Source organism: Pipra filicauda, unplaced genomic scaffold (genome assembly GCF_003945595.2).
Source record: "Pipra filicauda isolate LSUMZ 115617 unplaced genomic scaffold, ASM394559v2 scaffold487_size526621_pilon, whole genome shotgun sequence".
Taxonomy (NCBI): domain Eukaryota; kingdom Metazoa; phylum Chordata; class Aves; order Passeriformes; family Pipridae; genus Pipra; species Pipra filicauda.
In genome coordinates, this window is record NW_024104628.1 from 233038 (window position 1) to 474691 (window position 241654).

The 241654-nt window shown below is 42.8% G+C and overlaps 4 protein-coding genes and 1 long non-coding RNA gene across 13 annotated transcripts; 3 read left to right on the forward strand and 2 right to left on the reverse strand.

Moving 5' to 3' along the window:
* Positions 1 to 1255: 1255 nt before the first annotated feature.
* RCSD1 (RCSD domain containing 1) lies at positions 1256 to 33927 on the reverse strand. Of its 4 annotated transcripts, none has more exons than XM_027722560.2 (7): positions 33786 to 33927; positions 10591 to 10698; positions 7984 to 8073; positions 6706 to 6777; positions 5226 to 5429; positions 4117 to 4834; positions 1256 to 3288 (listed from the first exon to the last, which is right to left on the reverse strand). In XM_027722560.2, the coding sequence occupies exons 1-6, from the start codon at positions 33789 to 33791 to the stop codon at positions 4130 to 4132; spliced, it is 1185 nt and encodes a 394-aa protein (XP_027578361.1). In that variant the 5' UTR covers positions 33792 to 33927; the 3' UTR covers positions 1256 to 3288; positions 4117 to 4129. The 4 variants fall into 4 exon arrangements, with proteins under 4 accessions (XP_027578361.1, XP_039242428.1, XP_039242427.1 ...); XM_039386494.1 differs by having other exon boundaries at positions 1256 to 3686; XM_039386493.1 differs by having other exon boundaries at positions 1256 to 4834.
* Positions 33928 to 43329: 9402 nt separating this feature from the next.
* CREG1 (cellular repressor of E1A stimulated genes 1) lies at positions 43330 to 49629 on the forward strand. 2 transcript variants are annotated; one of them, XM_027722290.2, is made up of 5 exons: positions 43330 to 43705; positions 45848 to 45967; positions 47277 to 47461; positions 47594 to 47626; positions 48024 to 49629. In XM_027722290.2, the coding sequence occupies exons 1-5, from the start codon at positions 43400 to 43402 to the stop codon at positions 48058 to 48060; spliced, it is 681 nt and encodes a 226-aa protein (XP_027578091.1). In that variant the 5' UTR covers positions 43330 to 43399; the 3' UTR covers positions 48061 to 49629. The 2 variants fall into 2 exon arrangements, with proteins under 2 accessions (XP_027578091.1, XP_039242421.1); XM_039386487.1 differs by lacking the exons at positions 47594 to 47626; positions 48024 to 49629 and having other exon boundaries at positions 47277 to 47462.
* A 9007-nt stretch (positions 49630 to 58636) lies between these two features.
* On the forward strand, positions 58637 to 108802 carry CD247 (CD247 molecule; the record flags this gene model as incomplete). The annotated part of the gene is given in 11 exon segments (XM_027722262.2): positions 58637 to 58682; positions 58685 to 58744; positions 58747 to 58801; positions 58803 to 58906; positions 101498 to 101604; positions 102919 to 102972; positions 103901 to 103984; positions 104702 to 104737; positions 105776 to 105832; positions 107232 to 107273; positions 108737 to 108802. Coding segments are annotated over 11 exon segments (711 nt in total), but the record flags the coding sequence as incomplete, so codon positions are not given.
* POU2F1 (POU class 2 homeobox 1) lies at positions 98066 to 225754 on the reverse strand. 5 transcript variants are annotated; one of them, XM_039386486.1, is made up of 17 exons: positions 170289 to 170507; positions 165401 to 165466; positions 158481 to 158581; positions 155526 to 155579; positions 153766 to 153885; positions 151901 to 152080; positions 146319 to 146445; positions 137186 to 137280; positions 134913 to 135086; positions 131070 to 131211; positions 128804 to 128949; positions 128117 to 128296; positions 125223 to 125328; positions 124448 to 124793; positions 123582 to 123670; positions 110718 to 110789; positions 98066 to 98644 (listed from the first exon to the last, which is right to left on the reverse strand). In XM_039386486.1, exons 1-16 carry the CDS (start codon positions 170314 to 170316, stop codon positions 110749 to 110751), a joined length of 1995 nt encoding a protein of 664 aa, XP_039242420.1. In that variant the 5' UTR covers positions 170317 to 170507; the 3' UTR covers positions 98066 to 98644; positions 110718 to 110748. The 5 variants fall into 5 exon arrangements, 4 of the variants coding, with proteins under 4 accessions (XP_039242420.1, XP_027577991.2, XP_039242419.1 ...); XR_005565498.1 differs by lacking the exons at positions 98066 to 98644; positions 110718 to 110789 and adding exons at positions 122328 to 122413; positions 122521 to 122933; XM_027722190.2 differs by lacking the exons at positions 98066 to 98644; positions 110718 to 110789; positions 170289 to 170507 and adding exons at positions 121778 to 122413; positions 225706 to 225754.
* LOC113988547 lies at positions 216973 to 218989 on the forward strand. The gene is made up of 4 exons (XR_005565499.1): positions 216973 to 217151; positions 217272 to 217378; positions 218356 to 218429; positions 218902 to 218989. It is a non-coding gene; the product is annotated as an uncharacterized LOC113988547 (long non-coding RNA).
* Positions 225755 to 241654: the final 15900 nt, after the last annotated feature.

Sequence of the window (241654 nt, forward strand, 5' to 3'; positions counted from 1 at the left end):
TCTCTTCCCTTGCGCGGACCCCGCTCCCGCGCTCGTCCCAGGAGCGCAGGAGCGACCCCTCCCCGCCTTCCCATTCCCATTCCTACTCCACGGCCGGTGGCGCTCGAAGCCGGGCGAGCTCATTCCCAGGGGATGGGAAAGGGGGGGAATAGGACACACACCCTCAGCGGCGTTGGTTTATCCCGGCCCGCGCTATGCGCGGCGCCCCCTGGCGGGGCGGGGCGGGGCGGGTGGTCCCACTGGGACAGGCAGGGACAGGCAGGGACAGGCAGGGACACCCGGAGACCACCGGAGACCCCCAAGGGTGACCCGTGGGCAGGAGAGGGGCCCACGGGAGCCACAAGCATTGCCTTTGGTCTCTGAGCACTCGGCACGCCGCTCGTTTGGATCCCGCGTTGCCCCCGATACGCTCTATCCTGCCAGTGCTTCCCCCTCGTATTTCCGTGCCTCTGCATCCCAGATCTTTCAAGAAACCCCGTTCCTCCCCTCAGTAATTGCTCTCAGGCTTGGCCTTTCCAATACTTTCCCATGGCTCACACTACATTGAACCCGGCCCAACCAAAAACAACCACAGAACCAAGATCACACACAAACACTCTCTCCTTGCCCTTGTGCTGCATTCCTCTCTCCACTTCTTTCTTGCTCAGTCTCCTGTCCTCACCCCCACAATATAAAGGTCTTCTGGCCCACTACGTTTAGGCTTTAACTTTTTTTTATTCTTTCAGGCACCATCCATACCAGAGGGATTGCATAAATTAAATCTTGCTGAGGGCATTTTCCCATCTGACCAGGTGTGTTTACAGCCATCCAGGACAAATATGGTGGTGCAACTTCTGGCTCAGAAACTCTCTTAACTATTGACTGCCAAAAGCTGGGAAATCTGAATGGAAAAATCACTGTGTGTTGCCTTGTTTATTTATGCTTCCCAAGGATGCTGTTGCAGAAATGGCAGCAGGCTAGATGGCTTTGCTTTGTCCTGTTCCCAGGTGCCAGATACCTGCAGGGTTAGGGAAGGAAGTGTGGCAGTCTCCAGTGTCACTGCTTGCCCCAAGGAACACATTCCTTTGTGATTGAGCACGTTGGTTATTGCTGTCTCCCAAAAATAAAAACCACAGCATATTAAAACGTTAAACTGTTCTAATGGCAGTGGAAATCTCACCCCTATTTTGCCTGCTGCTACCAGCTCTCTCCATCCTTCCTCAGACTTCATCTTTCCAGGAGGAAACAAAACACACAGATTTTTTGTTTTGCTTTGCTTTTATTCCACCATTTATTTCTTCGTTTCTCCCTCAGATTTCCATTCCCATGCTGGGGACACACATACACATTCTTTAAACAGACACACATATGTCTGTATATACAGTAAGGCACAGTCACTCACATACAGATGGGACACTCTGCTGGGAGAAGAAACGGGGCACAGTGAATGACTGGAGCCCGCCCTGGAATACAAGCTGTAACAAACAGATTACAATGGATTCAAAGGCAACAATGCTCCACGGCATGGCTCAAAAGGATGTGGAGGTTTTGTTTGCCAACAAGCTCACGTCACACAGGAGGGTCAGAGCCGCTGGCTCTCAGCAAATGTCACCTCAGAGCTCTCACCTGGGAAAAAGAAAGGCAGGGCACAGAGCCTCTCCTTTTCTCATGATTTTAGAGCTGGTGAACACAAAGGGGGTATCCCACAGACCCCTCAGGTTTGTAACTCTGCTGTGTTGCTGAGCCCGCCTGAGGGCAGAAGGGAGCTGTGCTGTGTGAAACACTTGTGTGTGTCCAGAAAGACAGGGACAACCCAAGCCTCTGACCCTGCTCAGCTTAACATTTGCTAGGAGGAGCTTTGGGATGGCTGGTTCTTCCCTCGGTCTCTGCAGCTGTTTCTGTGTTGCTGAGTACTCAGGTGGGCTTCAAGCACTGGCCCCTGACCGTTCACACCACCCAACAGCTGGCTGACACCTCAGCTCAGCTTTTGGCAAGTCTGGCTCGCTGTCTCCAGTGAGCCCAGAGTTGTCCACAGCTCCACAACGTGCTGTGGACATGACCCCCGTGGTCTTGAGCCAAGGTAGCTTTTTATTCAGCTTCAAGCACTGCTGTCAGGAAACTGGTCAAGTGAGGGTCTCTTATCTATCTTTCCCCAAATAACTTATTTCTTACGGGCAATTAATAGTCTCCAGATGTAAGTCCTTTCTCCTTTGGTTTGGCAACTGCTAGCCCATGACTTTAACTAGTACCCCAGGGGTGAATGCAAATCCAGTACAGTGCCTAAGTATTGAGGAGGGACTGGCTGTCTGACCTTCACCAATTCAGTCAGTCAGGCCATACAACTGGAAACTCAGCCAGCTAAGATTTTTTTGACCTGCCCAAAATTAATGGGCTGTTTCCTGTAAGCCAGGATGGTTTCTATCCTCAGTGGTTCTCAGTGGCCACACATTAAAAGTTTCGAAAAAGACTGGATAGGGTCTGGAAGTGAGAAAGACTGATGGACAGGCAGGCCTTCTAAATCTGGACTGGAGCCCACAGCCAGATAAAAAGCTTGCGCTGTTGACCTACTCAGCACATCTTTTCTTTGCATCCAATCTGCTCCTTGTCACTTTTCCACCAGCACTAAAAACACCCCAAATTTGAAGCACACAGAACCTACCAGCCTGCCCCTGCTGGCTGTTTCACAGACCAGCCAGTTCAAGCCCCACTTCAGAGGGATTTTATGTTGTATGATCAATGTCCTAAGAGTTTTCCCTGTGTTCAGGGTTCACATTGTCTGCCATACAGCACATATGGAGAAAACATACTGTTTCCTACTATTAAAACATTATTTACTGAAGTTTAAAAACCCAAAGTATTTCAAAAGAAGTTACCAAAAAGGCACCATACGTGTATGTTTGTAACTGATGAACTTCATCTAAGACCAATGCAGGGGAGAAGAAAAAGACATTCTGGAGCAGGATGAAGGAGCAGGAGGACCAGGAGTGGTGATGGTTGTTGGTTCTGGGACAGCAAGTGTCAGGTGTCTCAGTTTCCAAATATCACTGAGGAACATCAGCCAACACACCTGAGTTTTGAACTCTGAAGAGATTGCAAACCAGTCTCTTGTTCCAGCTGTCCCAAAATATGATGGTGCAGAGCAGAGAGCCAGCAAGGAGCCACTCAGCTCTGTGAGGAGTCTGGACCTCAGGGGATATCTGTGTTCTGCTCCTCTCCTGCCACTGAAGGTTTTCCAGAAGCTTCCACCTTGATTGGGTTAGATGGCTCCTATTCACATGTTAAGTCTCCTCTACCCTGATTGGGTATGTCCTTTTGAGAGGGGAAAAAGTAAGGAAATAATGAAAAATAATCACGGTCTAAGTAAATACAGTGCTGGGAAGTCCTGGGGGTACTTTGGTAGTTTCTGTGCTGGGAGGCAAAGGCAGCCTGAGCACCAGCCTCCTTCCTTCAGTTGCTCCTTGCCAAATCAAGGAAACATTTGAAGAGGAGACAGGTGGTGAGGTGGAATGAGACGTTTCCTCAGGCATCTGTGGCTACGTTATCAGTGGTTACAGAATACATAAGAAGGTACATGGAATTAAGCCCTGCTTCAGCCAGTGGAAATCCTCTTTTATTTCAAGTGGCAAAGGGCCATGTTTTCATGCTTCCAGGGCTGATCATGCACTGGTGTGTGTGCAAACACACTTTTTGCTGGCAAAGCTAACAAGCTAAACACAGAGAGAGAGAGAATATATATATGCATTCATGTATATATACAATGTGTGCTCACATATAAATATGTGTATGTAAGGAGGCATAATTGATTTAGTATATACAAGGTTACTGCTGGGGAAATGTGCTTTTTACTGTAAGTACTTTCAAATTGCATTCAAAACAGCAATGGAGCAGAGCCTCTCCATCATACTGAATCTAGAATCAGCTTTGCTTCTTTTCCATCCTTTCTCCCTGTAACACTACCCAGAAAGGCTGGTTGTTTTGAATGCCCTGCCTTGCAGCATCTGCAGGCCTGAGATTTGAGACTTTTGACATGTGGGGAGCAGCAAAATTGTTGTTATATTCTGTCACAGTTGCCATTTTCATGAATAGCAAAACCCTCTGGTGTCTTAGGAGGCATCACACCACGCTGACCTACCTTACCTGTGTGTCAGGGTTATGCTGTGCCCTGCTCCTGTGTGGCTGACGGTGAAGCCTCACTGGCAGTCTCTAATCCCACTGCATCCTGCAGTGATTCAGGTGCCAGTGGTGTTTCTTCAGTGTCTGATGTTCTCTGTGTGTCTGTGCTCTCATTGCTTTCCTTTGCTTCAGCTTCTCCCTTCTCCTTGTCCCCCTTTTCCTGTTCACTGGCAGTGCCTTGCTGCTCTTCTCCCTTGGGACCCTCACACACATCCTTGTTTCCAGAGGTAGGCTGGGCAGAGTTCTCCTTCCCTGGGGCATCACAACACACTTCCCCCTCCTTTGTATTCCCTTTGTTACTCTTGCAAGGATTCATTTCCTCTTCCTGTTTATCCCCTTTTTCTTCATCTTCTGACCTGCTGGATCCTCTCCTTAACGGAGGTTTCTCATCAGACCCCGACTCTTCCTTTTGCTCTTTGCTCCCTTTTAATTCATCCTCTGACCTGCTGGATCCTCTCCTTGATGGGGGCTTCTCATCAGACCCTGCCTGTTTCTTTTGCTCTTTGCTCCCTGTTTCTGCCTCCTCTGTCTTGTCATTGGGCCTAAAGACCTCCTCTTCCCTGGCACCATTTTCTGGAGAGGAGATGTTGAGCCCTAAATCTTCCCCGTCTCCGTACTCGGACAGAGATCTTCGGAACCTCCTGGAGGGTGGCCTGCGCTTGATCGATCCTCGCGTCCGCACCTGGGGGGCAGGAAAAGCAGACATTGGAGCAGTCAAGAGAGCGGGACTGGAAAAGCAGGAAAGCACAACAGAGGAAAATGTGGGAGATTTAGTTGATACCCTGGTGGCTTCACTTTTCCTGTTCTGCTAATGAGAGGTAGAGAGAAGAGGGTTCCCTGCTGCTGAAAGACTCTTCTACAGGACAAGCAGCACCCTAATACAAGCCTCTCTTCTGCAAAGATGGTGCCAGAGACCATCCAATTTGAACTGTGACTCCTCGTCCAAGTTAGAACCCTAAAACCAAGGATACTGCATTCATTACACAGATGCTGCTGACTTTGGGTGTCTCAGCCTTCTCCTCCTCTTCATCCCCAGGGGATAAGCAAGCAATAAATCCCAGCACATATCCTACCTTGTTGTAGAACTGCAGCTGGGTGCCTTCCGGGGGCTGATCAAAGCTGACTGGCGTCTCACTCGCCTCGCTGGGCTGGGTCTGAGTCCCTGGGCTGGTGGGTGTCGAGGGAGGTGTGCTGAATGGAGAAACCAGGGCTTTCAGACCAGGGCTTTTGGGAGACACTCCCGGCAGCAGAGCAGCTGGAGAAAAAGCCAGATTGGCCTGCAAAGAAAAGTCCCCGTCAGGAGTGTGAATGACAGCGGCGTGTGCTACACACGACAGCCACACAGGGGAACCCTCGCTCTGCCACAGCTCTCAGCTGTCACAGCCCACAGACCTTCTGGTTGTGGGTCTCTCCTGGTGACACTGTCAACAAACAAGTCTGGGCAGAGAAGTTATGACTGGGCATTTGTCCTTCCCCGGCAACTGGAACTCAGGACGTGTTCTTTTGTCATCCTCGGGCCTTTCGGGATTTTCCAGTGATCCAGCCAAGCCAGCGCAGTCTACAGTGGCTGAGCTGGGAGCAAATCTGAACAAGCAGCCGGCAACCACTTTTAAACCAAAAGATTTAAACCATCTCTGTGTGTGCCCAATTTTCCAGCCTGCTCTTCTGAATGAACTGCACGGTTGTGAGAAGACCATGGAAAGAGGCGAGCTTGTGATTCACTGTGGCAAAACATTTCCTGCTGGGCTCTCACTCAGCAGCTCTCAAAGGCAAATGTCCTTGGGTGCCTCAGGAGGGACAGTGATATGAATAGGGGTACGTTGTGTCAGCGTGGCTCTGGAGTTGCACATGCTGCCAGGAAGGACAGCTGGCAGGGCCAGGGCACCCTGCCTTCAGGCCATCGGGTGCTGAGCTGCCCTCAGCAGCGTGGATCAGGCACCACAGAGACATACAAAAAGGGCTGGAAGCACTGGGTGTGTTTTTGAGTAACTGGGGGAATCCAGATGAGGGAAGTGCAGGGGAGAGGCAGAGCCCAGAGCACACTCCCCACTGCCAGGGTTGTAACTGCCTGTGCTGAAGGCCAGGTCCCTGACAGGGTGCAGGTGACTCAGTCTGAGTTAGACTGCTGCAAAGAAAGAGCTGGAAGAAGTCTCAGTCAGGGTTTCCCTCACTTTCTCTGGAGAGCTGCATTTAAACTGAGGCTCCAGCCCCGGCTCCCTACTTGAGCAGGGTTGCTGCCATGCCCATGCCCAGCCATGTGCTCCACAGATCCAAATGATCCTGACCCATGCACTGACGTGCTTATGGACACACCTGGGGATCACTGGACTGCTTCTGATGCTTGTTACCCTTACCAGACCTGCTCTGCCTTCCTTTTTTATGTATGGTGGGACTGGGTCCTTATGTGTGAGGCCACTGCTCTGTTCACCCAGATGTCACTCTTGGCTCCTGGATCCCCTTCCCCTGTGATTGCTCTGCAAGGGAAGTAGCTGTGACAAATGCCTGTCAGATTTAATTTGCCGAGGAAGCCATGTGGGTTATTCTAGGACCTACCTGCAGCTTTTCAATCATGGGGGAGCTTTTCACCTTGACCTTGGGAAGGGGGCAAGCATTTGGAGACCGCTTCTGCAAAACAAAATGAAACACGAACACTTCACAGTAAAGTAGGTGGAAAAGAGGAAATCTAATAAAGGCAGAAAACTTGGGAGAGATAAGCAGAAAGTGCTAGCCATCCTAGGACTAGATACATGTTCCCTTTCTCTGGGAGAAAAGGAGGTTGCTGTTTGAAGCATCTGAGCTAGGTGATGTGTAATGGCTTTGCTTCTACATTGCCTTCACTAAGGTATGTAGCCTATGTCATAGTTTCTCCTGGTATTATTCAGGACCAGACAAATTAAAATTCTACTTCTTAAAGCCTTAATGTTGGCAAACATTGTGAACTTTCTGTGAGGGGAAAGACTTTCTGCCACCACTTGACTAACAGAGTTAAAGGATATCCAATTAGTACAGGCAGGAAAGGCCTATGTGGCAGGAAAGGCAGAGCTCTGAAAGGCTGAAAACAGTTTGAGAAAGGGAAAGCACTGCTTTGAGAAGGGGCACATTGTTTTTTTCAGATCCAAAGGAAAAGGAAGGAATCTAAGATTTTAAAGCTTGCTGCTCCTTTGGCATGTGGCTGACATATAAGGACAAGGAGCTACTCCCTTGCTAAGGGCAGGTTGACAATGTGAAATTTGGTGGGTAGACCTCATACCTTAAAGTACAAAGGACAGAAGTGACCAGAAAGGGCCTGAGCACAAAATTTAGTGAGGAGCAGCCAGCTTAGTGGGACCTGCTCATTCCAAGGTGCTGTATGGAGGATGCCTAAAGAAAATATTCTGTGGGTATTGCTGACAAACCCCCTCTTCACTCTGGATTATTTATTCCCTTTTTCTGAAGATGGAAAAATCTCACAAGCAGAACTATTGCACCATTATACTCAAACCTCTAGAGTTCACCTGAAGGCAACACACACCACGGATGCTCCCTGTGCTAAGAACTGTTCAAATCTCACAAATTCCAGTGGTTCCTGAACAGTGGTAACTGGATGGATCCATCAGAGTGCTAAGGGTAAAAATGAAAGCAGTGGAAATGGGATGTGCATCCATGCTACAGGAAACATCATGGAGCTGACTCTGAGTCAGTACATGTGTGTGAGCAGGGGGAGGTTTGATTCTGCATGATTGATGTCTTGTGCTGCACAGCCTGACCTCTCTGCAACCTCCAAACCCATGTCTCAGGAGAGAGCAGGTTGCAGAGAGGAAAGGTCTTACCCCCTATTAAATTGATACTCACTTGCTCATCATTGTCACTTGTCTCAGTTTTGTGGGAATACAATGGAAGGGAGCATGGTGGTTTCCTCCGAGTTGGCTTATGTGGTGGCACCTAAGAGAAGAAAACAACCAACTCAGCAGCAGGGAAATCAGGTTTCTTAAAAAGGGAGTGAAACTCAAGCACCAAAGGGCATGCTGTGTCAGTGACCTGTTTGGGTGGCAGGGCTCAGCTTGCCTAAAGGAGTCATCCAAAGGCAGCACCAGGTATTAGCACATGGGCATGTGGCCAGCATGCCAGCTGTGTTTGTAGCACCTAGAGCCCAATCCTGCAGCATCTTGAGCCCAATACTAGTGTTGGAAAAGTAGTCTGTATCTTTTTGCACAGTATGAGCCACAACACTTCAGGCTTTGTGCAAAGGACACTCTTCCGAGCTCTGGAGGGTGGAGAAACCTTCCTAGAAACTTCATCTTCAAAGCATCCTGCTGGAGACCCCCTCGCACTGGAATAGGCTGTAACTGTTCTCTTTCCTGTCATTACCAGGATTTCCTTTTAAGTCTCAGCTGCCTACCTGGTTCATGATTTCCTGTTTTACATCTGATAGGTTTTAAAGACAAAAAGGGGAATTCTGACTTTTTTGGGATTTCAATTCCATTTGTTTCTCTTGAATGAAGAAAAGCAGTTCACAGGGATAAGTCCTCAGGTGTAACCTTTAATTTGACTAAGAAACAGATTCTCCAGGGGAGAAAGAACAAGACAACTTGGTGGCAGAGATACTGGTTCCTTCTGAATGTCTTCAGGCTCTCAGAAGTACAAGAGAGCTCCCTAGGAAGGAAGAGATGCATAGCACATCACTATTGCTCTGGTCTTGAAGCCAAGCTGTCTCTATTTTTATGCCAGGTTTGTAGTCTCCTGCCAAGCTGTTAACACACTTTTTTATGGGTTAACAGGCAAAATAATTGGATAATATTGTGGATCTTGGATAGTATCCACAATAAAATATTTGGATAATTTTGTTGTCTTCTCACAGGCTGGCAATGTGAAAAATTGGATCAGGGTGTCTTTGCCCTCTGTAGAGCTGGTTGTCATGGAGGATCTGTAGCCTTGACATCACTTAACTTCTGGTTGGTGCTGCATCCAGCCATGGCAATGCTGCATCTCTAAGCAGCCAAGAGCAGCCCTGCCCTTATCCTCATAGGAAGGAAGCTTTATGCTAGGAACCAATAACATGTCTTACTGAAACCCCATCATTTTGCAATCATGAAATGCTGCACTGTGCCACAGTGGATGTGTCAGAGGTTCCCTGGTTGATGGGATCCTCTCTGCTGGCATGGGTCAGGCAAGGGTTAAAGACCATCCACTGAGCCATTAATCTGAATCCAGCTTGAGAGACCCAGTGGGGAAGTGACAGATGGCTTGGAGAGAAAAGACAGGAAACTTTGTCCTCCTCTGTCTCTGGAGAAAATGAGTTTCCCCCCACAGTGAGGCCCCTCCACACTGCCTTGGCTTGGGAGCAGCAGAGGTCTGCAGATAACACAAGAGAGGTCTGGGAACTTTCTGCCTTCTGTAGGGTGAGGGACTTATTGCAATTGAATCCCATACCTTAAAAAAAAGGAAATTACTGTAATGGGATGGATGCAGTGGTGCACTGGCGACCAGAGGGGAAAAAAAATAGTGCTTGGGAAGAGATTGGCTACTCCCATCCTGGGGCCTGGCTGTGGGAGTGCTAACCTCTGATGTATGCTGGTATGCCAGCCCTGCAGGGCACAGGTCACCACTGCATCCAGGCAGGAGGGGTGACAGGGAGGGTCCCCTTAGGCCCAGCCTGGGACATGCTGAAATCAGCTGAGCAGCAGAAGGGAGCACTTCGGTTTTAAAAGAGAAGAGAGCCACCAGTAAAAAGGAGTGAAAAAGAGTCATAATGATACAGGGGGCTCTCCTAAAATGTCAACCTCCTTTCATAAACACCATGTCTCTCCCTTCTTCCTAAGAGAGGTATTCTAGTGTTTTGCTTAGCTGGTGAAAGACAGCTTGTGAGGTAATGCTTGGCATAGTGGGCTTTCCACAAATCAGAGTTTCAGCATGATAGAGATAGGCACAGAGTCTGAAATGTCATTGGGAAGAGGCAGCGAAGGTGAGTAAAGAGGCAGCTTTCTCTCAGACCAGTACAGAAGGAATAATTGGAGGAAACCTTCTCCTTTTGCAAATGAGGTGCTGATGGCCTGCCACTGGCTTCCTACACTGCATAATCTGCTGTTTGTTTTCTTTTCCTGTGGCTCAGTAATAGCTAATTTGTTATTCACTGCTGCTGTCTGCCCACAAAAGCAAGCCCAAATAGTGCATGCATTCCTGTCTGCTCTTGTTGGCTAAATATGTGCACCCTACCAAGCTTTACAGCATCTCAGTTACGGTGTCTGGGTGTCCTGAGGTGCAGCTCTACCAAAACACTCATCCACAAATCGGCAAAGCATGGAAGATACTGCCACAGCTTGCATTGCATGAGGAGAGGAATCCTTTGCGAAGATCCAAAGTCAAGGTGGCTTCATGCTCAGGTCACTGATCCTCCAGCAGGAAGAGGTGAGGGCCTGATTTCCCATGCGACTTCCTACCGGTGGCTGCAGAGTTCCTTACCTCTTTTCCAGTGATATTGGCTGCTTGCTCCTTGAATTTCCCTGCTAGCTGAGCCACTGAGGGTGATGCCGACTTGTCCACCTCTGAGTTGGTCTCTGCTGGCCTGTTCTGACAAACCAGGAACAACACGTTATGAGCAAAGTCTGGGAAAGGCAAGCCTGTGTATGTGTTATAAAGTTCAAGAGTAAGCACAGACTTGAAGCAGAGTTCCTCACATCTGGCATCAATCATCTAGCCTCTGAGCAAGAGGTTTGGGATGACAGGATCTAGCAGCATTTTCAAATATTCCAGAAAAGCAGATATTCATGCAAAGCTTTTCAGCTCTTGCTGAAGAGCCTACACTCAGTACTTTCCAATGGAAGAAAACTGGGCATTTCAAGTGTCTGTTCCCCATCTTATCCTTGCAGTGAGCAGATGGAGCAGGGCAATAAAGTACATTCCCATGCACCTCTTCAGCTCTCCCATACCTTTTTCACTGCCTTGGTCACCATCCTTCCTTTTCCAACACTTCTGCTATGAGAAGCCATTCCCAGTCCTTGCAGCAAGCCAACATCTGCTTGGGGATGTGACCCTGTGTTGTTCTGCTTTTTTGGCAATGAAATACTCAGGCGGGTGGGGGGGAGAGAGGAAATACCACAGCTGAGAGAAGCTTCCCCTCCCCTGGGTCGACAACAGGCTGAGAAGCAGGAGGCTTGGGTTGGAGTGTGGATGATGCAGCTCTTCCCACAACACACTGCCCCGGTGTCATCCCACATTTACCTTGTTTTCTTTGCTATGTGTGTATTGAGCAACGTGAGTAGAAAGCCTTGAAATCAGAGTTGATGAAAGGAAACCTTTGTTCTTCATCTCTGGTGTCTGATGCCAGGGAAAACCAAACCAGAGGAACTGAGAATAAGTAACCAACAATCCTTGTTTTGTTAGAGGCGGAGACCTCAGAAGAAGAAACCAGGCTTGTGAACCATCTGTAAGAAACCTCATACCTCCGCTCCCTGTACCACCACCATCAGTGTGGTGCGTGACCAGCACCACACCTCTCACCCCACTGCCTCAATACTCAGCCAGAAAGTTTCCCCAAAGGCCATTGCTAGAAGAATATATTTCTGTTTCTCCAAAGACTCCAGCAGAGCTCTCCCCTCTCCCTTCACGCCGCTCTGCCTGGGAGGGACCTGCTGCTTTATGAACACGACCGCTCCTTCAGCGCTGCTGGAGGTGAAAGGCCCTTGAAACACCAACCTGGCCTATGTGTGGACCATTCCCTCTGGGTAACTGTGCCACAGGGACTAAAGAAATGGCTGTGGAAACTTGATATCATGTTAAGGAAGGGATTTCTTTAGACTCCTAGTTTCTAGACTAAAAGCAAATCGAGGTGCTTACGTTAAGGATCATCTCGTAATCTGCAGCTTGGAGGAGTCTCTAGTCTGAAATGCCTGGTACAGACCAGTGTGGCTGAAGCCTGTTTGCATCTTGGAAAAGGGCCTTTCCCTTTCTCAGAGAGCTGTAAATAAACGCTCCCAATAAATGCTATCTTCTTTTCCCCAGGCCCACAAGCCCCTGTAGATGTCTGCCATTCCCCGTTTCCAGGATCCTGACTACATCTTCCCTTTTAAGCTTCCCATGCACTTTGGACTGGCTTTCCTGCATTTAGGAAAGCCATATCAAGCTGCTTCCTCTCAGTGACCTTCATGCACCTTCCCCTCATCTCTTCACCTTCCATTAGAGTAACTACAGGCAGGGAAAGTGGCAGATAAGGGGAATGGAAAAAACAGTGAGGGAGGCAGATCAGCAACCTGCTGTGCATGAAAAATGATGGCTGGGCTAAGTGGGGAGGAAGAGCAGTTCCCAGCTGCAGACTTCTTCCCTGCTCTGAAGGGAGGGCAGGCTGGAAAGGGGAGGGAGCAAAGAATGAACTTGGAGAAGGCAAGATGGTTTGGGAGGCTTGGCTTTCAGCATACCAGCTCCCAGGATATGCGGGAATGGCAGAACAGACACCTGAAGTGAGGATTCTGCTGAAACTGAGGAGCTTCAGGTGTCCAGTGTTTGTGGTGGAAGGGTTGCCTCCCTCACAGGCCCTTTTGCTCCAAAAGCTTCTCTCACAGCCCTTTGTCTTTACCCAGAAAAGACACTGTACTTCCTCTTGGCCTTGGCCCGTTTGACCTCTTGTTTTTGGGGTGCTCGTGTTTTTTTCTTTCTTTTTTTTTTTTTTTTGAATTTACAGTCCGAAAACACAGCTCTCTTTCTTTGATCAGAGCTGTGAGGTTAGAAGGGTTCCACGTGTTTCTTGTTTTGCTGGTGGCAGGCACTGATTGCAAGGCAGCTCTGGCCGGGCAGGGCGCAGGAAGCAGCGAACATGCCATTCTAAGATTAGCACCAGTAGCCCACGGGCTGTGTCCTCCCGAAATTGCCAGCTGCAGACTCTGATCATGCTTTGCAACAGGAAAAGTCCTTTCTCACATCCTTTCTGGCAATTACACTGGTGTCCTGTATTCAGTTTTTTCTGCATTCCCCTCCCCCCCCCCCCCCCCAGATGGTGTGCCAGGCTCTGCATCTTCTAGTCAGGGGAAAGTGCAGAACCGGGGCACTTGGGTGCAAAAAGTTCCACTCCTTGCACTGCAAAGAGAACACCATTCCCCTGACTTCCAGGAGCTGGACTGTCAGTCTTCCTCTCCTCCTTCCCACCACTGTGGGTAAGGTGGGAAGCCTCACTTTAGCACTCTCACCCCAGAGCCTGTACCAGCCTCTTCCACAACCAAGACATGCATCTGCTTCTCTCACCCAGGAGCTCAGCGCTGGCTCCCTCCTGCCCCTTCCTCTCCCATTCCTGGTCACATTTCACATTTTGGTCATATAACCCAACACTTTTCTGAATGGTGCACTTTTTTTTTCGAAAACACTTTTTGCAGCCAACTGCTGATTCTTTTCCTTTTCAGAACAGAACCACAATCAGCCTGCATGGGCTAAAAGCAGTGAGCTAATGTTAAAGGCTTCGCCCATCAGTAATTTGATAACTGCTACTCTGAGGTCTTTTACTGTTCCATAAAAATAGGTGTCTAAGAATTCTATGTTCTGAAAAATGTCAGACAGAGCCATAAACAGCAATTGAATTATACCATCAATGTAAGCATGGCACTGTCTGCAAAAGAGGAAGTGCAACTACCAAGTTCTCGGTAAAGGGTTTGTTTCACTTTCCTCTTCCAAACAAGTTTACAAAATTGAGTAAATGTGAAAAGAGTTTTCGACACCATGTTTCTTTTTAGCAGCACTGTAGAAGAAAGCTCTGCCTTTGTGGTTTAGGTACAAATGTGCCAATTCAAGCCTCCCACCAAACCTCTCCTTCCTTGTGCCTCGGAGTCTTTGCCTCTGTGGTGAGAGCAAAGCTGCCCATCAACCCCTGATTCTGCAGCTTGCCTGAAGGGGGCCACTGTATTTAGCACAGATCCCTGCTCCTCTCACAGGCTGCCTGGTGGAAACACTGCTAGAAATGTCCCACACCATCCCTGCTATATCTTTTCAAGGCAGCTGAGAAGATCTCTGAGCAGAGACTCCTTGAAGCTGTGGCACAGTCAGCTCTGACTCACACAATCCCAGCTTCACTGGTAATTTGATGTGCCAGAAGATGACTAGTAAGGCTGCCTGATGTGGGAGCAGTAATGTCTCACAGAGGGGACCCCTCACTACAGCAGTGTCATTACCTGGCTCGGTGACATTTGCCAATTCTCCTGCTACAGCCCATGGACCCACTGTGGGCACCAGGTGAGAGAAGGGTGCATGTTAGAGGCCCACACAAGAGACCTGTGCATACTGTTTGGGTACTCACAAAGAGCTTTTCTTAAAGGTGATGGATTTGAGTGTCACTACAGGCAATGAGTTTCTTATGAAATCAAAATCACAGAGAATTTCCACTCCTGTGGAAAACTGGAAAAGCCTGAGGTGGCTTTTGGTGTAAATTTGAAAGTTCTGCTGGGACTGGTGCACAACGGGGTTCAAGAGCCCTCAGCTAGCAGTTTTGGTCATGATCCACCCCACTGCAACTGAAGGCTGTCATGATGCCATCCCATGGGATTGGTATCCCACCAATTTAGTCACTGTCCATGATACTGGAATTGCAAGTCTGAAAGGATCAGAAGCAGATACTGAAGGACTTGTGTACCTGGTTTGACTGATGAAAAGAGCAACCTTCTGCCAGCTGTTATACAGTGGAGTGTTTTGCCTTAAGCAGCACTTAAATACCAGCTGAATAACAGCAGGGCTCTGTGCTTCCCCACCCTCCTTCCCTCCCGTATGAATCCTCTGATTTGGCTGCTTTTGTGGGTAGGATAGTTTGGCCAGATGGAGCACCTTTTCTCTGAGATGCAAGAGCTCCACAGCACCTTGCAAGGCTGGAGTATTCAGCGGCTGTGAAATCAGTGATGGTTATGGGTCCTGTGCAATTGCCACCCCCATTCCCGTGCAGCTGCATCTAGACTTGGTTTGAGGCCAGTCCCTGACCTCCACATCCCTCCTTTGTTTCCAAAGAGCTTTGCAGGAATGATTCCCTGCAGCCTGTCCATCCTGCCAGCCGCCTTCCTGCACCCTGTGCTCCCACGAGGTCTGTAAAGCTCCACTGTGACCCTCACAGGGGCTTTTCACTGCTGCACACACAACCCACCTCAGTAAAAGCAAATAGGGCAAAAGGAATGACACATATAATGTCTCAGAGGCAGATACAAAAAGGCACTCGAGGCTCAGGGCTAATGTCTTCATTACAGAAGTAGGGTCCAGAAATAGTGATATTCAGCACCCAGCTCTCAACGCTGCACCACGAGAAGGCAGTTGTCAGATTGATAGAAGAAAACAAGAGGTGGCCAGTGCTTTTGGGGTGCAGTTTCATAAGGTCTTGGTTTCAGCAGAGAGAAAGTGTATGTTTCCAGCTGCTCATTCTCCCCTGACCTTTCCTTTCCCCCTTCCCCTCCTCCCTTGCACCAGCGTGAGTTGGTGGGGCTGTGCTGTGAACTGGATCACTGAAACGATCTGGGCTAAAAATACGTCCCTTAACTCTTTACAAGGTTATTTTTAACCCAGATCATTCCAGCAATGGAGTTCACAGCACAGCCCTGCAGTGCTGTAGCGGGAGGGGATGGTGGGGTGGCAGGGGCAGCCTGCCCCTCTTTAACCACACCAGCCAGAGCCTTATCCTTTCGCATAAGGAAATTACATCCTTATGTGTCCTCCTATTCAGAGGGCTGATAAAATCCTATTTTTTGCATGCTTGCATGGTAAAGGCTGTGTTGGTCTGTGGCACTGGTGTTTTGCCCTGCAAGCTGTTGCCACTCAGCCCAGATGCAGGGAGTGCAGGCTGTGAACCCCGGGAGCACCTGCGAGCCACCGCAGGGAGCACGTTACCAGCAGCCCAGCGAACCAGAAGAAGTTTCCATTCAGCACCCACAAAACCCTCACAAATACTGTGTCAGTGATCTCTTCAGAAGCCCCATTTCAAACTGCAGCAGCCACATCTGTGGCTGGTGAGCAGGTTCTCCTTCCTGCATGGCAGGGGAAAAGCTCTACGCCTGCAGGACCTGCTCAGCCAAGGAAGGGATGGGGGTGCATCTGTGGGGAGGAAAATCAAAATAAACCATCATCACAGTCTGACTGGAGGCCTGCAAGAAGCACTGGGAAGCAGTGCCGTGGTTTCCTTTGAAATTAAAGCATCACCTCTGACCAAGGCACTGGATTTCAGGAGGGAAAGGAGCCTGTTGCAGATCTCCTCTTCTCTGCCTGGCTCAGCTCTCGGAAGGAGGAGGGCATGCTTTCTGCACAAAGCCTGCCCCGGCAGGACACCTACCCTTCTCGTTTTTCAGCAAGGTAGATGCAGGATTTGAGGAGCCAGACAGTCACAGGCCTTGTCTACACGGGAAAGCTTATACCAAGTACAGTGGGATAGCTCTCTCAGCTTTCAGGGAGCAATACAGGCTTAATCAGATAGAGGTGTCTGCTGTTCTGCCTACCTGAACTCATTTGCAATCGGCTGGGCTGAAAAGAGCCATTCTCAAACCCTCAAGTACCTGTCTCTGAGACAGAAAGCAGTATTTTGGGAATGGTGTATTAAGCTGTATCATTAATAGGGAATAAGACTTCCCAGGGGTAAATGTCTCCTACTCCTGTGGTGAGGTGCTGCCTCTCTCCTGAAAAGACACCCCTGCAGAGATGGGGTTTGATGAACTGGGGGTGTCCTGCACACTCACAGACCAAGCACCAGAGAAGTGATGGCAGCACCAGCTCCTCCCACCTACTTGGGGTGACCATTTCCATCAGCAAGAGCTAATCCCTTCTCCTGGAACCATCTTTTGTTCAACTGCAGAGGAAAGTTGGAGGCAAAAGGACACTGAATATTCACACAGTGCATGATCTAAGGTACACTTCCTGTCTATCTGCAGAGGACATGAACTTTTACTCTGGAGAATGCACCATGAATGCATCTCAGTTATTTTGGCTCTCACATTTTTTAAGTGCAGATAAGATTAGATGGGGCAGCTCATAAGGAACTCCTCTTTATGTGAACTAAAAAAGCTCAAGAATAGTTTTTAGTTAATATTGGACCTAAGTTACCAATGGAAAAATCTCTCTAATATGTAGTTCGTAATTACATTCAAAGCCATCTCTTTGTATCAGACATTTAAATGAATCCTGGTTTGCACCCTCCTGCCAACAGAACATGAACTAATTTGTCTATCCGTATCCATGTGAGTACATCAGTGGCATCAGGATCATACTGAAAGGGGAACATTGTTTGGGCTGAGAAGGGAGAGGCAAATTAGCAGTGTAGGTTTAAAACACAGACTCCCCCAAAAGAGCAAACTGAAAGGCAAGAGGGTGGAAAAATACCCAAATCACAGCATGAGGAGCCAGGCAGCAAAGATCAGGAGATGCTGCTACCCACAATCTGAGCCTGCCTGTTCTCCCTGTGATCCACAAAAGCATCAATGCAGGCTGAGGAGAGATTGCCCAGGAAGTGGGTGGGCTCACAATGGCCTTGGCCCATTTTTACATCCCTAGAAGGAAATATCAGGATGCTTGTTCCAACTGGAGCTCAGCACCATGCTGGGCCTCTGGCTCAAGAAGCAACACATCCCAAGATGCAAACCCTGCATAAACAAAACTCCTCTTGCTACACTGACCCCTCTTCATCCCAGCGAAGCATCCTTCTTCCCATCTCTCTCTTTACTCTTCTTCACACATCATTCTCACTGGACACCTTCCAGCTCTCTGTTTCAGGAGGGATTTATGTGATTTATTTATTCACTTGGTATCTTATCTGGCAAGGAAGTTGCTCCTTGTCTCATTGTAGTAAATTTTAATTATTGGCAGAAGGCCCAGCTAGAAGTGGCTGCAGCTGTGGCTCTGTGATGTCCTATAGCCAGTGCTGTCCATCATTGTGCCAGCGTAGCCTGTAGCACCCTGGGAAGCAAGGCCAAGTCTCCTACCTGCAATTCCTACCATGTGCTGTAGAACAGGAGTGATAGTTACTGTGCTGTGCTTGACCAGAGCAAAAGCTACTGTGTGAGCCACCTCTGTACCTTCCTCTGGTGGGGCCAGGCTACCTCTGAGAACTTCATTTATCAGAGCTGTACCACAGTTACTTTCCAGGAGAGGACCAGGATACCTTGGAGATCTTTCAAGTGTATCCTAAATGCTAGTAAAGAAATAATGTTTTTCTACTTCCATCTTTCTGTCGTGTTTTCTTTGATCAACCTCTACCAGAAGATAAACCCCTCCATTTCACATCCCAGATGAGAAGTTTGTGAGCTTTACGAGTGTCCTCATTCTGTTCCTCCAAGCTGCTCTGCTATGGCTGGTCAAAGAGGAATAACTGGCCTCAAACAGCCATGGGTCCCTCTCTGCCAGGATGCAAGTGTGAAACATAATAGAAAGGCTGAGAAAAGAAAGTGAGATTTCCACTTGAAAGATCCAAAGAGGATGCTGGGGCTGATATCAGGACATACAATCTGGTTATGAAAGAGTATAAGGGTTTGTGGAGGTGTACAGTGATGACCCCAGCACGCTCTGCAAAATCCTTGGCTGTTGTTTGTCAAGACTGGCATTTTAAAGGTCGTGCAAACAGGTTTCTAGTTTGACTCGCAACAAAATGAGTTAATGTCTCACATGAGAGGGTGCACAACTGTGCAGAAACATTGCACTTCCAAGATAAAGCTTTTTTTACATTGTCAAAACTCAGCCAGTGCAGAGAAGGCCTCCACATCTGGTTGATGTCACATGCCACTGATTCAATCTTCAAACCTGCAGCTTCAAGGAAAGGCAGTCTGCAGCCCGTGGGAATTGCGAATGCTGGAGTTTGGGCTTCAGATTTCTGAATACTCTGCAAAGACAATGGGACCTCAGATTAGGTTTGTGGCCAGTATGAGCTCCTGAGCCCCAAAGAAGGCCTTGAGACTCCTCTGGCTCACATCTCTTCTGCACATATCTCCACACAGCTGTAGATTCTGGTTTCCTTCAGACATGGGAATGCTCATTAATTGAGAAATGTCAAAAAAAGTCAAAAACACAGGACATGGAAGTTTTGGAGACAGGCAGCAGGAGGTAAAGACTCCTGGTTACATGTGCTACCTTCAAGGCAGTCAGTGTTGTAAGAGCCCAGTGATCTCTGGCAGCTTTCTTCAGTTCTGGTCTTAATGAAAACCACAGCAGCCCTTACAGAGATTTGACTAGAACTCCTGAAATGCACATCCCAGGAATACAGATGTCAGGTCTCCTCTAAAACTCTTCCTCTTTGAAACACTCCCAAGCTTCTTGCCTGAGTGTAAATCACTCCAGTCCACCTCTGGGAGTCTGCAAATAAGTTTGCTACAGGAACAACTCTCAGAAGTACGTCATCCCTCCCCAGAGTGGTACCCATGTCAACACCTATCCCTCCACAGATGAATGAACACAAGATGAGTGTGTGCCTGACCTCAACTGCAAGGCTATTGCACAGCCTTAACAAGGGTGATAAAGAAGAAGGAGCTCTGACTGTAACACAGGACAGAATAGTATGAGGAATGCAGACTACAAAGGAGGGTTGTATGTTTATTTGTTTTTAGGAGAAAGGGCAGAAAAATCCCACTTTACATAAAATATGTAAAAATATGTAACATTTCCCTGTGATTGGAAAGAGTTTGCTTTAGGGCAACATTTTTCTCAAGACTTGCAACGGGTCTGGTCTTGATTTTCTCATTCTGAGAGTTCCCTTGTGAACTGTTGCCATCTTGGCACTCAGGGTCAAGCCCCCCAAAGGGTAATGTAAGGATATTCTAGCTCAGTAGCTTCCATCCAGAAGACTGCAAGCAGCTCCCAAATGCAGTGCAGTAATTTCAAAACCACAGAGATTCGGAACTGCCAAAATTCAAAGGTTCACCAAAGCAAGATTTGGGAATTGGGTGGAGGTGGGAGATAAGTATCCAGAACTAGCAAAGGGACAAATGTTTTTCAAAAGAAGGAGCACTGTATTGAACTTGTCCACTATGCTGTAAATAAATGGTTTTATTTACAGCCCCACCTTTCCTGCTAAAAGTAGAGGGGAGATTCCCGATGGTTTTCCATCTTTCAGTGGTCTGAGGTACCCATGCCTATGTGGAATACAGCACAGTGGTTGGAATCAGCTTTTCTCAAGAAAGCATTGCTGTTTGGCTCAGACCCCTGCTCAGAGTCCTTCTCTGTCCTCCAAGTAACCTTGGGACTGCCCAAGGCACCTGAACATGGAGGCAAATGGTTGCTGTGAGTGAGAAAACACTCAAATTGTGTTGGGCCAGTGTGGCCACTGAGTGGTGGCTGGAGTTAGGTGGCGTGGTGCCTCTGTCAGCAGAGCCAGGCAGTGCCAGGCAGGAGGAGATGGGCAGAGGAGAGCAGCCAGTGCCAGACACGACGGCGAGGAGCTGTGTCCTTCACAACAGAACTATAGGAAACACCTGCAGACATCAGGAAATCAGAAGTGGTGAATAAACTATCTACCTTCTGTTTCAGAGAGTGACTGTAATGAAAATAAAATGAGATAATAATTATTTTAAGCTCCCCTATGAGAAGTCCCTCCCTTTGCTGCTGCTGCTTTCCTGCTTGTAAAGTGAGTGTGATGCTGCTGTTACAGTGTCATTTTTCACGATGGGTGGTCGGTACCAGTGCCGGCTTTCTCCAGACCTTCCAAAAGGCATCACTTCTCAGCAGAGTAACTACATGAAGTCTCATTTTAGCTTGATGATGTGGGACTGCTGCTGCTGTCCTCACAGGCACCTGGGCCCAAAGTGGAGAAAGCAGCCTCCTGCTTGCCTCTGTGGAGTTTGTTAGCAACATGTCCTAACATGTTAGGGATTGAAAGGCCTTTGTATAGCAAGGGTATGCCAGCCACCTTGCACTAATCTTTGGCTGGTGTTGAAAATTTTTGAGGCTGGATTTGTGGCAAGTTGTTCTTTCCTTTGTGCCATGGTATGAAGCTCCTCAGGAGTGCCTGCCGTTTGCTTGCCAAGCTCTACCTGGTGAGATTAGCAAAAGCAGCAAAAAAAATATCACTGTGAAAGGCACAAGTGAGATCTTGAGTCAACCTTTTAGTAATGACAGTATTTGGCAATTGCCTGGTGCCACATGTTCCCAACACTGCATGGGCTGTTTCATTTCAGCAGCATCACCCCAGACCTTCTCTGTTAGGAGCATCTGCTGAGAGGGTAATGTATGGGCTTGTGCTTTTTAATGCATATCAGCCACTGCTGCAAGCCCCAAGGTCCTGAGGGAAGCCAGGGTTTTATCTGTCAGGAGAGCACAGACCACCAGGCAGGTGTGTGAGGTCCCCTCTGCCTTGGAAGAATTCAGGAAGCCTTGAATTCTTTGCTGAGTGTTGGCATAGCTATAACAGGTAGGCTGGCAAGTGCTTGACCCAGCCTTGCCCTAAGCCCTGGATTAAAAACCAGGCAGACCAAAGAGTTTGAAGCCCGCACCCTGTGAGTACAGAATGGAGCCCAGGCCACTGAGCAAGTGTCCTATTGCACCTGGCAAGGGCTGCCAAGAGAGGTTTGATCAAGGACCATCATTACCAAAAGAGGCAGTGAACTGCAGCACCTGGTCCCTGCCGGGCACGGTGCCTGTGCAGGGGCAGCGTGTGTGTAACCTCAGCCCGTGCCCGAGGGAGACACGGGCAGCTCTTGGCTCTGCTGTGCCCTGGGCAGGGCTTCTGGCTGTCCAGCCACAACATGCTGCTCAGGGAAGGAGTTAATTTAAAGTGTAAATCAGTCATTTGGTGTGTATGCATAGTGGTTTGGCAACCCCTGACTGAGGTGATTGTACAAACCTCCAGCAAGATATGGGTGGCACCGTTTCGTTTTCTGAGAGAAGTGCTTTTTGTGAGATGCCAATTCTGTTTGCTTGTGTTCACCATGCTCAGAGTATTCTCATGGGGAGAGGAGTGGTGGGGAGAGATGAGGATGTGGGACAGGGGGAATGTAACAGGGACATATGGACAGGTCAGGCAAGGCAAATCCAGGCTTGTGCAGAAGCAGCAGCCCAGGCACTGGTTAAACTTTAATGTGAGCAGGCAGGTGTCTAGTGAAGTAGGAGGAACCTACAGTGGTTGCAAGGTTTTTTTCCAGGCTGAAGATGTGGATTGCAGTCTATCCATTCTTCATTAGTTCCGTAGTTGATGTAGGACACAATAATTGCCCTCAGCTACTCAAAAATCCAGGAGAGAATTTTAGTCCAGGGCTTCATAAGCTAAATCCTGACACTTGGACCTTCATGGCAGACTATGTCTCAACAACTCACGTTCCTGACAACAGCTACACTGTGATGCAGAGCAACCCAAGGAAACCTGCAGTGAGGGATCTGAGCCCCACAGTCACAGTGCTGCACAACCACTCACGGTGGCATCCAACTGGATGTAGGCGCTGGGTGCTGCACTCACACCAAAGGGATCATCAGTCCCATCACGGCTCTGCATGAGCAGCACCCAGATCAGGTGTCTGCATTTCACCTCTGTGTCTGTGGGAAGTGGCCTTCTGGAGTTCGTATGTACAGGATCCTTTGGGCACAATAACTGAGATGACCTCTTGTCACAAAACTTCCTAAGCAAGTCCTAACACGGTCCAGCACCCACAAAGGACAGATTCCTTCCTAGCAAACTACCCTTTAGATGGGATTTCTGTCTGATTTCTAAAGATTTTTAAGGACTTAATAGTATCCAGCAGGATTATAAGGGTGTCTCAAAGAAGCTCTGCGAGTGAGACAACAGATTTCCCATCTCGGCCCCTCTTTGTCCAGCTCACCCCTCCTGCCTGCAGCTGCACAGCTCTACCCCAACCATCACCAGGGTGCAGTGAGCCCAGGCATGGACTCAGCAAGAAAAGTCAGACTAGGGCTTCCCTAGGCCACTAAGTCAACAATAAAAGAGGAAGGAGAAGCTCAAAGGTTTTGAAAGCACTAGCAACAACAGAACAACTGAAACAAGATATAGTGCCGGAACATCCAAGAGGAAAGACCCAAAAGGTACTCAAGAAAGGGCAAGGTGAATCCTGTTGCAGTGAGAAGACAGGAGGCTGGGATGAGTGGTAGGAAGCTGAAAAGCTGTTAAATACCAGTGAGGCCTGAGGCTACAGTGGGGAGAAGCTCTGTGACATACAGCAAATGGAGATCATGATCATCAGGATTACTGGGTTTTTAAGATGCATGACAACATGTGCTGCAGACAGTGAAGAGGAAAAAATAGGAGAGCTAGGTGGAGAGGCAAAAATCTACATTGCCAGCCAGGCCAATTCCCTACAGACAAGGCGACTGGGGTGTCCAAAACAGCAGGGAAAACACATAAGCCTCATTCAGGAGTCCAATCAGTCCAGGGAGAAACGGCCCCCGCCTTTCCTGTAAAAGGGCCATGCGTCTGTAATTGCCTCATTACAAGCCCAGCACAGCTGCTTGCAGTCAGGCCAGGCAGCCACCATGGAAATAATTTCAGGCAGCAGGAAAAGGATTGTGGATAAAGTTGATATCTGGCTGGATGCAGTCATACCCAGCCACACAAGTGGAAAAACAAAGCAAGGCAGAGGGGCTGTGCCCACACAAGCAGCGTGGCAGCCGCCCCTGCAGAAGCTCCTTGCAAGGGGGGTTTTCCTGTCACCTGGAACAGCACAACTTCAGGAACTCACCCATCCTGGGTTTTTAGCCCAGACACACCACATGAGGTTGTCCCTCCTGAGCCTTTGGGGTGCACTAGTGTCTCCATTCAGGACTTTGCTGCAGCGAGGGTGAGACATGCTTTTTTAGAGGAGGATGAGGTATTTAAGATGATCAAAATAAATATGAGAAATAAAAAATAAGTACAGAAAGATTCAAAAGCTGATAGTTCACTGTGTGGCTGTTGTAGGTGGAAATCTGTTTCAAACCATCCAACTGCTGCTCAGAGTTACCTTGTCCACTGCAAACTCGAGCTCAGCCATCAGTAACCTTAAGCACTGAATCACAAAAACAACTAGTTTAACAAAGATCTCTGCAATTACTAAGTTAGACTATACTAGAAGGCTAGACTTATATGCCTCCTCCCTTTATGAAGAACTGGAAACTCAGTGTCCTGATATTTCCTTTGAGTTAATATATCTGTTTTAAAAATAAGGGCTGAATTTATCTAGAACAAAGTTTAAAAAAAAAAACCTTTTTTGGGCCTTACAAGAACAATGTTGATGTTGCAGAGCTCTTTCCTTGCTCCAAATGAACACCAGTACCACATCTGAAACATTTTCTAGAGCTCCAGAGCTCCTAAAGTTCACAATAACTCTAAGTGGTTTTGGGGAAATACTTTGTGCCTCTTAAACGTGAGTGCTGCCAGTGAGCCAGAATCCTGCAGCAGATACACGAAGCATTCCTATTATTTGAGGTTATGAACATTTGGATTGGGACACTGAAAACAAGGTCCCTTACTTGGAAATGCCCTGTCAAATATAGCCCACAGCTTGTCTCTTAAAGAAGGTCACGATGAAGGAGGACATGTAACAATTGACAGGACAAGAGGAAATGACCTCAAGTTGCCCCAGGAGAGGTTTAGACTGGATATTAGGAAAAAATTCTTCACTGAAAGGGTTGTCAAGCACTGGAACAGGTTCCCAGGGGAATGGTGGAGGCACCATCCCCAGAAGTCTTCTAAAGCCCTCATGTAGATGTGGCACTTAGGGACATGGTTTAGTGGTGGCCTTGGCAGCGCTGGGTTAGCAGTTGGACTTGATGATCTTAGAGGTTTTTTCCAACTTAAACAGTTTTGTGATTAACGTGGCACCAGGACTCCAGTGTCATCTGAGAGCTAATGCACCACTTTCCTAAATAACTGAAATCCCCACTCTCTTTCAAGCAGCACTACTTTTCATTTCTCAAAAATTAAATTAGATGCACACCTACACAGCTTTCAGCTTAGTTCAGGAAGATGTCTGGCTTTCCTGTGTGTCAGGCAGGATATATAGTCCTGTCATTAACTCCTTCTCCCCATCTGATGTGAGCCCTCTGCCTGAAATCTTGGTTGATACAATCAGACATGAGCTACTGCAGACATCTAAATTGCAGATAATACATATGAAAGGCATGTGGGGAAAAAGGGGTTATTTCTCAGAAATTATCCACTGAGAAAGTAAACTGATGATGTTGTGTTGTTTCAGGAATCCACAGACACTCCCAGTGTGGAATGGTCTGTACCCCTGGTGGAGTGATGCTGATGTCCTGATCTACAGCCGACAACAGCTGTGAGCAGGATGTCGGTCTGGCTGGCCAGGAGATTATTGCTTCCCACGTGTACTTAGCAGCTTGTACAGCCAGGATCTGGGATCTGCCCTCGAGATAGTCACTCTCACTACTACCAAAGTCCTCCATGGGTTGATGGGTGACATGGCAGTTCTTCTGATGAAGAGCAGAGGTGGCCACCATAACACGTAGCTGCTTTCCTAGTGAGCTGCTCGCACCAGCTGCTTCTATGGAGCTCTATTCCTGGCCAGGGTTTTCCCCAGGATCCTTCTCAGCTTCCCGATGTTTCCCTCCCAGACATCTGTTTTTCTTAATGGTCTGGGAACTGTACACAGCTTGTCAAGTTTCCCCAAATTAATTGGTGCCTCTCTGTGTGTACTTCCAGGCCTTGTTCTGGGCAGTTCTTGCTGCTCCTGAAGGATAAGGGGTGAGCTAATGGAGGAACGACCGGAAAAACCTCCCGGGCTGCCCACAGGGAGAAGAGATATAGTGCAGTCTGCAGGGCAAGTGTATCCAATCTCATGAGAGCAAAGAATTCTAGACCAAGACATAGAGTGAGATTTGGCCAGGAAGGCTGGACTTCCACGTGCACCATTTCAGTGGGGAATAAAATGCATGATCCGTGGTTATCTTCTGACACCGAACCTCTGAGATGAGAAGCTTTCTGTTGGTTAAAACGTGCCTTGCAGAAAATCATTATTTTGTGCCATCTCAGTCACGGTTTTGCTTTAAGTGATGCACACAGCCCTGCAGTTGTAGGCACAAAGTGAGGCTACACCCTGCTCTCACCTACGGACACTGAGACGCTCGGGCAGCTGTCCAGAGGGAAGCAGGATGAGCAAGTGGAACAGCCCCTGCAGTAGGGAAGGTCTCACCTTTCAGTTGCTACCCAGCTTAGCTTCTCCATTGCTTGCCTCGCATGGGGTCAGCAAAAAAGCCCTGCTTTTAGCAGAGGTCTGAAAAAAAGGTGAGTTTCAACAGGAGGAGGCTCAGACTCAAGATGCTTCAGGTGGGATGAGGAAGAGGCTGCTCTCGGCCTAAAGGAGCCGTTGAAGAGGATGAACTTTAAGCAGGTGCATACACAATATGCATAAATTGTCTAATCTGAAGCTATTCAGAAGGTTAAATTAGAAACTGAAGTCACTGAACTGCCAAAGAAGGGACACAGAGAATGCAAGAAGCAGGGACAGCTCAAAACACTTCTGATAAATGCTGTAAGTAGACTGTGGTACCTCCCAATTTAAACTCAACACTAGAGACAGTCTAGTTGTAGCAGCAAAGGGATTCAACTCCTCCTAATTTATCCCGCTGGGAACAGAAAATCACAAGAGTAAGTGAGCCTACACAGAGCCTCCAACTGCTGCAGCTTCCAGGACTCATCAGTTAGGACTGTGCTATCTTTGTAACACATTGCTATTAAATTAGGTCTTCACTGGATACAGGCAGATCAGAGAAGGGGGTTCGTATTTATCTGAGCCAGGAATTTAGTCTCAAAAGGTATGCAGATATGGAGTGGAGGAAAGTGATAGCAAGCACTCATCTGGCAGCCAGCTTGAGGTGTGAATGTTAAGTTATACCCACGGAGGCATCTTGTGAGTGGGACCCTGGGGAGCCCCAGCATTACTGAGGATCCAGGTCTTAGCACCCTTTGACTTCACTTGGGAGTCTCCAGTTTGTGAGACCACTGAAAATCAGGTCCTACTCCAGGCAAATGCAGCCTGGCAGCTTTAATTTGCTGTTATATTTGAAAATGCCTAAGTGAATTTTCAGCCCAGTCTGGGTCAGCCATAATGATGCACTAGAAATTTAGTGTTTTCCATAGTTAAATGACTCTATATACCTTAAGGAAAATGCACACAAGCAACTCCTGAGTTGCAGCTTGGCCTTGGACGTAGATTTTTTGGGGTGATCTGAAGACGATAATGATCTCTGTTTCTGAGTAAACCTGATCATAAAAATCTCCCAAAATGCTGTAACGGAGAAACCCAACGTTTGTAAGAGCTTCAAAACACTCTACCTACTTCAGTGCTCTGTTTCTTTTTCCTGCTGGCTGATTGAAACCCGTTTACATGTTCTCTCTGTGGCAAGAAGAGGGACTAAGTTCCTTCAACCTCAGGCACAGTTTCTCCAGATATATAAGCTGGGCCACCGGAACCAGGTGTCCAGGAAGTGTGGGCTCAGTGCCTGCACACCACTTGCTCAGGGACTAAGTCAGCACTAGGAAGCTCTTGCCAGCATGTCACTGAATTCACAGATCTTAAAGTGAAAGGTGTTAAGAAGAAAAATTATATTCCACTTACAACTGCTGGAATTGCTGGAATGAGCCAACGATTTTTCTGCTGCAGAGCAGAGTTAGAAGAAATAAAGCATGACAGTTTCATTACTCAATAGCTTTTCTCTCCCATGGGCTACAAAAAGAGGTTTCCAGCTTCCTCCTTGAGGACCATGTGCATGCCCATGTCTGTTTGCATGGAGAGCCTCTCTGCCTCTAACTGGGAGCGAACAGCTCCAGATTGGGAATGAAAACACTGGGTTTTCATGGAGGGACCGTGTTGACAACTCCGTGTGCTTTGTAAAGACCAAGTGGGAAATCAAATTAAACAGGGCACATTTCACAAGCTAAACATGCACTGGCTGTAGGCCCCAAGGGGTGAAATTCCTGGGAAGCCTGGCACACAAGCTCAAGTGTGTGTATATTAAAACAGGACATGTTTCACCTGAACTTACATCAGGGGGACATGGCACTCAGCAGAAAGGTATTTCCAGATGATTGACTTGAATAAGCCATGATTGCTGTTGCAGTACACAGTTTTAAAGGATAAAGAAACAGGAAGAAAGGATAAAAATAAAATTGGTTTTGTGTTTTACACGGGCAATAAAATAACCATTCCCAGACTCTTGCAGATGTGATGCCAATTTATTTTGACCTAAGCTTCCCACAGGCAGTAGTTTGCTGGGCTTCAATAACATACTGCAGCAGGGAGGAATCATAAACACTTTTGGGGCCTGATGCTGAATAGCCACTAGCTTCTGCCAGCAGCCCCACACGTGGAAGAACTGCAGAAACAGTATGGTCCTGGCCCCTCTGGTGGCCCTGTCAATGCTACTGCCTGAATACAACAGATCACTCCTGCCATTATCTTTCTTATGGTCAGCCCAGTCTGTTTTTGAATCATTCATGGGAAAGAGATTTCCACTACATTTGGTTTCCAGCACACTATCCCAAACCCTGCCAGACCTCACTGTTACAAATCTTTCCTGCTATTTGGTGAGATATAAATCTTCCCTTTAATTGGATCCCATTATTCCCAGGCATGCTGCTTTTCCAGTGCACTAACTCCTTCTGTTTCCTCTGTGTTGAAAGTTTTAGACTACTGTCCTCTGTCTCCCTGCAAAGCCACACTGACTTGTTTGACTCCATTCTTCTGAGCCAGATTTCCTTCTTTGCATTTTTGTGCACAACAAGTCGCTGGTCTGCACTCTTTAGATACCTAGGCTTTCCAAACCACACACTTCAATTCTCTGTGCATTTGAGAAGCCTGAGATGAACTTTGTTGAAGCTGGCAGTGGTGAATCAATATCCTTTGCAGACTGGCCATTAGTAATCCACACTGACCACAATATCGTGTGCATCTCTTTACAAAGGGCAAACAGGTTTATTTGCCTGAGGACTCTTGTATGCAACAAAAACCAGCTCACAACTTTGTAAACTGTATAGGCTTTGAGCTCTTTTAAAATTTGATGATGAAGAACGAAAGAAAAAGCCATGCATCTATACCAGCTGTCAATCTGGCAAGTCTGTTAACTACTGTTAACTAACCAGGTGAAAACAGAATGGAAAATCAACCCTAGTTTGTATGGGCTTGGCTATTTCCATGACAAAAAGGTTTTCTAGCAGCAGGTATTGATAAAGCAATGCTGATGTTTTCCCCTGTTCTTCAGATAAGGTGATGCTGGGAATGTATGAGAAGGTATGCATAATATGCTGCTCAATTAGACTGTGGAGTACAGGATAGAAGGTGTTTCCAAGATGCAATCCCATGACTTGGGACACTCAGACAACCAAAGGTTACACTGGGGAGTGAGGAGGGGTTCAGAAGAATCAGCCCTCTCTGGTGACACGGGAAAAGCCTGAATTCCATTTACTCTGGGGTCTCTGCTAGGTACAAGAAAGGGTCACAGCACAGCCCGTGAGGTTTGGGTTTGCTGTTTTCTGTCCTTTAAGTGAGAGGCCTCCAGTTGCTGTGATATGGAAGTCTGGCAAATCTGATCCTTTCCAGGACCCTCTGCTGCAGACATCTGCCTGCTCCTAAATCTGCCCAGACCTGAGGAATAAAATAGGGTCATATGGTATCTCTCCTGATGTATTTAAATACTCTTCCCTTTATCTACACAGACACCCTGCACAAATGTGTCACTTTGATGAGTTTGGGAGGAAACACTGAAAACAAGTGTATTTGAGGTTAAACTATTCTGTAAGCAAAACCAAAAAGAGGGGAAAATTATTGTTTTAACTTTCAGAGTGAAAGTCAAGCATCAGAGTTTCCTGAGAAAGGAAAATTGTTTCCTGGCAGGCCTAACCATGGCATAATGCCTGTTAATCTCTGCTCCACAGCTGCAAGGGTGGGCAGAGACCTCTCTCAGCCCAGCTCACCTACTGTCCTGCTGCTCTGAGGACCACGATGGTCACAGATTTCAGCCCCACCAGCTGTACATCCCCTCCACTTCAGTCCTCTTGGGTGACAGGTCACATATCCTTCGTGCAGTTTTCCTAAGGACAGGGTAAGTGCCTGTTCTGAAAGCAAGCTGCCCTGTCGTTTGGGTGAGGGTGTCATTCCTTGTGGCTGTGGGAATGGTGCAGCAACTGAGATACTGGACCTGGAAATGCTGTGATGTCTGGCAGACCATAGCACAAAGAAAAACAGTGCTTTTGACCTTGCCTGTTGAGGGAAGGAATGTGTTTGAACCCCAGGAAGTTTCTGCAGTCTCTCAGTGAGATGGAGAATGGCAGACTCAGGAATTTTCTCCACACTGCTCTGCTCCTCACTAGAGTGGGGCAGGACCCCTCTGTGGTATCCTCACCTGACACAGGAGGTGGGGCTTTACTGAAAAAAGCAGTGACTCCAAGCAGTTACTCAAGATGTCCAAGATGAAAACACTGGTGCAGGGACAGCACAGGGCCTGGAGCTGGAGCCATGCCCAGTAGGTTGCCCAGAAGGGAAGTGGTGAAGTGAGCAGAGATCTGCCCTCAGCCCTGGAAAAGCTGTCCCTCTCCTGAGCCAGAGTACCAACAGGAAAGAGGAAGATCTAGCAGGAGTACTTACAGAAAAGAGACATGGGAATGGAGATGTCACAGAATTAAACTACAGCTGTTGGTAGGCACAAAGAAGAGGGAGCCTTCCCAAAATAAACCTGATTGCTGCACCTTTGCGGCTTAGGAACCCATCACACCACAGGGAGCCACTAAGCAAAACTCAGTCTTGGATTGCTTCCCTTTGCTGTGTGAGTAAAGTTCAAGTGTCTCCATGCTCCCAAGCTCCTACAGAGAGGCTGGGAAGAGGAATGCCATGACTGCTGTTGGGCTGCAGAAAGCCACAAGCACTTTCAGCAGATGCCTTAGCTCACATCTGCAGCAAGGTTTGGTGCAGCTCTGGGAATTAGACAGCTTGGACCAAATCTGAAGATGTAAACTAACACAGCAACACAAAAATTTCTGATTCTTTTATACCATGAGTGCAAAGAATGTTTAGTGGTTTATAAATGGCTTAGCTTTCATCAGTGCAGCTTTACACATTTTTGATATGAACTCCTCATGTTAACAGTCTGTGGTATAAGCTTCGTGATTTCAAGTTCCTTTCATCAGTCCTAACACTGGAAAGAAAAATGATTCTGAAATCTATCTTGCATCAAGAAGCTGCATCTTAAAAAAAATCCCAAACTGAAGATCAGCAGACTCCCAAAATTACCTGAATTGCAAGAACAGCATTTTGCTGCCTTTTTCTCCCTCTTCAGGGTCTTAAATGGTTTCAGTTACTGCTTTCGATGTGGTACATTCCTGACAGCAGAATGGCTAAGGTACTAGTCCCTAAGGAGTGGCAAACCCACACTAACCACTCTGAGAAAGCAATCCCAGCTATCTCACTTCTGTGGGTTTTTCAAAACTAGGGTCTTCCTGCCAGAGACGTGATGGAAATCAGCTGCCTAGGTCAGCCCTCTGCCCTTTTTCCCCTAATGCTGGTAATCCTCATGTGTCCCATCAGAGCAAAGAGCTTACCAGTTATGCCAGCAGGAAAGCACAGAGCAGCCCTGCCTGCCAATGATGAAGGGAAATGACAGGACTTCTCGTTCCTGTTGCACAGGATCATTAAATCTGGTTTTAAAGCAAAAGACTGTGCTGAGTCTCTGGGTCCTGTTTATGATGCCTGTGAAAAGCCCTCAGGAAGAAACAGAGTGGAGAAAATCAACTGATGGGAACTCAAGTTCTTGCTCTTGGCTCTATTTTGGTCTAATATCTTCTTACCTTTGGGACATTAAACACCTTTTTGGAGGCTTGGGGCAAGACCAAATGCACTACTTATAAAATAGCTTGGGAATTGAGATATCTTAAAAATAAGAATGGAAACAGCAATCTATAGATGATTAAAAAAGGTAACCAGGGCAAAAAGTGTGAAATAGAGGTAAAGGGGCAAAATCAAGAGCAGGGAACTTTTAGGTTGTATACTTCAGAGAAGCTTCCTGACCATCAGACCTTCCATATGTGTCACACATCTCCCAAAGGAAATGGCAGGTCTGCCACTTTCTACTCCAAAACACCGCTGTGGTAGACAACAGAAAATACTCAAGGGGTGCAGTCCTCTGTATGTGGAGAGGAGAAGAGGAGAGGGGGTAGGGGAGAGTGTCCTCGACATGACAAAATATCTGCTTCAGCTCTAAGTCAGTCTTTGCTCCATATGTGGCTTACTGTGCATAGAGGACATAAAAATTAACAGCTCAGCTCCCCATCCCCTCTAAGACATCTCAGGATACTACATAGTGAAAAAGAATAAAAGGAGTATTAGCAGTTACTGAATCGGGCTCTGTCAAACCTGAAAGCTCTTATAAAGCTGTATATCTGTCATGCCACATGTAGTCTGTGCTGAGTTGGTGTGACCACTGCTCGGTCTTTTCTCCACCCCAAAATCTATTCAGATAGTTTGATTGAGGACTTTTTTTGTCATGAACATGCCTGAACACACCAGATCTTTAACCCTTGCCTGTGGGGACAGTCAGCACAGATAGCAAGGATGGCAACGTGAGCACCTGCGTGTTACCAGAACTGCCCAACTGAGCTATGCGCTGGAAATCTTCAAAGGCAAACTTAAGTGGTGCTTCAAGAACTCTGTTCTCTGGCTCTGTTGCGTGTCCCCTGCTGTTGGGACTTCATCCATGCAGAAAAATGCTTATCTAATATAAAGTGTTTAGTAAGATCTCTCTTTAGCTAAGAGAAATACCAAATGTCCTCTCTTTCGTCATTTGAGGTTTTGCCAATGTTGTAATCACCTTTCTATTTCCTGTGCCCCTCCTAAAAATAAATATTTTTATTCCTTTGCCACTTAAAAAAACTGTTCATAAAGCTTGCAAATCCAGTCTGACATGACCGAAACAAGCACCATCATTCCCATTTTGAATGAATGGAAAAAGAACCAAGGGGAGGTGAGCTGCCTTGCCCAAGAGGGTGTTATACAGGAGAAGGCTTGGACGTAAATACCAAGGAAGCCAGACTGCTGTCCACCAGCTGTGTACCACCCACCCCCCCCCCCCCCCCCCCCCCCCCCCCCCCCCCCCCCCGAGACATGAGATCCAACTCTCCTGAAGCACGGGACATGTGGCATGGAGAAAAAAAGGACAGGAAACCCTCCGGGGGTGTGCTACTCATCTACCTTGCTGAAGCAACAGTTCTTGGGTCCTCTTTCATGAACCAAAATGCTCTATTGATAACGAAAGTGACACCTCCCAATCCACGTGGAACGAGGGGTTCACACAGCTCAGGGTCCAAATCACTGCTGCTGCTGCAGGGGTTGGGTAGGAATCAACCCCAAGCAGCCTCCCAAGTCTGCACGGTTTGTTCCTTCTCCTTATGTCCCCATTTTTAAAGGCTTCTTAAAACCCCCTTTCAAAATGATACCTTTTAAAATCTAACTCTCTTTCCCACCTCAGAGATTAAAACAGTAAATGGCAGTCCTTCCTCGTTCCCCTTTCACAGATGTAATTTCTCCCCATAACATCCCCCTACTTTCAAAATCTGGACTAAACCCCACGAAGTAGTCTGAGGTGCATGGCAGGGGCTGGGGGAGTGGGAGGGGGAGAGACCTTTATCTGAACTCCAGCGAAGAGAGATTTTGAAGCTGCCTTTAGTGAGAAATTGCTTTGCAAGGTGGAGCTAAAGCAGATCGAGGAGCGAGTCACAAGCTAGTGGAAATAAAAGTTTTCTTTACCTCCATGTCCTGCAAGAAAGAGGTGTCCTCGGGGCAATCTTTCTTCCCCACCCCTTTCCCTCTTATCTGTGGGAAAACTTCAGCCGAGCCAGAGCAAAATCGTGCCGCCGTGGAGGGAGTGTTATATCCAAGCCCCTGCTCAGCTTGAAAACGGACAGAGCCCAGCGAGTGGCCCTGCACTACGAACAAGGAAGAAGGGCGGGTGGGTGAGAGGAAGGGAGGGAGGGGAGAGGAGGGGGAGGCAAGGCAATCAGGGTTTAAATTTAGACACAAATCTAAACAGATACTGTCCTTCCCGGAGTGCTGGGCTCAGGAGACAACAAGCAACAAACTCTGCCGCTGCGCCCAAACTTGGGGACACCACATGTGCATTTCCTCCCTTCCTTTCTTTCTCCCCTCTGTATTTTCTATCACCTTATCTTTATTCCCCTCCCACCCACCCACCCCCGTTTTGTCTTTATTTCTCTCCACTCCTTCTGGTTGCTGCCCCAGTGTCTCTGCCTGGATCTCCCCTGTCCACGCTCCCCTTTCCAAGTCTGCAGGGTCTCCTGCTCGTTATTTGTGAGGACGATCTCTTTCCCTCTAACTGCAGCTTCCCTTCTCTCTTCCTTCACACTTTGCAGTAATTTCGGTCAGCAGCGAACTGTCTTTAGAGAGGTTAGAGAGGCAGAATAGGAGGAGAGAGAGGGTGATTATTGGGGTTGAACAGAATTTAAGGCTTTGATGTCCTGGTGCGTGGCTAGGACCCCCAGGAAGGACAATATCTGCTGGGTGATTCCCCAGAGAGACAACAGGGTGTTGCTCAAATGTGGGCACAAGCAGAGGGTCCCCATGCAAGGTTGTCACTGTCCAGCTGCAGAGCAGGACTAGCTCTTTCCACCCTGAGTTTGTGCCTCACGACACCAGATCAGAAGGTGCAGGTTGTTCTTCCCTCCCTCCACAGGGATGGACATACTTGTGCACTGGAAGTGAGAAGCTTCCATGGTGATAGAAAAATTCAGATGGGGGAAAATGAAGCCTCTGGAATGTTTTGCTACAGTTTCCCTTTCCATTCTGATCACAGTATTGCAAACCGGACATCTCTTTTAGCAACTGTTTGCATATGCTTCCTTCTCAAGAATTTCAGTCCCCACCTCTCAGAGCAGGGTGGTGCAGAGGAATTTGGAAACACTCCCTTTGTCTTCTGCTGGCTTCCTTGTCTTGTGTGCAGCTGCAGAGTGACACAATGTCATATCGTCATTTTGGCAGGATACCTTGGGGGCAGAAGAGGGTTAAGGCATATTTTTCTAAAAGGGATGCATACTTTTGCTTTGCAGTGTTTCACAAGTCCCTGCTGGCTATGGCTGAAAACACTCCAGAATGGATTTAAATGTGAGCATCATGATATCCCAGTTTACTGTTACCAACAGTTGTCCTTACAGTGTAGTTAACTGTTGCTGTACTGCAAGCTGTGGGACTCCTGTGGAATTAGCAGCTTTAAATCGTGATCTCATTATCTCCCAAATTTAATATACAACAGTTACTCTGTCCCCAGCCAAAAGAGTGATAGGCGGAGTTGCTGCAATCTGAAGATTGGGCAACAGGACTAATTAATCTTCAGTTGTTGAAACACTAGATTAGTTGAAACCTCTCTGCTGTAAGTAACCAAAAGATACTGCATCTGTAGATATAAGAAGAGAGATTAAAGATCTAAAAGAAACATAAAAATGAAACTGCTTGATTGGAAATCCTATTCATTTCTTCAAGTCCTGACAATGATAGGTCAGGAGAGGGAATAGGAACTGAATTGAGAAGCAGGGAGGGCAGGATTCTTCTCCTGCCCGTGCTTTGCTTGCTCTCAGGACAGAAGGAGGATTTCAAGCTCAGGGATTTCACTGGACATGGGTCACAAGTGTTGTTTTCAAGATTTCTGTCATGTAACAGACTGTCAAAATCACACCTCCAATGGCTGCTTCATGCTGCTCACCTTCTGTTTCAGTACTTTCTTTTTGCTTTCAGGGGTTGTACTCTGCAGAGGAAACTGTTTGCTTAGTTCTACAGAAAAGGAAACCGCCAGACAGAACCAGTATCACTTTACCCATACCAATAAAGCAAAGGTAGTTGCAGCTGCCCCACCACAATTCTTCACTCTATTTCTGCTCCCAAAGATCTTGCCACAGAGCAAATCTTCTCTGCCAGCAGGATTCCCAAATGCCACTGCTCTGAGCATGGTACACAGTATTCAGTTTTTTAATGCTAAATCTTTCTTCCTTCAGGAGCAAGGAGAGAAAGCACAGAAATAAGGTGCATATTTTTCTCCTGACAGGAAGACATGAAGTGTGGCTTGATTCTCCTCTTTCTTTTTTCTGGACTGAAAAACACTAGAAACTCTGAGCAAACAACCCACATGTTTCGACTGCCAGGACTTTGTAACAAACGTTATTAAGGGAGGTTATACTGAGAAACCGGGTGTTTTACATGATGCACATATGCAAGCATGAATGTGAGGTATCTGTGAGTATGACTCTCTACATCCCTGGGTATACCTCTGCTTAGAGACTTTCTGGGATACAGCAGTGTCTAGGAGACTAACTTGTTCTTATATGCAAAAAAAAAAAAGTTGCTACATTTGTTCTGCTTTGGAGGAAAAAACCCCATCGTCGTCACCACAAGTGCCATTAAAAGGGGCTGTAGGGGGAAATTTCATTGGACTGAGAAAATGTTGCAACTGTGGCTGCCCGGATTTTGCAGCTTCCCAGCTCATTATTTTCAAGACCCGTGAGGCCAAACCAGCAAGTTTGCTTCGGGGCCGAATGAACTGGTACTCCTGCTACGGGCACCACGTGGGGGAGAGGTGCAAGGAACTCCTCTATCCTGGCATTCCTACAAAACAGGCAGCATAAGTAGTTCTGCCATGCTCAGAAACACCACTTCTAATATTTGCTGGCCTCCTCCATTTTAGCTATAGAGGATGGACAGTGGAACCTCCACAGGGTGCTAGAGTGAGCGACAGAGAGGAGATGTAGGCACGTGGCAATTCTTTATTCAGAGACTAGCTAGTAAAAAAAGTTTCTGAGGGCATCTGAAGCTTTGACTCTGGCATTTGTGCCCACACAGCAACCTCATTCGGGTGTGTCTGCGTAGCTGCCAAATCTGGGAAGGTATGTTTGTCAGGGTGGTGGATGAGCAAAGGGTGGAGGGAGCTGTGGGTTCCTGAAAGACAGACTGAAATTCTGTACTTTGTCAAGGCATTTGTCGAGGGTTTGGTAGAGCTCACCTGTCAATGCCAGTATCTGAAATCATTCTGTCCACCTCTCCGTCTGGCTTTGGCTGCTGCTATCCACATGATTTCCCAGAATTCATACTAGTACCCAGCAGCTGTTACTATGTTGGGCTTTCGACTGCCTGAAAACGGGTCTCAACCCTTCCTGTTCCCACTCAAGCAACTCAATTCTCAACTGAAAAAAAAAGGGGGATAAGGTAACCAAAAAAAGGCATTTGCATTTCAAAGATCAATCAACTCTAAAAGCCAACATCCTGTTTTGGGTTGGCTTTGCACACCAGCCCCTCTGACAATGGCAACCTGACAGGAAGCGAACGTGAGCAGCGTTTTTCTAGGGGAAACTCCCTTTGTTGAACCCACCATTCGGCTCTGAAGCCTCTGCCCTCACCCCTCAGCATTTCAAACTAACGCTGCGGACGCCGAGCCTCACCCTCCTCTTCGGGGAGTTATCAGCAGGAAATGAAGTCAGCTGGAACTCTCTGTACCATCGGCATTTCTCTGGTCGGGCCGTGCAGCTGCAGCGAGGCACGTCTGGGAGCACACGGGCACACACCGTGCTCACGTGCCAGCACCCACACGGACACACGGACACTGTGCACCCCTGGGAACCGGGGCGAGAGGGAAAGCCCCGTAACCAAAGATGCTTGGGTTAAATGAAAGGTTATAAGTGACTCTTGCTGAGCTGTGTTGGACAGGGAGTGTGAGATCGTGTGTTTTTCATACATAGAAAAGTAGGTGACGGAGACTAACTGAAATATTGAATCATTTCACGTGTCCCTGACTGCCAGCTGGCACCTGAGTGCTAAAATCATGGTTCACATGGACCAGGCTTCTTAATTCCCATGCTCTGAGCAAAAGCCTGTCCCTAAGCAGAGTAAAGTTAGGAAAATGCTGTATGGTATAGGGAGCATTTCACCTGTGACACTTGTAGTAATGAGGTCACACTGAGGTGGCTCACCCTCATTCATACCAGGCCACTTAGGGCTGGTGGGTGGTATACAGGCAGCTGGGGTCATCTCGTTCTTTGGAAAGCTCTTCTTTCACTGCTGATCTGCTTAACTTCAGAGAACAAAGTGAGCTGGGGTATTAAGAGGCATGGCTGCAACCCATTGTATTAATATAGTGATGGGACAAATATTACCAGCATCAGCCATTGACACCTTGCTTCCAGACTGAACAATCCCTCTATCAGTTACTAGTTTTAATACACAGCAAAGCTTAATATGAACAAACAAAACCACTCAGAACATGAGTGCTGATACAATCCCAGGTGTCTGTGTCGGATACAACCATGTTTTTGATTACATTGTTCTCGGGCCAGTCCCACTGTCTGTCTCTCAACATCCTAGAAAGCAGTGTCACAAGCAGTGGCCCACGTCAACAGCTTCCTCAGCTCAAGTGCTGACTGAATAGCACAATTTTCTGACTGAAAATGGGAAAACATTTCTGGTCCCCAGCCGGTTATGGAGAAGAGAAGCTTGCCTTCCCACTGCCTGTGTGGTGGCTGCTAAAAAAGGTAAAAGGACTTTCGGCTGAATACCAGGCCAGCTTTATGTTCATTGTAACTATCTTCTAAAAACAACACTGATGAAAAGGTCAGCTAAAAAAGCTAAATTCCCAACCAAGGTAATTCAGGAACTCTGAGGATAAGAACAAAGCACGTAACACCTTTTTGTGTTCAGCAAAGTTCTGTGTTGTGTGCCATTTCCTAACAGCAGCAGTGCCACACTGTTTGGCGGGACTGATATCTCCTCAGGAGGGTATCTAACCAACATTTTTAGAAACAATTTGCATGGTGGGTCTCATGTGGCACCGAGCGCTGGCACTTCAAAGCACTGAGTGCTTCAGCTTTTGCCAGAGCTGACTCACAGGTCAGTCGCTTCTGTCACACACAGCGGCAAGTGGCTTTAATCACTTTAATCACTCTGGCTGTCATTTGCATGCAGAGAGCTGGCCAAGCTCTACACGCAGCGAGGCTGCACAGCTTGCAAGTGTTATCTGGACACAGACAGGTTTCTGTTCACGGACAGACTGCATGACCGAGACAGGAAGCCCGGACCAGTGCACAGCCAGACTGTGCGTCTGAGGAGAAACCTTGCCCAGCTCATCCCACAGCCAGGCCGCCTAAAGAGAGAGCTGGCTCGGGGAAATCCAGCTGTGAAGAGGGCAGACAAAGCATGATGGTACACTAGCCCACTCTCTGGCTAAAATACATCTTCTCCAGAGACACGGCCTGAAGCCTATCACATGTAAAACACAGTGAAATAAAGACTGATGCATGAGCTGGCCAACTCCTGCAGGAAGGAGTAAACTGGCTCCATCTTTGGTGAGATATTAACTGTCTATTTACTGGTTTTTTAATGCAATAAAGCACATGAGTTGAAAATGAGAAGTACTGGCTGGCAATACTTTCTTGACCTTGTTATGCAAGGGTGCTGAGAGCCCCTAGACATATTGCACCACAGCAGAGAGAATCCTTCTCCTTTCTCTGAAATCCAGCTGAGCAAGTGAGAGAGCCTGGAGATTGACTTGAGATAACTCATCCTTTCAGAGCAAGCTGAAAGACTTAAAGACCTTATCCCTCACCCTACAGGTTCACTCCACACAGCCCATCGAAATAGAGCACCAAAACAAGCCCTCTTTTTTCACTGCAATGTTCAAGACAGTCTATACATCGCTGTGCACTGTCCACTGCAGAGACCACTCAGATGAATAAATTCTATTCTCTGCAGAGGAAAGCCAATGCTATTTGCTTCCATAAATCCTGCCAAGCACTGAATTCCCACCAGACTCATCAGCCCAAATCCACTGGGGTCAGGCAGCAGCAGCCCTTTGCACTTGAGGACAGGGAATGCTGCAGGTGTGCCACAAGGCTGTAAAAGGGCAGAGGGAGGCAAGGAAAACTTGGCAGACCTTGTTTGGATGTTTTTTTTCCTCTTGGCACCTGAGATACCGCCGTGTGTTCCCAGCGGTGGCAGGGGGACTGAGGAATGATCTCCCACTCTCTCTACCAGGTTCACTTTGACTCTCCTGCCACAGGGGCTGTGTGGCTCCAGTAACATGTACCCTTCCTATAATAGGAGGGATGGCCACATTCACCAAATACATATATCTAAAGCCAGAACATGAATTTTTTGTTTTCTGAGCAAAATAATAACAATAATAAAGAATTGCTAGCCCTGCTTGCCACATCCTATCTTCTTTCCTTTCTATCCTTTTTTTTCCTGCCCCCGTGGCACTTATTGTTTGTTACTTCCACGTGCTCTCTATGGTATCCCTTCTTTCCTGTGCTGACCCCACCAACCACCTCCTGCCTGTTCCCTGTCATGCCCTGCTGTTCCCCAGTAACACCATTCACACACTTATACCCTACCACCACCCCCACTCATCCCTTTGACTGCATCAAATAGATCAAGTAGAGCTCCCAGGCTCTCCAAGGGCAGGACTGAAAATGGAGAGAAACATGCAGTTTGTGTGCGTGCACACACATGTTGGTAGGGACAGAAAAGAGCAATTTATAATGTCTCTGTTTTAGCCATAAAAAACAAAATGAGTTTGTTACATCTTGTTTTCCTCATCCCCTTTTCTTTCCTAAGATATTTCTTCTAAACCATTTTTGACCCTTTCTTCCATACTCTTCTCACTCGTGCAGAGCAGCTCCTGTCTTTTTCCCTCCAACGTGTTCCACTCCTGCCCCTCGCCTGAACAAGTTGTATAATCCTGCATACACAAAGACAACCTTTAGCACAGTCTCTTCTCTCATAACTCACTCCTTTTCTCCCTCTGGTTTTCTCCTCAGCACTCTGCCCTGAAACATCCCTTGTCCTGTACTACACACAAGGCCACCTGTATGGCTTTATTTGCTGGAGTGGTTGTCACTCCCAAGCTCAACCACCTACCTGAGCTGAATATCTGCACATCAGGGGTTCAGAGCACCCCTTTTTCTTTTTATTTTTCTTTTTTTTTTTTCCAGGAGAAGGCAGCAGCAGAAGGCTCTGTGTGTCTGGGATCCAGAGGAGAGGCAGGAATCTCTGTCCGTGCTCTGCAGGCAAGAGGAATGACGGAGGAAAAATTATTTTGTTCTGCCTGTATAGGACAGCAGATAAATGGTAGGAGAGGGATGTGTGGTGTGTTTTTCTTCCTGAATTCAGCCCAACAGAATGATCCATCCGGACTTCTACAAGCTGTGGGTGCTGTAAGGGCAGATTGTAGTTGCACAGTAAGTTAATTTGGGTTTCTCAGTGGTACATTGCAGGACATACTTGGTAGGATTGAAGTGGAAAAATGAAAATTCACCGTCTTTCAGGGCAAGTTGAATCAAGTCTCAGTATTACCCCAGTTAAAAACATCTCTTTATACAAATCTTTGTAAGGATACTGAGCACAAAGTGGTAGCTACAATAAGGTATAGCTCAGTGTTTATTTGGGTAAGTAATGCAATTAAGTGGCCTTCAGTGGAATGGTGTTCAACTAGGAAAACCAAGTCTTGCAGAAGAGAGGGCTCTGACGTACAGAGCTTGCAGTGTGCAAGAGATAAGACCTGAGCCCTGCCTAATGGCAAATCATCCTATAGTCTTTGCTGTCTACACCAGTTCGAGATAGTCCCCGCTTGCTGTAATTAAATGACAAAGTTTCTCTTGGGGAAAGCTGGGCCACAAACACCTGAGGTGACACAGAACCAGCCCTTGAGACTGATTTGGCAGTGGGCAGGGACAGCGGGGCTGATGGTGCCACAACCACCCTTTGAACCACAGAATTGTTCAGGTTGGAAAAGACCTTTAAGAAGGTCTAAACTAACCACTAACCCAGCACTGCCGCGTGCACCGTTAAACCACGTCCTCAAGTGCCATATCCACGTGGGTTTTTTTGAACACTTCCAGGATCTGATGGACTTCCACAGGCAGACAAGGCAGGGGCGACGCCAGGGGACGGCTGCTGCGGGGCACCGTGCCATGGGCTATCCCGGGTCACCCGGACCCCGCAGGACGGACCGGCTTCGAGCGGTGGGTGCCGGAGGGTGGGTGGGCAGCGCTTTTGTGCGGGGCTGGCTCTGATGCAGCCGCCGGGAACCGCCGGGAGCCGCCGAGAAGGGCCGGGAACCGCTGCCGGGAGCCGCCGGAGCCGCGTCCCGCCAGCGCCCCCCGCAGCCCGACGGGATCCCTGTCCCGATGGACCGGGGGAGCCGCTCCTGCCGGCCCATCGACACGTGATTGATTGCCAGGGAATTCTGCGGGCCCAGGCCAGCGCTGCGAGGTTCGACAGGACCAACACTTCGGTCACAACAACCCCACGGGGCGCTGCAGGCTGGGGACAGAGCGGCTGGAAAGCGGCCCGGTGGAACAGGCCTGGGGGGTGCTGGTCCACAGCAGCTGGACACGAGCCAGCGTGTGCCCAGGGGGCCAAGAAGGCCAATGGCATCGTGGCCTGTATCAGGAACACTGTGACCAGCTGGATCAGCTCCCCCTGTACTCGGCACTGGTGAGGCCGCACCTCGAGCGCTGTGTCCAGTTCTGGGCCCTCACTCCAGGAAAGACATCGAGGTGCTGGAGCGTGTCCAGAGAAGGGCAGTGGAGCTGGGGAAGGGTCTGGAGCACAGGTCCTATAAGAAGTAGCTGAGGGAGCTGGGGAGAATCAGCCTGAAGCAAAGGAGGCTCGGGGATGACCTTATCACTCTCTCCAACTCCCTGAAAGGAGGCTGTAGCCGGGGGGTGTCGGGCTCGTCTCCCAGCAATAAGACGAGAGGACACAGCCTTAAGCTGTGCCAGGGGCGGTTTAGGTTGGACATTAGGAGTAATTTCCTCATGGAAAGGGTGATCAGACATTGGAAGGGGCTGCCCAGGGAGGCGGTGGAGTCACGCTCCCTCGAGGTGTTTACGGACGGACTGGCCGTGGCGCTCAGTGCCATGGTCTGGCTGACACGGTGGTGGTCGGTCACAGGTCGGACTCGGTGATCTCAGAGGTCTTTTCCCACCTATTCATCCTGTGACCTTGCGATTCTGAACAGACTCTCACTGACTGCCGGGCTGCTGGTGACTCCGCCCCGCCTCCCTCCCTCACAGACCGCCGGACGCCGTGTAAGCGCCCTCAGGGTTGTTTACAACATCTGCGCTCATGGACCCGCCCCCTGCGCTTCTCATTGGCCGAAGAGCGCGGACCTCGCGAGTCCATTGGCTGAGTGCGGACGGGCCAACCCCTCACTCCCAAAATTGCCTCTCATTGGTGAAGGCGGGCGGGCAGCGCCGTTCCCATTGGCGGGGAGCGGAGAGGCCCCGCCCCCGCGGCGCGCGGCCGGGGCTGTGCGGGACGCGGCCGGCGCGGCCCGTCAGTCGGTGGCGGGGACGCTGCGGGGAGCGATGTCCGAGTGCGCGGCTGAGAGGGGGAGGATGGCGGGGCTGCTGCTCCTCTGCGCGGCCTCGGCGCTGCTGTTGGCGGCCGTGGGGGCCATCCCGCCGCCCGAGGAGGCGGCACGCATGGCACGCTTCGTCCTGCACAGCTGCGACTGGGGCGCGCTGGCCACGCTATCGGCGCAGGAGGGGCTGCGCGGCCGCCCCTTCGCCAACATCTTCTCCATCAGCGACGGGCCTCCCGGGCCCTTCGGCGGCAGCGGCGTCCCCTACCTGTACCTGACGGACATGGAGATCTCCGTGCAGGACCTGGAGGTGAGCGGGGCGAGGGGTGTGAACAGCGTGAGCAGTGGCCACCCACGGGACACCCAGAGGAGCGCCCGGGGTACTGAGGCAGTGTCGCGTTTTGCTTGGTTGCCTGCGCTTTTTCATCTCACTGGCAAGCGCTGGTTGGAGTTTCTTTTATTTTTCAAGTTCACATTAGCCTTGCGAAGGCAGCGCGGCAGCACTTGAGTTGACAGAATCCCAGAATCTTAGAGTTGGAAGGGACCTCTGGAGATCATCCTGATGCCTAGGCAGGGTCACCTGGAGCAGGTGACACAGGAACGCATCCAGGCTGGTTTGGAATGTCTCCAGAGAGGAAGACTCCACACCTTCCTAGGCAGCTGTTCTAGTACTCTGCCACTCTCAGCGTAAAGTTGTTCCTTGTGTTCAGGTGAAACTTCTTGTGGTTTAGTTTGTGGCTATTCCATGGATGTCACCTCATTTATTATTATCCCTTGAGCAATTATTATCCCTTGAACAGCTGAGCATGAGCAGTGCTGTCCGTGTTGACACTCAAAAGGCCTCCTGAGAAGTTCCTGCTCATCATGGCCTTGAGAAATGGCAGAAGCAGCACCAAACAGAGGAAGTGGCTGGAACTTCCAGAACCACCGAGCAGAGAAATAAGGCGCCACAGAACGTCACCAAAAAAAAAAAATAAAATCAAAAGGACTGGAAATTGGCAGTGTGGGTCTTAAACAAAGAGGGCTCCTGCACAGGCTGCTGAAGGAATAGTGATTAAATCTCTGGAGCTTACCGTAAAGGGAAGCTCACAAGGAAAGGCAGCATTGGCATGCTGTGGCTCTGAGCGTGTGTAATTGGCCTTGTCCCAGATCTCTTGCCTGCCTGTGGCCAAGGGAGTTGACTAAAAACTTAGGGACATAGCAATCGTGTGCCTCCTTTACAAGAAAACTTTTTGTTCCAGTAGCTGTGCAGTGTTAGTAAAAGAAACACAAACCACAAAATAATCGAAAATTTCCTATTGGCTTTGTTTTATCATAAACCCTTTTTGTTTGTTCCCTGCCAGATTTTACTTTGTTACATTAAAATGCTTTAATTATGTATCTGAGTGCTGTAGAAATTTATCTTGTATAGCATCTCCCCCTCCACCCCAGCTACAGCCTTTTGTTTTCAGAAAAACGTAAAAACCTCGGTGTGAACTGCTATTGGACGTTTCCCTTCAGAAGGCTCCTCAACAGATCCTTATTTTGCTGCTACAGGGCAGGAACACTTGACGTGTGATAGTCACGTGCAAGGGAGAAGGCGCTGAATAATCATGAGTCAGCTTTTTCTGTAGTTAAGCAACTTCCCATCTGTCAGGTGGTGGCTCCTGTTTCACGAGTTTGCTGGCACTCTGCCTAGTGTTTGAGTGGCTTTTGGGGGTTTCTTTTGGACATGAGCTCTTCTAGTGAAATTTCTCAAAGCAGGTGAACTTTCCTTGCTGGGAGATAATGAATCTTGGATGTGACACTCTGCATTAGGGAGTCCTGTTTTGCACCAATACTTTTCAAGCCACACTCACCAAATTAGTTTTAGAAAAACAATCAGATACAGATTCTTTAATTTTTCAAGTTAGGTGTTTCTCTTAGGTTTTAAGAGTGTGTCTAAAATTCACTTTAAATTTCAAAAGAGCTGACTGGCTTAGAGCAGCTTGTTTTGAAGGGAGGAGTTATTTGATTTTGGTTTAACTAATATTATTAACAGCTGTGAAATTCAGTTGGTTACCTTCTCAGTTACTCTTTGTCCTTCCACCAGAATTAATGAAATTCACTGTATGTCCTTTTTTTCTGTACTGTATGTAGTTATAAGAATATGTCATCATTTGAAGGTGAAATAGCTGGACTGTATATTGAGTTCAGAGTTTTGAGGAGTGCAGTTTTGTGACATTTGCATTTTATGCTAAAAAGCTTCAGCACACTTCAAAACTGGGCATTCTCTCAGATTCAGAGCTCATCTAAGTAGGCTTTCAGATACAGTCAGGAAAAGGTGATGACAGCTTTATTCTTTTTGGCAGTAATACCGAGCTGAAGAAACTACCAAGAGCTGAATAAAGTACCAAGAGCTGAAAATGTGGCGGGGATGACATTTTTCTTGCAAAAAGCATGTAAACCTCTTATCTTATTTCTTGCATTTCAGGTCAATTCAAATGCCTCCTTAACTGTGTCTTTGGCACAGACTCCTTACTGCAGGAGGCACAGATATGATCCCCAGAATCCCCTCTGTGCCCACATAATCTTCGTTGGGAGCATTGTGAAGGTAAGCAGCTGAAAGCTGGCACTGGACAAGGTTTTGTGCATCAAGTAGTGTTCTTTGGTGGGAGGAGAAGAGAAAGATTAGAAATTCTGTGCAAAAGCATGTGAAGAGATGTTATGTGCTGTGATATCCCAAGGCTGGTTCGTAGTTTGAGGAAAATGAAGTTTGCATTGATATTTGCAGGAGCTTTGTTGGCATGTTTTTAACAAGGAATTTGAGGGGACAACACTGTAATCTAGGAAGTCTCCCTCCTTCCCCTAGACGTGTTCTGAAACTAAGAAGTCTAAGACAACTCACTTGGAAAAGCCTTCATACTTCATTCACATCTCTCATGCTCAGCTAAATTCTTTGGTCCATGCGTTGTGACAAACGTGCTTCTGAAACTTTGTTGAAATAAATATTGGACTGAGCAATGAAGTTACAATATTAAAGTTACAACAATAAAGTAACAGTATTAGAGACAAAGAAAGTGCAGTGTATATCTGGTGGCATTGCTGCCAGGGCATATTCTTCCATGTACCAGTACTTTGGCATCTCATGGAAGGAATTTAGAACTGCATGTGTTATTCATTGAAGATTTTAATCCCGTCATTGAGGACAATGATTGAGGATGAGAAACAGTCATCATTGGATGACTTAGATCTTAGATAATAGTCTAAATGTTAGTGTTTTCACACCTCTGTGTTTGCACATTGCACTCAGCAGTCTTTCAGTTGCTTTCCTGAGTTTCTCATTGACAATAGAGTTGGGTTATTTTAGTTAATTCTTCTCATACCATACTCGGAGCTCCAACTTGTTAATTTAACTCTTTAAATGTTTGCATATTGCACACTGTATGTTAAGTGCTGTCACACTTTTCAGCTTCCCTTCTCTGTAGGTTCTGCTGTACCATCCTATTTGTGTGTGTGTGTGTTTGCAAAGGACTGAACACAGTTGAGATCTGTGTCAGTTTGAATGAGCATGTGCAGAGGAGATAAAATTACACGTAAAACATCACTTTGTAATAATTCAGCAAGAATCCATACTCCTCTGTTTTTGTGTTTTGTTGAAAGACTTATTCTTATGTTGATGAAGTACTTTCTTGCTCATGCTATTTTTAAAAGCATGTTAAAATCAGCTGCCTTGGAACTTTTATCTGTCTCACATACACCACACTGAAGATGAGTGAACTCTGCCGCAGTAATGAGTCCCCTGTGACAGGGCATGGCAGAACTGAAAAGAGCACACTGCAGTCAGCAGTGTTTTTTTTAAACTAAAATCTGTCTTTACGTGACTACCTTACTGTAATACTTTGCTATTTTTTTTTGTTTAGGTGAATGATTCAGAAGCAGTCTTGGCAAAAAAAGCATTATTCAGTCGCCACCCTGAAATGGAAAGTTGGCCTAAGGATCATGATTGGTTCTTTGCCAAATTCAACATCACCAATATCTGGGTCCTCGACTACTTTGGTGGATTGAAAATTGTGACACCAGAAGAATATTACAGTGTCAAACCTTAGTAAGTCCTGGAGTTTTTCATGCCTAACCCTCGCTGTATTTGAAACCTGTAAAACTTCTCCTGATTGTTAACAGTATGTACTATATACTACCTGTCTCTGGTTTTTATATGCATTTATGTCTTTTCTCTAAGTGGTCTACTGGATGCAGTGTCTGAAGTCATAAGGTATGTTTGAAGAGGGGATCCAACTGTGTAACAATATCAAATATAGTATCTGTAGAACTGTACATGATTAACTGCACCTCAGCTTAAGTAGTTTCTTGGGAGGAGGGACTCCTGTAGTGGGCACAGTCCTCTGAATTAATTGCAAGACAGATGATGTTTTGGTGTAATAATTAAAAGCAGCGAGACTATTCAGCATTTTTGAAGCTGTATTAATGGGATCGCAGCAATATTGCTAATATATTTCAGAACAAAATTGCTGTTGAATCTATCATTATGATATTAAAGTATAGAGAAATTGTGTTCTTTTGTCTACATAAAAGTCTTGAAAACTTTCAAATGTATTTTAGCTCAGTCAGCAATTATGCAGTCATTTCACTCTTATTCTTACTCCTTGTAGGTGGGAGAAGATCCGTGTGATGCTGATGTGGAAATGAATTTACTTCGGCTGTTTCATGAAAGATTTGTTTTTCCTGTGTATTGTAGAGCTGAATTAATAACACAGTAAATCAAACACCTCACGTTGTTAATGAGCATGTATTACCCTTATAAGGCAGATTTAACTTCTCACTAACTTGAATCATGTCGTGCTCAAAAACCTTTGTGCATGAGCCAAAACTAAATTTTATTCATTGGATGTGATTTTGGAAAGGTGGCTGACAGTCTGCATTCAGAAGTGTTGTGTTTACTGGAATCCAAAGGATTAGTCCAGTTCTAAAGCTTTCAATGCCTTAGTTGAATAATATGTTTGTGAGCACTCTCCAATTCTGTTTTATTTTTAATAACCAGTTTAGTTTAGAATTTTATGGCAAAGAACCACAGGATGGCTCAGCTGACTCGGCTCAGTGGAATGGAAAGCACTGCTTGTGTTACAAGGGTAAATGATGTGCTGAGTTCCCAAATCCTGTTAAGAATTTCCTTTGCACACTGACACACTCGCTCGTTTGAGCCGTTTTTTTATTTTGCTGCCTATGCTGAATGTGCTGTAGGATACAGTTGTATTTATGCAAACTGCACATGTACCTCAGGATAAGTTCTTGGTACCTCTTCAGTGGTTACATGCCCTGACCCTTTAATAGAAGCAGGTTGATAATACCTCAAGTATCTGACTTGAGTATAAGAAGAGTAGTGGCTTGTAAATTCAGTGACACTCTTGTAAAGGATAAATGTTTTTTGATTAGGATTCTGAAATCTTCAGCTTTAGCAAGGTGTCAGTTTTTATTTCCCTCAACAGTAGAACTGAGAAGATTTTTGGGTTTGGAAGCCTTACACATCACTTCTGGGTTAGTAACCCAGAAGTGAAAAATAAGCAATACAGTATGACACACATGATTCATGATTTGTAGAGAATGAAAATTAATGAAAGGTGTGCATAGTTATTTCTGTGTTAAAATAACTTGCACACAACCACAAAAAAAACCCCAAATTAACACCTTTTTACATTCTTTCTCATCTGCTGTGTGCTAAGTTCACAAACACTAAAAACTATTCATGAATAACTAAGTTGGTTTTACAATGAGCAAATATTACCTAGTTGACCTAGAATGTGAGAATTTAGACTCCTTAAAGGCAGATTCTTATATAGAACAGTGGGATTTCTCATATAAAATCCCTACATCTTAATGTTGTTGTTATATCACTCCTTTTCTCAAATACTGGAATGATTTGTGAAAATATTTGTTATGTGACTTATTAAGTTTTCCTTCTCCAGAAAGGGAGGGAAGGTACTTTTTACTGTTCTTCTATTTTAAAACTAATTTAGAGTAAAAAAAACTTTACAATATGGAAACAATTTATGTTGAACAGGTAATACTGATATTTAATATGAAATTGAAAAGTATTTTTATATAAGGCATGACAGTTGTGGAAACTCATATGAATCTTTGTCATGGACTTAATCTTTACTGTGAGAACACCTGAATGCATTACATGTCACCCTGTAACTTCTCATGTGTGAGACTGGTGATGCTGAGCTTTTGTTAAAATTAAAATATTTTTTGACAAGCGGTGTGAAGTGTTATTTATTGCACGTTTGAGAATTCTTCTCTCCCTCCTGCTCTCTTTCATACAGGCACTCTCTCTTCAACGTTTGTGTTTTACTGTTTCTCTGGAGTCTTTCATGCTTGCAAGGATAAGAGGGGAAAACATCCCTATTTACACGTGGCTTTCCACTCCATGGATGAAACACTCTTTGTGTTTCACTTTCTTTCCTGCATCTAATACTGTGAAATGGAACATAATAACAGTGGAGTTTGTGAAGGTGAATGTAAGGAAGCCTTATTTGATTATGCTTTTCAGCCAGAGCTTCTGCATTTTGACATGAAATCTGTGTCATTAGCAGGCAGGTTTTCAGCCACCCCCAGGAAAGCAGGGCTCCATCACATCTTATCAATTACTTGGAAAGACAAATGCCATCATTCTTGACATTCCTTCTTCCTCCAGCAGCTTTCATTGCTGAGCATGACATCCTGTGGCCTGGGCTGTTCCTCTGGTCAGTTGGGGTCAGCTGTTCCAGGCGTGTCCCTTCTCAGCTGTTCCTGCACCCCCAGACTCCTCGCTGGTAGGGCAGGACATAAATCATAACAAACATTTGTGTGTTATCAGGGCTGTTTAAAGCACAAATTCAAAACATAGCCCCAAACAAGCTGCTATGAAAAAAAAAAAAGAAAACAAAACTCTCAATTCCAGCCAAAAGCAGTCACCACCTTCAAAAGTACCACTTCCATAAGGCTTGCTCTGTGTCTGGTTGTTTTGTTGCACTAATACCAATTCCCAAGTCCTTTCTGATTGTGAGTGGAAGGACTTTATTCAGTAACAATCTTAGACTGGTTTTGTTATATTGGATTTTTTCGGAATAATTTTAGATCATCCAAATCTCTTCACATTTGAAATTTGAAAGGACCTCAACCAGATGGGGTTTTTTTTGGAAAGTGGTGAACAACAGAATGGTTAAGATAGATCAAAATCTCAAATCCAGGTCTGTACATCTGAGAAGCACTATCTGAAATTGTGTCTGTGCATCTCATTGAACATTTTTTGTGTGTTTTTATATGTAGAAGTGAAATGTAAAGGAGATGAGGGTATCAATCTCCCCTAGTGATAGGTATGTAAATGTTAATATCACTGACTCAAGAAAGTCACCAACTTGTCCTGTTTTTTCCTTGCCTCTTCTCCCTGTGTGCACCTTTGTTCTATTTGGCTCATTCAGGAACTTGCTTGTGAGCATGTTTCCTTTTTTCCTCATATCCAGAAGCAATATTGTGGCTTAGAAGAGGCCAAGGATAAGAAATTGATACAACTGCAAGCAATGAATCAGTGTTTCAACCTCTGACTGTGTCCTCTGCCATGGCGTGGTGGAACTATCTGGGCATATTCTCGACAGCAATGAATCAGCCACCATATCCAGGGAGAGAAGTACCTGCCTTCATAGATAGGAATCTGAGTCACGGGATAATTTAGGCACCTCACTAATTCACAGGATGTTTGTTAGCTGGGAATCTAATAAGGGTAATCACAGCCTGTCTCTCTAATGATACAGTCATATTCTTCCTTCTGCTTCCTACTGCATGTTCTTCCATCTTTGTGTTTCTTCTTGGCATTCAATTCTTGATTTTCAATTTCTCTCTTACATTTTAATGCAAGAGTTGTGCCCAGGAGGTTCTCGCAACGCGCTACATCATTACAAACTAGAACTTAAATATATCAGGCATTTGTTTAATCTTTTAGTCAGTTCTCTCTGGAATTAATTTCTTAGCTATTTAGTGATCTTTGCAATAAAATAGAGGTAGCTCAGGGCATTAGATTAACTTGTTTTCAAAAGGCTTTTCCTGAGTAAAACTGTTGAATCTAGATTAAAAATCCAGTAAACTGGTATATTATTGTTGAACACAAGAGGGTGCCATAGATTCACATTCGGCTTGAGTGTTAAATGTTTAATACTTAAAAGTGGCTATTGAATTCATCATAACTCAAAGATGCTGGAAAAGCAAACGACGGGGGTATAATACGAGCAAATTCTTTTTCTACAGTGCTTTACATTATGAATGCTTCCCTTCATAAACACAGCAGCCTGCTAGCTGGGAAAAAAAAAAAAGGAAGCATTCATCATTTTTTTGTGTTTTGTAATCATTTTGTGCTGTGGAGAGCCAGAAGTAATATCCATGAAAATGATTTAAAGGGTTTTAAATTAAGAAACTCTAGTAAAGGAAATGGAGACAGGTATAGAATGCCTCGGAACATCAGCTGGGAGCTGCCACCTCCAGACTCTGCAGTGTTTTTTTCTGCCGGTATAAGAATCCAAAGCGAGAGTGTTCATTAGCGTGGCAGTGCTTTGGCTTAGGCTTATTGTTAGCTGGATTAAACCACTGGTTTGTAATTTCCAGCAGTTAATTAATCTTGCATTCTTTCAGTGCCCCTGGTCCCTCTCCAGTGATTTGGGCTGCCTGTGCAGGTGTTTGGGTGGCGAGGTAGAGCTGGGAAAGGCCTGGAGCTTCCCCTCTTTGCCTGGGGCCTGTGCCAGAGCTCCCAGTGTGGGGTTTTGTATCTTGGTGTTAAGGCCCCTGCCCTGCCATCCCTTCCAGCTCCTCTGCTCCGGTAGAGCAGTTGGTCCTTGGTGCTCCCCAATAGTTGTATTTTGCCTGCTGGGAAGCTCAGTCCATGAGCCTCTCAAGCAAGACTCCTGGAGTTGCTCCCAGGGCTTTTTGACTTAAGAACTTTTGTGTCTAGAGGCTTCCTCTGGGTTTCTGAGTTGAATTACTGTGTAAGAAGATTAGACTGTGAGACTGTTTGTTCTGGGTATAGTGGTTAATGTTCTTCATAGCCTGGTTTTCTATGGAGATAAAGCTCAGGTAACATGTTGTCTGGGTACTTGTTTTTGTCAGATTTGTTTTTACTTAGTTGGATTCAGATCTGAAATCAGAAGTCTGACCTTGAAGCCACCCGGTCCCTATCTATGTCACAACAACTGGGAGCTCAAGAGAGGAAACAAAACCCAGATCATGTCTATTAAAGTTACAAAAGTAATGAGTTTTAAAAATTGGAGTTTCGTTAGTTGTGCTGATCGTAGGGCTGGAGCCTTCTGGTTGAGGGCAACCAGGTATTCGTTTAGTATCTGAAGGGGTGAGATTTTGTATTATTTAGTGGATGGTAGGTTTTAATCAAAGAACCTGATAGTTGTAATGATTGCTCTGAGTTATTTTTTCCCTCTAGCTCTTAATATCCTATAGAAAAGCCTTAACAATTCCCCGCTACTATTTGCTTCTGATTCCTGCAGCTGTTAGCATTTCTTTGGCATAGAATTTCTGCAGTTTAAACAAAACAGATGCCATGTTCGTGGCGGTGGGTCCAACAGCTGACGTGGGTCTTGTCGAGAGAGGAAAGTCTCTCCCTCAACCTCAGTAATTTGTCGTTGTGTGTGTACCCATTGAGGTCTAGAATTGCTTCACCTTATTTTTGCTGCTGCCACTGACTCAGATTGTAAACTTTGCACCCTCAGTTCCCCCCCCCCCCCCCCCCCCATTTATAAAAATGTAAATAGATGACAGTTAGCAAGATTCATGTAATAATACTTGTAAATCATCTGGGGAATGTTTTTATGCCAGTGGAACTTATTTAACATCACCCAGTGCTAAAAAGTAACTGTTTCTAGATTGAAAGGTAGCAATTGTTTAGAGATAAGAAACAGAGAAATAGTTGCAGTATATGATTATAAGAACAATGTGTACTTCTTTTCTGTCATCATTTAGCCAAAAGCAGTCGCCTAATCAAGCATCAATTGGATTTTTGATTTGTTTTAAAAGCTTAAACGAATTTCAGATAATTTAATTAAGTTTTCCCCCAGATGAGCATTTGAAAAATGCAGAAGAAGTATGTGTTAGGGATGAAGGGAGGAAGAAAATAAAGGAAATGAAGATACTTGTCACATGCATTAAAATCTGACTTCACAATATTTTTATATTCATAAAATGCATAACCTTACTGATAAATTACATTCTGTACAGCCATGCAAGAAAATAATGGAGCTGCTCTATAATTAAAAAGAGTGTTTCCAAAATGTGTTTAGTGGTAAATTCCCAGGATTTTTCTGCATATACTTTAATGTAATTGGGGAATTTCACCCGCAATTAACAGGTGAAAATGCTGATGATGCAAGAGAGCTCAGTTTGACTAGCCTAAAGGAAAAGAAACCTTGTTCTTCCTTCTTAAGATATGGCACAAGCAGTGCTCTCTTGAGTGCATTAAAAAAAATAATAAACCAGAACAGATCATAAAGGCTTCATTGAGGAGGAAAGAATAGGACAATACAGATTCAGTAGTCTCAAAACTGAGCATGCAAAGAGCGTGTGTTTTAACTTTCTACTAACAACTCCTTTAGAGGTTTCCAAAACCCTTGTTGCACTGAAAATTTTAAGACCATAGGGGGAACAGGAAATGGTTAGTCACAGAAATCCTCAAAATAATAAATAGAAACTTGTTCTTGCACCACACCAGGGCCTGTTGATAACATCTCATAGGAAACGTGCTCATGGCTGTCTTTATGGTACTGCACAGGTGTTCCTTTTTATGTTTGGGGATTTTTTTCCCTCTTGTTGCATGTGTCAGGGTTTCTATTTGTTCAACGCAGCTGCAAGGAGTGGTGACAGTCAAGTGGATTTTCCTCAGAAAAGTAGTATTTTCACACACAGAGGGGAGCAGTCGTAGCAAGACCAACTTCTCTTGCCTCCCTGTTGGGAGCTGCCAAAGCAAGACCTGTAGTTAGACCTGTCTTCTTTCCAGCTCTCCATTTGCAATGCTGGCAAAAGTGCAGGGCAGGGACTAATCCTCTTGGAATGCAGCAATTATCACTAAATAAGTATTAATTGCTGCATTCCAAGAGGATTAGCACAGTTGAACCCAATTATGGCAAATCGAAGCTAGAGTGTAAGGCACTACAGTGCATTGAAATGCAGTGAAGCAATGTAGGACTGTCAGTCTGCAGCGTTTTGTCAATAAAAATTGTGGGCTTGCACACTACAAACAGCAGACCATTTCAGTGTATTAGTCTCCTGCATGAATGGCATGTCTGGCTGGAGGCTACAGCTTGCCCACCAGTGAAAATTGTCACTTATTTAACACCCATAATCTTCACGTGAACATCTCCAGAAATGTTTTTAATACTTGTTGGGTTGGTTACGGTGCTGCCAGGTGTCACTCCCTGCTGGATCAGGGGCAGGACTGTGCGGTCTGTCTGGATGCTCCTGTCTCTAAAGTTGGCCAGCTCCTCCATCAGGTGATGTAGGAATTAATTTTGCCTGCAAGTGCTACCTGTATCAAATAGGCTTAGGAGAGCTTCTGATAACTGAGCTGTGCTCAATCCCAGCAGTCTGCAGCGATGATTACAGGCATATCTCTGTAGTAGCAACACACGAGCCAGAGGGCAGTGTGTAGTTATTTTTTTAATCCTCAGCTTGACTGTGGTGTGGGTTTGTTTTTTAGTTTTCATTTATTTCCTGTTAAAACTGCAAACACTGCTGCTTTTTTTTCTTTTTTTTTTTTTTTTTTTTTTTTTTTTTTTTTTTTTTTTTTTGTAGCACTGTCAAAGCATAACCAGTAAGTGTGAAAAGGGAATGTTTCTAGGGATGAATCAGCCCCTTACATTACAGCTGCTCCAGGATTTCTTGTGTCCAGAGGAAGAATGGCATATGGATGCACAGAAGCTGTTGAACGTATACCTTAACTATTTTATGAAAGATGTTATCCTTGCAGATAATGAGCTGCACCTTAACTGGCATTAAACACACTGACTTGTACTTGGGGACCACTTCAGTTCCCTCACCCATTCTGTTTCAGGAACCACAGATCAAATATTTGCAGTCTTCCCAGTGCAGGTAATTCTCGGAAATGCGCTTTCCTCCACCTGTATGTTTAGATAAAAAGTCAAGTTTAGCTGAGAGCTTTTTTTTTTTTGGAACGCAGCAGGGAGGGTTTTATGTTTCCACTGTGGCCTTGACTGTATTGAGAAAAATAGCTTCTGGTTCAGCTGAACTAGGGTTGGCATTCATTTCTAGTCCAGGGTTAACGAAGTTCTTACGGTCTGAGTGAAGTGAGTAAACTGAAATGTCAGTATGGTTTAAACTGTTGGTAAAAATGCTTGTGTAAGATTGTCCAGTGCACAGTGTGGCAGGAGATGCCGAAGGTTTTATGTGCTCTGTAGTTCCTAGAGATGCAAAGAATTGACAGGCTGAAAAGAAGGCGACACTGAGCAAACAATTCCTCACTGTGTAATTGCAAGCTGTGTGAACACAGAAAAGCTTTCTCCGGGAGACCACTTCCCCTTTTTCTTTTCCTGTACTGCTCCACTGCATATGATTTGCATCTCCCATGCCATGCTTGTGGTGTGAATAACTCATAATAAAAGAATGAGTGCTCTTTTGTATACTTTCATTGTATTTAAATTATAATGATAAGTTTGTCTTTATTCAAAAGCTGAGGGATGGGGAGGTGAGAATTTCTAGAACTGTCATGCAAAGCCTTTTTCTGACTCTACCCACACTTCCAGCTGAAGTCCATATACTCCATTCCTCTGACCTTTCCTTATCTAGACATCAAACCACACTGGCCCAACTGCTGTTCTCCCAGTGTGCCTGCTGTTGCCATTAATCTCCCTTTCTTATACAGCTCTTCATTTCTTTTCCTTACCTTTGGCCTCAACTCTTTATTCAAAGTGATAATTTGCTGGCTTTCTGCCGGAGGGAGAAGCTATGATCAATAACAGGAGGAGACAGGGGTCAGCAGAATAGTGATGAGCAGTGCCATCTGCTCCTCTGAAAATACCGTTACCCAAAAATATCAATAACTAGGATGGTATTATTTTGGCTTTTGGGTAAGACGACTGTGAGATTTAGGCAGCCTGCAGTGAGAGCAGGGGTCTTTTCCTGCTCACTAATTCCTTGTTTCAGCCAATCTTCTGTTGCACAGAGGAGTGGACAGAAAGGGCTTTATCCAGCTTGTGTTGGAATATAGAACATGTACCTGAGCACAGCCATTTCTGGGACTAATGACACCTTTTTCAGGTTCAGTGCACGGCAGCTCTCATGGGCTGTGCTTTGCTTTCTGCCGGCTGTGACTCAGAGCCCATCCCCAGCCTTTCCTTGTAGCTTTTGGGGTAGAAGAACCACAAAGAAAACCCTCCCCAAGCCTGAGGAGAGAGCAGAGGCTCAGCAGTACTGTCTAGGTATCATAGAATGGCATGCTGCACTAGGTTTTGGGTGCTGGAGTAATACTAGTGTCTAGTAACTTCTGTGTTGACTAGCACAATATTTACTACATAAAAGCAAAGGATGGTTTTATCAAAGCCTTTGTTACTACAGACAGCAAGGTGACGAATTTCCTCCAAGAACTTCAATTTACTTTTCTTTCAAAAGATTATAGATACTTACTTCATGTGTACACAATGACTCTCATGCTGCCATACTCTTGGGAAATTGTTATCACCAGCCCTGTTCCCATACCTGCTGGAGATGCACATTCCTCTTTCTTTTCTAAGAATTAGAAATGGGGGAAAAAAAATATTCAATTACACACTGGTGCTTCCTCTCAGCCTAAGCCCTGACCCTGAAGTGTATTAGTAGTGCTACTGTTATAAACACTAAACACTTGGTGTTCTGTTGAGCTAGATGTGTTTTAATGGGAGTGAGGCTGAGCCTTAAGGTTCATCTAATTAACATTTTCAAGATTTTCTAATTCATGGTTGTTTAAAATGAGCTTTTAGTTATTGTTGTTAATAAAAGTGGAAATTTTTATTTGTCCACATTTGAAGAGAGCACAATAATGTGAGATTTCTTACAAACTGGGAGGTGGCATCACTGTGTCAAGTTTTGTGATTTTCATGTAAATGCCCTACATGCTTTGCCGAGAAATGACTTGTCTGATACCTCCTCCTCGGGAAGTTTTAGAAAAAACCTCCAGATTTCACTTTTCTTAGTTTCATTTTGTTATGCTGGGCTTTTTCCCTGCTCTATTGCTCTAAATGGATCCCAGTCAGCTGCCCCATGTAGGCAGGCACAGGAGAGCCAAGGGGTGGCAGGGGCTTAGGGCAATGTGGGAATCACTGCAGCCATCGTGCTGGATGGACAAATGGAGCTGTGGGAAGCCAGGCCTCTCCCACGTGGCTGCTGGGCAGACCTGCTTGGTTTTGTCACTCCAAGGACTGCAACATGGGGCTGAAAAACCTTATCTCTCAGACTGCAGTCACCTTCAGACCTGCTCCTGGGATGTGCTGGTGCGCCTTGGGATCTGTTGCTGGAGGACAGCTCCAAGCAGCAGGCAGGTTGTATCCCGTGACCCACTCAGCAGGTAGGAGTGTCAGGCATAGCTACAGGCTGCCAGGCTTTCTGTTCCAAACGGAGTGAGGAAGAGATGTACACTGTGCTCTCCCACAGGGATGACCCAGGCTCTGCTCCCTACGGGCTGTGGGGACTCGGGGGACAAAACAGCTCTCGAGCTCTGCAGGCACTGACACCCCTTCAAAATACAAGAGTGCCACGTGTTCACATTAAAAAACATCTGCATTTCAAAGATAGGTACCTCTGCAGAGAGCCAGGCAGGACCAGCTGAGTCCAGCTGAGACCAGCTGACATATTTTATGTCCTGTGGGTGCTCTCTGCAAGGACAGGCAAAGCCCAGCTCTCCCTGGTGCTGTCCACCCCACAGCCCTCAGAGCGCAGCCGCTTCCAGTTGCTCGTGGCAAAGCTGTATTTCCACTAGATTTAGAAATGAGCTTTACATCCATACCACTTTAGCCAGTTATGGTTCAAGAGCAACTTATAGCTTCCAATTTTAAACTACTATTTATGCCATGTTTTGCACAGTGGGAATAGTTAAGTAGATCCCTTTTGAAGTCAGGCCAAACTGGATACCAGGTACAGAGACCAGCAGCTGCCGCCTTGGGGATGACCCAGGAAGCACTAGACAAAGTGGAAAAAAACCACCCCGCCGAAAACTATCTCACGAAGAGCAAAAGGGTGAATAAAAATACAAAAGGAAACCCCAAACATCAACACTGAGAACGCAAACCCCAGCCCTGAGAGGCTGTGAAGGCAGAGGAAGCCGGCAGGTGGACTCCAAAAGCCCTCATAGGAGGTGAGCTGCTTCCTGTGGCGGTGGCACACGAACAGAGCCCGTGCAGGAGCCGCTTCTCCTCCGTGCCTGTGGCCTCCTGCTCCCACAGCACCGTCCGGGCGAGCAAGATGAAGTGGAGGAGGATCACCATCCTTGCCACCCTCCAGGCACAGCTCCCAGCCACAGGTAAGGAGGGCTTTGGTTTCATGAGGGGCTATCTCAAAGCTCTTCTGAGGAAAGGGCACGACGTTCCTGCGGTGGGTTCCCCACCATTTTGGTAGCAGGAGGGTGTCTGCACGAGCACCTCAGCCACGTCTGTCCTCCTCCTCGTGGCTGGAATCATGGCCCGCTGGGACCAAGGCAGCAGGATCGGCTGTGTGGAACTTCCCTGGGGTAGAGAGATGCTATGGAGGGCTGGGATGAGATGCTGTTCTCCTGCTGGAGCACCTGCCACGGCTGAACAGCAACTCCTGATTAAATAAGGCCCTCAGCTGGGCAGCTTTCCTTGCAATTTAAAAGGGGAAATTTGAGACACTAATGAAAAACTAGTTGTTTGCAGTAATCTGCACAGGAGAGGCTTTTAATTTGAGTGAGGCAAGATGAGAGCCGTGCTGGTGGCCGGTTTGCAGCCCACGGCACACCCGGCAGGCGGGAAACGGGGGCACAGGTGGTGAGAGAAAGGGTAGGGACCTTCCTTCCACGCCCCTGCCTTCATGCTTGCCTCCACTAGGCACAGCACAAAATTTAAGCCACTTTTACCTCCGTGTGTTTACTTGTGTGCTGCATACACTGGCCCCGGTCGGGCACAAAGTGAAGCAGCTTCAGTGGGCACAAATCTTCGGAAATCGTGTCAAGTTTGGGAAGGAGAAATTTATTTCTTAGTAAGCAGCATAGTAGATCAAAAGAGCAACAAAATTTACATCTGGAGAGGGCCTCAGCTGAGGTCTGAATGTGGAGAATTCAGGCCACGTTTGAGCTTGCATTAAAGCAAAATCCACCGGAAGAGTTTCACCCGTGACAGACGCCCCAACTGCATGTAACAAACACAGCATCCTTCAACTGGAGAGCTTTGGTGACTGCCACAGACTTTATTTCAGAGTTTTCTGGAGATGACAGGAGGGTTTTGCAGCTGCTTGCTAACGCCATCGGACCAGTTCTGGTTAATTTGTGGAGGTTCTGTTTCAGGAGAGTTTTAAGTGGGGTTTTATGCTTTGTGGCAGACCCTGCCTTCTGATCACCCTCTGTTCAACCTCTGGGGCCTCTGTCCCTCCCTGACACCCAAGTATGATCCTGTATTTACAGCATACTTCTGGTACTTCTATTCTGTACACTGCTCTGTATCCACAGATGCACTTAAGGGCTACGAAGGTATGGAAATTACTTCAGGTCAAAATGCACCTGCAAAAACATCTTTTTTGCATCTCCTCCTTTTAATCTGTCACAGAGTACCAGTAGTTCAGGCCCCTCTTTGTACATTTTCAGCAGAAAATGTTGACTGAAAAATACGTAGTGCAGTTTGCAGGTGGGTAAAACCCATAGGGGTCTCTGGTGCAAAGCTCTTATTCACACTCACAAGGAATACATGGGACTGAGTTTCAAACTGGATACTGTTGTCGCTGGGTTGGAGACATTTGCCTATGGGTTTGAGGGAAACAATTTTTGACTGGATACCTGGAATAGCTTGAAGAATTTAGCCTAAATATTGAAGTATTTAGCCTAAGAAGAAATAGAAAAAATACAGGTCAAAACGTGTGGAATTGTTGCTACATTACTGATGCAAAATAGACAGTAACAAAAATGAAAGATTGTCATGAATGTAGTTCGAAGATGAGACTGAAAAAAAAAAGGGGGGTTCTGCTCAGAGATATGAACAGAAACAAATATTTTCTGCTGCCTGGAGTGTTTTCAAGCTTCCTTAGAGTTCACTTCTAGAGTGACTTCTAGAGAAATTAACATTTTTTTTTTTTTTTAATAAAACAAGCTGGGAGTGGACAGGCTCAGAAAGCTGGGTATCTCCTTACAGTGAGTTCATTCCACTTCACTGTAATGTGTTTGTGCTTATTCTTCAAATGGTTGGTTGAAAGATGCCACCAAGATTAGCACTGATGAACTTGCAAAACCTTTCTTTTTGAACTTTTGAGTATTGGAGTAAATGTCACGCATGAGAAAAAGAAATGTTTTAAAATAAGTAATTCTAGAGATGGACCCTGAATTCTGATGCAGATTTTCAATTATTGACACCAGACCACAAATTTCAAAATGCTCAGATTTGACCTTTAAGCAGTAACAGAAGGAAGCCATATCATATACACATTTAATTTTCCTTATTTCCCCCTTCAAAGGTACAGAGGTGTACATCTGGAAGTTCAGTTGAGGTCCCATTATAACCCCTCTTTTAAAAACTGCATAAAAATTAACAATTTGAATTTCTGAGCAGATGACTTTGTCAGTCATGTTGTTCACTGAGATATAATAATGGCCAGTCTTCGCGAGCGAAGATTTTGGGAAAGGTCATTAACCCTTCCAGCCTGCGCAGTGGATTTTTAGGTGAGACACAGCGTGCGCTGAACTGAGCCCACCCTTTAGTCCTGAGGTTCATCTGCCGGGGCCGAGCAAAGCTTGGACAGTGGCAGTGAGGTCCCCAGGATGTAGGTTTGTTTAGAGTGACCTTCTCTTAGGTGGATTGCCTTCCACGGCTGACGAGCTCCACCTGCCCAGGGGGCCGGGAATCGAACCCGGGTCGCAGCGGTGAGAGTCAGACACTCTAACCACTAGACCACCAGTAAGAAGAATATTAAAAGACTTCTACCCAAATATCACAACTAAAATGGCAAAAATCTTCATACTGTTCACAGAGCTTTTACTCTGAAGTATGACAGGCTTCAATAGCAATAAAACAGTCCTGTGGGCAATATTATAGAATTGCTCCCTGCTTTTTTTAAGGCTGAGACGATACTTTGGTTTGTACAAATACACATCACACATATGTAAATGAATATCTGTGCAAGAGTTTAAGAATAGCTCTTCCCTGTTCATCACTTCTTTACAAACCCACTTTTCTCAGAATTCTCTGCTAACCAGAACTGGGCATTGTCCTGTTTTTTGCTGACTCCATGGGAACTAAAAATGTCAGTCTTTACCAGATATTACTTGCACAGCTTATTTTCTCAGTATTTTTCTGCTCTGCATGACTGTGTGTTCTGCCCATTGGGTGCCATGATGCCAGCAGCCTTTTTTCAGTCAGTTCACAGAAAGGTAGCAGGTCTTAGTGTTAATTTTTTTCCTTCCCTTTCATCAGATGATTTCGCTGGTCTACAGACTACAAGATTTCCAAACCAGAAGTTGTTTACAAGCTTGTCTGAGAAATCCAAACAAGTAAATTCAGGCTATTTCCGCCACCATCCCCACGTCCTTAGGCGCCGTCTGAAGTTCTCCTGGCTGAATTCTTGTTACACCTAGGGGGAGAAAAATATTTAAAGGCTTCATTTTACGTGTTTTATTTCCTTTTTCTCCTGCCTGTTCACAATGACTCATTAATAATTCATGGGGGAAAACTATGAACTGGCACATTGGTGAATGGAACAAAATGCAGGCAATGTAGCCTTTCTTTGTAAAGGGACGTTTCTGAGCTCTTGCAGTGCCATGTTCAATTCTCTAATGCTTGTTACAGAGTAAGTGCTTTCCATCTGAGCCCTTCTGAGCAAAATTCCTAATGAGTGAAGTAACAAGCTAACGATTGCATTCTTTTGGGGTTTTTATGTGTGCTAGATGGGAAGGATATACAAAATAGAGAAGGCCGTCTGCAAAATATATTTATATTTCTTCTGTGTGTGTGTGTCCTGCTTAAGTAAGGCTATGTGGATAAAAAACCAAAGTGGGGTTAGAAAAGAGCTTCACTAGCAGCTTAAAGGGGATAAGAAATTCATTTATAAATGAACATTCACGTGAGAAACATTTTTGACAGCCATTTTCTGTTGTTCACACAGACCTTGAACTGTGACTAGCACGATGGGTAAACCCTGCAATAAGGAAAAATACATAGCTAGGAAACAATTTATTTCTGTGTATCTCCAAACTCTAACCAGTGTCCCTTTAAAAAAGAAAGAATGAATACTTGTTTGCACAATTGCAGGCAACCACTGAATCCCCCTCCCCTTCCCCTGTTCACCATATATTTGAATGTGTATATTGTGCGTGGAACTGTAAGATGCATCAGCTATTCTGGCAAGAAAATAGAACACATTTTTAAGGTGGCATGAATAGAAGATATAACTTGTTAAAATGCTACTTAAAATACATATCCTATTAAAGGTGTCTGCTTTTTCCATGTGGATGTGTACTTGTAAATGTATTGCTGATTTTCACTGTTCTGCTGACACGACTTTAGCCAACGACTAAGTTAAAGTTTCACTGCTGTTTCTTTTTAGTGCTAATAAATACATGCTATTCCAGATTTTGTGAGAAGCTGAAATTTTGCAGATTTTTCTAATTTGCGCTCCTGTATAAGGTAATACTTCGGGACTCAGTTTGAATATTGTTTTCTTAATTAAATTAATCTCTGGTCCTTTAAAGAATACATAGTATTTTTAGCTTTTAAAGTATGACAGTCCAAATCAGATTTTTTTTTTTTTCAGGAAAGCAACGAATGCATTTATTTCTACTTTGTCCTATGCAGTTGGTCTATAACTTCATATTAGAGATAAAATGTGCAGGCAAATGAAAAGCTTAGTTTGCAGTTCTTCGATCTACTCACTCGAACGCACACATCTCGGGAGGCAGTGGAAATGCCTGTGTTTATCCACAGTGGATATATCCATCTTGGTGAAAGTTAGACTTACCAATATGCAGTTGTTCAGTCCTTTGGCAGTTGAGCTATTAAAAATAGAAGTAAAACCAGCTCTCCCGAGCCTCAGAGATCACCAGCACGGTGTCTGTACAACTTCTGTTTCAGTGGTAGAAGCCATCTCGATTCTTGAATCATGTAAATTGGAAATATTTCATTCCCTACAGATTTTCTAGGAATAAACAAACCACCAAGCAAACTTTGGAAGCCCTTCACATATTTTTTTCTCAGTTCTTTGTTATAAGCCTGTTAAGTCTTACAAGAAGAAGAACAGCAAGTTTGGAGCTTTCCCATCTTTATGTACTTTCAGTATATGAGAGTATGTTAAACACTGCGCTTCTGGTCAGCAGTTTGTGGAGCCTGATGGAATTCTCATACTATCTGGCCTATTTCTTTCATGAGATGTATCTGTAGTGAAAATTTCATCTACTCTTTCTGAGTAGCAGAATGTTCCTTTTACTTTGTTTTGTATTTTTAAGCGAAGGAGAAGCCATAATGACAACTCTTTGAAAGCTCAGATAATACAGAGGTGAAATATATTCCAAATTGGAATTTGATGGAAGCTGACAAGGGAAAAGAGTTGGAAACTTTTCCACAAATGATAGGGTAAACTGTAGTAGGACGCACCGGGTAAGTCTAGAGGGTGGCTAGTTATCAATACTCGTGGGTTTTTGTTTGGTTTTTTTTTTAGGAAATCTCACCATATAGGATTTACTTAAAATTTGAGCTGTTGTCTTAGGTGAAAATCTTAACTTTCACCAAAAGTAAACTTTTCTAGTTTCCTAGTAAACTTTTCTAGCTTGTAAAGAAAACCTTTAAAATGCAAACCTGCATGGCTCCAGAAACAGAAAGAGAGAAAACCTGCTATATAACCTGTCACTTAAAATTTATGTGTTTTTTTTTTTTAAAGGCAATTGCTATTTTGGGGGGTGATAGGCCAGCCTGACTCAAAATGCTGCAATGCTCGTGGTTGGTAAGCACTGCAAATAGTTTCCTCATCAAAAAGAAAGGCACATCAAGCATTTCGAACCCGAGAACACTTAAAGAGGGTTTTTTAAGACCCCCAAAACTTGTACAATAAAAGTGAATTAGCGAATTTTGCTACTTAACTCAGAGTAATGGTCTGAAGCGCTTTTCTAATGAGATAAGATGCTATATCCAGGAAGTTAATGAGGCAATACTAATTTGGGTGGTGTTTTATTTCAAGTAAGCGTACACTGGCCATTGAATAAAGACCTATGCGGAAAACAACCCAAACCTTTTCCTGTTTGTTCATCCAAATTTTATAATCAGCATGTTCCAGCCAAGAGCCACGGGTGTTTTGCATTCATTTCCCTTAGAATGTTGCTCTCGTCTGCATGACGGCGAAACCTGGAACAAGCAGAGCCAAATATTTACAAAAACGCTTCCCAAATATTCAGGGCACCGGTGTGCACTGTAAATCCATTTGAATTCCCCGAGCTCTGTATCTCCTCACAAAGCCAACTGAGGCTTGGGAAGGACAGAACAGAAACACCTCCAGCTGGTGACCGTGAGATGGGTGCAAACAATCCCTCGCACGCGCACGGATCCCGCGAGCGGAGCGCGGTTCTTTGGGGGGGAACGTGGATGTAGGAGCAGGGCCCAAACTGACCAGGCACTTTGCTTGCAAAGCATTTATGTTGAATCAGATCATGTAGAAATTCGGCTCAAGCTCAAATTTAACTAATATTTAATTAATCCAGTAATTTACTCAGATGAATTTGAAGCAAGAGTTTGGTATAGTTTGACAGTGTCACTTCTTATATACTGTCAGCAAATGTCATTTCAGCCAAAGAGATCAACTTCCTAACGTTAGTTCCTAGCCATCAAATGTTTGTTTTGCCATTCAGAAATAGCTGAATGGTTAGAATGACTCCTTTAAAAATTATACATAAACTGGATTCCCCGCTTGGGACCTTGCAGCTCCCTATTAATACAGCAGAATTTTAAAGCTTTGCAAACTAAAATTGAGACTCCTATAATATTATACATTGCAGTATGTTATTACTGTAACATTGGCTCATTTGTTTGGTCACATATCAGCAAGCTTCAGTCAGAGAACCCAATATCAAGTCTTTGGGAGGAGTAATTTCTGTGTTTTTCCACCGTGTGTTGTTGCAATGTACTTTGTTTACCATCCAGCCGTGTGAAAGCAACTTCAGGAAAGAAGTCTTACCAGAAGGAAGGAGTCCTCTCCCTCTCTTTCTGTCTCTGTTTCTCTCCCCACTGAGGTAAATTTGCACAGTATCACCACTTTGGGCTTTTATGGAAGGAAGGTAATTTCGGCAGCACTTGGTGCAAGCGTGCAGGTGCATTTCTGGAGATTGCAGAAATAGAATAACAGCTTGCAAGTTGGGTTAATAGTCACACTCTAAAGGAAGGAAGGTGGAATACAGAGGGAGAGAAATACTGTATCATTGGTGACTTGTATAAAAGCCTACCTAAACTAAAGGCAGCTTCCAAGAAGCAAGTAATCCATTCTGTGAATTACTCTGAGAATAGTTGCTCTGTTCATAAAATGTCTTGTAGCAACTTAGTGCCATTTGATAAGTTTTGAAAGAATGTTATTTAAATTCTACAGATTTCTTTCTAAAAACTTGCTGTTAATTTTCCGAGTTCATTTTTTATTTTATGGTCCATTATCTAGAGCTATGATACCTCACTCAGTGTCCACAGGTGAAATCATTCCTAAAGCCTTAACCATTATAGACTAAAATCTCTTAAGGGAATTTTCAGAAGAAGTTTATGGGAGCAGTGCTGTGTGAAGTATTGTCAGTGTGCCTTTTTGCTGTTTGATTTTTTTTATTATGACTTTTTATGTTCATATTCCCCAGGAAACGCAAAAATACTTGCTATTGATATTGGTTCAGCACTTACTAGTCTATGGGCATTTGAAGAGTTACAAATGCAACACAACCAGAGTAATCCATGTGATAATTAACTGACTTTGGAGGTTTATATTAGGGATGGATTTGACCTCATTCTTGTTTGTTACCTGCCATTTTTTCCCCTCTTTTACCTGTAACATACTCTTCATTAGGCACGGGCTTCTGGTTCTTTCAGTCTCTTTCTGGACATGTAAATTCTCTGCCTAAGTTTTTCTGGGAGGTTTTGCTGATGAATGAAGCATAAAAGTGAAATATTTGCAGGCAGGAAGCTTACAGAGAATTAATGAAAGTAGAGTGGGAAGACCCCATCATTTTCAACACCTTTCAGAGAAGGAAAAGGAATTACTGTGTCCCATCACTAGTTGCCTAATGTTTAACCTCTTAAAACTACCGATCTTTTTAAATGTAAAACTGAGCATTCATGTATTATGAGCATAACTATACCAGTGGACCAGAGAAGATAAACAAGGTTAATCCGTCTGGATTTCAAGCAGAAGTTCAAACACCATTACAGTTACTTTAAAAAAACCGAGCAACTAACACATGCCAGAAAGGCTTTCTGGGATTTAGCCTCTCAGAATAAGCATCTAAACAGGAAAGAAAAAAATATCTCTAAATCTCTTTCAGTGAAATGAATTTTAATTATGTTTTCAGTAGGACCCGTTCTCACTCTTATTGGAGTAGGGAGGCGATGGGAGCTTTCCCTACACACACCCCCGTGCCCTGTGTGAGCAGAATTGTGCAGGGAATGCTGATTCCTGCTCCATCTGGGTCAGGGCACACCTGGGTGGCCGTGCTCTGCTGACGAGCTGTAAAATGCCCTCGTTTGAAAGCCCAAACCCCCCGCATGGGGTGATTGCTTTTCCATCCCCAATTTTGGCAGATGACCTCTACTTTCTGCAGCAAGCTCAATGCAGTCTGCTGAGAGTATATATTTCTTTGCCCCTAGCAAATTAGGAATAATTTTATTGAATATAGCACAAGGTTGTCCATTTTCTTTATACAGAAGTTTTGCAAGAGATCTTAGAGTAATTTTTTTTTTTTTAAGGTGACTACTTCCCAGATAACTAACAATGCTGTCTTGGTGTGATCTAAAGGTCTGATGAAGGCTGTTTGTATCTTTAAAATTATGATGCACTCCCAAAGTTTGGAAAGAACTACAGATCTTCAAGAGTTTTGCTTTTTCTTTCCAAGATGGTTTGCCTAAAATATAATGAAATATTCAAAGCTATGCAAACCAGGGTCATTACTTGACTTTTTTCATGAGTCATTACTTGACTTTTTTCCATCTCCAAAATGTGATTCATTTTGATCACATCTCCAAGTGTTTCTCCTTGACTAAAATGCTGAAAAAACAAAATTCTCTCACAAAATTACTTCTCTCTAGAAGAAGCAGCTTTAATTTACCTTGCTTTGAATTGTCTTTTAAATTTCAGATGTCACTAGTATTAACGTGAACTAGGCAGAATCACAATTTTCCATCCCCTGTCTATTCATGTGGCTAAAATAATCTCTTTTTTTCTAATAACTCAGGTGTTATTTTATTACTTGACTCAAACCCCAGCAGCACTATAATGCAATTGTTGCTCCTGTTAGCTACATCTCTTCTGACAGAAAAGCAGCAGTGCTAATTTTCAGGCTTGAGACATTTTTTTTTCTTCTTCTTTTTATAACTCTCTTAAAGAAGTTACAGATATGAGCCTTCAGCCCTATCTTATTGTAACATCTTTTCCAGGGTGTTTTTATCTGATTTTATCTTTTTCAGCTGCAAAGAAGTAGCTAACAGGTTTGCCCCCTTTCTCTCTCGCTCCTCTTTTTACATCTAACAAATGTCTATTTGTTAGACGTGATGGCTTTAGCAGAACGAGTATCAGGTTTAAAATAGAGCTTAAAGGCAAGCAAAGTTCTGCAAAGCTTTGGAAATATTTTAATTCTTCCCCCCCTCCCTTGCTTTCCTCTGGGAAATACTCAAAAAAATACTCAAAGTATTTCTGTGAGACACCAAACAGTCTGTGAGCAATTAGCATTCTGCATTTTGGGAAGAAGGAAACCTCAGTTTAGCTCCTTATTCTGTCTGATTTGGAGCAGGAGCTTGAATGGGACTTACATGTGCTAAGCCACGGGAGAGACACTTGCTGATTTTGGTGAGAAAATCCAATGGAGTCTAGAAAGATTCCCTAGCAAATGGGTCATCAGAATTTGTACTGGGAAATGTTCCTGATGAACTTGACAAACCTGTGCAAAAAAAAAATTAAAAATAAATAAATCTCAACTTCAGCTGTAGTATTTTAGAGTCATTCTAATCCTTTGCAGTCGATTAATGGAGTGTGTGTATCTAAGAGTTTCCCCATCCACCCTTGCAAAAACTTGTGCTCCCTTTAGCAGCAACTGTATTTCAGCATGACCAGAATCCCTAAGCAGGTTCCTGTGTTTGAGGCTCTCTGCAAAATGGGGCATAGAGGTGGTGCTGTTCTCCTATACGTGGATATATAAAAAAAACATTCATGTGAGCACTGGTAAAATATGCTTATGTATGGATGATTTCTGCCACTTCTGAAACCCCATGTAATTATACAGCTCTGGAAGATTTAGAAGAAGGTCCTGGGCTACTAAATCTTAAAGATATGCAGGGATCTGAGGGAGTCAGCAACATGAAATGCGATCAGCACAGGCAATCTGAGAAAGCCCAGCACATGTGCTGACCTTTCCTGAACAGAAGGATTATCTGGAGCCAGAAAGGAGGGCTTCGGGTGCTTAGGAAGATTTGGCAAGTAGCATCACCTCTAAATGTGCTGTAACTCTAATGTGGGGATGGTAATTAGTTTCTGTGGAACCTTCCCCTTCTAATTATGTCACGTCAGTGTTTTAGTTAAGTGCCGTTTATTTAAACATAGCCAATTGAAAACTAATTTAGCTATCTTGCTTAGGCAGCTGCCCAGTGGTGTCAGCGGGAGTTTTACTTCAGACGAACTGCTCGAGCATTTACCAAGCTGCTCAGCCAGATTTTTGCAGCTCTCACGAAGATCTCTGATGAAGGAAAGGCGCCGTTATCAGATGGTTGAAAACCAGTTTAGTGATGGTTTTGTGAGCCGCTGCCACCCCCATAAAGGCTGCAGCATATACAAACATTTTGGAAAGGAGAGAGTTTCTCATTCTGTGCCTTCGGGTTCAGTGGGGTCTTCACCTCTTTTGAAGCTTCAGGGTCATATTGTAATAAAAACATGGCAATGCTCAGCTTTATCCATAGTTAGAAGGCATCTTATACCCAAGGAAATGGGTGTCTATAAGTAGTTATATTATCTAGCTTTTATTTGTCAAATTGCTTGTATAGACAATTTTAGGAAGTAGTCTTAATGAGATCTGCAGTTAAATAAAGTGTAATTCCTACAGAAGTTTTGTTTTGAGGTTTTCATCTTTCTTTAACTCCCCATTATCTTGTTTTGTTGTAGTTCTGATTATTTTTAAAGCATCTTCCGGTGCTTTATAATCTATCTGATTAGGAAGATTGCTATTAAGATACTAAGAAAAATCAATATGAGTCGAATGTAACATTTTTAAATTGGGCAGTTTGAACTTTGGGGTCTTTTCTGAAGGATTTGTAGATAATTCTGACAATTCCAATCATCCTCAGTGCTCTGCAAAGTCTTTCTCCCCTTAGTGAAACAGTGCTGGTTTTTAGATAAAGGAAGAAAATGGAAAAATGGGGTTGCAGGTTTTGTGCTTTTACTTGTGGCTGATTTGCTGTGCAATCTTTAGAAATCCACTGGAATGTTCCTAGGCTTTCCAATAAACCAGTGTCCAAGCTTAATCAAGATGGGTCACTCTCTTGGCTTTTTTGGTTAACTGTACATTACTTATCAGGTTGTTGATACACAAATAACACTTAGTGTTAATACATGGACTATATCCTATTTCAGTATTAATCAACACACAGGTTTATTTGCCTCTTTCATGACGGTGTTTTGAACACTGTGGTCTATCGAGTATCCTTTAGATCCTCCAATGCAATATATTTTATAGATAGGAAATTAAATAGGAAATTTATACATAGGAAATTAAAACAGTGCCTGCATCTAATTTGCTGCTACATTCACACATACAGTGACTCCTGGTGCCCACAGGACAGCCTTTACTCGCCTTGGGCAAATGGCCAACCTTTTCCCTTCCCGCTCTTCAAAAAGCCTTTATCATTCAAGACCCAATTGAACTGATGAGAGAAACAAAAAAGATCAGTTATGGACATGCTGTTAGTCTTCCTGAAGCTGGGAGAGTCAAAACTAGTGTCCTGTACAGACTGTGTGTTATTTCATGCATAAAAAGCATCTTGAGCTGTTTAGAAAACGTGCTCAAGAGGTGAAGAACATTCACTGCCCTCCACACACTGTCACTGTTCGTGCCAGCACGGCTCTGAACGTGATGGTGCTTTACCTGATTGGCCTCCAAGCGTTATTGTTCAGACACAGCCATCCTGGGATCCCAAAAATATTTGAACAGTGATTCCAGCTACCTTTTACTCCTCCAGGAACAGATACGCTGAGACCCGATGATTGCAATGCCTAAATATCTCGCTTAGGCTAATTAAAATGCGATATTTTTAATGGAAGTGGCTGCTGGTATTTTCAGCACGTGTTGAAGTTCAGCTCTCACTGTCGGTCTGTCTGTCACTGCTTTTCTCACGGGCAGCTCCTGAGCAATAACTATTAACCAGGCACCAGGCAAGGGCCGCCCCCGGGGATGGGCTGCAGCTGATTTGCACGGTGTCAGTGGCCTCTGTTGCCTCGGGCACCGAGTAGAGCACCTTGGTCTTGAACTCCCCGGTCTTTGCCTGCTGAGAAGTGAATTTGCTTAAGGGGAGCTACAGTTGTGCAGAGAGAGCTCTCGTTCCCTGCGTTTTGGCTTATGCAGGGTAATACCTGTAACGGGGCTTGGAAAACGCTCCGTGCGTGGCCCTTCCCTATTTTCTGTGTCATACATGTGAATCAGAGGGGTGTGATCTTGTTTGAAAGCTACTTCAGATTTATTTGTTTCCCCCCAAAGCCTTTCAGTCTTGGGGATCTTAAACTGAGAAGGAAAAGTGTGAAGTATTTGGCAATAGAGCCCTTAACTCAAGTGGCACTTTGAATGGAGTTTACATATAATTATTCAAAACATTGTCTCTCTAACATCTGTATGTAGGGTGTAAAAGAGCACCCACTTGAGTATTCATGCGAGGGACTCTAGAGGTGATGATTGCTGTCTTAAATGCACTGAGGGAGAGAAGATGAAAATAAGAACACTTGTTATTAAAAAAAAAGCTGTGAACTGTTTTCTGAATTACTTCAGGAGGATCAAAAGAAGGATTCGCACCATCCGAATAGTTTTGGCATGGGTTATTGTTTGGGCAAAGGGGACAGAAACCAAATTCTTATTTGAGAGCAGTCTGAGTTCATGGAATGGACTTTTTCAGGCGGTTGGTTGTAGGAGCAAAAGTTTGCCAGGGAGAGCTTCCTCAGTCCTTGGTTCTAATTTATGCCTTCGCGAGGTGCACAGCCAGAATAGCAATGTTTGATCAACCCCATCACAGACGTATTTGTGCTGTATCAGTTAATGGCTGCTCCTGGCACTGCACAAATGGATGTGTGCAGAGCAGGATAAAAATGCCTGGAGATGTTTGTACACGTGTGTTATGAGCAGATCTGTGCAACAAGCAGATCTGTGCAAAACCATGAAGTTCACATGTGCCGCTTGGTATATCAGCATGAAAATGTATTTTGCCTCCATTGCTGAAGGTGTTTTTAAGTGTAGATTTCATAAGGATTGAAGATGGTCTTTAATGTTTGTTTACCACAGTCCACATACATATAAAAGTTGCAAAATCTATTGATCATCTTTCACCTTTTACCAGATAAACAGCGGTTTTCTGTGAGTAAGTGAAGTTCTCGTATTAGATACACGTAACCCAAGGTGGAGAGAATAATATTTTCTCAGCAGGTGCCAGGAATAATGGAATATTTCTTTTTTTCAAGCTTGACATTACTATTTCAAAGGTAGTAAGGGCTATTGCTGATGGGACCTCCTCTGTTTCTGTCCTACTTCTTCCCTTGCTGAGTCCTACCCGGATTTTGTCTTTTATAAGCAAACAGTGTGGGTATATCTTTCTAGTTATTTACTTCTCCACCAGTGGCACATCTGAGATTTATCATCATTTCTGTAATAGTAAATGGTTTGAAAATACAAGTAGGAATTGGGAAATCCAGAAATGTGAATTTATAAATACGTTTTTAGGTTTCATTCTGTTTATCTTTTTCTGACCATATCAGGTGTATATCCCTGAATATTCTACTCACACATATGTTTCCAATATAAAAAAAAGGTGTTGTCTGTGTGTGCCCGTCACCTTTTAGAATTACATTATTGGAAGTTAAGGACTAGCATGTTTCCTGTCTTTAAAATATTGAATTTGTTGAATAACAAGAGCCTGTGAAGAGTAACACCTCTAATATTATTTGAGAGAAGTGTAATTTCCCTGCTGTAAGAAAGCTTTGGTTAAAACTGCTGATGCTTCAAGAGAATTTTAAACTGAGTGGAGAAAGGAATAGTACAGATCCTTTTAATGGAATTGTGAGACACAAGTGGTTTTTTTCCCCCCTGTGTATACCTTTCATATACAGGCTCTCTGAACCATCAGTGATGTGGGAAGAGCAATGGCAGTTGCAACTTAGTTTAAAGAAAGGGCTTTTCAGCAGCATTCTTGCTTGGATTCATCAAACAACAATAATAGACATGAATATGTTTAATTTCTGAATTTTTGTTGACAACATTTTTAGCCAGCTTTCAAATATGAACATAATGCAGTTCTGTGACACGTGGGTTCTAAAATTTACATCAAGCCCCAGTTTTCTGAATCATAACAAGTCTGAAGTCTCTGGCATAGCAATAACTGCCTCTGCAGTTACCATTGAATTCAGACAGCTTGCCTGTTGAATTCAAAATTAAAAAAAAAAAAAAAAAAAGTTTTATTTACATACTACTTCAATAAAATGTCTGAATTCACCACAGAAGATATCCAGACAGTTGATCACAGCCACAGCAGTTCTGTCAACTCCAGAAAGGTCTTGCTGGGTTGGTCTCTTAGAGGAGAGAGAAGTCAAGACAGGGAACCATTCAACCAGCACCATAATGTGACTGTGTAAGAGTGAGACACACTGGACTGCAGGGAGGAGGCAGGTCTAAGTCTTTGTGCCATTTGATAAGGGTAGAGTAGGGGTGATGCTCAGCTGTAAGGAAATACACCTTTGGTGTGTCTTTTTTGATCAGAGGAGCCTGTTCACGTTGCTTATCCCAAGGTGTAGGTCATTGCCACAGCCATGGTCCCTCTTCTCCAAGTGAGCCACTGCTGGTGGTACAGAATCATGGAAGGACAGAGGCCCCAGTGTGTGAGGTGTTGCCTTCATACCCAGCATCATATATCAAAAACTAGGTGTGTGACTGCTGAAATTAGCCTGGTTGGCTACGCCGGATCTCTGGCCATTATTAGCACCTCAGCAGGTACCAGTGTTGCAGTATGAATGGAAAATCTAGAAGCACCACTGTAGATGGACTGTTTTGTGAAAGCAGACAGAAGGAAGTTGTGGTGCAAATTAGTCAAGCTATGCTGTAAAATTAGCTCTTTGATAGTTGACATTACAGTGAGACCAACACATTTTGGTCTTGCAATGCAGACAGGGCTGTGATTCGTGTCTTTACCTTGTCCCTGAATTATGTGATAGCCTTTGGTGCTGGCTGGGCTGTAATGTGATTTGGGAATGTGGCTTGACACCACCTACACCTCAGAATAACAGTGTTCCTGGCACAGTTCAGCAATTTTTATCTCATGACTACTTATCCTCCCCCAGTGACGACTTTTTAGAATTTTTTTAATGAATCAGCACTTGCTACTAACTAATCTCATTGCTTTCATTAATCTAATGATTTCTTAGAAATTGGAAGTACTTCATAACCACTAGTAGATCTTTACATTACTCTCCTGAAGTAGCATGTTCTTGTAATTTTTATTCTAGTGGGGCAAATCAAAGCACAGAATGGTTAATTGCCTTTCAGAAGGTCTCTGTCAAAGTCAGCAATAGAACTCCCAATTGCTTTACCCATTAGCTAAAATACGTTTCCATGTCTGAATTCATGAGGTACTAATAGAACAGAAGACTGGACTAGAGAGGGCGAGAAACTATGCAAAAGTATATTTCAGGACCCACATTTATGAGCTTTCAGCTAAAGCAAGGGGAAGCCATTTCATGTTGCTATTTGTGAATAAAAACTCCTATGTAAATAGAAACTCATAGTAAGATAAGGAAAGTATCTCCACACAAACTGTTGCAGCAAGAATGAAAGACTGGAAGATAAATCTGGTGCTGAAGCATGTGGTAGATGAGTTGTAAGATACTCTACACACCTTTGCAACCACGAAATTAAAAGAAATTTAAAAATCATCAGCCAAAACAAAACCGGATTGACAGCTAGTAAGTGCCATGTCCAGCATGTGAAGGCCCAGACATAACATTATGGCACAGGATATGGTTAAAATCCGTCTGGGGACTCATAACAGGATCCTGGGAATGCTGAAAGGTTACTAAACTGCAGAGTCCAAAAGGATACACGTAAAGAAGATAAGGAGTGAATATGTCAGGTAGCATTTTAGGTTAAGAGAGAAAGGGCATCAGAAAGGGAAGTCCCAAGTGATATTAGACACAGGGTTTGAGACTGGTTGTTAAAATGATAACACCCTTCTGTGATACCACCCTTGTTACTGGGAATGCTAAAGACGTGCTGGAAACCACGGGACTAAGGCAGGAGTATTCCCCTTGAGCAGCCATCTGTTGGATGGAAATGGCAAAGTTGCCTTTACCTTGAAAGAGCTGGACATCAGCAGCTCACATTAGAAGGGGGTCAAGATGAATATAACCACTAAAAAACCTGCCAGGACTGTGGTGTTCTGTAGCAAACTGACAGAAGGCTGTTCTGGCCAGAAGGGAAATCTTCTTGCTTTGAGTCTTGATTTTCTCTTGAAAAGGCAAAACTGCAACTGCTGTCTTGAATTAAAGGCTTCAGTGGAGAAAGTGTATCAGTCCACCTTCTCGATTTGTTTCTTATTTGTGGCAACACTTTAATAGAGAAGTGCCTTCTCTTTTAATGTCAAGCAAAAAACATATGAAAAGCAGTCATAAGGATTCCTATGAGACTGGATAATGTGGATGCATCAACCCAGATGTCTTAGGATTACTGGTGGGTAGCAAACCCTCAGCTGGGCTGCTACTGGTCTTAGCAAAGAACGTTTGACTGCCTCAAAATAATGGCATCAGTAACTGGAAAGGTATGTAAATTTAAAACAGCAGGGGTTTTCCAAGGTATTGAAAAGGAATGGGGACAGTGGGTGGCAGAGGAGCTACTATAAATTTTCTCCAGGTACAGAGGCTGAAAATGTTTTGAATTCCTCCCCTTTAGACTTGCCACGACAAGTTAATGGCAAGAACCAGAGGGGCTTTCAGGAAAGCTGTGTGTGGGTGTAGAAAATGAAAATATAGTATGGCCACACTCTTCAAATTCATACCATGAATAAGTTCAATGATGTCTTGGGGTCTGAGGTTGTGATATTAATTTTCCTCTTATACAGGAAAACCACGGTGCCTCTCACGTTGCTGGTTGTCACATGATGCTGTCACACACCTTTCCCACCTGTGGTGGTTTTGGGTCCAGGACTGTCACTGATCTGCCACGTGAACCTCAAGTGGCCATTGCCTCTTTCTGGGCCTGTGCCCCTTACCAGCCTTAGTTATTACTTGTTTACTTGGATTCTGGTTGTGTTGCACCTCATAGAGTGCAGGAATTAATGCACTAATTGAAAATAGGATTAAACAGAAACACGAGTCTCTACAGGACTGAGGTAGGTGCAGCCTTTGGAGGACAACTGCTGTATTTGAGCAGGTACACGTGTAACACCATAAACAGGATCATCTAAAACCATGATGATTGATGGCCAGGCCCTCAAGACTATTAAATGATTTACAATAGCAATCAAGCCTTGCTGTTATCATTTTATGGGCACTGAACACTCATCAGTGAGCAAAACACAATCCTTATAGTAAAGCAGGTTGCTATTGGGAGTTTCATGTGAAGGTCAGCTGGACAGCTGAGCACCTCTGTTGAAAGCCTCCGAGTAATTTAAAGCCAGAGAGCTCAATATGTTTGTGGGTTTGGTTTGGGGTTTTTGTTTAAAATCTTCTGTCTGTCTCCAGAGACAGTGGCATCTTCTTGCAAAAGCATCTCACAAACTACGTCTCCTCCACAGCTGACTTGTTTAGGGCCAGAGAGGAGCTTTGACACCGAGTCTGACTCCTTTTGTTTTCAATGTTTCTTTGTGCGCTGTCTCCAAAACGCAGAAGTTTCAGGCTGCTTTCCCCTCAACTCAGCAGAAAATGTTAGCCCTGCTGATCTCTGTGACAGAGCAACGGGTGACAAACTGCCTTGTCATTTCAATCAAAGCCACCCACACTTGTCATTAGATTTATCCAGGGTTAAACTGTTCATTACGCACCAGCCCGGGCTGCCAGGGGTGGCTGTTTTTCTTAATCTCTTGTCATAACTGTTGTAGGTTGGAGGAGGGAGTGGAAGCACCTGCTGGCTCAAGTGACAGCTTTATTCTGGGAGCTGCAGACTCAGCTGAAAGGAAAAACAAATGGGGACACGAATTACTGGGTCTGCAGCTCGCAGGGATAATGCGTTTTGTGGAATTAAGAGTTTGTTTAAATGAAGTTATACAGCAGTTCTCATCTCCTCCTACTTCCCAACTACCCTAATTTTGGACACGGTTTTCTATTTTCCTCTTGTATCCTTCTCTCACATGAAACTGCTTTTTAGTGTTGTTATGGGTTTTTTGGGCTTTTTTTTGTTAAGAGTCTTTGATGTTTTAATTGGAATATATTCAACAAAATTTGTTAACAGTTCTTATGCCAGTTTTTTGTTAAAAACTGCAAATATATAAGAAGAGATGATGTGAACTCACAGCTAGTGTAATCTATTTCGCATTTTAACAGCACAAATCAAAATACACTTAATTTTTATTTTTATTTCTGTTGTGTTATGTCTCAGTGTGCTAAGTGTCTCTGGATTATAAACTTATTTTCCTTCACTTTGTCCCTGTAGTGTTAGGCTGATCCTGCTCAGTGCCTTATCTCTTGGAAGTGAGAATCTTGTTTTGAGTCTGACACTGACTTGTTTTGCCTACCACTTACTACAGCTGAGTGGGAATAAACAGTATTTTTAAATTTTTCATTAAGTACCATGTTATTTGTGGTAAAAAGCTCACCTGTACTTCTGGGGAACAGCTACTCCCTGAGTAGCTAAGGGAGAGAAGAATAATTAGGTATGTATTTATTTTTATCCCAACCACTGGAAAGAAAACATCCATACTTGAGTTATTTTCAATAAATAAAGTAGTTTTTTTTTTTCATGATAGCATCAGGTGCATTAAACCTTTGGTTTAACTTTCATACTATATTCAAGTACTAGGCATAGTCACTTTTTTATAACTTAAACTACTTAAATTCTGGCAATACTGTCAACTGTTCTTTGCTACTAAATAACTTTGAATGACTTAAATATCCTAAGCAATTTTAATGATCCGAGCTTTACACCAATGTAACCTATTACAGCATGTTTTCTTATTTCCTCCTGGTTTAGTTAACCCTATATAGATAAAAGAAGCATTAAAAATATATAATTATGTATTATATTATCTTTATTTTACATCTCTTTTATATTCTCTTTAATATATAATTGGTATATAAAATATGCTGCATGCTAAAAATAAGTGTCTTCTAGTATTGCTGAGCCTTTCCAAGAGAATATATGGCATGTGTCTCAAAGCTGGGCTCTGGGGCAAGTCTTTATGATTATTGCCATTAAAATAAGGACTTCTTTTCACACAGAAAAGCAACATTAGGCATCTGACAGATTTCCCTCGGCACTCTCAACAAAAGGGCTTTTATCAGCAAAGTTTGTCTCTGTGTGTAGAAATGCAGCAAGTAGGCTGGGATAGTTTTCAGGAACTTCCTAAAATCTTTCTGTCAGATGCCTGGTTTGTTCAGGTCCTGGTGTGGAGTGACAGAGAGAGGCAGGGAGGTTTTAGGGCTGCTCATTCCAGATGAGCTGTCACACACCCGTGGTACCTCAGCATCCTTGTGTCTGTGACACGTCAGATGCAGCAAACGCTTCAGGGGACAGGGCAGAGCAGGCTGTGGAATGCTGCTGCTGCTGCTGCAACAAAATGTGCCAAAAAGTAATCACTGTGGGCCCTCTCTTTCGCCAAGGTAGAGCTTGTGTGAGGAGTTTTAGGAAAGAAGCGAAGGACACGGGAACTCCAAAGGGTTTATAATTTGTTTGTCAAGGAAATGGGAGCAGAAGCCTCACACACGAGGGCAGGTGGGATAGTTCCAAGATGCAGTGGGTGTCATCAGACACCCATTAAACTGTTTACAGGGTAGCAGCAGGTGAACCCTTTGGCCTGATGCTGTGAGAGACACGGACCTGGACCTTCCCCCAGGATGAATAAGAGCACTGAGACCTCAATGGCTGTGCAGAATGAGGCCTTATGCTGTTATGTGGGATTATGTGGTTACTGATGTCCTGTTTGGAATTTGACTGTAATTTATTGCTGGATGATTTAAAACTGGAAAGCTTCTCTGTAAGATGTATGTGGAGGGTAAGATTAAAAGAAGGGGAGGAGAGAATGAGGCAAATATTCTGTAGAGGTTAAACTACTTGCAGAGACAGCCAAGGTGGGAATAAAAGGGAAAGCAGCAGAAGGTAAGCAGCAAAGCACAGGGTTAAGGAGAGAATTGTAGATATGATGGCCCAGTGACTTACCTTTGTGTCATCCCCTTCATGTCAGAAATGATCCTGGGAAGCCAAGCTGTGGTTCAGAGGCAAAATGTGATTCAAATACTGCTTTGATTGTGACCTCTAAGGCAAAGGTAGAAATGACCTTCCTAAAGTTTTGCTTACATAGATGAGGAAGAGCACAGAATCCCAGAGAGAGGTCTGGATTCATCTCATGAGGATTGTGGTAGTTGAATCTCCACAGCATGAAGCTGGGATAGCAGTACCTCCCTTGCAGGGAAGTACATAGGTTTGGATAAACATATATTTTGCCCCTCTGAACTGTCCATACCAGAGTTTGTTTTCCTACCTTTTAAAACTTTGTGCACTCAGATACTTCAGTTACTTATGAACTGTTTGTATGTCAATAATCCTTACTATCCTTCACTGACTGCTAAAATTGGGATTGAACCATTGTAGGGTCAGTTCCGTTCATGGGAGAAGAATGGTGAATGTGCTGCCAACACTTCAGGAACAGAAAAAGCAGGACCAATTATAAATCTGTTTGCCTTGTGCCTTGGTGGGATGGGTTTCAGGGTAAATTCTGTGGGAAAGACACAAGAGAGGAATATGGAAAGATAAAATGCAAAGCAGCTTTACCAAAGATTATGAGGATAACTGAACTGATTAGCCTGTAAAGCATTATTAATTTTCTCCACATAGGAATGGGTGGTGGATTCATCTGGGTTGTTTTCCATGATGCTACGTGGAACAGAGAGGAGGGAGGAATTGTGCCTATTGGAGTGCAGGTCTTGTGAAGAGCCCAGTGGCTCACAAGAAAGTGTCAGTAGGATGTGCAGATGAAAATTTGGGTCTGAAGAGATGATTGGTGAGGATCTGCAAGAACCAAAATGGATATTACTATTTAATATTATAGCTAGTAGCAGTGGCAGAAAAAGTAGGAGTGTGTGAATGAAATTTACTGATGACCCAAGCTAGGAACGTGCCTTCAGCACAAGTGGATTGCAACATCAGACAGAATTTTGTGGACTGGTTACAGTACAGATAGGATAGGCATTCTGTGGGAATGTATAATGAATTTCTACCCACACTAGCTGGGCACATAGCGAAGGAGAAGGATTACTGTGTTGACTTTTTGTGGTACCAAAACTAGAAGTGAGACAAGCCTTGTGAAAGGCAGTTCCAGGATATATTGAAAGCTGTATGTGCCATAAACCAGAATAAAATTTATGTCACTGGGTAAACATTGGTAAGAACAAGTTTTGTATTTTGTTTTGATCACCCAAGTACAAAAAGAAATAATTCAAGTGGAACAGATGTGGGCAGGAGCTACTAGAAGGATTAGGGAAATGGACCTGTGAGCCTTGGCTTGCCTGGCCCCCAGCAGAACGTTGCTGCCCTTTCTGTAACAGGTGCTTTTGTAAAGGCAGAAGAGAAAGGTCAAAGCCTGTGAGAGCCTGGAGGACCAAGGCCAGGCAGCAGATGAAGGTCAAGGGTGGTGATGGGCAGCTGGTACCAGCTCTAATGGTGTTTAAATCCACTGACTGCTTTGTGAACCGACATAATTTTTAAATCTTATTTGAATTGAATGCGGGTGTTGCAGTGCTTTGTATCCTTAGCTACCTTTTACTCAGTAACAAGATTAGATTGGTGTAATTCAGATATATCAGGAACCTCATGCTCGCTGCTTGAATGTGCTGCCTCCTGCCTTGGTAAACAAGAGGAGATGGCTGTTTGCTTTTTAAACAAAAACAGGAAAGTGTGCTCTGTTGTTTTCCCCGTTTTAAATCTATTTCCAGTTTAATCTGGATTTCTGAGGCCCCACTCAGTGTTTCCACTAGTGATTTTTACCAGATATATCAAGCATTCATTTACCTTCAATGTGTTTTAATGCATATCAAAAGAAACTCATTAATAGCATCAAATATGAAATACTTAAGTGTCTTTAACACACGAACATTGGATCCTGTTCCTTGAGTGCACTGAGAAATTCAGAGGGAGCAGGGTAAGAACTTTAGTCTAAACCAGTATGTGTGATTTTTTTCTGTATTTCTTTTCAGTGCTAAAAGCATAATAAATTGTGAGGAAAACATGGCTCTTGGAAGGAAGGTGATAGGTGAGAGATGGCAGCTTGGCTTTGTGTCAGGGTGCCCAAGATGGACAGTTCTGTAACAAACAGAACCAGGCAAATGCACTTTGCAGGACTCAGTTTAGTTATGCAGACAGAGAGGCAGGGATTAATGTCAATATGTCATATTTTCCTCAAGTATCCTGGGCTTTTGTTTTTGTTTACTTTTGAGTTCAATTTAATTATTTATATAACCCTGACTTTTTTTTTTTTTTTTAAGCATGTAAGGTTGGCAGTTCAGTGGCTCTGCTGCTCCCACCACATCCTATCTAAGTTTGCTTGGACCTTGTCCACAGCCATACACTTCCTTGCCTCCACAATTTTTGTCTGCCCTTCTGCAGCAGGCACATGAGCCCCTGGCTGTGTATGTAGCCTTAGGAGCTGCTAAATGCTTATTAATGGTCACCTGTGCTGTTCTTGCCCTCATTTCACCCTGTGGTATTTGATCTGAAACTTGCTGATGCGCTGCAGAGATTTTCTGTGGTGGGAAGGGCAGGACTCAGGTGGAAGAAGGTCTTGGTATAAGGGCTGTTCTGTGAACTCCTCTGAGTGTTGAAGCACTGCCAGGTTGTGACTCTGGGGCACTGGAGCTTACGTGGCTGCACTGAAAACAAGCCCCAGAAAACCCCAAGTAGAGCCAAAAAGACGGTGACTTCTGTGAACTCGCGTGAGCCCCGCGGGGTCCCTGCCTTTTGTCGTAAACAGCCCCAGGCAGCTGAGCTGGGGCCTTGCCAGGCAGCCCTGAGCCACAGAAAACTCTGCTCTGACTTTGCAGTGAACCAGCTGGGTTGAGTCTGCAGTCTGGTGGTCTCTCCCACTCACCCTTTTGAGTACAGGCTGAGGACAGGGGTCTAGGAAATAGAGAAGAAGGGGGGATATATCCCAGAGAAGATCCTGGTGGACTAATCCAGAGAAATTTTTTAAAAATTGGTTTTTTTGACATTCATCTGTTTTATTTTCTCCATCTGAAACTGCGTAGGCTAAATTTAAAATTCAGGATGCGACAAAGTTTCACGTATAACTGTAGCAAATTAAATTGATCAATGCTGATCTTTTACTACCAACATTGCAAAGAGACGCTATTGAATCAAACCAGAACTTAGATCCCAAAATAGAGAGACTTAAAAATTCTTTTCTGGAGTTAACTGGAAATCTTTCATCTGTTTTCTTTTTTTTTTTCCCCAAGAGTTTTCTTATAACAACCAAAAGGTTCTTTGATTCAGAAAAGGCATATTGCTTGATATTTTAAAAGGAGACTTCATGAGAATTAAAAGTGAAATACTACATGAAAGTGTACACTTCTCCTTCTGATATTTCAGAAAACTAAACCAAAAATTATAATACAAAAAATATTTAAGTTTTAGTTTTTCAGAAAGAAAACGCCTCTAAATTGTAATCTCCTCCAAACAGATGCTCTGAGCTGTTGTGCTCTATGAGCTTTTAAGTAAAGACAGAGCTTTCCCTTTCCTTTAACAACCTGATGGATGCAAGTCAGCAGCATGAAGATCTTGTTTCTTTAAAATAAAAACAACAGGAGTGTTAGCAATGAAAACATAGCTTTTATTTATAGCACATTGATAAATGTGACTTGAACTTTCTAGCATGCAAACTCAGCTAACAGTCTGGAGCACGCGAAGATATGAATTTCCATCCCTAGAGTGGCTTAGAGCACACATACTGATGTCTTCAAACTGCAGTGGGACAAAATAATTCAGCTTTTTACCTTTTTTGAGTGAGTTATCAGGTTCATCTCAAGATTGAGAAGGATGTTCAAGCATACAATTAATTTATCAGCTTAAATTAAAGCTTTAGTTTGCTGCTTTGAGGAGGATGCAATCTGGGCCCTGGGCAGTTGCTTCTCCTTTAGCAGAAATGAACACATCAAGTATGAAATTTAACCTGTTCTTATTTTTGCAAAGAAAAATGTGCTTGTGGTAACATGGTATAAATGCCATGTGCAACATAACACGCTCACAATTGAAGACTTTATGATCAGAAGAAAGTGGAGAAATAATGTGTAATTTTTTTCTAAATAACATTATTTAAAAGTCCTTTTTCTCTACTCTCATTAACAAGTTAGTCCTTTTTATCACAAACATTAACAGACCATACTAAATGTAGTTTATGTACTCTATCACCTTGTTTTCTGATGCCCTGTAACTACCTTTTGGTATCTGGGGCTCTGCTGTCTGCTATCTTCTGGCTGTCCTAGTGCAGTGTTTTGAAGGAGAGATGCAACATGCTCTGCCACAGAGACTTTGCTTTTGGCTTATTGATTAACTTCTTGGCTGGCTGGGCTTTGAGAAGTGCCCAGAACTTAGGAATATTATAAATAAACTCCCGGGGAAGGAAGCAAACAGCTGATTTTATATCTCTTGTCTCCACGCTGTTAAAGACACAACTCCCTGTAAAGCACCACACAAACTCTCTAATAACCTAAGACACCTCCTGCTGAGTTCATTTACTAACCCGGGTTTTTTAGCCTCTGAAGAACACATTCCTGATCTGTCATCGATTTCTCACCTGCCTCAAAGGTGATAATTTTTCTTCAAACCCTGACTGCTGGGGTTCGTGTGATTGCCCATATCTCTAGGGGTTTTTCTTCAGGAAAATACATGTACCCTTTTTTCAACTGCTCGATGACAGGAAAATGTGAAAGAGTGGATGGCAAAGATTCTGAGCAGAAAGAAAACAGGGGATGCTGCTCTCTCTGTCATGATCCTGGGGTGGGAATTAATATAGTCTGCAGCATTTTTGATCACCCATGAAAACAGATGTCTGAGATAACAGATTGTTGAAATAGATACAGTGAATTAGACAGAGCTGGCAGGTGGATGTGAGTACTGACAAGTGCATGTTGTTTTAAGCGTTAACATTGTCCCTGATGTAGCTGAGTTGGCACTTCATGAGTGCTGGTAAAGCCTTGACTGTGTGTAAGAAAACATCACACTCTCACCCAGAAAATGACCTATTTTGGCCAGGGAGAACAGCCCTGTCTCCATTTGTAAGCTGCACCCTCACTGTGTGCCTTGGTCATTAGCTGTTCCCTGACTACACTGACATGTTCAGGGATGCTTCCAGAGCTGGAAGCAGGGCTTGCTCGGTGACAGGGATGTTTACCACTAGCAAGATCAGAATAGAAAATGCTGAACAGATGACATACTTTAATTTTCCACTGTTTTGTCTGTATTGTTTAGGTCTCTTCCTTTAAATACAGGAGTCAAATTATAAATGAATCTGCAGTTCCTCTCCACTCAAGTGGAAAATATGTTATTGTCTGTTTTTATGAATCCATTTAAAGCTGCTTACTCTTCAGTAGCTGCCTTCTGACTCTTTGTCCTGCTGTTATCCAGCTTTTTATTGCCCTTCCCCAAGCTCCTTCCACTCTCTTCCTCCCAGACACTGATGGGAAAGGAGGGAAGGGTGACAGAGTGGCAAAGTCAGACTGTTTGGATGATGAAAGTGGCTTCATGCTTGGGACAGGCACACATTTCCAGCCCAGCCCAGATGGGAAGGGACCCTGAAGAAGGAAACCCCCGGGGGTGGAAGCCCCCAGTGCTGAGACCCCTTTCAAAGGTGGTGCAGTGCCCGGCACCCTCCTGCTCGTGAGAGGGGAGCCAGGGAGGCTGTCCTGCATCCAGGCAAAGCAGGGCAGGTGACTGCTTTCATGGCTGAACCTCTCCTCCTTTCATGCTTTTTTCCCCCCCGAGTGGAATTCTCTGGTGTTTCCCAGGTGATTTTCTTGGCTGAGCATCCTCCCTGCTCTGCTCCGTAACCCACCAAGGCAGTGAGAAGAAATGGCTTGGGAGAGGGAATGTGGATATATCTCTATATACACATATGCATGGATACACCACCACTCCCCCATATATATTGATATATATGTGTATATATGTGCATGTACAGCCCTGGTATGTGGTATTGCATGCATGTTTGTGTGGAAGGGAAAGACAGAGAGAATGTGGCACCCAAGTGAGAGGAAATGGCAACAGGCGAACCAAAAAAGTTTGAGGTGCTCATTTCAACCAAGTAGTAAAACTGATTTAGCCAAGTCCTGCAGCTCTGGAAAGTGGTATCCAAGCAGAACCCTCTTATATCCCTGTATTGCTTTCAGTGTATTTGTCACTGGCTTATCAATAGTCACTTCAGGAGCAGAATGCTCTGAGGCAACATCTATGCAAAATAACAGGGAAAAGGCCAACGGCAAACCCAGCGTTGTTGAATTGAAGATGCTTATCAAAAGTTCAGTACAGATTTTTATTTTGATTTTTCCAACTTCACCACCAGTTTGGAATGAAGTGATGTAGTCTTCTTGAACAAGAGAAAACCTTCAAATACAAATATTTTGATGCCTTTGTGTTTCGGACTGCAGCTAATACCAGAAGTTCTAAAATACTGCAGCTGTGTGAGCGGTGCTGTATTATGTGTTTACCTAGAAGTTGTATTTCTTATGAGAAAGATATAGCCTAACTTCATATGACTTGAATTTAAACTTCTGGATGTTTATTCTGCCTTCCATGTTTTGTTGCTTGCTCATGGGAGCCAGTACAGTATATTCCAGAGAACACAAACAGGGCTTTTTTGCCCTTTGACATAGTAACTTGACTTATTTTTCCCTAAATCTATGAAGTCAGTTATTCAGATTGAAACTTTCCAGTTGCTCATTATGAAGGAGTGGGAGTTGGCAAAAAATATTCAGAAAATTCATGCTGCTATCTGTGGCGCCTCTTACAAAAGAGAAGGAGAGAGAATTTGTGTATTAGTGGTTACTCTGCATGAATGTGAGTTTGTTTTTTCCCTCTGGCAATTTTGATTCTGGAGTCAAAGCTGCCTTCTGGAAAAAGATCTGTATTTTGACTTACACAAAAAACAGAAGAAAATAATAGAAACAACCTTGCCACCTTCCCTTTCTGCCTTAGCCTCTCTGGCAGGGTTTGCACTCACACTGCCCTGGCAGTGTAGCTCTGAGTCTGGCTCTACAACACAAGATCGTTTAGTGTTGGTTTTTTTTCCTCCAAGCTCCCAGGATGTGCTGAGAGCCAAATTTTTCACCTCCAGCAGCAGAGGTCCACAACATTCTATGCCGAGGCATTTGGTTCTCCCTGCTGAGCTCTCCAGGAATATCCCATTCCGTGGATGAACGCGACAACTCCTGCAAAGACAGCCACGTCTTGAAAGCAAACAAACAACCCCTTGCCACCAACATCTGGCTTAAAAAGAAGTGCTGGTGTGTAAGAAAGTGTCATACACGTATTGCCCTGAGGGTGTCAAAAGGGCTTTCTTTGGAGCCAGAAACATCAAAGGCCCAGCAGTCCCTGCTCACGCTGTGTAGTGGGGTTGGCGCTGTGCCTGCCTGGCTGGCTGAAAACCTGTGCAGTCTTTCTCCAGGGTCTGGCACGGAGCGCTGGGACGCTGATCTCAGGTGTTACTGCTGCTTCTTGCGCCCATGGGGTTGCCTGTCTGATTGTTCACTGTGTCTCTCAGGGCACTGCTTGCTTGCTCAGTCTCCTTCGGGTCCCAAGTTTGGGAAAAAGGATGCCTCTGACCCAGATTTAGGATGTTACCCTGTTTTAGTCAAGCACTTCTTTGTTTTTTGCGAGTTTTTTTATTCCCTCCTGTAAAAAAAAAAAAAAAAAGGGAGAGAGAGGTTGAAGAGCCCTGAAATTATAAAGCTGTCTCCTACACTTACTTCATTTTGAGGTAAGAACTTCTATCTCAGTCAGAGCAGCTTTTAGCTGCTTTGAGCAAGTGCTTTCTCAGGTGCACCTGGTGTTGCCTCTCTGAGCAGAGGAGTCTCAGATGTGTGTTTGCTGGGGCGGGTGTGTAGGGGGAGCAGATTTGTATCTGTCGAGGGGAAGCGAAATGTCTCGCTTTGAGGCTACGAAGGGGCTGGGGTGTGTGTGAGGGAGGGACCAGGAGCCTTGTTTTGTTGCTGCAGCTCAGGAGTGGAAGGACTCGGTGGGCATGGATGGTGTGGTTGCTGTCAGACCAGCAAGCACGGCCCCCCCACTATTCCCTCAGAGCATGGGAACAGATCCTTGTAAAAAGTGTGTTCAAGCCATTTCATAACCAGGTCTTGGAAATACTGCAATGTCTCCTGGAAATTGGTTGCTTTGAACAAGGAGAAAAAGGTTGAAGAAAAGGAATAGAAAAAAATAAACTTGGCCTTAGTGATATCAGTCTGATCCAAGAGACAAGGAGGATGGAGATTTCTGGCAGAAGAAGACAGCCTGTGTTGTGGCAGTGGGGCACAGGTTGTGCAGTGCTGGAGGGGAGCAAATGCAGGGAGCACGTCCCTCCTCCACTGACCCTGTGTCCTGCCCTTTGGCAGGAGAAACCAAACCAGAAAAATCACAGGTGATCTGCCAGGCAAGCGGCTCCCGAGGAGCTCCCAAAATGGCCTGGCTGGCCTGAGACTGGTTTCATGCAGCACGCAGGGAAAGCTGCTCCCTGTGGGAAACGAGGGGGGGATTTTCTGAGGCTACACTGAGATGCAGCAGCCGGGTGTCGGAGCAGGAAAACACATTTGGTTTTCAGAGGGTATGGTATCGAGCTCTGATTTGTATGGTCCACACTGAAACACAGATCTGGTCCCTCCTGATCAAAGCACAGCATATCTAGAACATAAAAGACAAGCATAAATCATGTAATATCTATAGTGTTGTACAATGTTTACAGAGAGAAGCACGTCGTTAACAAAACCTGACAAGAGGACAATTAGTGGTCAGGATGGAAAGCTGTAACACAGAATTGAGCCAGTCATGTAGGTGAAAGGAATGTGGTTTTTCTGTCTGCAAAGGATAATAAAGTAGTAATTCTCTACTTAACTATGGCTATAAAGCTATTATTGAAACCAGCCTGGAGAGTGTCTAGTGTGCAATGCCCAGGGGAGCAGCAAGCATAAAAGTGTCCTTGGCTGATGTCATGGCTCCATGTTTTCTGTTCCTCTCTGGACTATCCTGACCAGCACTGAGAATGGCATTAAACTGCAAGTTCAATCACTTTTTTGTGCTTAAAAGTCCTATTTTGTCTAACTTTTTAAAGCATGGAATAATTTTTAAAATAGGACAAGCACTGAACAGTCTGTAGGTAACTGTAGAAAATGATTTGATGACATCACTTTGTTTTCTATCATTTTGCACCATTAAGATTGTCTGCATAAAATGCACTTTCTTGGCCTTTTGACAAGAACTCAGGAAGTTTGTGCATCAGTTGTGTGAGTAGGATCATTCTGATTTCAACACATGGTTATCACCTCAGTGCTATAGGTTTTGATTCCCATGTGACCTAATAACGTTATAAAGTATATTTTAAAATAAAGGCAGGCATGGTTTTTCAGAAACTGCTAAGGTTCTGCTCTTTTGACTTAATTAATGGCTGCATTTGGCACTTGAGGAACTTGAGAAAAACAGCTGTGAGAGTAACGTCAAATTCTCTGTAACATTGCAAGCCGCACGTGGAACCGACTTCTTTCACTTTTACACTTCTGCCCAATAATAAAAATAAAATACCATTCCTGACTGAAAACAATTATATTGAGTTTGCTTTATCAGTTGTAAAGTGAGTAATTATTGAACAAAATGACTATAAATTATTTCCATGAAAATGCTGATGCCATCAGACGCCATCAAACCAGAATAAGCACAAAACATTTCTGTGGAAATTAGTAGAATCAGTCAGGGTTTCTGGAAGTCAGGAGTTCACATGCTGACCCACATGTGTTAATAACTTTATTTAGAGCTTTGGTCATTGATTTCAACACTGATGCATAACTTCCTGGATGATAAAATTTAAGCTGTCCATATGCCAGTAGGACTTGTTCTTTCTGAGCTTGCAAAAGGAGAACATGTTCCTGATTAGAAGCGAGTCTGTATGCAAAGAGAGAAATGTACTCCCTTCACTAGTATTGCAGTAATCTGCTAAAATAGATTCAAATGGCAGAGTTTATTTTGGTTTTAAGATATAATTTACTGACACTTCATAAAAAAATGAAAGTACAACTGACTTCAAAACGTGATTTTTTAAAAATCTTAATGATACGGTTGTGCCTTGAATTACAAATTGGTTGTGCATAAATTCTACATTGGGTTATTGTGCAGATAGCATAATCAGCTGCATAATTTAATCTCTTAAAAGCTGCAGAAACCCTAATTTCTGAACAGCCTGTCTAGAGGGTATTTCTATGTCGTAGTCAGCTGAGAATTTTAAGTGAAGCAGTATGTTCAGTGTGATACTTTATTTAGTTTTACCCAGGTTATAAATAGCACCATAAAACTGTCATCCAATTTCTCCTTCTGAAGAGTACATAATAATTTTGCATAGATTTGTTAAGCATTATAATACTGCTGGAAATGTGGTAGGGAAAAGAAAAGAAATACTGCTTCCATGTTGGTGAACTATGTCTTAAAACCATGGGGTTTGGATCATCAGTTGTTAGCGTGGTAATAAAATAACTGAACAGACACTTTCTCTGTCCCTGCTGGTCAGACTTTTTCTCTTTTGGGACTTTAACTATTCTGATCATAAACTCGTGAGACTGAGATATGTAAGTGGAGGAGGACCGGGCTTTTAGCAGGGAAATTTGGCTTGTGAGGGCTTAGGCAATAATTTGGCAAAATAAAATTATCTAAGGTCTACGCAGTTTTATTATTTCTCTGTTTAAATTTTATTCTTTTTTTTTTTCCAGCATATGAAATTAAATTTATCTTTTTAATTTAAAAAATGTTTGCTCTATAGCTCTACCTACATCTCTGTGAATGTATTTAATTAGATAAAAACCCACTATGGGACAGCATTCTAGAAATTTCAGGTGACTGCATGGAATCTATTAGGTAATTAATTTTTTTGTCATGTCCAAGCAGAACATCGACTGACAGGACAAACATACTGTGAATTTTCATCCGTCGTGTTTTGTGAATCAGTTTTACACTCTCAGCAGTATCTAGTAGAGCAGGTTACAAAGCCAAAATTCTCTTGCTTAATGCACATGGTCTTTTCCCTTAGACCTTTGTGTTTTGTGCATGTCCTGTGACCTTCTTCAGAGAAAATGTTTGGAGAGTTAAGTAGATATATTTGGTCCTGTGCAATGAGCTGAACCATCCGGTCCTTCACGACTTTTTTTGCCCTGTAGTAAATCACTCTAATGTAGCTCTTGCAATGGACTTGGAGTAAACCATTGCTAATTTTCGTTGATAAAATAGAAATGCAACTTTGGGATGTATTTCTAGAAAAATAATGCTGTTTAAATTGAAGGGTTCGGAGGCAACTAATTTTTTTGCTGACCCGTGGTGTGTAGGCACCTGAAAATGAATTGCAGAGGAACAAACTGACAAGTTACTCTAAAAGCAGGGTTAGAATACAATGAATCTAAAGAGTAATGAAAAGTTTTATTTTCCAGAAAAAAAATACTGTAGCATCATACTCGCCAAACTTCAGTTTGTCACAGTAAGTGAAGATTTCTTGTATAATGAATATTGTGTTAGAAAAACACATTTGCATCTATCTTTTAATTATTGACTATCACTCCCTGTTTCGTGTGCGTCCTTGAAGGTGGATGCGTGTCTGGGGCTAAACCTATTCTTACTAAATGGACTGTGCTCTCTTCTCTTGAAATCAATGGTGTGGAGAATGAATTCACCCCACTACTAAATCTGGTCTTTAGTAGGAAGAGAGCCAGGACATTTATTTACGCTCACTTGTGTTTATTCCTCCGTTTGGATGCGATAAACCTCAATATAACCCTCTTGAGTGCTGTCAGTTTGAATAGCTCTACTTTTTTTGCCTGTAAAAAACAGGGCAACTTCTCCCAACAGCTTTCAAGGAGGTAGATTGAAATAATTAATGCACATCTAATGGCTAATTTTATGGGATGACACTTTGCTTAATGGGATTAATTCCAGGCTTGCATATACATGAAACTCCTGGAGGCACAAATGAGGCACCCTGAAGTAATATTTGTCCCTAGTACCTTCCCTCCTCCCCTTTATCATATTAGGAATACACACAAAGTCCAGATGTGACTGAATTATGGATTAATCAAAGCTAATCTCAGAAAAGTGTTTGTGTTGAGGGAGGAGAGTGTTTTGCTCTATACAAGCCCATGGGCAGCCCAGCTTTTGTGTTACGTGTTTTTAGGGAGTACAAAACACAATAAATGGTTCTGTGACAAGAAGAAATTGTAACAGATAGAAGAAAGATTTTTTCATAGAGAGTACGCAGCAAGAGTAAATGAAATGCTAAGGATCCTTTTCACATTTAGGAGAAAATTTATTTTCTGTGGGCATCTGATCACTCGGCAATTTTTCACACAATCCAACAGTTCTGTGACTGCACTTTCCAACACTGTGCTTTGAATAAAGCTTACCTAAGCTCCCAGTGCTATGAAAAATGGAACTCATATAAATTTCCTTTGCATTCTAACTCCATCTCAGCCACACATAGAAAGAAAACAAACACAGTTTCCACGCAGCCTTTTTATCTCCCTGCACATCTCAGAGGCTTCCCGATACGGCTTTTTGTGGGGAGAGAGGGGGTGTTTAAAGTAAATATAATTTCAGAATTTTCATCCATTTTAGAAGCAGCATTAAATACCTTAAAAGGAACACGTTTTATGAGATTGACAAGCAATTTGATGGGTGCAGTGATGGTGCAGTGCATGATGCTACACTTACAAAGTTAGTCTGAGTGAGAAAAATCAGAGACAACATAATACACCATCTTAAGTGGCTGCTTCAGGTAGGTGCTCTAAAACTTGAAGATATGAACAGAATTGTTCTCTAAAGTATATCTGGTAAGTGGCTGGGAGCTACTTGTCTACATTAAGATGTGAAGAATAAATACAAGGAATTCTGAATCCTCTGAAATAGCTATGACATTCCTCCAGGGAAACAAAACTAAACTAAATCCAGTCATAAGCAACAAAGTGGGACTTCTGTGTGCACAGTTTCTGGAAAATATTTTAATGAAAAATGCAGAAGAAAAAACAACAGGATAAAATTAGTGCTGTGGATGAAATTAGTGTAAATCATTTGTGATAGCCCATGAGTTTCCAAGTTTCCAGTAGTATTGTATACTACATATACTGTGTATATATTGATTACTGGAATTAACTTGTTAAATTTTAATATTAGTTGCATGCAGTGTAAATATGAGTAAATCATAATTGTTTCATCTCAGTTGCAAACACTGACATAGGATGGTTTCAACTCATAATGCAAATATACAGGAAATTTTCTTCCTGTTGAGAGACTGGGGTCTTTTTTCTTGTTTGGGTTTTTTTTGGAGTTTTTTTTCCACAAGTCTGACTCCATGGAGAAGCAATTAAGAAGGTACTAGCTTCTAGAGTCTGAGGTTTTGAGAGCACTTCAATACTTTTGACAGTTAACAGGTGAAATAAAGGTATTGCATAAAGTCATCAATGATAAGGAAATTCTTTCCTCCTATTTCCCCCACCCCACACAGGAATGTATTGCTTTTTAACAACCTTTAATTTAGTCAAAATTTATATATACACCCTTCATATTTGCCATTTCCTACCTATGTATGAGAAGGTATGTTTCAGAATATAGCTTTTTTGTCCCCCTGCCTTATCCTGTAATGTCATTTGAGATGGTTTTCTAAAACTGAGTGTAAACCCTCCGGTGGCTTGTAATAAAATGCAGTGATGGAGGTGTGCCAGACACACTTTTATCACTTGACAGAGGAGCACAGGCCTCAGCAGTGAGGTGTTAATGGGGATAAATAAAGCCATGTCCCTGTGCCCCACTTGCAGGTCCATGATCGAAGCCTGTTCTCTTTAGCGGTGTTTTACTCTGCCGTAAAATTTTAGCTGTGTAACTGCTACATGCTGTGAAAATGTGAACGCTCCCAAACCAGAGCAAGAACATTTTGGAGGTGGAAGAAGCAATTCTTTCTTTTCCCAAGTGGAAATCACGAGTTAGAGTTAAATTCATGGAGTTAGAGTTTGTTCTGAGACCCTTCGCTGAAGGACTCCCTCGAGGACCCAGAGAAGGTTTGTTGTGATATTCCCATTTTGTGATAGGTCGCCCATCGGGGCCTGTGAAATGCTCCGTGTTCAGAGTGGAATATTCCCCAAAATTCTTACCATTGTGGCCAAGCTTTGGTGAGCAACGCTGCAAACAGAATATGCAGGGAATCAATACCAAACCAAATCCTTAACCAACCTTTCTCTTCCCTCAGTACGTAACTGCTGTTGCACGGGGGAGTTTTTTTTGTCTGTGCATCTTCTACCAGAGGCACGACGTGACATGCACAGCTCTCCACTAAGTGGGTCAGCAGCAGGGTTCTGCTCCTAAACCTCTGCCTCCCTGATGTGTGTAGCTACTACAAGGTTTAGAGCCTCAGCCGTTGGGGCCGGTATAACCTCCTTCCTGCTTCATAACATGAGGCTGCCACTGCCTCTGTAGATGATTTAACTGTTTCTCTGCTCGACACCAAGCTTCACTAATAATTTCTTCACCCTCAGAAGCCCTCTTGCAAGTGGGTGTCTGTGCAGGGACTGCAACGGAAACACCTTGAGGCTTTGCAGGTCTTAGAACAGGCAGCTCCTACTTGTCCTGCTGGATGAGCTGAGGTAAATCTTGCAGCCTTTCCATAGCTTTTCATGTGTCTGTCTTCCTTAAGATTCAGTCATGATATTTATCTGCTGAAAAACATTATATGAGGAATAGGTTGAAAGCCTTGGATGACATTTTTGAAAAATGTTCCTATAAGGCTTAACCTAAAAAAGAGGATGGCTTTCAGCATTGGGGTTTGGTGCCCTTCCTGACTCTGGCTCTTTTGGCACCAGTTAGATCCGGTGCTATCAGCAAGTTTAGGTGGGAATTGATCCTGCAGAAAGGAAAGGAAAGCTGGTTCCATTCCAGGAGGATTAGCTGTCATGAGTGTAAAGTCATGGCTTTAGCCATCCATCAGGGATGGCTCCTGTAATTGTCCCAGCTTTGGTCCATGTTGGCTGCAAGGGAAGGTATTGCTCATGGGCTGACTTTTCCCTGTAAATAGCCTTGTAGCTGCAATTCTCCCTCCAGCACTCCAGCACCTCCAGCCTTAGCTTGCATGGTCGTGATGGATATTTTACCTTTCTTCTCTGCCTGCAGTGAATCAAGGGAGTGGCAATTCAGCTCAGTCTGAGACAAAACAGCCCTGATGAGGCTCTTTTTGGGCTTGTGCATCTCTACACTTAGTTTGACACGAGTTGTGAAATCAAAGTAGTCCCTCCCTTCACTGACACTGAGACAAGAAGAAAACACACTGATACGTCTGTGCTTGCTGACGGAATATTTTGTGCAGGGATATTTCTACTACTTTACTACCCATTAGAAAGCCATTATTAGAAAGCCAATTAGAAAGCCATTTCCCCCCAATAATGATAGCCAGCATAAACTTAATGACTTCTGGAAGTCTGAAACTGGGATGAAAGGGTGTGGGGTTGCCTTATAAATCTCCTGGTCGAGAATTGTTCTTCACTTTATCAGTGTATTTGATTACTGGGGCCATTGGCAGTGAGGTAGCTGCAAGCTGTTTAGCATAACCCTATTTTCCACTGCTTTCTGTAAAAGTCTGACTTAAAAGTGCTAATTGAAAGTGCTTAGACAAACGTCTGCCACTGTCTGTGAAGTGCTCACTGAACAGAGAAACACATCTGATTGTGATCAACAGCACCTCGTGTCTGACTTAGTGTCTCTTCAGCCTTGCAGCATGTAGTCTCTCTGGGATTCCCAGTGAGATCTGTGGGCTGAATGGTTCTAAGTAGTCCTCCATCATATGCATTGGGTTGTAGAAGCTAAACATGAAAAGGCCACCCGGTAGTAAATCAGTCTGGGGTGAGTTACTGCTGTGAGACAGACTTGGCAGGGGAAGGGAAGGGCTAAGTTGACCTAGAAACAACCATTTGAATAATAACTCTTGCCTTTTTGTACACTTAACACCAGACTGGATTGGACAACAGAAAATTTACAGCAGGGAACACCTTTTGTATTAACTAGATTAAACTTTTGCTATCCCTGATGAAGATGGGTTTGTAAAAGCACATGTGTCTGATCTAACGCCCCTCCAAAAGCTGACAGAGCTGCACAGGTGGCATCTGAGACCCAAGCTTGGTGATATCCAGGTCCTGCAGTTGCCCTGCACATGGTTTGCTGTCTCTAGGAGGCAACAGCAGGTTTACTTCAGGAAAGCCCTCTGCACCAAGTTCTTGCTAAACTGAGAAGTGAAAGCAGTTGCTTATTCTGAGAATGACTGACTGTTTTGATGAAGGAAGGAGTCCCCTTCCAGAGATGAGCAAGTCACTCCCCTCCTTTCTGTTTCTGAGGAGGCTCTGGAAGGATTTGGAGGGTAAAAAATTGCCTTATTTAATTATATACTCAAAGTTAATCTTTTTCATCTTCAGGTTCAAAAGGTAGATCATTTATTGTTGTTTTCTGCACACACTGATTCCTCTTCCCACAAATCAAACAGCTGTTGGAGATATACCTGTCTTGTTCCTGTTACAGTGCCCTGGACTTTATTTATTGGAGTCTTTATTCCATGATGTGCTAGAAAACCATAGAATCATAGAATAGTTTGGGTTGGAAGGGACCGTAAAGATCATCTAGTTTTAACCACCCTGCCACAGGCAGGTGCACCAATATTTGGCCCTTTGTGGTATTATAGTATTTTCCTTTTTTAAATCTGTTTCTTCCCAAATAAACCAGAGGGAAACTTGGATTATTTAAATTTTGTAGTAGTACCTCCCCAAAAGGGATCCTAGTAGGAGTATGAAGGGCTCACAAGAATCCTAAAGCATCTTAACTTGACTTTCCATAGCGCTAACATTCATTGGTGTAAAAAAGTGGAAGCTAATGACCCAGAACATAAAAAAATGTCATAATTCAGGCTGCCTAACATCTGGTATTGTAACCTGAATCCCGATCATATCAGCAGCTTCCTCCTTGGATTTAAATCTGAGGACAACAAACGCTAATTCTGAATTTCATGGGCACGAGCTCTGCTTTGGGTCATGTTGTGTTTCATAAATATGTGATGGGGTATTGATGATGAATACAAGAGTTTTCCTCAGCACTAAAGGAACTGGTGGCAAGGGAAAAAAAAACCAAAAACCCACCCAGTAATGTAAATAGTTTTTAGCTTTTTTTTGAAAAAGCAAGTGGCTGGACATTTTTTCAGGCAGCAAGTTCAGTGCCATTTTGCTGTGGTGGAGTTGTTGTATCTTCCTGCTGCATTTCCTTGGGTGTCTTGGTTTTGCAGATATGGTAGTGGGGAAGTTTTAAGCTCAAAGTCTTATTTGACCCTGTAATCTTAATATAATTTAATGATCAGTAGGACTATCTTTTGTCCCTGCATAAAGTGAGGAGCCTCCTGACTCCACACACTGGCTTTGATGCAAGGGACACCTTTCCATTCACTTATTTCTCATGACTATCACGGACATCAGAGCTGTTAAGACACCATGCCTGGTGTAATCCAGGTTTTTTCTTCCCTCAGTTGTTTTTGCTCAGATTTTTCCATCAGTGTGCCCAAACAATGGTGGAGCCTCTTCCTTCTGTGAGTGAAGGAGGATTTGGCCTCTGCTTCTCCAGTCTTGGAGTGTCCCAGGTTTGTTTGTTATTTCTATCTACAAGTAAAAAAACATAGAAATATATAAATAAAACCCAGGATAGCTACATAGAAATATATAAAAAAACCCCAGGATAGCTACATTCCTTATGAACAGGATTATCTTCCAAATTTTAGCTGGCTAACTTTCAGACATTTGGGCTGGGCTGTCTGATGGTGGCATCAGAGAAACACTGCCTGCTTTGCCCTGGCATGTAGCTGTGGGAGCTCTTGGTTGTTGGGAGAAGGCACTGCAGGATCTGCCTTTGAATGTAACCACAGCTGCATCAATAAATCTCTTGTGCTGGGATTGGTTTTCATGGGCTTTACTGAGAAACTCAGTTTTGGGGAAGATAAAACGCTTCATTTATAGCCATGTTACTGAATTTTGGTAACCCCTAAAAGTAAAACTCTTAAATGAATCACTTAATGAGGGCCATGGGAGAGAGAAAATTTTATGGTGGACAGATTTAATCTGGATTTACAAGTAGCTCAGCTTTTACGGTCTGTATTTCTTAAACTATTACCAGGAACCATGGTCTAACTCAATCCAGATGCGCACTAAAAACGTCAGAGGAGGAAAATCCTATTAAAAAGGAATGTGCTGGCATGTTTCAAGGGTCCAGGCCATGTTTCAGTGATTCACTTCAGGGTGAACCCCCTGCACTGAGCCAGCAGTGAGGGGCAGCTTTGGTGTGCAGCCTCCCTGCCTGCACGTTGAGGAGCAGTGGGATGTGCCTGGATGGGGGTGTTGGGGCTCCCCAGCTCTGTCCCGGTCTGGAGCAGGGGGCTGCCGGCAGTGCAGGCAGGCAGCAGGTGGGCAGGTGGCTGGAGATAAACCCAGGGCCACGTGCAGGAAGGCTGTCGCTGGGCCTGAGCTGGGGGGCTGAAGCTGCTCTCTGAAACCACAGCGCCGGGCGAGCTGCCACCAAGGGCTCTCGAGGCGAGCGCCCGCAGCACGGCCTCCCTCCCCGGCCCCAGGGCTTCCTCTCCTTCGGCTGGTAGGGCTGCTGCTGGGGTCTTGCTGGAGGGTTTTTTCTTACCTTCTTGTCAGCAGCACTTGGTCTGAATGACCTTTTCTTTTCTCCCCACCCCACTGTACTTTAAAAAGTAAAAGGCCGCAGAGGGTTGTTGCAGAGGTGCTGGCAGAGCTGCTTTAGAGGTGTGAGTATGGAGCAGGATGAGGGAGATGCCAGCCTGGGGTCCAGATATGTGAGTGCAGGGACCTAAAGTGGCAGCAGAGAGTGCCTGGGCACGGGGGAGAGCAGGGTTACATTGCTGGGTGGGAGCAGAGAAGAGGAGGGGAGCAGAAGTCCAAGCTTTGGAAGGAGGAAATGTTGGGAAGAAACTTCTCAGCAGCAGCACAGCTTGTGAAGGAATTCCAAATGTACTGGCAGGCAATTGGGATTGAGAAGGGCTGGCAACCTGGTCATGAAATGCAGCTCCACTTATTGACTCCATCTCCTTTCCTGCCATCTCATCTGCCACGGCTCTGCATATCCCTACGCAGGCTGTGTCAGCTCCTTGTACAAAGCTTTCCAGAGCTTCTCCTGCACAGACTCCTAAAAAAAAAAAAAAGTAATTACCAAATGCTGTAAAGTTTAAGTTGCATAAGTTTATTTCTGTTTGTCCTTAACATCCACATGGTCTCCCAGGTCTCCCAATAAATGTCATCCCTGCCATGCAACGGGCACTGTAACTGTGCAGCTCCTTGCAGAGGAGCACGTGGCGAGCAAGAGTAAATGCAACCTTTCTAATCATTATTCCTTCCCCCTTGACCAAGTGACCTCATCTTCAAGCCCTTGTGTATTTGTTCACCTGGGAATCGACTTGTGCCTCTGCTGCTTTCAGATATCAGGAGACAGAGATGCTGTTTGACTGAGGCACTTTTAAGCAGTAAGTTTGTCATCATTTCCCATGCAAGGTTCCCATTCCTTGCCAGCCTGTGACCTGACACAAGCCCTGCTCTGTGCCTATATTTAGACATCTTGCTTTAAAACCCTTCTGCATTTCACTGGACTGCTGAAATTTGGACTGGTAAAACACCGATACGTTACTATTGGAAAGATGCTGTGCAACTTCCAGTAGGCACTGGGTAATCTGTGAGGTTAAAAAAGTGGGAATTATCAGTGAAATGTTTATGATTTGTGCTTTGCTCTGTGTGAGGCATCTGAGTGTGACTGCTCCCTCCAGCCTGGCAGGTTTGGCTCTGCCCAGCTCCAATCCCTTGCAGTGCTGCAGCCTTGGCCTCAGCCCCTCAAGCCACGGCTTAGGGCTGATGAGAGACAGAACATACATTTTGGTGGTGCCTAAGGGACCTGTTTGTGCATGCTGTGCAAATACTGGATAAGCAGTAACCTCTCCTCTAGCTATTTAAAAACCCAAACTGGTCCTGTTTACATGAATGGATGTTCACTGCTTTAACTGCTACTCGTTCACTATGCTTCCTATCTCTCTTAGACCTTTGTTTCAACAGGCTTTGTATCTTCTGTCTTTTTCTCTCTCACTTTCTACTCCAGAAACCTGTTTCAAAGTTTATTATTTAGAAAGTGCTCTGTACTTTTCTTTCTTCTTCTTTTTTTTTTTTTCTTTTAAAGAATGCAGAGGTTAAACATATTAAGGAAAGAAATGACACAAACTAACAGATAGGGCGAGGGGAAGTAGCTTCAAGTTGTGCCAGGAAAGATTCAGGTTGGATATTAGGAAAAATTTCTTCACTGAAAGGGTGGTTAAGCATTGGAACAGGTTCCCAAGGGAGGAGGAACCATCCCTGGAATGTTCTGGACACATCCAGCTCAAGGCCAGGGAACACTGGGCAGACTGCTGCACTATGGAAAAGCAGCTGAATTACTGCTAGAAACAAATTGCCTCTGGGTGCTGCTGAGCTGTATTCCCTAATGCTGCATTTTAACTACCAAGTCAAATGTGATTCAGGCTGATTTTATGTTGAACCAACTCTGGTGTAAAATATTGCCCTGTGAAGAAAAACTCTGGGAAGTTCACCTCAGCTTGTTTGTTGGTTTAATATACAGTGTTGGGCAAATAACTTAATCTCTCTGTCTTTATTTGTCCCATGTATGTGAAATTCTATAATCCTGAAGAAATGTGGTAAAGGTTATTGTTTACAAAGTGCTACGAACTACATTTTTTAAATAATAGAAAAAGAGGTGGGGAGAAGAGAAACCATCTAGGAATTTAATCCTATTTCCACGGATTTGTTTAAAAAAAAATGAATGTGAACTCAGTTAATACAAGCAAACTTGAGCAGTGCAACAGGCCACCACCATTAACTATATCTCTGCTAAGGAGACTTTCCTCGTGGTGGTGTGTGTGTGACACCTGAATGTCATCTGCAAATGTCCTCTAAAGGAGTCATCAGGGTGACCCGAAGGGCTGGGGAGAAATCCCAGCCTGTGGAATGGAGCACTGGAGTAACTCAGCACTGGATAGTTCAACTACCCTCCATCACCTGTGGTTAATAAGAATTGCCACGCTTTGTTCACCTTAGGAAGGAGATGAATCACACCCGTTCTTTTCAATTTATCTTCATCAAAGGGCTTCACAGGCTATTGATCATTTTTGTCTTTCTCTTTTTAACTCCCTTGAATTTTTTGCAAAAAGCACAACTCAGATAAATTACTAAGTCATTTTATTTTTTTTTTAATAACAGCTTTTCCTTTTGGGGACGGACCCTGAGCTGCATATTGGATCTATAGTTAGTTAGGCTTTGATTTTTTTAACTATACTTTGTGAACTTGCTACGTGTTTACAAACTGATACAGGGGCAGTTTCATCAGTTTTAGCTGCTAAAACCCAACAGTGTTACTGTTTTGACATATAAATATATGCAACACGGATGAGTAAATGAACATCAAGATCTCAATTAGGGTAGTAGGAGATCTAAATAAAACAGAGTAGTGATTTCAGCCTGAGTCTCCCACTGAGTACGATAGTGTCAATCTCTCTTTACATTTAACACAAATCTTTTTTCCTAAGAAGCTCTTCCCTAAAACTTTTTTCCAAACAGATGTGTTTTCTCACACACACTCAAGAGTTAGTTGATAAAGGAATCCCCAACCAGTAATGAATCCCTGCAGGAGATTCTTTTCAGAAATATAAAAGAAGCCAGAAAATAGATGCTCTGTGTGAGGCTTTCTTGCAGTAACTGCAGTGTTAGCAATCCTTGGTCTAACTCACCCTGTTTAGAGAGAGGGTTGGACTTCCCGTGGTTCTTTTCTACCTGATTAATCCCAGGATTCTTATATTCCGAATTCCATCTCCTTTGCAAAGGGACATTTGCCCTCATATTGGTTACTTTTTCAAGTAGAGCTATCCAGCACTCCCACATTTATGCCTTCAAGCACCCAGTGGTACCAACGGCCTTGTTTGTTGATGTATCTGATATTTCTGTACAGATGCTACATCAGTTCTTGGACTGACAGATCCCAGACTCTGCTACTTACTGGATGGATTCCTCTTCCTCTACGCAGTCGTCATGACAGCGCTGTTTGTGAAAGCCAAGGTCAGTCTAACCAAACACAGACGGCTTTGCTGGTGCAAACTAGTCAGGCTGGTCTGGAAAGTGGGAGTGGAGAGCAAGCAAGTCTCTTAGAATGAGACATTTTTATTGTTTTATTTTCTCTCTCCTTTTTTTTGTTTGTTTGTTTGTTTGTTTGTTTGTTTGGATTTGGTTTTCTGGGTTTTTTTTGTTGTTGTTTTGTTTTGTTTTGTTTTTTTAACTTTCCTCTGTTTCTGGTGTCCACTTGAGCAACCTGGGGAAAGCTCTTTCCAAAGGTTCATGAACGGAGAGGAAGAGTATATGAGAGTGTTTTGATGCTACAGTTATGGATGCCATCAGAGGTTCTGGATATTGTTCTTGGAAATGCCTGATCAAGCACAATGTGGATATTTTCTGCTGCTTTGTCATTGAAAAGGGATATACAGAAAGTTCAGGATAGATGACCAGCTTGTGAAGGCTGTATTAAAATGTCTCAATAATTCAGACATCTTTGATAGTATGAGCATGATGATGCAGATGATATAACCCAAACAACCACGGGAGAGGAGTTTGTAATTGCCACAAACACGATTCTACGCCTGAATATAAACACAGCTAGAGAATTACTTTTAATAAAAATTTAACACGTGATAATAACTCAAGAAGGCTAAAGCAATACAGAATGTAGTTGGATGGGTTTTTTAAAAAAGACTAGAACACAGAGTAGCTGCTCTCAGTGACCTAAAACTGCCCCTTTTTACCTGAAAGTTTGGCTCAGCAATTGGCCGCCCATAAATAGTGTGAGCAGCTGAACCAGAGTAGCTACAGAAGGGAAATCCTTTACCCACTAGTTAGTCACCACTCATGCCACTGTGGTGGCATCACAGGTGCTGCTCCTGAGGGGAGCACAGCAGAACACCAGGAACTTTGCAGGCAGCACTTTTGCTGGAGTGCTTATGCTCGGCAGCAACCCCAGATACCCAGTTTTCCTTAACACAGGCTGCAGCCGTGATTTTATAACCTGGTGGAGCTACTTTTGATGGCACAGGACTGCGGCAGGAACAGAATGGAGATACAAAATCTGAGGGGGGGAGTGCAGGGAACAAACCCAGGTGCCTTGACCTGCGAACTGGTGTTATGTGCAAGTAAAATGACTTTGCTGAGAGCAACCTGGTGTGGGGATAAAAGTGCCAGTGCAGCAGTGGCTTGTACTGCCTGTAGCCCCATCAGTGCCATGGGGTTGCCCTGTTTCTGATGAGAGTAACTCATAGGAGAGAGGGAATGAAAGGACTGAAGGGAGCCACTGTCTCTCTGCTCATGGTTTGGTCTCTCTTCCAGCTTAGCCAGGCCTCTGAACCACAGCTGAGACCAGGCCAGGATGACACGTACAATGTAAGTAACTGCTGGTCTTTGTTTCTAAATCTGTTACCCAGATAGACCTTTTCGGGCACTTATAAAATAGTGAGTTGCCTGTAGGTTAGAAAAACTTTGGATGATCCAGCTAATGAGCAGGCTATACAAGAAGAAAGATAAAACCTCACAGGGGCAGTTTCTGCTGTCACCAGTCTGGCCAGATGGTAGATGGATATTTGGGCTGTAGGTTCCTGACTTGAAAGAGGACAGAACTAAGATCCTGCCTGTCTTTCCTAACTAAATTGCTCACTCATGGCAGCGTTAAACTCTAGCTAGTTTTGCTATGTCTAGTTGTCTTTTGATTTTAATTTTTTTTTTCTCAGGCTTTTGGCCATAGCCACATCCTGCTGTGAGTTCTGTTTAACTGTGTAATGTATGAACACTAATGCAATATTTTTCAGTTTAAGTGTAGCCTGTCACCTTTTCAATAGCACTCTGTCAGCTGTGTTATGCTGACCTGAAATCCCTCCTTTGCCCTGGTCTAAGGTAACCGTTCCCAGCTGAGAATTGTATTGGCCATAAAATTCCTGCAGCTTCTTGATGCAGATTTAGATCAACTGCTCTGCAAGAAGAACAAAGCTCATGGATCTTCACTCTCCAGTGGCAGAGAAAGCAGGAAAGTCAGTCCCTCCTCCTCACACTCTCTGATTTTCAACTCATTTTTATTTAAGAAATGTTCTTGATGCAGCAGCTTGTAGTTTTGTGCTGCACAGACCACTGTTTGTCATTTCCATGGCTTAGTTGTAGATATTTTTGTTGACAGTTGCAATAAGGAGTAAAATTAATTTCTAGCTCAGTTACAGTACTTGTGAACCAAGCTGGGTTCCCTTTCTTTCCTGTGTTAAGTCAAGATCTATTACCTCATTATCACGTCCATGATAACGAGCTTCTTGCTTTCTTGTTTCAGAAGCTGACTCGCGGGCACCGAGATGACTACGATGTTCTGGGGGCGAAGCGAGGTGCAGACCCTGAGCTGGGCGGGAGACACCAGGTAACCTCCTCCCACACGTGCCCCTTCTTCCCTCTAATCTGGTCCCTTCCATCTCGTGTGTAACCGCGGCTCAGACACGCAGGCAGGCGCTCGCCGCGCCTTTGCTGAGCACAAGTGCCTTCCTGGAGAGGGAACGACACGATCCGCGTCGTAACTGGGGAGTTGGCAGCGCGGGGGGAGAGGAGCAAACCTCCCCCTGCCCTTTGGTCTCTGCCCCCCCCCCCCCCCGGCACTTTGCTGAGAGCTTTTGCAGCCAGCCGGGGTTAGGAAGTGACACCCAGCCCGGGGCGGATGCGGAGCAGGCGAGGCAGCAGTGGGTGTTCCACCAGAGCTCGCTGCATGTGCTGCTGCCAAACAAGCGCCCACAAAGTGGAGCAGCGGCCCAAACAATCGTTTCTGCTGCAGAGCCCATCACTTTCAAAGGAAAAGGGAGGGAAAAACCTCCTGCATCGGCGTGTAAGGGCTTGCCCGCAGGTGACAGCGGCAGGGACTGAGCAGAGAAGAACTAAGTTTTACCAATTATTAAAAGGAAATCAGTTTTCCAGAGAACAAGTTGCCCGAACAGAGCCTTGTGGGGGGAGACAAGATGAGCTGTGATGGGCAGGGCGAGTCCACAGAGCCGTAGCTGTGCCATAGAGCAAATGCACAGGCACGTACAAAGCGGAGGGGGATGCTGGTGGTGCAGCTTGTGGGCAACATTCTTCTTTTGTTTTACAGCAGAGAAGAAAGAATCCCCAGGAAACTGTCTACAGTGTGAGTAGAGAGCGCTGGAGGGGTGGCTGGAAAGGGGAGTTTCTGTTTCATGGGAGACCTTTTCCCCCTCTACCCAATTTCAGCTTTGGTTCAAATTTAACAGCTGCTTTCAAAGGCTTCTCCTCTTACACAACAAATCCCCCCAAGCCTTTTTTTTTTTTGGCTAGAAAATTTCTGCTCTCTTCTCTGTGATAAGAGAAAAACAGTGACTGTCTGGGGAGATGTGGAAAAGAATTTGGATCAAGACACCTGCTTATCCCTTCATGTTAGCCATTAGTGACTAACCAACCTTTATCCCATGTCATCAGTGCTGCAGTATTTTATGTGCTTGTTCTCCAGCCTCTGTGACTGCTCTCTGGCAAAGGCCAAGTGCCAGTGCATCTAAGAGTGGCTGCTTAGGAACCTCTTAGGAAGCTCTTTAATTGATTTGACTTTAGCTAGATGTGGTGGTCTGTGCTCCAAAGGGTTGATACATTAATGTTAATGACCATGTCTTAACTCGGGTCTTTCCGGGTGTTCTTGCTGAGAAATGAGCTTGTTTCCAAGGCTGGCCTCCATCATTATTGAGTCAGACACTAATCACAGCTGGTTTGTAAGTGTTTGGGAACTGCTTCCCCACATGGAGGGAGAAAGAAAGAGCTCCTTTTTCTTAATCTTCACCCTGCAGTGTTAAGAATTCCCTTTTCTCTGGGCCTGAGCCTCATGGTCGGGTTTGTCTCCTGAACAAATGCTGCTTAAAGCTTTACTTTGGGGTTGTAGTGTATGGCACTCATCTAGATAAATGACTTGGCTGAGAGCAGAGATATATTCAAGTGTTTGGAGATGAGGTGGTATTGATATGCTACATAGATTTCATCACATATAGCATCTATTTACATGCACATCAGACAAGTCGCACTGCTATCCCTTCTTCTCTGGAACAGACTGAAGTTTTGAAGGCAAAGCAGTCCCAGAAGCAGAGGCTTGGAGTGTGGTCACCCAGGGGCTGGCTTGGCTTTTCTAGAAACAAGCTGACTCTTTCCCCCTCTCTGCTTGCAGGCACTGCAGAAGGACAAGATGGGTGAGGCATACAGTGAAATCGGAATGAAGGGAGAGGTGAGTTTTACTTTCCTTCCTGGTGAAATTTTTCCCAGTATGAGAAATCCTTCATTGCTACTCCCTTACGGAGCAGCCCCTTGCATGAGGCAGTGTCCTTGTTGCACAGCACTCCCACTTACAGCTGGGAGCTGTTTCCTGTAGTAACCAGTTCAGTGCAGCAGCAGGACAGACACGTAGCTCTGGTCTTAGAGAAGCCATAAACCCAGGTGGAGATCAGGCAGCTTTGTCTCACTGGCATTACAAACACCAGCAGTGTCCCTGGGCGCGCTGAATAACGTCAGCAGAAAACATTCCAACTTTTGGACAGAAAACTCTGCTGGCTGCCCTGGCTGAGCGGGCAGAGGGCCTGAGATGGGTGAGGAGTAGCTGAAGGAGTGTCTGTTGTCAAGTGCTGCAATGTCTGTGGCCCAGCAACTCACAGCAGCTGAGCACGTTCCTCCAGAGCAATTGGGAGCTGGAGGTTCACCGTTCCCCCTCCATGGGCTGCCGAGCCTGGATGGCATTACAGGCACAGGAAACCACCTGCGAGCTCCTCCTTGGGCCTGCCTTCAGATAAGGAATGGGGGACACATTCTCATTCCCCCAGCTCCCCTCTCAAACATTTAGGAAGGTACACACCAGTCGTATCTCCAGCTACAGCAAATGGACAGGTTTTGCTCTGTGCACAAACTGCTGGGGGAGGGGAGCTTGTGTTGAAAACAAACCATCTGGGGACACTTGTTTATGGCAACATGAAAAATTGCTCTGACCTACAGAGGTTCTATATTATGTCAAAATGTCATATATATATATATATAACCTTTCATTTCCTCCTGAAACATGAAAAAAGGGGCATTTCAAAGCAAAGTTTAGTGCTGAGAAATGCTGAAGTAACACTGACATTTAATCCCCTCCCCTTTTATGTTCTGATGCCCCTTTGCCATAGTCAAGCTCTGTTCATGAACTATGGGTCTATAAAGTTGCACTGTGTTTTTATGAATGTTTCTGTTCCTGGAGGGATGAGAACACCAAAACCCGTGTCCCATTCTAGATATATGATCATTTAAGAGGTTGCTGCAATTGTAACTGTAGCAGGCACTACTCCTTGCCACATGTTTTTGATTGTCTAATACTAAATAGTCAGTGTCTATAGGAATGCCTCCAAATTTCTATACATCCGATTAATCAAAGGAATAGCAGCACTGTAACAGTATGACAGGAAAATATGTCAGCAAACCAAAATAATTTCCTTTTACTGGTCCAGATTTATCAGGTGTTTTCCCTTTTGTGAAGAGCAGGTCCAGGCCAAGCACAGCTGCCAACCCTCAGTACAGGACAGGGGAAGTCAGGGGGTTCTTTATTTTTGCATGATAAGGAAAAACACCCATTAATCTGTGCTTGTTTTTCTTTCCCAAAGCAGCAGAGGCGGCGAGGCAAAGGCAATGAAGGTGTCTACCAGGTAGGCAACACGTCCAGCAGCTGCTCCCCTCATCTGTCTTCATGGGTTAATTGTAGCCTGTAGTTACATATCCAACTGCACTGTCAGTGGGATGTGATGGAACAGAGCTTTCAAAGCATCTTTCTGAGGGCAGTTACTGAGATTCAGGGCAAAGACCACACTGATGGCACTTTGATAAGTGGCTGCACATTCCAAATACACCTCCTGCCCTGGTAGGAACCATTTCCATGGCCCTACACCTTGGAGAAGCACCTTTTGACTGTGGCAGATGATGCACAGAATTCTGCCTCCAAACTGTTTATTGCTTAAATGGAAACCTTCAGGTTGCCAAGCAGCTGTTGTAACTCAAGGCATCAGTGGTTCAGGGCCCCTCACTATAGCACAGAGCACAGGCTGCCCAGCACCTCCAGTCCCTTGGTGCACTGGGGGGGTTCAGTGTTGCACACACCTGACAAAGGGCAAGGAGTCCCTCAGTGAGGCCTTAGCTGGGTCACCATGCATAACTGTTCCAAAATGCATTTTACTTTCTGTAGTAGCCTGTACATTGCCACTGACGTCTCAAAATGACAAAAATACAATACATATAAAAAAGATCTTCAGGTTGCAGCACATGCCAGGGAGCTTTTCTGTAACATGGTGATTCTGTAGCTAAAGGTACCTTTCTTCAAGCCCAGCTCTACTGAGATATCACAGGAGCCTGATAAGCAGCACCAACCTCCTAGTGTTCTCAGTACACCACTAAATATTCATAGCAGGGAAGTGAAGGGTAGCTGGAAGTTTTACAAGCAGGCACCAGGTGTCTCACTAGATCCTCTCTGTTGGAAGCCCCAGTTCTCTCTGCTCTGGAAGGCTCCTGGGCTGACCTGCAACTCTGCTGCATCTTCTACTGCCTTGCTCTTGAAGCAGCTGTTCCCATCCCTGCCACAGGGATCTGTAACACACAGGTCACAGCTGACTCACCAGAGCAGGCTGGCAGGCAAAGGATTCCTGGAGTGGCAGGAGGGACCGTGAGGGGATGCTTCCCGGGGTTCACAGCCATCTGAAGCTCTGCTGCCAACTTACTTACCTAGAGCTGCATCTGACTTCCTTTCCAAATCAAAGAGAAGTCCAGAGAACAAAGTTCATGATTTGATGTCTTCATTTTGTTACCCTACTTCACTCTAGCATCAGTTAGGTCTTAATAATATGCGAATAAAATGCACTCTAAAGATCTTCATAACCAGTTAGGATGAGCTGCTGTAGTCATATGTTCATAAGAGTTACTCAAAATGTACCTTGCCTTCAGGTAAGTGATAGGTAGCTATTGGCACTGCACAAAATCTATGGAATCACTCATTTTCTCTGCAGGTGAAAAAAAAATTAGAATTATGCTACGGAGCCCCTGCTGCCCTGTGGCTGGCCAGTCAGCACTGAGGTAAATTTTAGGGAGAACTCGTCTCTCACCTGTTTTTTCTCTTTTTCAGGGACTCAGTGCAGCCACCAAGGACACTTATGATGCTCTTCAAATGCAGGCTTTGCCCCCCCGCTAAGTGGGAGTCACAGAGGGGATGGGCAAGAAGGAGAGATGCCCACAGGCTCTGGGGGGAGAGGAGGAGAAGCCTTTTTCATCCCACACAAGCACTGCGTGTTTTCTCCGTGCAATAACCTGCTTTGGTTGGTGCACAGAGGGAGCATGTCTGGAGTTGTCCAGTCCCTTCTCCCTTTCCTCCTGAATCATGCAACTGCAAGCTTTTGCTATTAAAATGTACATATCTGTAAAGTTGTTTCCAGTAATAGTGGTTATTAGGCTGATTTTCTTTTTTTTTTTTTTGGTAAGGTTTGTGTTTTGGGACCAGACCACACTTTCTAACAAACACAGCTGTTTTCACAGCTCTTCCTTGCCTTGCAGGGGTATCATGACATGTAACTATTGTTTCATTGCATTTAAACAACTTGTAAAGATAGGGCTGTAGTTATTTCCTGTGGTATTTATCTTAAGACTGACACTTTTTGCTTTTAATTTGCCTTTAAAAAACTGCTTCAGTTTTTAAAAAACTGCTCCAGATTACTTTTTTTTTCCCTTTAATTGTAAAAAGTCACGTGATGTTAGTGTAGTGCAGGACAGAGGCTGACTGGCACCATTTCAACATGAAGAAAGTGAGCACCGAGCTCCCAGAAAAGATCAAGCAATGGCACTGCCACTCAGCCAGCACTTGGAGCTAAATATGAGCCAGGTAATCTGCATGAGAGACTTCTCAAAAGGCAGATGATGATACCCCTGTTACAATGAAAACAAGGAGGATGGACTCCCATATATCACTTCTGGGCAACAGAAACTGTATAAAAGCCAACGCAAATCCAGTTTCCAAACCAGTCTATCATCAGGTTACCTCTAAAAGATGCAGGTGTGATTCCAAAGAGGTTCTAGGTCAATAATGCAACGTGCTTTTGATGAATTAATAAAGGCAGTGGCAGCCCTGTGCGTGCAGGGAACAGCTGTGAGAAGGGCCTGAGCTCGTGAGCTGCCACGTTCAGCCCGGCTGAACCGACCTGCACCCAGCAGCATCATCTCCCAGGGAGGCTGAAGAGGACAATATTCCAACAGGAGCTTCTAAACACACCCTGAGCAGTGGGATGGGGTTTTGGTAAAATGCCCCAAGCCCAATTATAAGAGGGGCACTCACCTCCTGCTGCTGCAGCCTCAGTTTTGCCTGTGACTTAAAAGGCTGCACAATGACACCTGCAAGAACTCAGCAAGGACAAAAACAGCCCAGCAAAACAAACCCTGTTTTACCTCGGGTCAGGAGCTGACCAGCTCATTCTGTCAGTCTTACAGAAGAAGCAGAGCTAAAGCAAGACTGTGGGAACAAAAGTTCTGCCCGGATGAAGTCATGTCTTCTTTTCAGGGACTGGGTGGGTTAGCAGCAGAAAAACTTGTTGAAGTTGCTGCTGTGCAAGTGACAAGGTTGTTTTACATCTTCAGCAGTAAAACTGTACCTGCAGTAGGTGCTTGTAGCTTTTAAAGAATATTTCCAATAAATTAGAGCAAAAAAAAAAGTAAACTGAGAGATGGTAACGAATGTTTCTTGGGGGGAAAAAAAAAATTCCTAGATCCCTTACTGTTCTTCTGCAATGACAAAAAAAAATCTGAGAGAAGTGGGTGATACCTCAGCCACCTGACTTGAAAATTACAGTAAAGTTACTACTACAAAACACCAATGCAAGAACAAACAGTACTGAAAACAGCTTTCTCTTTTTAAATAATCACAACTGTATCTGCAAGATATAGAAATCACAAGTTTTGGCAGCCATAAAATACCAACGACTAAGCAATAGGAATGAAATTCTCTAGGGAAAAAAAATATCACCTTTATGCTCTTTATATATATATATATATATATATATATATATATAAACTGATATCTTGACTCAAAAGCATCCAACACTTGTTTCAGGGACACTCACCGTAGGTGTGAGCTGAGTCTCCTCTTTGCCTTCAAGAAGCAACTGGAGATGTTTCTGCTTTTAGGAGAGGAGCTGATAAACAGAGAAGTAGAAGAAAAGCTTCAAGCAGAGTGCAAAAAACCCGTTCTGTCTCCTCCAGTTTGAGACAAAGGGCACGAAGGACCAATCTTCTGGCCCACTTTGATCCATGGGGGGAAGGGGAATCCACCTCCCCTAATACATTCAAAAACTACAAACAAGTGCATACATGTTAAAACACTTGGAAAATGGTTTAATGATGTTTACAACAGAAATTAACTGTACAATTACAGTAAGTTTAATATATATAAAAAATTACAGCAGACAAATGCATCTACACAAAATCTACCTTTTCATTCTGATTTACTGTAATCTACACAATCTCTCAATGCCTACAGCTATCTGTAGGCAACCACTGGGAAAATAATAATAATAATATAATAATAATAATAATAATAATTATAAAGGACATCTTTAAAGAGACAGCATTTCGCCTTCCTCCTCACCCTTAGTGTGATCAGCAAGGTTTTGAAATGTGTGGGACTCTCACATTTCAGTCTCAAGAAAAGCTTGGGTTGGGTTTGGGTAGGGTACTCCCATATGGCCCTTGATTTCAAGTGTTCTGCTGACCTCAAGTGTATAAATGCAGTGTATGAGGAAGGGCAAGAGAAAAAAAAAAAACTCCCAGCCAGTGTAAGCAGGCAGCTGCACAGAGCAGTGAAACCATTAGGACCGAAAACTTGCCTTATTTAGGGAAAAAAAAAAGCAAAAAGGGACTGCCCAGATGCTCCAGACATTCACAAATCCTCACCTCTTTGGAAACTATAACCGGATTTAGAAGAAAGGGGTTGGTTTTCCACTCTCAATTCTTCATACAAAGGGGTACTTTTCAAACTAACATGTTAAATAATTATTTTCTTTTTTAAATAAAATTTAAGCAACTTCCTCTTTGGCCCATCCCTTAAAAACAGTGAAAACCCCTTTACACTGAGAAAGAACCTCAGGTCAATGGGGGAAAAAAAAAGAACATGCTGTCTCTTTAAAAACAAAGAAAGAATCCCAGTTGGGAGCGGCCATCAGTGAAAATGCAATCCAAATTGGCGGTCTGGTGGAAATTCCTCATGGAATATTATGTACAGTTTAAAAACCCTTTGCAGTTGGTTTTTTTTCTTTTTATTATTTATGAACACCTAGGCAGTGAAAACTGTTATGTTAATACATACATAGACACACCCAAAACATACAAAAATACTATTATTTCAAACTACTAAGAATAGGACAAGTTCAGTTATCTCCATGCTATGACTTTAAGAGCATTACACTGAAACAAACAAGAATTTAAACGACAATTTTTTAATATCCCAGAAATATACCAAAATATACATCTAAGCTTTGGAATTACTGAGGTTAGACTAATGCAAGTGCTGGGTAATCGTACTTAATACACAAGTCTAAGGTTCTGCAGGAAAGAAATTATCTTTGGTATCTGCATCAGGCTAATAATATTAACATTTGGATTTTGCTTTGGGATAGAGCTTGTATGACCCTAGAACCAAACACCCCCCAATCAACTGAGATTAAAAAGATCCATGTAAAAAGTTCCTCCATTTGCAATCCCCCCCCAAAAGTTAAAAAGTCACAGGCATCTACCTAGCATAAAAGGTTGAGAAATACAATGCATAGTTGCACAGTGGTGCTGCAAAAATAAAAAGAAATCTAGAAAAAAGGAACTAGAGGAGAAATGAAAAGCTGCTTCTTCTTCTTTCAGGGATTTCTCACAACAGGACAGCCTCTTCCAAGCAGTGAAGGGGGGGGGAAAGCTCAGAAGTGCACCTCAGCGTGTATTAATCAACATCACCCAGCCCCCAGAGGGTTAAAGCACCCAGCAGAGCAGCCAATCCTGCACCCAAGTCTTCAGCTCCTCAACCCACCTGCGAAGCCCCCCCGAGCCGCCCCCTCCCAGCGCCTGCGCCCCAGATTTCACCCTGGAGCAGGGAATTTCTTCCTGGGGTGTTTCGGAGCCCCGGGCTGGGCAGAGACCCTTGCCCTGGCCAGACCGGCCTCACAGATGGGCTTGGTGCTGAAGACGCCCTTTGTCTTTGGTTTGTTTGTTTGTTTTGAGTTTATACAATCATTAGGAAATCTTTGGTTTTGGCTGGAAATTTTAAAAGAACAAAACAAAACAAAGAAACCGCCCCCTCCCGACTTATAGCAGCCACCGTGACCTGACAAAGCTTCTCTTTCCCATGGGGGTAGGGGAACTACATTCAAATAAAGATGGACCGGGTTAAGGATGCAGCTTCTGGCCAGGTGGGGGAGTGGGGGAAGGGATACAGGATTGTCAAATAATAAAGAAGAAAATTAAATATTTGGAGATTTCTATTTTTTTTCTTTGTTTTTTTCTTTTTTGGTCATGTTAAAAAGTGAGTAGCATGTACGCAGCACTGGGCTGAGAGTGCCTCGGGGCCCTGGAGTTCAGTGTGGCCCCGGGGTGGGAAAAGGCAGCGCGGGTGGCCCTTTTCCGCAGAGAGTGGAGGGGAGGGGATGGATATTCACAGACTAATCAAGAGGACCCCTTGTAACCAAAGGAAATAAGATAAGATTGCAATTTGCCCTCACTTTGCAGTAGCTTTTAAGCAGCGACATTCAGAGGCGTTAGGGGGTCACCTCCCCAGGTTGCAGGTCACGGGGTGCTATAGGCCAGAGTTCAGTGTTAATCAAAGGAGGGAGGGCAGACTTGGCAACTCTGTGGGGTTTGGAGAAAGTTAAAGCAAGTTACTCAGTTACGAGTTAGAAATGAGGTATACGACAGCTCCTGTACCTGTGGCGGATAAACACCCCACACCTACTCACACCTAGCCTTAGACACTACCACAGAGGAAGGAAATGGAACAACAGCACTGGCGGGGACGCAGAAGCTCCTGCCCAGGTCCTTCCCACGGACCGCTGGCACACCAGGCGCCCCAGTGCTGCTCCAGCCCTCGCCAAGCCACCCGCGGGGGGCTCTGCAGCGGTCCCTTCCCTTCCCTGGCTTGCAGGGAGGCGCAGTCTGGCTCCCCGGGAACTCGCGGGGAGCGGCCCTGATCTCCAAGTCTTTTGCTTTGCGTTTCCCCCTCGGACTCGCTCAGGTGCCGGGAGCACCGGGGTCACAGAGGCCGACACATGCAGAGTGAATGGGGGAAGAACTAAAGGTTTTGTCTCAACTGCCTTGTTCTCAGGACACTGTCACGGGTGCTCTTGTTCCTAAATTGTTTCCCAAGGGGGTCGTGCGATCTCCACGATTTGCCCCTTGGCGTGCCATTCCCAAGGTCTCAGGATTCCCACTGTTCAATAATTTCGGGTTTTTAAAGCACCGCAACGTGCCGGCTTTGAACGCACACGAAGTTAACGACATTAGGGGAATGGGGCTTCAGTAGCTGCTGCTACAAAATTCAGCAAAGGCAGTGTGAATCCTGAAGTGGGGCCTACAACATGATAAGACAATTTTGGGAGGAAAGGGGAAACTAACGTGATAAATTAAGTATCTTACGGTATTATGTAAAGCTCTGCCGGAGAATATTCACCAGCAGATCAACACAGATTTAAGACAGATCAGCATTTTGGTCTGAGCTACTTGACAATGTCCTGTTTGGTAGAGAGATGAAATAAGGCAGAGGGGGTATTGTTCCAGTTCTGGGGCTGAGCCTCAGCAGCACTAAGGAACGCCAAAGGGTATCATCTTCCCTCGCCTCCCACAAGCTGTTTCATTTCCTTCCTCAGATTTGTTTTCCATAAAGCACACCTTGTTTTCCACTTCTTTTGTTCCAAGTGCTCTTTTCTTTGAGAAGTCATTTCTTCAATATCCCTATTACTATCTATAAATCTAACTAGCTCTTTGAAAAGTCACACAATATTAATACCACTTTTACATAATGTCAGAACAACAATTCTATTAGTAAAGCTTTCAGTGAAGTTCTGCAACCCGATTGGTGTACGGAGGAAGAGCAGCTGGACAACCTGCCTCTCCCCCTTCCTCCCTCCCTTTCTTCACAAGAGCTCACCAAGTTCACTGATAAAACAGCTCAGCCCAATAGCACAATACATGAACATGTACAAGGCTGCTTTGGGGAGCAAAGAAAGGAGTCTTCAAGGTCCCTCCCCTAAGAGAAAGACCATATGCAAAAGCTGTTGAACAGACTCTGACCTTGGACTACACTGCTTCCACATTTGAAGGAAAGAAACAGTTTTCCCTGACTGTATCCCAACATCAGCCTAAGACCTGCAGCACTGGGCAAACCCCACATACTGTTTGTCTTCACAGAGCCAAAGCAACTCTGTGCAGAAAAGGTGGGAGTACCCGAAAGAGATGAGGTCCTTAGAGAAAGGGACACTGACCCAAAGCTCAAAAAACCCCCACCCAGCTTCTCCTCTTACCCGCTCTGAGAACAGCAGAGCTGACAACTTATCAGTGCCTTTGGTTCCCTACGAGGCCACTGGGAATTCTCCCGCCCCAGTGGAGTTGAGCTCCTTTAGAAACCCACCTCTCTGGATCAGCGCACACAGCCAGGCGCACACACGCACTCGCACACACACCCACGCACACCCCTCCCCTCTTCCCCTGCTCCATCAGCCTGGAGGGGAAACGGGAAGGGAGCCTTGGAGTCCGGTTGGAGTGGGCTGCAACGCCCTTCCCAAGGCAACAACCACTCGCTCTTCTGCTACTCCCACCGCAACACCAAGACATAGGCCAGGAGAACGACCCACTGCCTCGCCAACAACACCTCAAAGCTCCTCTCCCACAACCGTCTCACAGTATTTCAACCCTTTCAGGCAGACCAGCCAGGTGTTAGGAGTAGGTTAGCTTTCACCTCTCAGTTTGGTTTTTTCTTTCATAGTTTTTGGTCTAGACAGGATTAGCATTGCTATTAGAAAAGGAAGTGTTTAAAAAGTTTTCCACCTATTATCAAGCACTACAAGCCCTACATTCAGTAACAAGACAAGGGGGATAAAAGGAACCTGTTTCACTTTTGCTCTCCCAGATAAGATTAAGATGCGACAACCATTCTTGTCCCTTCCCGAAGTTAAACACAATGGACCCAGTTCAGCTCTGGAGCAACTCAACTGGAACGGATTTACACCACCGAGGTTGATTCTAACCCAGTACAGCCATCTCCTTTCCCCCGAGCCTCCCAGGTATGTGTTGCCTCATCTTTAGATCCCAGTGAAGGGCAAGGAAAGGCCAAGAGGGAGGGAAGTGTGCGCACACTCGAAAGGACCCTGAACAGCAACCCCATCAGTAACCTGCATGCCACCACGTGCTGTGCTGCAGATTAGACCACAGATAAACCAACCAAACAACAATCCCAAACCCAGGAGCGACAAAATGTTTCCTTTGGCAAGACAGATACAAGGAAAAAAATTTATGAGCAAACATTTTCCTTCTAACACAGTCAACCCCCCTTCTCTGCCCCCAACATCCACCCACCCCCACCCGACCCTATAAAGTTGTAACCTATAAACAGGATCTCAAATACATACAGCATAATCATGTTTATCAATCATAATAAACATCAGTTCAACTAAACTCTACAGCTAGAATTATCTCCACTATTTATAAAGTTTGCTTTTCTCTTCTGATTTTTTTCAGTTTAAAACCAGTTCTGCGACAATGCTAAGCTATGCTGAGGTATTTTATGAAGGTGCCAGAAGCCAGCTGCTACCCATAAGTATTGTTCTCAGAGCTGTATGGTGCTACCTTTTGCTGAGGGAAGATGGGGAAGGAACAAGGAGGGAGAGGGGAGGAGGGAAGGAGGGAGGAAGGGGGCCCAGACTATTCCAGTTATGGACGGTTCTTAGCAGGGTATCACTGACGGAGTTGAAAGCAGCCCCGAGCCAAAGCTCAGTAGTTGCTCTGGGTTTAGGAATTCGGTCAGAAAAGAAGTACCTGATACGTTCTGCATGCTGACCTTATTTGCCTACTTGACTAAAAGATGTCTTTTCTCCCACAGTTAAACTATTTCTAATTACAGTGCAGTCTTCCTAACGCCCTCCTAACAAGCATCCCACGGGGGTAAAAGGAGTATCCTGGGAGAAGTGGCAGACAGATCAAATAAAAAGAGACAAGCTGAAAAAATACCAAGTTTTTTTCCATGTGTTACTTCATGTGTTCATATGTGAAGATATGCAAGCAGAGGAATTGCTTTTCATTGTTCCTAAAGCACTGAAACTGCTTGCACTGACACAGAGGGAACCAGGTACTGTTCAGATCACAGAGAGAAAGATATGAACATTTTAAGAAATGGCAAACAGTGAGCCAGCAACTTTTCCACGAATCCTCCTCTGTCAAATATCTTTAAAGTATTTTAGGGGACTTCCCTGCTGGAAAGAAGAGGAAAAACTCACAAGCAGCAACAGGAGGTTAGGTTCAACAACTGAAAAGGGTAGAACTTGTGCAAGGAAGGTATCTTGAATTCTGTATTGCTATAGTACTTTGGGAGGGACAGGTAAGATGTACTGGTTGCAAAAATACAAAGGAATTTGAGTTGGCTGTGTGAGAACACAGTGGGGGCAGCACGCCAGCTTACTCCTTTGGTAACGCTCCACCCTAGGCAACAGTCAGGTGTACATCCAACAGGGATACCCAGGCCCTGTGGATAAACATGCTTTAACCACTTCGAGCAGAACATGAATAGGGAACAGTGATTCTTCATCGAGTTAACACGGCAATAAATAGATCTAAATTTTAAGCTTCCAGTTGGAAAACAAGTATCATTAAAAGCTCAGAGTAGATGCACTACTATGTCTGTCCTAAAGCACTCCAATGATCATGAGAAGCTACTTGTTTCTCTAAGATCATTTTGTATAGTAAATCTTTATCTAAGAAAATATTAATATTTAAGGTAAATGTCGTTTTAAGTTTAATATCTGTGTTATGATTCCAGCTGTAACGGTTGTGCTGCTCCATTTGTAACAAAAAAAGAGGGAATTTCTGTTTTAAAGAATGTTGCTTTACAGGAATGTGGACAGAGTTAGGGAATTAACACTCCTGCATCCTTTACTAACTCAACTGCAGAAATGTGTCAACACAGTGGCATTGAAACATTAGGTAATAGTTCCAAGAGAAGTGTATATCTACATACACACCATCTCAGAGTAACATGATAAAAATGTACTTAGACTAAGACATACTGCACAGTAACTCAGAAACAAAATAAATCCTCTTAAGGAGGTTTAAACACACAGATACAACTATTGTAAGCAGCCACATCTGTATGTACTTTCATAAATCATAAATCATTCTATGGTGACTACTGTGTTCTGAGGAGATCAAGTGTGCTAAAGCCAAAGTGTGCTAAAGCAAAACATGTTTTTCTTAACATCAGAAAAAAATGTCATCACCAGGCTACACCTCCTCCCGAAGCCATTTTCTAAATTATTCTTGACCTTCTGTATCTGTGCCTCTGTAAATGTTTTGCTTTCTGAGCTAACTGTTCTCATCTGTAATGAGAGAGTTTTTCACCTTCTCTTTTCCTGCATGTGTACTGTGACATGATTGTAACTATGAAAAGCAACCCTCTCACCTTTAAATACAGGGACATGGAGCTCTGAAAAGGAGATGCTATTATCCTTTTCCAACAACACCATCAAATTCCTTCTGATCATATTTACTGGGCCTGTATACAATTGTTATCCTTTCTTTTCAGATGCATCAATTTCTGCTGCCAGCATGATTATGATTTCAAAGGAAACTTCTGCTAAGTTATAGTACGTGATCTCACATTTTCATGCTCTGAAGGAACACATATGCTCTAACTAGGCAGATGTACATTCCCTGCCAATCTGATTTCCATATTTCACCAAAACGCCAGAGGTAGCCAGCATCCATAAGGAAAAACACTGATAGGGACAAAAAGCAGGCTCCAGGAACAACAGTCAGTCAGTCACAGGGATGTTTTAGGACAATGAATCAGAGCACACTGGCAATGGATGCCATGGGATATGTCCTGTTTGGGTAGCATGTCAGCTTTTGCAAGCAAAACCAAGCTCTCTCTTGGATATGTGGTTACTGAGTTTCCAGTTTCTCTCAGAAAAAGACTTGCTAAGAAATTCCCTGGAATCTGGGCCCCAGAGAAGGTGATGGGGTAGAGAGGAGGAGGGTAAGGGGGTATAAGGTGCTCACACCAAAGCCATGTGACCAATGCAAAGGTAGTCAGGAAAAAAAGCAGATTTTTATAATAAATAAACCATCCAAGCTGCATTAGTGTTCCAGATATGTACTCAACAAGACCCTCTCCCAACCACAAACCAGCAAGAATGGGACATGAAAACTCATTCAGACAGCTAATGGCACAGTCTCTTTGAACTTTGGAAAGAGGATTTTCCACTGATTTAAGGCCCACCTTTCTTTGTGTTTCCTAGATATATGCAAGGACCGTGCCCCCCCCCCCCCACCACAAACCCCTTAGGGAGTAGAGGATACACTGGAGAAAAGACCAGTAGTATCCTCCCTTTAACAAAAAAACCTTCCTGATAAATTGTACTTTTGCACAGGCATTGGAAGTAAGCAGGAACTTTCAGAGCCAGGAACCAATGCTATAGCTGCAGTTTTCCCCATCCTCTTACTTCACTGAAGACAAGTCCCAAGGACTTGGCATTCCTTTGGTAGAAACTATAGTCCATGCTATGGCCTCCAGGCAACATAGTGGGTACCAGCATCTCCTCTTCTACTTTTCCCCTGCCTCCCTGAAGCTCACCCAGCTATATCTGTTACTGCTCTGAAGACATTACTGTGGGCCATTTCCACTTTTGCAGTATTATTCATAGCCCTAAAAGTCTCCCACACAGCCTGAAGACACAGAGACACATAAAAAACACTTAGATTCATCCACACTGGGGGGATAAAGGTGGGACCTGTTGGATTAACAATCCTCTGACATCGCCATTCTATTTACACATCAAATAAAAGAAAACAAATTAAAATCAAGTTAAGAGTCTGCCCCAAGGATAACACAAATTACCAAAAAAAAAAAAAAAGATTAAAAACAAGCAGCAACTTTTATATAAAATTAATAAAAACAAAAGACAAATGAAAAAGAAATTGTCAGTAGCATCTATCGCCTCTCTGCATCTGAACTGCACTTATACAAACTAGTCCATTAGTACAGCAGCTTGCTAGAAATTGACTTTGGTTCAAGCTTAGTTTTAAAAAAATAAAACATAAAAAAATCAAAAACACATAAGAAACGGTGGACGGACATTTGTTAGTTTCCCTGCTTGCAGTTCACTAGTTTTGAAGTTTTAGGGGTAATTGGTTTAAATATCAGTAAAACAGGAAGGTGGAGAGTTAGAGATGAACAGAGCAAAATCATGGCGGTGGGGGGAGAGATAAGGGGTTCTGCCACTTGAGTGCAAACACAAATCCCACATGCTCAGGTCACAAACCAAAGCATATGTAGAATTTAAAGTTGCTGCCTTCCGGATCTTGGATGAGAAGCTCCAGGATCCCCCTGAATCATCAAAATAATGAATATAGCTGCATCAGCTCATTATTTTAGGACACTCTGGTGACAAAAGAAAGGGGGGTGGGTGGGAAAGGGACTCTTCTAATATCCTCACTAGCTAAAAGTAATTTAGTTTTATACACATGGCAGAAACCTTTAAATCCATCAGGAATGGAAAGTTCCAAGTGAACTGCATTGCAGTGATCCAGTCTTCTCTTTTTAAAAATCTTTTTTTGTTTTTTTTGGTTCAGATACTGGATTGTATATTTAAGAATATACGGATCTAACTTCTGTACAGTTCATCACCTCTTCCTCATCCACAAAAACATCCCTTTGCTACACGGATCAGAACCGACCTTGCAAAGGCAGTGACAGTGACAGGCGACCCCGACGTGCCGCTTGGAGACGCTTATTCCCGGTTTTACTCGGCGAGCGGCGCCGCAGCTCAGAGACCACATGAGATGACTCAGGTGTGTGCAAAGCCCCAGAGCTGTGCTGGCATCAACAATGGCAACTTCTGCTCCCATATTCTTGGCTTCTGTGTTTGGCAGCCAGAAGCGCTCCTTTACGGGACAATTTTTCCTAAATACGACGTTGGAAGCATCGGAAAAGGAATATTGCTATGAATGGGGAGAATCCGACCTTTTGAAATCTCGTGCCAACTCACCTGGTGGGAATTTAGAATTGTAAATGCTGCTTTACATACTGCCAATTAGCCTGGGTAATCTGACATTTTTAAAACATTTGTGTGTGCTCTTGCACAGCCAAAGGAAATCACTGGAACAGAAGAGCCATCGCTACGTCACACAGCCTGCCCTCGGGAGGTCACATCCCGCTCTCTGAAGTGAAAGGAGCCAAGCACACAAAGCTCAGAGCAGAATTTGGCCATTTTGTCTTAATAATTGAGAGAAATGCAGCTCAGAACTAATTCCTACCTCTGCTTGAAAAGCAGAGACCAGCCTGGAAGTTTGCACACAATGATCTCTGCTGCTACACTGAGCCTCCTGCACAAACGATGAACGTAAATCCTTCTGACCCCTACGAGTAGGCATTAGACAAATTCAGGGATGAGGAAACTGTTCAGAACGTTCCCAGAAGATTAGGACAGAAAGTCTATTTGTGCTCCATTCTTCCTCTCCACCCCCCCGCCCTCCCCCTCGTGGTGTGGGAGCTCGCTGAAAATAATCCAGGAGCAAAGACAAACGCGTCCAAACTATATATATAAAAATAATAATAATAATAATCATAATAATAATAATAGAGATACACCAGTAATACAGGCCTGCCTAAATTGTACCAGTTAAGAAAGGAACCCCCAACATGATTGATACGATTATAAACACCTTGTATGACATAATGGCCTGTACAACAGACCTATAAAATGATAATTAAAAAAGAAAGATATTTAGACCAAAAAGAACCAAGAAATCCCCTTCCTATGTTTGAACTGATAACCCACCTTAACTTGTCATTGTGACTGCTGGAAATGATAAGTAGTCCTTTCACTTTTTTTGTGTTTTTATGGTTTTTTGTTTTTTTGTGGTTTTTTTTTTTGTTTTTTTGTTTTTTTACATTTTTGGTTAGAAAGTTCTCCGATCCATGAAGCGATCCTGAAAAGACAGTGTTTATTATAAAATTAGGCAAATGTCTGTCCCAGCTTTAAATCCTTCCTGTTTCGCTTTTGGTTTTTTTTTTTTTTTATTATTTTATTTTTCTTTTTTTTTGTTTTTTCCTTCTCTCTCTCTCTCTCTCTCTCTCTCTCTCTCTCTCTCTTGTCCCCAGCAACACGGTGAGAGGATGCCCATCGCATTTTCAGTTTATAAACCCTGCTGGCAGCCAATCCCACCGCACAGTGAAACAGGCTGCTGGCAGCACAGCTCAGCCCGGCTCACTGTGCCTTGGAGGCAGTAGTGGTGGTGGACGTGGCCCCGCTCCCAGAGGCCACCGTGAGGAGAGAGTTCTGGATGGACTCGGCTGAGGTGGAGGTGGCGTGAAGGCTGGCGACTGGTCCAGAGGCCCCTGCGGAGGCTGCAGCTGCAGAGACCAAGCTAACTGGGTTGCTGGTGAGCAGAGAAAGGTTCTGAGGGTTCAGGAACAGAGGGGCAGTTACGATGTTAGGGGTACCTCCAGCATTGGCAAACACCAAGTTTCCAGTTGCATCCAGTGATGTTATTGGAAGAGAGCCACCAGATGCAAGAGCTAAAAAAAGGGAAAAATCGAGCAGGGAGGAGATAACATTAGCAGTAAGCAACAATGCAAAATGTGCCTAAAAGCAAGGGGGCTCTGCATTTTCCTTTCTCTGATACCTTTGCTCTGCGCACCACTAACGACGGCTGTCTCATCATAGGTTGTTCATTTTTTAAATAACAATCAGACAAGACCTCGCAGACACTAAAATGCCTCTGTTGTTTGCTTCTGGGCTAACCCCATTGTGCCTTTCTTCAGACCTTTAAGCACAACAGTGATCTATGTTTCCTGTCAAAGAGAGCCTGTACATTCACCAGCTTGCACTGGAAAGGGTTGAGATGAGTGTTCCTGTGAAATGACAGCTATCAGAAGAAGAAGAAGGTCATGTAACCTTGACTGTAACATTTTGAATGTTGACATATAACCAAACACTGTTGCAACTTACTCTCACCGGTCTAGTGTTCAGTCTGCCTCAGATTATGATCTCCTAAATTTATCTCTGACGCTTTATGAAATGGTTCTTTCTTGTAACCTGGAAACAAGATTTGTTCAGCTAGTTTGGGAGATATTTGAACACACAGGTTAGCTAGACCTCCTGTACTATGATAGACCATGAACTGAGAACAACTTTTGCTGAAGTCAGTGGTAACTTCTGACCACGTCTGGCACTCCCAAAATAAATTTTTACTCTTCTAAACAAGGATTTATGTATTTGAAGTTCTCCATAAGGACTTTAGGAGGCAGGATCTTTGTTGTAGGTTCTTTTTAAATACATAAGAGGACAAGAATTCAGGATCAAGACTTGCTGAGAACTGCCCTCCTAACAGACCTCAGAATGGTGCAATTCTGCTCAAGCAGACTAGAGAAGAGCTATAAAAAGCAAATCTCCAACCTGCTAGAGACACAGGCCAATGAGGGGAGGAGAACAAAATAAATTCTAGAACACATTCAATATCTTAAGTGCCTCCTGTAAATCACCCTAAGATCATACACATCTGATTCCTTTCTGTAGTTGCACCTGCTCTTATCTCTGTGATACACATTTAAATTTTGTAAAACCTCAACTCCTATAAAATTTATGTCCAGTGCTGAGAAGTCAGTGTTCTTCTTTGGCAGAGAAAAACAAAGCCTGTAAACTGAAGCTGTATGACAGAGATGCATTAATAGGAACACTACTGACCTTGAATAGTTGCCAGTGTACTGTTGCTCATCAGGGCTGGGCTGAGAGCACCACCTAATGTCCCTGGATTGAGACTGAGTAAGGCACCTCTGCAGGAAGCAAGATCACAAAAGAAGGAGAAAAGGGAAAGAGTGTTACTTTTTAGGAAAGGTTGTCACTGTTCATAAATACATCATCATATTTAAAATCAAAAAAAAAAAGGGGATGAAGGAAAGACCAGAGACTAAGGACTATTTTTAGTTGATTTTAGTTTTCCCTCCATGAGTGATTAGTGACAAGTACAGGCACTGGAAATACATGACTTGTATCGGTTGTTGCTGTAAAATATTTTTGTACAGTATTTTAGGGAAAGTGCCTCTTGTTAGAGAGCTATCATCCTCTCCCAAATTGAGATAAGAAATCTGTAAACCAAGAGGAATTAAAGAGACCAAGAGTCATCTGTCTGAGCAACATTTTTAAACCTACAACTCCAACAATCGTGCATCTTTTACAATTTCTTGCTCATAATGGAGAAATGAATACAGAGGGGTGAAGTGGGTCTAGGCACTCTCTCCATTCTACAATTAGTTGGACAGATTCTATATTTCAGTGGTAAGTTGCAGCTCTTAAGCTCTGCAGTGGATGAATGACTTATTAAATAACAACGTTGTTGCAATGCAGCTTTTTCACCTTTAAAGCGAACACAACATTTGTGTACGTGGATGGGAATGGCAAATTACCACCTATGAGTAAACCTTCAGAATTTGAGATAAATGGCACTAGAATCACCATGAAAACAGTGATACATAACAGCAATTTATCCCAAGAATCCTCCTTCCCTCTTCTGTTCACCTCACCAAGAAGGGGTGTGCAAAATTCCTCCTTACCCAGCTGCAAACTGCGAGGATGCCATCAAGCCTGGGTTTAGTCCTGCTGCAGCAGCCATGGCAGCAAGACTTGCATTTGCAGGCAACTGTGCAGCTCCTTGTAACGCAGCTGCCGCCGCTGTTTGCAACCCTGATGCCGTTACCATCACCTGGCTGGTCCCAAGAGGGGAGGACAAGGGAGTGGAGGTTGTCTGTGTTGTGCTGGTCTCACTGGCACTGGATGCCTCTGAAGTGGAGGCTGAGGCAGAAGGGGAAGGACTCAGGGAGGGTGATGTCACTGCTGAAGAAGCTGGAGGTGCTGTTGAAATCACTGTTGCCGTGTTGTTAGAGGTGGTTTCTGTTGTGCCTGGAAGATTGATTCTGGTTAGATCAGTACAAAACACAGATATGGCTAAACAGAACCCCCTGCCCACCTGAACAGAGCTGCACACCCAACTGAGAGAGGCACAAACACACATTTCTGTAGTACCAAGAATCACCAGGGGTTCAAATGAAAAGCTTGGACTACAATGAAGTGACACTTCCCAGCAGAAGGCTGAGGAGCTCTAGAAGCCAGCAATGGAATACAGAGTGTTTCATTTCAGCATCACCTGTGATTTTATCCCCAAAAAAGTCAACTCACTGGTCACAAAGACAAAAGTTTCCTAGCAGAACAACAAGGAACAACGACAAGAATGTCCTGGGATACCAGTCATCAACACGAAATGGTATTTTTAAGAATAAAAAGGGGAAAATGGTAGAGGTTGATGTAGTGTCAGGAGAAATCAGCCCTTACCTGTGACTGACAGACTAGTTACAGCAGGACTGGCCAGAGGGAGCACGGGGTTGACAGTCAGGGTTGTAGCTGCACTGCTAGTCACAAGGCTTGGCGTGGTTGCCACCTGGAGGTCAAAAACGAATAAAACTGCTCAACTGCTCAAAGACAGACAGAGTTAGCTACTAGAGCTGGATTTCTTTCTTCCCATCCTCAGCTGAGGAAGTTATCAAGGAAAACACTGCATATGAACTAACTTTTTTGTATTTCCATTACTTTATCATTCAGTGGAACAATCATAATACCTTCTCTAATTACCAGCAATCTTTATTCTTAATAACTCAGTATTTGAAAGGAGATATATCCATATTGTCTCAAGACTGCAAGTTAGCTCTCTCTTTCTCTCTCTCTCTCTTTGCCTCCCCTCGAGGAGAGCACCTTGTTTAAATAGAGTCATTCTTATAGAAAGAGTTACAAAATACATTTTTCTGCATTCTTTTTCTTGTTTAAACATCTTTTCAGCTTCACATCTCTTTCTATGATAAAATTATGTCGATGCCAGCATTACCAAAGGTATTTAGGGTAATGTGTTTACACGGAGAAGCAGAATAACATTTCACTTTTACTTGACCAAACTATAAGCTTCATTTTGATAAGTTTCCTTGTGCCAGAGGAAGGATCTCTGGATTTTAAAACATACAAATGCAGTTTTCACTTGTGGATGGCTTATTACAAGAAAGCTACAATAAACTGAAGATATCACAAATAAACACGAAAGATTTAAGGCTGGAGAAACCAGCTTATGAGGAAAAATGAAATATAAGGAGAGAAAGGACTTTTTATGGACAACAAATGGTGTCCAACAGTAATATTTGAAGGCTGTTATACATCAGTGAGAGAAATGAATCCTTTAGAATTGCCCAAGAGAATGTAGCCAAGGATATAGGTTAAAACATTCCTCCTTTCCCTTCTCTTACCTTAAGTTTATTATCAGAGAAATATCTCTCATGCTGCATATCCTCTTATAGGGAATCAAATGCTTCATGCATTTTAAACAAGACTGGGGCAACTGGGACAGACCTAAAAGCTTTCTGCCTATCTGGAATAGTGCATGAGATAAAGAGGAGCTGGATACACAGCACACCTCCCACTAACGCGGCCCAGATGTCGCATCTGTCATCTGTCCACCCAGCAGTTAAGGCCAAGGTCACAATCCATATTTCAGGGCAGGGAATGACCTAGAATTAATACAGTTCACCCCGTGGTCACAGTGACTGACTTCAGCCAATGCAAAACCAGGCTGCCACCAAAAGGGGCCTTCCCCTCCAATCCTGCTTCAGGGCCCCTGCCCTCGTGCAGCCAGGCTGCAACTCACACTGGTTATCCAGCCATATGGAAAATTCATCATTGTTCCTCACATGGCTAATTTGCAGTCAAACTAGTAGACTAAGCCCAAGCATCCTATGGACACAATCTCCAGAGCTGACACAAGGAATCAACAAAGCACACAGTCAGTGAAGGCTGGGGGCAGCAGGGCTGGAACATCCATTTGAGCCGTAGCACAGTCTTAGGAGAGGTTTACAATGAGTAAAAATGCTTCATGAAACATCACTGATAAAAGGGAGACCATGGTTCACACCTCAATTTCTTACATACAGTGGCAGATTATAACAGGGAAGTTACTGTAGGAAAGCTTCTTTAAGTTGCAGTCTGAGTGAACCTGCACAGTTCCTAGAACACACTATCATAAATCTCCCTGCTTTGGCAGCAAGGCATGCAACCTTGCTTTGCAACTGGGGAAAAAATAAAGAGTAATAGAAAAGGAGATTAAGTACATTTAACACATCCCTTCCCCTGAAACAAAAGGTTGCATGCACACACCCTGAGACAAGGATGAGGGGAAAGAATAACACATCACCAAAATTAATGGTTTAATGAAGTACTGGAAGATATTAGCTACTACGGTGATGAGGGTGGAATAAATACTACAAAAGGACAGCTACAGGCTACATAAATTCCACCACATTCCTATTAGCATAGCTACTATGAAATCTAATAGCTACTGTTTCTATTTATGAAAACAGACCTCCATGGGCATTGGTAGCAAAGATGCTGAAGGAACCTTGATGCATGTGTTTTGTTACTCTTATTTTCATGAAGTTTGTGTTTACCTGAGGCAAATACAAGTGTGGGAAATTAATAACATGAGTATTAGCTAAACTGTTTCTTTGTTCCATGCCTTTTTTAATATAAATAATTTCTGACTAAAAGTGACAACAATGGTATCAATGGATTTGCATCATGTAAGTCTCCAAACGATGCAGTATCACAGAATGGCTCACGCTGGAAGGAACCACAGTGGGTCATCTGGTACAACCTCCCTGCTCAAGCAGTGTCATTCTAGAGCACATGGCACAGAATTGCATCCAGACAGTTCTGGAATATCTCCAGCAAGGGAGACTCCACAACCCCTCTGGGCAATCTGTTCCAGTGCACGGTACGTTCTACTGCTGCTCATTCACTTATCAGAGCAGCCAAAACAAGAGGGGAGGGGTAGAGCTGTTAAACGTTTTTTTATTACTATTATTTTGCAAAAAAAAATTTGGGTTAGAGGGAAGGTCCAGATATAAACTGGAGGCACTACCTGAAATAAGTTCAAAGCAATAAACCCAAGTGCAAATTTGTCAGTCAGAATACTTGTTTATGAGCTGACTAAATAAAACACCCACACTGAAGGCCTGACTAGTGCCTGATTTCTAAGTATTCTTAGACAGTATCTTAAAATGCCAGTAAAATCTAAATATGTGAGAACAAATCTGCTGTACAAAGAAGGTACAGCACGTGTAACTTCCACAGTGAGCAAAGCAGAACTACCTCTTTGAGTGAACTTTGCCAACACGGTTCTTAATTCTTACCAGTGAGGTTGGGCAAGGGAAAATTGCTTTGATGGGCGAGCTGCTGGTTCCACCACTGCTGGGTGGGTTGATCCTTTTCTCCTTCTGGCGCCGGTTACAGAACCAAACGCGGATCACCTCCTTCTCCATGTTTAGCTGGTCAGCTATCATGGCGATCTCATCCGAGGTAGGCTTTTGGTTCTGAGGAAAGGAAACAGTGCTTGAAAAGCTGTGAAATCACCTTTGGAGGTTTTTACATTGTAGCCTCTTCTTCAGTAGGCAGAAATCTGGATGGGGTGACTCAGGTCCAGAACCTGATCAGTGGTAGATCAGCAGAGACAAACCATAATAGGTGCTTCTGCCCTCCAGCTGAAAACCTCACATTATATATGTATAGACTGTTGTCCCATTTATCCATCCTCAGAAAGGGTAATGTTTAGATTTACTGTTCAGTATACTGGAATACAAAATCACAAAGTCAGCAACCTGCAAGAACCAATGGGTTTTTTTGAAGGGGTTTGTGAGTGTTTGTTTTTTAAAGTGAAGCAGACATTGATGTGGGCTTCTTGGCACAGCTTTTGTATTCACCTTGTTTAGTGCTAACACTGTCCTAAATAGCACAGTAATGGGCTCAGTCTAACAGCTCTAATTGCTAACCAAAGTTTCTTCCTTTCTTCAAAGGCTGAGCACAGCAACAGGATCACTGACCTCCAGGAAACTCTTCTCTAAGGCCACACGTATGTTGGTCTCTATGCTGGTGCGTTTCTTCCTCCTACGGTTCAAGCCTTCGATCCCTTGCCCTGGAGAATTCAGGGCACTTGGGCTGGAGAGAGTTGAATCAGATGAGAGGTTTTCTGAAAAAGAAGAAAGTAACACAGATCAGGAGGTTTTCTCTGAATGCAGTGCAGTCTAATGCAAGTGTTCTTCATCTGTGCAAGGTATGTTAAGACCCACTCTGTATCTACTCCAAATACAGAGAGATTTATGGAGATCACATGCATTAATCATTGTATCTACAAATTACAACATATACTTGAAACTAAAAAGCTACAAGTAAGCCCAGAGGGTGCTCTCTGCTCCGTATGCTACCACGTTATCCCCCATACAAAGTTTGCCTCCTATCTCTCACTCCACTCCACACTCACTGCAAGTCCCAGTTTAAAGAAAAAAAAAGCAGTAACTGATATCCACGAGCCAGAGCTGAAAGTTACAGGCAATTATGAAAAAATCTAAACAGCCTGAACTTTCTTTTACCCACTAGAGGAAGAGAAGTTCGCAGTCAGCTTCACAGTGTTCAGACTCTTCTCTCTGGACATCTTAGCAGACATTCAGTGCTACCAAACAGTCTACACAGCAAGCAGCTCCCTCTCCTTAGCTTCACCAGGGCTCTAGCTGCTAACCCCTAATCCTGTCTTCCTGGATTCACAGAGCAACAAAGAGAGAACACTTAACCCTACTCTGTAGCAGGAAGTGCAATACAACCAACCGGCAAGTTCCTGCAGGGAATTTAAACAGGGAATTTATGCCTGGAGTTCCCTCACTGCCCTGGGGTTTGTGGGTGGTAAGCAGATGGCAAAGTTCACAATGCCTAACATCATTTTGGTAGACTCAAATGGGCAAGTATTTTCTAGATTTTTTTTTTCCCAGTAATGGCACCGTAAATGTGCTGAAACCCTTCCTCAGACTGAAACCTGTCAGAACAAGCTGAGTTCTGTGACAATAAATCCTACAACACTCCCATGTAGTGTAATGGAAGGAACCATCAGTACGCTTTTCCTCCCTGCTTTTACCTAAAGGTAAAATGAATAGCCTTTGAAGTCATCTGAACCTTCTTTTCCAAAGATTTTCATGAAACTGAGTCAGAACCAGAGACAATGGTTCCCCACTTCCAAGCTGTGAAGGACCCCAACACCGTTTAGAGTCCTTAACTTTACAGATCCAAGTATTTCTTCAGGCTGGCAGGAAAAGCAAACGACGACACTCCCTGCAGCACTGGACTCATCCAGGATTGCTGGAAGGTTTGGGGATCACTGGCCTGTGGGCTAGAGCACTCAGTGTGGAGATTTTTATGTTTTCTATCACAGAGCTAGATACCTAAAGATAACCCCTGACAGCACAACAGAATGACACTTCCTTTTCTCAAGGCAGGACAAATTTTCAACACTGCATGCAATTACTTTCAAAATTTCAGAGAATACTGCAGGCACCAGCACAAAGCTCTCTCCATTTCGGTAAAAATAGGAAGGCACATACCATCCCTGCCATCTGTTTAACATACCCATCAGTTTTATACCATGTACAGTTGCATACTTGGAAGAAAAATCTGGCTGACAGAACTCCTGAACACTTTCTATCCTGACACCTAGCACCTCTGTACAAGCTCCTTTTGCTGGTGGGAGATTAAAAAAAAAAAAGAACACTACCAACACTGGCATAATGAATAACTTATATCCCAGGAAAAAAAAATATTACAGGAAGGAAAAAGCAAAACCTAACCCACCAAAAAACTCTTTCTGTTGGGAGAGAGTATTTATATGGACCCTTGGAGAGAGATGAAAAGAATGCACATAGGGGTGTGGAAGGAGATGGATGCGATAAGCTCTGCCTACTGAAACAACAAATCATGCAAACCTCTCTCTAATACACATCTGAAAAAGAAAGCTGGAAGAGGATTAGAAGTTATATGCATTAACATACATGAAGGAGGAAAACCATGACACATATTGTACCTCATCCCATGCAATGACTCATCTGTCTGCAGAACACATTTCTGGAAGTTCATACTGGAACTATTTTGGATGCATACAGGCACATGGAAAGAAAAGCACAGACCCTTATTTCTACACCCTTATTTGTCCCATGGACAGTTACAAAGACTGGCAGCTTCATAAAACCATAAGGGCACCAACGAAGCAGTTTTTCCAAATCCTACTGACTTTGGTAGGCTGGTGAAGAAATACACAGACTCATTCACCTGCATCATTGAGCCACTTTTCCAGAAGTGGCTTTAACTTGCACATGTTCTTAAAGCTGAGGTTCAAGGCTTCAAAGCGAGAGATGGTAGTTTGGCTGAAGTCATTTCCATAGAGTTTGCCCATAGCGAGCCCAACATCACCCTGGACAAAGAAAGAGAAAAAAGGGATTCACTGACATAGGCACTTCCAAAGCAAGGAATCCTGTCACATTCTTGTGTTCTCTTAGTGACTCCACTGCTGTGTGGGATTTCAGTTGCACAGAAGCTTTCTCAGTGCTACCAAGATTCATGCTAAAGCAATAATCATAGAGAAATGTCAAACCTCAGTCACTTTAACCATGTAACTCTTTCCAGGAAATCCCTGATGCTTTGTCTTCTTAGCATTATCACTGAGCAGCACATTCCACTGAATATTAACTTGTGATTTTTTTCTTAGTTCTTTAAAATAATAAAAAAAAAATGGCCAAGCTCTCTTTAGGAGTAGATTTAAGTTTCTGCATATTTCACACAGAAGAAAAAAAGTTCAATTAATCAGAAATGCAGTGAATTCATATTGTCAAATTGCTAGAAAACACTTTTGAAAAGATGTCTGCAAACACATATCACAGTTAAACAGATGCAGAAATATTCTTATCTGAACTTTTAGTATCTTCTGAGGTTCAAGTCAAACTTCTCCCCAACAGATACATATTTCAAAGCAGATAAGAAGTTGAACCATTTCAAATAATGATTAACTGTAGTCTTGACTATCATTACCCATCTGCCAAAAAGCTATCCAGGAGATTTACAGACAGATGCTCACCTCTTCATATCTGTTATTGCTTTTCAAAACTCAGTTTTATGAGACATTCTGCTTATCTTAATATCTATCTATCTAGCTAGCTACGTAGTATATACTTTGAAAGTTTTGTTTAAAAGAAAAAATCAATCTGTTCTTGACTGTGGCCATTAAAAACACCATAGCATTTTCTTGCTTTGTTTTAAAGTTGGAAGGTCCTGCCCTTCAAAAAAAACTGTATTTATACTTCAAGTACACTGTTTGATCTAAAGTAGTTTTACTTAGATTTTTATTTTTTAGCACACAAAAAAAAGTACGGGAAGTCTAGAAGAAGAGATTGAAAAGCTTGAGCATTTCGTTAGTGGAGTTTAATTGCAAATAGGTTAGTTGGGTTGTGCATAAAGCTTGCCTTTCTTTTAGGTCAGATCCACACCCACAGTTTGGTGTGAGTACACTAACAGCATGCAGAGTGGCCACACACAAGTGAGGAAGAAAACAACCTTCGATAAGCTTCGTAAATTGTGCAGGTTGTGCAAAGAAAACAATTTCCTTCCTAGAAGAGGACCAGAACAATTGGTTTGTGTGCCCTTCAATCAGAGGAAACACGTGGGAATTCACATTTATACCTCTACTTATATGCCAGGATTCTGTGCATTTTAAAACTCATAAATCATTCCAAGAAGAGTAACGTGGATGCTCTGCTGGGTTTATGAAGAAGAAAACCTGGCTATGTAAACCATTTTAGAGATAAGTTGATTTATGTCTTGGCAGGAAAGAGTTATGAAATTTGCTCCAGTCTCCCAACTAAATTTAATTCTGGTATTTATGTTGTTCTTACTAACATTTGCCATCTGATTTAAAATGAATAGTTAGCCATTTCTTTGTCAATGCCAAAAGGTGGCAGCATTTCAGCTGTAGGCAAAGGAATTTCCATATAGGGATGAGAATTTTATATATTGGGAAGGACCACTGAAAGGATGGACTGAACAGAGTATAAAGGCACTGTACACACATCTGATCTACTCTGCATGTTGAATGAAGCTCTGGTAATGATCTGCAACTGATTATAAGATACATCATTGTTGTGTGTACTGGTCTGTTAAGAAGCTCAGATGGACTAGCAGAGGTAATATCTTTTACAGAATAAAAATAACATTGTCTAAAAAGTACACTCACGTAGCTTGAATTAGACCAAGCAATTAGTCACAGGCCTGCAATCATGCTAAGATGCAGTATGTTCATTGTGTCTCTGTATGTCAAACATGGAGATATTTTTGAGGGAAACAAACAGAAGGATTTAAATCCATCACCCACTTTTCAGGGTGGGAGAAGAGACAGAACTGCTGAAATTCAAAACGGGTTATATTGTTCACGGCAGAATGTAGTAAGTGATTAGTTTGCAATGCAAACTAAATCTTACAATTATTTTTGAGATGCAGGGGTGGCATGAATCTGAAAAAGCTTGCACTGCCACTGGAAATAAATTTCTTTTATCCTCTGAAAGGCAGTCTATTTATCCAACTATAGGAAACCAAAGTAATCAGGGTCTCTAATTATCATCCAATTATGCAATTAGGTAGAAGTTATTAGAACAGCCTAATTACACACATACCAACTCAGAGTAGGATAGGAATGACCAAATGCAATTTTAGCACATTCTCAAGATTCCCCTTTTTTAATCTCAAAAGCAAATACTGAAACGTAAGCCTGAGCAGTTGTGTTCGTTTTTCCTCACAACAAGGTCAATAAAGAAGGGTTAAGATACAACTTAAAAAGTCCAGTTGAGCCTTTATAATCATCTCACAGGAGGGCAGATTAAACATAATAACGAGAGATCTACATGAACCTCCTCAGTCAGGCTATGGGAAAGCTATTGTATTTTACTCTATTCTGTTCTGCTCTATTCGGGCTTTTGTGTGTGTCCATCACTTGTATTTCTGTGCCTCCCTCTAGTGGAAAGAACGGAGGGAAGGAGGCACACACGCCAGCAAAATGCACTTCATTTGACTAAGAACATTCTGTTCTTGAGTTATAATTAAGATGCTGCCAGGAACTTTCATTATGAACTTTGATTTTTCAAACATTTAAGACTTTGCCAGAAAAATAAATCTGACTTCAGCACATACTTTCAGCTAGAGCAGATATATTCTGGGGGGAGAACAAATCACGTATGTTGGACTGACTGCTCTGAGCTCAGACTTTTAAATGCTTTGATTTTTGCATACTCTTTCTTCTAAGCAAAAACATGCTTATGCTTAACCACAGAACCCTGCCAAAATTAACTGTTTACCTGGACAGATATTTTAATTTTGCAGGGGGAAAAAGCTCATTTTGATATTAATAAGAAAGGACTCCTGGATTCAAGCAGCTTTTCCCTTCAACAGAATAACAGAACATATAAATGTACTTTGTAGTTTTAATTGTGCTCTCCATTCAACCATTTTCACTAGGTTCAAGATTACTTTTCTTCTGCTCTATGGGTATTTCTGAGCTTTTAAACAAACGAAAACAAACCACAACTCCAGTTCACCTCTGTAAGGAGAAAACTTCAAAGGTGACAGTCCTTTCAGGTTTTGTTTAGGAACCTTAGCAGAAGCATTAAATACAGAAATCATTGATGTTTAATAGGAAAATACACTTGAGAGATAAAAACCCTTTGATATCCAAAGCAACTGCACAGATGTGATACACTTTTTAAACACACAGAGCAGTTAATTGTGCTGTATGATTTTTGGAACTTTGTACTTCTGAAGGCAGCTTTAAAGTGCTTTGTCCCATTCATGTCACATCCTATAGAATGAATAGTGCACATGCAATGACATCTGGAGCTGGTAAATGCACGTTTTCCCCTGCTGGGAAAATGGCTATGCTTTAAAACCAACAGGGAAGTAAGACGGATGTATGGCTTTTTCTGTTATTTCTTAGAAATCCCCTACATAAAGGCCAGAGCATAACCCTATTTAAGCAAGTTCTCCTAGGAAAAGATGGAATTGCAGTCTCCCTCCAGACTTGAAAGATGAGACCTCGGGTTCCACACTGGCAGGCACTAAGGTACGCAGTCTCACCTGAGTGAATCCAAGTTTGATCCGTCTTTGTTTGAAAGTCTTGGCAAACTGCTCAAGCTCCTCAAGGTCACTGGGCTCCTCCAAGCTGGGAGTGTCGATTCGCTTTGGTGTTGACTGGCTCTGTGGAAGTGGCTGAATGGGGGTCGCTGCTATTGTGCGTGTTGGGGTTGCTGGCTATTAGGACAGCAAGGAGGAGATGAAAATGAGACTTAAAAAAAAAAATAATCGACCAAAATTAAATTTAAAAAAAAAAAAAAAAAAAAAAAGGTCTTTCTCTGGTGAGAAAGATCGATGAATTGGACATTTCCTGCGATCTGAAAGTTCCTCCAGTTTATTTACATTCCTCTCCAGAACGAGCAATCACAATCCAGAAAACTCTATTAGTATGACAGCCTTTTAAAGGCTCTGTCATAACCAATTAAAGAAGAGATGTTCAATGATAACCTACAACTTTCATTTGCTGTAGAAGCTGTTCAAAGAAAGGCTGAACACTCTTACTTGATATATTTCTAACATTTATAGACAGCTTGGCATTCATCCCTTTTTAATCATTTTAAAATTGAATTTACTGCTTGTGTGAGGTGGCAGATTGTCATCAGCCCAAAAGATTCAAGTCTCCTGTTTAATCCTGGAAGAGTGAGCACACACAGGTGCAGCAAACATGCCAAGTTTCTTCTAATTCCATCTCTTGTGACTTTTCCAGGAAGTCCACAAGAGATTCACTATTCCTGAACATGGGCATACCAGAGCATTTTGCTATGCAACAACAGTAAGTATCTGAAAAGAAATGAGCACCGTGGAAAATAGTAACAGGTGAACAAAATATCTGGTATTGCACAGTTCAGGCTTTATGTGCAACAGGAACACTGGAAACGTGTTTTGAATGCATAACTCTACCTTGATGAACTGAGATGCAGAGACAAATCATTTGCTCTGGTTGAAGTCTATTCAGTTTAGCTGAGGCTCCTCAGTAAAGGTGATTTCATGCTTTTTTTATGTCCTATGCCCAGCTCTGAAACTACAGACTCCTTCAGGCCAAATAAGAACAGTCTCAGGTCTGTGCAGCACTACGGTATCATGCAAAGGTACAGAAAAGGCTCTTCTCCAAGAAATGGCCTACACAGAGCTGAGTCTTTATGTTGCCCGTTATGTTGTTTTTCTCCTGGGTTACTGCAGTGTTTTGCAGTGCACAGCAGATGGTAGAGGGAGGTCAAGATCTATAATTCCATTACTTGAGAAATAACGTAATCATATATGATCTTTCTAGGATTGCAGGTACATGTGTCCCACTTAAAGGTTTTTAATATTTCTTTAATTTACACTAATCATAGTGGGTAATTACTGCAATATGTCTTTACTGATTTCACCCACATTACGTAATTTATTTTTTATTAGTATTTTAACATTTTTTTAAAACCCAACTGTAATTTTTAGTGAGGGATCATGCTGCTACCTGAGGTATGAACAACAGAGGTGAGACAAATTCCATTCTCCATATGGTACATGAAAACTACTACAGGTGGTATAATAGAAAATGTAGTTTTCTAAGACTCAGGTACATTATTGCAGACTAGAAAATTCTTATATGTAACCAAGTTGGCAGGAAGATACCATATGATATAACATGGTATTTGAGAAACAGCATGCAGTCATGAAACTAAACTGCACAGTAAAACCCAGAGGGAAGCACAACTAAATTTATAGACATGTGCAACCTTAAATTGCTTTTCTTACAGTCTGAAAGCTTAACCGTAGAGCTCTAATATTTTAATAGATATCAGAATATTTTAATATTTTATTTCTAACAATCTCTTCACTTCCACAGATGGTAACTGGTAAGACTGGCAATGACTTAGCAATGATATCACAATAACTACATTATAATAAAGGTAGATCATCACTGCAATCTTCAGAAAAGTACTTATCAGTAATCCTCTTTTTGAGCTTTTTAGGTAGCCCACACCCTGCTGCTCTGAATTTCATAAATTTGTAAATTATCCAAGAAAATCTTACAGGAAGTCAAACAATGCTCTAGTGCCATTAACTCAAGCTATCAATCCTGAAAATTTCCAGCTAAAAATAAAAATTTAGAACACTAAAGCCTGAACACACAGGCACATTGGGGTGGGAACCATAAAACTGAACTATTTAGAAAGACAAATTTACTGTTATAGCTACAACATCTATTCAGGTAACTAATACAAAGGGTCCATTCACTTGGCATAGTTTAAATCCCCTCAAAGCAACTCATGAACTGTAGAAATAAGCCTGACCTGCGAGGCAAGGGTGATGCTTGGCTGAGACTGCAGGAGGTTGGCTTGGCTTTGCTGAGGTAGTTGCGTTAAGAGATTCTGCGCTTGCAGGAGACCTGGCGAGAGAAAAGTGTGGGTTTGGTTCGTCATTTGAAAAGATTAAAACACGAAACGAGGTGAAACAAGGCTCTTGCTGAATGATGAAAAGTTAGACAAAAATTCGAGATGCAAGCTTTCATTTCATCCCTGCACGGGTATCTTCAGACTTTGGACTTGGCAGCCAAAATCCCCTTGCATTTTCCTGAACCCTTGCATTTTCCTGAACTCTTGCATTTTCTTACCCTTCTGTGGTGACAGAAGGGTAAGAGAGAGAAGTCTGGACTGGTCTCCTCTGCAGGAAGAGTTTGTAATGCTCTAGGTTATCCCAGTTCCATGTGCAGGAATTATTTGTTGCCCCTTTCAGCATGCAGATTTTGGATACGCCTCTTCTGATAACCAACAGCTGACAAAGAATTACAGGGCCATATAAAAATACTGAGCACTAATCAGATCAAATTCAACAACTGAATACTAATCAAAGCCACAAATTTGGCTTCTTGATCAACCTCCTTCCTCTGTGTATGACCCTATGCCAGCTGCCTAACAAGAAGGAAACTTCCTCTGGCAAACTTAAGCAGACCACACCAGAAGACACAACAAGCCTAGATAACTCTCTCCTGGGTCCAATAAAGTAAGCATTTTTGGGAAAAGTAATTGGAATTTAAGTCCAGGTAAGACACTGAACACAGCTTGATTTGAACAGACACTGAACACAGCTCGATTTGAACAAACAGAACATAAACACTACACTGAATATATGAAAACCCTGCTACTACTGAAAAGTGACAACATTAAAGAACAGTTGCAACTGGTCGAATCAATATACACAATATGCTGTCAATCTAAAAATAAATTCTCTAGCAGTCCACTATTTGCATAGTCTATTAAATTTCTGAGGAAATTAAGATACATGCTTGCATCTATATATTTTAACTAAAATCCGTATGATTTTTTTCATTTTTAATACAAAAATGTATATATTTTTAAGGGATAGAATCTTGACAAAAATATATCTACAGTTAGTCAAGTCCCTCAATTCTATTGTGAAAAATACTAACTGTTATTTTTTACGTAACTCCTGGCTATGACTATCAATTTCCATTATCATAATTTAAGGACCTGACTAATTAAACTTACACTTCATAGGCACCTTCAATATAACAACTTCCCAAAACCAGGGGAGAACAGACTGATGCTGCGCCACTCAGAGGACAGAACACCAACTAAGTGCCACTTAAATTCAACATCATCATCTGCCTGATCTACCTCTTAGCAGAAAATAGGTAGGGGACACGGGAATTTAGGACTTGATAAATAGTGAGAAACTTGATGTTTTATGCAAGGTTAAGGGCATAGAAGACATGAAAAGAGGGACTACCATGGATAGGAAGGAGAAAATGAATCCTCAGTAAGGGATACACAACTACAGAAGCATTGTCTTCTGACAGTGATACTTGTTTTTTGTTTAACAAAGAGTTGAAAATGTAATTTAAACAGAATGTGTTGCTATCAAAATGCTCAAGACCTAGTGAATACAGCCAGCTGGTTATGCAACATAATAGCACAGCACAGACAACTATGTAAATTTGCTTTGCACCACATAATCAACATGTTCCAGCTGTGTTTTTGAAATGCCACAGCGAGGGAACAGAGTTGCTTAAGGAACTTCCAAGACAGCTACCTACTACAGTTACACGGTGCTTTGTACAACGCAATTATTTGTTCACCTAAAAGATTATTTTAGCTGCCCGAATCTAAAATACCAATTAGTGAACAGTCACCTCTAAGTGAAGAGGTTTTGACCTTCATTCAGAGACAGTGAATTTTAACTGACAGCTTGAAACAAAGAGGCAAACCCATCACACCCACACTGCAGGGTCTGACCAACAACGAGACAAAACCCAGGCAGCTGACAGGGACCACACCTGAGCTCTAGTCCATCAGTTACAAGTTACTGACCTGTCCTACGACTGCAATCAGAGTAATTAGGGCTGTCCTTTTGTGATTTTTTGTCTTTGAAGAAATCCCAGAGGATGTTTTTCTGGCAATAACACTTTTGCTAAAGAGCACAGAATAACTACGCTCTTCCTAATTTTATTCTCACTCACACATTCTGAAGTAATCACCACAAAATGACAGTATAAAACAATCTGAACATGTTCAATCTACTTTGTTTTAACATCATTTCACCCTACTTAAGACATACTGATACAAGGTGTCTCAGGCAGAAACCGGAGACAGAACAAGTTAGTTCAACCTGACTAAAGCAACAATCAGGGGATGGGGAAAGCAGCTGAACTGTTTTGGCAAAGTATGTGTCTCTTCTCCTGATTACAGCCTTTTCAGGCAGTTGCCACGCCCACACTTTGGGTACTTGTTGGCTTTCTTGGGTGGGCAGCTGCAGTTTCACTCCTTTCAGACGTGACCTGAACTGGTCTAAGCTTTGCCTTCATTTCTTCTCTAAGAAGAAACCACTGGTCCCCACTGTGGTCTGAGATAACTTTGGTGAGCTAACTTACAGGGCACAGCCTTTTACATCCACTGTAAGTCCAGTGCCACCTTTTAGGCACCTGCTGAGATGTTGTTTGAAACTGCTGTTTCAAACAACGCTGTTTCCTTAGGGACTCATATTGGAATGATCTGCTCTGTTTAGTGGCAGAGCTTACGGAAGAAGTGGAAAGGCTAAGGAGTATTGGGGAGAGTGAAATGGAAATGGATGGAGTTACACCCTTCCAACCCTGAGAGAAGCTCAGAAGGAGTTAGAGAAGGCTCGCTCCTCTTGCTTTCAGGCAGAAAGAGGAGGTGTAGTAGATGGGGGGAATGGAAAAGGGTCTCTGCTCAGAGAGTAAAAGAATCCCCTCCCAACCACCCATCGCCCTCCCAGGAGCCTTTACAGAATAGGTACAAGGCCCTGGATTTAGAGGGTCAGGCAGATGACATTAGAAAAAAAAAAAAAATCCATCTGGAGGGTCTCCCAGTTGTGCTCTGTCTATCAGCCAGATCACAACCTCAGGTATTAAGAAAAGAAGGGTAGTGGTAGTAGGTGACTCCCTTCTGAGGGGAACTGTGTGCCAACTGGAACCACCCCACAGGGAAGTCTGCTGCCTCCCTGGGGCTTATGTAAGGGATATCAGTTGGCTGAGGGGACAGGAGCACAGGTGGGGTTCTGGTCAGTTCCTTCAGTAGCAGGGATGAATGATGAAAGGAACAGGAAAACCCAGGTTATCAGTAAGTGGCTGTGGAGTTAGTCCTGGATCTGGACTTCAGCAAAGCCTTTGACACCATCTCCCACAGCATTCTCTTGGAAAAGCTGGCAGCCCACGGTTTGGACAGGGGCACCCTGTGCTGGGTTAGGAACCGGCCGATGGCCGGGCCCAGAGAGTGGTGGGGAACGGGGCTGCATCCAGTTGGGATCCGGTCACTAGTGGTGTCCCCCAGGGATCAGTGCTGGGCCCAGTCCTATTTAATGTCTTTACTGATGATCTGGATGAGGGCACTGAGTCCACCATTAGCAAATTTGCAGATGACATCAAGTTGGGGTGAGGGGGATGTCGATCTGCTGGAAGGCAGGAGGGCTCTGCAGAGGGACCTGGACAGACTGGATAGATGGGCTGAATCCAACAGTATAGGGCTGAACAAGGCCAAGTGCTGGGTCCTGCACTTTGGCCACAACAACCCCCTGCAGCACTACAGGCTGGGGACAGAATGGCTGGAGAGCAGCCAGGCAGGAAGGGACCTGGGAGCTGGGATTGACAGGAAGCTGAACATGAGCCAGCAGTGTGCCCAGGTGGGCAAGAAGGCCAATGGATCCTGTCCTGGATCAGGAACAGTGTGGCAGCAGGACCAGGGAAGTGATTCTGCCCCTGTACTCATCGCTGGTGAGGCCACACCTCAAGTGCTGATCCAGCTCTGCGCCCTTCAATTCAGAAAGGACACTGAGGTGCCGGAGCAGGTCCAGAGAAGGACAACGAGGCTGGGGAAGGGACTGGAGCACAAGTCCTGTGAGGAGAGGCTGAGGGAGGTGGGGCTGTTCAGCCTGGAGAAGAGAAGGCTCAGGGGAAACCTCCTCACTCTCTACAACTCCCTGACAGGAGGCTGTAGCCAGGTAGGGGTCGGTCTCTTCTCCCAGGTAAGAAGCAATAGGACAAGAGGGTCTTAAGCTGCATCAGGGGAGGTTTAGGTTGGACATTAGGAAGAATTTCTTCACAGGAAGGGTGATTAGACATTGGAACGGGCTGCCCAGGGAGATGGTGGAGTCACTGTCCCTGGAGGTGAGGAAGAGACTGGATGTGGCATTTGGTGCCATAATCTAGTTGACAAGGTGGTGTTCAGTCACAGGTCGGACTCAATGATCCTAGAGGACTTTTCCAACATAACTGGTGCTGTGATTCGGTAACATCTTTATTACCAGTAAGGCTGATGGGACAAAATGTATTCTCAGCAAGTTTGTGGACAATACCAAATATGGGGAAAGCGGTCAACAGGCCAGAAGGCAGGGTCTAGACTGGCTGGACAAATGGAACCTCATGAAGGTTGATGCAGGAAATGTTATTTGGGGTTCTTTTTTTACCATGAGAGCAGTCAGCTGTTGGGACAGGTACTTGAAAATGCTGCAGAAACTCCACCCTTGGACATGTTCAATTCAACTGTCTGAGGTGCTGAGCACTCTGCTGTAATTGGACCTGCTTTGAGCAACACTTCATGACCTTTGGAGGTCCCTTCCAGCCCACATGATTTGTTTGAATCTGTAAAAGCTGATAGTGTACTTGCATACTTTACAGAGGTCATATTTCTAACCCTCTGCCCTGGGTTTTAAGAGCCCAGTGGTATTACTGCATTAAATATGGCATACAAATTACCAGTGTGACACTCTGAAAGAATGAGGTAAAGATCTATGCAAAAGTATGACAGTTTAGAGGTATTTTATTTTTTTTTAATAGTTAAAGTAAATGCATCTACCATCATGCAGGATTTTTCCTGTAATGTCTATGAGTAGCATGAAAAATGGTCCAAGCCAAAAAACTCTTCCTGCCAGCCAACAGTCCCCAAGGACTGATCTGGGGTTCAGTTCTTATTATCTAAAATTAAACAAAAGATAAAACAAACATTCAAGTGCAGACTTTTTCAGAATACTTTTTAGAAAGTTGGCCCAGAAGCATAATACATAATTCATTCCTAAATGATCTCCCTAAAGAGTGAATTTTTTCATCTAAGAACTTGACTGCTTTGTCTCTGCCAAAGCTGCTGTTCTTCTCACAGACACATCCTGGAAGTCAGGCTTGCAAGACAAAGCCATTACAACAGCTTTCACATAAGTGAAGCCTCAAAGTGTGTAGGACACGTAGGGAAAAAAGAGAACAAGGACTGAATTTGGCCTGCTATCATTATCCCAAGTAACCTCACAACAAAAAAATGAAATCATAAACAAGGCTTTTAATAATAAACGGCAATAACTTTAGAATAGGTAAGGGCAGTTTCAGTGTTTAAAGGGAATTAGTAGCTTGTCTTCCACATTTGCCTTTCTGGATATTTTCTTCATAAGTACTGTTTCTAAATCTCCTTGACAATGATACAGTATTTTCTTAGATCTTAACAACTTCTGTTTCCAAGATTAATTTATATTAAATGCAGCACCAATTCCCTCTCCATTCAGATTTTTACTGATATGATTTTTATTGGCAACATCTCCCGAGTAGAAAGGTGAACAGTCACCTGATGAGGGTAATATTTCTAAGAAGCAGCTGTAATTGTAGTAAGGGATGTTGAATTGATTGTTCTAGAGACAGATCTATTAGATACAAGAACAGATACAAGAGGTATAAAGACATTACAGTCACTGCCTGTGACTTCACCAATAATTTGGACAACGGTAGCTCTGAATAAGAAATTGCTCCAAATTTCTATTTCCATTCAATCTTCTGCATAACTGCTGAGGCTTGAAACCATTCCTTCAGTTACGATGTTACCAATTACCAGCCATGGAAAATGAGAACTTGTAAATTCGTTTCATATAAGCCACTAAATAGCCAGAAATCATCTGGAAAAGGAAGGTGACTATGTCGGACACATGGCAGTGGATTTATGGAGAAAATTTCGTATCTGTTGCTGGGTGCTGTAATGTGTGTGTTAAAGAAAGACAGGAGAATTGATTAATATTTGAGGCGTTGAATTTTCTAAAATTTTTCTAAAGTTTCTAAACTTTTCTAAATTTTTCTAAAATTTTTCAGAAGTTCGATGTAGGGTCATGAAGTTCAACCCCTTCAAGAATCTACATATGATTGCTGATGATTTTTATTTCTCTGCACCCCATCACCTCTTCAAGTAACAAATTTTTCTTCACCAAATGTCTACGTGTCTTCTAAAATCTTGTTTAGTGATATTGTTCTTTAGTTATTTCCCTCAAAACTCTTCTCACTTTAAAAACATTTATATGACTACATGGCACACACAAAACAAGTAGCATAGTCTGTAAAGCAATAAATTTCTTCCAGAATATATAATCTATACATAAAAATCTGAATTTTCATGTTAGTTATTAAATGCATACATATTTATAAAGCTCCATGCAGTACCAATGAGGCATCAAAAGAAATCTGAATGCCTTTGGTTTTAAAGAAAACTCTATGCTAGTTTCCTCAGAATATTTATTATTTTATGAAGTTGACTAATGGAGCAATAGGACAAGAACAACCTGGAAAAGTCAGCTGCAACAGCAAACAACAAAGTAAAACCACACACTTTCTCAATCTTTCTCATAAATAGTAATGTACAGTTTGAGATCTTCGAATAATAACTGTGAAATACTGCAAAAAAGCCATATCAAAAAGTGATATGAGGGGTATTATGGCACACATGTTGCTTTATCATTGAGTGCTCATGAAGAAAATGAGATCCATTCAAGCATTTCAGTTTGGAAGGTTGTCACGCACTAATGACCTATGGTCAGAATCCAGCACATAAATCTCCCCACGTTTTTGAGCTATTCAGTTGTCCAGGCTGCACATTACCAGTAAAACACAACGTTTCTACACACACTGAGTCACTGGATGACAGCAATATGCAAGTCTTATATTGCAGTGAAGAATTAATTTTACAGATGGCCCCTGAAAAAAGGTACTATGAAAACCTCCTCTAGCAGTTAATTCTACTTCAGGAGATTTTAAACAAACAGAAAAGCCTCCCTTCCTTTCTATAATGCAAACAACTCATTTTGGGAAATGAATACAAATTTGCTTCTCTTAGTTTTCCCTTTTTCTGAGGCATCTTCAGAGGTATTTTAGAAAATCAGCAGATTTTTGCTAAAAATATAGGCAGACCTTAATACCAATGAGTTTCTCAATACAATGCTTTTGTGCCTGCTGTTTCATTAAAAGAATTTATTTTTTAAAAAAACGCTGTTTTAAAGAATCCTTGAACTACATTTTGGTAGTTTGATTTCTTCTAGAACAATATGTTAAGTCTATAAGTTCTGCTTCATTTTAAGAAAACAGAATATCCCTAAATGCTTCCATGAACAGCCTTTTAGCCATTTTCTACCAGTACCGGTATAAAATCTCTCCTAAATCAAGTCCTATTAAAAGGAAGTTAATTTTGACTAACCCTTTATTCAAATGTGAGAGCATTCAGACAGCAAGAGCGCTTCAGCATAATGGAAAGCCAGGTTCTATCCAAGTCAGAGTATGTAAGAAGGAATGATGCATGAAAAAATTGAAAGGAACAGAAGAAAATGAGGTGCAAAGAGCTGCTTTACAGGACAGCCAGGCTCTGGAGGACTCTTCAAGCATAACAGGATTTGCCTTCTGAGCAAGAATCTTTGGATTACCAGACCTGAACAACTGAGTAGAGTTCATGTAGAACAGAGAGGAGGAAAAAAAAAAGACTACTGGAGTATATCAGCATAAGAGGCCATGGCTAAACACAGTTTTCCATGGGCAGCAACAAATGGGGCTGCAATCAGTACCGTGATGCATTGCAGCTTGGGAACACGTTAGTTCTTACAGCAAAGCTGCTGTACAACATCTTAACTGGTCTGGCACACTGCCACCTCCCACTGCCCTGGTTTGTCTTTGGCACGTAAGTCATACCCAGTACATTGTCAAAATATTATTACTATGAGAGCTGTTACACAAATCAAGCATTCTAGCTCTTTTCCCAAGGCGTAATTATTATTTCAGTTTATGACAAAATTCACTGTACCTGCTTTAGGCTTAAGTACTTTTCTACTCTCCCACAAGAACTTTTGATTCTGTAATCTTTTTCCTGTCTCTCCTGGTTTTGACCGGGATAGAGTTAATTTTCTGTCACTGGTATAGTGCTGTGGTTTGGATTTAGGATGAGAACGATGTTGATGACATGCTGATGTTTTAGTTGCTGCTGAGCATCACGGACTCAAGGACTTTTCAGCCTCTCATACCACCCCACCAGCAAAGAGGCCGTGAGCCACAAGAATCTGGGAGAAGACAGAACCAGGACTGCTGACCCAAACTGCCCGAGGGATATTCCACACCCTGTGGTCTCGTGCTCAGTTTATAAGCTAAAGAGGGGAAAGCTGGCTGGGAACTGGCTGGACATTGGGCAGTGGGTGGTGAGGAGCTGCACCGCGCATCACTTTTTTTGTATCTCTTATTTTGTAGCCCTTTGAGCATTGACCTAATCCAGACAGCCAAGGCACCCTCCAGGCCTCCACCTCATAGGATTCTGCCTTTGAGTTCTGAAGAGTTGTCTTCTCCAACTTCTCTTCCCAGTAGTCTTGTTTTTTGAGAACCTAACCCAAAAATTCAGATGCTGCATTGTTTTCCAAGAAGCCTTGTTGTTAACAAATGTTCCCATGACACTCTCCCTGGATTGGTCCCCCCTGAGAAGTGAGCTACACAAATTTTGACAAGGCTGAGGTCTAACACCAACAAAGGGACAACCTGTTAGAATTCCCTAATTGCAATGCTGTTTTTCTCCTAGGGATTATCAACAGTTAGTGAAGGTGTATGAACCACCTCAGTTTCACCTTATCCTCTAAAAAAGCACTGCATGATTTGCTTTTCTGGCATGAAGCACTTACCCTGCTGCCCCTGCGGTGTTTGTGAGATGATGAACTGTGCTGGCTGCAAGTTGGTTGTTGGATGCACCAACACAAACTGTTGCAGGTTGAGATTCTGCTGCTGAAGCTGCTGCAAGTGCTGCAAATCCTTAAGGAAACAGGAGAAGAGAAAAAAAAAAAAGGAGAGAGAAGAAAAGAAAAAAAAAGAAAAAAAGAGAGAAAAAAGAAAAAAAAAAAACGAGGGAAAAAAAAAAAAGAAAAAAAAAAAGAAAAAAAAAAGAAAAGAAAGAGCTGTGTGTTAGACATTTAGGTCAGCCATGACTCCCAATGTAACTCGATTTTCTATCAGCCAGTTACACTCCAACATTTAGAGATAAAAGTGGATGTCAAACACAGCAGCAGTCCTGCTACTGAATATCCTTTAGAAGGGCAATTTGAATTGCACTGTCGTTCATAAAACCAAACAAAAGTTATTTAGTAAATAACCCAGCAAAGTATTTCTAGCACTGTTCTGCTTTAAAAACAAAGCAAAACAAAACCAAATAAACAAACAAATCAATCTCCCTCCCATCCCCACCAAATGCAGGAGTTTTCAAATACTTCAGTTTTATCAGCACTCAGACTTCTCAAATTTATTTTTTTGAGGATGGAACTCTGCTACAAATCGAGCATATTAGCTGGGAGCTATTTTTGTTTATAACAACAATCTGCAATTACCATTTGAATCAACAACAAGAAAGCAAAATATTACAGATTCCTTATTTGCAGGCTGATTGTTCAGGTCAAATTTCAGAAAGTAGCTAACTCAATAAATAAATAAATATATTTGATTAGTTCTGAAACAAATTACAATAAGCCTAATAGATATGACTATAATTAAAGGTTAAAAGGAATAATCCAAATCACTGCTTTATTGTAGAACCCTACTTTTATGTATTTAAACCATTCAGAACTGTTAATTTTCTGTAATTAAATGACTGGTCTCAACATAAAATGCTAATCTCTGAGAAACTGGATTTTCAAGAAAAATGCTTCAACCTGACATTTAGCTGGAGAATGAAAACATAAAGAACTGTTCAAAAATATTGCTCCCCCCAATAGCCTTTCTCTTTTCATCTTCTCCAAACAGGACAATAACAAGAGTAACTGAAATTGAGAACTGAAGCACATTGTGAAGTCGGCCAACATAATAGTGGTAATCCATGAAAACTATCTATACACGTAGAATTTTTCCATCTTTCTGAGAAGAAGCTGTTTCAAAATACTCACCAAGCAAATATTTTCCATACTTGCAACCTCCCACTGAAAAAAACCAAACCAAACTCCCACTGAACAAGCCAAACCAACCGACCAAACAAGAAGACTAAAGTGTCACTTTATTTTAAATCTGTTAAACTATAGCTTCAAAGTTGCAGAAATCTCCTTTTGGGGATGAAGGGTAGGGAGTGTCAGTGGGTGGAAAGGAAGACTAGGGAGGAAAAAAAAAAAGAGAGTCCATTGATTTATGAGACCATAGACATGCATTATAGGAAAACGACTACTTAACCTGCATTACACAGACACTGGCCATCAATCACTTGGGCAACTTAGTTGTGTTAAGTCAAGAGCGTGCAGTGTAATAATATGGCAGACAGACACCAGATGGATTGGCCAAGCAATGCTCTTAAGAAAAGGAAACTTCCATCTTATAAGAGAATGGTAAAATTTTAAGAAGTGCCCACGAGCGCAACAAAGTGTTTTCAAAGTCAACGGTATTGTTTGCTTTCAGAAAATTTCATTAGTAATACAACTATTCCTATGAAACTGAGGCCAATTTCCCTCTTAAAAAGAGAGAAATAACTGCTCCAGTTTTTCCCTGGAACTCCATATTTCTTCTGCCTTCGTGTCATAACATCACAATGGTCAGCACCGCTAACAAAAACTGCTACTTCCTGAGCCCAACACAACATGGGCCTCCACTCATTTATTCATCGATTTTCAGTGCTTGACTGGTTACCTCTGCAGGTTGTGCCGACCCTCCAGCACAGAGGGGCTCACACCAAATCAGATGCCAGGACTGGATGCAGAGTTAAAAGCAGAAATGAAAAGAGTAGGGCAAGCTGACTAAGGGTGTGAACACTGGGTGGAAGAAAAGGAAATAAAGAGAGGCTGCAGGGTGAAAACAGAGGTAGATAAAAGTACAAACACAAAAGGAGGAGTTGGGAAGAAACTGTGGAAGGAAGAAGTATCAACAGAAAAACAGACAGGTGGAGGACCTCTCCCACCAAAAGCAAGATGACCAAGTAGATCTCAGATGATTTGAAGCACCACCACAGGAGACGGAGTTATGTAGAAGAAAGAATACAAAGAAACAGTGGCAGTGTATCTGTAAGATCAAAGGAGGAGAGCTTTTTGTTTAAGACTATTGTATTCATAACACCGCCTACCCAGCTAAGACATGACAGCTCTTATCATCAGGCTCTTACACTTTAATATGAGAAAACTGTTTTTAAATTGAGGCCTCAGGGATAACTGGTATAAGCAATCTTATTCTGTGCATCTGCCCTGGTAACTGGTGTGTTGGCTAAGTCTTGTTTAAATACAAAAATATAATTCTGTAACGCAAAATGAAAATGATACCTCCAAGGCTAATCACACTTAAATAGCCCTACCAGCCCCTCAAATTCATTTGAAATCCAACTTTATTTCTACCTTGGGAAAGTTTTATTATTTAGTTAATTATACCACTACAGTAAATCTCCCAATAGCAACCACATGAACAAACTTGACACTATTTTCCTATACCGATCTTTTTTCCCCTCAGTGTTAAAACCCCTGTGCAAGCATAAGCACACAGAAAGAGATGGAAAGACTTTCAGGGAAACATGCATGTCTTCTGGTGCTGCTTGACAATTTAGAAAGATCAAAACAATCCAACTCCTACCTCAGCAGAATGATCTGTCAAGTGCTACAACTTGCCATGAAGATTTTTGTTAAAAAAACGAAATAAATCATCTAAAGTTCTACATTCAATGTCATTTTCTCTAATTACACCCTCAGCACCTCTGTAATTTTGAGGTTTACATCATAAAAACACTGATCATAGAAAGTGAAAAGAAGTAAAGTTTAAAAAGAACTCCAAAGCTTGGTACAACTGTTCAGTGTCACTTTAGCAGCAGCCCAGCAGCAGCACAAGCATCTCCCCAGGCTGCTGCAGAAGATACCTTACGTGAACTGCAGAGCACGTCAAAGAAGTCATGCTTGTGCAATTAGTTAATTAAAATAAATATGGTGATCCCCCTGCAGCAGAGACCTGCCAGTTAATCAATTATTCAAAAAATCATCAATTAAAACAAACATTCAGCTATTTGTGTAATCAGCTATATGTTTACAATAGCAATGCAAACAAAGCTGAGCACTGCTTACAAATCATTGCCAAGTTGGATCAAAAAGCATGGTGTTACCTACCTATGAACCTAGAAGGTAGACATTTTCCATAAGTATCTCAAATTATATCCAAACCCTGCACAAACTATGCCCTGCACTTTCATCATGGGAAGCAGCCAACAAGATTCAACCAAGCTCATTTAGGTATCAAAATAACCTGTCCTAAAAGAATCGATTGTGAAGTCAAACGTTTCGGTAATTAGAAACGCCAGAAAACAAGTCCAACTTTAATTTGTTCCCCATGTGGCAACAACATGATCACATGCTATTTCTCACAGAGCACACGCTCACTTCAGAAGCTCCTGTTTGACGGCACACGCCTGATCTTTTCAACTCCTCTCAGACATTTCTCTGGAGATTTTCTCCAGTACAAAATTAATAACTGTAAATGCTTCACACATTTCCACTGCTGTGGAAGAGAGGGATTAGCAACATCTCACACATTGCATTCAAAGGTATCTGCCCATTCAAAGGTATCCACTGCTTTGGCGGCACATTTGACAAACGTAAAGCCAGAAAGTTCAAGGTATGGGTTTTGTTAATATGAAATTTTAGTGTGCCACACTCCAGTAAAGCAGACCAAACTATCTTAAGCTGCACACCTGGAAGACAAGAGGCACACACCTGTGGATTACTTACACTTGGGTTAAAAGACTTGCACAACATCACGTGGGAACTCTGTGACAGATGCATGGCAAGAAGGTAGAAGCTGACCACCAACTCCCTTGACAAGGACATTTCCCATTCTTTTCTTGAAATCTGTCTGTATTATTGGCTACAATGACTTAACAAAATTAAGAGATGATCTTGAGAACTATAAGTTTCCTTGAATGCTACATCCTTCAGTCATCTCCACATCATGCCAGTGAAGTGAGATCCTTTGCTAAAAGATTTGTTAATATTTGGTCACATGACTTGTCACAGTCCAACAAGAGGTTCAGTGTGAGAGATCTGTGGGATCTCTCACTTAAATGTGGGATGGCATCACTCTGGCCTCTCTAAGGACTGCCAGAGAGGTCAGAACTTCTAGACCAACCCCACAGAAATTTGCCACTTCAGCTAATCAAAACCTGATAGCACAGCCAGGCTGTTATTCAGCTAGTGGACTAGCACAATAAAGGAACTGCACATTTCACCAATGGACTTCACAGTAATTGTGACATTTCCATTCTTGTCCTTAATCAGACCTCATGTTCACTTTTTAAGACACTTCACCCCAGTTGAATGCAAGAGAAAACAGCCTGAACAGAAAGCACCAGACAGTCTTAAAGAATCTGCTCACTCTAAGAAGAAGCAGCTTTGGAGATTACATATCCAACATACTTTGCACAGCTACACTAATACACAAACTGATACTACGTACTGAGAACCTTAATCTACGGAAAGATGGACCTCAGCATGAGCAACACGACAACCTAACAGTAGCACTCAAGATGCCTCAGCTGTACATTTGTTTACCCTTGTCCACAAGTCTAAGGAGTTTCCACACTACATATACTAAGTATGGAGTTAGTGGCACTGCATTCTCCACACGGAATTATCCCAATCCTGGAAGATCCAGGACAATCCCCGCTGCTTCTAGTAAGCAGAACTGCCTTGAAACACAGTTCTTCAGAATTAACTGGCAAGTAGTACCAAACCATGAAACTGGACAGATTTCAACTCCAGACACATTCCGGCAAGTTTTTCCCTAGACACACAAGAGTGCCCATCCTTTGTCACTGAACTCTGAGCGTTAAGCACCAAGCCAAAACAGCACACAGATCTGTCAAGTCAAACTGCCTTTCTTCAGCTCTGTCATTTTGCTTCCAGCAAGCACCATTTGGGTCTGACGAGCATCCTCTGTGATACACAGGCATCACTTCCCATCCACACAGGTCTCAACAAGCACAATTTCTGTGGGTATCTCTCTATACCCTCTTTTCCTCCTTTCCCAAGCTAACTACCAGGAGGAAAATTCAGAAAATACAGATTCTGGAGCAAACTCAGAAGCCCAGTGGAAGTGACGAGCAACTAAGACTACCAACTTCAACCTCACCAGCTGAGGACGTGTGAGGAACGACTAAAAACGCTCGAGGACTCCAGAAACCCACCGAACAAGGGAATAAAAAAAAAAAAATGGTGCAAACGAAGTCAAAGGTCTTTTGTTTTCCACCCTCTCAAGCCTCAAGGCTCACCTGTGCAATCTGTATTGGCTGAGATAGAGGGATCTGCGTCATCGGCGTTGCAGCAGAGGCTGAGATGGTGGCACCAGCAGCGCTGTGCTGCTGACTGGCTGAGTGCTGCACTGCAGCCGCCAGCAACTGTGCCTGCGCCTGTTGGAGCAATAACTGTTGCTGGGCTGGCGTCAACGTGAGCTATAAACAATTAGAAAACACAGCCATTAATAATGCAAAGAGCCACTGAAGCTACAAAGTCATTAGCTAGCTTGTTACTAGTTATATTAAGCAGACAACCCCAGAACTATTGCTACGGTTCAGCCGATGACTGTGGCCTTAAGTAAGGACAGCTGGCTACTCAACAGAGTGTAGGAACCAACCTACCACGGGCGTGACGTAAAACAAACTGCACCAAAGCAAACATTTGCACTTACTGGAACCTACAGAACCTAACTTCACTCCTAAGTCTTCTTCACAACTCTACCAGCAATTTCTGGGAAAAGGTAATTAAGTAGCAAGCAAAAGAAAAGAATCGGTATTGCCAGGATTTGAAAAGAAATTTACACCCAGCAGAACAGCAAGTGATTAGCCAGATGAATGCGAAGCAGGAATGCTGGCTATGGCTACTGAACAAACTGATAACACCCCAGCTGCTTCACATTAGCATGAATCCCTGCCATATTCCATCATTTCCATTATGCCCTAAGATATAAGTAAAGAACATGAGCTCCATTTGTTTTCTCTCCAAGTCTCCCCATCTGCTTTTTTTTTTTTTTTTTTCAAATAGAATAGAGTTGGCAACTTCACATCCCTTCCCTTTCCCAAACACGCATTATCTCTGAGGAACAGGTGGCAGCAGTTTCTCCTTTACATGTAAATGAATCTTGATGCCCATATTTACTACAATCCGTATCTGCATGGGCCTGGAGTTTTGAACGTTTCACTACAGCAGACAATCATGAATTAAAACAAACCAATATTTTTTGGGAATGCAAAAAATAATAAAATATGCCAGGTTTTAACAACATATTAAAACAGTCTCACTTTTAAAGCTTTCAAGTGCAGTTAACTGAAAACTAAATAGGATGTTTATTTGTACATTAACATAGAAGAAGGTTTAACAACTGAGCCTGAAATTAAGATGATATTTCATTCAAGTGTAGAGATGATCTAATCTAATACTTCGAATCATAAATACATTATTGGAGCAACTGCCCTAAACACACACTTAAAACTGCAAAGCTGACTACGTAAATGCTCATTCTTTAACGAGCCCTTTCGAAAAACTTCCTTTTTTGAGACGACTGAAAGCCTTTACAACAATTCAGAAACACCAAGCAGTCTAAACCAAGTTATCTCATATTTACTCCCAAAGCCTTGCAATTAAAAAACCCTCAAAACTGGTAGGTTAAAACAGAAGGGTTGAATAGGCTTAAGGAGTACTAATACAGTTACTTAAAAAAATGTATTTGAGAAGAGGAAGAATTAGCAGGTCCCATAATTTTGCTCTATACCCAGCTATCTGATAAGATTTAGTCTCGTTCTCCCATGTCCCATTTTAATCTTGAAAAGAAAATAAAAATTCCTCTTTATCACATCAGTGTGTGTCCTATTTGTACACACACCGGGTTTTCCTTTCATTGCAGAGTCAAGACGGGTACCGAGAACAGAGAGAAACAATTCTTTGTTGTTGTTGTTGTCTGGAAGCAAATACTATTGCAACAAACCCCAAATATTAAAGTCTGCTTATTTTTCTAGGAAGATACCTTCTGTCCCCACTTTCCCTGAAGTTTCTTCCTATGTTAATGACAATCCCCTTCACTGCCAGGCCCTGTGATACTGCCATCAGGAGGCTGACTGCAGTAAACCTGGGTAAACCTTACCCCAGTGATCTGTCCTCCGGCCAGCATGAGCTGGGTCTGGGGTATGGCCGCCTGCACTGAAGGCTGCTGGGAAGGCTGGCTTGGCTGCTGAGAGTCCCCAGATTCTTCATTAGATTTAGACTAGTCAAAAAAAAAATACAACTCTTTATAGTGTAAAACAGATGTTAATGTATAACACACTGCTATCTCAACACCGCACAATAAAAATCTTTCATCTGCATACAAAAAGCCCTTGGGTTTATTTTAAGAGTGTGTTTAAGCAATGGCTCTGTGTGCCCACCATCTCAGCCACGATTGCTCAAACATGTCTGTAGGTAATGCAGTTTAAACAAAACAGAGAGACTCTCTGGTCCTGTGTAACTCTTTGACGTTATTTTCAGGTCCCATCTCATCTCACGCAAAGCTGACGCTACCTCCCACCATAAAGAAAGAGAGGGCTGTTAAAATTATTCATTGCCTAAAATCCTGAACAATGGAACCAGGGAAAGGAGATTTTGTTTCCATTATCTGCATCCTGTACCTCTAAGTCATCATACTGTTGGTTTATATGGGACTGCTTTTGAAAAATCCTCACAGATTTATCCACCGACAGCAAAATACATAATACATAAAGTGCTTTTAAATAATCAAAGTTTAGCATTTATTCTATTTATTTATTAATGCTGCTTTATTTAAAAAGATTTGAGTTTATTTTGATTTATTTCCGTGGTTTGGTTGTTTGTTTTTTTAAACACAAGAAATTGTGAAGACATGAGGGAGGAAACGCCAGTGCATGAAGAGGGGGAGAGAGTTTTATGATAATTAAAACTGGTTATGCAGAACATTAAAATTCTGCATAGATTTGCATATTTTCCACCACCTGTTTTGGGGACTGCAGAGCGGGCTAATTAACATAAAGGCTCTGATTAATTCTGCCAGTCATTGAGTGATAATTACAGCGCAGGACTGTAAACATTCTGCACTGGAGATACAGCCTGTTTGCCAACATCTCTCTCAGGGATGGAAGTTTACCATGGCAACCAAGGCAATTTTCTGCCTCCTTCCTCTTAGAAAGGAAGGTCACTATACCTCCTCTTCTTTCCAAATTGTTATTATGTATAAGTGGGTCCACATTCTATTGCATTTCATGTAATGCACTACCTACATTCTTTAATAACAAGCAATACTGAAACCAGTCTTCAATAAAACTGCATCCCTTGCCCCTTTAATATAGTACTGAGAGGAAGTGGAACATTAACTGATACACTGAAGTGTTCAGCATCATAAAAAAGTTTGAAAGCTTTGTTGTCTCACGTACATTATTAAACAACAATTACTCTGACTTATTTTGATATCACTTTGTGTTATTTACAGAAGCAATCTAAGTCTGCCACCTTATATAGTTAATGTTACGTTATAGTCCCATATTCAGGTACCAGAAAAATCGCAGAGTAATACTTGATATGTTTAAAATAAGTGAATAAATGAAAGAACATGAAATATGCCTGGATTTTCATAGTTTTCATGACATGACACCTGACTGAAATTCAGCATTAAGTTATGATTGCTGCACGTCTTAAACAACTCCAGTGTCTGAATGCTGACTACCCTGAACCTGATTTACAGCTGTAAAACCATTGTTCCTTCATACCTATCACTTGCAAAACCAGTCGGACTGAAAACACAGAGTAACATATTATAGGTTAAAAACTATCTCTAATGGGACCAGGATGCTCTTCGGGATGAGAGAAGGACAAGCAGCAGAAGGTAACTGTCTTTACCTGTACATTTAAGGACTGAGCAGCAGCCTGTAAACTTGTTCCAGCGAGCTGGACCTACAACAGTGCAAAAATGGAAATGAAATAATGTAGAATCCACAGAAAACTAACAATGTAAAAAGAACCATCTCCCCACCCATGTCCCAACAAGAACACTGCATGCCCTTTTAACACCTGAATCAGTGAAACAGGAGTTGGGCTCCAGGTTGAAAAAAATCTATAAGGCACTTCCACAAGTGTCATTTGTCTACCTCTTGCAGAAGGTATTCCTGCCTAGGGATCTAGATATTATCATGAATAAATCTGAAACAGAGCATATTGGGTGGACAGGCTACCTAGTCCTATTCCTGTTCGAAAAATCCAGGCTCCAAGGGAGGCCATTAAGCTCTAGTCATCACCATCCTACCCATATTTCAGGATGGGTCTTACCCCAACACTGCATTCCCCCACTTTCTTACATGACAGAGGAGCAATCACCTGCACAGCACAGAACCCAGAGCATAAACACTCTCCCTCAAATCAACCTGTTCAAGTATTTCCAGTCCTCAGCCACTGAAAAGAAGATCTCAACACAGAGGACCAGAGACACTTTACAAAGGTTGTATTGATCCAGGTATACTTAAAACTTGAATCCAGTGTTTGTGATTAACAGGTCCAAAGAAGGTCTTGTGGGTTAGCAGTGAAGAAAAACAGATGCTTCAGAAAGTGAGATTTTTTAAAAGTGTTATTTTATCTCTAATAAGGATTTTCTCTGTACGACAAACACTGTATTTTCATTAACTCAAGACCATTTTAATCAGTCTTGCCTTGTTTCTACCAGCACTCCTAGTTATAAAGAAGGAATGCTATGTAATTAATTACCAACACTTTCAAAGGTCAGAGTTACAGCCTGTAGAGAATTCTGTCTCTGGCCATGTTTGAAAACCGCTGCTCATTTGAAAACAAGGCAACATGTGAGGATACAATAAAGCAAAGCAAAATGTAGCACTCTTGCCTCTGTAAAATGATGTCCCCACATAAAGAGTACACATTTTCAAGCATGGGAAAAACTGCAGTACACGAAATTAATAACTGAATATTTGAACAGGCGACCCTTAAAAGTCACCTTGGAAATATTTCCTGCCTCTCTAAATGAAGGTACCAGACTTACTAAGCATGTTCTACATCTAAGCAAACACTCTCAGAAAAGCCCCTCCTCATCACAAGCAAAATATAGTTTGACACAGTTGATGTAATGTCAGCTTTTAACATGGATTAACAGCAGAGAATAACCTAAACACCACCAGCCTGCCATCCAAAAAAATATACTCAGAAATAATACATTAAAATGACAGAAAACACACATAAAACACCACAAATGTATCTCAGGTACAGTCAACATAGTCCTGAAAATCTCTCTGAATGCAATTTGGACACCCCATTCACCACACAACCAACATTTTCAAATTAGAAATTAAACTGTTCCTGAATGCTGTCTACAGCCTAACATTCTGCATTAGTCTAGAGGAAAGCACTGTGTGTTAAGGTTGAATAACACCCCACTAAGAGCAGCCACACCAGCAGAGGACAGTTTGACAATAGATCCCCACACACCTGCAGGTGAATAAAAGAATACCTGAGATTTCCCTTTGAACCAGTTTCAAGAAATGAATCACACCTTATCAAACACGAAGTTATAAAGAACCTGACAACTGTTTAAATACATACATTTCCAAAGCAGGATAAAGCACTGTGCTAAACACAATTACTGTCCTGGGTCGATCTATTATAACAAAACGAAGAGTAAAACAAACACACAAAATTCTGCAGAGCAGCTCTGTGTCTCCATGTTAAACACACACTGGCAACCCATGAAAACTAGTCACCTTCCCTCCACAGAAAGGCACCCTACAACAGCCTATTGGTTCAGCAAATTCAAACAGTGGCACTCCCCAGGTCCTACATAAACCAATCTACTAGGAAAATTGCAATTATGTGACAAGACGTGTGGAATGTTCCATACAATAAAACGGCAGTTTCAGAGCTCTTAAAAGAGGGCATAAAAGCTTCAGTACTTCAATTATACCACAATAACTGTGCAACCTCAGACCTCAAACATTCAAGGTCATCCAATTAGGTACAGTATTTTAAAGTTTAAACTTGGTGCTGAGGAAGGGAAAGAAATTAGGACATTTGTTTTCATACATCAAGTGCGAACAGATAAAAAAAAAAAAACCTACAAAAATGCCCCTTATACTTCTCTTCACCTAGGGATGCCCCACTTTGCTTCAGCCTACATCTGAAATTCAACTTTGATTCCCTAAACACAGCAGCAGCAGCAGAACAGAGGGATAGTATTAGAAGTCTGAATATCATCTGACAAACAGGTCATTGAAATAACTTTAAGAAAAAAAAAAACAACTCGCAAACCATATATGCTTCGTAAGTATGATCAACTTTCTTTCTAGTTAATGTGCAAGGGCAAAGCGTAGTGCTGACTACCATTCAGCACCAATTCTCACTTTTAACTAGACAGTGACAGTTTCAGAACCTTGGCAGCTGTTGGGCCGATACAAGCCTTTCCCAAAAAGATTAAATTTTACCTTGCCTTTCAATTTGGTATCTCTATTAAGGTTAAAAAAACCAAACAAACCCCAAAAAAACCCCAATCAACAACAACTGAAAAAAAATCCTTCAAAAACACACACCACAAAGTTTAGGCATCCTCAAGTCCCCAAGATTTGTAGTTCTCTCAGATAGGTCCCACCCCGTCTTGACATATTCTGCAGCCCAATGCACTGCAGTGAGTGCCACGGTAAGAACTTTGTCCCATCCGTGCTATTTAAGCACATGGTCTACCCCTATGTTCCATTACATGACCCCCTGTCATTCACAGAAAGAGAGAACAAGGCACAACCAAGGGCAGCTGCATTTGCAGCTGTCTGAGCCTCCCCTGCTTTGAAACGGATCTTCCCTTACCTGATGAAGGTGCCCAAGGAAGGCCTGGGCCTGGGCTGTAGAGATTGCTCCTCCGACAGGCACAGGCTGCTTTTGAAAGTCCAGGCCATTTGTTTGCGTGCCTGGAGGAAGAGAGAGGTTAAAAACTATTAATTATTACTTTTGAGAAGCAAATGAAGAATTAATACGCCTAAGTTTCCTGCTGTTCTCTCAATACTACGTCGTAGAAAAATACTCCGAGAGTAACAAGAATTGAATTTTTTGCTGAAAGGGGGTTGAGGAAGCAGTGACCCAGCTTTGGTAATGGAGCATTTGTCAGCTGAACAAAATCAACATTGTATTTTCCTCAGCCTCTATTACCTTACCTACTTTGTGCACCCTGGAGATGCTTAAAAGATGTGGCGATGTGGCGTTTAGGGACACAGTTTACTGGTGGACTTGGCAGTGCCAGGTTAACAGTTGAGTTTGATGATCTTAAAGTTCTTTTCCAGCCTAAATAATTCTGTGATCTGTGTTTCTATCTGCACTATCACCCCATCATTGTCTACAAGGTTTGAGAACCAAATGAGTGCACACTGCTGAGATTAAACTGTGTTTCCCTTCTCCATGCACTCTCTAATCAGCAACTGAAAACTATCTTCAAATTCAGAACATGCCAACAGCAAGGTTCATATCAAGTCACCTTTCATTAAAGACAGGTAAAATAATACTTGACGAAAATAGAGGTTCCAAATATACATAGCAGTTATGGGTCACAGTTTTACTCTTTTGATAAAAGATACCTCCACGTTTCTGTCAAAATTTGTGCAAAGCTCTCATTAGGTAAGAAAACTGCCTAGGCTTGCTTCTGTTTTCACTCCCTTTCATATAACCAAAACCTGATGACTTTCCTACATTTTTGAAGATTTCTTCCTAAACAGTTCAAGAAACATTAAAACCCCTAAACTAGCCCAAAATAATCTGGCTCTGAGAAGGGAAAGAAAAATACCCAACATTTTTTCCACAAGACACTACCACAGAATTCTCTTCTGCCAAGAGGTACTATAAATGCAAACTTTTAAGAATCATTCTGTGGGGAGATGATAAGATCAACATTAGCAATTATCAAAAAAAGTGGGTTTGTGTGTTGGGTGTTACTACCCACAATGGCTAATAATGAGAAGGGAGACTCCAAGTGTATCAGGCTGCGTGGAATTTCTAGAACAGATGATGCAATCTTTAAAATTGCATGACTGAAATGAAGCAAAACCAGCTTTAGACTTGCATGTTTACTTTTCATGACGATCAGATTTTGTTCAGTGTCTGTGGACAGGTGTTCAGCCGACTCCTACTTCAAAATTCCTTCCATCATCCACATTCTTTGCCATAAAAATCTAGGTTATCTACTAAGCAAAAGAGTCACAGTTGTTAAACAACAACAGGGGGTTGCTATTCCTTAGAAACATCTGCAAAAGCAAGCAGGCATAAAATGTGATTAGTAAAATAGACTACCCAGTATTTTACATTGCTATTTTGACCTACAAACAGCTTAACACAGATAACATTTCCAAAGACTGACTCACTGTTCAATTAAATACAGACACAACAGAGATAGTCTGGCATCCATGTAAGATATACAAAGGTGGCCCTTTGATGCATCTTTGGTGGAGGTGTTGTGGGAGGAGAGTTGGTCTACTCTCAAGTTTTCAACTCTGTGCTTTGGGCCAAGGTTTAGAAACTTAGGAGACATACGTGTTAAAAATATTCCAACTTTAAACTACGTAAAATTATTTTGAGTTTAAAATTCCAATTAAAAATGAATGGAAGGACTATTACTAGCCTGAATTGATCCTGAATGAATGCAACTTGTTTGCCTTTCTCTAAAGAAAGGTAGATAAAAAAGGTCTGCTGGAAAGAGCTAGAAGAATCTCATCTATTTTCATTCTTTCCAGCAAACTGCAGAATTCTCTTCATGCAGAAGGCCAAAGGGAATGGAAAGATGATTGGATAAATATATAAAAATAATTCCTGACAAACAGCTACTGTAATTCAAAGGAAACAACCTACCACCTCCCCTTTTAAGCAGAAGCTTTGAATTAGTTTTCAGTGTATAGCCAGGGACTCCAAAGTACAAAAAGAAACCAGATAAGAAAACCTACTGCAAGGCAGATACTCCTTATTCCAACTGGAAACTTGCAGGGGTTACAAAAATTACCTGTTTCTGAGAGGACTGGCTGGAAGCCTCACCTTAAGTAAATAGGTGAAGCTGTTCTAGTTAACTGTCTTCCAAAAGGAGCCTCAAATCACGACACCATATTAAAAGAACAGCCCTGAGCACGTGCGCAGAAAAAATGCTCCACTTAGCACTCCTGCTGACCCTTAATATGGAAACCTGAAATGAGCCTCCTACGTGACAGTTTTGAACAAGGCAAGCTCCAAGACTGAGCTTAAAATCTCCATGGGTCTCAATAAAGAATTTAGCTGGGCACTGAGAGTGCCCAACATTTTCTTTGAATTCAATCTTGAAAGACTTCGACTCCCTCTTCTGAGGCCTCCCAAAACCAAACTCAGAGTAAAAAAAAAACCCCACACTACACCTGTTCACCCTCTCCTGTACTTGCCTCTTAAACTTTCTTTGGCATTTGGAAGTACAGCATTCCCTCCCCTTTGGGTGAAGCTTTAGTTTTGGAAGGAATGCTACCCGGGTTGCTTGCATTTATTACAGGATGCCTATGGCTTCTGAAGATCAGAAAGGAAAATAAAGTGAGTCCAGCATGTAAGAGGCCTTGTTTTTAAGGTATTGATAAGGATGTGATGCCACTCCTGTGGAATCCAAGAAATCTAGAAATGTGATAAGGAGCTGGAAAAGAGAGCTGTCAGAAGCAGAAGCTCAGCACATTCTAAGGACATGGAAAGACCAAAATGCCACTTTTGTTCAAGATAAGAGTTCAATACAAAAAGCCACGATGATTAATGGACACAGCAGATGCAATCACAGGCACTGGGGTTTTAACAATCCCAAGTATTCATGTATCTTCCATCTCCTACTCGAAAGGAGTGGATCTCTCCATGTCCCATCCCTACTTTCTTCTTGTTCCAACTACATTGTCGCTGCCCTGCCCTTTCTGGTAGTTCTAAGTAGTTTGTTTTGTTTTGAGTGCTGCACCCTCAGCAAGCTGTTGAGACTGAGTCAAACTGTAGGATGAAATTTCACCCTTATAGTCGAGGTCCAATGCAACTTAAGCACATTTAAATTCTGGCATAAATTCAGTCATGTGCTTAACTACTTCACAGAGGTGGTTTGGATGGAGACTAACACAGTGCCTCTCCAGAGAAAGGAACAGAACACTAAGTACCAGGACACCCTGAACATGGATTAGTTTATGCCATCTTGGAGGGTAAAGGCATGAGAAAGTGGAGTAGGCAAGGTAACATTGCACCTGCAGTCAGGGGAACAACTTGACTCTCAGAATTCAAGAACATAATCATCAGACTTCAGCCTGAGTTTGCAAATTGCATAAGAAAGGAAGAGGAGTGAGGAACTCCAGGTCTGGGGAAATGTGGAGTAAGGTCCAAGAAAGAACTCAGAAAGGGAAAGGAAGGAAGAAGAAGGAAGATTTGAAAGCTGACTGGTGTGAGGATGTGTATCATGCTCTGGGGGACATCTCCCAGCACCACCAGTACATCTCCCCAGCTGGATCTCCAACTCTCTGCATGTGTCGAGAGAGAGAGATACCCCCAATGCTCAGGAATTGTTGATTCCTTGTCCACATTTACTAATAAGAAGTTTAGCATTAATATTTGCCCGGAATTTTAGCAATTGAAGAATATTTTATGATCCCTCTCCTATAGACTTCCTTCTTATGGAAACCGGAAAAATCAGTCTCTGGAAATGAAGTAATGCAAACAAGAGCCTTTAAAATCCTTCCAAATACTACACTTACAAAAACTATTATTTTGCTGCTATGTCAACACATGTCATAATACTACAGTTTCCATAGTCATTATAACCTTGGCTTTCATAGTGCTGCATTCACACAGTTTTTAAAAGAGAAGGTGCATTAAACAAACAGAAAGGTTGAGATGTTTTGGAAAATTTTATGCTGCAGCCTATAAAAAAGGACATCCAAAGACTATCCATTTACTGTAAGACATTCTTCTTACTTCTCTTTTTTTTCCAGTAGCTACTACATAGACTGTCCACCCACAACTGCAAGACTGGAAAAGATTTCTGTAACTCTACAATACTGATGACCGATGGATCAATTCACGTTCTTGAGGAAACAGCCATCCAACAACTCTTGTACTCATTTTTTTGTTGTTGTTCTTAAGTGATCTGAAATATGGGTTGCTTTTTCAGATGTTTAAAAGGGAAGTCCAGCTAGCACAAAGATTTTAAAGTTATAATCTATTTCAGGCACTCTATTGTGTCCAACATATTTAGGGGACTTTACTATGGTCCCTAAATAGTCAGAACTCAAAACACAAAATCCTAGTTTAACTCCATGAAACTTAGTTGTTAGGTCAGAAAAATACTGATGTTGTCATCTTTACCAGTGGCAACTGTTTTTTCCTGAGAACACTAGCTCTGCCAAATGGAAATGCATGCCCTAGAGTAATCTCTCTTAAAATTTTCAAGTTGCATCATCTCACTACAGTTTAAAACAGGAATGACCCAAACAAACATCCATTGAGGTTTAAAAGATAGACTAGTAGTGTTTGCACAACAGACTCAAGTGATTTACAAATGTCACTGGAAAACAGGCAGTTGCAGGAAGTTATAAAAATAAGAACTCTGAGTGTTTATAAAAATCATCTTCACACATTGTCTGGGGAGCACGTCTGGGGAGCACAGGCACTGAAGAAAAATCGATGGCACTCCCAGTTCCTCAGCATCTGAGCTGAAAGTTGACTTTTTTTTCCCACTAAGGATGCACTGAGTCCAGAACCATAATCTAAGCACCCTGATCAGAAGCCTAAAATTACATTCTGTGAGTATTCCTTTCAGGGTCTAACATCTGCCATTGACTAATAAAACTGATGCTCGAGCTCCCAAAGAACATCAAAATGCCATCAGTCACTATCTCCAATGGTTTATGAACTCTGTATTTAAAAACGAAACAATGACTGGAGAACAAAGGGTGCTCAAAAATTCTAGATTATTTTAGTTCACATAATTTAAACAATCAGGGTACAAAACTGAAAGGAAAGACTGGTAACATTTAAACTACAGAAGCAATGTTCCAAAGTTCCAAACGCCAATATGAGTCAAACTTTTGTAATAACTAACCTTAGTATTAGAGTATAAAAAAATATAGACATTGTATCCCCTTTTAACATGAAAGGACCTACATGCAGCTTTACAATCCATCCATTCTATGTCATGACCCCCACCTCCACAATGATGAAATATTTGCCTTGGAGAGCCGAGTCAGGGTTCTGCAGAAGCAGGTGCAGTGCTTTCACAATAATGGATTTATTTTTAAGGACTACCTTTGAATAAAGCAAATCCTCCTCCTAACAGCTCAGTTTAGGTCAAACTGCTGGTTAAGGCTGCACTGAGGGAAGAGTGTTGGGAATGCACTCTGGAGAAAACATATGCTGGGAACTGTGGTCATACAGAGGAGGAAATCTGAATTTTCTCAGGAGTTTACACACAACCTCCAGCTACAAGGAGTCTACAGGGATATTTAAAAATCATTGTTCTCTTGATGCTGTTTATGATCATGAAATATTTACAGTCCATATGTTTTGGAAATACGGTTTTATATCACCCTAAACCAGTATTAAATACATAACAAAACACTTTTGCGCACAGAAAGAATTGATACCTCTCCTACTAAAAATACAGTGGCAATTATAAAACCTGAGAAGCCAGTGACAAAACACACATTAATAAGCAGGCAGAATTCCTTTGGACTGACCCCGTGCATTGGCAGAAAACATCCAGCCTCTCGGACCAGTACTGGGAACATTCAGTCACTCTCAGCTGCACTAAAGCCTTGCACAAAGAATTAGGAGACAGTGGTATAGAATGAAAAATAGTGTTAATTTCCTCACAACTCCAGAGTTTAAAATAAAACTCTTATTACTGAACCATGAGAAGGAAAAATAATATTCCCTCATACAAGGTAACCAGACTTCTCTCAAAGCAACAAGTTCCCTGTCATTAAAATTTTCTCTTCCCAAACGCTGTTCTGAGCTCAGAAAAGATTCTGAGTCAGGTTAAACTATTTACTTTCCATTCAGAAGTGTCATTCCTCTTGCTTCCAAAGTGAACATTAAATTACTTCCAGAAAGGAATTAAAGCATAAGATAGAATGCTTAAGCTACAGAGGCTTAACAACCCTCTCCAATGGCTTAGAACTTGGTCACATCTTAAGGATGCACCAAAAGGCACACTGGTCCTGGCACAAAGGCTAAATTTGACCAAATTTCAAGGTTCTGTTCTAACACACAAGGAACTTACAGAAAGGCTGGGCAACTTTCTTTTTTAATGTTGAGAAATTAGGCTTTCTCCCTTTCACTTGTTCTTGAGAACTGTTGTGACAGCTTGAATGAAATCTGAAATGGAAACAAGATCAGGTAGTGGCCCACACCTGCCAGGGAAAACTTCAACCCAAAAATAAACGACAAAGTTAGAAGTGCCGAAGGTCTGTTCTGCCAGGAAAAAACCGAGACTACTTATGGAGAGCTAGTGCCACCAGGCCTTCTGTAGTATCATAAACATTACAGATAGAAAAAGGGGGAAGGGGACTCTAAGATTGTGTGGGTAGTGCTCCAATGCAGTATGGTTAATGACAAAAGTGTTCCCAAGTCTCTAAAAACAGTGGGTGTGGAGTTTGGGGTTTTTTTTTTGGTTTGGTATTTTTTTATCCCAGTAAGCTGGTAAAGAAATTTGGCTTTTCATATTCATTCAATTCCACCAGAAAATATCTGTGCACCAATTCATCATTTCTTACCTGTGTTCCCGTCCCCACTCTCCATTGATGGTTTACTGGTTTCTGACGGATTGTTCATTCTTGAGTCTGCATTAAAACAGAAATAAAGATAAACCAATACAGCAAAAAAAACCCCAAATCTATTAATATCTTTTTGCCTAGGGGAAGTACAGAACATCAGAAATTTGCTATGTACTTTACCCTAATTCAGATTATAACACAAAAAGAGCAACCAGAATTAGAACACAACACCAAATCTTCCAGATAAATATTGTTTCAAAATTTTCTATGTCATTATTCCCATACGTGAAAAGGTGGTATTAAGGGAAGAAATGACAGCATGCTGGAGGGCAATGATAGGTAGGAACTTAATTTTCAATACAATGAAAGTCACAGAAAAAAAAAAAGGAGGGGGAGGAGGAAGGAATAATGACTACACCAAGATTCAAAAATGTGAAGTCTGACCACCATGGCCTTCATTATTCTTGTGTTTGTTCTCCCCACCCCACCCTGATAACAGAAAGGAAATTCAGTCACTACAATTAAATGGATGCCATTTTTCTAATACTGCATTTCTGTTTTACTGGAATGTCACTGACACTAAGTTATTTTATATTCCCTATATATTCATGCAAAACCACATAGGTATAAACCAACCCATTTTCTACCTCCCTCTGGATGAGTCTATTGCAAAGTCTGTTCTTGGTTTCAAAGCCTGTCAGCTGAATGTAGTGCAATGCAGAGGGCCTCTCCAGACAGCAGACAGAGAATATAGTTCCCTCATAAAGGAATCTATACAGATGTCCTGTATACAGCATCAGCTTTCCAGCTTATTACCTCCTCATTCCTTGCTACTGACCCCACTGAGCCACATTATCACAAACCAAAATTACAAACAGAACCTCAAGACAGACCAGATCATAAAATAAAGTGTAAGCAAATCCTTAAGCCCATTCTTCCATTCCCATAACGAGCTAAAATCAAGTTCAAGGAGCTTAAAATGAACCGTTTATTCCAGGATATTCTCTTGCAAGGTGTTTAAAAGGTTACCTCTGCCATGTACTTTCATCAAAGCAGTGGTTTCCAAAACACCAATGGACTGAAGAAGAATACAGTAACAGCACTAACTGCTGCATCTTTCCCCCCACCCCAGACAGTCCCAAGAATGCCCAGACCCTTCACTGTTTGGCAGTCTGTGAAAGCTGGGAATGAGAAGATGCACTATGGCCATGTACCATCACCTGCTACTTCCCAGAGACACCAGTGCCCAGGAAGGACGTGGACCTATTGGAGCAAGTCCAGGGGAGGCCACCAAGCTGGGTAAAGGGATGGAGCACCTCTGCTACGGGGACAGACAGAGTTGGTGTTGTTCTACCTGGAGAAGAGAAGGCTCAGGAAGACCTTACAGCAGCCCCCCAGTAACTAAAGGGAGCCTACAAGAGAGCTGGAGAGGGACTTCTACAGTAGCATGTAGTGACAGGACAAGGGAGAATGGCTTTAAACTGGAAGAGGGCAGGTTTGGACTGGCTATTAGGATGAGAGGGTGGTTAGGCACAGGAACAGCCTTGCCCAGAGACAGTGTGGATGCCACAGTCCTGGAAGAGTTTGAGGCCAGGTTGGATGGGGGTTTGAGCAACCTGGTCTAGTGGAATGTATCCCTGCCTTTGGCACGGGTTTAAGGGTTGGAACTAGATGATCTTTTTCCAACCTAAACTATTCTGTGATTCCGTGATCAATGTTTTGAAAACCATTATAATTTTCCACATAAACAACCGTGGCAGTTGAACCCAGTAGAGCCTTGAAAACCCAGAGGCCTGAAACAAGCAGAAAACTTCCCCTCACAAGTTAACACATCCTCTCCAGAGCCTCAACTCTTCTCAGAAAGTTCCTATGCCTATCCTTAAATCTTTCAAATGTTCAGCCACGTGTAAGAGATCTGAACTATCAGTGTTACTCTTAGTATAAAGGCAGATGCGTTAAACTGCTTTTTGAGAGAGAGAGTGAGGAGAAACTTTGCAGTTAAGCACTGCTGGCCCACACTTCAGCAAGAAGCTGCAAGTTTTGCCCCGTTTTTCACAACCTCTGCTTAGCACATTCAAGCTGTGACTTCAGTCTGGAAAGACAGAACTGTGCTAAGGTTGCTGGTGCAGAACCTTTTGCTTCCAGGTTCCTTATTTTGTCATTTTCTATATTTGGATAGCATGATCCACACTCCAGAAGCAGAACATGGGTTCTACTGACTGTACAGAAATGTTTGCTGTTGACACAGCCCTCTCTATCTCTGCAGATAGATCTGTGTGCAAAATAAATACAAAGTACATTTCTATCTAAACATTGCATATACCTTAAATTGAGTTTAGTCTTGTGGCAACAGCACATTTATTTGGAATGATTACAGGCAACGTGCATTTGATAAACAGCATTAGTTCATTCTTTTACACAGAGAGGGCTACTGAAAGTAGTTTATGTTTAGAGAGCACTGAAGGAGAATCTCTGCTTTTGATGCAAACATCAAGAGCCCCATCCAACAGGAAGATGAGCAAAAGCACTTTCAAGTGAAATACATTTGGTTGTGGAAACTGGGCTAACTTATGGTGCTACTGGATGTAGGATGCACATTTTTAAGCCCAGAGCAGAGGGGTGGCCTGAACTCACTATACAACTGACCACAAAATGGAAGAGCATAGGCTGAGCAGGGTGTCTCTCAACAGCATGGGATCCATTCCTTGAGTCACTTCAGAAAACTTATGCAAGAAAAACAACACAGGGCCTTCTGTTGCTGGTTTGTTGGAGAAACTGAAGTATTGGAGCTGCAGTGCAGGATACTAATGGTAGAAACCCAGAGGAGGGGACACAGGTGTCCTGTGCACAGAACTCGAAGCAAGGTAGTGACTGTTCTGTCTGTACGAGGAGGCTCCTACAAGGAGCCTTCCTGCATGATGAGCAAGTTTGCTCAGTTACACCAAGTTATCACTGTAGAGACCTCCTTCCATAAAGCAAGCCAAGACGTTTTTCTGTCAGACTGTGCTGCAAAATGAACCCTTTTAGAAAAGGTTTCCAGTGTTTTCTAGTACTAGGCATATACAACTACTTATCTACTAAAAGCTTGTCTAGATGAGGAATATTGTATTGTAAAGATCCGTCCTTAACAAAGACCTCAAATGTTCCTATTGCAAAAAAGCAGCAAGTTGGAAGAAGAAACATCTTTCTGGTAGTGCTCAGGTTCAAACGAAGGATAGCATCCATTATTTCACCAGCTGACTACTTCTTGTTCAATCTGTGGGCCTTCTGCATGTAAAGCATCAAGAACAATGGCGCTATTTCCATTGCAAATGGTAGGACATACATCTGAAGCACAAAACTGCTACCAGCAAAACAGACTCATATCCGCGGGATACTGAACCTACGGACTCATTATATGTCAAATAAAAAGGCTATTTGGTTTATGCATGCTCATACAATTTCTGCTTTAAAGGTAAAAGAATAAACAAATGAAGTGGGCTAAAAAAAAAAACCCCAAACCTTAATGCCTTCACCTTTTCTTCTTCCTTTAGATCTTGCTCGGGTTTTAAATAAAGGCCCTGGGCTACAACTTCTGCCAACATTATCTAAAAAACAAACTCCACGGAAGGAAGGATCGAAAGCAGCAGGTGCATGATTGAAATCAAACTCTCAGGAGCGAATACATTCCGTACAGCTACTCTGCTGGCAGGGCTGAGGTGTCGCCAGGCAGTGCCGTGCCAGGCTCTCACACACCCTCAGGAACGTTCCCAAAGGCATTCAGGAGAAAGAAGCAGCGGACACTGGACCAACCTGGAGTATCAGAGACTGTACCCAGCTGGTAAAACACCGAAAATCTTAACATGGTTATATTGCCATTAACTGTTTCCTTTCACCCATCAAAGTGAAACTGCCTAATGCTCCATCAGCACCAGGAATAAATGATTCACTGACGTGCACGGAAAAACCAAAGTTTAATGTGAGTGAAAACACGCCAAGAATTGCTTAGAAATTAATTTTTTAAAAAAACACATCATATTCAGAAACAAACATATTCATGTGTCTGCTTTAAAATTTACCATTCAAAAATATATTCTTTTTCTTTGACATATAAGTTCTCACCTGAACTTACATGATGGAACTAAAAGAATAATAAATATATATATACATACACACACACACACATTGAGCTTTGTGGAAAAAGCCTTGAAAATAAATACAACCTATTGTAAAATTGGGATGATCCATTACTATAAATAACTTTAGAAGACATGGAGAAGAAATTATGGCATGTCTGTTCTGCAGCCCTGGTGGAATCTCGGCGCAGGAAATATATTATCCCAGTAACCTTAAGCACAGCTTTGCCACGGTATCAATGGTAACCACTGTGCACTCCACCTTATTTTCTATTACGCACGAAGAACCTTGCTATATTAAAAATACACAGACATAACATGCATTCTGTTGTGGAATGGCTCAATACAGTTGCTAAATTCTTTGAGACTGAGGCTCCCTCTCATTCATTTTAATGCTTTAAAATTCATAACACAGGGACATGCAAGTCAAGTCCAGCGTTTGTTAGAAGCCAAATGCTTCTCAGATTGAAATCCTAAAAGCAAAAGGTCTGTATTAATATCATCCAAGTCTGTGCAGTGGAAACGAATTCTCCTGGAGCGAGGGAAAGGAGGGAGGGGAAAAAAAAAAAAAAAAACACAACAAAAAACAAGCCATGTATTTCCCTGGTACAGATCTAGCTATCTATCTAGCAGGCAGCTACTTGCTGCCGATTCACTGGTGAGCTCCAGCCTCCCAAATACCCTCTCCAGCCTCTGCATATGTGATTAAGCCTCTATGCATAGTCAATCTCACAGCCTCGGTGTCCGTAAGAAAGAGCTGAGCTGGTACCCACCTAGAACGTAGTCGCTGCAGTCCAGCATTGCTGTGGTCTCCTCTACGGGTTCAGATAGTCCAAGGAACGGGAGAATGGCAATTTCTATCAAATCTACACTACTGCTCTGACCGAGCACGAAAGGGAGTGGGGAGGTGGGGGGAGAAATACAACTTCAGTTACACCATAGCAATCTTCAACTGAACGGGGAAACTTCAGTTGCTGTGTGGAGTTTTAGTCTCTCCTACTAGCTGTGTCTGACATTGTCAAGGCGACTGAAGCGTGAAAAGTTCCCCTTTTTGTAATAAAATAGAAACAAAGATTGCAGCTGGCAGTTTCCATAATGAAGCTTAATCAGTATGCGCCTGATTAGGGCCTTATGCAAATCTCCTCTCGTTAGCACAGCAGCCAGCACTTTGAAGTCCATGAACAATTCATTTGCAGAGTACACTGAAAGCGCTCCCTGCATAATTTAAATCACGGTATAAATATTTATCAGCTCATTTGCATATTAATTGGCAGTGCATGAAGGGAAAAATTATCTCCCGAGTGCCAGCATAATAATTAGGGAACAAAATGAATTTTCTTCCAATAGCTTGGCTTCTCAGCCCTAACTCAAGCACAGTACCACAGGGGAGCAGGGAGGGGAAGAGACAGAGTTCTGTTCAAATGCCACTGAAATGACACGTACAAATTAGAAACAACTCTACAGACTTAAGCACCTTTAATCTTATTCCTGCTGGCAACAATAACTTCGGTAATAAAGGGGATTTGGAAAAAGCTTTCTACACAATCCGAATAATCCCACGAAAACAATTAGCAAGGTAGAAGCCGAACACAAAGCTGTCAAACCGGTGCTTGCACATCTGCGTGGAGTTTTCCACACCCGAACACGCACCGTCACAGGAAGGTCCTGGGCAGGGAAGGGAGTACCACCAGGGCAAGGAAGTGGCACGATTCCCTTTAAACAGCTAAAGAGCTTGGTGATTCATTATCGGGTAATCCCTTTGCCACGGCCAACTTAACAGCAGTGGATATGTCAAGTATCGTGTAACATTTGACACCCATTAATCTATCCCGAGTGAAATCAAAATAGATTTAGTCTTTTGCTTTCCGATGACTTCCAAGGAAAAAAAAAAAAAAAAGAAAACCAAAAATCTATTACTAATCCCTTCAAACACATCCACAATATGGCTAAATACAGCTTGCTGCGGAGCTATGGTCTGTGAAAGGGGCACGTCACACCCGCGTTGCATCTTTGAACCACCCAATGATAACCAGAACATGCTCGCTGCTGTGACCACAAAGTGCGTTGAGGCACCGGAGAACTGGGAAGAGGCTTTGGTTCATGGAGAAATCAATCTTCTTTTCCAAAGGCGGTCCGCAGAACTAAGTGTACCAACTATAAGGCTTTATTAAACCATTTCAAATAGTTTGTTTACCCGTCATATACTAGTGTCCTAAACAGCAAGAACATTTATATAAAAATTCAAGCATGATGTGGGACATCACAACACTTAATATTCCATACACTGATCAAGAAAATGTAATGTGATGACACAAATGATTACAGGGTTGAGCCATCCACTTCCAGATGTTAATGTGACTTTAAAGAGGAAGTTGTTGTTTGTTTTGGTGTTTTTTTTTTCTTTAAAAGAAACCCTAGCTGTACTTTTCTCCTCCTCATTTCTGAAGTGAATTCGAGCACCGCCTCTCCAAACAAGAGGGAGTGAGAGAAAAGGGACTTCTCAATCATCCAGTACTGACTGGAATTTATTTCCACGCTTGACCTCTTCTTCTGTTCAGGTTCATATCTCTACTTAACACAAGATGTTCCCAGCTATATATTTAACATGAGTGATCTACACTTGAAAAAGATTGCAAGAAGAGAAGGAGAAGGTGCTCCCTACTGCAGGGAAACAACTGCGTGCACTGAATAGGTTTTCCTAACACCTTGTTTCCAACTTGGTTTTCTACTCATTCACGTGTCCCATTGAGACCTCTGAGGCACGTCTTCACGGTTCACAGACCTTCAGTAAACTTCACTCCTGCACACATGCTTTTGGAGTGCACTGGGAGATAATCCGTTTGCTTCACTGGAAGAGCCTGGACACAAACGGTGGAACAACCCACGCCCTCCACAAAGCGAGTGCTGGTTTAGGCAGTGGCTGAGTTGAGGCAGCAGCAGCAGAGTGGGAGGACAGCAGCGTCCTCTTTGGGGTCCTCTTCAAATGAGAGTGTTGAGCTGGTGGAGCGCAGGTGCAGCGTCAAGAGCGCAAGGCCACAGGAAGGGACCGTTGAGTTCGGGCACGTGGGTAGTGATGGGTGACTTTACCAAACAACAGAGCAAGCAAACAGCAACAAAAGGCCAGGTAAGGACACGCCTGAAGCAGTCCTAGGAAGTGTGCTGGTGCTGCCAGCATATCAACACTGCAGGGACAGCTAAGAAGGACAAGGCAGAAAGCTCCTTCCCCTTCCCAACTGTGTCAGTGAATCCACCTCACAAACACCGACCCCCACACAAATTTCAGCTGTAACATCCACCAACCTGCTAATCGAAATAAAAATGTGTACATTGCCCTATCAAACTAACAGTTGGCCAAAAAAACCCCAGACAAATTAATTAAAAAAACCACCCCAAGCCAACCAACCACCACAAACACCACAAAACCACCCCAAACCACACTGCTCTTCCAGTGACCACTTCATTCTTTGACAATTTTATTATCTCCCCCTTTATGTAAATTTATCAAATCATAAAATGGTTTGGATTGGAAGGTGCTTAAAAGATCATCTACTTCCAACTCCTCTGCCCTGGGGCAGGGACACCTTTCACTAGACCAGGTTGCTCAAAGCCCCATCCAACCTGGCCTTGAACACTTCCAGGGATGGGAAGCGTTCTTTTTCTTTTTTTCTTTTTAAATTTATGCCTACTGCTCCAGCTGCTCCCCCATAGTGTACATGGTAGAAGGCATCCAAGTTCTTCATTTTTGGCAAAAAAAGACCCTACTGTTTCATTTATGCCACACTACTGCAGCTATTTATTTGAGAGTCTTCTGAAGGAGGCCTGTAGACATAAGAAGGAAAATGTTTGGGGAGGAATGGTGCATTCCACCCTGCTCCAACACCAGTGGTGGAATACGTTCATTTAAAGTTCTGTTTAGGCTCTGCCACACCACTGCTCATTTTTTTCTTTCTGGCTTCTTATGTTAAAGGTTACTTAACACCCTCAACCAAAGTCATACTTCTGGTATTCACGTTTCAGAAAAATAGCACTCTTTGCACACAAAGTTTCATTTTCCCTCCAAAGGCACCTCTAAGAGGAGAAAGTGGTGCCCCTTGTGATCATCGGTGTAAAAACCGCTCACATCCCGTCAAACTGCAGATATCTCAAAAACTGTCTCTCTCCTCTTCACCCAATTCTACAGGTCTTACATTGATCATTTTTTTTCTCCCATAATTCTATTCATACTCACCCTTAAAACCAGAGGAACTAAGCCACCAACTCAGGTATGAGAAAGGCAGATGTCCTTCAGCCAAACACTTCAGAGTCTGCAGGTAACACTTCAGGAGACTCTTTCTACCCCATTCTCCTCTCTTTGTTACTCTTTATGTATCTTCCATCCTTCCTTTTCAAGTGAATGCTTTCCTTTTCCTGCTTGTCCCACCAATATGTCACTTTATTTAGCCAGTTATAATGACCATACCTGATCCCTTAATAACTTTGTTTTTGGAAAAGGAAACTCATTTTTCACTGCAGGCTATGCAACTCTCAGTCAGACCTCCTTTTACATCTTCTCTTTTATTTCACTTATTATGCCCAATTGACTGACTGTAAACTCCACAAAATTATTCCCCCATGTTATCTATTGTAAATAAGTGTGATATATAGTAAAAGTTGTTACAAACTAGGGTGAAAGGACATTTAAACCCTTATCTTCAGATGGTCAGTCTCTCTTTTTCTTTTTTTTCTTAAAAAAACCCACAAAACCCCCCAAACAATACAAATAAAGTTGAATTAAAGGGATGAAGGGCAAAGATATTATCAACATTATTCAACACATTTATGGGGGAAAGGAATCTTCATTTTTATATGGATGTGTTTGCATATATTAGTAAAATGCCATTTACTACATGCCTTCCTGTGACAGCAGAAGAAATTTCAGCCCCCAGCCAGCTCAGTGACAAGCATGACCTTTGCAAACTTCAGGGGCACACTTTGTGATGCAACATGGAGAGATTACCCAACAAGCCACTAATTCATTATTTCCCTTCTGAACAATGTGCTTGGAACAGAGTGCAAAGGAATACATACAAATGGAATACAAAATTAGAGGGAAAGGAAATAAGGCATCAACTGTGATGTTTGCGTGTTGCCCTCATTAGGGCATCACTGCCTAGGAGATTTTACCCTGAAGAACTACTGAAGAAGGGTGGTCACCAAAGCTTTGAGACCAGAGCACGACATATGATGCCAACCAACACTGCAAAGGCCAGAGTGAGCTGCTCTCCCCGTGCCACACCACTGGCACAGTCTGCCCTGGAGGGGCATCACACACAGCTACATTTTAACTCAAAACATTTCCCAAGCTCCATCCCACAAGCCAAATGAAACCTTACAAAAATTTCAACAAACAGAACTCCGATGTGCTACTAAAATAAAAAATAAAAGAAAAAAATTACAAAAATCATGTACATGTCAACAAAATTAACTGTTACTAAAGCTGGCACAATCCTCTTAAGAGTAATTACAGACAGACAGCGGCCTGTTCATAGTTGGGGTTCCAAACTAAGCTCTAATTTTAGCCACCACCTTTGACTTTGGCCAACAGAATTGATTTTATCCGAGAATTGGTAAAGCCAAAGAGCAGTTGCCTGGAAAAGTCAAATAAAATTGGCCTGTTTTAGAATTACTGGTCATTAGGCAATTGCTATGATTTGGAATTTCAATCTACATCTAATTTTACTTCTCACAAACTCAAAACATAACTATCCTTTAAAACTTCCCACTGCACAAAATACCTTTAAAAATTCTTTAGTGTACGTTTTTTTGAAGGAAATTAAGTACGTGGAGAGCTAAGTAGGAATGCTAATTTATGGCATCAGTGCAGGACAGCAGATACTCATAAGCACCTGACATATTAATATAAAGGGATTTGTTTGTGGGTTTGGCTTTTTAGGTCTCCACTTATTTTTGTCCACACATGGTAGAAACTCCCATGAATTAAGTCTTTTTTTCTTACAGTAAGAAAACCATGGCCACAACAAACTCACAGCAGAGTACCACCATGTGAGGAGGGAAGAAAAAAAGGGAGGCAGATACAACAAGAGAAAATAAACACCCTTATTCAAAAACTACAGAATTATAACTTTCACGAGGAAACTGAGCTTTATTTGAAACTCAAGGCTAATTCTGTCATTCTGGAGCATCCTCTGAACAGTTGTGCCCTTCCCTTACTGCCCACAAGCCACGGCACATAAGAAAAGATCCATATTATATTCACATAAAAGTTTTTCTTTCATTCTGTTGAATGTTTTCTCCACAGCAAAGGAGATAAGTTCAGTGCAGTCAACCCTTGCTGTCTAAATAAATGTTATTGTCATAACATTTACTTAGAAATTATGGGATATTTTGAAGATAGCAAACATTAGGTCTTTATATCTCCTGATTTAAGCACTCGTTTCACTCATATCATGTTTTCAAGGTTTCCATGACTATTTCATAACGGCTTGAGACCTTTTCTGTTTGGTTTTTTTTTTATTATTATTTATTTGCATGCACCAAACAACTACATCATAAGCACTGACTCCAGGAACTTAATTCAAAAAACGACCCAAAGTGTCACACATTTGAAAACAAATGTGTATTATTTAACTAGCATGTTCCACCTGCCACAGAGCTGTTGCACACGAGCACATGTTATTGTCTGCAGGGCATTCACCTCCTTTCAATTTAACTAGAAGTTAGCATAGAAAATGAACAAATCATGCTCTGATTCCACCACACTTGAGGCATGGTTCTATCCCACTACATATATATTGCTCTAGTAAACTTGCATAGGAAAAGTAGTATCCAAACTCAAGCAGGATTTCTTTTAACAAAATTTTTTACTATGTAAATATTGTATAGGAGTTCTGAGTTTTTGCCCACATATGTGGGCATATGTCTCCTTTTCTTTTAAAATTACTGGTTTGTCAAGTCTAAAATACTTCACACTGACAAGTATTGAACACTTTGGGCAGATGTATGTTGCCTTATTAGCAAACATAGCTTATATTTGATTACTTTTACAGGATTTGCATGCCTCACTTTGCTTTTCAAAAAAGTACTGGAGGACACAAAATAAAGTCTGAAATGAAGCCTGGTAGTGAAGTTACATGAACAAAACACAAGGGAGGGCTGAAGAACAAGATCAGTAGAACTTCAACATTTATCAGAATAAGAAAAAAAGGGGCAATTCAAGGACACAGGTCTCTTATAGCAATACTGGGGTGGGGGGCAAGACCACATCGTCCCCCCTCCAAAACCAACCAACCAAATAACAACAAAAAAAAGCACCTTGAAAAACTTGCAAGCTTTTATGGGATGCTGCAGCTTGGGGCAGCTGGAGAACCTGGAGCACCACCAGGCACCAGCCCCCATGAGGAGTGGGGTGATCCCAAACTTCCCTTGGCAGGGAATGACAGCCAATCCTCATGTATCCCCTGAACCTAAGGTGGGGTCACTGTCTTCCACAAAATGCAGTGGCTACTGAAATTGTGCACACATTTGAATGGAGAAGGTAAATGCAGTTCAAACGGCCAGAACACCATGCAAAGAAGGGGGCATCAATATTGCTAGTTTCAAAGTGTTATTGCAATACACACTAAAAATATTTCAGTAAAAAAAATATTAACTAATATGCAAATCACAACATAATTGATCCGACAACATATGAAGGGTACTTATGCCAAGCTCAAATACTGAAAACAGTATTTGTTTAAGCAGTTGTATGACATATTACATTTTGGAATACACATACAGTGATACTTCCAAAAGGATTGATTTTGCCTCCCCATGTCCATCATAGCAGGGGCAGGCCCTCAAAGCTTAAAAACATTATTTTTATATTCACTTGCAAACCAAAACATAATGCCTTATGCAAACACGCTGTTCCTCTGTTCTCCACTTTGCCAAAGTAGCAATTACTAGTCCAGCTTGATGAATAGGATCTCTACAAAGAACAGACTAATTCAGTATATGACTTAACCATACAGCACTGCTCAATTCAAAACCCAGAGTCTCCACACTACTTGTCATTAACTACACGACAGGTCACTCTCAAAATACATAAATCAAAGTCACAGGTTTAAGTTCACTACGATTCCTGCTGAAGCCAACTGGATTCATCAAGATCAACAGCACAAATACTACTTAGCTCTAGTTAGAATTAGAGTGCCTGACAAACAAAATTAACAGAAAGAAGCACATGCAAAATCTCTACAGTTCATTGTAGGAGTCGCAGTTGCAGGGCTGCTATCACCATGCTCTGCAGAAACCGCTTTTGCTCCCTCTTCCTTAATAACTATCTCAAATCTGAAGGAGGATATTGCTTTAATGCCCTCAGCACACTGATACAGACACTATTAACACCTGTAGGAACCACCAGACATGTCATGAGAATGCTTCTTTCTGAAGCTTAAATTATTTGATCTCAAAAGAGGAAAAGGCCAAATTCCAGACAAGCTGCTTTGTATGTTACAAATCGAACAAAAAATTGCCAGATGCAAGATCTGAAGAGAGAAACAGAGTTATTCACACTGCAGACACTGATTCCATCCATCAGCACACCTATCCAAGTATCTGTCATTTTGGATGGTCAGAGCTAACATAAGACTGTATTTGCTATCAGACAGAGGAAAACAAAACCAAACAACCCCCCCCCAAAACCTAAGTGCTTGGGCACTCAGGTCTTTAATTTACAATAATTTAGGAACAGTAGAAAGTGAAAACCACGGCATAGCTACACATATAAAGTACTACCTACATGAGCTTTTCCAGGAAATGTTCACAAGCCCTCTTTTGCCCTTTTTAGCAGCTATGCTGTGCTAAAGCAGAAAAGGCATTGATTAGCTTTTCCAGGAAATAACCACAAGAACAGGTTTACTAGAAGCAATGCTGAAGTGCAGGCAGTATGCCTGTGGCTGTGTTTGCAGAGGATTTGCTGGGAAGACATGCACATTTTATTTGCAGGCCCATGGATGCACCACTGAAGACTGGAATGTCTTGTTTATGTCTCCAACAAATCAGAGAAGAGGTAAACTTTTCCACACTGCCTCACTTTCTGTAACTTATTTTGATTGGAAGTGTTAGGTTGACAGATACAGAATCCTCTCAAAAGAAATTCATGATCTACTCAAAAATTACAGAGTAAAAGAAGCCAGCTGAAAAAATCAGGTCGAAAGGCCTAAAGTTTTTTAAAAGCAACGCCCAGAATACTTTAATTCTTAACAGCCCTTTCCTCAACAAAACAACAAGTTTTATATGCATATCTCACCGTTTTCACAGGGAAACCAAAAATTAAAAGCAGGACACTTCATTTAGGGTCCTGAATAAACGCCTGTCAGTACCATGGCCATGGGCCATGAACGCTGAGTCAGCAAAAATCCAGGGCTGCTGCCTCTTACACAACTGCACGACAGAATTAAAACTACTCCAACTGTGTTAAAACTACTCCAAGTGCAAGGAGAAATACTGACCCAAATCTGCTTTTTAATCCAGGGGGAGAAACGTTTACCCTGTTGAAGCACAAAGGCAGCAAGGACGCAGAGACAAACAACTAGGAAAAGATGTTTTCAGCAGGAATGATGCCTTAAAACTTTTATTGTCTGCAGTTTAGGCCACTGATATGTTCCACATCCATCTTATGAACTCTATCATGCATCTGTGTGACAAACAGAAGAAATTAAACCCTCACAACGACTATTTATTTCTTCTTTGAGACACTTGGCTCTCAGCCCTAAGGCTGACAACCTGTATCAATTAGTACACTTAAATATGCACGTACCCCTCCAATGCCACGCTTGAGAATACTCTGATTTCTGGCCTCACACACACCATTTCCACGCTCAAACATGGAAATGTGATTCCCAAACCATAAGACTTAACTCTATAATCACTTATTTTCATCAGATGCGTTGAAGAAGGCATTAGAACTACACGGTTTTGAAAGTAAAAAAATGGGGAATTGTTGGTGAGAAACAGAAGTAGCAGCACAGTAACAGCTAAAATTACACCAGTAAGTTGTTTAGCACAGACCCAGCTTCAAGTACCAAACCCCAAATTCAAAGAACTGTTCACAGATGAATTTTAAAATAACAACTAATAACCCTAAGATATCCCAGTAGACCAACCTATAGAATTAAACAAGAAGTACACCTTATAAATGTCTGAGGCCACTATATAAAAAGCCTGTAAGTTGGTCTACAGCATCACAACTTGCTGAAAGCTGGAATCTTTAGGGTAGACCATGGCTCTGGTGCCATTAACAATAAATCAGAACCGAAAATGTTTACAAGCAGACAACCAGACATTAACCCTCTGAATTTTTTTAAATATGTAAATACACCTGTAATGTATATATTTATATGAACTTTATATGTTTAATATAGAAACATATATACTTTTTGTGCATTTATACTTTTTTATGTTTTATACAAAACATTATATATAGTATGTTTATATTTTGTAGTATGTTTATTTCTTTTAAGAACTGAGATAGTGATCTCAGATTTCTCAAAGCTTCTAAGCCTACTGTTCTGAAAATAGTTTGCATGCTCTGCTTTCCTGCAGACAGGTACCAAGGCAGTTTGCCAACCCAGGGGAAGAAACATAAGCATAAAGAGCAAGTCAGCATACAGTGCTGTTCTCATCACTTTTGTCCAGTCCTGGTCAAAAGGCAAGTTGCTGTAGTGAGAATGAACAAGCAAGAAAAAAAAGTAAAGCTCCTGCCAGGATACCTAAAAATCCCTAAAAATCCAGCCACAAACAGCTCTAGAGCTGCCAACTGACCACTGCTGCTGACTTGAATGGAAATCATTCCCCAGCCTTCTTCGGAAGTCACAGTCACCACTGAAAGAAGAGCAATTCAGTATTCAGAAAAAAAACCCCCTCAAGCTAAGCTCTTCAGCAACACTCGATATTGCACTGACATTTTAATACTGCACTGAGTTGATCCAACATGCCATTTTAAAAGAAGGACCTGTATTCCATATTGCCTTCACAATCCCTCACCACCACAGGGAGATTACTCATTAAAAATACAGAGAAAGTTAGCAAATTCTCCGGGATTTAACTAAGTCAGAGGCAATAATACCAAAAAAAAACAAACTAAAAAAAACCCAAAACAAACCCTCTTTGACATTACATTTCCAACAAGCCTCACAACACTGGCAAAATGCACGAAAAAAGGCTACAAAATTCAGAACACTGCATGAGTCTGCAGGAACCGTGAGCACGAGCAGCTTTTCCCTCCAACGTGACAGTCTCAAAATGACAAGCCCTTTTTTTTGCCTGCCTACCGGCCGGTCCACACTCCCCTTTTCTTCTTTTGAATTTTCCCCAACTTAAATTGAATGCAAATAAGCCAGGTGTGGTCCCCGGAGCAGTAATCTGCAGATAGTCCCCACCGAGTTCCCATAGCAACTTGCACAGCTGGCCATGAGAAAGAGGTTGTATCTGCTTCATATTGGCTACAGAGTTTAAACACTCAGCCAGCGAAACACCAATTACGGCGTCTTGTAAAGGAAACATCGACTAAAAGGCACATCCATTCTTCCTTGATTAAAACAGGAAAATAAACCTCTGGATATGCTCCTAGTTCGGCGACTGGCTCAGCATGTAAAGTGAATATCTGTTATTTACGGGAGGCGATGCCTGCGAAGGAAATGGCTTCTCTCTTTGCTGCAAGGTACTGAAGTTTAAGGAACACTACAGCATTTAGAAAATGCCTGTTATTCTGCACTTTGCCATCAACCATACACACTTCTCTGACAGAGAGAAGTCAGAAACTCAAATCCTTCTGGACAAGTTTTAAGACTTCCACAAGACAGCACCTCTCTGACAAGTGCTTGGTAATATTGCGGATTTTCATTGTATTTTTTTCTGTATCAGCCTTCAAAGTCTCATTCTAAAAATCCAAAGTTACCCTGTGACTGACAAACCATTGTTCATCACGTACAAAACCTATCCTTTGTTCCTTACCTACAAACACAAGTTCATTCCACTCCCTTCTGCATCCTGCAAGCACAGCTCACTACTTTTGCCTGCATCCAAGCCTGCAACTCCTCTCCTCTGCTCACGCCGTGGTTTCAAGTAAGAACAGCCCTACGGGCTTAGGGGAAAGGGCCCATGTATCCCTGCTGATATCCTATGGAAATCTTGGGAAGCAGGAACCAAAACCTAATTCTCAGGCAAAAGTGCAGGAACACGGAAGGTACCTGAGACACTGCCCACCCTCCCCTGCCCCCAGTTACAAATTAGAGTAATTCTGGGAACAGAGGATGTTGGTAAACAGTAAAGTAACTCTCAGAAGATTTTTCTCTGCCATGAATCCACATCAACACGCCATTGAATCCCTGTAAACTTTTAGGAACCAGCCTGCAGCAAGGAGTCCCGTGGCTTAAGTATACACTGAAGAACATTTTTATTCATTTTGCTTTGACTCTATCTCCTTCCGTAGCACTACTTCCACTTCCCCCGCTTCTTGCACAAAAAGACACCATGAACTGTAAGCCTCTATTCCCTCCTCATGACACTTCACTGACTTATGTCACATCCCCCCTTAGCTCTATCTTCAAGGATGATCATCTCAAGTCTACACAGTTGTTCATAAAAAGTGTGAATGAATTCCTAAAGTAATTCCTAATGCTGCTTTTCTACATATTTTTTCTTCTAGTGTCTGAGGAGAAGAGCTGCACAGTGCAGTACCCAAGAGAAAGAAGCATTAATGGATTGTGGCACAATGCTATTTTTTCTCATATTGCTTTTCACTCTGATCTTTTCTTGCTAAGTCCTAGCATTTGATTTGCTTTTTGACTGCTTTTGAGCATGAAAATACAGTAGCTATTTCCATGAAAAATCATAACAAGAAAGATCTTGTACCTGGAGCATTAAGAATGCCTATACTACTGCACACGAACTAAAGATCTTATCTCTAACTTATTCAAGAGGAACTTAATATCATCGAAATATCATCATTTGTTCAATTTGGTTAAAACTGGACAACTGTTTATGAGGGAGAGCGGAAAGAAAAAGTCAGAAAGAAATAACACAAACCTCTCTTTCCTTTAGAAATCTGCTGAATGTACAAATAACAACAGGATGCTTATCTGCTTCCAAAAGAGCAGGCAGGTGATAAGGAATAGGCTCAGTATCAGCCACTTCTGTTTGTGCTGACTTTACAAAATGCCTCTTCTTGTACCTGCCTTAACCAGCCCTTTGCAAGTGATGCCTGTGTTTCAAGGAGGGCACGACAAGCTTACCCAGGAACATTCAACTTCTAACTTCCCAAGAGGCCACTGTGGTGCCAGTTGTCTCACAGGAGAATGTACATTTATGTAGGAGCAAACAGGAGCAGTTTAATGTGCAAACTGGACATCAGCTATAATTTTTATTCGTCCAATAATTGTACACCTGTGAGCTTATCCACTACCCCACCTGTGGGAAGTGGCCTTAATCCATCACTAACTTGAAAGCTGCTCGCTTGCTTAAGTAGATTTAGTTTTCTTCTCTACTCCTTTCTGCATTCCCTTCCAAATTTCTTTTCAGACTAATCAGCAGCACTTCAAAGCAACAGCTGAGCTGGTGGCATTAAAATGACCAGGGAAACACACAAAGCTTTAGCAGGGTACAACCACTGAGCAAGAGAAACACGCCATTTAATGTTAAAAATGATGACTCTAAGCCCATTCAATTGGGGAAAAAAGAAAAAAAAATCAAAATTCATTAGAAGGAAGAAAAAATTAGTATTCCCCTATATGCCTGGCATAATTTGCACTTTAAGAACCACACCATATTAACATTAACAGTCCACTGCATGTTAATAAAAGCCAAAGAATTAAAAACCGAAGGCTCTCTGTCTGTATTGCAAGCCAATAGGTTTACACAGTGTACAGAATGAAAAGGAATGGACATACAGGTGGCAGTGTGGAACCTGAGAAGCTGAAAAATGAAGAGGATGTGAACTGGAAGTGGACACATAATTTTGAAAGAATTAGTAGCAGTAGTAGCAGCTAATACTGGTATACCAAATAAATATTTAATGTCAAACACCAAATGTGGATGTGTGCACACACACACTCGCACTCATATGTATCTTTTGTACCAACAAACAGGCAAGTTTTGTACATCTCAAAAATGCAGAAGGTTTAAATACAGATTGATTCTGTCCTTTCCAGCTCTTATCTCCACTGTGGTTTCTGCTCACAGCATTTCATGCATGCTGAGGACAAGCCTGCAATGGAATTGCCCCTCTGCAATTTGAATGTCATTTGGCCTGACCAGCACCAACCCTACACGTGGTACTTGCTTATAAACAACTTGGATAGGGGATGGAGGGGAAGGGAGAAGGTAACAGGTGGGAGTGAAGGCTTTGACTTCTGACCAGACCTTGAGATGAGCACAGCACTTTTGTAATAAAAGAAGGCCATTAAACTCTCCTGGGTAACTTGGGCCTCAACTTCCAGTTGATGGATTAGATTAAGGACACTGTATTCTCATTAATGGAATTTAAGAGGCAGAGCTTTTTTCTTACCTGTAGCTCTTAACTAGCAGTCCCTCTTTTATAAGGCATGCTTTAAGACTGAAATCATCTGTTTCCAGCAACTGGATTTTGTTATGCACCTTGGGCTGGTTAAAGAGGCTTCCTTAAACAGACATCCCCTTATGTTCTGTGAGCAAGTCACTGTTCACTAGGTCAAACTTCGTGTAACCAAAGATTCTGAATTTTAAATTCAGTTTGACAGGTTTCTCACATGCTGAATCCATCATAACTTTTCTCAGAAACACCTCTGGCTTTGTTAGCAACACTTTTGATGTTACAAATTTCCTAGCAGCACCATAAGGCTAGACTCAACTGCGTTTGCAATTCAAGTATTTTAATTGTTATCACAGGTACTGTCTCACTCCAAAAGCCATTTCCAGACTGTAATTCATCACAATTCAACTGATTTCTAGAGTGTATGCATTTCAGAGCACAAACTCCTTTGTCAAAAAATCTACATCTTTTTTGTCACATGTTTAACAGACACTGAATTTAGCTAAATTAAAATACATGGGTCAGTTTCTTGGAAAAAACCTGGTAACTCTTACATCCCTTTGCAGTAACTGATCTGCAAGTTGCAACTCCACCCATCTTTGCATCCTATGAAAACTTTACCAATGAAGTTTCTGTATTTCTTCCTCATCACTGGCAGGTATGGAAGAGTACTTGCTGAAGAAAAAGACACAGCTAGTAGATTTTGACTTTCCATTAACAACTATATAGAGATTTTTCAGTTATCCTGTCCTTAATCCTTTTAGTATGTGTTGCTATTGATTTTGTATCACTTTAATTTGGTAATCAATGAAGTAAGCCATTCTAAATCAGATACATTATAGAAGAGTGCATTTTATCAATACAATTACAAAACAGAGCTTTAATCTTAACAAGAACTGAAAAAGCTTACAGCAAATTCATCTGAAAAGACTTTCTCTCCTACCACAGAAAACTGTATGAATTGACATTATATTTACTGACCAAAAATTGTCTATCAGCAAATAAAATTATCTAGTCACTCGAGCGAGTGCAACTGACCTCCAGCTTTTAAAATAAAACTGCCCCCTTTTTTGACATTATTGACTCACTCATTTTTCCACTCCCTCTGCGGCTTCCTTGGCCACTTAAGATTTACTGACATCAACAAATACATAACATCAACAAATTAGAGAGATTTCTTTCCAGTCAGTCTAAATTACTAAATGCAAGCTGCCTTGTCTTGCAGATTTTAGAAATCCAACTCATCCAGTCTCAAGCATTCCGCTTTCTCCCCATTCCCATTTATTTTGACAATGGCATTTTCTCTTCATTTTTTGGAAACACTTAAGGCCATTCAAAAGCAGGTGGTGATCTGTGTCAGAACACAGGTCCTCATCCTTTTGCACTTTTCAAAAGCTGCCTGTGGACTACAGCTCCACGGTTACTCAACCCTTCAGTTGTCTCCCACCCAAGAGGGGAGTGGAAATCTCACCATTTCCTCTTTTTTGGGGGGTTGGTGTGGTTTTTTGGCACTGCTTTATCAGGCCACAGAGGTGTTTTAACTAGCCCAAGAAGTTGATAAGTGAGATGAAGGGGGTGGTTGGGGAGCAGGGGCAGAGGTGCTGCATCTTTCAACAACAATCTGCTATGATGACTCCCTTTGGCTCATGAAATCCTGCCTGCAGAGATATTCATCCTTCATCATGCAATCACAAGTGTTAGATGTAAATTTTGAAATAAAGGCATTTATTGGCATTCCTTGAGCTTTAGCAGCTTGCTAAACACGATCAGGAAAAACAGACTATTTCTTGTGTACTTGCATTTAAATAGCTTGAGAAAGGCAGATACTGTAACTCCACATGGTTACATCAAACAGTGCTTCCCAAACCATGTCACTGCCTCTCCTCCTGATTTGCTAACCAGGACATAACCATTGTGAGGAGAAAACACAGGTTGCTATTTCAGAAGGAGAGCACAGTGAACAAACTGATGAAGGCAGGGCTGGGACCCCTGGTCTCCCAGGGCAGCAGAAAAACAGTGAAGACCAGCCCCCCATTTGGACTACTCTTTGCCTCATGAGGAGGAAGGAAGCCATGTAAGGTATTTACTATATTTATTCTTCAATAAACCTTTTTTTTTCTTTTTTTTTTTTAAATTTAAAAATCCATGGCACCCTTCTAAATAGCAGAGTACGGACAGCCACTTCTCTGTCAAGCAGCTTCTGTTGATGGAATTACCCCGTAGCAGAGGTACAATTTAGATAAGTCAGCATCACTGAGTTTATTCTTTGATGTCCCTCATTTTTACATTATTTTGAAAATATCAGCCCTCTGTACTTGCACATTTCACTGAGATCTATGCTCTCAGAGATTAATTTGGCTGCAGGAGTCAACAGGTAGACTACAAGATCAGGAGGTCCCTTCAAACAACTCCTCTTTCAAATTTTACTTCACTGAGCAAGTTCGAAATCTTACAGTATTACTTCAGCTCACAGCTAATCTATCCTACCTCTGTAATGAATCATCAGCTTGGCTATTAAATTAACGGTTGAATTAATAATTAATTTCTTAGGTTTTTGTCCTGCCTAATTACAGAAACATATGTATCATATTAAAGGCCGCCTTTATTGCTGCTGAGCTCACCTTATTTGTTTTTAATACCAATTTTTACCAACAAGGGGTGTTTTTTTATTATCACACTTGAAATCAGATATGCTTTCAGTTCTACATCACGTACCCACTATTTTAGCTGTAAAAATTCTCTAATTGGTAAGGCTGATACCACCACTGGCCTCCCTAGCACAGATGTGATGCTCCAAATGCTCCTCCTCGCTCACAACTTTGACCACACACCCCTACTGCAAATAACAGCCCTGCTATTCCTTTTGTCAGCTTTCTGGTTACACTTTGATGGGGGCAGACCCTGGCCCTTCTCCAGAGGCTCTCTCTTCTGGAAAGAGATCTCGTGTATAACTAAATTTAAACTTGGATTCCCTAAGCAGTCTTTCCAGCTACACGTTTCTATTCAAGTCAACAGAGAGCATCTGTTTAAGTGGCCATGAAGAGTTGTTGTGAAGAGATGAATCACTTAACCCAAAAGTTGCCTGACCATGATTAATACAAGGTACAAGAAACCTCACAGTGGACACCCATGGAATAGCCTACTTACCAGAGAAGTTTCTTCCTAATCCCCTTTGGTTAGCACTTTATTTGTTCCCTGTTGTATAATGGTTTTTCAATTCTTCACAAAGGCTTTACAAAACTTTCATTTAACCTAACATAATGTACTGTAAATGAATAATCCCTTTTCTTTCCTGATCCTGTTAATCTTTTGGCCTCAGTTACATCTCACAGCAGTGAGATGCAAATGTTAATTATGCAAGAAGTATAAGATCTGTATTTTGATTTCCATCTGTCCAATACAACTCCAGACCAAGACACAGAAAACTGAGTGCTTTCCTATCACCATGGGAACATGATTGCCAAGAACATATACCAAGAACATCTCATACTGACTCCCAGAAGCTCCAGTTAAATACCTTCTATCCATCAGAGCCTCCTCTATCTCCTTTGTTGATTCTTATTTTTCACAAACCCCTGACAATTCTCACTGTAACTCAGCCTTCCTCAGGCCTGCAGAAACATTGTCTTACAGTGTGTAAGACACCGTAAGATGTAACATCTCCCCCTTGTTTGCATTATGCATGTGACCACCCAAAAGTTTTATACTGCAAAATACACTTGCACTCCTGTTTTCAGCTTCCTTCAAACACAAGGCAATGTGCAAAATGCAGTGCATGAAGCAATGTCGAGACCCACTGAAGCTGTTGCCCACAGAATCAAGACATTTTTTGTCAACGCTGACTCAAGACAGCAGAAGTAATGCTCATCTCTGAGAATTAGGTTTTGATCAACAGTTCATAGACAAGCATGTTAAAAATTAGTTGATATACTACTATGACCGAAAAATAAAAGAAGTCTGAGTTATATCAACTCTCTTACCAGCAAGAGAGAAGGAAAAGATACCCATAAACATTCCCTTTTTCTTCTACTACCTGCAACGGCAATGAAGAACAAAATAGAGCCCAAAATACCATAAACACAGTTATTTCAGGTTGAATTAGAAGCTGATACATGTAATATTCTAATAGGGGAAGTTCATAGAAAAAAAAGCTGGCACAGCACTGCTCAACTTAAGAGCTTTCCTTAAGCTCTCAACCTATTTACGTACCACCTCCTTTCTCAGAACAAAAGCTTCCAAGAACATGTGGTGAATAGGTACTATTTACATATTTTGGTTAAAAGTTGTCCAAAACTTTTCTGCCCTTGAAAAAAATGCAAGATAAAAATGTTATTAAACCACAGGCAGTGACAATGTAATTCACTGGGCAACTAAACCAGCAAACGTTCTTTTCTGAATTACTTGTACCTTGCAATTGTCGTATTTTGGAGGTTTTTAACCAGATTATGAATAAAGCAAGAGTTTGCCCCTTTTGATACACCAGAGACTCCACCTACAAAAAAGTTGTTCTTCACATCCTAATTTCCAAAAAATCTTAAAATCTGTGTCATCTCAGAACAAGAGGTGGTAGAGGAGCCACATTTTTGGCAAAGCACTTGTTTTGGCACTGTTTCCACCCCTACTCTACTCCCTCAGTTCTACCAATACAATCATTTCTACAGTCCCCCAACAAACAGGTTAAAAGTAACTGTACAGTTAAACATACAGAAGACTTGTCTACCTTAAGGGCATAATATATACATACATATATATATACACACACACACACATAATAGAGTAAGGATGAGTTTCTCTGATTTGCTGAATTTCTGCAATAAGTGTGTTTAAAAAGGTCTCTTCTCTGCATTAATTTTCCAATAACTGATGAGTCTTGTGTTCTTACTTAATTCTTTCCTTTGATGTGAACAGTAGCAGTTTTCTTTACCTGACCATCTATGAATGCCTAAGAATCTACTCTCCTTGAGACTTCCATGCTCCTGACAAATGTGACCAATTGGACAGTGCATGGAAAAAAAATCACAAGAAATGGAATTAACAGTCAGCATAATCTAACAATCTCAACATTCTTTGAAAAACAGGCTTAAACATCCCCCTGCCCAAAAAATCCAGCCAGCCTTGGAGGTTTAATAAAGCTCAGAGACTTTTAGTATAAAAATCTAATTTAGAGCTTGTAAACGGGTTAACAAACAACAAAAATACATTACCAAAGAAAGAAAATATGACCTTTTGACAGTGCATCATCTTTTCCCCTGCCACTTAGAAACTGTGTAAAGGCATATTTACCCTCCTCTTAAACATCTCTTTCTGTTCTCTTCCATTCTACAACACACTGTGTTTTTATTTCACAGACTCTCACCCTCAACTTGAGGGACAGGCTACTCTCTTAAATCTACCTTATTAGCTTCACAAATGCATGGTACACCAAGGTCAAGGCAGAAGGAAAAAATTCCTAGTGCTCAAAGCAGGTACAAAGAATGGAAATGTTTGAAATAAGGACTGAAACAGTACATGCTCTAGGAGGGCATTGCCTCAAAGAGCCAGATTCACACAAAGGGGAAAAGAAAATGTTGCGCTCCAATTTAATCAAAATCCACCGGACACAACAGCTGACTCTGCAGCCCTGGTGACCTGAAGAGTAATTTTATTAGTTATACGGAAATATCCATTTTCAAGTTCCAACTGCTGCTCCACTCCACTTCCCCACCTTGCCCACAAAGAGGAGAAATTTCACACAAGCAGCGTTTTTACAGGTTCCTCCTCAAGAAATTTCTCTGAAACAGAATAAGAGAGTTGCCTTCCTTTATTTGGAACAATGTGCTTTTTAAATGCAAAAAATTAATTTTAATTTTCATTTTAAAGCAACACTAGCAGTTGGAACTTTACACACATCAGTCAAGCTCAAAACATCCGAAGAAACAGTATTGGAAACTTCAGCACACGCATTTCCTCAAAATCCAGATTTTGGTACAGTTAACATAAACTGATAGTAGGAGTGGAGTAGGCAAAGCTGTCCCAGTAATGCTTTAAGTATCTGCTGCACAACAGTTAGGCTGTGTTCAATTTTCGACAGAAAAAATACAGTAGTTCTCTCTGAAGGCAAGCTACAATACACCACACCACATATTTTAGACACCAGCAAATGTTAAGAAATGTTTCTGTTATTTTAATAGAATTTTGCCATTTCTTTACAGCACGCTTTTAACTTGTGTCTTTAGTCGTGGTTTCCCTAGGAACAAAAACAAGAGCATAAAAGTGATGCTGTTTTTTTTTTTAATACCTAAACAGGTTTTGACTACCTGCAAGTCTTATTAACTTTATTTAGCCACTGACTAGTAACACTGTCGAGCAGCAGAGGCATCTCAGTAGCTGACTTAAGGCAAAGCAATCCAAACATTGTAGAACACACATTTGTTTTGTATTTGGAAAATTGTTTGTTCTTATATGAGTTGATTTTTATACTATGAAGAACTTCAGTTTTACAGCTATGAATGGCATAAATCACTATGCCAGCCAAAACCACTATAACTTCTGTGTGTGTGAAACACACACACACACACACAAAATTTGAACCTTTAAAGCTCTTCCCTTGTTAATATGAGAATATTTCAACAGAAAACAATAGGATAATTCATCTGGCAAGAACACAACCACATGTACACATTTTCTCTCCGTGAAACACAAGATAACTGAGTGCCTCAGTCTTCACTGGATTAATTATTTCTCTACCCTTGCCCTGTGCAAACTCCAGCTTGCTTTGAACCAAAGACCTTTATGGTTCAAGTCCCAGGAGATGCTGAGAAGGTGTTCTCAGTGGAGTAAACTTTTCCAGAGAAATCACATTCTGATTTGAGAGAATTCATTTCTTTTGGCCTTTGGGGGAACACTGCAAGTCCCATGTATTTGTTCAAGTCTTTACCTATTGAGAGTAGAATCCCTTCTAGGCTTTGTTAGGTTCATGCTGATCTTGCAACATCTGGCTGTGTACAGCCACATTGTTCACATATTTTTAATTCTGTACATCAAGCGATTTTAACCCAATCTTTTAAAGAACACTGTTTTTCAGTCGTTTAAAACAGGTTTTTAGGAGAAACCTTCAAGTAATACCAAGTCAATTATGCACAGTTAAAATATAACATGTTGAACAACAAAGAAACAGTTGCTTAGTATTAAACAAGCATATACACGCAGAAAGTTACAGTAAGATAAAGCTTAGGAGACAGGAGCGAAATACTGTGTAGGCATATGAACCACTTTCAATATTGAGAATAAGATCACAAAAGACATTAACAAATAGGAAAGGCACCCTTAGTGGCACAAACCCCATTTTTATACATGTGAAATATGAAGTATTATTTTTCAGGGAAAAAAAAAAAACATAAAATAAAATAAAAAAAAGAGTAAAGTCAAAACAAACCAAAAAAGGCTTCAGAGGATGACAAAGAAATTCATTTAAAAGCAGCTCCCCCGTTCTGAACAGCCACAAACATTTCGAGCACCTACATCACAACTGCTCACATAATTAATTCAGCGCAGCAGCCAGAAACAGCGGTGCTGAGGCAGCCACAGCTCAGCAGCCCACACTGGGCTGTAAGGAAATTTTTCCTGAAGACAGATGCCACCCGGAGGAACCAAACCAGAAAAACAATCGGCTGCCTGACCAGAGGCAAGGCGAGATTAGAACTGCGAGTCTCCCTCCTCCCGACACAGAACGAACCCGCACAGCCAACAGCAGCAGCAATTTTCCCTGTGAAGACAAAGCCAGCTGCACCCTGGCTATGAGACAAGCAAAAAGAAAAGCAGACTGGCCTTCCAGAAAGGGCTCCTGCGCCTCTTCTAACAGCAAAGACAACCACGGGCACCACATTTCAGCTTGTGGGTATCACAGGAGTGGGTCAGTGTCCGCTCCGAAGCCAGAAGACAGGGTTTCACTCCCTGTTTTTTTGAAGTGGATTATCAGCAGCGATTCTCTATTTAGGAAACCTGTGTTCTCTCAGCTGAGAAAATCATGCCTTCTGGGAAAAAAAAATGTTTGGGCCACGGCTGTAACTCCAAGGGAGAGCTGAGTGTTTAGACTCAACAGCTGATAAGCAGCCACAAACATGACAGCTTCATTTCCTATCCGCTTTCTCAAACTCTGTGTTAATTCGTGTCGGGACATGTAGATCTATTTGGAACAGTAATTAGTTCCGTTAATTAAGCTCTCCAAGTATGGATATGGAAGATATCCACGAGACCATAATGTAAAATTGCATACTGCAGGGCTACTCTCTTCCAGTGTGAGTTGTATGTCCAAAAACAGAATCTGGGATCAGAGTGCTTAATCCTAGACAGCGAATTTCATGCAGGAGCTCCAAACTGAAAAAGTAATTTACACGACTCTCTAGACCTTACAAGGAATACTGACAGTTACTGCAACACAATATTACAATATATGCACATACAAAGTCGTAAGTAACTCAGGAAAAAATCAGAGGGGGCGTTCCCTAAACGTGAACCATGGAGAACAGGTAAGTGTAAACACCTCATGTCTCTCTCTCTCTCTCTCTGGGTAACAGCTTAGGGCTACATTTTAAGGAGTGCTCCACATCTAAAATCTTCTCCCAAGAACAGATTTTCCTGAATTCTAATGCTACACACACATAAAAAAAAATAAATCAACCCAACAGACTACTTGTCCAAAAAGGAAGTGTAAGCAGGGATAGTCACACAGAAAGAAGGATCCAACTGAAAGGAGTTTAGAATATGGCAGTAGTCCCACTCCATCTGCAAAGATTATTGTGTCATGGTAAGCAGAAAAAGAAAGAGATTTAATCAAATATAGGTTTCATGGCTTTCTTTGTACTATTGTCACTTTTAACAAGAAATCCCAATGGAAGGGTTAATATTCCTAGAGAATTAAAATCCTGATCTATCAAGAAAAAAAAAATCCACCAAATTATAAAGCTCCCTGTTAACAAAGTTAATAAACTTTGGGTATGGGAGACCTGGTTTTAGACTTCCCATGTCAAGGGAAGTCAGGAAAAAATCTACAAGGGATAATTAAGCACCTACTCGAACCCCGTACAATGTTTAACAATGTAATTCCACAACTAGAGAGAGCACATACCCACAACCATATCTAAATATCTTTATAGACTTGCCCTTACTGCCTCAGTTTACTGTCTATAAAAATCCTTCCTGCCTCACAGGATACTGTGAGGAAAGATCATGAGGCCCTCAGATATCGCAGCTGCAATGATCTAAACCAGAGACATTTGGCTTGTTCCACTTCCAGAACAGAGAAGATCAGCTAGAAATGGTTCTGAATGCAAGATAAGTCTTTAAAAATCTCTACATTCGGACACACAGCACCAAAAAACTGGAAGGGTGGTGAAACCAAACGGTTTGTAATGCATAAGAGTAACCTGGACTGTATCAGTGAGAATTGATACGGAGAATAAAAGGCCAAAGGTAAAGAATTACAAGAGTTGGTGGAGGTTTTTGGTACAGCAGGAGGTTTTGCTTCTGTTATTGTTTGAGGATTTTTTGGTTCATGGATTAGGCTGGGATGGGGTATTTTTTGAAAGGAAGATAACAATATATTTCACTTTAAAACGAGGTACAAAATCTTGAGAACAGCTCACTGAATTTGACACCAGTAATCTGAACTGGGAGGGCTGATTGTGCATTGCTGTAATTTTTAGAGACCATTCAGACTTCAAAAACATGGCAAAGTACTGTTGAGATCAGACAGTCAAGAGACTGGACAACAGAAATCAAACTGACAAGTTTAAATCAAGACTGATTTTGTCAATTATCTCCAAAACCTCCAAAACTGGTTGCCACTGTCTCTTATTTCAAACAATAAAAATGGGACAAAAGTGAAAAGAAGGAAGGGATGCTATAATGAAACAGCTTGATCAAGGTCACACAGCAAACAAACCCCCCAAAAAACCCAACAAAATAACCCCCCAAACCCTATCGTGCCCCCCAAAAAAATCCAAACAAACCCCAACACAACATAGCTGGGGGCAGAAGCCAGCACTTCTCTGCTCAGTCAAGGTGATGAACCTGTATTCATATTCCTGATGACTGCAGAAACAGAAACACACGGAGAAAACAATGATTCTTTTGTTCTAATCCAGGGAGTGGTGTGCAAATAAAAGAGTCTCCAGCATCACAAGTTCTAGTGTGTCAATAACGTGAGTTAACTAGCCATGTGCCTGCAGCTGTACAAAATTTAGACTATCTTTGCACTTAATAAAAGCAGATTACAGTCAAAAAGGTGTTGACTGTTCTATACATGGACAGTTCCTGTATGTCCTTCAGAGCAAGAGGTTACCAAAAGGTCAGTTGTATGTAAAGTCCTGTCTTCTCTTTTCTTATGGCCAGTCAGGATAGACCACACTGTCATGGCAAAACAGACAGGTCATCATTTCCTAAACCATTACAGCCTGAAAAATTCACCTACCAAAGAGGTGCTGAATGTGGTTGAATGGATTTTGCTACACCAATTTCTAATTTATTTAACGCTTTGTTTTGCCCTTAGAAAAGAAAACACCAAGTGTCAGTACACAAAACCTCCTCTTGCAGAGGAATGGTAACAAACTTTGAAAGTTTTACTCTGTGTTCAAAATCCAAGATGCAACACAATCTTTTTTGCATAAGTTGCTGTTTTATGCTGCTGCCTTAAAAAAAATGCTAAATGCAAGAAACAAGGAAGTTAAACATAAAGAGAATAATCTCCATATTATAACCTAAAGCAAACTTGTGAAAAAGAGCATGTTCTAGTGGCAGAGAACTCAATGTCAACTACAGTCCAAAGTGCAAGGAGTCTTGCCTACTGTTGTCTGCAAACCAAAGAGCAGAAAATTTTATTTGTTTGAACGTAAGAAATTTTATGTTTTGTGTGATGAAGATGTGGGTAGTTACACAGCTTCAAAGCTCTACTAAGAATCTAATAGGAAATATTATCCCTTTGGGAAGGAGCAGATGATGTAATGAACCTCTTATCCTGGACTGATGCTGTGAATATGACTATTCAATGACCAGGATAGCTGACCTAACATTTCAGAGCTCTGCTAAGCAAGCCCTTTCTGAATGTCTAAGAGTTCAAAATTAAGACAAAGCTGAGAAACTTCTGGCAGCATCCATGCCAAAGAAATAAAATCATTCTGAAGACATCACCATTTCTTAAAAATGTTCAGCTTATTTCAAGAGTAGCAACATAAATGTTTTCCATTGTGGGGTCCACCCCAAAACACCTGAAGATTTGCAGTTCCTATGTAAGGAAGGAACACGGTTCAGAGTAATTAAAACTAAGCCTCCTGCTAACACATTTTTCATTACTTATTTCAAGAAGTCTTCAATGGAAGCCACCAAGTTCTTGTATCTACTAGGCCACTGAAATTGCCAACTAAAACTCAAAGTTCAGGCCCTAAGCCTGTTTTGTGCAGCCATAACATTGAAAATTCACAGTGTTCTCTTTTGGGTGTATGTCACATATTCTTAGGAAAAAAAAAGGTAAGGAAGGATATAATCTGATGGAATTCATAAAAAGTTACCTACAGGATGTTCCTGGGAAAATCGTTCTCCTGTTAGTGCTGGAAGGAATAGTCAGAAGCTGACACTCGCTGCTTATTTGCATTGGTAAAATTTATTTATATAAAGTTACTCTTCATCTTTATAGAAATTCCAAGTAGCATCAAAATCGTGTTACTAAATTGCACGATATAGCCCCACCTCCCTCAGAAAGTCTTCCTCTTACTCAACCCAACATGAAGCCTTGGAGCCCAGTGTTTCACAGACTTGTGGTGTGAGCACTACACTCCACGCAATTCCCAACAAAAGCATCCCCGTGCTGTGGTTGGTGGATAACACCATTCAGTGGGTGCTGTGGCCAAAGAGTGGATGTGGCAGCAGCGTCTCCTCACCCTCTGTTCCACCTCCAGTGTCTGCCACGACCATCCTGGCACAGCCCAGACCCGCCTTTGCTGCTCAGGAGCAGGGCGAGGACCTGCTCAGTGAAGGGGCAGATGGGAAGTGAGGGTTTGGCACAGATTTGTGAGGCTGGGGGAGACGGCTCCAGGTACAGCTCCACGACAGGGCAAGAGGACATAGGTTAAACGACAACAGGAGAGGCTACATGACAAATGGGGCATGGCAAGAGGGAGGGGGGAAGGCAGAACAAAGGTTCATCTTCCATACTCAGGCAGCTGTAGCCGTGGCCATTAATCACGGCATCCACATCCACCACGAGCAGATGTGCCGCTGCTACCTACGGGGCATCCTACCAGAACACCTGAAGTTACAGACTCCACTTCAGACCATCCCTTCTTGCATAAAATATGGATCAAAATATGGCAATTACACACTGAAAGTTCAATAAATGGCAGCATGGCCTCCTCTCCCCCCCCCCCACACATACACAGCAGGAAGCTAAGTGGGCCAATTACGAGTGGATGGGGGAAGTGAGTTTCATTCCTCTGCAGAGACACGGGGATGTAAAATCTTGCTAACACAGAGTGACTGATTACAATCAATAATTTATTTTAAAATTTCTTATGCAACATGATCAACAGGGGGCGGGGGAGGGGAAGAAAAGAAAAAAATCCAACTTGCCATGAAAAGTCAGATTTCAAGGTGATTTTCCTTGCCTTGTAATCTACAAAACAGACTGATAAGTCATTGTTATTTAAGTAGTCTTGTTGACATTTTCTCTGCAATTACTATGTTCATAACAGTAGATGCTCATAAAAGAATATACTCCAGGAGGTGAGGTGGAAGCATTAAGAAGCAGTGCCAAAAATAAAAATGGTAGGGCATGTTCTGAATGTGTGTTAATCATCACATATTTGTGTTACACAAGCTAATAAAAATACTTCATGTCAGTGAAAATGCAGAATTAGAAGATGAAAGCAAGCACAAATACCAAACCAAATAGGTATCTCTGAAAATTGTTTATTTGGGAAGAAGTTGGGAGAACATAATTCCAAATTCTAAAAAATACTTGCATACTTTACAATTTCCAGGCAACATGGGCATGAATTATGCTATCTCACATCAATTCTTTTCACCCTTCAAGACTCTGCCATAAAAATCAACTCACCAAAAGATGTCTTTGAAACTGTTAGCAAATTTTGTCATTCAAGTACTAACTAAAAGGTTTAGTTGCAATTTTAGGTTTAAGATAGTGTTTTACACTGGTTTCAGTTTTTCATATGCATGCATACATTTCAGTGCTATTTTTAATCTTCTCTTCAGTAAGAAGGGCCTGACTGATGTATTTTTAAAAGGTGTGCAATGCAGAGTTCACATTTTAAAATCTGCCTAGGTCTGAACCTTAGTTCGTACTTTTCATCAGAACTCTGACATAAAGAGCTGTCCAAACTGAAGAAAAATAAATAATCAAGAAGGCTTAAGACTTACATAGCTTTAAAGTCTTGTGGCACGCATTTTCTCATAACTCTGATTTAGCCTCCCTTCCCTGTTTGTTTTTGAAACAAACAGGAAGAAATTATGAACTTCCCTGGGATATACAAGCATAGCTGGGTCATGGAGACAACACGTTGAGAAGAAAACATCTGTATTTCCTTCCCATTCTCTTCCACCTGAAATAAATTCTTTGGCTGCAGTTTGTCTTCTTTTCTGGAAGCATTTACACAGTATCTAATGCTATCCACCACCATGACTACCCCTGGGGCTTTTATGAGGGTGGGAACAATCAGTATAAGAATTACTAGGGACATCAAAGAGACAAAACATTTATTGAAGGGGGAAGAGGAAGAGAGAGTGTGAGGTAACGAGGGTCCTACTGTATTTACCTTATGTGCCAAGCATGTGGACAGCAATAAAAACCATGTAGGGAGCAATTTTGGTCAGAGAAAGAACACGGCAGCCTAATGGGAGGCCTTTGTTCTTCAAAAGGGTCTCCTTTTCCCCTTTTGTGCTTCACTTAATTCATGGCATCTGAGCTGCTCTTGAACTTGACAGACAGAGAGAAGGAGGGGGGAGAGATGGAGAAAGGGGGAGACAGAGACACAAAGAAAGAAAAAAGAAAAAAGGACTTCAAAGAGTTTTCCTTTGAAAATTCAGTTGTGCTGTATGCATTGCTGAAGGTTTTAGATTCAAAAAAGGGCAAAAAACATTTCATATAATTTCATCATGGGGATAAATTGTCCAATGCTCTTATTAAGAAGGCTAGAAGAAAGGAATGGAACAAAAAATTTTAAAAATAAATCTATCTGAGCTAAGGAATATAAATAAAATAGAATTACTCCCCTGGGTGCTTTTTATTTATTTTCATGTTAAATCTTATTCTCAATGGATCCCGATACATTTATCAAAACCTTATCAAAAACATCTGGTTTCCAGCAGTCACCTGAAAGGCATACATTTTCCAAGCAGCCCCATCAGAATTCCCAGCACAGCGATTCCTGCTCGGACAGCGGCGGGAGAGCAGCAGCAGCAGCAGGGCCAGCGCCATCTGGGGGGTGCTGCCCGCGCTCTCCGGCTCGGCGCAGACGGCTCCAAAAACCAGCCATTCCTCAAAAACCCTTTCTCTTTACTCACAGGGAGAGCCAGCACATTTTAACTCTTCAAAAAGACCAGGCGACTCGGGCCTGGTTACCTAAGGAAACAACGCCAGGGCGTCTCCGAGCCCGGCTCCCAAGTTGGGTCCCCTCCTCTCTCCCTGCTCCCAGAGCTCACCAGCAGCAGCTGATATGAGCTCTTGTAATATATTCGGCTTTTCACCCTCTTTAAATATCCATGCCATAGGCAATATTTATATGAAATAATTCATAACTGCAGACTGTGCTTCTCCCAAGCGTTTTTGGGGTTTTTTTCTGTCCACTAGACCACTTCCTCCCCTCGGTGCCGCGCGTCAACTACTTACACATAATTTATATATTCCTTTGTGGGTTTTTATCTCTGATGTATATACTGAAAATGTTTGCCAATAGTATTTGTAATAAAATATGAGATTGGAAAATGCAGAGATTTGTGTCAATACCACAATAAATTATTAACAGTTAATTGTTTTAGCTTAATTTCAATAAAAGATTTTTAATGCATGATGATCCTAAGTTGTCCCTTATCAACTATTAACCCGTCTCCATCCTGATTTACATCTTCTGACAACCATAAGCATCTACCTAGAGCATGCTATTTCCAGAGTGCAGAAAGTAACATTAAATCCATAATCTAAACTTTCCTACTGGATAATGCTCTCTTCATTACTTGACCATTCTAATTTGAGGACAGATCTTTTCTTCATCTGAACAAAAAGAGGTACCCTAAAATCAAAATTGTAAAATTCATTCCGTAACTTGCAACGCTTCTCTTCCTTTTCCAAATGGCACTATAAAGCACAACTATTTTTAAGGACATGAATCTTAACTAGCCAGCACAAGGTTAATTTTATTTAAAAGTCAACACACAGTTAGACTATGCAAATGATATGAAAGATGCATTCTCATAAACTGACAGACAAATAAGTCTCCAGCAGATTGCCAGTGCAGCCACTGACACAGAGTTTAGTTGTCACTGAGTTTTATAAAGAGGTTTCTGCCTCATGTTGGCAGCATATTTGTATCCTATTATGCTACCTGTGAGGTGACCTGGGAAACACCACGAAATAGAATTGGTAGAAATCTTTCTTTTTCACAAGCTTGTTTTCCGTTATTACGAACTGTGTTTTCTGAAGTAATTATGTGGGTTTTGCTTGGGGTTTTTTAATAATAATAAATTGGGGGAATTCCCCTGGAATGAATTACAGAACCTGCACCTATTATATCAACTTCACAAGTGAGACAATGTATTTCAGATTAGGGCAGAAGCAAAAAAAAATGGAAGTAAATAGCTCACAGGGCAATTTAAGTAATTGAAGATAAAAAACTCAATCTGTTTTGTGCACGAGTCTCTTTGAGTATTAATTTATAAAACACTTTGAATACTGCCAGTGTTACAGCCATATAAAGCAGCCAGCACGGGAACATTTTGTGATTTACTGATTATAGAAATGTAAAATATTTGAGACTATTATTAACATAACTTTGCATAAAAGAGTTGATTTCAGACATTCTGCTGTCTTCTCTTGGAACTTGTCTGCCTTCACACTTGTTTCATGGCAAGAGGAAGTTAACCTTTGCCACCCAAAAATCTCACACACACCTGAAGAGAACTGCACTCACAAGCACCTGGTGATGCTGGACAGCACTTCAGCTCCTACAGCTGGCAAAGAAAACAGATGAATGACTGCAGAGGCTTACGGTTGCTTACAAGAACTCTCACATATTTAAGAAACCCACACACACAAACATGTCAAAATTACTTTTATTCTGCCAAAAGCCAGAGCTCTGACCACCTCAAACATCTCATTCTGTGAACACTGGCTTGTCTTCTAATTTTTTGTATGTTACGTTTGACCACAGCTTTTCTTATGTTTGGGATGGTTTTGAGGACAGATTTATTGATGTTAACTCTGTAATGTGAGTCCATCTTACTGCCTTCTTCTCTGAGCCTTCCTAGGATTCCCCTCCTCCCCTGGCTCAGTTTCATGGAACTTGCAGAAAAATTTCTAAGCGCACTTGCCTTTTTGCCAAACTGGTCACAGTCAACCAAAAGATCAGAAAGTTAATCAGGGAACTGGAAACAGAGATACACCATTAGTTAAGAAGCCAAGTTTAAAATTAGTTACTTCCTGCAATAAGAGATTCGATGTGTATAAAAACTTTCTTCTGGCTTAAGGCTAAAAGTTCCAACAAGTGGCTTCTGACAATTCTCAGTCTAAAGAAAGACAGCAAAATTAGCTTTAGGCAGCAGAACACTGCATGTATATGGAAAGAAAATACCAAATATTAGACAAGCAATACCTATCACGATAGTACTGACTGATGTAAGAGTCAAACCACTCCTTCAGCAGACAGGTCCTGAATCAATTTGTCACACGGGAGAACAGGGTGTTAAGCACAGCTTCTGAAGAAAAGACTTGTAGAGAGCAGCTGCCCCTTAATATTTAGGGCAACAAGTAGAGTATAGTCCTACACCACATTTGAACCAGTCATCAAGAAATAGCTCAGAAAGCAACCCCAAAAAATTTCCTGCATTAATCCAGCACACGGATCACAAAAGAGAAGTCATTCATCCTGACACTGACTGGAGGCAGCAGTTGTATTATTTAAAAGTTAAAAAGAAACCTCATCTGTTTATTTTGTTAGTGCAGCTCCCAGGCATATGCTCACTTAGCTTTCAGACAGGGAATATGTATATTGTATAAATAGCTTTCATACAGTCTTCCTTCTCCTGTAATGCACACAGTAATCACCTGTCTACTTAAAGGCTTTCTATTCTAGAAGTCACTATGTAGATTATGTATTCTATCTTAAACTACTTACTTCCCTTAATTGTGCATGTCCACTGGGAATACTTCAGAGAATGTCTCCAGAAATGTTGCCACGCTACCAAAACCAGGTAATTGCTCTCATTTTTTTTTTTTATTTTACTTTAAGATACATCATATTTCAGGGCTATAATAGACCCAGAGTAAGAGGCAAAAATAAACCTAATAATAATCATAATAATCATCATCATCCCTCCACATTCTCATCCTCTTCTCAATTTTCTGACATTCTTTCCTGATCAAACCACAGTCCCACCTCCTATAGGCGTCTGTAGAGAAAGCAAAACTACAAAATCAAACCAGAACTAAAAACAATCAGGCAAAACCATTTCTTCATTACAAAGACACTTTACTTATATCAGATTGCTTCTTTAAAGAGAACCTCACACAAACCAGAAACACAAAGGCGAAGCCACAAAATTTTCCCAGAGCAAATGCTCCCTCCGCTTCCATAAGTCAAATGGTTACTACGTGGCACATCAGGAGAATTGGGTCCCCTGCTTGATACAGAGAAAAAGCAACCCTTGAATGAGGGACAGGTTTCCACTCAATCAACAAATTGAACAGGTATATTTTAATTGTTCAATTACAAAACAAAACCTTCAGAAAACTAAGTCAAAGAGGCAAGGGGATACCCTTCGTTGGGGGCCAGATATCAGACGAACTAACAGGAAACTGCAATAGAAGTAACTTTTCTGCAGGATTTAAAAGCCAATGTGATTGGAGAAGCCATAGTATAGATAAAACCCATCCTCAAAAAAAGAGATCATCAGGAGGGAAAAAAGTGCCATCTTCAACAAATTCCAAAATACGAACCCCTCGACTTGGTTGGTACGAGATCCTTTACCATGACAAATTCTGCCCTTGACACTTTGCTAACTAGCAAGCCCTGAACAATCAGGAGATTCTGCAGCAATATTAAGCCAGTTCAGTTATTTTGTCTTCCAAGACTTGTCAGTTCAAAAGTCAAATAAAACCAGTGTGGCTGAACACCTGCTCAACAGCTATTCCCATCTTTTCAAGAAAGTCTCTTGAAGAAGGGAATGGCTGCCCAGACAGCTCAGCTTTTCTTACATGTATACTTTTATTTGGAGATAGACTTGCTACTGACACCAAGGAAGCAGAAAAACACTGGGCAGTTGCTGTATGAATTTTCCCAAAGCCAACGTTGCCAAACACCCTCCAATTTGTGAGCTGTAAACCCGCCCTTTTATTCGGCCTCCCCATCCTTCTCTCGCAGCAGCTGTGGCCGCTGGAAAAAGAGAAGCTATTGTTTGAGTGATGGAGATGGATACGCTGCTGCTTACACAAACAAATGGACAGTGCTTCTGTCCCCTCAAAAAGTAAGATTTGGTCCATGCAGAGCAGAATTTGTTAAGTGGTCTCAAAGTTTGCCGAGGAGTTGCTGTAAGCTTCCCAAACCTGGTCCCGCAGAACCACATCCTTATCAAAAACAGTCAAATGCAGCTTATGGAAACAGCAGCCTTGAGATCTATGGCTTCAGTGTAATCCAAAGGCTTCAGTTAAAGGCAGTTAAAAATTGCATATTGTTTTACTACATCTTGATAACACCACTGTCCATTTTTCACACCAGAAGAACAACATCTCCCTGACACCTTGTCTAAAGTTACTCCACCACAAGAGTCTACCTTTTGTCTTGGCATGACACAACTTCCATGTCAACTAAAGAAACCCTTCATGCTTATTTTAGAGAAGCTGGGAGACTCATAAAGGAAACTAGAGTAGAGGAAACAACTTCCCTCACGACAAGGCTTTGTGCACTGTATGCTAATGGTTTTTTAAAACACAGACTGACTCATTTCCTGCCAATTTATTCAAACTGATTTTACTATACTGAGATGCCAACAGCAAACATTTGACAGCAACTGATTAAAGGTATCACAGATACATGGTTATTGCTTCACAACAGCAGCAGCTCACATCATGCAGTTTACAAATGCCAGGTAGGAAGAGCATTCCTTAAGTCCTTCTGACAACTTCTTCAGTGCACTGCTGGTGACTCCTCACTCAGCTATCCCCACGTATCAGTAACTGATGTGGGTTAATAATGAAGGGTGCCTTTAGAGGAGCATTCACTATTAATTCCACCAGGAAAGCATGTTGCTACAACAGCTTTTATATCTGTATGGTTTTTCTTTTTGAGGAATCTGATGTAACAGAGCCAAAGCCTTCTTGGTAGCCATACTTTTCTGTTCTCATCAATTCTGATTTTTGAGAATTCAAAGGAAAGATATTTTTTTCATCAGTGCTAGATTACTATATCTGTGATTTTTTACGTGTTAGTGAGCTCTAAAATATCCAAGAGAACTATCCAAAGCTAACCAAACAGCACAATGCAGACATTTGACAGCAATCAGAAGACTAAAGCCTGACCAGACAGTGCAAAACAAGCCAACTGCTGCAAAGGGTTACTGTAACTTGAATAACGCTCTCTGAAAACTACAGATTGAATATTGAATAACATAAAGTAGGGGGGGGATTTCAGAGGAAGAAAAAAATCCTAATCTAAAAATTGCAATCAAGACACTTGCTATTTCTTGGGCAGGAAAAGAAAAGAACACACTTTTGTATATTGAGCCATATCCACTCTGAAGTATCTTTTATCAGTGGGACAACACTGGGGATTACTTACACGAGCACTTAGATGAATTATTAGGGGAAGAAGGGGAAAATTGTGTATCTCTTACTGCACATTTATACAGCGTATTTTATCTAATGGTTACAAAATACATCCCAAATGTTAAAATCTTAAGCACCCAACAAGGCAGGATATTATTTAGGATTTTGGTTTGGGGGTGGTTTTCTGCTTGGTTTCTGTTTGTTTGTCATTTTGTTTTATTTTTTCGTTTGGGTTTTTAACTTGAAAAAAAGCTAAAGCAAATCAAAATCCTGCAACTTGAGAAACACATAAGCAAGGAAACTTGCTAAGATACCATTTAGAGGCAGCATAAACCAGTGACAATCTCTGCTCAGTTCGCTGAATTTACTCACATTAACATATTTAAAAGCAGCATAGTAATATTTTTTTTGGCAAATCAACCCTTATTTTAAGGGGTTTACTTCATTTCATGTTTTGCTTCGCTATGGAATCGAGTACCTCAGAGTTTCCCTTGCTCTGTCAACACACAAGTTTGTTGCCAAAACAATACTGCAAACCACTTCTTTTAATACATATTCTGTATCTTATTTCTTTGCTCCTCAGTTAACAGCACAGTAGTTATCCCACTGAACTGGTTTTCTTATTTCCCATCTCACAGTATCCAAAAACCTTAAATAGCAATACATTATGTGCCTGGAATACCTTCAGCTGAATGAATATGTGCAGAGTAAACACACACAACCTTAATGCAGGGAAGAAACAGCAACACCTCAGGGCAGAATTATGTTTGAGGGAAAAGGGGAAGATCTGCTAATACTTATGAAACAACACCCCTCAAGGAATTGCAGCTGAGACAAAAGAATCCCTAACCAACAATAAAATTAAAATTTGGTGATGACGCCAAGAGTTGCAACGATGCTGCAATAGGCTGTGCCTCTCACTGCTGGCTCCAAGATCAAAGCTCAGAGACCTGGAAGTCTCCCACTTGAAAAGCAGAAAGACAGTGCTAAGACCTTTGGTTTATTATGCCCCTTTGAAAGGCTGAACTTTTCAGCTGATTTCCACAAATTTCTGATTTAAAAGAGATGATATCCAGCCTATTTTCATGGCTAGAATTGCTGTACAGTGCGACAAAGGAATTTTTAACTACCCCTATTCATCCCCCCATCAGCTTTTATTCTTTTATCCTTATAGATCTTCAAGTTTCACCATAATCCTGATGAATGGACATGCTGTTCCCCAAGATCTACACGCAAAACCGAGTTCTTAACTGTGACTGAATTATAATAGGATGAATTATATGAATGAATTATAACAGCATTCCTAGACCCTCTGTTACTGTCACGATGTCATTAAATTAATTTGAGATACTATAGCTTGAAATACTTTCTCCTTTTAGATGAAGAGCAAGTGTGTACTTCGCATTTTTGCTGGATTACACCCATTCACAGCACAGCACTGAAGGAAGCCAAAGCTGTTTTAACTCTTACAAGATCTCCATTCCAAAATGAAACAAAGTAATTGAAACTATGGCTACTTCATAAGAGGACCAGACTTCATCTTATGATATAATTTCCCCTCAAGTTGTTGTTAAACAGCATAACTGATAAAATATTTGTTGTATAAGGGCAAGCAGTCAGCTGACACTCCACCAAATGGAAGAGGAAATCAGAGAGTCCTCATTTCTTCTCTGCACATGAGGATCACTTATTATGGTAGCCCTGAGACAGAACAGCAGGCACCAAGAGCTGGGTTCTCAGGAAGAAAGGTAGGAAGTGTCATATCATTTCTCACTATTTGTCCACTCAGTTTTACCTTGAATTAAAGCCCATCATACTGACGAGTCTCCTCTAAGAAGCAGAGCTCGTCCTTGCAGCATCAGCCTCACATCCAAGACCAGAAAGGCAGAGGGTACATTTGAATTGCTACTCAACTGAAAGGTGCTCTAAAACTGCCATCACCTGAAAACCCAGGGAAGGGCACTTCCAAGTGGCTGTTTTAAATACCAGAATGCATCATGTTGCAGCAAATGTCTATAAAAATCTGTTTCTACTACAAATGCAAGTTCTGGTACTCAACTCTTCAGCTTTGCACTGTGCTGCCAGTTTACAGACCCAACTTGTAATGCATTTACAGACTCTCTATTTCTACAGGGACTTTCTGAGGGTAAAAAAAACCCTCCTTGTTATAACACTATAAATACAAAATAGGCTTTTATTACTGTAAACTTGGACTATCTTTTGAAATCAAAGAGTCATAAGACTTTGTGTGCCAAACATTTGTTTCTGCTCACTGGAAGCATCAATGCTACAAAGCAGCCTGAATAGCATGTTTTTCTACCCCCAACCTTGAGTCTTTAACAGCACCAAATATTCTTATCTGAACAATCTGTGTCTACAGAGCTCGCCTGTATTTAGAAATTACACCTGGTTATTATGCAGCTTCCTGTCCCAATTCCCATTTCAAAATACTTTTAACTTGCTCACAGGTAGAATACACATCAGTGCTGCTGCTCAAAGTCACCAGAAACACTGGCTTTAGGAAAAAACTATTTACATGAAAGCCATCATCTGCCTTAACCACCCAACGATTCCACTGTATAAAAATCATGAGTTGCCTAGCAGAAATGCTGTTTCCCAGTGTTGTCCAAGTGGGTCCCAATAAAACCTAAAAAGTTACTCCAGATAGGATACAAGTATCCTGTAGCAGGAAAAAAAAAAAAAAAGCTCTCATAACCAATGAGCAAGGTCAGGAGCCAGTCACATCAGATACACAGTATTTCATCTATGATCACCTGGTTGCTGAAGTACTTCCTCATTTCTGTCCTGTGGTTTTGGGGAAGGGAAGAGGAAAAACAAAATACATTGACACTCCTTGTAGAAACATTTCCACAGAAAAAAAAAAGACCCCAGACCAAAATATTATTTAAATGTGATCAACCCCACCCCCATTGCCAAGAGAAAACAGTAATTGAAGCCTAGCAATACATACCTCACTCAAGCTTTTTATTCACAAGATGGGGTGGAGTGCCCTTGTGCAGACACTACTCTGTCCTAAGCACCCTGAAACCACTTGGCAAGGCTTTATTTTTGCTTTCAATTTACTTGGGCTTCAGGGGGAAAAAAAAAAAAAAAAAAAAAAAGAGGAAAAAAAATTTCTCTAAAAAGATCATTAAAATTAATTGACCAAAAATACAGTGAGACATGGTGTTAAAAAAAAAAGGTAAAACTGAACAGAATCAGAGATTGTGTCAACCGAACCAAGTCTGCGTCACAGAGGACAAACCTCAGAGGAAAGACATCAGAAGAGGAATTACATTTCTAGGATAAAGATGAGGGGTGAACATGAGAGAAAAATGAGAGGAAAACTGTGTAAGGTTGCACTCACACAAGCCAAAAAAAAAAAAAAAAATCCATCTCTATTCTTTCCCTTCTGAAAGGCCATAAAGAATAATACTCCAGCTGTTAATTTTAAGATGGCTTTGCTTTCTTTTTTCTTTTTGGAACTTGAAAAGTGATTTCAAACCAGTTCTTACCATTTCCTCCCCTCATTAGAAAATTCTGATCACACAACTAAAAGCACTGACACCTGGATGAACTGAACTGCTTGCCAGTGTTACAGCAGGAAAAAAAGAGGAGGAGAATTCATCAATTGCACTACTGAATATGAGTTCATTTATACAGAAAAAATGCGCATCTTATTGAATGAAAGCAATATGAAAGTAAAAACGCCTCTGCAGCAGCACAGCAGACCAGTATTTAAACAGCTGAGTGTTCAGGATAGCTTTTATAAATTCTGAAAGGGAAATAAACCCAACACGACTTCTCAAGCAAAGGTTCTGGAACAGGAAATATCAAACATCCATGTTCTTTCTTCCTAAGAAGTCTGTATGTCTTCTCCTCGTTGTAGACACTGCCCAAATTAAAATATAAACCTACCAACAGAGCTCAACCACTTGAGCTGCACAGTCTCTGGGTTTTAATTTAATTCTGGGTCAAAGAACAAAACTATCATAATGTACGTGTGTTTAGTAAAACATGATGGTAAAGGGAATTCCTTTAGCTTGAAAGAGATCTGTCACACACATAACGCTTTACATGCTCTCAAAACTGAACTCATCCCTAGAAATCACATGTGGAACCTTGTGATCCCCCTCAGAGCCCAAAAAATGCTGTTCCCTCTGCTGTAAGGGTTGTGGACATTTAAAGAGAACATCTCAATGATACTTTTCTTCAGTCTGACTAGATACCAACCTTATTTATTATCAACCTTGTTTATTATCCTAATCCTTTAATTCACTGTTTCTACAATTAATTACAGTGTTTGCAAACACTACATGAAAGACAGTGTTCATTGTAAACACTTTTTTCCTCCTCAGTCAATGCTATCTGAGAAGCAGGAGCCAATGCAAACACCACAAATTTGGGGAGCCAGATGAAATGCCAACCTCTGCCTAACATCTTGAGGCTGCATTACTGCACTTAGGCCAGCTGCTCTACATGCATTAATAGATATCTGAATGACAAAGGAGAAAGCCCACGGATGCTCAGGTTTCTCCTTCACAGTTTGTGACTCTTCTCTTCAGAAGCATTTACTCCAACAATACCTGGCAATCACAACCAGGCAGGTACCTCTGTCTGCTACTCCACAGATGTGGCCACGACACTCACCCACAGGATGCACTATTTATTAAGAATATGCAGAATATTCCTCTCCTACAGAGCTGTTCTTTCCCTGGTGTATCTTTCTCCAAACCATTTCTGATGGCTTACGCCCATACCTTTGTGCTTCCTCTCCCTTTCCCCCAAATCTTTCCTCCACCACTGCACTGCAGCAGAAGCATGAGTGTGTTTGCTGAACAAGGAGAGAATCTTAAGCCAGACATCCAAAAGAAAAATGTGTAAGCAACACCTCCTTTCCCAAGCCCCCAAACTCCAAAATTATCTAGAGGAAGCAAAACTAGAAACCAGACCAGAACCAGAAACTAGACTAATCTTTGAAAGTTCATTAAGGCATGCTTATTATGCAGCTACACTGACTGCAGAGGGAGCTTCATTAGGCAAAACTCAGTAGGTTCAAATTAGTTAGAGATACACACATTCATAAAGCTCTCTGAAAGAAAAAAAAAGGTACACAATGAACTAGCCTTTTTTGCTTTATTGTGTATACAGACAACTCTAACAAACTTTTTCTTATTAACCATGTATGTATTTTACTTTTAAAATACAGTTTGTGTGTTAAAAGCTAATTCCCCAAATTTACATTTGTTTTTGAAGAGAAATTCGGGAGTCAAATGTGTTTATCCTGACACCATTTATATAACAGCCTTGAAAATTCCAAAAGAGCTATACAGTAAACCTTCCCCTTTTCTTTCTATTTAAGTGGGATATCAGGTCAGCTTGTTTCTTCAATTCTGTACCTTAAGTACAGTACCTTCTACTGTGCTTTGGGACAAAACAATATGCATGGTAACACAGTACTTCAACTACTAATGGTATGCCTCTGTTTCAGTAAAATCATAACTTAGTGCCAAAAGAAGGACAGGAAAGTTTTTTATCAAGGAACAGCTGAAAAAGAATCCCCATTTTTTGAAGAAAACACACTGTATTTCTAGATTTCTGCGTGGAAGGCAGTGTTTCACCATTAAAGCAGGCACAGTAATTTCCCAAATTGATGATTCAATGCCTGTAATTTAATGATTACTGTTGAGACATAATTCATTTTATTATCGATTCATTTAACACCAATATAGAAAGGAAGAAGAAACAATAGTTGAGGTCACCATGAACAAACCCTCATGTAACACAGATGCTGGCAGTTAAGAGTGAGCTGAAAAGTTCTGTGCTTAAGTACAACCAGGGCATCACATCTGATGATTAAACTCAAAGAATGTCAGAGAAGGCTCTGGCAGTAATACATGAAACGAGGAAGCGTCAGTCAATTTTTTTGCTTTCACAACAAGAGGAAAAAAAAAGGAAAAAAAGGCATTTTTATTGTCATAGCACTTCCAGCAAGTTGATTTTAAAAAGGAGATTTCATGCCAAAGTCGGCTGTTTAATCAGATAAAGAAGGCTTTCCTATTTCCCATTGTATAGATCAAGTTGGCTACAGGAGCCACACAGAGCTTTGAGTAGCACATTTTTCCGTGAGGGCTGTATCGTTTGATCATAGCAAAGCACAGGGACTGCTGGGTAATCTGAATCAGAGCTGCAGCAAAAGGGAACCAGGCAGCCTGCTGAGGCCAAGATAACCATGTCACCCCACATCCCAGAGCACTCCCTGTCCTAGACCTAGGTGTGGAGGGGAATCACCCATCTACCTCCATTTACAAATTTGTCATGGAGGTTTTCACCTGGGTCCCAACTGATGTAAATTTTTAATTCAAAGCTCATCTGTCACAGTTTTAATACATGCTCGCTAAGGCCAGCCCCTCTGTACTGATGAAGATTCTCCTGACTGCTTTCAAAACAATGAATTTCAAACCCCTACAGCTTTGAAAGGCAATATATAGAGTTTTCTTTATAGGTCTTTGCAAGAGATATAGCAGTTTATGAAGCCAATAAACCCCTGTTCTCTAAAGACAGTCTCTGTTAGAGGACAGGACACATCTACCTGTGATGCTGTTCACAGCCTTCCCTGGCAGACTGGAAGCAGCAAAGGACTGGTTGGTTAGGTCACCTGATATTCAGAAAGAGGACAGATGAACCCATTGATAGGCTGATAGGTCAGAAGGGACCCCCGAGCAGGACCAAGTTTAGAAGCTCAGCTTTTCTCCAGGTACTGCCTGGGAAACACCTCTCTGGCACTTCCAGCCTCCCAAACCTTCCTACAGCCGTGAGCAGCCCTTCAAGCTTCCACTTTCTTCTGCTGACTCCTCTTTCCACTTTGGAACCAAATTTGGCTCTGGACTGTGAAGCAGGCACTGCAAAAAGACACATCCAAGCATTTTAACTCTTTCCACTGAAATCCAGTTGAAACTGCTGACCTGGAGAAAAGTTCTTCAAAGTTTCAACCAAAATAGCACCAAACCACACACATTAGGCCTAGACACTGAACAAACACAAACTCAAGCCACCATCTGTCATTTTATCCCAAAAGATGCAAGATGGATACTTTCCCATACTTTCACCAATATTGCCATTTTTCCATGCACTACCAGTATTGGTAATAACTTATAAAGTCAGTTCTACAGGCCCTGGACGAACAGAACGTGCACAAGACTGTAATGTGAACTCAGCACTAATGGTCTGTACTTGGTTTATGTTGTACTGTTAAGCAGAAGCAACAGCACTAACTGAGGCAATTCCAATTTGCTTTATTTTCCAAGTCCCAGTGGGCAAAAACACAACTGGTTCTCATAGAAGCACTTGGAGTGCAATAAAAGAGAGCGCTGAAAGTTTAGGTGGTTTCATTCAGTAAGTCTAAATGAAAACAGTTGGGTGGGTGGTAGTGTTTTCTTGTTGTTGCTCCCTCCCACATCATCATCCCAGCCTCTTAAATGCTGATTTTGAGGAAAGTGCAGCGGGTTCCTTTCTGCCCTCCTGCTGCACACAGGCCATGTGCCCACACAGTCATGGAAGAGAACAAGGGACTCACACGGCAAAATTTTGTTTCGCTTTTTCCGTTCCAAGTTCCCTTTCACACACTGACATATTGCAGATTTGCTCACTTTTCCTAAGCATTCCAAAAAAACTATTACACTCTCCTTTTGTTTCTTCAGAAGAATTGCCATTGCCAACACACCTGCAGTCTTGAACTTTAAATTCCATATATATTTGGTCTGGTATTAACCACCATAATACTATTTCTAAATGCAACGCTCATTCATGCAAATACTGCTGGGAACTGAGTAATCCAACCTCCACATGACTAAAAACTTAGTTTTGAGTTAGCAATTTTTCTTGCATGGTTATATTAGTTTGCCATTAAGAAAGCTCCTATTCCTTTGAAAAGCTCAAGCCTAGAATCCTAGACTAGCCCAGGCTGGAAGGAACCTGAAGAAATCACCTGGTCCAACCTTCTGTGGGAAAGAAAGCCTAGATGAGATCCTCTAGTTCCATGTCCAATTGCATCTTGAAAACCTACATATTTAGGAAAACCCTAATGTTTACAAATTAACAGAAACAAACAAACAAATCCCAACACCTAAATAACAAAAGGCTACACTGAGGTGTCTAAAGACCAAAAGCTTTAACAAATTAAATCATGCCAGTATTCTTTAAGTAAATAAACCCCTCCATGTGCACAGGCATTATAACAAGATAACAGTGTTTGCAATTTTGAAAAAGCATTTAGAGAATTTAACACGAGCTACCCCATCACCAGCACATTTATGCTGGTTAAAGAAAAGAGCTACTAAGGACAGCTGTTACCAACATAAACCAGGAAATCTTCAGGCACAGGACCTCTTCACTGAGGGAATGGGAACAACCGTACCTGCCACAGTGCTTTGTAGTTTGCTCCATTAGTAGCTCGTTAACAAAAACATCTCAATCACACGTTTTAACTCCAGCTGCAGCATGTCACAATTCAACTCTCATGATGTGTTTATCACAAATGACAGGCTACACAGGGTATTATTCCTCTTCTGCAGAAAGACAACTGCAACTTCTTTTTCCCCCCCGTTACGTTTTTCATCTCCCTTACATGCTGTCCCTGACACCCTCCCATCCGCTGGTGGGTGCTTTTCAAGTCTCCACCTTTCTTCAGAGGAGAAAAATATGAAGAGGCCACTTAATTCTAACCTCATCTAAATGGATTTATGCTCAATATAATTTAATGCAAATGATCACTGCAGCAATAAGCCACGGGAAGAAATCAGCACATCCTACAGTTTCTCCTGTTATTAGAAAGGCTTTCCAGCCTTACAACAACATAGGCATTATCTACACACAGAAACTACCTTTGTCAAACTAAGCCAAAGGTGAAGAACCTTTTACTCATCAAGGGCAAAAAAAAGCCTCACAAAAAATACCTGGCATACCACTTTAACACACTCTGCACTATTCACTGATAATGTAAAGTCTGATGGCCCAGGAGTCTCAGGCAACCTTTGAGTTAAGCCAATAAGCCAGTTCTAAACAGACACACAGTTATGTCAACAGGAGAAATGCAGGCCAGTCAAACTCAAATGTTTTTATTGGCATTTTTACTGGGGCTAAATTTGGGAGTCATATCATTTTCAAAAAATAGGAAAAAATGCTAAACACTTCTCTTTTTGACTACCAGAAAGCAACAGAGGGCAGAGTGTGCACTGAACAGTCAGCTCTGCTACCTGTGAAATGGAGGTGCACAACCTGGTGATAAATGGAAGTGCTCAGAGAGCAGAAAACAGGTGACCATTTCCAAAGGCTGATGGGCAGGAAGTTTCCTGCTACAATTTGCAGGTCAAGAAACCCATGAAAAGAGACTGAGAAAACATTTCACCTGCTTCTATAGAGAACAGGACTAAGAAAGGCGAGCCAGGATTGAACAAAATTATTTTGGGAGAAGAGACAAAACAGGACACTGCTACTCTCATTTTGAGTTTTAAAAATACGTTTCTCTCTCAGAGTGAAAATAACCACATTTGAGTGATTAAAAAAAAACACGTATTCTCCTCCTCATGCCTATCTGCAAACTTTTTGGACCAGTACAGCTGAATCACATAACAAACAAGTCACACTATGACATGTAGGTGCTTTTCGGTTTGCTAGAAAGATCTGAAGAAAACTGAAAATAAAGATAAAATACACTGCAGTGAAGTCACTGTACTGGATTCATGACATCATAATTGTTGCCATGGCAACTAGCTAGTATCAAGCACAGAATACTGCCTTCACTGCAGAATCAAGGAGCACTCGTGCTGCCACAAAATAGATGTTCTTATTCGAACAAAAATCCAGCCAACAACACAGGAAATAAGATATTGCTGTAAGTGGCTTGCCTTTTCAATACCTCTTGTTTTGTTCACCTGGTGTGAGACTTGTTAAACACCCTGGCACATATAAAGAGCTCTGATATACATGATAAAAAGAGCCTAACTGAAAAAATTATCATTTTCTCCCAGTGTTCCTCAATTTCTCTAGTAGAGTAATTCTCCTCTTCGTGTTTTCCTCTCCTATGCATATGACTGCAGTCATATACAACAAAACACATACAAGTTTAGACATGAAATGGGGGGGGAGAGGAACAAAAAACCTCCACCAACAACATTTTCCAGTTCTTACTGCAGCCAGCCAGACACAGTCAAACTGGAAATGTCACGCAGCAGCAGAACTAACTGATAAAGAGCATATTCCACATTTGGAGCCCACAACTCCTTTTGTTTAAGGGCTGCACCAGTCGCTGTTTTCATGCAACGCTTCAAACCCGCATGGCTCCGACAACAGCCCCAGAGTAGCTTTCTTGTAAATAAAAATGTCATCCCTTTCCCTCTAAACAGCCCTGTTTTACGTGAGGAATATCTGCTATTCCCAGCTCCTCACCATTCACGAACACAAAAGCTTCAAAAACTCAAAAAAGCCGCTGCCGATTTATCAGATCGCAATTAATGTTTGTTGACCAGCAGTTAAGTATAAAATGCACAAGTGCCCCACATTTGATGCTGCAAGATGAAATATCTGTTGAAATAAATCACCCAGGCACATGAAGGAAAGTGCACCTGGAAATTAACTTCATATTAACTTGCTGAACAAAAAAAGTCAAGAGTTGCAGGTCAGTAATACCAGATAGCGTTTCACAGTTCAACCTCATGGTTGATTAGCACCAAAGAAATTGTTTTCAAAACAAATTTTAACAAACAGACCACGCTATATAGTAAAGTATACTTATTTGCTACCTCAGTGGTTCTTAAAGAGCAATCTATAAATTACTGCTGGACCAAAGAACACTCCCACAACAACTACACGTAATTAGTCGATGTGTCTAAACAGTTTCAGTACACAATGATGGGGATTTTTTCAGCTTCTAAGAAAACAAAACTGCCCTAGTTACCAATTAAACAACAGCACCACATCTCCACATTGGCTTCATGCCTTCATAGGCCACTTTCTCTACTGATATCAAGTTCACTAATTACACCAAAACCAAAAGCACTGAAGTAACCTGCCTCTCCAGGCTCTGCTCTCTTTATAAAGAGGGTCAACAAATGAGCAACAAAGTAGAGAATACAAACAATAAAAAAGGAGTTTCAAATTCTGATGATTAGTAGACAGCTGTATCCCATATGCCTCTGTCTTCAGTTTCTCTTGGTATTACTTCACACAACCAAGAATGATGACTGCTACTTGAAGGATGACACCACAAAAATCCCAAGTTTAAACTAATGTTCCACAATGTGCAGTGTACTTAGGAAATTACTAGAGTTGACAACACATTCTAAGGAAATCATGGAGTGTGTCAATCTATTCCCTGCCACAGAAACCTAAGGAAATGAACAGTCTTTCACACGTTTTTTAAAAACCTTAGGAGCAGATGCTGCCTTTGATGACGACTCCAACCATATATCCTAATACACCAAATACAGTTAAAACAACTGCCACAAACTCAGAAAACTAAGGAAGTTGATAAAACCTCACACAAGTTACATGAGAAATGCAGAATTCGCATCTTCTCTGCAATTGAGTATAAATTTAAGTCTCTGTACTATACAACTGGCAAACCTGTTTGTCATATAAATAAGACAAATGGCAATGACATTCCCTTCCTCACTAGTAAACACAGCACTTCTATCTTTAACTTACACAATATGAAATCACCACTTTATAAGTAATAAAAAATAAAACTACTGTCTGCAGCTGATTTTGCTTTTTGAAAGATTCACAGATTAACTGACTCCTTAAGCAACTAATGTTGCTTCTCTGAGTGCACACAGAAAATTACAGATTATCTCAAGAGTTTAAAAAGCTTTTTATATAACTTTAAAATGAACTTGTTGAATTAGGTTTCCTCCAACAGTCCTTCTGCTAAGTCTAACTTTTGCTTATGTTAACACTTGACAGGGGAACGCAAATATGTAAGTGCTGGCCCACCTCTGTACATGGTATTTTTCCTTGTATTATTCATGTATCACTATTGTAACAGAAGCAACAACTGAAAATATTCTGCTAGGATCCTTAGAGATGCCCACAGCACTTGCAAACCTGACTAATGACACCACAACACAAAAAACACTACTTGTCCCTCCTCTCTCCCCCAACAAATCAAGCGGAAAAAGGCTCGGGGATTTAAGATGCCACACAACTATTCTAACTCCTTATGCCTTTATTCAAACTTCCCTACAGCAAATTCTTCCTACTGTTGAGAGTTCATCATCCACAATTATAGAAAACTTAAGTGTAAAAGCACTTAAATACAATGATATGTCGTTAAATTTAGCTGTTAGTTCAGAAACACTACAGATATCATTAAAAAATGTTACAAGATGTGCCTGGATCCAGTTTCAATTTTGACTACGTTGAGAACAATATTAAAGAAGTAGTTTATCCTAACACAGGCATGGCAGAAGCACATTCTCTGGAAGTTTTGGGGCACTGGCCTTTAGTCATGCCTTAGTATATTTGGAACAAGTCCCTTATGCATCACTGACCTGAACCACATAATAAGGTGCACCTACGTTGCAACCAGGGTCCAAACCAAATTAAACCATATAATGATAAACCACAGCATTTTCATCTCTCAGAACTGAGAGGAGACATTCTGTGCAATGCCATTGTATCCCACTGTGATGAGAGAAGGAATAGACTTGAAATAAAATTAGCTCAAAAATTACAGATTTCTGCAGTCCCTGTCTGTAGGATAATTCTTGCACTCAAGACCCTCAACTGGTCTTAAGGAGTCGAGAATCTGCTCAGTTGTGGATCTTTTACATGAAGTAGTAACTGAGGCTGAATCATTAACACCCACTCTCTTATCTGCACAAAGTAGGAGAGCAAAAGGAGCTTCCATTTCTCAAGTTCCCTGGTAGGGAAGAAATTAGTAGGAAAGCCCTTGGAGCAACCTCACACTTGTTTCCCAGAGCTGGAACTGTGCAGAGCAGACAAGGAACATCATCTTACCTGAACTCTTTTATGGTACTCCTGAGCATTTCAGGAGAGGAAAGAAGCCAGGTACAAAATTCAGGATGCACTGGGAAATAAGTGGGAAAGTGTTTTCTTTTTGTTTGAAAGAGAAAACTAAAATCACCATCCAGGCTCTGATCAAACATCTACCTGACCCTCCTCCAACAGCAGGCACCTAGGAAAGAGTGTAAGAACAGGGCAAGCACAGGGACAGTTCCTTGGACTACATTCCCAAACACCAAGAATTTGCAGCCCGGTACATGACTGAGCCAGAGGTAAAGAACAACATGCAACAGACTACACAGCCCTTCTTTCTACCACCTGCACAAACTGGTCCTCAGACTAAACACACAGAAGAGTAAATTCTCCACTGTTCCAAAAGACACTCCTACCCTCCCAAGTTTAGCTAACTTTGTTGCCATAACCTGTCTAACATAACTATATTCTGGCTGAAAGGGCACAGCAGATAATGATAAAGTTTAAGGGCAATGACTCGTAAGTTGCAGGCTTCACTTGAGATACTGGAAATACTTGTAGCAATTTACACTGTGTACTTCAGATCAACATAAATTCAATAGACCAGAAAAGTATCACTGGAAAGTTCAGTAACAGCCAAAAAGGGCCACATGTTTCCAACACTAGGAACAGACACCCTCATTCGGAAACAAAGGTTACAAGTGGAAAACTGCTGCTCCCTTTGCCCTTCTACCTCCAGTTTCTTCACACAGTCCCAACACATTTCTGCAGGAAGCTGGGACAGTTTTACACAGTCTCTGTCATGGAAAACAGTCCACAAAGTGATAGCTAAATACGTACCCTGCTTATGTTCCCTCTTCTTTTGGGCAGCAGCCCACCCCTAAATTTGATTCACATGAACTGTACCCTCAGGTGTGATGACAAAGCAACTCAGAGGATCCCTCACAGATTTCAATCTGAATTATCTGAGCTACTTCAGGCAGCGCAGATCACACACAGCCCTTCCTAACCCAGCTCATTTGAACTGAAATGGATTAAACAGTACCTGAATGGGAAGACACACCAACAGATGCAGGGGAACAGGAAACTCTGACAGCCAGAAGCCGTAATGTCTTCTGCTGCTGTAACCAAGAGCTGAAGCTGTCCCCAGCCCAAGCTTTCTGGTACTTTTCCCAAAGCATATGTGCATGCCATTGGAGGATGGGGTGGGAAACACTCCCAGAGGAGCTGGTAGGGAAAGGAGATAGCATTTACTGGCATATCCATCTCTCTACAGCCTTGGGAAAAGTGTCTATTTAAACTTACATTTGAAAATTCAAATAACAGTGATAAACTACTGAAGATCATCAGGTAAGAAAAAACCACGAATGCTCAGAAGGGAGTCTCTGCAAACAGAATTCCTGAAAGAAACTTGAATCTCATTTCCCATTCAGTAGACTGTATTAACTAATAATGTAGAAATGAGTGATTCAAACATCTGAGTCATTTCTACCTGTATCCACTGTATATTCCTTCCCTTCAGCTGTATCCAAGTAGTATAAAGCCACAACTTCACACTGGTATGGTCAGGCACAAATTACTAAGTCACGTGGTATTTTTCAAATAAAACTGAATCATCGAAAGGACAAAGAGAACAAACAGCAAAGGAGCTCACTGCAAAAAACATGGTGACTTCCTACCAACCCTCAAAGAAAATGAGGGGAAAAAAGAAACAAGCTACATCTCCAGCCTGATTCAACAGGGGTTTTTACACTTATATTTAAGTCTTCAACTGTATTTACTATTTTAGTAATTCAGATGTTCATATCTTCCTTTTCCAAAGCTTCATGCCCTGTCATACAGTGTCAAACATGCTATATATGCTACTTCATCTCTATACAGCCAAATCAGATTTCTGGGAAGAAAAAAAATAAAAGGAACGATGAGCAAAAGGTTCCTTGTCACGGTATTACAATTTATAGAAAAGATGAATCTGTCTCAGAGTGATCATATTAAGTGGCTGAAGCAGTTATGCTTGGGTTTGGTGAGGGTTCTTTTAAGGCTGCTTTACAGGGATATCAGTCCAAAATTTAGCAGGAGTAATGGTGTCTGTAATTTCCCAAGTCCTTCTGTCGATGTGTCCTTTTAAGTCCCAGTCCATTTTTAGAGAGGTGTCTCACCGTAAGCAGCGCTAAAATAATGGGAACCACTTAAAGGTCTCATCCACAAATTTTTATTTGAGTTTCTGTCCCTGCTACCGTTAATGTAACCATACCTGTGACAGCACAAACCACACCAAATCTTCAGCATCTACTGGTTTCTAAGCTACTCTTCTGCTTAGGTGCAGTTTCTTTTCTGGCTTCAGTGATGTATGTACAACCCACTGCTAGAACAGGAGATCCAGCATAGTGCCCACAGCTACACTGGCTTCCCTTTGGCCAGTACCATTTTAGATCAAGTTGAGCTCATCAACTCAATCAACTGTGGTTTCAGAGTGGTTTATGTCAATCTAAAAGCAAAGCTATACAATTAAGCTAACCAGAATACTTGCTGCTGCTTTTGAAAAGAGGAAGCTTCATTTCCCTTCCTTCTTTCCCTTTCCTCCACTTTCACTCACATGGCTCTTTCTATCTTCTCTCTTGCACTTGTGGAGCCAACTTCAATTCATAAACCAAAGATGTAAAATAATCTGGGGCTAGTTTTCCACCAAGTTAGCAAGTTAAGCTAGAGCATCCTGGAAACCATTTAAGCGCTGGGATGGGTGCCAAGTAAGTGGCAGGATCACATGGCTGAGAGCATGACTCCCCATTTATGCCAGCAGGAAAGCCATAGGAGAGAACAAAATTATGAGAAGACTTGGGTCAACACGTGTGCTTCTTGTTCTCTTTCTTGATTGGTGCCGCTATTTGTCTAATCTCATTGTAAGCCAGCTCAGAGAGCTAAACCAACAAAAAAACCCATTCATTATTTTTTGGCGAGGGTTGTTTTCTGCCAGTTTAATTCCCTGCACCAGCTCGGCAAAGGAAGCGGGCAAGCCATCTGCACCGGCGCAGGGAAGGGGGCAGGAACACACAGGGAGATGAGGACAGGCTGGGGCTGATTTAAGCTGTCACTGAACCGCATCCCCTGGAGCAGATCTGCATCACACCGTAGTTAGAACTGACAGTAATCTGTGCCTGTACAACGGGAGGCCTTCGGCAGCGCCGGCAGTGCCCAACAGCGCCAGCGCCGAAACACCCGCGCCAGGCTCCACCTGGGCACGAGCCCGCACGGTTACGTGTCAAAGCAGAAGAGTCACAGCGCTCTCACCTTCAGAAATACTATGAAACATTAGCTAATTCTCTCCCTAGCAACACCCCTGTGAAAACGTGCTCTGTAATTCCCATTACACAGATTTAGCCCAGAACAGCAGAGCAAGCGAAACTGGTGACAAACTCAGGATTGGAACCTGGTAAATCCTCTACAGCAAACCAACACTTCATCACTCAGCTGTGTTATTAACCCTAAACTAATTCAATTAGTCAACAGCAGACTATCAAAAACTCTTTTTGCAAAGACTTTGTAATGCACTATAAAGCTCACAGATATAATACAGTTAACGAACGTGGATATCTCCTAGATAGCTGTGAAATAAGAAACTAGAGAAAGGAATAATACTGAGAGTTAAATAATTATTTCCTTTTCTATAGAGAAAAATAAGCGTGCCTGAAGCAGGATGAGGGCCTATTCACAAGATTCAGGAAATGTAATGCAAAGAGCTCCAGAAAGGAAAATACATCTAATGCATCTTTTTTCTCAGATCAGCATTGTCAAACTGTTTCATGTGAAATACAAGCAATTACTTAATACACACGATCCAAGAGCAGCATCTTTCCTTAAATTTATCTCCTACACTCAGCCCAACAAATCCCACACTTAACTTGCCCCCTGTAACAAGGAAGCACATTTGGAAAAGGGAGGGGGGGAGGAGGAATTTGTTAACACAGAAGCAAATCTCTGCAGCAGTGAACAGCCAGCACTGTAAGTCTATCCAGCAGCACGAGATAGTCTTTCATTCACATTCCAGCCTAAGCACAGCCAAGCAGATCACATTTGGGACACTCAAGTCATACTTAATTTTGTTCAACACCTTCTTTAGACAACAGCTTTGTCACCAAGGCTGAAAAACACGTGTGTCATAGAAGACAGTCGTTTGCCAGGATTGTCACTGATTCTCTTAAGATAAAAATAATAAAGCTGTACATGCAAGTAGCAGAGGCTGCCTAATTGTCAGCTGTATAAAACAGCAGTATCAAGATTATTGTCCTGAGGGCACCAACAGTTTAAGAGGAATAGAAAAGGATGCTGCAACCTGTTTTGAAGTCTTGAAATCTACAGGAGCCAAAATTTGAGGAAAACAAATGAAAACTTACTGCATGCTACAAAAAACTACTGCAAATTTGCCAGAGAACCAGGAGAGAAAACAAACCTAGGGAGAGACTTGAACCCTCTTTAACAGAAAGAAACTGGATGATAGATGAACCCAACCAAAACATCCCGGACAGCATAGGCAAAACATTTACCCCAGAATCCTTCGTACCCTCATACATCTGAATTTAAAGAAAACAGCAAAAGTGAGCTACTCTAAGTGTGGAACTTACTGCTTGAAATCTGAAAACTATTATTTAAGTGACAATGGTGTTCCAAATCCCCTTTTTCTGGGCAATAAATTATTATAACAAAGCTGAAGTAAGAACAGCACTTCTTCACACCATGTAAGAGACTCCCGACACATGTTGGTGCTTCTTCAGGCTTAACAGGCAGACCAAGTTGAAGGGAACCTCGCTGATTCCATCAAGTGAGGCACCTCCAGACACTGCCACTCGCTGGGACGAGCACTCCACGTCCAGCATCAGCAGTCAGTATTAACACTTACTGCTTGAATTATGGCTGCAGGCTAATCTTTGAGAAATTGATAGTGACAGCAAACCTGAGATTTTTTTTTTTTCCCCTCTTTAAATGACAGGTTGAGAAGCTTAGATTCTCCCCCTTCTTTCTGGGAAGTGAGGGGTAAGGTCTAGCTCCTCTAGTTTTAAAAATCACCATACTGACACACATCTCCCCAGTTCTGCTCCACACGGCTACTGGCACAGCTTAGCCTGTTTTCCAACCAGCTGTCAGATTGCTAAATTTTGGTCAGGTTTGAAAAAGAAAAGGGGAAAAAAAAAATGCAGCATCACCCTGATAACTGAGCAGATGTAATCAGGTGGGGGAACTATTTCATAGGGAGAACAAGTCTGACTTCTGTCTCAAAAGCTGAAAAGACAGCCAACATAGAATATATTCTCCTGATAAAAATTAGAAAGCGCTGCAACAGTAGCACAACCTTCCACTTCCACCACAGCCAGGTAGTCCATAGGGAAGAAAAAAAGCTTCTTTTACCCTCTGATCCAACACACACGAAGATGGTCCAAGAAGTAGCTTAAAATCTGACACCTACCAGTGACAAACTAACACAAAAGTCCATACTCAAGACTGAGAGGTAATACTCACTCACTAGTCTGGGCACCTTCTGAGAAGTGAAGATGATGCCAAGGTTTGGGAAAAGGTGCTTCCCACTAACATGTTGCCTATGGGCTTCACTGGGGAAGACACATTTCTATCCGCAGCACATTCCAGTAAAATTTTAAGCTACAACACAGGCACACAGCTATATGTTGGAGAGAAACACGTCTGTATTTTGGCACGTAAATACCTGAATTCAGCATCATAACCCTTAAGACTGCACAAGGCCACTGTCCAGTATTCCATTCTATAGAAATTACTAAAACGTCAGCGACAAAGAAATTTTGGTTGCAATGCACAATGTACATTTTTATCATGCTGGATAAAATATCTACAGTCTCAGCAGTGGTTAAATTGCTGCTATAAAGGAAATTGTCCTCAGATAAATGGTTTCCCTATGAGAAGGTTTCAGTGCTACACCTCACCCCAGGTCAATAAATCAAATTAACTGCACCTTGTCCTCTGGCCAATGACATCATCGGCTTGACCACATCTCGTGAAGCGAGTGCAAAAACATATGCTATTTAAGGCATGAAATCATATTACTGCTTTTTGTCCAGCCAGCCTTGTGCTGTTGGTCTGTGAAACAGTCAGTCACCTGAACAGTCTCATTACTGCTTCTACAGATTTTTTTTTTTCTTCTAGTATTCAAGGCCTGTCTTCGCCAAGGGTGAAGAAAAAGGATAAATAATCTGAGTCGTTACTTTTTAAATCAAAATGCTTTTCATTAGCTGCAGCGCAGCTTTTCGTGACAAATTAAATTTAGAACCAAACTACGGAATCCGCCGTCTGCACTCGCACGTGAACTCTCTTCCTAGTGGTTTCAGAGATGTTTACATGCTAATCTGGCACTGCTACTCTGAAGTACCCTGCTGTTCGGTCCTTTTTCTCCACAGGGTGAAAACAATGGTCACTAATGAAAACCTACATAGTTTTATCTGAAACCCAGCCCTGCATAAATATTTCCCTTTTTTAAATTACTGCCTCTTTCTAATAAAGTAGCCCATTTGTTTTATTTTTAAGTAGACTAATATCTGGTTTAAAACTGAATTACTCCAGACTATTTAAGAGGATTAATTTCAATTTTCACTTGGTGTTCTTATGACAGAATCACAGAAAACTTATCTTCCTTTCTAGACTCTGTGCTGCCTAGTGGTATCTTCTGTCTTGAAAGCCAAATCTAAATGAAAGGGGGAAAAAAAAAAAACCAACCCAGAACAGTCAAAGATACAAGCAGCGACAAAAGCATCTGACACACTGCACTGTTAAACTGCATCCACATTAAGTAAAAAGAAGGTGAATAAGATTATCTTCAATGTATTCAATTCTGTTTGTGTTCAGAGGGAGGAGGAAAGCTGTTCAGATTTTGAGTGTGTCTTCTATAGCTTTCTCAGTGCCAGGAAACGTAAATTAGAAGCAACTCTCCTTTAAGGAAAAGAATCAAGGACAAAGGGACCAAAAATGCCCAAGCCTCTGAAAAGCAGATATGAAAGGAACAGCTTTACAGTCTTGAGTTGCTATAAATTAAAAATAAGCTCCTTATTTAAAAGACATGAGTGTTTGAGAATCTACGAGCAGATCTGATGCTGCTCAGGCCCCAGGAGGGTTTTGTTTTTGCTGGCAGGGGTGGAGTGGAGATGGGGGGGTCATTTTGGTTATTAGTAAATAAATCAAGCAGCAGAGTGAGGCCTAGGCGCTTGCCAGAGGAGCCAGGGCCTGGCTCTCCCCCTCCTCTCCTCACACAGCCTGGGTTTGATCTCGGGGCCCTGTGGGTTTGCCAAGAAAATTTAAAAAAAAAAAAAAGCGAGAGAGCGAGAAAGAAGAATCATATTGAACCACAAAAGCACATGGGGCGAATGTAAAATATAAACACGGCGTTGGGCTCTGAGTGGCTGTTATTAAAGGTCTGAATTACTAAACATGAGAGGCGGGGAAAGCCGGGCGGCCATTTCAATAATATAAACCTCCCCGAATTAGACATTATTCAAATGAGAAGGAGAGAGAGAGAGGGAGAGAGAGGGAGAGCGCGGGGGAGAGGGACGGGACCGGCACCGCCGTGCCCTGGGGGGCTCCCCCGGAGCCCGCGGGCAAAGGGGGAGCGGGGCAATCACCGCCGGGGCACATCCAGCCCTGGGGGGGCACATCCAGCCCTGGGGGGGCACAGATCCAGCGCCAGGGGGTGGGGGACAAGCACAGCCCTCGGGGCGGTGCAGACCCAGCCCTCGGGGATCCCGACGGGTACGGGGGGGCTCTGCCCGCGCACCCCCCGATCGCCCCCCACCCAACCTGCCCCTTAAGGAAAGGGGAGGGGGGCAGGGGGGAAGGAGGTTTAAATAAAAAGCCGAACCACGCCGTGCTCCTGCCCCCCTCCCCGCACCCACCCACCCCACGCTGCAAGGCCCAGGCTCTGGGGAAATAAGCCCGGCTGGGGATGGGGGGCTGCGCGGGGGGGGACACAAGGAGAGGAGCGATAAGGAAACCGCGGGTTTCTGCCTCGCCCGGCCCCAGCGAGGGGCAGCACCCCCGGCCCCCTCCGCCCCGCCGCCGGGGGGACCCTGCCCCGCTCACGGGGACCCTCCGGGACCGCTCCTCCAGCATCCCCCCAGACCCCCCCCCCGGCTCTATGAATATGTAAAGCGGGTTTATTGTGGGCGTGCGGGCCGGGTGGCGGCCGAGCCACCCCCCGAACGCTTTTGGGTGCGGGGCTGCCTCCCCCCTCCCTCCCTCCCGGCGCGTGTGTCCCCCCCCCGTGGCTCCCTCCCCTCCCTCCCTCCCGCCCCGACCCCTCCGCCTCGCCGCGCCGCCGCCGCCCATCGCCCCCATGGCCGGTGCCCCGGCGTGCGGGCTCCGTGTGCGGGAGGGACCGTGTGTGTGTGTGCGTGTGTGTCTCCCCAGCGCGGGGAGCCTGCTCTGCTCCTGCTTCTCCTTCTGCTTTCCACCCCCCCCCGCTCCCTCCTGTGCCGTTAATTATAATAATCCTGAGTACTAATAAATTATGCTAAGCGGGGCCGGCCGGGCGGGCGGGGGGGGTGGTGGTGGTGGGGGGGGAGCGCCCCGCGCGCGCGAGTATGAATATGAATATGTAAAACGCAGTAATGATTACCTGCCGCCGCCGCCACCGCCGCCGCCGAACTCTCATCTTGACTCGCTGCTCCTCCGTCCGCCATTTTGAATATTTTAACCAAAAATCGGCCGCGCGATAAACCCTCCCCCCTCCCCTTCCCCCTCCCTCTCTCCCTCTTCCTCCTCCTCCTCCTCCCCCCTCCCCGCGCCCGCCGGCGCCGCTCCGCGCATGCGCGCGCGGCGCCCCTCTCTCCCCCCTCCTTCGGCTGCTTCCCCGGCAAGGGCGCGGAGCGGCCCCGCGCATGCGCAGCGCGCGGTGGACCAGCTCGGTGTCCCCCCCCCCCGCTCCTCCCGCCCCGCCGCCGGCGCGTGCGCATTGGGGGCTGCCCCGCGCGCCCCCTCAGGGCGCAGGGTGGTCCGACCACCCCCCCCCCCAAAGATAAAGGTCCTCCCCGTAATCACTGGGGCTTTTGTGGTGGTTAAAATCTAGCTGATCTGTAGGGGACAAAATTAATGTTTTGGGGGGTAAAATCTGAGTTAATCGGTAAGGGAGGGAATGCGCACGCTGAGGTGGTCGGCAGTGGACGGGAAGGGAGAGAAGGGGCGTTTTGAGGTAAACTGAGGTAATCCGTAATGGAAAGGGAGAATTTTAGGGGTAAAACTTGAGAGAATGAACGTTTTGAGGTAAACTGGGGTGATCAGTAGTGGAAAGGAAGGGAGAATTTTGGGCGTAAAACTTGAGGAGAAAGAATGGATGTATTGAAGTGAAATGAGATTATCCGCAGTGGAAAGGAAAGAATTTTAGAGGTAAAACCTGAGGAGAGAGAATGTACGTTTTGAGGTAAACTGAGGTAATCAGTAATGAAAAGGGAGAATTTTAGGGATAAAACTTGAGAGAATGAACGTTTTGAGGTAAACTGAGGTGATCCGTAGGGGAAAGGAAGGGAGAAATTTAGGAGTAAAACTTGAGGGGAGAGAATGGACATATTGAGGTAAACGGAGGTAATCAGTAGTAGAAAGGAAGGGAGAATTTTAGGGGTAAAACCTGAGGGGAGAGAATGGACGTTTTGAGGTAAACTCAGGTGATCAGTAGTGGAATGGAAGGGAGAATTTTAGGGGTAAAACCTGAGGGGAGAGAATGGACGTTTTGAGGTAAACAGAGATAATCAGTAATGGAAAGGTAGGGAAAGTTTTGGGGGTAAAACTTGAGGTCATCTGTAAGACAACAGGAATATTTTGAAGGAAAAATCTGAGGTAATCTTTAGGGGCAGAATGAACATTTTGGGAATAAGGTAAATGTAGTCATTGGGGTTTTATGGTGGTTAAAATCTAGGCAATCTATAGGAGACAAAAATTATATTTTGGGGGTAAAATCTGTAAGATAATCTGTAGGGGAGAGAATAAACATTTTGAGGTAAAAATGAAGTAATCAGTAGTGGACAGGTAGGGAAATTTTTGGGGAGCTAAAATTCAAATAATCTGCCTGAGGGAGGCGCCTGGCAGGAGTCTATCCCTGAACAGGTGCTCCAAAGGTGCTGTGTCTGTGAGTGGTGGTGTGGAAATACCTGTCCAAACTGCACCCACACCCAGGTACAGCCCAGACCCTGGGCAGAACCAAGCCCCTGTGAATAAAGAGGGATTGCTTCCAGGAAAATGGAATCACAGAACTTGCAGTCCCCGTGGAGGAGGGTGGGCGCCTGGGTGGGGGTCTGGTTTTCCTCCAGAACAGAGCGATTGCACTAAAACGCTTCCCCTCTGTTAGGAAACCTGCTGTAAGATCCCCTCGTTCCGGGCAGCACAACGCTCCTGGGATGCCTTTCCCAAATATTTTATTATCTTACACTTCTCGCATCAAATTTTGTCTGTCCTGGAAGGGGAGTCGGGTTTCATGTCTCCCTCGTTAAAGGGGAGCAAATAAGAGACCAGAGGGACCAACAAATAAAATCAGCTTTAGATTCAAAACTTTCAAATCAGGACAAGCAATCAGCCAGAGTGGCAAAACTTCTAATTCTCGACAGATTTGGCAGAGTAAAAATAAAATGTGCTTACATTCTTAATACTGCATGTTATCCCTGAACTTTGTAATGTGCATCCAGAAAAAGAAGAAGCGGAGGGTGATATAGAGTGACATTCATTAAGGACTTGGTCTTAATGTTTTCCAAGAGTCATTAACTCCAACGGGTCAGAGTCCAAGCCAGATTTCCTTCTGGGGCTAAAAACGTTGTGGAGTGAGAGGAACTGTCAGGGATCTGTTCTTGCACGCTGTTGCTGAAGAAATTACGAGTCGTATTAGAGGCAGTCACTAGATTTTTTTTCAATGTTAGGGAAGAGCCAGAAAGGAAAGGCTGAAGGAGAGAGGCAGCAGGGTTTTATCTCCAAGGGGTGAATCAGCAAGGTAATTTTGTCATTTTTATTTAAAAATAAATTCCTTTGATAATGGGATTTTTTTCCTTGCCGTACTATAAAATGACCTCTTCTTATTGCAGAGAACACTGAGAGAAATGAGGAGTGTGCTGTGAAAGAGCAAAAGCCTTCCCCTAACACCGATTCTTACTCATGCACATTCATTTGATGATACTCTACACCAGCAATTAAGCACTTTGTCTCGTGCAGATCTGTGTTTCACTCACAGGAGTGAGCATGTAAACAAAGGCATATTGTCGTGCTCCTCTTCGGTTCAGCCATGATCCTCGCGGGCCAGTTAATCCAGTTTTATGGCCAGGTTATACCAGCACTGCAGCACGCAGGGGCTGCACCAGGACAGATAAAGGTGTAGAGAAAGGGCTGCCTAGATTAAGACTCTGCACAGCTCTAATCCTGCCTACGCTGAATATTCTCTCCCGTATCTCCCCATCTCACCCAGAGACTCCTCTCAGTCCTGCATGCCACTTCCCAGTAACCTCCTCCCTCCTAGCAGCAGCTTCTCGCTGGGGAGAATTTGCTCCCATTACCACACCTGATTTAGCCTTTGCTCTCGCTCGGCTTCTGCACAGTTCGCTGGAACCCACAGCTGCTGAAGAAAAGATGTCTGAAAACAAGTAGTTGCTGGTGGATTGGTTTTTTGTCTGTGTTTTGTTGTTTTTTGTTTGTTTGGGGCTTTTTTTTTTTCCTGGTAGTTCACAGTTACTAATCTGCTCTGTGTTTTGGAATTGACCAGCTATAAAGAGAACTTAATTCACTTTGGCCACATAGGTGCTCTCCCTCTCTCTATAAAGATTACTCTGGATCTGTGTCTGCATCCCCTCCTCTAGTTCTCTTTGAATGCATCTCTATCTGATGCCTTCCCCAAGGTGTCATACATCCCTGTGGCTATATATCCAGGAAAGCTGGCCAAATCATTAGTGATGAATAATTTATCAGATAAATTTTACCTCTCTTTCAATTGTGAGTGCCACACAGTGCCTGACTGGTGTCTTACTCATGAGCAACTTGCTAGAAATACTTGAAATTCGAGATAATTGGACGCAAGGATGATACAAAGCTTAGCCTTACGAGAAGCTGAGCACTTTGGATTCATTTCACAAAAAGACCTAAGTAGGAAACTGAGTTGTTCAGCTGCAGCCAGCGAGACTGGGCTCACAGTGGTGGTTAAGAACGTGCTTACATCCTCTGCTGAAACAGAGCCCAAAGCAGCCAGGGCCATGCAGGACTCCGTGTTTCGGTTCTCTGACTGGACTTGTCAGCCTCACAGAATCACCTCTTGCAGGGATTTTGCTTTAAAAAGATATCCTGGCAGTGAAAAGCAATACGGTGCTCAAAATCAACACCATGCATAAAGGGAAGAAATGGTATTTGAGGATCTTTTAAAGCTCTGCAGCGTATCTGTGTCCATTGTTTTGATGTTGATCCAGATACCTCCTAATTCCCAGCCCTCCTCGGCCTGCTTGACTTGTTCCCATAACACCAAATTTTCTGTGATTGCTATGACCTTCTGAATTTTCTATCTCCTGTTAGAATTAATTCAGTAACGTTTCAGAGACCATTTTTTTTTAAGGTAGGGAGGCAGGGGACAAAAGAAACACAAGGTGGGAAGGCAGGGGGCAAAAGAAACACAAATTGCAATATTTAAGCAAAAAGCACACTGGGAAGGAAATTATCGTTTCCCCCACACAGCTCTAGTGTATAAGGAAATTAAGAGCAAACTTATCTGCTCTGCTCCAATTCCACCGTGCCACTCAGATGGGAATCCCAGATGCTGCTTTTCTCACACGGTGTCCCCCTTCTCTCTCTCCTGTTCACATCAGATTTCTCTCCTCCAGGAGGGCCTGTCTCTAGAATCATGTTTGCTTCAGCTTTCCCTTTGGTCCTGCAGATACTTAACAGAGGCTTCTGCCTCAGAACAGTTGTTCTTTGCCCCTTATGTTTTCATGCATACCTCCCCCAAACCTCTCTGTGCCTTTCACTTGGAGACTGCACAGATTGTCTGACTGTTAATGGAATTTTCTGCATGTTTCTGTCTGTTTACCTGACAGTGACCGCAGTTTCCCTGTTAGTCTCATTTTTTGAGCATGCTATCGATAGGAACAGCAAAAAACAGCCTGTGTCTCAATAAGCTTCCAATTTAGAGACATGGCAGGGAATGAACGAGGGAAAATTAGGATTAGTACCTTCTTGATGGAGGAGAAGTGAAGAAAAGCAATATAAGGACCACACGTAGTCTCTCCAGTGTCACAGTAGATATAGCAGGACCCAGACTTGCACCACGTGCTCTGTGCATTGCAGCACTTTAACCACAAAGCTGTTTTTCCTTTCTCTCCTGCATTGTTCCCTGCCCTCCTCCTGTTCCCACAGTCCACCCTCGTGCCCGAGGCTTGGGACCCACCGTCCCTTCTCTTTCCAGCATTGTGCTCTTCCCCCTCTTCAGATCTCCTTCCTACGCACCTTGTGCGTGCTGAGCACGAACAGCAGAAGAGAAATGGAGACTGTCCATTGCATAGATTGGCTGGCTTTTTTCCCCCTGCACGCTCTTCTGGCTGCCTTTGACCAGACTGCTTTCTAGCTCTGGTTCTGCCCTTATTCTGTTGTCTCTGGATTGGAGAAAGGCTGACCCTGAATCTGTTATTTCTGAGAGTTGTCGCTGATCCTCTGAAGCTCTCAGATAATAAAATTGTAGCAGGAAAGTTGTACCATCTCATAATACTCTGCCCCTCCCAGGTGCAGCTAACTGCTTTTTTGGAGATAAGAAATGGAGCATGGACGAAAAGAAGCATGTTTTTCATTTTCATATTTAAAAAAAGCCCCTTAATTCAGAACCTTCACACATCCTCAGGAAAGGGAGAGGTAATTACTAAGAGGACACTTATCTTTTCAGGTGGGTTTTTCAATCTATTTCTCACTCTCTGCTGCTTTGGCTGCACTTACTTTAGCTCTATCTCAGTTTTTTGTATGCATTTCAATGGTTGTCATCAATGCAGCTTCTGAACCTTCCAATTTTAACCAGTTACATCTTACAAATCACCAGCTTAGAAGATTATTACAGGAAATTATTACTGTGTTTTTTTTAGCAACGATAAACTAAGGCAGAAAAATTAAGGAACTTGTCTTCAAGTTGCATGTGTGGCTGTGCAGCCCAAGAAGAGGAGCCCCCATTTCGATCTGTTGTGCCTTGATTGAAGGACCCTGTTCAGTTTGTCCTTGTTCCTCTCCTGGAGATCCACAAGGCTGTCTTTACCTGTCTCTGCTCCCAGAGGGACAACAGTGGGGTCCTACAACTCGATTCAGATCTCTGGGGCAGCGGGATTTGCAATTGCCTGATTCAAGTTGCCACTCAGAAGTGTCACAGATCTGCTTTCAGTGGGTTTCTCTGCCTCCCTTTCCTACAGGGCAACCCTTAAAAATGCAAAATATTTTTTGTTACCATGATTATTAACTAAGACTTGGTAAAACCTCAGACACTACAGCGGCAGTGCCAGCAGTCTGACAAACTCCAGGCAGAAGGGCAAATTCTGTTTTGTACCCATTTGAAAAAAGAGGCCTGCACTCCTCTTTTTGTCCAGCATGCTTTCTGATGTGGACCTTGGGAATGCCTTGGTGCTGCTTACATGAGGAACCAAATTGTTTCTGACCTCGGTGAAGAGGGGGCCAAGAGGGACACATCTGACACCTTTTAGCAACCGCAAGGTTTTCTGTAGAATAGACACAGCCTATGAAACAAACACACAGCTGGAGTTAGGGTGCTTTTGAAAACATTGTCTTTATTCTCTACCTCCCTTTCTTCCAGGACAGCTCCTCACTTATTCCCTCTTCAGAAAGGGACTTTTCTGTCACACAGCCTAGCCTGGCTGGAGATTAGGGATTCTCTCTGCCCCTTCATCCTTGAATATTTCCTTTTAATTTCACAGTTTAAATTTCAATTGTGTAATTACATTCTGCCTACCCCAAATTCCTCTGTAATTTCAATTGGACACGGTGTCCTTCACTCTCTAGGCAGAACTCTTGCAGTGCTGTGGGGCACTGTTAATAGGCTGCCACGCTCCACTCTAGTCCCATTTCATGTAAATGGGGAAAGAGAATGGACCTGGATCCCTTTGAACTAAAACTGCTGCTCCATATAAGCGAGACAGGGGTTGCTACAGAGTGACAAGGCAGTCTTACCCCATGGCAATACACTGGGCAGTTTTTACAATGCCTCAGTCTGAAGAGATTTTTGGAGTAAAAGTCTAAATCTGTCTGGAAGTATTTCTCCCCCACAACACCATACCCTTTGATGGCAAATAAAGCTGTACAGGGACCCCCAAACCACTACTTCACTGAATTTATGTGGCCTGAGAGTACCTGCTCGCACCGTTTAACATGGCAGAAGTGCCATAGTGATTTAATTTAGGTCCGGGGAGTTGAGTAGCAATGAGAGGGCACGTGGCACAGATGCCTAGTTCAGTAAAATGCTTTACAAGAACTGGCAAGTCCCGTGCATTTTATGATCCAACCCAAACACTTCTTGCATATTTTGTTGTGACAGCATTTTCCCCCAGTCCTTACCCTGGTGGAGATCACCTGAGTCCCACATCCCAATTGGTTTTATCACAACGTTCCCTTTTTGGGTGTTGGTATCTACTTTACATCAATGTGAAAACATTTCTGCTTCTCCTGCCTCCTCTTGTTTCCTCCTTCCCTCCTCGCTGTGGCAGAGGTGCTGACTTGGTCAGTGTGCCTGTGTGCGGCCCTTCGGGTATCAGAGACATTCATCTTCTGTATTTCCACCACCTTCTGCTGGGGTCTTCTCTGGAAACTCAGGGTGGAGAAGGGGAGGGACCATGTGCTGGTGGGAGAACGCTCCTCCTTTGCCTTGTCTTGTAGAACAAACTTCCTCTCTTCCTTCAAGTTCTGTGGCAGGCCCATGGAAAGGAGTTGTTCACCTGGTTTGAAGTGATGTTCTGCGCAGCTCAGCAAAAGGGACTCGTTTACTGTAGAAACTGGAATTATTTGATGTTTGATCACCTCCAGCCACAAGCCGTGTACTTTTCATCATGTGTACACCGTTGTCAGAGGAACACGAGGCTGATTCCATGATTGGCAACAGAGTCCTTTACCAGAGTTTATTTCCCTTCACTGCAAGAGTACCCTGGGTAGTCCTCCTACCAGGCAATGATAAATCTTAACTCAAAATAAGCATCCAACTCCTTGCTGGCAGTGCTGTATCTACACAGAACCTCAGTTACTTTGAATTTTGATGGATCTTATGCTTTATATATTCCAGACGTTTGGTCCTGCTCCCAAGGGATGTCTTTATGCCTGCTCCCGTGTTGGCAGACCCGAGGCTGCTGTTTGTGTCTCTAACAGCAGATAGATCAGGTGAGATCAAGGAGACCATATTTCCATGTTTCCTTGGTTAGCTTACACTGTTAAAAGTGAGTTGTTGTTAGGAGGAAACAGAGCATGTAATAACTTGAGTTGGGTTTTATTTGGCTTTGAGTCATAAATCTTAAAGGAAAGGAAAGAGCCATCATGTTCATCCCCAAGTTTGTCATACAATCAGCAAGGGGCAAGGCAGTAGTGTGGGCAAGAAAATGAAACATGTGAAGGTACAAGTGCCAGCGGGGGGAAGTCACTGTTGCTTATTGTCAGTTTTGGTGTGACACAGAAAGTTCAGCTAATCCTCTTAGTTACAGAGACACACGGGTGGGGGGAGATTGTTATCTCAAGCAATTTGCTGGCTCTACTCCTTTTTTCCTTCGAGTTTCTTTTCGCCTAATTGAGCAGCATTTCTTCCTGGGACTGGTTTGCAATAATCCTGGGGCCTCATCTGGGAAAACACTGAAAAATATAGAAGGGAGAATCAGCCCAAGCGAGGCAGCTTCTATCACCATGAGTTTCTGTCTTCAGAAAGGTATCAGGTTTGGCTCCAAGTGCCGAGGATTAAAAATAAGATAAAGATTCAAAGCGATATAGAACAGTCTGTTGATCAGGGCAAGTAATCTCTCAGAAATGGTATCTCATCCATGGGCTACAGGGACAGGTAATTAACAGCCGTTCAGAAAACCAGGACCTTGGCGGTCTGAGGGTGGAGCAGGGGGTGAGAATTCCACTGGAGTGCATCAGAAATGTGTTGATTCCATTTTCATTGCCAAAGGGATGTATCTGTGGTAAATCTAATCAAGAGTCAAAAGGTGAACAAGAACAATAATAACTGGGGAGGTTTGTTTTTATTTATCCAGGAGATAAGGATTCAACTACAGGAATAGAATGAGAAAAAGGTGCCTCTTTCTGAGCAGACAATTATTCCACCCACACTTACTCATCATCAAGGTGTTAATATTCTATTGCTAAGGCTATTTAACAGATTCTCAGCCTCGAGGCTGGTAATGTTTGTGCAGTTCCTCTGCCAGTTGCCACAGGTGTCTTTTTACAGAAGACCTGAATAATTAACATGGGATAGTCCCGAAGATGGCAGTACCCTGGAGCCATTCTTCAGGAGACTCCCAGCATTCTTCCTGGTGCTGAGCAGGGTTGGTATTACCAGTAGGAGGACACATTTGAAAACCCTGTTTCCATATGCAGACAGAGCCTTAGTCCCTGAAGGCACAGGCTGTTTCCAGGGAAGTAAAGGCTCTGGTTCCCAAGCCCTAGTGATTCACCCTGGAGAACTTTAGGATATCACCGTTCTGCATTACTGAGGTGCTGGAGGCAGCTATCCCAAAGAAGAGGTGGCCCAATGAATGCTGTGGGCAGTGCAAACTGTTTCAGCCCTGAGCCTGATGCACTCATGTAAATCTGATTTCAGCTGATACCAATTTGCGGTGATGTCCTGGACTGAGAACTGCAGACACGAGTGATTTAATTCAAGATCATATCAATGTATTTTGCTGTGGTGGCTAAAGAATTTATTACCTCTAGCTGTGGAGATGGGTTACCCTTTCAGTTAGGGCAGCTAAACCCAGCAGAGACTGTCAGAGCCATCAGATGAGAGAGAAAGGGCCAGAGTGGACATCAATCGCAAAGCAGCTGTAAAATAAGTAGTGTAGTGCTTTTAAGAGAAAAGATGTTCTGCTGATGTCCTGCTAGCACAGAACAAGGAAGTGAGGAGTCTGGTATGTACGTCAATCTAGACATTCTTTTTGACTTTGCTTAAGTTCTTCAGCCTCTCTCTGGTGTTGGCTAATCCGGGGCTTTGGAACACCTCTGGGCTCACAGGCCCAGAAGCCATGCCTGGATCTGGGCTGTGATACAAACATGGTGCCTGTTGCTGGCTTCCAAACAAAGGAAACACCAAGGCTGGATCAGACAAGACTCACAGTGTGTTCCACCAGCTTTTTGACTCAGGTACGTGGAGAATGAGGGCCCCAGCAGGTGTCGTGCCTTGTAGCACCAGGTCACTTTGGTGTGTCCCCGCTGCACACCGTAGGTAATAAACTGCATTTCCTTATTTCGTTCCGTATTGGGAGAATAAATGCATTCAGAAGTGTAATTACCAGATGCTACAGAGGTGAGGGCATCTTTGGTGGATTTCTTTTAGTTCTTTTGTTTCTTTAAATACATTGGTAAAATTTGATCAAAACTGGTATTTGCTTTTCTAAGCTGTACTAATTTATGGTCAGACTGTGTGTGGGAGCAGGGGCAGGAAAAAAGGAATGTTACTCGTGCTACGTGTGACCAGCACAAAGCCGCCGGACCACGAGAAACACAGGGAATGCTCTGCGAGGACTTCTCTGGGAGTCTGCAGTGCTTCACAAAGCATAAGAAACAGTATGGACAGGGCAGGAACTGCTGGATTCATGGACCTGCCTCTTCCCTCTGCAAGTCTGCACAGCCAGCTAGCGACATGCAGGACTATACCATGCTCTCTAACCCTCTCAGTGAGCATTTCAGTCTGTAATGCTGAAAATATATGGAAGTCGTATGTTTTTTAGCAACAGATAATGCTCCCTGAATCCACCTCTGTAGCATTAGGCTGCAGCTCTCACAGTGAGATAGCATTCACAGCAGCAGAGACCATGAAGAAATTAGAAATTTATAAAACGCATACATAATAAGTTTTAAAAATATGTTTAATAAATATTCTTGTAGTTACATTTCAGATAGATGAGTGTTAAGATTTCCGTTAATCTGAAAATGAATGTCTAAAACCATGGGAAGAAAAAGCCAGAATTGCAGCTGAATATCATGAATGCAAAAACATTTACCACTGTGAATAGGACCATATTTCCCAATAGCAGATCCCCGTCCTCCCCTAATTCCCCCCTCCCTTTCCCCTCCTTCCTCAAACACATACGCATGCACTATGGGAGGAATGACAGCTGTTCTTCATGGAATGACAGCCCAGGGATATTGCATCCTCCCTTAAAAAAAACCAGGCAAGGTACAGAATAAGGTCAGTGAAGGGAGACAAAGGGGTCTCCCAGAGATGGCAAAGGGTAATTTATTGACAGATGAGATAGACGTTACTACAGAAAAATATTAAATGGATTCTTTTCCCCTGTCTTTGGAAGGGGAGAAACGTGGGAAGGGTTAGGAAGGACAGATGCCAGAAATAGAGACAAATTTCCCAGGAGATGAAGAAGAAATCCTGAAGGAAATTAGGATCACAGCACAGAAAAAAAAAATTAAAAAAAAAATCAGAGCATTTAAAAAGCTATGAAATTCTGTCCTAGAATCCTGTATGGAAACAACAAAAAAGGGCAGCGGGGAAGGAACCCCACCACTGTTGGCGGCCTCGCTTCAAAGGCGCGCCGTGAGAGAAGGAAGTGCTGGTAAAACAGCTCCTGATTAAAAGCCAGTGTTTGAAAAGGGCTGTCGGGAAATTACAGAGCTGTGCATGCCCCCGACGTCAGCAGCGAGGAAGACTCTGGGAGCACTAATCAAAGGGAGGCTGAGGGAGCATATGGAGCATGGAGATTTTATTAAGGGCAGGACTGAGACAGGGTTCACATAATGGGAGCAGCCGAGATCAGGAGCTGGGAGGAAAGGAAAGGCCAGGTCTTCTGGTGCAATAAACTGGCATAGCGCTGTCAACTTTGACAGTGTGTCAGTTCTCGCTGCAAGGAGAGAGCCCGAGTGAGAGGCTTAAATAGTGGATGTTATGAATACAGTTTCCCTGGCCTACAGAACTTTCCCCAAAATAATTGCACAGAGGAGGGCAGAAGAAGCCAGTGTACCAGCGCACTCTGCTTGGGGTTCTGTAACTCCACGTTACCCTCAGCCAAGTGCATGTTCCCACAGCTTGTAACGTTAGAAGGGTTCATGATTTTCATCTGTCAGGACCAGGCTGACAACAGAGGAGTCACCAAGGCAAGTTTGCACAAAGATAAAAGCAGCAGAACAAAAGAAATTTGAAGGAGAACAGATTTAATTGACATTCCCAAGCAGGAACAGATTTAAGCCAAACAGTATTTTATTCTGCTCCTTCGTGCCAGGAACGTGGTTTTCACAGCGTGTAACTCAGTCCATATGATAGAATAAGGGAACAGGAAGACTCTTAGTGTGTCCACTGTAATGTGCCACATGCAATATCTTTATAATCCTGTCACTGCCTGCATAATTCTCGGCAAGACCTTTCCCTCAGAACAGGTTCTTCTGCCCAGTAGCTAATCTCACCCAAAGCCACACTAGCCCTCCCATTCCAGCAAGCACACTGATCTTACAAGATGGTCTCTTACCACGGGCAGGTGCAAGTCCAGCAGAAGCACAGGGCATTGCATCGCCCTGTGTTGACAGCTGCCTGCTTTCCAAACTGAGAGTCAGGTTAAAAAGCCACAGAGTTAATAGTAAACACAGATTTTAAATGATCCAGATGGGGAGCATTCATCCCATCCCCGTAACTGCCATGCTCACGGCTGAAGGGAATAATAGCCAGGCTACACTGGATTTGAAGCTTTGATACTCCAGAGGCATTTGCAATCTTTCGAGCCTTGGGAGAGGGAGTAGGACAAAGCAAAAAAAAAAGCCGTGGTTCTGCTGGGTTTTGCTGTTAAATGCTAAGGAAGTGCTAAATGCTAAAGCAGGCTCGTACTTCCAGTGGGTGATTTAGCCCAGCTCCCCGCTGGCCGGGAGGCTGCCGCGTGCTCGAGTGCAATCTGCCACACCGAGCCAGAACCAATCTGATTGTTTCTGAATCATTTCTCACACAGAAAAACATAAGTAAAGCTGCCGGTTTTGCCAGGAATGTACGTCCCATCCATGCGATGGCCTGTATTTTATGTTTGAAGCCACCTGTACCATCAGCGTGACCCAGATCCAAAAGATGATGGAAGCCCTACAAAATTCAGTGCAGCATATTTTAGGGACAGTCTGCAATTACACTGGATTATAATGGATAAACATGAAACTGCAATGAAGAATTTCTCCCCAGCCTATGCTGACAGACCTGAAGTTACCTTCGGTTCTTACACCAACCTTACCCACGGACAAGACAGAGCCCATAAGCAGCAGATGACAAAAATCAGAGAGTGCCCTTTTTCAGCTCAGTAACTCAGTGTTCAGAAGACAGTGCTTTAACTCACGGAGAGAACCTGAATCTAAGTCCAAGGAAGTGTCAGGCTCTTTCCCTGTGCTGTTGATTATTCTGTTAAAGAGTCCCAAATCAGCTATTTCCTTTTGAATTGGTTATTTGAGTATTCTTTGGGCCAGAAAGGCACGGCACACCTTTGCAGGTGAGCAGCCAGGAGCCAGGACTCGGGAGGGGAAAAGCCTGCACCGATGAACACTTAACTCTTTCACATTGCACACTCTCTGGAAAAAGGCCTGAAAGGTATGTCTGCCCCTCACAGGCAAACGCCTTAATCACCAGTTTAGAGAGTCGTGCCTGTGCTCTCTGGAGGCCAGTGAGTGTTTAATTGTGCCACAGAGAGCTGAGTGATTGCTCATGGAGAACGACTTTGTTAGCAAGATGAATTTAGCCCTATATTTTGAAATTTTCCGCAGACTTCTGCTGCTGCAGTACCCACGTACGATGCTGGGCTCGGTTTCTGGGTCTCAAACACACTGACAGATGCAAACTCTTTCTCCCAGCCTGGGTCTGTTTCATTCATTTAACTTGCAAGTCTTTTAGGGTGAGAACATCAGAATTGTGCTGCAAGCAGGACACACTGCAGTGGGGTCCTGATGCTGGGTAAGGCCTCTGGATATTAATGGAATAATAGTAAACAACTATATCCTTAGCTATCACTGAGCCCAAAAGGATGCTGAGAACTAATAGGTCACGAAGGGGAAATATCTGAAAGTGTGGAGTGAGCATGGATATAAGATGAAAAAGATTCTCACTGCAAAGGGCAGGAAAAGCACAGCATCTCCCTGCACCTCCCTGCTCTTCCGTAGCTCTGCGACAGGCAGAGGTAGCCATGCTGCTTGTGAAGAAGGTTTGTGGTCTTAAAGGTAAGCTACAGCACCAGTTTAAAATGCCAGTTCTCTGTGCGGCACGGGAACTGTAACAATTCTTGGGGAAAAGGGGAAAAATGAGCTGAAGGTAAATTTCTCTTCTTGTTTCCTCACGCATAAAGTGGAGGTTATGCTCCCTATTAGCTTCAGCAAGCAACACTGAAATTCTTTGGCATCTTAAGATAGAACGCCTATTTCTGAAATTCAACATTTGTACTTTTTCTTAAATTGGACAAATCTCTTTTAAAACACGAAACTGACTTGTCAGAAAGATTTCTGATGGTCTCTGCCTTTTCCTTAGTGCTTTTGCAGTGAATAGCTATGATTTTTTTTTTTTTTGCAAAATACAGACTATTTCACTGAAAATTTCGAGGAGAAAAATCATTTCTACTTAGCAGGAGCATTAAAGCCCTTGAACTGGGCCACATTCTGCTGCCAATGCAGTTTTGGGGACACTTGGAAAATATTTTGAACAGCAGGGAGGAACAGCGATTACCCCCTCAGTCTCTCAATGATGTGAATATTGTGGGTTATTTTCCCTTTGACTGTTTATGGCCTATTTACAGTATAATCACACCTAATCAGGTTATAACATGGCTTTCTTTTTTAGTTTCAGCGAAAACAGAATTCAGCATAATTTTTTTTTTATTTACTGTAGCTCCCCCTAAAAGCTAAGGAATTTTCAGGCACTAAGCAAGTATGATCTGTTCTCCAAGGCATTCATAACTGAAGGAGAGACAAGGAGAAAGGTGACTGGGAAAAATAACAGGCAAGTTATTTACATTTTCTACACGCTTGCAATAGCTATATTGTTGTAAACATGGCCAAAAAAATGGAATTATAAAGTGGACTTAATTGTGGACAGAAGAGAGATTTGCCACATAGATGAGGTATTATTTTAGTGTGTAACCATCATCGGACAAAGCTGTAGACACATGTACAAGGTCAGTTCAGTGAAATAATATTCTTTTCACCCCACACATATGAGGCAGTGGCACTGTGTAATTGGATTAGAGGAAAACAGTTGTCATAGAATCATAGAACGGTTTGAGTTGAAAAGGACCATAAACACCATCTAGTTTCAAACCCCCCCCGCCATGGGCAGGGACACCTTCCACTAGACCACGTTGCTCAGAGCCCCATCCAGCCTGACCTTGAACACTGCCAGTGGTGGGGAATCCACAACCTCTCTGGGCAACCTGTTCCAGGGCCTCACCACCCTCACAGCAAAGAATTCCTTCCTAATACCTGAAGTAAATCTACCCTCTTTCATTTTAAAATGGTTACCCCAACTTCTATCACTGCATTCCCTGATAAATAGTAACACCTTTATTATTATTATTATTATTTTTTATTTTTGTTTGCCTGAGACCCTGGCCTTTCTGTGACTGTTCACTCAACTCCTGCTTAGGTTTTGGCTAACCCAGCTCATGCTGAGGCCTGATGTGTGCTGGGAGCAGTGTCATCAGGTCAAAGCCAGAGCACCAGGTAGGCAGGAGAGGTGGCCAGGAAGAGCTAAAGGGCCTTTATGCAGCCATGGTCACCTGCAAAGCACTGCCTCCTGCAGCTCTCACCTTTTGTCTGGTGGTTCCCTGTAAAACTGAGACATCCAAACAGACTGTGACATTTTATTGGTGTCACAAGTGGGATCTCCCCTGGACATGCTCTGCTGGCAAGCACAAGGTGCTTTGCTGTGCCTGCCAAAGCAGCTGGTTTGGTGTGAGTGTAAAGACACTGTCTCTGTGGGTCTGTTTGTCTGTGCCACGAAAAACCAGACACTGAGTGGCAACAACTGCGAGAAGACTTTGAGAAAAAGGAGTGGCAAAATCCCAAGCGGGATTTGTCCTGCGGTCAAGAGCCACTGCACGGATGCTGATGGTATTCGGTAGGAGTTTGCCAGATGGCAGTTTTCTTGTAAGGTAAAGAAGGGAGAAGGGGAAAGTGCAACGTGCTGGCTACTAGGCAGTTGTCAGAGGGCAGCAGTGGATGTGACTGATGAGTTGAAAGGGGAAAATGTACAACTGAAAAGGGAAAACAAGAAAAGGAAAATGAAAGAATACTTAGGAAGTGTAAGCAGTTAGAAATGCATAACAGACCACCTGAGTCCGGCTTCAGCCCCAGACAATTGCTGAAGCTGAGGAGTGCAGGAGGAGGCTGTTGGAAGCTACTGCAGGAGACCC

Bases quoted from the DNA above. Each gene is read 5' to 3' on its own strand.
- POU2F1 (XM_027722208.2), bottom strand. From the start codon at position 170,316: ATGCTGGACTGCAGCGACTACGTTCTAG. The intron at 155,580-158,480 runs GTAAGGGAAGAT...GCACTGTTGTAG, and splicing joins TCCTTGGGCACCTTCATCAG to GTCCAGCTCGCTGGAACAAG. The intron at 137,281-146,318 runs GTAAGTGCTTCA...TTCTCTCGCCAG, and splicing joins AACACCGCAGGGGCAGCAGG to GTCTCCTGCAAGCGCAGAAT.
- RCSD1 (XM_027722560.2), bottom strand. The intron at 8,074-10,590 runs GTAAGGAACTCT...TTCTTCTCTTAG, and splicing joins CCAATATCACTGGAAAAGAG to GTGCCACCACATAAGCCAAC. The intron at 6,778-7,983 runs GTGAGTATCAAT...TTTGTTTTGCAG, and splicing joins CAAGTGACAATGATGAGCAA to AAGCGGTCTCCAAATGCTTG.
- CREG1 (XM_027722290.2), top strand. From the start codon at position 43,400: ATGTCCGAGTGCGCGGCTGAGAGGGGGAGGATGGCGGGGCTGCTGCTC. The intron at 45,968-47,276 runs GTAAGCAGCTGA...TTTTTTGTTTAG, and splicing joins TCGTTGGGAGCATTGTGAAG to GTGAATGATTCAGAAGCAGT. The intron at 47,627-48,023 runs GTATGTTTGAAG...TACTCCTTGTAG, and splicing joins GCAGTGTCTGAAGTCATAAG to GTGGGAGAAGATCCGTGTGA.